The following is a 225,017-nucleotide window of genomic DNA, read 5'->3' on the forward strand; positions in this document are numbered from 1 at the left end:
TATGTACCCTGGTATAATCGGCTGCTGCTCTTAACTTGGCCTCCCAATCCCGGTAGCTCAGAAATTGTATCAGGACCGGTTGTGGTCTTTGATCAGCTGGCCTTCTAGAGCCGAGGGTCCGGTGGGCTCTCTCCATAACCAGTTGGGAATTGACGACCTCATTGGGTAATGGGCATGTCAAGCAAGTTGCCAAATGGGATGATTTGTTCATGTTGGAAGTGAGTGTCCTGGTTGTATTGGCATTTTAATTTAGGCCCTGAGCTCGCGCTGCCCAAATGCACCCATATGATCAATTCTTCTAACTCTTTTTCCCCTTTGGAGAAAACTGGAGCACCCGAAAGAAACCCTCGTGGACACGGGGCCAACGTACAAACTTTCACGGGCAGCAGCAGATTTTAACCCAGATCACTGGCGCAGTTGTGGTCACAAGGTGTTTGTGATGAAGGCAATGATATGGGAACTGGTTAGTCTCTGCCAGAAGGAGATCAATGAAAAAAAGCCCAGGGGAAGATTCAGAACCAGTCCTTGCAGGAGCAATGCTTATACAAGAGTTGACAGGGGTTGAGATCCCAGAGAGTTTGGTGGGGGGGGGGAGGGGGGCAAGCGGCTCAAATAAAAAATTTGAGACGGTCATTGGTCATTAGTACCCTTAGCTCTTGGGGGTGGGGGGGGTAGTGCACGATCAAACTTCCACGTCTGCCATGAGGGAGGGGCTCCTTTAGTTTCAAGGATCTGTTCCCTATTATTGACCAGTCTGATTCCTCTCTTTCAGGGCTGTGCATCCCCAGGTGTGCCTGTCAGCAAGTCGAAAGAGTTACTGAGGAAAGTCTCCCAAATCCGCATCCGGAAAACCATTCCCAAGCAGGATACCAACCTCACCCCAATGGGCTTGCCCAAGCCCAAACGGTCAGTGTTCTCTGCAGAACATTGAGCAGTTGTACCAGCTTAGCTGGCTGTATTCCTCTTCTCATTGCTGCCCTTTCTCCTTTGTAGATTGAAGAAGAAGGAATTTAGTCTGGAGGAGATTTACACGAACCAGAACTACAAATCGCCATCTGCACACAGGTATGTACATGGACAGCTTCATTCAGTGTCCACCCTGACGTGTTTACCATTGCCCACCCTGACGTGTTTTCTGTCTCCCACCCGACTTGTCTGAGACCAGGAACAAGCCCAGGCCCACCACCAGTACACTAATCCCATCTTTATTTTATTTTCCCTGCATTCCCATTAACACTGGGAGGACAGTTTATGATGTGGAAGGAAATGGGGGTTGGGGGGGGGAAACAGGGAGGGTGGAAAATGGTGGGGGTGGAAAATTTAGCAAGCACACACAAATTCTTCATTGCCAGCGCTGGGAGTGTGGGTGATGTCTGGGTCTCTGGCCCCGTGAATTAGCATGGAGGAGGAACTAGGTGCTGTTTCACTACCCCACCCAGAGAAGCCCCCGTGGGAATATTCTTTCAGAAATATTTTGGGTGTTGTCGTTAGCCCAATGCTATTATAGTGCCAGTGACTCGGCTTCAAATCCCCCTCCGTAGCATTTGTACGTTCTCCCTATGACTATGAGTTCTTCCGGATACTTCAGTTTCCTCCCATGTTCCAGAGATGTATGGGGTTAGTAGGGTGATTGGCCATGTGGACATAATTAGGTGGTGGGGGCTCGTGGGCCGGAAAGGTTTGTTACCATGCTGTATAGAACCATAGAGTACTACAGCATAGAAACAGGCTCCTTTGGCCCTTCTAATCTGTGCCAAACCATTTTGTTTGCCTATTCCCACTGACCTGCACCCAATCCATAGCCCTCCATACCTCTCCGATCCATGGACCTGTCTAAATTTTTAAATGTTAAAATTGAGCCCACATTCATCACCTCAGCTGGCAGCTCATTCCACACTCCCACCACTGTGTTTTAAAAAGTTCCCACTAAACTTTTTCCCTTTCATTCTTAACCCATGTCCTCTCATATTTATCTCTCCTCATCAACGTGGAAACAGCCTATTCACATTTACTCTGTCTATACCCTTCATAATTTTAAACACCTCTATTAAATCTCCCCTCTTTCTTCAACACTCGAGGGAATAAAGTCCTAACCCGTTTAACCTTTCCCTGTTACTCAGTTCCTGAAGTCTGGGCAACATCTTAGTAAATATTCTCTGCACTCTTTCTGTCTTACTGATATCTTATAGTTAACTATCTTATACTTAAGTGACCAAAACCACACACAATACTCCAAATTTGGCCTCACCAATGTCTTATGCAACTTTAACATAACATCCCAACTCCTATATTTATTTATTTGATTTATGAAGGCCAATATGTTAATCGATCTCTTTACAACCCTATCCATCTGTGATGCCACTTTCAGGGAATTGCATATCTGTATTCCCAGGTCCCTCTGTTCTACCGCGCTCCTCAGTGCCCTACCACTTACCTTCTTTGTTTGTCCTTCTAAAATGCAACACCTCACACTTGTCTGCATTAAATTCAAACTGCCATTTTGCAACCCATTTTTGCAACTGGTCCAGATCCCTCTGCAAGCTTTGTATACTTCTTCACTGTCCACAACACCTCCAGTCTTAGTGTCATCAGGAAACTTGCTGATCCAATTTACCACATTATCATCCAGATCATTGATATAGACAACAAACAACAATGGTCCCAGCACCGATCCCTGAGGCACATCACTAGTCACAGGCCTCCAGTTTGAGAAGAAATCATCCACCTCTACTCTTTGGCTTTTCCAAACCAGCCATTTTACTACTTCACCATGAATACCTAGTATTGAACCTTCCTGACCAACCTCCCTTGTGGGACCTTGTCAAAGATCTGACTAAAGTCCATGTAGACAACATCCACACCCTTTCCTTCATCAACTTTCCTGGTAACCTCCTTGAAAATCTTTCCAGGATTTGTTAAACACGACCTACCATGCATAAAACCATGTTGACTATCCCTAATCAGTTTCTGGCTATCCAAATAATTGTACATCCAATCTCTTAGAATACCTTCTAATAATTTACCTACTATTGATGTCAGACTCAATGGCCTATAATTTCCAGGGTTACTTTTGGAACCTTTTTTAAATGGAACCATGTGGGCCACACCTGTGGCTAAAGGCATTTTAAATATTTCTGCCAGAGCCCCTAAAATTTTGACACTTGACTCCCTCAAGTTCAGAGGGAATATATTGTCACGCCCTAGGGATTTATCCACCCTTATTTGCTTTAAGACAGCAACTGACCTCGCTGCTTGTTTTCCTTCCTTCCAACAACTCTATGTTTATTTCCTGAGTGAGTACCAATGAATTTTTTTTAAGATCTTCCCCATCTCTTTTGACCATTCTGATCTTCAAAGGGACCAATTTTGCTCAATATACATGTAAAAACCCTTAGGATTTTACTTCACATCATCTGCCAAAGCAAACACACATCTTTTTTTAGCCTCTTTAGTTTAGTTTTTTTAGTTTCTCTCTTTAGGTTTGCATTTTTTATACACCTCAAGTACCTTATTTGCTCCATGCTGCCTATACCTGTAATACACCTATCTCTTCTTCTGAACTAGATCCCCAATATCCCCCAAAAACCAAAGTTCCCCATGCCTGTGAATTCCTTTAATCCCGACAGGAACAAACTCTGTACTCTCAAAATGTCACCTTTGAAGGTCCTCTATTTACCTCACACATCCTTGCCTGAAAACAACTTATCTCAATCTATGCATTCGAGATAATTTCTCATTTCTTCAAAATTAGCCTTTCACCAATTTAGAATCTCAACCCTAGGCCCAGATTTTTCAATTAACTTGAAACTAATGGCATTATGATCACTGGACCCAAAATGTTCCTGAAAACATACTTCTGTCACCTGTCCTGTCTCGTTCCTAAAAGGAGATCCAGCATTGCATTCTCTCTAGTTATATATTGATTTAGAAAACTTTCTGAAACACATTTGACAAACTCCAACCCATCCTGCCCTTTCACAGTCTGAGAGTCCCAGTCAATATGTGGAAAATTAAAATCCCCTATTATCACAAACTGATGAAGTCTTCAGGGCTAGTGTTGGCTTCCCTGATGAGCAGCATTCTGCAAGAGAAGGATTCCCCTGCCTTGGCTGCCATTCCCACTGTTTATGTTGATTGGAACTAAATCTATGATATCTAAACGTTTTCATTTCCCTGCCTACCTGCTGAATGAATCCATTTTGTTCCTTTAATAGGGTGACCCTTTCTTACTCCAATCCTACTCTCCGTCACCTCTTACCTGTTCTTGCCAAAGCCTTACCGCTCCCTCGACGACTGTTCCTTCGATGACCGTTCCTTCGACGACCGTTCCTTCGACGACCGTTCCTTCGACGACCGTTCCTTCGATGACCGTTCCTTCGATGACCGTTCCTTCGATGACCGTTCCTTCGATGACCGTTCCCTCGATGACCGTTCCCTCGACGACCGTTCCCTCGACGACCGTTCCCTCGACGACCGTTCCCTCGACGACCGCTCCGCTACTGTCCTTCACTTTTATAGTGATGCTCAGCTTCTTTCTCCAATCATCTTCTAGCTGCTGCCTTGCCCCTTTTTAAATTCTAACTGCTGCTGCTCCTCAGGTCACCTGACCTCTTCCTCCAATCAGCTGCTTTCTCCAAATTGAAAAGAAGCCCTGTTTCTCGGCTGACATTTTCCCCTTTCTCCAGCACTGAGGACCCCCCATTGCGGTGGTCTTGCTGTTTTCCCGAACAGGCTGCAAAAGGCCCTCCTCAGAACAGGATCCTGCTTCCGATGCCCTTGCCTCAATTCTTGGTCCTTCCGTGGGGATTGTGGAGGCGCTTTAAAACACATGTTGTTTTCCACCCCCGTGACTGATTCTCCTGCCCCCCCAGCAAGTACCTGGAGACCATTTTCGAAGAGCCTGTGCTGAAGAAGGGCGCCTTCGTCTGCACCAGCATCCAGAAGCGCAAGCGGCTACTGGAGTTCCAGGACTACACGCTTCCCCGCAAGAGGCGAGCTCACTCTGGAGCCAAGTCCCAGAGCCGGACCCGGGCCAGGAAGGCCAGTGCACGGGAAGGGGAGATGGACTCTCTGCTGGCCCAGAAACTGACTGAGTTAGAAGCCTTCCTGGGTAGAGAGGATGAAGCTCACTGAGAGTTGTAACCGAAGGTGTGGAGGCAGGCAGAGGGGATCTGCGTTCCCCACAGAAGGAGGTTGCACAGTGGGTTTGCCTTGTTACCAAGGACTGTCTGAGCTTTGTGGAGTCTGTAGGCTGCTGCATGGTTGGTTTTTACAAAAGGGCAACACACAACAGAGGTGGCAAGTCTGAAACAGCCTCATGTGCAAACAAGACTGCACCTCTCATCTTCCTAGCAAGCAGTGAAAGAAAGAATATCTTCATTCAGAAGACGTTCATTTGTAGAGAGCTGTTCAGAGCTAAATGGAAGTGACTGACGAGATGAAATTCATCTTACTCATCAGTAAAATGAGGCTGCTGCATTTCTCCCTACCTGTGACTTGCCGCGATCCTATTCCTTGCCGCTTTTGAGAGAATGGCTGAAATGCAAGAAACGCAGAGAGCATCTTTTTAATGTTTACAGTTCAGGAGGTCCGAACTCCACATTGTGAGGCAGGATCAGTTGTGCTGGCTGGGGCGCTGCTTTCTCGGTGTTTCCCCGTTGAGTTCAGGTTGAAGAAGGGTGGATACCGGTTTTATTTTTTATTTGGTACTGTGAGCCTGAAATGCTGGAAGTAAATGTTCCAAAGTGTCCATGTCACCTCCATTAATGCCAAGTAGATGTGTGAGGATGAATGGCAGGAGGCACAGCTGATGTAACCTGCCAGGCTGCAAGAGGTCTTGGGGTCCTCTACAGGCCAGCTGCAGAAGGGGGTCCTCGGCAGAAGGGGGTCTTCAGCGGCCCAGCTGCGGAAGGGGGTCCTCGGCGGGCCAGCTGCAGAAGGGGTGCATCAGCCAAGAGTAGTGGCTAATATGCAGTGGTGGTTGTGTACTCATTTCCTCGGGTCTTGCACAGGTAGAATGCTCGTTTTACATCGGTTGTGAGAATCAAACTTGCTGCAGATTTAATAACCCGAGTGCTGTTTTGCCAGTATTTGTAATAACCATATAACCATTTACAGCACGGAAACAGGCCATGTCGGCCCTTCAAGTCCGTACTGGTTCACTTGAACAACTCCACCCATTGGAGATTAGTCGTTACTGAGCCCAGCCTAACCAAAGTAGAGCGTGTTCATTGGTGATGGATGTGCATTGTCGGTTTTGAACATAAATTAGGGTTTATGGTCAGGGGATGCTGAGGCAGCGCTGTATAAATCTCCTGTTCAAGGCTCGTTCTGATTTGTCGGCTGTGCCACCTTCAGTCAGTGTGCAGCATCTCTGGGCATGGGAGGGTTTGGCTCGTCCACCTCAGCCCAGGATTGCATCACAGCAGCTGTTAAACTGGCAAGATCAGCAGTGGGAGTGTTATGGTTTCATGGTGCCCCAACGAGCAGGTGGTCGAAGTGCTGTGGTGTCCTGAAGTTGTGTAAAGCACCAAGTTGCTTTCTTCTCCCACATCAAACGCAACTATTTAATGCAAGAGGGCTCTTAAATAGCTTGGCCTGGTTAACCCTGGAACTTTGGAAGTTTGTGCAGAAGTGGATGTGGTTTGATTGAATGGTCTTCCAGCTGAGGTGATCCTAGACTTATTTAAAGATTGCTGTGCTTTGGCTCCTAAATGAATCCATGGGAGTTTTGGGTGCACAAGCTACCGGTGTCTCCTTGGATACTGTCTTGTGGCAGTGAGGTAAGAGAGAAGCAGGCAGACAGCTGGAATGCAGTCCTCAACTCTAGAAATTGCTTCCAACTTAAAGGGCCTAAGTGACTACTTTTGTACCCTGTTGGAGTGTCCTGGGTCCTTGTGGCCAATTGCTATGTGCAGCAAGGTTTGACAGCCTGTAAGTGAGATGAAGGATCGCTGATCTAATGAAACAGAACTCCACGTCAGACACAATAGTTTCGCTGCAGGGAGAGCAACTTGTTGAAGTGATTAACGCTTGTCCAGAACATCATTAAGGGCGGCATGGTTAGTGTAGTCAGCACAACACTGTTACAGAAGTGATCGGAACCAGGGTTCGAGTCCTGTGCTGTCTGTAAGGAGAGTGTACGTTCTCCCCGTGTCTGCTTGGGTTTCTTCCCACCCTTCAAAACGTACAGGGTTGTAAGTCATTTGGGTGAAATTGGGTGGCATGGCTTCATGCGTTGAAAGGGCCCATTACTGTGCTGCATGTTTACATTTAAAAATCATGACTAATCCTAACCATATAACAGTTTAGTGCATGGAAACAGGCCATCTCGGCCCTTCAAGTCCACGCGGGATTTGTTAACTGTGATTTGGGATCTGTTTATTTCTTGAGCAGATGCTTCACAATATCGGACTCCAGTGCTGCTTCTAGCCCAGGTGTACTGACAGCTTTTGGCCTTGGTATCTGATGGGTTACAATCTCCTTAGTTTGAGCGACCGGCTGTGGAGCTAGACACTTGCTGATATCTACAACAGGCTCAGTTACAGTCCTGCCCACATAGCCACTTAGTGATGTTCTTTCAACCTTTGTAACAGCTCCTTTATTTCCTTAACTTGACTTGACATTGTAGCTACTTTTAAATCCAATTATTTAACAAGGCCTTCAAGTTCCTGAACAGAGGATTCAGTCTCTCCTTCAGAGGACTCTTCCCCCTTTTTGAGAGAGTATAGACTGCATATACCTTGGTGCTTTGACTTTGAAGAGTGCACTGATCTCATCCAGATCAAACTCTGTCTTCATCATCATGCCCTAGGCTGATATTTGTACTTGGTTCATCTGGCAGTTGGTCTTCTTTCTCCACTGAGCTGTGAGGCTTAGGTGTCCTAAGTACCTCAGCTGAAGTTTGTCGGTCATTGGATGGTTTCTGCCTTCTTTGTTTGAGCTGCTTGACGGATTTTCTCTTTGCACTAGGCTTCACTTTCTTGGAAGATGAGATCTCCAAGCTGAATGGATCTCTAGGCCGTTTATTCATAATACCTTTACTAATAATAATCTTAAGGATGCCTTTGCGCCTTTTCACCCCCGCCCGAGGATGCTGGCGATCTGAGTTTCGTTCAGTCGGAGGCAGCTCCTTGGATTGATTGTGTGTTCCACCCTTTGCACCCCAGTTCCAGCCAACAGTGTACTTTTAGTTGCGGGCTCTTGTTTGCTTTGGCAAGGAGATCACCCCTTCTCCCTCCACCCCAACCATCACTATTGCCCTTTCTGCTTTTAATAAATCAGAAAGTCCCTTTGCATCAGTTATAATTTCCATCTGGCTGAGTGTGGACGAAGGCATTTATTGATATGTGATCTCTTCAACATCACCTTCCTACGCTGAAATTGTATCCCTTGATATCTGAAAATCTTCCTGCTTTTCTGATCAGCCTCTGAATGCGGGGAGAGAATGCCCAAGATTCAATGCCCTTGGTATTGCGTGGCCAGCCCCCTTACTTTGGGAATGTGACCCTGGGTGGAACACCCCCTGCTGAAGGGAAGCTCCACATCCATCCCATCAATCCTCGTGATTGCCTCTTGCTGAGAGATGGTGGGATGAGAGGGATGGCTTTGACATGCTGATGTGATGCCTCAGAGAATTCCTGTCAGCAGACTCTGCTATGATTTTTAATTTAGCCTCTTGCTCTTCTCTCACTTTCTTTGCCCCTCGCCAGGCACTGGAGATGTCAGGCTTCCCCCTTTTCCCATTGGTTCTGAATTCATCAACCTGAAACGTTAATCCTTTCCCTCCACCGATGCTGCCTGCATATTCCCCATGTTCGCTTTTACTGTTTATTTTTCAAGCAGGTGTCTCAGCCCAAGCTGAGGATTGAGAAGACCTATTTATTGGTGGTTTGGTTTCAGGATGACGAGCACGTACTGCTGAAACTAACCTCAATATACATGCACACCATTCTTGTAAAGTGCTGGGCAACCTGCTTGGTGGTTCCAAATTATCGAATAATGAAATTGCAGCGCACTAACCTTTTAACTTTGTATGTAGTTTTTAAAAACTGTGAACCTGATTTTAACATTTCCTGTTCAATCTGGATGGAATGCAGGCAAGGTTAGCTGCCAAGTTAATCTTCTATAAAATGTTTCTGTTTGGCCCAGGTGGCCATGGAGAGAATCGGGTATGTTCAGGTTTTGGAATGACTGCCCTCCTCATTCCCCCTTCCAATCTGATAGCTCGGGGATTGGGTGCTGTTGGCGCGGAACAATCTGTCTGTGGGGTTCTGGGCTCCCACGGCAGCAGGGAGTGGGTGACGCATGATTTCCCAGCCCGGGGGGACTTAGGGGAAATGGGGCCTTTTCCAGTGGCACCTTGAAGGTTGGCTGGGACCAAGCCTTTGATGTTCTAGTAAATGAAGTCTTTGGGAAACCTTTTCCACTCGTACACATGTGCATCTCTGCTCAGAGGAGAGGATAGATAATGTACTCCACTCTTTGCTGCCACCTTAATGCTGTACTGGAGGTTCGGACCTTTGGTTTAATGCCAGGGATGTTATTGCCTCACAGGTGGTGCTGGTTACAGAGTTGCATTGGTCTTGTGGATCAGAATGTTGTGCATTTAACCAGCTCCTAACCTGTTGCACTGCTTTATTGTAAATGTAATTAACCGGTACCTTTTGAGTACCTGAGTGATTTGTGTGCACTCTGTGTCAATCTTCAATTAATTGTGTTCAAGAGTTGTCGTGTATATTTTCAATGACACTAATAAAAATGTGTTTTTTTTAATTGTCTTGTTGGGGACCATCCCCCTCATCCTGCAGGGTCTTGGCAGATGAACTTTGACCCATTGAACCCAATCCCGGTGTCCCTCCATCCTGACCATGGGGGTGCTGTCTCTTGGCACCATCCGCACAGGGAAGAGTGGACTGACTGGTCCTGATGTCCCCACTCTCGGCAATCCATTGGGAAGCAGAAGTAGCTAGAACCTGCAGTCGACATTCCAGGGCAGTGCTTTTTGCTGTCCCCACTTTTGGCCCTTCGTCTAAATCTGTGTCCTCTGGTTACCGATTTCCCCTACTCTGGGTTCACCTGATCTATGGTTAGCACAACGCTATAAGAGTGGCCAGTGATCCGGGTTCACATCTGCTGCTGTCTGAAAAGGGTTTGCTCATCTCTCTGGTTTAAAGCCTTTACATCGTCCACTGCTCTCACCTGCTCTTGGTATACTCCTGTAACAAACTCCCATTGCGAATTCCTTATGTGATGCAAGGTGCATTGGAAACCAATGACAACAACTCTGGCCATGATCCCCACAGTAAACTGTTTATGCAGAGGCAAGTTTGACTCACAAAGATAGTGGAACAGTTATCAATCCAGAGAGGCAAAGCCCTGTCTTAATTGGCAGTCACACACTGAGGAAACAGGCCCTTTGGCCATCTAATCCATGCCAACCAAAATGTCCCACTCGTCCCATCTCCCTGAGGTTGGTCCATATCCCTCTAAACTCATCCGATCCATGTATCCGTCCAAACATTTCTTAAACGCTGCAACAGAACCTCCCTCAACCTCCTCCGCAGCCCATTTCATACACCCAGCACCCTCTGCGTATAAAAAATTACCCCTCCAGTCTCTGTTAAATCTCTTCCCCTTCGTCTAAATCTGTGTCCTCTGGTTACCGATTTCCCCTACTCTGGGTTCACCTGATCTATGGTTAGCACAACGCTATAAGAGTGGCCAGCGATCCGGGTTCACATCTGCTGCTGTCTGAAATGGGTTTGCTCATCTCTCTGGTTTTCTCCCACCCTACAAAAATATGCGGGTTTGGAGGGTAATTGATGTTTTTGGGTGCCACCGGCTTGTGGGCCGGAAGGGCCTGTTACTATGTTGTACGCCTAACTTTAAAAGTTTTGCACGAGATTGTCGTCATTCCACCCTTCAAGGAATAAAACGCTTGCCTGCTCAACCTTTCCCTGCTCAAGGATGAATAAATTGGGCACCGATCTTCCAGCTGCAGATGTGAATCAATGGTAAGAGTATGTGTTGTGGAGGAGTTGCTGTGGTGCACTGGGGGCTGAGCACGTGGCTCATTGCAAGCAGTAATCTGAGGCAGCTTCCAGGAACTTGCTGCTCTTCGTGCTGTTACCCCACTTGAGCCAGTGCAGTGGGAATCCAGCTCTCTTAGGTGTGTAAAGATTTAATACCGGAATTATCTTGAGAGTCTCGATCTTTCAGTATCTGATTACTGATTGTGGGAACTTGCTGTGAACAAACATCTATTAAGCATGTCCTTAGTTGTGAACTGGGTCATTAGTTTCTTAAAAGGTGCAAGTCCCTGCTGTCTCCTCTCCCTTCATAGAACCACCCCCCCCCGCCCAAGTTTTCTTTTGTGCCCTGCCTCCCTGATCCACATGTTACCTCCTGTCTGTGTTTCTGCCCCTCCTCCACCATTTAGTTTGTGCGCCTGCCTAGCTTGATGAAGGTTTCAAGCCCAAAACGTTGGTTATGTATCTTTATCCTTCGCTATGTGAAGTACACTGTTTGGCCTGTTGAGTTTCTCCGGCATGGAGTTTTTGAATAGATACAAGGCTTTCTTTTGGTTCATCCTGTGAATTATGCAGATGCTTGGTCTGTGCACCTGCCTCTGACCTGTCAGTGGAAACTGATGTTTGCTTTACATCTGAAGGAGCAGTAGAACAAAAAGGTGTCTCTGCCTTTACCTTCACCATGCTTGTGTTTTGTATTCTAGCCACTGCCTGGAAAAAGCTGCTGGTCTGCAGAATTTGTAGAGACGGTCTTCAGAGCTCCCCTCACTGAGTGCATCTTGAAGTCCAGCATACTTAATGGAGGGCTTTTATTGTAGGTGTGTATTAAAATTGTTTAATTCAGAAAAAAGACACAAAACTGGCCTGCCAAAATATTGTGTCCACAAGATAAAATATTCATTTCAGTAAGATGCAAGTGCAAAGCTACTATTGAGTAATTATTTTCAGCAGTGTCATTTAAAGTTGTCTCCCACAACACACAACCAAGAATGATGAGGTTGTGAATGTGATTCTTTGATCTCGTCAGAGTAACACACCGTGGAAACAGGCCCTTCAACCCAACTTGCCCTCACTAAGTTACCTGTCAGGTTCCTATCAAATCTTCCCCCCCACCAACCCTTAAGCCTATGTCCTCTCTGGTTACCAATCTCCCCTATTCTGGGTAAAACACTGCGTTCGCCTGATCTATTCCTCTCATGATTTTATCCATCTCTGACATCACCCTTCATCCTCCAACCGGCTCAACCTCTCCCTGTAGCTCAGACCCCCGAATCCAGGCAACGTTCTTGTCAATGTTTCTCTTCATATTGTGGTAAGTGATGTACAGGAACAGTCCCCTTGCCTCTCGCGCTACGAGTTGGGGGAGTGAGTGGAAGGAGCCCATTCAGGAACCTCTCCTGCTCCCAATACGCTCCCACCCAAATGGCTGTCAATCCGTCCTGTGAACTCAGTCTCTCCGCCCCAGTGCATCCTGAACAACTCTCTATGACCTTCGGCAGCATCACCAGTCAATCCTTGGTGATTTCTATCTGTCAAGGAGAAATCTGCCTCCCTTTTAACTCTTAACCACTTCCATATATTCTGCTCTTCTTTCTCTGACGATTTAAGAAGGGATGTAGGCAGAAGACTGGAAATTATCAGCCAATTAGCTTGACGTCTGTAGTTGGAAAAATGCTTGAAGCCGTCATTAACGATGAACTAGTGAAACTTTTGGAACGTAAGGGTTCAATCAGGCAGACGCAGCATGGTTTTAGAAAGGGAAGATCTTGTTTGACAAACTTGTTAGGATTCTTTGAGGATATAATGGGTGCGGTGGATAGAAGGGAACAGGTTGATGTATATTTGGATTTCCAGAAAGCGTTTGATAAGGTACCGCACAAGAGACTTATCAATAAGTTACAAGAAAGTGGAGTCCGGGGAGACACGTGATGGAGTAGTGGCCGGACGGTGAACTCCAGCCCTCTCCAGAAAAGTCGGGAAAAACAAGAGAAAATACAAAGGCACAGAAATATAAGTTAAAGAAAAGTGAGTATAAAGGTGGAAAAAAGATGGAGACAAAAGGAGAAAAATCAAAATCAACGGAAAGAAGAGAGGAAGAGAAGACAACGGAGGAAAAAGGTGAAGGCCTTACCTGTCCGAAGAGGCCCGCTGTGGAGAGAAGACCCCACTACCTCAGGTCGGTAGAAAGAGAACTACAACAATGGCTCACAGAGCCGAGTAAAAGTGCGCAACCGCGCATGCGCGACTCCTCGCGCATGCGCGATGCGCATACAAAAAAACACACCGACGGGAGGGGGGACCAGCTGGGGAGTCGATCTCCACAGCCGGCAACGACAGCTGCAGAACACCTGCAGCAAGAAGAGACCACAGAAGACAATAGAAACAAGAAAGAAGAGGAGGAAAGGGCAGCAAAGAAACAACAGATGGTCAACCTAGAGGAAGAAGAAGAGGAAGAGTACAGGGAAATAGAAGAAGAAAAGATAGGCAAGGTAAAGGAGGTACTTGCTCTTGTTAGAGGATACATGGAGTCATTTAAAGAATGGCAAACACAGGAATTCAATGATTTAAGAAGAAGAATAAACAACACAGAAAAGAAAATAAATAAAATGGATATGACCTTAACAGAAATGGGGAAAAAAATGGACAAGATGGAAGAACGGGCAATAGCAGCAGAAATGGAGGTAGAAGACTTAAAAAAGAAATTGGAGGAATCTAATAAAAAAACTAAAGAGACACAAGAATTACTAGCCCAAAAAATAGATATAATGGAAAATTATAACAGAAGAAATAACATAAAGATAGTGGGCCTTAAGGAAGATGTAGAAGGCAAGAATATGAGGGAGTTTATAAAAGAATGGATCCCTAAGGCCCTAGGATGTCCAGAACTACAGCAAGAAATGGAAATAGAAAGGGCACATAGAGCATTGGCCCCTAAACCACAACCACAACAAAAACCAAGATCTATTGTAGTAAAATTCCTAAGATATACTACAAGAGAAAAGGTACTGGAGAAGACAATGGAAAAAGTAAGAGAGGGCAACAAACCACTGGAGTATAAAGGGCAAAAAATCTTCATTTATCCAGATATAAGCTTTGAACTCCTAAAGAAGAGAAAAGAGTTCAATGCAGCAAAAGCGATTTTATGGAAGAAAGGATATAAATTTACACTGAAGCATCCTGCGGTATTGAAAATATTTATTCCAGGACAACAAAACAGACTATTCTCGGATCCAGAAGAAGCACGAAAATTTGCAGAACAATTACAAAAATAGACTGAGGGATGAAGACGGGTAATGAGAGCAAAAATTATCACGATTGATATGTATGTGGGTAAAGACAAAAATAGACTGAGGGATGAAGACGGGTAAGGAGGGTAAAAATGACCACGATTGATATGTATGCGGGTAAAGAGGTATAAGAGTGAATAGAGACAATGGGCATATGTGAAAGTATCTGTAATTAGAGGAAAACATAGAAAGTATAGACAAGAATTAATAAGGGAAGGTAATGGAATAGAGAGAATAAGGAGGGAACTAAAAGAGTGACCTTTGTGACATATAAAAAACGAAATCTTTTCTGGGGGGGGCTGGGTGGGGGGAAAAGAGCGGTCACTGCAAAATCAGTTGACGCTTGCGAGTGGATTCGCAAATCCAAATGGAGAGGGGAGATGTGGTTGTCCGACAAGGGATAAAGGGCAACTCAGGAGGGGAAGGGGAGATTGGGGATAAAGAAGATAGAAATAGGAGAATAAGGAAAATGTTGGATGTTGTAGGAATGTTGTCTGGTAAAGAGTTGAAAATAAGAAAACAGAAATGGAAAAGGAGGAAAGGTAATGATGGAAAAACGGAAAGAGAAGATAAACAAAATATAAAATGGCTACGCTGAACTATATGACTCTAAATATTAATGGAATACATAACCAAATTAAAAGGAAGAAACTACTAAATTTACTGAAAAAGGAAAAAATAGATATAGCATTTGTCCAAGAAACACATTTAACTGAATTGGAGCACAAGAAATTAAAGAGAGATTGGGTAGGACATGTAACAGCAGCATCGTATAATTCAAAAGCAAGAGGAGTGGCTATATTAATTAGCAAAAATGTGCCATTTAAAATAGAAGAGGAAATAATAGATCCAGCAGGGAGATATGTTATGATAAAATGTCAGATATATTCAGAGCTTTGGAATCTACTTAATATATATTCACCTAACGAAGAAGATCAAAAGTTTATGCAAGATATCTTTTTGAAGGTAGCTAATACGCAAGGGAACATACTAATAGGAGGGGATTTCAATCTGAATTTGGATCCAAATATGGATAAAACGGGGAAAAAAATTAACAGGAAGAACAAAGTAACCAAATTTATAATTAAATCAATGCAAGAAATGAAACTTGTGGACATATGGAGGAAACAAAACCCAAAAGAAAAGGAATACTCATACTACTCGACTAGACATAAAACATACTCAAGGATAGACCTATTCCTGTTATCAGCCCACATACAAGGGAGAGTTAGGAAAACGGAATATAAAGCTAGACTATTATCGGACCACTCACCCCTGTTATTGGCAATAGAGCTAGAAGACATCCCTCCAAGAATGTATAGATGGAGATTAAACCCCATGCTACTTAAAAGACAGGATTTTAGAGAATTTATTGAAAAACAATTAAAAATGTACTTTGAAGTAAATACGGAATCAGTGGAAGATAAGTTTATACTATGGGACGCAATGAAAGCATTCATTAGAGGGCAAATAATAAGTTATGCAACCAAGATGAAGAAGGACTATAATCAGGAAACAGAGCAGTTGGAAAGGGAAATAATAAACATAGAAAAAAAATTAGCAATAAAGGAAGATACAACCAAAAGAAGAGAATTGGCGGATAAAAAAATAAAATATGAAACATTACAAACATATAAGGTGGAGAAGAATATAATGAAGACAAAACAGAAATATTATGAACTAGGGGAAAAAACACACAAAATCCTAGCATGGCAGCTTAAGACAGAGCAAACTAAGAAAATGGTATTGGCAACAAGGAAAAAAGACAAACAAATTACATATAATCCAAAAGAAATTAAGGAAAACTTCAGAGAATTCTATGAACAATTATACCGAACCGAAAACGAAGGGAAAGAAGGGAAAATAGATGAATTTTTGACTAAAATTGAACTACCAAAACTACAAATAGAGGAACAAAATAAATTAACAGAACCATTTGGAACAGTAGAAATACAAGAGATAATAAAAAATTTACCAAATAATAAGACACCAGGAGAGGATGGACTCCCAATAGAATTCTACAAAACATTTAAAGACCTAATAATACCGCCCCTCCTGGATGTAATCAACCAGATTGATGAGACACAAAACTTACCAGATTCATGTAAAACAGCAATAATTACAGTGATACTAAAACAAGGGAAAGATCCACTCTCACCAGCGTCATATAGACCAATATCTTTGTTAAACACAGATTATAAGATAATAGCTAAACTATTAGCGAACAGATTAGCAGAACAGGTACCGAAAATGGTAAATTTAGACCAAACTGGATTTATCAAAAAAAGACGCACAACAGACAATATTTGTAAATTTATTAACTTAATTCATGCAGTAGAAGGAAATAAAGCACCGGCAGTAGCAGTTGCTTTAGACGCAGAGAAGGCCTTCGACAGAGTAGAATGGAATTACTTGTTCAAAGTATTGCAAAAATTCAGTTTACCGGAGAAGTATATTAATTGGATTAAAGCATTATATAAGGGACCGTTAGCGAAAGTGACAGTAAATGGACATGTATCAAAGCAATTTAACTTAAGCAGGTCAACGCGGCAGGGATGCCCACTATCACCATTATTGTTTGCGCTAGCTATAGAACCACTAGCAGAATCGATAAGAAGAGATAATAATATAAAAGGAATAAAAATAAAAGACAGGGAATATAAAATCAGTCTGTTTGCGGATGATGTGATAGTGTACTTAACAGAACCAGAACTATCAATAAAAGAACTATATAAGAAATTGAAGGAATATGGAGAAGTGTCGGGATACAAGATAAACATAAATAAAAGTGAAGCAATGCCTATGAATAACGCGGATTTCTCAAAATTTAAGGAGGAATCCCCATTCAGATGGCAAACGCAGGCAATAAGATACCTAGGTGTGCAAATAAACAAAAATCTAGGCCAATTATATAAACTCAATTACAATCCACTAATGAAAAAATTACAGGACGATTTAGAGCATTGGAAAGAGCTACCACTAACACTGATAGGAAGGATAAACTGTATTAAAATGAACATTTTTCCAAGGATACTATACTTATTTCAGGCATTGCCAATACAACTGACAGAAAAATTCTTCAAAGAGTTAAAGAAAATAATAAGGAGATTTTTATGGAGAGGGGGGAAACCGAGGATAGCACTAGACAAATTAACAGAATGGTATAAACAAGGAGGCTTACAATTGCCAAACTTCAAAAATTATTATAGAGCCGCACAATTAAGGTACCTATCAGATTTTTATCAAACAAGGGAAAAACCAGACTGGACGAGACTAGAATTAGATAAAATAGGGGAAAAGATACCTGAACACATATTATATAAATGGGACGAAAAATTGGTACAACATAGAACTTCTCCAGTATTACACCATCTCCTCAATATATGGAAGAAGATTCATGTAGAAAGAAATAAAATAAATTACCAAATACCAAAACTAATATTGACGCAAAATAAGCTACTCCCTTTTACAATAGACAACCTTGCCTTTAGAAAATGGGAAAAAAAAGGGATTAAAAGAATAGAAAATTGTTTTTCAGGAAGTAGATTCTTATCCTTTGAACAAATGAGAGATAAGTACAATATAACGGGAGATACAGCGCTGGCATATTACCAACTGAGATCCTACTTGAAAGATAAATTAAGAAGCAACTTGAGTTTACCAGAGGGAAGTAACCTTGAATATGTGATTACAGATACAATGTTAATCAAAAGATTTATAAAAAATATGTATATTAAACTGCAAGAAAAGGAAAATGAGGAAACAAATGGTAAAACTAAACAAAAATGGGAACAAGATTTAAATATAAAGATAAAAAAGGAAACATGGGAGAAGTTATGCTCTGGAACGATGAGAAATACAATAAATACGAGGCTGCGTATGATACAATATAATTGGTTACACAGACTATACATTACACCGCAAAAGTTAAATAAATGGGACCCAACAGTATCTGATAGATGTTTTCGATGTAAAAAAGAAAGGGGAACAACAATTCATGCAATCTGGACATGTGAGAGAGTAGAAAAATTTTGGGATGATCTCAATCAGATATTAAATAAAATAACAGAAAACAATATACCAAAGAATCCAGAGATCTTTCTCCTAAGTAACATAAAAAATAAAGAATTTGGAATTGACTTGGAGGATGCACAAAAAAGATTTGTTAAGATAGCCCTAGCTGTAGCAAAAAAATGTATTATGTCAACCTGGAAATTGGAAGATAATTTGAAAATACAACAATGGTATATAGAAATGAATAAATGTATTCCATTAGAAAAAATAACATATAGTTTAAGAAATAATATTGAAATATTCGAACAAGTATGGGAGCCTTACATTAAATACAATAGCGAAAACCTACCGGGAACAAACATTACCTAAGTTGATGGAAGGAGAAGAGAAGAAAAGAATGGACTCAGTAGAATTTCTGGTGTATTTTTGTTGAATGACAACATTGTCTAACTGAATTAATGCAACCTAGATTGTATAACTAAAATGGATGAGAGGGGGGGGGGGATGGGGGGGTGGCTTGGGAGGAGGGAGGGGGGAGGGAGAAAAAGTCACTGTAAATGTGTGGAAAAGAAAAAGTGTATATCATGGCTATTGTGATTTATGGTGTGAAAAATAAAAAATTTAAAAAAAAAAAAAAAAAAAAAAAAAAGAAAGTGGAGTCCAGGGAAGTATATTGGCCTGGATTGAAAATTGGTTTTCTGACAGGAGGCAGAGAGTCGGGATAAATGGGAGTTTTTCAGGTTGGCAGAGAGTGGTAAGTGGGGTGCTGCAGGGGTCAGTGTTAGGCCCACAACTGTTCATCATTTACATTGATGACTTGGAGGAGGGGACAAAATGTGGTGTAGCCAAGTTTGCGGATGACACCAAATTGAGTGGAAGAGCAAATTGTAATGAGGGTGTGGAGAGTCTGCAGAGGGATATAGTTAAGCTGGATGAGTGGGCAAAGGTCTGGCAGATGGAGTACAATGTTAGTAAGTGTGAGGTTATCCACTTTGGCAAGAAAAATAAAAGAGCTGAATATTATTTAAAGGGTGAAAAACTACAGCATGCTGTTGTGCAGAGGGACTTGGGAGTGCTTGTGCATGAATCGCAAAAAGTTAGGTTGCAGGTGCAGCAGGTTATTAAGAAGGCAAATGGAATCTTGGCCTTCATCGCTAGAGGAATTGAATTCAGGAGTAGGGAGGTAATGTTGCAACTGTATAAGGTACTGGTGAGACCGCACCTGGAGTACTGTGTCCAGTTCTGGTCTCCATATTTGAGGAAGGATATACTGGCTTTGGAGATGGTCCAGAGGAGGCTTACTAGGTTGATCCCTGGGATGAAGGGGTTGACTTATGATGAAAGATTAAATCATCTAGAATTGTATTCGCTTGAGTTCAGAAGAATGAGAGGAGATCTTATAGAAACATATAGGATTATGAAGGGTATGGATAGGATAGATGTAGGAATGTTTTTTGAGCTGGCCGGGGAAACTAAAACGAGAGGACACAGTCTCAAGATTCGGGGTGAGTAGATTTAGGACAGAGATGAGGTAAAATAGTTTTTCCCAGAGAGTAGTGAATGTTTGGAATTCTCTAACCAGGGAAGTGGTTGAGGCTGCCTCATTAAACATATTTAAAATTCGGTTAGATAAATTTTTACTTGATAGAGGAATTAGGGGATATGGGGAGAAGGCAGGTAGGTGGAGTTAGGTCATAAATTAGATCAGCCATGATCGTATTGAATGGCGGAGCAGGCTCGATGGGCCATTTTTGGCCTACTCCTGTTCCTACTTCCTATGTTCCTATGATCACTCAGGCCACATTTAAGAACAGGAAAGTGCATTGTAAATGAGGCTGGAATTTGGAGAAACATCCCCTGCTCTCGCCATCTGTAGAGGAAGGAGACAGAAAAGTTTTTATCATTATATGAAGCGCAAAAGGGTGGCTGAAGTGAAGGTTGGACCCTTGGAAGATGAGAAGGGGGGATTGATATTGGGTAATGAGGATTTGAATAACTTTTGTGCTGGTAATTGAAGCTGCCAAAGGCAGATGTTATGGATGTGATGGGAGGTTGTAATAGCTATCAGTGGTACTCAAAAAAAACCTGAGGGTCTAAAGATAGACAAGTCCCATGGTCCGAGGGTATGGAAAACAAATAGCAGAAGTTGTACAGTACTTGTGGCTTTGGTGATTTACCAAAATTTTCAAGACTCTGGACAGGTCCCAGTGGATTGGAAGTTGGCAAATGTCACAATGCTATTCAAAAAAGAATGTAGGAGAAAGGCAGAGAAGTATAGGCTGGTTAGTTTAACATCTGTAGTTGGGAAAATGCTTGCGTCTACCATTAAAGAAGAAATAGTGAGGCATCTGGAGCGAAATGGATCCATCAGGCAGATGCAGCAAGGATTCAGCAAAGGCTGGGCCTGTTTGACAACTTACTGGAGTTCTTTGAAGATATAACGAGTGTAGTAGATAGAAGGGAGCAGGTGGATAATGATTACATGAATTTACAGAAGGCGTTCGATAAGGTGCCGCATAAAAGACATACAGAAGATAAGGATGCATGGAATTGGGCTGATATATTAGCATGGATAGAAGATTGGTAACCAATAGAAAGCAGAGAGTTGGGGTGCAGACGTGTTTTTCTGTTTGGTAATCGGTGAGTGGGGTGCTGCATGGGATGTGCTGGGTCCACAACTGTTCACGATATACATAAACGATCTGGAAGAGGGGACAGAGTGTAGTGTAACTAAGTTTGCTGATGACACTTGTACAGAGGATTCGGAGAGCCTGAAGAGAGATGTAACTGGATTAAGTGAGTGGGCAAGGGTCCGGCAGATGAAGTACAACATCGATAAATATGAGGTTTTCCACTTTGGAAGGAAAAATGGAAGATCAGAATTTTTAATTGGCCAGTTATTAGTGCTGCCAGGCAGAAGGAGATAGGAGTGCTTGTGCATGAATCACAAAAGCTTGGTTTGCAAGTTATCAAGAAGGCCAATGGAACGTTGGCCTTCATCGCTGGAGGGATTGAGTGTAGGAGCAGGAAGGTTATGCTGCAACTGTACAAGGTACTGATGAGGCCACATGGAGAATTGTGTGCAGTTCTGGTCTCCATACTTGAGGAAGAATACTGGATTTGGAGGTGGTGTAGAGGAGGTTCACCAGGTTGATTCCAGAGATGAAGGGATTAACCTATGAGGAAAGACTGAGTCGTCTTGGACTGTACTCACTGGAATTTAGAAGAATGAGAGGGGATCTTATAGAAACATAAAATTATGAAAAGATCGAGGAAGGTAAGTTGTTTCCATTGGTAGGGGAGATCAGAACTAGGGGACGTAGCCTCAAGATTCAGGGTAAATTTAGGTTGGAGATGAGGAAGAACTGCTATTGCCAGAGGGTGATGAATCTGGAATTTGTTGCCTATTAAAGCCTATTAAGGCGACCTCAGTAAATGTATTTAAGACAAGGTGGGATAGATTTTTACATAAGGGAATTAAGGGATCTGGGGAAAAGGCAGTAGGTGGAGATGAGCCAATCATCAGATCAGCCATGATCATATTGAATGCTGAAGCAGGCTCAACAGGGTGATTGGCTGACTCCTGCTCCTATTTCTTGTGTTCTTCAGCTTCCTGCCCCACTGAATTTATTGGAACCTTCTGGTGTCACTGAGTTTAAGAATGTACAACAAACCATCACTTTCTGAAGTATAGAGTTTTTTGCTAGTGTTCCCACTTGTTTCCCAATCAGCACATTGCCCAGGAAATCCCTGGTCTTCGGGTGTTCAGAGATTTCCGGTGATCACCCAAGGCGAGAAGTTGTTAGTCATTTGGTTCCATTCTAAGTGGGACTCTGGTCAGATCCTCAGAGGTTACCCCCACCCCCTCCCCCCGGGGTGTGTCCATGCTTTCCTGAATTTCTGTGTCCAGCACACAGATCAGGAGCCCTTTGGAGGGTGGATGCCACCTCCCATTCTGAGTGAAAGTCATAAAATCAGGCCCTTCAGCTCAACTGGCTCCATTGCTAGTCAAGTTACCCACCCATGCTTGACCCATTTTCTCTGCATTGGGCTTGTGACCCTTGGATCCTTTCCTGTCCATGCTTTAGGGTATATTACTACAGCCTTGTAGGCTGTTACTGGATCTGCCTCCACCACCATTTCTTCCTCTGGCAGCTTGTTCCACAAATCCACCGCATCTTGGTAAAGGAATCATAAAAATAAGTAGTCGTGGAGGTTGAAGTAAAAACACTAAATGCTGGAGAAACTCAGCTGGTTGAACTGTCCTTTATGTACCAAAGGTAAAAATGAATAACTGACATTTTGGGCTGATTACAAAGATTACTGTTGGCCTTCTGGGCTTCTCCAGCATTTTGTGTTTTTACTTCTATCGCTGTATCTGCAGATTTTCATGCTTAACTTCTTACAATCAACCTGCAACCTCAGCACATTTTGAAAGGTGGGAGGAAACCGGCGCAGATGCAGGGAGAACGTACAAACTCCTGACAGGCAGCGCCAGACTCAAACACTGGTTGCTTAGGCTGTAATAGCGTCAGGCTAATCACTACAGATTTTAGAGTTTCTCAACCTTTCTTTCCACTCACATCCCACTGTAAGTAACTGCTCTGCTATTGGTGCTCTGTGATGAGTAAGGGATTGCTTAAGGTGGATGTGAGTGGGAAGGGAAGGTTGAGAACCACTGCTCTAGACCCAATTGTTACTGAAATATTTTGCTTGAGGAAAAATTGTCATTGGCCCATTTTCTGTGGATTTGTGAAACTCTGAACATAACAAGTCAATGTTTTCAAATTTTTTCTTTCCACCCACCTTCAGCAACCCCTTAATCACAGAGCACCGAAGGCATAGGGATGACTTAAAAGGGGATGTGAGTGGAAAGAAAATGGTTGAGAAACCCTGAGCTACAATAAGTGTGTGGCCTTAAAGTCCCTTTAAAGTCTTTGTTGTCACCTTAAAACTATGCCTGTAGCTTTAGATCCTCATCCTTGTTGATTTTAGAAACCCTCATAAGGTCATGCCTCAGCCTCCCACAGTCCAGAGAGGAAAGTTCAAGTCCCTCGATAACTCACATCAGTAATACCCTCATCAATCTTCCAGTTTAATGATGTCCTAACTTAAGATTCAAGATTCCTTTTATTGTCGTATAATAATACAAAAATGTAATATTACATGAAATTTGCCTGCCATAAGGCAAATTGTTACCTTACAGTAAGAGAAGGAGGAGCAAGAGAGTTCCTTTATAGACACTGGGAGTCCATGGATTTGCTTTCAGCCGTCCTGCAGCCTCACAGACCCCCGTTTGATTCATTGGCAACCTGAGCTCCAAATCCAAACCAGGAAGCTTTCAGATGCCCAAAGCCTTTCAGCAGACCTTCGCTCTGTCCAACCATTTCGATTCTGCATCACACTCCCACGCTCACGTGTCTGTCCATTTCCTCATGTGCTATCCCACCAAGACCACCTGCAAATTGGAAGATCAACACCTGTCTGGATACTCTACAGCCGGATGGCATTAACGTCAACCTCCGGTTTCTGCTAACCTGCTCCTCTCCCCCTGTTCACTGCTGTGCCATCCCTCCCTTCTCCACCTATTACCTACCTCCTGCCTTTGCCACCACCCCTCCCCCCAACTCTTTTGATCGGATGCCTGCTGACATTTTTCCATCCCTTGATGAAGGGCTCAAGCCTGAAACGTCGGTTCTGTATCTTTACCTTTGCTACATAAAAGGGCACTGTTCGACCTGCTAAGTTTCTCCAGTGTTGTGTTTTAACTTCTAACCATGGTGTCTATGGATTTGCGTCACCAACAGCTCGCTGCCCATGTGGGTCCTCTGCTGGCCTGCTGCTGTTGTTACCGTCCAGTAGGGTAGTCTCCTCCTCAACAGGGTGGGGTGGTTGTTTTCCCTGTTTCTGGTCCGCTGCTCCAGCAGAGCCTGCAACCCCTCATGGTGCACTGCCGAGCACACGCTGCCATCTTCGTCACAGTTCTCCGCAGTTGCAGTATTTTTTAAAACAGGAAGTCAGGTTCTCGAACAGGCCGTTTGAAGCCTGTACAGAGCAGTCGGCATCATTTCTAGGCTGTAGGATCCTGCAGAACTGCACTGTGGCTCTGCTCTGCACCACCGGTAACCTACCATTTTTTAAGTGAGGCCACTTGCATTCCAAAGGTGGCTTTATCACTTTGAGGACAAATATGAGCAAATGGCAGGACCTTGGCAGCACTAATTTACGGAGGGATCTTGGGGTGCAACTCCCTAGAAATATGATACAAGAGGATTGGGTGAAGGAGGGGTGAGGCATGCTCACCTTCATAGGTTGGGTGTCATATTACAGCTTTATGTCACATCTAGGGATGGCATTCAGTGCCGGTGGCCACATTACAGGAACGGTGTGGAGGCTTTGGAGAAGGTGCCGAAGACGTTGGGCAGGATGTTGTCTGAGTTCCGAAGAGATGGTCGTGTGTGTTTGAGCTGTGGGCAGATCAGGGGATTGGCCCTCCCTCCCTCCTGTTTGCTCAAATCCACAAAGCTCTTTGGAGCCAGAGAGAGGGAGGCTCCCTTTCTGAAGGGGATCCCGGCACTTACTGCCTCTTTGCCTGGAGCAAGGTGCCTTAGCCTGGGGTAACATTCCTTCAGAGTCTACCCAGGCTGCGATATCCTGCCCTGGGTCAGGCAGACCACCTGCCTCGAATCATCACCTGGCAGCAAGTTCAGTCAAGTTTATTTACATATACCAAGAGGTGGTTTTGTGACCAGACCAGTAGACATCTCATACATAGTACAACAAGTAAGACAGAACAGAACTGTGGACACGTAGAGAAAATCAGTAGGCACCAAGCAATGAAATATGATGATATTTAAAGGGTTTATTCAGGAGACTGATAGCAGTGAGGAAGAAACTGTCCTTGAATCTAGTGATGCTTCCTGATTGGGAGGGGGGGAAGGAGGGGTGGTGATTAGAGGCGTGACCATGACGTCTTTAATCTGTCGGCTGCGATTTGTGTAGGTATCGGTCTAACACTTGATCAAGGGCCCAAATGTTGGTTACCCTTTACTTCCTGAGGATGTTCTGTGACCCGCTGACTTTCTCCGGCACATTTTTGTGTTGAACTCAATGCTGTTCAATGCCTGTAGCCAGTTAAACCAAGCCATTCTCTCATTCTGCACAGACTCCAACAGAAGAGGACCACCTCCCCTGCTGATGTGTTGCTGGATCCTAGCCCTGCTTAACCCCCTTCACTGGAGGCATGAGGTGTCTCCGAATCAAAGAGCAGGGGCGAGTGCACCAGTCAGCTGAGGCAAGGCAAGCTGAGAAGCGGGGACATCTCTCGCCCACTCACGCTCTCTCATTCACCCTCTCTGCTCCGCGCCCTCTCCCTTTCCATCTTGCTCCCTCTCCACCCCCTTGTAAAACCGCATAATCTCACCCCCCCACCCCCTTGCATCTGAAGACGTACCTGAATGCGGCAGAAGCACCTCAGGGGCGCCGACGCCAACTCTCCTCCGGGAGGGATAATCGGAGGAGTGCCGCACTCCACCGATGCATCTGAATGTGCAGCTGCCGGGGGGGTGGGGGGGCTAATAACTCCATCAGTCCATGACCCAGCTCCCCGCTGCCTGACAGCCACTCCCATGCCCCCCCCCCCGTCCCACTGCCTGACCACCCCACCACCGGGGATAGGAGGTCAGCAATGGCGGCCATCAGGGCAGGTTAGGGCAGGAGCAGCCAGTGCAGGCTGTCACAGCCCAGCTAGCCACTCCTGTAGTTCAAAATGCAGCATAGAGGTCTCCCCTACCCATAATCCCCCACACAGCTGGAACTTTTGTGGGAAACACAGAGTGGTTGCACCTGTATGGGGGATTATGGATAAGGAAGACGGCCATTGCTATGCTGCATATCCGGAGGCGCTTCTGGATGTGAATAGGCCCTTTCAGGTGGACCAGGTAATGCAGCAGCCTTTTGGGGCTGCCACCTGAAAGGTAGTCTGCAGGTTAGGATCTGCTCCTGCTGCCGTCCTCAAGGCGGAGGGTCCACCTAAAAGGGCTTTCCCTCTCAACCTCACCCCCACTTAACCTCTGGTACCCTTGCCCCACCGCCCTCCTCACTCGCTTTACCTCCCTCCCATCTCTCGCTCCCTCCCTCAATCTCGTGCTCGCTCTTGGTCTCCTTGCTCAGCGGCAAATGAAGCAGCTCCCAATGCTGGTGGGTTTACAAGGTACAAGACCAATAGCCACTCATGGCTGCCAGGCCTTTGCTCTGCCTTTCCATCCTGTGCGGGAGATTGGTCCCCTGCTAGCTGCAGTTTAGGGCACAGCTGGGAGGCTTTCCAAGGGAAGTCCGCTGACACTCAGACTTACAACAGGTTTCAAGGACAGCATGAGTGGAAAGGAAAGAAGATGAACCAACCATGTCACAGTGTCATCTGGCTGCCATCTCCCCCGAGTGGATGGGCATGTTTTCAAAGCAGCTCCAGCCATTGGGATGAGATGGCTCCTGCGCTGGTGGCTGACCGCCTCCACTTCACAATCGGCTGCAGACATCATGGTTGCAGAATCCCAAGGTGTCTGTGGACCACCAAGTCAGGGGTGGGGGGGAAGAAAACATGTTTGAGATTTTATCGAGGGAGGTGAGTTAATGATTTGAAAGTAACCAGAGGCGCTACCTGAATGCACGCAACTGAAAACAGATTGTGCCAGGTTGATGAATCTGTCCCCGAGGATGTCCTCGACGTTCGTCTGTGCTGCCGGCACCAGAAACTTCGTGGCGTCCTTGAAGAGCAGATCGCTTTCCCCGTGTTTCTGAGAGTGGAAAAGCTGAAATTCAGCCCTGGAGGTGGTGCCCAACTCGGCCTGTGGAACGAGAAGGAAATCAGTGGGGGGCAGACATTCAGAGGAGCAGCCAATGATCTGGGTTACCTGCGCTGGCTGCACCCCGTGGCTGGCTGGCTTCCTGGCCCAAGATTGCACCGGGGTGGGGGTGGCACTGGATTCCCTGGAGTTCAGGACAAGGTGCTGAGACACACCCTACCCTGTCTCCACCTTGCCGGCCCATCACCAGATATTGGAGCAGAGGAAGAACCATGGACTCTGCTCCACAGTTCTATCATGAGATGATGCACCCTCCCCTCCCCGGCCTTCTCCCCATAACCCCTGATTAATTGAAGACCTGTCAACCTGCCTTAAATACACCCATCAACCTTGTTTCCACAGCCACCAGTGGCACCCAGTTTCTCTGGCTAAATAAATGTTTCCACACTTCTGTTTTAAATCGATGACCTTTTATCCTGGTTATCGAACTTTACAGCACAGTACAGACCCTTCGGCCCTCTATGTTTTGCCGACCCATATAATTCCTACCAAAAAAGAACCTAAACCCTCCCTACCTCATAATTCTCTGTTTTTCCTTCGATCCGTGTGCATGTCTAAGAGTCTCTTAAGTGGCCCTGATGTTTCAACCTCCACCCCCATCCCTGGTGTGAGGAACAGAAGTACCTTCACAGAATTTGCTTGGGACAAAAATTGAGAACAAAGAACATTTATTATACAACAATGCAAAGTTGGGTGCTTCCCCTTACCCTGGGAATACACACATACACCCAACTTTTATACAGTTTATTTCAGTATAGAAGTACCCTCCCCCTTACATTCTTCTGCCTCCTGGATGAGTTTGGCATTAGGCAATCCTGCCTGCCTACGTGCTGTTTCTGTGAACTTGGAGGACCAGGGGGTATCCTGTCGGTGTCCCATTGTCCTTATTGTCCTTATTCACAAACCTGCCTTTGTTCTAATTCACACCTTCCCGACTCTCAGGGCTTAAACTTATATGCAGAACTTGCTAATTCTGTCTAGGCTAGAAGACCCTTATCTTATTCAGACTAACTTTACTTCCTACATTCTATTATCTATCTTTAACCTATTCATACTGGCTTTATTCATTACACATATATCCATACTAGTTTTCTTCATCTTTCATATTAGTTTTACTCATCTCTCACACTGGGAAGGCATTCTCGGCACCCACAACTTTTTTATAGGCATTGTATTAAAGAATTTTAAAACCACATCCATACATGCATATTGAATAAAAGTACACATAGAAAGAAGATCCCTCCCACCCACTAATCCTCTCACACTAATAAAAACAAGGAGAATGTTGTAAACAATTAGTAATTCAATACATATAATAATGGAGATGAGGGTTACCAGCAGAATGGGGGCCCAAGAGTCTCATACACCTTCAAAAAGCACCCACAACTCTGGGTAAAAATAAATGTATCCCTGATGTCTCCCCTACCTTCATTTTGTACACATGTCCTCTGGTGTTTCCTACTCCCGCCCTGTCCACCCTATCTATGCCTCTCAGAATCTGGTAGACGTCTAAATCACCTCATCATTCTTTGCTCCAAAGAGAAAAGTCCCAGCTCTGCTAACTTTGCTTCATAAGACTTATTTTCTATTCCAGGAAACATCCTGGTAAATCTCCTCTGCATCCTCTCCATGGATTCCACATCCTTTCAATAATGAAGTGACCAGAACTGAACACAAGACTCTAAGTGTGGGCTCACCAGAGATTTGTAGAGTTGCAACATGACCTCTCTACTCCTGAAATCAGTCCCCTTATTAATGAATCCCAGCATCCCAGAGGCCTTCCTAACCATCCTATCAGCCTGCACGGTGTCCTTGAGAGATGTCTGAATTTGGACCCCAATGTTCCTATACACTGTTAAGTAACCAACCATTAACCCTGTACTCAGCCTTCTGGTTTGTCCTTGCAAAATACATCATCTCACACTTATCCAGATTGAACTCCATCTGCCATTTTTCTGTCCAATTCTGCAGCATATCCTTTTGTAACCTATGACAACCCTCAGCTCCATCCACAACTCCTCCAACCTTCGTATCATCTGCAACTTACTGACCCATCCCTCCACCTCTTCATCTGGGTCATTTATAAAAATCACCAAGAGCAGGTGTCCCAGAACAGATCCCTGTGGAACTCCTCTGGTCACTGAACACCAGGCAGAATGCTGAATACGTCCACTATTACTGTTTTCTACATACAAGAGGTAGCTGGGCCAGTCGCAATGATCTTTGAATCCTCTTTGGCTGCAGGGATGATGCCAGAGGATTGGAGAAAGTCAAATGTAGTCCCTTTGTTTCTTTCTTTGGCGTGGCTTTGCGGACGAAGATTTATGGAGGGGGTAAAAGTCCACGTCAGCTGCAGGCTCGTTTGTGGCTGACAAGTCCAATGCGGGACAGGCAGACACGGTTGCAGCGGCTGCAGGGGAAAATTGGTTGGTTGGGGTTGGGTGTTGGGTTTTTCCTCCTTTGCCTTTTGTCAGTGAGGTGGGCTCTGCGGTCTTCTTCAAAGGAGGTTACTGCCCGCCAAACTGTGAGGCGCCAAGATGCACGGTTTGAGGCGATATCAGCCCACTGGCGGTGGTCAATGTGGCAGGCACCAAGAGATTTCTTTATGCAGTCCTTGTACCTCTTCTTTGGTGCACCTCTGTCACGGTGACCAGTGGAGAGCTCGCCATATAACATGATCTTGGGAAGGCGATGGTCCTCCATTCTGGAGACGTGACCCACCCAGCGCAGCTGGATCTTCAGCAGCGTGGACTCGATGCTGTCGACCTCTGCCATCTCGAGTACTTCGACGTTAGGGATGAAAGCGCTCCAATGGATGTTGAGGATGGAGCGGAGACAACGCTGGTGGAAGCGTTCTAGGAGCCGTAGGTGATGCCGGTAGAGGACCCATGATTCGGAGCCGAACAGGAGTGTGGGTATGACAACGGCTCTGTATACGCTTATCTTTGTGAGGTTTTTCAGTTGGTTGTTTTTCCAGACTCTTTTGTGTAGTCTTCCAAAGGCGCTATTTGCCTTGGCGAGTCTGTTGTCTATCTCATTGTCGATCCTTGCATCTGATGAAATGGTGCAGCCGAGATAGGTAAACTGGTTGACCGTTTTGAGTTTTGTGTGCCCGATGGAGATGTGGGGGGGCTGGTAGTCATGGTGGGGAGCTGGCTGATGGAGGACCTCAGTTTTCTTCAGGCTGACTTCCAGGCCAAACATTTTGGCAGTTTCCGCAAAGCAGGACGTCAAGCGCTGAAGAGCTGGCTCTGAATGGGCAACTAAAGCGGCATCGTCTGCAAAGAGTAGTTCATGGACAAGTTTCTCTTGTGTCTTGGTGTGAGCGTGCAGGCGCCTCAGATTGAAGAGACTACCATCCGTGCGGTACCAGATGTTTAAAAAACAAGTAATAGGGAGAATCCCAGGAATTATAAGCCTCTTTCAGGTAGCCAGAATACCCGACTATAAAGCTGCCTATTATTCCCAATGTGGCTGTTGGGTGGCCACCTGAAAGTGGAGAACCCAGCCAGGAGGAGCACTTATCTAACCCTCCTCCTGTAGGTATATTCTCCGGCTCGGAGAAACCCCCAATTCACCTGAAAGCAGCACAAGGCAAAGCGGAGCACAACTTTCAGGTGCCTAGCAGTCCCTGCTGCCTGACAGTCCCCTGGTGCGAGACGCTCCAGCCCTGTAGTCCCGCACCATGAGGCTGTTAGACAGCTGCCCCGTCCCGACTCAGGATTTAGTTTGCTCAATGACACCTCTCCCTGCTGCGGTCCTTTCAGGAAACAGAACACTGCCTTCAGCGCTGCCACCTGAATGTTCTTTTGCAGACACCCACAGCCACTCCAGAGACGCATTCTCCAGGTGATTCCACCTAAAAGCAGCTATAGACTGGTGAGTCTAACGTCTGTGGTGTGCAAACTATTGGAGAGGATTCTTAAGGATAAGATCTATGAGCATTTGGAGAAGTACAGTCTAGTCAAGGATAGTCAGCATGGGTTTGTGAAGGAAAGGTCATGCCTCATGAGTCTAATTGAGGTTTTACAAAAAAAATTGAAGCTAGAGCAGTAGGTGTGGTCAATATGGATTTTAGTACAGCATTTGACAAAGTCTCCCATGAGACACTCGTTCAGAAAATCAAGAGGGATGGGATCCACAGAACCTTGGCTGTGTGGATTAAAAATTGTCTTGCTACTAGTTACTGACCTCCAGATAAAAGATGTTCCATCTACTACTACCCTCTGCTTTCTGTGGACAAGCTGATTCTGAATCCACGCAGTCAAGTTCCAAGGATCTCAGGACTTTCTCTGCTGGATCCAGCCCCTAAGTCTCATGGTTGAATCATATGTCACTGGGCAAATACAAACCTGGGCTTTCATTAGGAAGTCTTTTATTTTGGTGGCAATGATAGACCTGGTCATGACAATATTTGGAGGGATGGGTCCCAGGTTGCACCTGTCCCACTCGGTGACTGGGGCTCGGCCACCATCCGGACAGAGCAGCTCAAAGTCACCAGCAGTCCAACCAGGGGCCCACCCACTCGTGGCCAGATCTGCAGAGAGAGAGAGAGAGAGAACTTTGTTAACAAATAGTCTCCTTCACAAGAGAACCTCTGGACAGAACCAATCTGAAACTTCCCCAGCACCTCCTGAAACATCACTTCCCTTGCGCTGACGGCAACTGTAAAGTTATTTATCTATCCTTTGATATTTATAATCTCTCTTGAAGGGTGGCATGGTTTGCTGTCACCTGGGTTTAAATCCCGTGCTATCTGTAAGGAAATTGTACCTTCTTCCTGGGTCCGCGTCGGTTTTCCCTGGGGACTCCAGTTTCCTCCCACCCTTCGAAACGTACTGGGATAGTGGGATAATTGGTCACATGCGCAAAGCAGACTCATGGGCCAGGAGGACCTGTAAATCTTGCTGTGTCTAATTACAGCCATACCTTGACCTGCAGCCAGGTTGCCTTCTGGAGGTGGGGACGCAAATCAGTTTGGGTGCAAGTCGATCATCATAGGTGAAATATGCTCATCCGAGCTCCTGACACCGGTCTTTAAATCCTCACCCCAGCTGCCCCCTTACCAGACAGCCCACCCCCCCCCCCACCTCGATATCCCAACATACTGGCCACAGACTCTCTCCTAGCTTCTTGCCGCCCTCCCAGCCAAGCTCCTGATGTCCTGACCTCAGATCTTTGCTCCGGCCGCTCAGCCACTGGAGGTCCTGAAGCCTCAACTGCGGGCGCTCTCTTCGGCCACCCAAATGCCAGAGCCCCCAACACTCCGGCCACAGACCTTCTCCTAGGCCCCTCAATGTACTGTACAACAGAAACTTATGCTGTAAATTTTATAATTTTTATTAAGCCCTCCGATTGGATGTTACTCGATCAAGTCAAGGTATGGCTGTATTTTTTTTTTAATTGTTTTTGCATTTTTAGGTAATTTAATGATTCCTATGGTAGTTGGTGTATCCTGTGTACCTCTATGGCTGCAGTAAGTTAGAATTTCTGAATGTTCCTTCCTCACCACTGGTTCTAAAGACTTTACCTCTCCACCCAATAATTCCTTCTAATCAGTACTGAAACTCTCGATCTTCCCATCAATTGTCACATTTGCAGCCTTGATTTAAGTCGCAATATAGGCTCTGACTTACACTCAATGTTTTCCATTAGACTGTGATGTTCCAGGAAAGCAACATCTCCAAAGTTTTTTCCATTGGAATTCCCAACTAAACACCTGGAGAAATATCAGCAATTATTCTCACTCGGCATTTGTTGTAACACAAATATATCATCGTTTTTTAAAATTCAACCCCACTTTCTGTCCAATGACTGAAGAGCTCAGCGCACCACTAACGCCAGGCCATCACCTCTAGCAATGTGGGGTTTATCACGTCGCACAGCTCCAGTGAGTACCCCTGGTTCTCTGGGGAATGGGTGGCATCCCAATGAGTCTCCACACATCTGCGATGGAGCATGTGAGGTTTACCCTTGGGATTGAATGGGCCCAGTAAAAATGGCCAGGCTCCCAGTACCTGCGACATCTCAGCAATGCATTTGAACACCTTGTATCCCAAAGGTGATCTTGAGACTTCTGCCCCATGGTCTTTCCCAACCGAATCTGCTTCCTCAACCAACTCTTAAATAAGCTTCTGGTTCTCATTATTATTGTGTTTGGATTGGGAATTGGATCCAATAGTCAGGAAATTATTTTTCATGTGTATAAAGCCTTGCTTTTCTCCCCTCTGGAGATCAGGACTGGTGGGGAGGATGTACTTGACACAGGAAATGTGCAGCACCAGACTGCTACCTGAGTTGAAAAGACATGAAGGGTTCTGGATGTGTCTACCCTTCCACTGAGGGCAGTGGCCGAGACCCTGGAAAAGAAATGGAATATCCCAGTGGGCACTAAAGCCAGGAGCATAATTGGAACAAAAGTTAAAAACACAGCAGGCCAAACAGTGTCCTTTATTTTTTCTTTGGCTTGGCTTCGCGGACGAAGATTTATGGAGGGGGTAAAAAGTCCACGTCAGCTGCAGGCTCGTTTGTGGCTGACAAGTCCGATGCAGGACAGGCAGACACGATTGCAGCGGTTGCAAGGGAAAATTGGTTGGTTGGGGTTGGGTGTTGGGTTTTTCCTCCTTTGCCTTTTGTCAGTGAGGTGGGCTCTGCGGTCTTCTTCAAAGGAGGTTGCTGCCCGCCAAACTGTGAGGCGCCAAGATGCACGGTTTGAGGCGTTATCAGCCCACTGGCGGTGGTCAATGTGGCAGGCACCAAGAGATTTCTTTAGGCAGTCCTTGTACCTTTTCTTTGGTGCACCTCTGTCACGGTGGCCAGTGGAGAGCTCGCCATATAACACGATCTTGGGAAGGCGATGGTCCTCCATTCTGGAGACGTGACCCATCCAGCTCAGCTGGATCTTCAGCAGCGTGGACTCGATGCTGTCGACCTCTGCCATCTCGAGTACTTCGACGTTAGGGGTGTAAGCGCTCCAATGGATGTTGAGGATGGAGCGGAGACAACGCTGGTGGAAGCGTTCTAGGAGCCGTAGGTGGTGCCGGTAGAGGACCCATGATTCGGAGCCGAACAGGAGTGTGGGTATGACAACGGCTCTGTATACGCTTATCTTTGTGAGGTTTTTCAGTTGGTTGTTTTTCCAGACTCTTTTGTGTAGTCTTCCAAAGGCGCTATTTGCCTTGGCGAGTCTGTTGTCTATCTCATTGTCGATCCTTGCATCTGATGAAATGGTGCAGCCGAGATAGGTAAACTGGTTGACCGTTTTGAGTTTTGTGTGCCCGATGGAGATGTGGGGGGGCTGGTAGTCATGGTGGGGAGCTGGCTGATGGAGGACCTCAGTTTTCTTCAGGCTGACTTCCAGGCCAAACATTTTGGCAGTTTCCGCAAAGCAGGACGTCAAGCGCTGAAGAGCTGGCTCTGAATGGGCAACTAAAGCGGCATCATCTGCAAAGAGTAGTTCACGGACAAGTTTCTCTTGTGTCTTGGTGTGAGCTTGCAGGCGCCTCAGATTGAAGAGACTGCCATCCGTGCGGTACCGGATGTAAACAGCGTCTTCATTGTTGGGGTCTTTCATGGCTTGGTTCAGCATCATGCTGAAGAAGATTGAAAAGAGGGTTGGTGCGAGAACACAGCCTTGCTTCACGCCATTGTTAATGGAGAAGGGTTCAGAGAGCTCATTGCTGTATCTGACCCGACCTTGTTGGTTTTCGTGCAGTTGGAGTGGGAGGCGGCGGCCCCAGTCCAGGCACAGGGAGAGCAGCAGCGGCCCCGGCCCCGGTCCGGGCGAAGGGTAGACGGCGGCGGCCCCGATACGGGCAGGAGCAAGGGGGAGACGGCGGCCCTGGCCTCGGTCGTGTGAGGCAGGCGGAGGCCCCGATACGGGCAGAGAGTTGGAGGCGGCGGCCCCAGTCCAGGCACAGGGTGAACTGCGGCGGCCTCGGCCCCGGTCCGGGCAGTATGGACCGACCTAGGAGGGGAGGCAGGCCCCTCCAGCCCGGGTAAGAAACCTGCATAGGAGAAGGCCACTCCGATATAAAACCTACGACCCAAGGACCTCGCTGCCACGTCCCAGCTTGCTTGGCCACGGCACACGAACCATGGGTGTAAAGGGTGGGGCCAGTACTGCGCGCACTGCACTCCACCTAAAAGCTCCTTTGCGCAGGCCCGACGACAGGTCCACGTCCTCCCCCTCCATGTCCTCCCCCTCCACGTCCTCCCCCTCCACGTCCTCCCCCTCAAAAGATGCTCACAAACTCAAGCTAGCATGCTGGAACATCAGAACCATGCTAGACAAGGCTGACAGCCACCGACCTGAACGTAGGTCTGCTCTCATTGCACATGAACTCCTCAGACTTGACATCGACATAGCCGCTCTCAGTGAAGTCCGCCTGGCAGATGTAGGCAGCCTCCAAGAACGCGGCGCGGGCTACACACTCTACTGGTCTGGCAAGCCTTCGGATGAACGACGCCTATCTGGTGTAGGCTTCATGGTCAAGAGCTTCATTGCCTCCAAACTCGAAAACCTTCCGACAGGCCTCTCAGACCGAATCATGTCCATGCGACTCCCACTTCAAAACAAGCGTCACATCACCCTCATCAGTGTCTATGCTCCAACCCTCCAGGCGGAACCAGCAGAAAAGAACAAGTTCTACACCGACCTGCGCAACCTCATCCAACGTACCCCTACAGCCGACAAGGTTGTCATCCTGGGCGACTTCAACGCTCGTGTCGGCAAAGACTCAGAAACCTGGCCAGGAATCCTGGGCAAGCATGGCGTTGGCAAGTGCAATGACAATGGGCGCCTCCTGTTGGAGCTCTGCGCAGAACAGCGACTTGTCATTACAAACACCCTTTTTCAGCAGAGGGACAGCTTTAAGACCACCTGGATGCATCCCCGATCCAAACACTGGCACCTCCTGGACTACATCCTGGTGCGAGAAAGTGACAAACAAGATGTGCTCCACACCAGGGTCATGCCTAGCGCGGAATGCCACACTGACCACCGGCTGGTTCGCTGCAAGCTCAACCTTCACTTCAAGCCAAAGCCCAGGAACAATAAAGCCCCCAGAAAGAGGTTCAATGTTGGAAACCTGCAGTCAGACGAAGCGAGAGGAAACTTCCAGGCAAACCTCAAAGCAAAGCTCGACGTTGCAACCCGCCTCACGGACCCGTCCCCTGAAACCCTCTGGGATCAGTTGAAGACTACCATACTGCAATCCACTGAAGAGGTACTGGGCTTCTCCTCCAGGAAAAACAAGGACTGGTTTGACGAAAACAGCCAGGAAATCCAGGAGCTGCTGGCAAAGAAGCGAGCTGCCCACCAGGCTCACCTTACAAAGCCGTCCTGTCCAGAGAAGAAACAAGCCTTCCGTCGCGCATGCAGCCATCTTCAGCGCAAACTCCGGGAGATCCAAAATGAGTGGTGGACTAGCCTCGCCAAACGAACCCAGCTCAGCGCGGACATTGGCGACTTCAGGGGTTTCTACGAGGCTCTAAAGGCTGTGTTCGGCCCCTCACCCCAAGTCCAAAGCCCGCTGCGCAGCTCAGACGGAAAAGTCCTCCTCAGCGACAAGATCTCCATCCTCAACCGATGGTCAGAACACTTCCAATCTCTTTTCAGTGCCAACCGCTCAGTCCAAGATTCCGCCCTGCTCCAGCTCCCTCAACAGCCCCTAAGGCTAGAGCTGGATGAGGTTCCCACCCTGGATGAGACATATAAGGCAATCGAACAACTGAAAAGTGGCAAAGCAGCAGGTATGGATGGAATCCCCCCAGAAGTCTGGAAGGCTGGCGGCAAAACTCTGCATGCCAAACTGCATGAGTTTTTCAAGCTTTGTTGGGACCAAGGTAAACTGCCTCAGGATCTTCGTGATGCCACCATCATCACCCTGTACAAAAACAAAGGCAAGAAATCAGACTGCTCAAACTACAGGGGAATCACGTTGCTCTCCATTGCAGGCAAAATCTTCGCTAGGATTCTACTAAATAGAATAATACCTAGTGTCACCGAGAATATTCTCCCAGAATCACAGTGCGGCTTTCGCGCAAACAGAGGAACCACTGACATGGTCTTTGCCCTCAGACAGCTCCAAGAAAAGTGCAGAGAACAAAACAAAGGACTCTACATCACCTTTGTTGACCTCACCAAAGCCTTCGACACCGTGAGCAGGAAAGGGCTTTGGCAAATACTAGAGCGCATCGGATGTCCCCCAAAGTTCCTCAACATGTCCTTTATGTAGCAATGATAAAAATGCATAACCGACGTTTCGGGCTTGAGCCCTTTATCAAGATATGGAAAATGTCGGCAGGTGTCCAAACGAAAAGGTAAGGGGAGGAAGGGTAAGGGGTGTCCCAAAGACAGGAGGTAATAGGTGGAGAAAGGAGGCAGGGGACAGCAGGAAACAGGGGGAGGATAGATGACTGTAAATAGAGAGGGAAGGGGGAGTGGAGGGCTGACGGGTGGGGGGTGTGGAGGGCTGACGGGTGGGGGGGGGGGGAAGAAAGGAGAGCAGGTTAACAGAATCCGGAAAAGTCGATGTTAATGCCATCTGGTTGGAGGGAGCCCAGACAATAAATTCAGGGGTTTTTCCTCCAATTTATAGGTGGTCTTGGTGGGATAGTACATGAGGCCATGGACAGACATGTGAGTGTGGGAGTGGGATGCAGAACTGAAATGGTTTGCCACTGGCAGGTCCCTTTGGCGAACAGAGCCAAGGTTCTCTGCGAAGCAATCTCCCAATCTTTATAATTGGAACATTTATTTCCATCTTTCCTTACAGTACAGAAAAAAGCTAGTTCGTCCCACCAGAGTGGATACTAGCTCACAAAGTGATCCCACTCCTCACTCATTTTCCCCACAGCCTATTCTCCCATTAACTCTTCACAATGCTCCCCACATAGTTATGGTGAGCAATGAATGGGCCGGCCCATAGGTCTTTAGAAGAAGGTGCCACTGGGAAGCAGGTTTCACACAGGAACTGTCTTCACACTCTTCCAAGGCCTTTCATTTAAAAAATAAACATTATGAAAAAAAATACATGCAAAAAAAAATTGGAAAAATGGTGAGGACACTTCTTTACATTCATTATCGTGTCTTGTCTGTGCATTTGTACATTTGTCTGCAGATTTACTAAAATGTTGCCTGGATTGCAGTATCTAGAATACGCAGAAAGATTGAGTAGACTGGGTCTTTATTCATTGAAGCGTAGAAGGTTGAGGGGGGATTTGATAGAGGTATTTAAAATTATGAGGGGGATAGATAGAGTAGATGTGAATAGGCTCTTCCCCTTGAGTGAAGATGAGATTGGAATGAGGGGTCATAAGTTGAGGGTTAGGGGGCAAAAGTTTAGAACTAACATGAGGGGAAGCTTCTTCACTCAGAGAGTGGTGGCTGAGTGCAATGACCTTCCGGAGGAGGTGGTTGCAGTAGGGTCATGTTTGTCATTTAAGAGAGGGTTGGATGAGTACATGGATGTGAGGGGACCAGTGGGTTATGGAGAGGGAGCAGGAGATAAGTTAAATTGATGTGGAGTAGAGGGGCCAAGATGGCCTATTTCTGTACTGTAATAGTTATATAGTTATTTATAGATCACAGAATATTCCAGCACAGGCCTTGCAATGTGCTGAACATAATCAAACTCAACCTCTGATGCTTGCTGCTGATACATACCCCTCCCCCCCACCCTCCTTCATATTCCTGTGTATCTGGAAGCCTCTTGAACACGACTAGTGTACCTGCTTCCACCACTATGCCTGGCAGCCCATTCCAGGCAGTCGCCACTCTCTGTGCAAAGTATTTGCCCCATACACATCTCCCTTAAACTTCATCCTCTAGTGTGGGACCCTGGGGAAATGGTCCACCTTGTCAATGCCTCTCCTGGGTTTATAGACGTCAGTCAGGATGTCCCCTACCATCCAGAAAAGACAGCAGAAAAGTTAGCGCAGCGCTGTTACAGCGCAAGCGACCCAGGTTTGAATGCCACGCTGTCCGTAAGGAGTTTGTACGTTCTCCCCATGTCTACATGGGTTTTCCCCAGAGTTTCCTCCCACCCTTCAAAAAAAAAACAGCAGGGGGTGTAGGTTTATTGGCGTGTTTGGGCAGCATGGGCCGAAAGGGCCTGTTTCCATGCTGTACATACAATTTAAAGAAACAATAAACCCAGTAACACAGCCACATTGTGTTAAACCTCTCTGTACACCTCCCATTCATGGTATTAACATGATGCATTAGCACAGTCCATGGAAAGGGACGATTGCACTGCTGTGTTTGAGGTTTGTGCATTGGACCCAGCCTCTCAGCGTGCAGATGCAGCTGGACCTTAGATGCTGGGCCTTCCGCAAAAAGCCTTTGCTTTGGCAAAGTGCTTCCTCCTGCAGCCTGGAACGGGCAGTGACACCATTCCCTAACTGAGCGTTTCATTGTGCTGGGAGACCAATGGGGTTTGGGCAGACCACAGTGTGCCTTTCACCGAGTTGATGACCTTCCAGCAGCACTGAAGGTCTGACTTGGCATGTGTCCCTGGGAACAGACCGTGGATCAGAGAGTCCTCGGTTACTCTACTACTGACATTGGGCCAACACAAGGACCCTTGTGTCCTGCTCTGGACTTTTTTTGCAAGCATAAGTCGGAGAGGTGGGCAATCATCTCACCCCCCCTCACTGCCCCCTGCCCTCGAATTGGCTGTGGCCAGGAGACCCTGAGTGCACAGGGCCCACTGACAACCATTCAGGTGGGAGCTTAACCCTGAGGGTCAGTATGACAGGGCTGGAAAGATACCTGAATGGGGTCAGTGAGCCACTTCCACTCCCCCAACTCAGAGTGCAAGAGGCAAAGGGGGCAGATCCAGTCCCTGAAACACGTCACTTATCATGAACGTGGAGAAAAGAAACCATTTGACGAGGAAGTTGCCAGAACTCGGGCCTGAGCTACAGGGAGAGGTTGAGCTGGCTGGGGTTTTATTCCTTGGAGTGCAGGAAGAGGAGGGGTACAAAATCATGAGAGGACTAGATCAGGTGAATGCGGAGAGCCTTTTACCCAGAGAATATAGGTTTAAGGTGAGGGGACAGCGACACCTGGACACCAAAGATGCATACATCAGGATGCTCTTCATTGACTACAGTCCAGCATTTAACCGATCAGCAAACTCCAAGACCTGGGAATTAACACCCCACTGTGAAATTGGATCCTGGATTTCCCCATCTCCAGACCACAATCAGTGAAGATGGGTAAGAACTTCTCCTCCATAATCTCCATCAGTACCGGAGCACCACAGGGCACGTTCTTATACCCTGCTCTACTCACTTTACAGACTGTGTGGCTCGGTACGACAATAACACCATCTACATATTTGCCGAAGATACCACAGAAGTGGGTTGTATAAAGGAAGGGGATGAGTCAGCAGGCAGGAGGGAGATTGAAAACTTGACTGAATTGTGCACCAACAACAACCTTGCACTCCGTATCACCAAAACTAAGGAACTGATTGTTTTTTTTTTGTTTTCTTTTTTTTAAATTTTTTATTTTTCACACCATAAATCACATTAACCATGATGCACACTTTTTCCTTTTCACACATATACAGTGCCATTTTCTCCCCACCCCCCTCCCTCCTCCCATCCCACCCTCCCTACCTCCCCCCTCCCGTCCATTTAAGTACAAAATCTAGGATACATCAAACCAGTCAGACAATGTTGTCATTCAATAAAAATACACCAGAAATTCCACTGAGTCCATTCTTTTCATTTCCTTTTCCTTCCGTTAACTTAGGTAGTGATTATCGCTGGTAGGTTTTTTCTATTGTGTTTAATGTAAGGCTCCCATATTTGTTCGAATATTTCAATATTATTTCTTAAACTATATGTTATTTTCTCTAATGGAATACATTTATTCATTTCTATATACCATTGTTGTACTTTCAAATTATCTTCCAATTTCCAGGTTGACATAATACATTTTTTTGCTACAGCTAGAGCTATCTTAACAAATCTTTTTTGTGCATCCTCCAAATTAATTCCAAATTCTTTGTTTTTTATGTTACTTAGGAGGAAGATCTCTGGATTCTTTGGTATATTGTTTTCTGTTATTTTATTTAATATCTGATTTAGATCTTCCCAAAATTTTTCTACTTTCTCACATGTCCAGATTGCATGAATTGTTGTTCCCATTTATTTTTTACATCGAAAACATCTATCAGATACTGTTGGGTCCCATTTATTTAACTTTTGAGGTGTAATGTATAGCCTGTGTATCCAGTTATATTGTATCATACGTAACCTCGTATTTATTGTATTTCTCATCGTTCCAGAGCATAACTTCTCCCATGTTTCCTTTTTTATCTTTATATTTAAATCTTGTTCCCATTTTTGTTTAGTTTTACCATTTGTTTCCTCATTCTCCTTTTCTTGCAGTTTAATATACATATTTGTTATAAATCTTTTGATTATCATTGTATCTGTAATCACATATTCAAAGTTACTTCCCTCTGGCAAACTCAAACTGCTTCCTAATTTATCCTTCAAGTAGGATCTCAATTGGTAATATGCCAGCGCTGTATCTCCAGTTATATTGTATTTATCTTTCATTTGTTCAAAGGATAAGAATCTATTTCCTGAAAAACAATTTTATATTCTTTTAATCCCTTTTTTCTCCCATTCTCTAAAGGAAAGGTTATCTATTGTAAAAGGGAGTAACTTGTTTTGCGTCAATATTAGTTTTGGTAATTGATAATTTGTTTTATTTCTTTCTACATGAATCTTCTTCCAAATATTAAGTAGATGATGTAATACTGGAGAACTTCTATGTTGTACCAATTTTTCATCCCATTTATATAATATGTGTTCAGGTATCTTTTCCCCTATTTTATCTAATTCTAATCTAGTCCAATCTGGCTTTTCCCTTGTTTGATAAAAATCTGATAGGTATCTTAATTGTGCGGCTCTATAATAATTTTTAAAGTTTGGCAGTTGTAAGCCTCCTTGTTTATACCATTCTGTTAATTTATCTAGTGCTATCCTCGGTTTCCCCCCTTTCCATAAAAATTTCCTTATTATTTTCTTTAACTCCTTGAAGAATTTCTCTGTCAGTTGTATTGGCAATGCCTGAAATAGGTATAATATCCTTGGAAAAATGTTCATTTTAATACAGTTTATCCTTCCTATTAGTGTTAGTGGTAAATCTTTCCAATGCTCTAAATCGTCCTGTAATTTTTTCATTAGTGTATAATAATTGAGTTTATATAGTTGGCCGAGATTTTTGTTTATTTGTACACCTAGGTATCTTATTGCTTGCATTTGCCATCTAAATGGTGATTCCTTCTTAAATTTTGAGAAATCCGCATTATTCATAGGCATTGCTTCACTTTTATTTACGTTGATCTTGTAACCCGACACTTCTCCATATTCCTTCAATTTCTTATATAATTCTTTTATTGATAGTTCTGGTTCTGTTAAGTATACTATAACATCATCCGCAAATAAACTGATTTTATATTCCTTGTCTTTTATTTTTATCCCTTTTATATTATTTACTGTTCTTATCAATTCTGCTAGTGGTTCTATAGCTAACGCAAACAATAAAGGTGACAGTGGGCATCCCTGCCGTGTTGACCTGCTTAAGTTAAATTGCTTTGATACATGTCCATTTACTGTCACTTTCGCTAATGGTCCCTTATATAATGCTTTAATCCAATTAATATACTTCTCCGGTAAACTGAATTTTTGCAATACTTTGAACAAATAATTCCATTCTACTCTGTCAAAGGCCTTCTCTGCGTCTAAAGCAACTGCTACTGTTGGTGCTTTATTCCCTTCTACTGCATGAATTAAGTTAATAAATTTACAAATATTGTCTGTTGTGCATCTTTTTTTGATAAATCCAGTTTGGTCTAGATTTACCATTTTCGGTACATACTCTGCTAATCTGTTTGCTAATAGTTTAGCTATTATCTTATAATCTGTGTTAAGTAAAGATATTGGTCTATATGACGCTGGTGTGAGTGGATCTTTCCCTTGCTTTAGTATTACTGTAATTATTGCTGTTTTACATGAATCTGGTAAGCTTTGTGTTTTATCAATCTGGTTGATTACTTCCAGGAGGGGCGGAATTAATAAGTCTTTAAATGTTTTATAGAATTCTATTGGGAATCCATCCTCTCCTGGTGTCTTATTATTTGGTAATTTTTTTATTATCTCTTGTATTTCTACTATTCCAAATGGCTCTGTTAATTTATTTTGTTCCTCTATTTGTAGTTTTGGTAGTTCAATTTTAGTTAGAAATTCAGCTATTTTCCCTTCTTTCCTTTCATTTTCAGTTCGGTATTTGTTCATAGAATTCTCTAAAGTTTTCCTTAATTTCTTTTGGATTATATGTAATTTGTTTGTCTTTTTTCCTTGATGCCAATACCATTTTCTTAGCTTGTTCTGTCTTAAGCTGCCATGCTAGGATTTTGTGCGTTTTTTCACCTAGTTCATAATATTTCTGTCTTGTCTTCATTATATTCTTCTCCACCTTATATGTTTGTAGTGTTTCATATTTTATTTTTTTCTCCGCCAATTCTCTTCTTTTAGTTGTATCTTCCTTCATTGCTAATTCTTTTTCTATATTTACTATTTCCCTTTCCAACTGCTCTGTTTCCTGATTATAGTCCTTCTTCATCTTGGTTACATAACTTATTATTTGCCCTCTAATGAATGCTTTCATTGCATCCCATAATATAAACTTATCTTTCACTGATTTCGTATTTATTTCAAAATACATTTTAATTTGTTTTTCAATAAATTCTCTAAAATCCTGCCTTTTAAGTAACATGGGGTTTAATCTCCATCTATACATTCTTGGAGGGATGTCCTCTAACTTTACTGTCAATATTAAGGGTGAATGGTCCGATAGTATTCTAGCTTTATATTCTGTTTTTCTTACTCTATCTTGCATACGAGCTGATAACAAAAATAGGTCTATTCTTGAGTATGTTTTATGTCTAGCCGAGTAATATGAATATTCCTTTTCATTTGGGTGTTGTTTCCTCCATATATCCAAAAGTTGCATTTCTTCCATCGATTTAATTATAAATTTGGTTACTTTGTTCTTTCTGTTAATTTTTTTCCAAGTTTTGTCCATATTTGAATCCAAATTCAGGTTGAAATTCCCTCCTATTAATATGTTTCCTTGCGTATCTGCTATCTTCAAAAATATATCTTGCATAAACTTTTGATCTTCTTCGTTAGGTGAATATACATTGAGTAGATTCCAAAACTCCGAATATATCTGACATTTTATCATTACATATCTCCCTGCTGGATCTATTATTTCCTCTTCTATTTTAAATGGCACATTTTTACTAATTAATATAGCTACTCCTCTTGCTTTTGAATTATACGATGCTGCTGTTACGTGTCCTACCCAATCTCTCTTTAATTTCTTGTGCTCCAATTCAGTTAAGTGTGTTTCTTGCACAAATTCTTTATCAATTTTTTCTTTTTTCAGTAAATTTAGCAGTTTCTTCCTTTTAATTTGGTTATGTATTCCATTAATATTTAAAGTCATATAGTTCAAAGTAGCCATTTTATACTTTGTTTATCTTCCCTTTCCGTTTCTCCATCATTACCTTTCCTTCTTATCCATTTCTGTTTTCTTGTTTTGAACCCTTTATAAGACAACATTCCTAAAACATCATACATTTTCCTTATTCTCCTATTTAAAACTTCTTTAGCCCCAATCTCCCCTTCCCCTCCTGAGTTGTCCTTTATCCCTTGTCGGACAACCACATCTCCCCTTTCCATTTGGATTTGCGAATTCACTCGCAAGCGTCAGCTGATTTTGCAGTGACCATAACTCCTCCCCACCCAGCCCCCCCAGAAAAGATTTCACTTTTCATATCTAACAAAGGTCACTCTTTTAATTCCCTCCTTATTCCCTCTATTCCATTTCCTTCCCTTATTAATTCTTGTCTATACTATCTATATTTTCCTCTAAATACGGATACATTCATGTATGCACATTATACATATACACACATATACCTCTTTACCCACATACATATAAATCGTGGTCATTTTTACTCTTATTACATGTCTTCATCTCTCTGTTTGTTTTGTAGTTGTTCTGCAAATTTCCTTGCTTCCTCTGGATCCGAGAATAGTTTTTTTCCATAAGATCGTTTTCGATGTATTGAACTCCTTCCTCTTCTTCAGGAGTTCAAAACTTATTTGTCTTTTTAGTTCGCAGTCTTTTGTACTCTCGTTACACGTCTTCATCTCTCAGTCTATTTTGTAATTGTTCTGCAAATTTTCGTGCTTCCTCTGGATCCGAGAATAGTCTGTTTTGCTGTCCTGGAATAAATATTTTCAATACCGCTGGATGCTTTAGTATAAATTTATACCCTTTCTTCCATAAAATCACCTTTGCTGTATTGAACTCCTTTCTCTTCTACAGGAGTTCAAAACTTATATCTGGATAAATGAAGATTTTTTGCCCTTTGTACTCCAGTGGCTTGTTGCCCTCTCTTTTTCCATTGTTTTCTCCAGTACCTTTTCTCTTGTAGTATATCTTAGGAATTTTACTAAAATAGATTTTGGCTTTTGTTGTGGTTGTGGTTTAAAGGCCACTGCTCTATGTGCCCTTTCTATTTCCATTTCTTGCTGTAGTTCTGGACATCCTAGGATCCTAGGGATCCAATCTTTTATAAACTCTCTCATGTTCTTGCCTTCTTCATCTTCCTTAAGGCCCACTATCTTTATGTTATTTCTTCTGTTATAATTTTCCATTATATCTATTTTCTGAGCTAACAGTTCTTGTGTCTCTTTAACTTTTTTATTAGATTCCTCTAATTTCTTTTTCAAGTCCTCTACCTCCATTTCTACTGCTGCTTCTCGTTCTTCCACCTTGTCCATTCTTTTTCCCATTTCTGATAAGGTCATATCTATTTTATTCATTTTCTCTTCTGTATTGTTTATTCTTCTTCTTAAATCATTAAATTCTTGCGCTTGCCCTTCTTTAAATGACTCCATGTATTCTTTAATAAGAGAAAGTATATCCTTTGTCTTGCCTTTCCCTTCTTCTTCTATTTCACTGTACTCTTCTTCTTCCATTTCTTCTTCATCTGGGTTGGCCATCTGTTGTTTCTTTGTTGTCTTTTTCTTCTCTTCTTTCTTGTTTTCGTTGTCTTCTATGTTCTCCTCTTGCTGCAGCTGTTCTGCAGCTGTCATTCCCGGCTGTGGAGATCGACTCCCCAGCTGGTCACCCCTCCCGTCGGTGTGTTTCGCGCATGCGCAGTTGCGCACTTTTACTCGGCTCAGCGAGCCATTTTTGTAGTCCACTTTCTACCGACCTGAGGGAGCGGGTTTCTCTCTCCACCGCGGGCCTCTTCGAACAGGTAAGGCCTTCTCCTCTTCTTCCGTTGTCTTCTCTTCCTCTCTTCTTACCGTTGGTTTCGATTTTTCTTTTTTCGTTGCCATCTTCTTTCCACCTTTATACTCACTTTAATTTTTATTTTTGTGCCTTTGTGTTTTCCTTTGTTTTTTCCGACTTTTCTGGAAAGGGCTGGAGTTCACCGTCCGGCCACGACTCCATCACGTGACTCCTCCTTTTTTTTCTTTTTAACGGATTTGTAATCGGGGTTTTAACAAAACCTGCGAATTAATAAATGACCGAGCGGATCCCTATTCGGTCCCGATGTGACCGTGGCTGGAGGAAGGAGGTTGGGGTGGGGGGATCCGGTCAGCAGGATCGTGCCCAGCCGCCAACTAAGGAACTGATTGTTGACCAGGAAAGGGATGCCAGAGGTATACAATCCAGATTCAGAGGTGGAGAGGGTGAGCACATTTAGGTTCTTGGGAGTCACAATCTCAGAGGATCTTTCCTGGACCCCACACACCAATGGCATCGTGAAGAAAGCACGTCATCGCTTCTCCTTCCTCAGGAGTTTGCGGAGGTGTGGTATGACACCAGAAACCCTGGCAAATTTCAACAGAGGAGTAGTGGAAAGTGCGCTGACCAGCTGCATCACAGTCTGGTATGGGGACACCAATACCTTTGAGCGTAAAGCCCTGCAAAAAGGTAGAGGAAACAGCCCAGGATATCATAGGGAAAACCCTTCCCACTGTCAAGAACATTTACAGGGAACACTGCCGTCAGAGAGCAGCAGGAATCATCAAAGACCCTCACCACCCAGCACACACTCTGTTCTCGCTGCTGCTGTGGTGTCAGTGCCACAAGACTCGCACCACCAGGTTCAGGAACAGCTGCTATCCCTCCACCATCAGACCCCTCAACAGCAAACTCAATCAGAGACTCATTTAAGGACTCCGACGTGCACTTTATTGAAGTTAGTTTGTTTACATTTGTTACCGGTTTACAGTTCTTTATTTGTTTACGATGTGTACAGTTTATTTGCACTACCAGTTAGTGATGATTCTGCTCCGCCCGCAGTGAAAAGGAATCTCAGGGCTGTATGTGATGTCGTGTACGTACTCCGACAATACATCTGAAACCTGACTTAACTATTTGCCTTTTCTCAGTTCCCTCGCGTATCTTCAGCACGAGGAGTGTTCCTCGGCAGATGAAGAAAAGGAAGCAAGGACCTTGTTACCTGGTGTGCTACTCACCTCAGGGCACCCAGATTCCCATAGTAGAGCTCATCATGGTTTGCAGCGCATCTCCCGCTGGGAGGCTTTGAATCAGCTTGCTGCCGTCCGATGCAGACCTTGCACAGTTTGCCCTTGCTACTGGATCCCGGCATGCATCCCTTGCGGAAGTAATCGGTGTAGGCTGGGGGGGGAGTGGGAAACAGGAACTGACCTAATGCGGCAGTTTTACCATTCAGTCAGAATGAGGCTACCTTGGTTTACGTCTGGTGCCTGTGACAGGCCTAAGGAGATTCATCATACGGAGTTGACACGCAAGCGAAAGGAGCAAAATGCATGCACGCGCACACAGATGGGCACGCAAACTAATGCACGTATGCACTCAAACAGCCAGAGACAGACACAATCAGATAACCTCAGTGAACAAAGAAATAGAATCAATGTTAATGATCAAGGAGCCTCATCAGAATTGGAATGGACTTCTACTGTCTGTTGGAATTGATGCATTCTTTCTCTCTCCCATGCACGCGCTCACGCACGCAAGCATACACATGCACACGTGCATACTCATGTACACGCACACACACACACCCCTCAGCCTTTCTATCCAGGACTCCAATTCCACTGCCTCTCTCTCTTGATGGGACACCTCTCCACATCTCACTGTATATGAAACCTCTCCCTGGCTCTGTGGGAGACCAGTTCCTCTACCTCCCTGGAACAGCACTACCTCTGACACAGCACTTGATCTAGAACCATAGAACATTACAGCACAGGCAAAGGTCCATCCCTTCTAGTCTGTGCAGAACCTTTTTGTTTGCTTAGGTCTAACTGACCTGCACCCAGTCCCTAGCCTCCAATACCTCTCCCATCCATGGACCTGTCCAAATTCTCCTTAAATATTAAAATTGAGTCCACATTCAGCTGGCAGCTCATTCCACATTCCCACCACTCTCTATGTGAAGACATTCCCCCTCATGTTCCCCCAAAACTTTTCCCCTTTCACTTTTAACTCATGTTCTCTGGTTTGTATCTCACCTACCCTCAGTGGAAAAAGCCTATCTACATTTAAACTGTCCATCCCCCCTCATAATGTTAAATACCTCCATCAAATCTCCCCTCATTCTTCTACACTCCAGGGAATAAAGTCTGAACCTGTTTAACCTTTCCATGTAACTCAGTTCCTGAAGTCCGGACGACATCCTAGTAAATCTCTGCACTCTTTCTGTCTTAGTAATATCTTTCCTGTACCACAACTGCACACAATACTCAAGTTTGGCCTCACCAATGTCTTATACAACTTTACCATAGCATCCCAGCTCCTGTACTTAATACTTTGATTTATGAAGACCAATATGCCAAAAGCTCTCTTAAAACCCTATCCACCTGTGACACCACTTTCAGGGAATTATGTATCTGTATTCCCAGGTCCCTCTGTTCTACTGCACTCCTCCGTGCCTGACCATTCATTGTGTATGTCCGTTCTTGGTTTGTCCTTCCAAAATGCAACACCTCACACTTGTCTGCATTAAATTCCATCTACCATTTTCAGCCCATTTTCCAGCTGGTCCAGATTCCTCTGCAATCTCTGAAAACCTTCTTCCCTGTCCACAACATCTCCAACCTTAGTGTCATCTGCAAACTTGCTGATCCAATTTACTACATTATCATTCACATCATTGATATAGATGACAAACAGCAATGGTCCCAGCACCAATCCCCAAGGCAAACCACTAATCACGGGCCTTCAGTCTGAGAAGCAATCATTCATCTTCACTCTCTGACTTCTCCTATCCAGTCATTATTGAATTCAGTTCACTACTTCATCACGAATACCTGAAGTCTGAACCCTCATGATTAACCTCCCATGTGGGACCTTGTCACGTAGAAAGCATCCACAGCCTTTACTCTGTCAACTTTTCTGGTAACCTCCTCAAAAAACTCTACAAGATTGGTTAACTATGACCTACCATGCACAAAGACATGTTGATTATCCCTAATCAGTCCCTGGCTATCCAAATAATTGTACATCTGATCTCATAGAACATCCAATAATTTACCTACTATTGACATCAGTCTCACTGGCCTATAATTTTCAGGGTTACTTTTGGAGACTTTAAACAATAGAACAACACGAGTTACCCTCCAATCCTTCTGCACCACATCTGTGGCTAAGGACATTTTAAATATTTCTGCCAGGGCCCCTGAAATTTCTACACTGGCCTCCCTCAAGACCCGAGGGAATATCTAGTCAAGGCCTGGGGATTTATCCACCCTTATTGCTTTAAGTCAGCAAGCACTTACTCCTCTTTAATCTGTTTTGGTTCCGTGACCTCACTTACTTTTCCCAACTCTGTGCCTGTTTCCTGCGTGAATACTTGGGGTAAATCTCTGTTATGCTATTGGCTGCTGCTGGCTGGACACGCCTTCCGAGGCTGATCCTACCCATAGGCCTTTGCATGCTCCTCATTTCACTCTGCCTTGATCAGTGAGTGAGGTTGACGGCTGTTTCAGTCTATAGTTAATAAAAGCCTGTCAGCTTCACAACTTCAGTCTTTTGTGATTGTTGATGGTACATCAATACTGATGAAAACAAATATTTAAGATCCCTCCCATCTCTTTTGGCCCCATACTAAGCTAACCACTCTGATCTTCAAGGGGACCAATTTTGTCCCTTACTATCCTTTTGCTCTTAATATACCTGTAGAAACCCTTAGGATTTTCCTTTACACTGTCTACAAAAGCAACCTCATGTCTTTTTAGCCTTCCTGATATCTTTTTTGAGATTTTTGTTCCATTTATTTTTGTACACCTCACATAAGAAGCCAAATAGACTGAATACACTTGATATTGTCCAATCTCAGAAGCTAATCCGGCCCAGGCCTGGTCAGTACTTGGAGGGGAGATGGCTGAGGAACATCAGGTGCTGTAGGTTTCTGTGAGGGGCACTGGGAAAGTGGCAATTTTCTGTCTGCCTTACGATAGACAAAAGTCAAAGAATTTTATGTATGGTCATACCTTCCCTGTTCCTCAACTCCACCCATATAGCCTCAGGAGACGAGCCCTCTTGTCTGCCTGTCTGAGCACATCTGTGATAGTTTCACTGACGAGTAATGCCACTCCTCCCCCTTTCTATCACCTCTAAACCAATGACTGACCAGAATATTCAGCTGTCAGTCCTGCCTCTCCTGCAGCCAAGTTTCACTAATGGCTGCAATGTCATAATTCCACGTGCTAATCCATGCTCTAAGCTCCTCTGCCTTTCTTACAATACTTCCTGCATTGAAATAGATGACCTGAGAAAATTTACACCATGTACAGCACTTTGACTTCTTACGTTACATGCAATTTTCGCATTATCCACTCCCACCTCCACTCCTTTTACTGTCTGGCACTCTGGGAGGGTTCCCACCGCACCCCCCCCCCCCACCCAGCAAATCTAGATTAAACCCACTGGAGCAGCACTCACAAACCTTCCTTTCCATCCTGTCAGAACAGGTCACACCTTCCCTAGAAAGAGAGCCCAATGATCCAGAAACCTGAAGCCCTCCCTCTTGCACTATGTTTTTCTTCTTCTTTGGCTTGGCTTCGCGGACGAAGATTTATGGAGGGGGTAAATGTCCACGTCAGCTGCAGGCTCGTTTGTGGCTGACAAGTCCGATGCGGGACAGGCAGACATGGTTGCAGTGGTTGCAGGGGAAAATTGGTTGGTTGGGGTTGGGTGTTGGGTTTTTCCTCCTTTGCCTTTTGTCAGTGAGGTGGGCTCTGCGGTCTTCTTCAAAGGAGGTTGCTGCCCGCCAAACTGTGAGGCGCCAAGATGCACGGTTTAAGGCGATATCAGCCCACTGGCAGTGGTCAATGTGGCAGGCACCAAGAGATTTCTTTAGGTAGTCCTTGTACCTTTTCTTTGGTGCACCTCTGTCACGGTGGCCAGTGGAGAGCTCGCCATATAACACGATCTTGGGAAGGCGATGGTCCTCCATTCTGGAGACGTGACCCACCCAGCGCAGCTGGATCTTCAGCAGCGTGGACTCGATGCTGTCGACCTCTGCCATCTCGAGTACTTCGACGTTAGGGATGAAAGCGCTCCAATGAATGTTGAGGATGGAGCGGAGACAACGCTGGTGGAAGCGTTCTAGGAGCCGTAGGTGATGCCGGTAGAGGACCCATGATTCGGAGCCGAACAGGAGTGTGGGTATGACAACGGCTCTGTATACGCTTATCTTTGTGAGGTTTTTCAGTTGGTTGTTTTTCCAGACTCTTTTGTGTAGTCTTCCAAAGGCGCTATTTGCCTTGGCGAGTCTGTTGTCTATCTCGTTGTCGATCCTTGCATCTGATGAAATGGTGCAGCCGAGATAGGTAAACTGGTTGACCGTTTTGAGTTTTGTGTGCCCGATGGAGATGTGGGGGGGCTAGTAGTCATGGTGGGGAGCTGGCTGATGGAGGACCTCAGTTTTCTTCAGGTTGACTTCCAGGCCAAACATTTTGGCAGTTTCCGCAAAACAGGACGTCAAGCGCTGAAGAGCTGGCTCTGAATGGGCAACTAAAGCGGCATCGTCTGTAAAGAGTAGTTCACGGACAAGTTTCTCTTGTGTCTTGGTGTGAGCTTGCAGGCGCCTCAGATTGAAGAGACTGCCATCCGTGCGGTACCGGATGTAAACAGCGTCTTCATTGTTGAGGTCTTTCATGGCTTGGTTCAGCATCATGCTGAAGAAGATTGAAAAGAGGGTTGGTGCGAGAACACAGCCTTGCTTCACGCCATTGTTAATGGAGAAGGGTTCAGAGAGCTCATTGCTGTATCTGACCCGACCTTGTTGGTTTTCGTGCAGTTGGATAATCATGTTGAGGAACTTTGGGGGACATCCGATGCGCTCTAGTATTTGCCAAAGCCCTTTCCTGCTCACGGTGTCGAAGGCTTTGGTGAGGTCAACAAAGGTGATGTAGAGTCCTTTGTTTTGTTCTCTGCACTTTTCTTGGAGCTGTCTGAGGGCAAAGACCATGTCAGTAGTTCCTCTGTTTGCGCGAAAGCCGCACTGTGATTCTGGGAGAATATTCTTGGCGACACTAGGTATTATTCTATTTAGGAGAATCCTAGCGAAGATTTTGCCTGCAATGGAGAGCAGCGTGATTCCCCTGTAGTTTGAGCAGTCTGATTTCTCGCCTTTGTTTTTGTACAGGGTGATGATGGTGGCATCACGAAGGTCCTGAGGCAGTTTTCCTTGGTCCCAACAAAGCTTGAAAAACTCATGCAGTTTGGCATGCAGAGTTTTGCCGCCAGCCTTCCAGACCTCTGGGGGGATTCCATCCATACCTGCTGCTTTGCCACTTTTCAGTTGTTCGATTGCCTTATATGTCTCATCCTGGGTGAGGACCTCATCCAGCTCTAGCCTTAGGGGCTGTTGAGGGAGCTGGAGCAGGGCGGAATCTTGGACTGAGCAGTTGGCACTGAAAAGAGATTAGAAGTGTTCTGACCATTGGTTGAGGATGGAGATCTTGTCGCTGAGGAGGACTTTGCCGTCTGAGCTGCGCAGCGGGCTTTGGACTTGGGGTGAGGGGCCGTACACAGCCTTTAAAGCCTCGTAGAAACCCCTGAAGTCGCCAATGTCCGTGCTGAGCTGGGTTCGTTTGGCGAGGCTAGTCCACCACTCATTTTGGATCTCCCGGAGTTTGCGCTGAAGATGGCTGCATGCGCGATGGAAGGCTTGTTTCTTCTCTGGCTTTGTAAGGTGAGCCTGGTGGGCAGCTCGCTTCTTTGCCAGCAGCTCCTGGATTTCCTGGCTGTTTTCGTCGAACCAGTCCTTGTTTTTCCTGGAGGAGACGCCCAGTACCTCTTCAGTGGATTGCAGTATGGTAGTCTTCAACTGATCCCAGAGGGTTTCAGGGGACGGGTCCGTGAGGCGGATTGCATCGTCGAGCTTTGCTTTGAGGTTTGCCTGGAAGTTTCCTCTCGCTTCGTCTGACTGCAAGTTTCCAACATTGAACCTCTTTCTGGGTGCTTTACTGTTCCTGGACTTTGGCTTGAAATGAAGTTTGAGCATGCAGCGAACCAGCCAGTGGTCAGTGTGGCATTCCACGCTGTGCATGACCCTGGTGTGGAGTACATCTCGTTTGTCTCTTTCTCGCACCAGGACGTAGTCCAGGAGGTGCCAGTGTTTGGATCGGGGATGCATCCAGGTAGTCTTAAGGCTGTCCCTCTGCTGAAAAAGGGTGTATGTAATGACAAGCCGCTGTTCTGCGCAGAGCTCCAACAGGAGGCGCCCATTGTCGTTGCACTTGCCGACGCCATGCTAGCTGCATTATCCTCCTTCATGGGTAGCAATCCTGGACGTCCTGTCCTTTAACTTAGCACTTAACTCCCTGAACTCTCCTTGAGCGACCTCCTCACCCTTCCTACCCACATCATTTGTCCCTAGATGGACATCTGGCTGCTCAACCTCCCTCCTGAGAATGCCATGAACTCAATCTGAGAGATCTCAAACCCTGGCACCAGAGAGGCAGCATACCATCCGTGATACTTGATCTGTTCTACTGAACCTCTTATCTGTCCCTCTAACTATGGAATCCCGTATCACTACAGCTCGCCTCCTCTCCTCCCTTCCCTTCTTAGCCACAAGACCAGACACCATGCTGGAGACCTGATTATTTTGTTTGTCCCTGGTAGGTTGTTACTCCCCACAACAGTATCCAAAGTGGTAATACATTATTGAGGGGACCAACCACAGGGCTGCCTTGTACTGCCTACCTGTTCCCTTTCCCTCTCCTAATTGTCATCCATCTACTCTCCTCGTGCCTCCTAGATGTGATAGTGTCTCTGTAACTCCTGTCTATCACCCTCTCAGCTTCCTGAATGATCTGGAGTTTATCCAACTCCAATTCCTTAACTCGATTTGTCAGGAGCTGCAGCTGGATGCACCTCACACAGATGAAGTCATTAGGGCTAGTGTTGGCTTCCCTGATGACTCGCATTCTGCAAGAGAAGGATTCCCCTGCCTTGGCTGCCATTCCCACTGTTTATGATTAGAGGAACTAAATCTATGATATCTAAAGGTTGCCCTTTCCGTGCCTACCTGCTGAATCTGTTTTGTTCCTTAAATAGGATACTCTTTCTTACTCCAATCCTACTATCCCTCATCTCTTTCCTGTTCTCACCAAAGCCTTACCACTCCCTTAATGACCGCTCCCTCAATGACCACTCTGCTACACAGTCCTTCACTTCTTCAGTGATACTCAGACTGTTGAGCTAAAGCCTTACCACTCTGACAGGCCACTCTGATGACCGCTCCCTCTGGGTCCTTCCTCACTCTCTCCCTTTTTAAAATTTTTTTTAAATTTTCACACTATGAATCATATTGACCAAAATACATATAAACATTTCCCTCTTGAATATACATAGTGTCATTTTCTCCCCTTTTCCCCCCCTCCCTCCTTCCTATCCCCCTCCCCACCCACTAAATGTTCAACAATACATTAAACCCATTAAACAATGTCATCACACAATGAAAATAAATAAGAAAATTGTGTCATCTACTTTTACACACTTTTCGTCTTCTTCTCATTCTGTCATTTTAGATGGTGGAGGTCCGCTGTAGGATCTCTCTGTTGTGTTCCATGTACAGTTCCCAAATTTTTTCGAATACTGTGATGTTATTTCTTAAATTATATGTTATTTTTTCCAATGGAATACATTTATTCATTTCTATGTACCATTGCTGTATTCTCAGGCTATCTTCTGATTTCCAGGTTGACATTATACATTTTTTTGCTACAGCTAAGGCTATCATAATAAATCTTTTTTTGTGCTTCATCCAAATCGAGGCCAAGTTCTTACTTAGAAGAAAGATCTCTGGATTTTTTGGTATGTTATTTTTTGTGATTTTATTTAATACCTGATTTAGATCTTCCCAAAACTTTTCCACTTTCTCACATGCCCAAATTGCATGTGCTGTTGTTCCCGTTTTATTCTTACAGCGAAAACATCTATCTGATACTGTTGGGTCCGATTTATTTAACTTTTGGGCTGTGGTGTATAGCCTGTGTAACCAATTATATTGTATCATGCGTAACCTCGTGTTTATTGTATTTCTCATAGTTCCGGAGCATAGCTTTTCCCATGTTTCATTCTTTATCATTATGTTTAGATCTTGTTCCCACTTTTGTTGAGGTTTACAGCTTAGTTCATCATTCTCTTTCTCTTGCAGTTTGATGTACATGTTTGTTATACATCTTTTAATTATCATTGTGTCTGTAATCACATATTCAAAATTGCTTCCTTCTGATAACCTCAGACTGCTTCTCAATTTGTCCTTCAAGTAGGTTTTCAGTTGGTGGTATGCAAACCTTGTATCATGAGTTATATTATATTTGTCCTTCATTTGTTCAAAAGATAATAATTTATTTCCCAAAATACAATTTTCTATTCTTTTGATCCCTTTTCACTCCCATTCTCTACAGGAAAGGTTATCTATTGTGAAAGGGATTAGTTGATTTTGCGTCAGTATTAATTTTGGTAGATGGTAATTTGTTTTTTTTCTTTCTACGTGAATCTTCTTCCAAATGTTGAGCAGATGGTGCAGTACTGGTGAATTCCTATGTTGCACCAGCTTTTCATCCCACTTATATAGTTTATGTTCAGGTACCTTCTCCCCTATTTTATCTATCTCTAACCTGTCCAATCTGGTTTTTCCCTTGTTTGATAAAAATCTGATAGGTATCTTAATTGTGCTGCTCTATAATAATTCTTAAAGTTTGGTAGCTGTAAGCCCCCTTGTTTGTACCATTCTGTTAATTTATCTAGCGCTATCCTTGGTTCCCCCCTTTCCATAAGAATTTCCTTATTATTTTCTTTAGCTCCTTGAAGAATTTCTCTGTTAGGTGAATTGGTAACGATTGAAATTTCTAGCTAAAATTGAACTACTGAAATTGCAAGAAGAGGAGCAAAACAAATTAATAAAATCATTTGAAATACAGAATATATTTATAAAAACTACCGAACAATTAAACGCCGGGAGAGGACGGACTCCCAATAGAATTCTATAAAACAATTAAAGACTTATTAATTCCTCCTCTCCTGGAAGTAATGAACCAGAATGAAGAAACACAAAACATGCCAGATTCATGCAAAACAGCAATAATTACAGTAATACCAAAGACGGGGAAAGATCCACTCACACCAGCATCGTATAGACCAATATCCCTACTCAACTCAGATTATAAGATATTAGCAAACAGATTGGCTGCTGTGTACCAAAAATAGTAAAACTAGATCAAACTGGATTTATTAAGAAAAGACAAACAACGGACAATATCTGTAAGTTCATTAACTTAATCCATGCAGTACAAGGAAACAAGACGCCAACAGTGGCGGTTGCCTTAGACGTAGAGAAAGCCTTTGACAGAGTAGAATGGAATTATTTATTTAAAGTACTACAGTGGTTCAACCTACCAGAGAAATATATTAATTGGATTAAAGCATTATATAAGGGACCATTGGTGAAGGTGACAGTAAATGGATATATATCAAACCAATTTAAATTAAGCAGGTCATCTAGGCAGGGATGTCCACTATTTCCCTCACAGTTCACATTAGCTATAGAACCCTTGGCAGAACTGATAAGAACAGAAAATAAAATAAGAGGGATAAAAATAAAAGAGAAGGAATATAAAATCAGTCTATTTGCAGATGACATCATAGTATACTTAACAGAACCAGAATTATCAATAAAAGAATTACATAAGAAATTGAAGGAATATGGAGAAGTATCGGGGTACAAGATCAACGCAAATAAAAGTGAAGTGATGCCAGTGAATAATGAGGATTTCACAAAGTTTAAAAATAATCACCATTTAAATGGCAAACACAAGCAATCCGATACCTAGGTATTAGACTAGATAATAATCTAGGCCATCTATACAAACTAAATGATCAGCCATTAATGAACAAATTACAAGATGACTTAGAATATTGGAAAGATTTACCACTAACACTGATAGGAAGGGTAAACTGTATTAAAATGAACATCTTCCCAAGGATACAATACCTCACTCTCTCCCTTTGCCTCTGTTACATCACTCACTACCTCAGAAAGAAACCTCTCCCTTTACCTCCCTGCGACACTTCCCTCTCTTTCCGGGACCCATTTTCACTCTCTCACACACATGTGCGCACTCAGATGCAAACAAGCATCTCATACACACAAATACACAGACCCACACACATATCACACATGCATATACCCACACGCACATGCACAAACATACACATATGTGCACACATACCTACAGATGCATGTGCACATGTATATACACACACATTTACACCCACATATACACATGCAAACAAAAATGCCCACTCAGAGGCATGCATTTGTGTATGGACACATCCAGCCACAGACACTTTCACTGAACAGTGAAACAGAATTGATGTCAATGATTAAGGAACTTCATTGGAATTGGCAAAGACTTCCACTGTCTGTTGGTACTGATGCACAGATATGCATTTTCTCTATCTCTCTCGTGTGCGGACACATGCGCGCAATCGTACACACATACACATTCACATGTAAATACTTGTACACACACACACTTACCCACATGCACATGTGCACATTCATACACATACTGTATATATATGCACACAGACACGTGTGCACACAAACACTCCTCAATCTTTCTCTCCAGGATTTCTGATTCCACTATTTTTCTCTCTTGATAGGACATCTCTCCAGAACTCATTGAAACCTCTTCCTGGCTCTGTGGGAGACTTGTTCTTCTTCCTCCCTGGAACACCTCTCCCTCTGACAACATTTGATCTCTGGGTTCTCTCCCACTACCACACCCTTTGCCTCTGTTACATCACTCATTACCACAGAGAGACACCTCCCCCCCCACCCCCCTCTCTCTGGGATGTATCTCTCTCTCTCTCACACACACACGTACACACAGAAGCACACATACACACACATAAACATGTACACACAAGTGCACATGTACAGACACTCAGACACACCCCCTACACACATGCACCCACACACACACAGGATTCAGGACATTTACCTGCATTGATATTGCAGCTGCCAATGCCACTGTTGTTGGAGTTGATGGTGTACTCAGTCAACAGGAGCCACCCAGCAGGACTGTAGAGGTTGCCGTGACAGCTTCGCCTCCCTGCCAGGTTAAACATGTTCTCACTTCGGGAAGCCGCCTTCACCACAGAGACTGCGAGGATGGTTGCCAGCCCTGGGATGGGGTGAAATCCAGAAAGCTCTTTACCACACAGGGGCAATTTAAATTGAGAGGCATCACAGCCTGATCAGGCACTGATACACATGACGGCCACAATGTTCAGTTGCTCATAGCTGGTGGCAAACAATGGCTCCAGTGGACTGAGTGGTCCTACAGACCTGTCCCATGAGCTGCAGGTGCTCTGACTGATGCAGAGGTCAGGGAAATCATTGGGGGTGAGGAGGATTACTTTGCAGCTGCTGGGCAGGGGTGTGGGGTGGGGGGGGGGTGGTTTTGGGGGGTGAGGAGGGCAATGTTTCTTCAGATAATCAACTGTCCAACCAGCCTTTCTCCCTCAGGCCAATATTTATATCAAACCACTCAAGACAAAACCAGAAAGGGCCAGCTTAGCAAAGTTAGCGCAACACTGTTACAGTACCAGCAACTGGGGTTCGAACCCCACACTGTCTGTAAAGAGTTTGTATGTTCTCCCTGTGTTTGTGTGGGTTTTCCCCAGGGGCTCTGTTAGGTCACACCGTTGTATATGTGTGGCACAGGCTTGTGGGGCAGAAGGGCCTGTTTTTGTGCTGTATTTCAAATTTTTTAATTTAGACAGTAACAGGCCATTTCAGCCCACGAGCCTTTGCTGTCCAATTTACACCCAATTACCTTACTCCCCTGGTAAATTTCAAATTGTGGGAGGAAACCGAAACCTCTGGAGGAAATCCTGCAGACATGGGGTGAGGGTACAAATTCCTTACAGACAGCGCGGGATTTGAACCCTGGTCACTGGCGCTGTAACAGCACTGTTCTAACCGTGTCGCCCATTCTCTAAATTAAAATATTGTCCCTGGGTCTCTGTCACCACTCTCCTGGAAGATGTGAAGAAAGATGCAATGACACAATGTTTGGTTCTGAACCAAACTGCCAATTAGAAGCGATTCTAGCATCCTTGGTTAAATGATTCTACGTCGCACAAGCGTTCCTCATCCGTGAATGGTTGGGTGACTCACCGTAGTGTTCTGCGGCCACGGGAACAAGGCCACACTTCCCAGCAATGTAGGCATGAGTGGCATCAAGGGAAGCAGCATCCACCTCTTCCCTCTGGCAAATAAAAAGGAACTATTACTATTCAAGATTCATTTATTGTCATGTCATAAAGCAGGGTCATATTGCTTTTGCCTGCTGTAAGGCAGACGGATTCACATCAGCAGAAATTGCCTGAAGCGCCACTTACAGTCAGAGAAAGAAGCAAAAGAGAGTTCCCCCATTGAGTGACACAGAGAGTCCAGTCCAAGGAACTGGCAACCCAAGCTGCACATCCAAACATCCATACAATTAGGAACCCTTCAGTGACTTTGGAACCCCCTCACATCCCGGTTCCGGCACCTGGTACCCCTTTCAGCTGGCTTTGAGTCAGTCTCCAGCAGTCCACAGGCCAGTGTGAATCCCTCGCCCACGGTCTCCAGCGACCAGCAGCCTGCGTGGGTTCCTCACCTTGAGTCACCAGTAGCTCATTGCCCTTCACTGGTCCACCGCCGTGGTCACCACCCTGTGCGTCTTTCCTCAAAAAGGGCTGGTTTCCCCATTCTATGGTGCCCTGTGCCAGTCCTCCACTTCCCTGGAGTCTGCCATCCCTCATGGCTACTGCCAACATAGTCTGTTCCATCTTGGGCTCAGACCCCGCAGTCACAGGACTTTAAATAGAGTCACTGTTGGCTTCTTTAACAGGCCAAAGAGGGTGGACTTGGGAGAGCCTGTGGATGTGGTGTATTTGGACTTCCAGAAGGCCTTTGATAAGGTACCGCACGGGAGACTAGTGGGCAAGATCAGGGAGCATGGTATTGGAGGTAAGGTGCTGACATGGATAGGAAATTGGTTAAGAAATAGGAAACAAAGGGTTGGGGTAAGCGGGTCTTTTTCAGGATGGCAGGATGTGACGAGTGGAGTGCCGCAGGGATCGGTATTGGGTCCTCAGTTGTTTGTAATTTATGTAAATGATTTGGATGAGGGGATTATTAATAACTTCAGCAAATTTGCAGATGACATGAAACTGGGTGGTGGTGTGGGGTGTGAGGAGGATGTCAGGAAAATGCAGAGGGACTTGGACAGGTTGGGGGAGTGGGCTGCTGAATGGAAGATGACCTTCAATGTAAGCAAATGTGAGGTTATCCATTTTGGGGGCAATAATAGGAAAGCTGAGTATTATTTAAATGGAGACAAGCTAGGGAGTGGGGAGGAGCAAATGGATCTGGGAGTACTTGTTCACCGGTCACTGAAGACTAGCATGCAGGTTCAGAAAGCTGTGAAGAAGGCTAATAGCATGTTGGCTTTCATAAAGAGGGGATTGGAGTATAGGAACAGAGACGCCCTTCTGCAGTTGTACAGGGCCCTGGTGAGACCCCACCTGGAGTGTTGCGTCCAGTTCTGGTCTCCAATTTTGAGGAAGGACATACTAGCTATAGAGGGTGTCCAGCGCAGATTTACAAGGTTAGTTCCAGGGATGGCGGGGTTGACATATGCTGAAAGGCTAGAAAAACTGGACGTATCCGATGGAGTTTAGAAGGATGAGGGAGGACGTGATTGAGGTATACAAAATTATCAGGGGGATAGACAGGGTGAAGTCGGATTACTTGTTCCCAATGATGGGGGAGACGAGGACTAGAGGGCATAGTTTAAGAATACAGGGTAGGCCCTTTAGGATGGAGATGAGAAAACATTTTTTTACCCAGAGAAGTGTGAATCTGTGGAATGCACTGCCACAGAGGGTGGTAGAGGCAGATTCGCTGATTATGTTCAAAAGAGAGTTAGATAATACTCTTGTGGGCAAAGGAGTTAGGGGTTATGGGGATAAGGCTGGAAAGGGGTACTGATGGTAGTGATCAGCCATGATCTGTAAAATGGCGATGCTGGCTCGACGGGCCAAAGGGCCTACTCCAGCTCCTATTGTCTATTGGGCCATTTAAAGCCTGTATGGAGCTGACGGCAGTCGGGCTGGGCAGTTGGACCCTGTGTGAGTACTGTGTTTCTGCTCCCTACTGGTCCACACCAGCAGCAGCTGCTGTTACAGCAGCGCCTCCATCGCCAGGATCAGGAGAGCCAGTCTCAAGAAAGGCCGTCGGAAGGAAAACTGAGAGAAAGCTGCAGATGCTGTAAACCTGAAATAAAATCAGGAACTGACAACCCAGTGTATTTGTAACAGTGACGTGCTGTGGAAGGTCTGGGAGAGCCAGTCATTCTCTCCCATGTGGGAGAAGAGCAGCAGGAGAAAACACATGCTGCTGGAAGATCATCGACATTCTTTGGCCTGCCTGAGACCAGCACATGGAGATGTTGGTGAGGGAGTGCTGCCAACTGGCACATTCCAGGCTGCAGGAGTAAGTTCTGAGGAATGCACTGAGGCTCAGTGCAGCCAGCGCAAGGGCACTGTAGGGATGGACCACAGCGACACAATTAGTGTAGCAGTTAGCACAACACTGTTACAGCACCAGCGATCAGGTCATGAGTTAGAATCCTGCTCTCTCTGTTAGGAGTTTGTATGTTCTCCCCGTGTCTGCGTGGGTTTTCCCCAGGGGCTCCGGTTTCCTCCCACAATTCAAAACATAACTGGGGGTTGTAGGTCAGTTGGGTGTGATTGGATGGCAGAGGCTTGTGGGCCAAAAGAGCCTGTTACCATGGTGTACGAGCCCTTCCATTACTGGGCATCGAGGAGCTGAGACTGAGGGGAAGCCCCTCATGCAACAGAGGGGGGAGTAATGACAAGGGGTCACGTGAGTGGCAACAGTGCCACACAGCAAATTGTAAAAGGTGAAAATCTGTAGACGCTGTGGTTGAAGTAAAAACACGATGCTGGAGAAACTCAGCAGGTCAGACAGTGTCTTTTATATAGCAAAGGTAAAAATACAGAACCGACGTTTCGGGCTGGAGCCAGAGAGACTGGGCGTAGACTGGGATATCACTTCACTCAGCACCTCTACTCTGTCCGCACCAGTGACAGGGACCTCCCAGTGGCCAACCATTTCAGTTCTGCATCATGTACTGTCCCACCAAGACAGGAACAATTGGAGGAACAATGCCTGATTTTCCATATGGGCTCTCTCCAGCCCGATGGCAGTAACATCAACTTTTTCGGTCTCTGCTCACCTGCTCTCCTCTTCCTTCTCCCTCCTCCCCTATCCCTTTCCAGATCTCCTCCTCCCCATGATTGCTGCTGTCTCCTCCCTCCCTTCTCCACCTATCACCTCCTGCCTTTGCGACCACCCCTCCCCCTACTCTTCGAACACCTGCCAACATTACCTTGATGAAGTGCTCCAGCCTGAAACGTTGGTGATGTATTTTCACCTTTGCTATATAACATGTTTCTCCAGCATTGTGTTTTACCTTGTAGAAGAGGGTTAATGTTACAATGTTCAGTAATGAGATGTATATACGAGAGGTGACCTCAGAGGGATGCAAGATTATGTGGGACTTAGATAGGGCAGACAATTACTAATTCCAGAGGACATCTATTTAACATGAGGGGAGGAAAGTTTAGGGGAGATGTCAGAGGTACGTTTTATACTCAGAGAGCGGTGGGTGTCTGGAATGCATTGCCGGGGGTGGTAGTGGAGGCTGGTATAATAGGAACATTCAAAAGACTTTTAGACAGGCACATGGATATATAAAAATAGGTACAAAAAGACTGCCGAGTTCATCTTTTTATGGTTTTATTGTGAATAAAGTTTAATTTTGGAAAAGAAGGATGGAGCAAAGCAATGCCCGAAGGCTTGAGTGGTGGGGTGTCATTAAGGTGGCATGGATTGCCCATCGGGATTTTCCCCGGGATGATTTGTTGGTTGGCCATTGTGGAATCTAATTCACAAGTAGGTCAGACCCAGCAAGGATGATGTGCCTGAAGGTTGTCCATCAACCAGATTTTTTGGCATCACCTTGAACTCCAATTCCACTAGTGGCAGTGTTGGGATATGAACTCAGGTCTCTGGATTTCCACTGGGCTGGTGACTTGCCCACTGCACCAGCGCTGTACTCCCCACCCCCCCAACGACATTGATTCCCCTCACAGGACCCCAGGAACCAGGCATCCCCTGAGGAGGAAGTCAGGATGAGTCCCCCCCCATAGATGGTCCCGCAGCCCCCGAATTATTTAGGGCCAAGATGCACGAAATAGTTCTCAGTCAAATGGCTGTGTGGGTTTGGGTTGTTCTGAACCAGCAGCGGATATTTAATGCAAAAATCAGTACCTTTATCATTTCCACGCAGTGACTTGCTGACGTGGCTCGGATGCAGACCAGCGGGGTGGACTTTATGTTCAACGCCCATTCGTCGCATTTGCTTTGCTCAGCTGCACTGATGCAGCACCAACGTATGATGCTGTTCTCCAAGGAGCTCCCTGGCGGGACAGCAGCACACAGGTACCCTCAGAACATGCTCCATTTACCAAGCCCCCTCATCTCAACCATCCCTCCCGAGCTCTCCGTCACCAGCACCCTGTCCTCCATCATTTCCCTTGCTAATGCCTCACCTTGATTGGGAAATGAATCTTATGAGGCGTTTAGCTTTTCTCTTTGGTGTGTAGAAGGATAGGACTTGAGGGAGGTTGACAAGATTCTGAACACCTGTTTCCCAGGGCAGGATCAGCAAACACCAGGGGACGTGTTTACAAAGTGAAGGGAGGAAAGTTGAGGGGAAACATCAGGGGTGCATTTTATATGCAGAGAGCAGTAGGTCCCTGGAGTGCTTTGCCAGGAATGGTGGTGGAGGCTGGAATATTATGGACATCTAAGAGACAGAGACATGGATGATAGAAGGTTTGTGGGACGAGATCAGGGATCCAGGTTGGTATGTTGCCTCCTGGTGCCAGTGTCAGGGATATCTCTGATCGAGTACATAGCATTCTGCAAGGGGAAAGAGAACAGCCAGAAGTCGTGATCCATGTGGGGACCAATGACTTAGTTAGTAGTGGGGATGAGGTCCTGAAACAGGATTATGTAGAATTAGGTAGGAAGTTAAAAAACAGGACCTCCAAGGTAGTAATATCTGGATTGCTGCCCGTGCCACGAGCTAGTGAGGGTAGAAATAGGAGGATGAATGCGTGGCTAAGGAGATGGTGCAGGGGGCAAGGGATAAGATTTCTGGATCATTGGGATCTCTTCTGGGGAAGGTCGGTCCTGTACAAGAGGGACGGACTCCACTTGAACTGGAGGGGGACCAATGTGCTGGCAAGCAGATTTGCTAGAGCTGTGGGGGAAGGTTTAAACTAGTTTGGCAGGGGGGTGGGGAACAGAGTGTGAGAGCAGTGTCCAGGGAGTATGGCCACCTAGATAGGAATAAAAAAGATAACAAAGGTAGGATGGAGATTAGGGTAGAAGGTAAAAAAGAGAATATATGTGAGGGTCATTCTCTGAGATGCATATATTTTAATGCAAGAAGCATAGTGAACAAGGTAGATGAGCTGAGAGCATGGATAGATACTTGGGGTCACGATATTGTGGCAATTAGTGAGACCTGGCTACAGGAGGGGCAGGACTGGCAACTTAATATTCCAGGATACATTTGTTTTAGATGTGATAGATCAGGGGGTAAAAAAGGAGGAGGAGTTGCTCTGCTTGTTAAGGAGGACATTACTGCCGTGAGGTGGCAGGATGGTATAGAGGGATTGACCAGTGAGGCTGTTTGGGTGGAATTGAGGGGTGGAGGAGGCAAGAGGGTGCTAATAGGGGTGTATTACAGACCACCAAATGGGCCAAGGGAATTAGAGGAACAAATTTGTAGGGAGATAACGTATATGTGTGAAAATCATAAGGTAGTGATCATGGGAGATTTTAACTTCCCACACATTGATTGGGATACCCATACGGTTAGAGGGCTGGATGGGCTGGAGTTTGTTAAATGTGCTCAGGATTGTTTCTAAATCAGTTAGTAGAAGAACCGACTCGGGACGGTGTAATACTGGATCTCCTGTCAGGGAACGAGCTAGGTCAGGTAGCAGACATTAATGTTGGAGAACCAATTGGGTCTAGTGATCATAATTCTGTTAGTTTAAGGGTAGTTTTAGGGAAGAGCAAGGAGAGGCCTAAAGTTGAGGTTCTGGATTGGAAAAGAGCAAATTTTGAAGGAATAAGAAGGGATTTGGGGAGTATTGAGTGGGACAGGATATTTTCAGGTAAGGACGTAAATGAAAAATGGAGGATATTAAAAAAAGAAATTTTGAGGGTACAGAGTAGTTATGTCCCAGTGTGGATCAAAGGAAAGGCTGGAAGTCATAGGGAGGCTTGGTTTTCGAGGAATATTGGAAATTTGGTTAGGAGAAAAAGGGAGGTGTACAAGAGGTATAAAGAGCAGGGAGCTGAGAAGTTGAAGGAGGACTACAAGGAGTATAGAAGGAATCTTAAGAAAGAAATTAGAAATGCCAATAAAAGGCATGAAGCGGCTTTGGCTGACAGAGTAAAAATAAATCCAAAGGGTTTCTACAAGTACATTAAAAGTAAAAGATTAGTGAGAGATAAAATTGGACCCCTTGTAGATAGCGAGGGTAGGCTGAGTGAGAAGTCTGAGGAAATGGGGAAAATTTTGAATGATTTCTTTGCCTCGGTATTCACTAGGGAAAAAAATGTTGAACCAGTTGAAGTAAAGAAAAATAGTGGGGAGGTCATGAAGCATATAAGGATAACCGAGGAGGTAGTGATGGCTGTGTTAAAAAAGATAAAGGTGGATAAATCTCCCGGACCGGACAAAATATTCCCTAGGACACTCAGGGAGGCTAGTGGACAGTTAGTGGGGCCATTAACAGAGATATTTAGGATGTCACTGGCCACGGGGGTGGTGCCAAAGGATTGGAGGGTGGCGCATGTGGTTCCTCTGTTTAAGAAAGGGTCCAAATGCAAACCTGGGAATTATAGGCCTGAAAGTCTGATGTCTGTGGTGGGCAAGTTGATGGAAAGTGTTCTGAGGGATGCTATTTACAAATTTTTTGGAGGTACAGGGATTGATAGGGAGTAATCAGCATGGTTTTGTCAGGGGTAGATCATGCTTGACAAACCTGACTGAGTTCTTCGAGGGGATTACAAAAAAGGTTGATGAAGGCAAAACTGTGGATGTTGTCTATTTGGACTTTAGTAAAGCTTTTGACAAAGTTCCCCACAGGAGGTTAGGAAAAAAGGTGGAGGCATTAGGTATAAATGAGGAGGTAGTGAAATGGATTCAGCAATGTTTGGATGGGAGGTGTCAGAGAGTACTGGTAGAAAATTGTTTGTCCAATTGGAGGCCGGTGACTAGTGGAGTTCCTCAGGGTTCGGTCCTGGGTCCACTATTATTTGTTATATATATTAACGATCTGGATGTAGGGGTGGAGAATTGGATAAGCAAGTTTGCAGATGACACAAAGATTGGTGGTGTTGTGGACAGTGAGGTAGATTACCGTAGATTAAAAGGTGATTTAGGAAGGCTGGAGGTGTGGTCTGAGAAATGGCTAATGGAATTTAATACAGATAAATGTGAGGTGCTACATTTTGGAAAGGCAAATTTAAATAGGTCATATACATTGAATGGTAGACAATTGAGGAGTGCAGAGCAACAAAGGGATTTAGGAGTTATGGTAAATAGTACCCTCAAGGCTGATACTCAGGTAGATGGTGTGGTGAAGAAGGCATTTGGAATGTTGGCCTTCATAAATCGGAGTATTGAATTCAAGAGTAGGGAGGTTATGATGAAATTGTACAAGGCATTGGTGAGGCCAAATTTGGAGTACTGTGTACAGTTTTGGTCACCAAATTATAGGAAAGATATAAACAAAATAGAGAGAGTGCAGAGAAGGTTCACGAGAATGTTGACAGGATTTCAGTGTCTGAGTTACAGGGAAAGGTTGTGCAGACTGGGACTTTTTTCTCTGGAGCGTAGAAGATTGAGAGGGGACTTGAAAGAGGTGTTTAAGATTTTAAAAGGGACAGACAGAGTAAATGTGGATAGGCTTTTTCAATTAAGAAAGGGGGAGATTCAAACTAGAGGACATGGTTTAAGATTGAAGGGAGAAAATTATAAGGGGAACATGAGGGGAAATTTCTTTACGCAGAGGGTGGTGGGGATGTGGAATGAGCTTCTGGCAGACGTGGTCGAGGCGGGATCATTGGTTACATTTAAGGAAAGACTGGATCGTTACATGGATAGGAGGGGACTAGAGGGGTATGGACAGTGGGACTAGGAGGGTGGGGATTTGCTACGGCATAGACTAGTAGGGCCAAACTGGCCTGTTCTGTGCTGTAAGTGGTTATATGGTTATATGGTTAAAAACAGGGGTTTACGGGGTGGGGAGGGTTTAGTATTTTTTGTTTTATGGGCTGGCACAACATTGAGGACTGAAGGGTCTGTACTGTGCTGTAGTGCTCTCTGTTTTATATGATCTGCCCCCTAAGTGCAGGGTTCACACAATGATGGGTAAGACCCCCAAGAAAGGACTGAGTTACATATCCCTGCAGATACCGTGGCTGCGTGCAATGCACAAAGGTGCTGGAGAAACTCTGCAGGTCATGTGACATCCTTAGGAATTAGGTGACCAACATTTCAGGCCTGAGCCCTTTGTCAGCTAAGTCTTTTCATCCCCTGGACCAAGCATGACCTGCGGAGTTTCTCCAGCACCTTTGTGCGTTGAACAGAGGGATTTCGTTTAGGGGAAGGGAGCAGAGGGGATCTGATGGGGACCTTCGTCACCAGGGGAAGGAAGATTTGAAGCTGGATCACTGACAAGGGTGTAGAGGGGCACTTGGGCAATGGGCCAAGTGGGAGGCAGTAGGGGTTAATGAAAGTGGGTGCCCACTGGTCAATTTGGATGTTGGGGTGGATGAACGGTCTTGTTCCATGTGTTAGGATTCTACAAAACATCCAAAAATCCCTGAAGGCAGCAGCACAGATAGAGCAAGGAACACTGGGCAATGAAGATTTTGCTCCTGAACATTTTTAGGTGCATTTTATGGATTTTGAGCTGCTGATCATGAAACTCACATAATGCTTTCCTATCATGTATTTTTATACCCCAAATTTAACCCATTTTTGTGATTTCCTGTCATGGTCGGCACAGTTGGCGTGCTGGTTAGCGCAACGCCTTTACAGCACCAGCGATCGGGACTGGGGTTCCAATCCCTTGCTGTCAGTAAAGAGTTTGTACGTTCTCCTCATGTCTGTGGGGGTTCTGGTTTCCTCCCACTGTTCAAAGATATACTGGGGGGGGCGGAGGTCATCAGTTAATTGGGTGTAAACTGGGCAGCATGGGCTTGTGGGCCAAAAGGGATTGTGACCGAGGTGTATGTCTAAATTAAAACAAAAAAAATTAACACTACAACACAAACAGTGGATGGAGAGCTGTAAAAAAAAAGAAAAAGAAAGAAAGGAGGTGGAGGTTAGGGGTTGTACTGGTCAGGGGGCCTGACCATCCGGCGTGACTGGGGTCAGGGATTGGGGTCGCTGGAGTTGTGTCGCCGGCAGGCCCGTCGGGTACGGCCACTGCTTCGCTCAGTTCCCTAACGGTGTTGTTGACAGTCTGGCCTGAGCTGGTGGGGTGGCGCTGGTCCCTTTGTTCGAGCACATGACCTGGGGGAGAAGGATTTGGGGGAGATTGGGTTGGAAGCACTGCTCCACCTGATCCGGCTTGGGCTAGGTCCCTTACCGAGACTGTGTCCTCCTGCCCGTCCGGGTACTCAATTTAGACATAATGTGGGTTCACATGGAGCAGAGTCACTCGGTCAACCAAGGGGTCATTCTTAGAGTACCGGACGTGGTGTCGTAGCCACCGGCCCAGGAAACGTGAGCCATGCCAGTATGGTTGTTCCCAATTCAGATTTCCTCAGGAAAGAGAACATCCTTTCATGGGGGTCGGCATTGGTCACGGTGCATAGGAGGGAGCGGATGGAGTGTAGGGCACTAGTGAGCATGCCCTGCCAGCGAGAGGTGAAGAGTCCTTTGGATCAGAGGGCAAGTGTAACCGATTTCCAAATGGTGGCATTCTCTCTTTCGACCTGCCCATTACCACGTGGGTTATAGCTGGTGGTCCTGCTTGAAACAATACCACACTCTAGAAGGTTCTGTCGCAGCTCCACGCTCATAAATGAGGACCCCCGTCATTCTGGATGTAACTGGGGTTGTAATGGAAGATTTAAACCGTGTTTTTTACTTTTACAGCCTTTGCTTCTGCAAGGCTGAGAACCTGCTTGTTTTTTAGAATCAGCAGACATAAGCTAAATTCCACCGAGGGGCCAGAGATGCAGTTATCTGACGAAAGGACATCTGTGTACCAAGAACATTTAATCTTCCTGCTTGTTTTGGTCACAGACTGTCAGAGGCCTAGCCTTGATGCAAAATAAACCATTGTATTCAAAGTGATAAGCTGAAAATTATGTTATTCGATAGAAGCCTAGCATGCTAGCTTGCTCGCTTATCTTTCTTACTGTGCTGGGAATAGGTGCTTGGGTAAGCAGTTTTTGGGTAATATAAGCCATGGTCCCGCTGCTGATGTTTGAGACTCTACGAGAGGTGGCAACATCTCTCAGCAAGAAGAAGAACTTCTAGAGTCCAGCCAACGTCCTGGTCGGGGGAGGTGGAGAAGCTCCTACCAGCGTCCTGACCACCTACTACAAGTGTGCAGTCGTTGCCTCGCTTCAGCAGTTCGGACCAGTCCAGGCGTTGATAAGTACAGTTGGGAAGGGCTTGCATATTGTAGTTTGAAATCAGCTTTTGAATTTGTAATAAACATTTGCATAAACTGAACTGCTCTCGTTGTGTGTGTCTATTTTCTTTTGGTAGCTCAAACACTGTGACCAGTCTAAAATGAACAAAATGAGAGGTACAAGTTTACTCAAGACAGGGTAACCGAAGATGGCGAAGATGCTGTGCAGGGCCTCTATGACTGAGGAGGCGGTCATGTCCGAGCAGGGCACAGCAAATGTGAAGTGGGAATACTCGTTGATGACCGTAAGGATGTAGGTATTACGGTTGGTCAACGGAAGGGGCCCCTTGAAGTCCATGCTGAGACACTCAAAGGGGCGGGTGGCTTTGATGACGTGGGTGTTCTCCGGATGGAAGAAGTAGGGCTTGCACTCAGCACACACCGAGCAGGCTCGGATCATGGAGTGAATCTCCTCGACAGTGTAGGACAGGTTGCGAACTTTGACAAAGCGTGCGAACCTAGTGACCCCTGGATGACAGAGCTCCTCGTGGAGTCTGCAGCCTGTCCAGTTGTATGTTGGTGCAAGTCCCCCTGGAGAGCGCATCTGGTGGGTCGTTGAGTTTACCTGGCCGATACAGTATGTCATAATTAAAGGTGGAGAGTTCGATTCTCCACCTGGCGATTTTGTCATTCTTGATCTTACCTTGCTATGTATTGGTAAACATGAAGGAGACCGCGCGTTGGTCGGTCAGCAGTGTAAACCACTTGCCAGTGAGGTAGTGTCTCCAATGATGTACTGCTTTGACTATGGCCTGGGCCTCCTTCTTGACAGAGGAGTGTCGGCTCTCAGGACCCTGGAGGGATCTGGAGAAGAAGGCTACCGGCCAGCCAGCTTGGTTCAAAGTGGCTGCCAGTGCAAAGTCCAACGCATCGCTCTCGACTTGGAATGGGATGGATTCAATGGCATGCAGCGTTGCAGCAGCGACGTCTGATTTGATGTGGTCGAAGGCCGTTCTGGCTTCGGTTGACAGTGGGAAGGAGGTGGTCTTGATGAGTGGCCATGCCTTGTCAGCATAGTGTGGAACCCATTGGGCATAGTAGGAGAAAAAACCCAGGCAGCGTTTGAGAGCCTTCTGGGTGTGGGGGGGTAAGTCCACGAAGGGATACATGCAATCAGGGTCTGGCATTACCACCCCGTTCTACACCACGCAACCTAGAATTGAGAGTCGAGTGGTCCGGAAGACACACTTGTCGAAATTGTAGGTCAAGTTCAGCCGAATTGTAGTCTGAAAAAAATTTCTCAAGGTTGGCATCATGATCCTCCGTGTCATGGCTGCAGGTGGTGACATTGTCCAGATACAGGAAAGTAGCAGTCGGACCATTCTGGTCCACCATCCAGTCCATTTCCCACTCAAAGACCGTGACACCATTTGTGACCCCAAAGGGTACCCTGAGAAATTGATACAGCCACCCATTCGCTTCGAAGGCCGTGAAAGGTCAGTCTTCTCGGCAGATTGGGAGCTGGTGATAGGCCGAACATAAGTCAATGGTGGAGAACATACAGTATTGGACGATCTGATTCACCGTGGGGGGTGGGGTGGGGGGGGTATGCATCCAGAAGCGTGAAGTGGTTGATTGTCTGGCTGTAGACAACCACCATCCATGGCTTCTCCCCGTTTTTAACCACCACCACCTCCAGGGACTCAAGCTAGGTTCGATAATGCCCTCATCCAGCAGTCTGGCACCTCGCTTGTGATGAATTTCCTGTCTTCATAATTACATTGCCAGCTTTTGGTGGCCACAGGCTTCCAGCCAGAGGTGAGGTTTGCGAAGAGCGCTGGCGGAGCAACCCAGAGGGTGGAGAGGCTACAGGTGAGGCCCTGGGGTGTGGGGGCGGGTGGGTCGGGCTGCTGCTGGCAGGAGGCTTCCGAGGTGGAGTTGTTACAGACAGAAAGTGGAGCGTGAGGCCCCCCCAAAGTGTAGGAAAATGGTTCGGAACTGGCACTGAAAATCCAGTCCCAGCAATAAAGGGGCGCACAGTTGGGGAAGAACTAATAGCTTGAAGTCTGTGAACGTGATGCCCAAGACTTTCAGGGTCACCACACAATACCCCTTTACCCCAGTCAAGTGCAATCTGGTCGCAAATGAAATCCTCTGGGCAGTGGGGAGAATAGCCAGTCCGCAACAGTGGGCCAGGTCTGGGCAGATAAAACTGTCAGTTGACACCGAGTCAAATAAGTCATTGATACGGTGTCCATGCACTTTAATCAGTTCCATTGCTTTTATGAGGGGATGGGGGCAGTCCTGGTCTAGGGTTACTGGTGCAGTGACTTGTAATGGGGACAGTGGAGTCTTACGTGGTGACGTTACAGAAATAATCGGGCCGGAGCAGTCAGTGTCGAGGAGTTGGTGCTGCTGCCTGCAGCCTGCTGGGGGCTGTTGGCCAGCCAACGGTAAGTGCTGGGGGTTGCTGCTTGCTGTCGGCGGTGGGGTGGTCAGTCGGGTGGTCGTGGCAGTGGGTACCGGGTCGGTAGCGTTGGTCGTGGCGACATGTCCTGGGTCGGCAGCGTCAGTCGCGGTGGTGGGTACTGGGTTGGCTGCCTCAGTGGTGGTGGGTCCCTGGTCAGCAGCGTCAGTGGGTGTGGTGTGTCCTTGGTTGGTAGTGGCGGCAGGTTCCTGGTTGGCAGCGTCGGTAGCGGCAGCGGCGGGCTCAGTGGTGATGGCAGCGGTGGGCTCAGTGGTGATGGTGGCGGTGGGCTCAGTGATGATGGCGGCGGTGGGTCCATGGTTGGCAGTGGCAGCAGCCGTTGAAGTCGGGGCTGGGGCCTGGTCGGATGTTGTTTCATGAGGGAGGGTGAAGCAGGCCAACATCATTGCGGTGAGGGTGGGTTGTACCTTCCGTGCTTTGCATCTGCCCTGTGATGTCAGGCCCTGCCACACGGTGGAGCCCTCGCTCTCATTGGACGAGAGCTCTGAGGAAGAAATGTTTGAATGGGAGGGTGGCAGTTGGGCTTCACACGAAGCACTGTTTTTGACGGTGGCCATTTTGAAGTGATAGACTACAGCAAAGTGGCCATTTTTAAAGGCACATCTGGCACCTGGCTTTTCTCGCCGGGCACTGGGACCTGCTGTGCTTGTCCCTCCCGCAGAAAATAACACTTCAGGGTCGCATCGGGCAGCATAGTGGCAGCTGACAGGCCGTTGGTGTGCCGGGGGGTAGTAGGGTTGAGGGAGGACATCCTACTCACATCAGAGCGTGGGGCCCAGCCCTGAGAGTATGTCCATACTTAAGACAGCATCCTCCATTGTCTCTGCGATCCGGATCACATCCTCTAGGTTTTCTCTCCCGTGCTCTAGCATTCGATCGGACCCCGGCCACGTAGGCATCCTGAATGAGATCGTCTGTGGTCTCCGCAGCAGTTATGTTTGTACAGGCACAGTCCCTGCCCAATGCCCTTAGTGCTTGAATATAAGCTCTACTGTTGCCTCCTTGTCGCTAGTTTGTACCGAGCGTAGACCCTGTTCACTGGTCGCTCAGAGCCCTTTCAGCACCTTCATGGCTGTGGCGTAAGTGGTTGCCTCCTGGATGCTCTGGTACACTCTCAGGGACACCATAGTCATCAATATTAGTAGTTGATAGCTGTCCTCTATCACGGCAGGGTTAGAGAGTTGTAAGTATGTTTCGAAGCACCTCACTCCGTGCTTCAAGGCTGTAGCCGACTGTGGGTTAATGTCGAAGCGTTCCAGCCGTACCATACGTTCCATCCGTTTAAAACTTTCTAATTTATAAAATTGTAGAGCACGTTGAAAGAATCAAAGGCTTGTTGCTTTAAACCAAGGTTTTTATTAACTAGAAGACTGGAGCGTATCACATGTAGGTTGACCAGTCCAGAATGATCTGGTCTGGCTAGGAGCAACCCTTTAAGACCTGCCAGTAGGCGTGGCTACGCTCTCAGCCAATCAATCATCCTACACTTCTTTGGCTTGGCTTCGCGGACGAAGATTAATGGAAGGGTAATGTCCACGTCAGCTGCAGGTTCGTTTGTGGCTGACAAGTCTGATACAGGACAGGCAGACACGGTTGCAGCGGTTGCAAGGGAAAATTGGTTGGTTGGGGTTGGGTGTTGGGTTTTTACTCTTTTGTTTTTTGTCAGTGAGGTGGGCTCTGCGGTCTTCTTCAAAGGAGGTTGCTGCCCGCCGAAAAGTGAGGCGCCAAGATGCACGGTTTGAGGCGATATCAGCCCACTGGCGGTGATCAATGTGGCAGGCACCAAGAGATTTCTTTAGGCAGTCCTTGTACCTCTTCTTTGGTGCACCTCTGTCTCGGTGGCCAGTGGAGAGCTCGCCATATAACATGATCTTGGGAAGGCGATGGTCCTCCATTCTGGAGACATGACCTACCCAGCACAGTTTGATCTTCAGCAGTGTGGATTCGATGCTGTCAGCCTCTGCCCTACACTATGATCTATGCATATACACATTGGTGTTAGAATCTGTACTATCACACACCGTGATCCAGAGAAACACTGTTTAGGCTGGTTGTATAATTGATAATAAAATTGAACTTGAACTAAAGGGTTGAACGCGGCAGGCTAAAATGCCTGTTTCCATAGGCCGCCAGCAGAGCAGTGAAACTGGCCATCACCGCTGGTGGATCGCAGGGGGCCCAATCGGGCATCCAAAGTAAACAGTCGGTATCCGGCCCGTTCAAGTGACACCCCGGTGGTGACAAGGCCAAGCTGACTATAAAAGGCAGAGCTGCCACTAAATAAACTCAGTGTCGAATACACTCTACTGGTGTCAAATACACTCTACCGGTGTCAAATACACACTACTGGTGTGTGTACCTTTCTTCTCTGCCGATTCAAACTACAGCCTTAGGGTTATAACCGAGAGCTATAACCTACTGTAGCTACAGTGGTGACCCCGATTGGTCCAAATTCCACTTTGAACCCGAAGATGGAATAGAAACCTGCGATCAATGCCATAGTGTTGAAGCTGCCCGGCTTCTGGACGTCACAACCATGGATGTGGTTCCACAAACAGAGGCGCAGTTTGCCATTCGATGGATCTCTGCCAATGACGTGCTACTACCACATGGTCAGTGCCCTCGATCAGGACACTGCAGCCAGCATCATCGACTTCCTCCAGCAGCCCCTGGAACAAGGAAGGCATGTGCCATCAAGAGCTGTTAACTCACACTTTCAGGCTCTCCAAGTGCGAGCACGCTGCCCAACTGTTGCATATTGACGTCCTCATGAGCCACATACTCACTCTCAATGATGGTCACACCTCCTGCAGATCTTCCTGGAGATGGTGCCTGAGGATATCCGGCTGCTCATCGCAGAGGAAGACTTCGATGACCCCAGGAAGGTGGCTACCTGAGCAGACCTGCTATAGGCGGTGAAGAGGAACACCTTCGCTTTGCTCAAGCAGGTGACTACCGATTGACCATCCTGTAGACGACACTTTCTAAGTTCTAGTAATTTTCAATTCCAAAATATGTAATCTTCTAAGAAACATAAGCTTCGATATTCCGAATTACAATCTCATCACTCCAATAAACCAAACTTCGTAGTTGCAGCTTTATGTAGCCTTTAATTAGTTGATATAACTATTTTGCATAACTTCGCATCAAAATTTCCATAACTTGAGTAAACAAAGGATTCGGCTATATTTAAAGACAACAATATAAGATTATAAGATGAATGAACCTGATAAGAAACGATTAAGATGAATTCAAAGTATTTCGACTTTACATATCCGTCATGATTCTTCGAGGAATGAAAAGCAAGCTCCCAGTCTGCATGGATATTATGATATCCATAACTGGTAACACTAAAAAAAACAATTTTCCTTAAAAAGATAGTCATAAAATCAACAAAAATAAAAACACTCAAACGCCATGTCCCACCGGTGAGCAGTACTGTTTCTATCACCGACGGTGGGGTTCCGAGGCCCGTCATTGCCATTCCCCCTGCATGTTCCAAGGAAAGGCCCAGGCCAGCCGTCATTAATAGTTGTGATGACTAGCTAAATGCATGGCCTGCTACACATTCAAGACTTCCTGGTGGGCTGATGTTTCTTAGTGGACACTGGGGCACAATATAACACCATTCCCCCAACCAGCCTGAAGGCCCACTGTGGCAAAGTGGGGCGGCAAACAGCTCCAACATTCGAACATTCAGCACCTGCACCATTCCCCTACACCGGGGACTTGGAAGTTTACAGAGGCAGTTGTGCAACAACCATTACTGGGTGCAGATTTCCTGTGGGCCAACTCACTCCTGGTGGATATCAAGGGGTGCCAGTTGGTGCACGCCCAGACATTTCAGTCATTCTCACTCAAGGGCACTGTACTCACCAGCCCCCACGTGCACTCAGTGAGTACTGCCAACAACGAATTCGCTCGGGTCCAAGCAGAATTCTCCTCCATCACCACGCCTACTTCCATTTGATAGAACCCAAACATGGGGTGGGGCACCAAATCCAGGGCATGGCATCTCCCTCCTGAGAAATTCAGTCTAGCCAGGGTTGAGTTCAAAAAGATGGAGGAACTCGGCATTGTGCAGTGCTCCAATAGTCCTTGGACACAGTCCCCAATGCAGCAGGGGGTTGGAGGCCATGCAGAGACTACCAACGCCTCAACAGGCCACCATACAGGACAGATATTGTGTGCCCCGTATCCAAGACTTCACTGCTAACCTGCAAGGGGTATGGATATTCTTAAAGGTGGACCTCATCCGGAGTTATCACCAGATCCTGGTTCACCCCGAAGACATCCCAAAAATCGCCATCATAACCTCCTTTGGATTGTTTGAATTTCTCCACTCCTTCGGGTTAAAAACATGACTCAGATTTTCCAGAAACTGACGGATGCAAAGGGTAGGAATCTGCATTTTGCCTTCATCTACCTCGATGACATTTTAATCGCCAGCCACACCCACCGAGCACACCGCCCACTTAAACTCCAGACTGAGTGATTTCAGCCTAACCATCAACCCGGCCAAGTGCCAGTTTGGCCGAGAGATTATTGACTTCCTGGGCCAACATGGAGCCAGACCGTTACCCACTAAGGTAAATGCTAGTCGCTCTTTCCCCAGGCCATTGATCGTGAAGGGTCTAGAAGAGTTTGCAGATAATGGTCAACTTTTATCACCACTTCATACCTGCAGTGGCCTGCATCGTGAGCCCACTCTTTCCCCTCATGGCAGGACCCAGTAAAAACATACAATGGAACCAGGAGGCAACTGAGGCCCAACAGGCACCAAAAACACCCTAGCCAATGCCATCCTCCTCGTGCACCCACAGACAGAGGCCCTGACCGTCCTCACGACAGACCCCTCCAGCACAGTGGTCAGGGGTGTACTTCTTTGGCTTGGCTTCGCGGACGAAGATTTATGGAGGGGGTAAAAAGTCCACGTCAGCTGCAGGCTCGTTTGTGGCTGACAAGTCCGATGCGGGACAGGCAGACACGATTGCAGCGGTTGCAGGGGAAAATTGGTTGGTTGGGGTTGGGTGTTGGGTTTTTCCTCCTTTGCCTTTTGTCAGTGAGGTGGGCTCTGCGGTCTTCTTCAAAGGAGGTTGCTGCCCGCCAAACTGTGAGGCGCCAAGATGCACGGTTTGAGGCGTTATCAGCCCACTGGCGGTGGTCAATGTGGCAGGCACCAAGAGATTTCTTTAGGCAGTCCTTGTACCTTTTCTTTGGTGCACCTCTGTCACGGTGGCCAGTGGAGAGCTCGCCATATAATACGATCTTGGGAAGGCGATGGTCCTCCATTCAAATAAATGTTTAATAATAGTTTTGGTTAAACTCTTTCTAGAAGAAGCATTAACAAATGAGAAATAAAATATTCAAGAAATAATATTTCTCTATAGCCTTTAAGCTCCTTTTAAATGTATTTTTTTTCACAAGCCAACAAGTCAAAAAATAACAACTTGCTTCAATGACAAAAGGGTTTGTCTTTTAAAATGATGAACATATAGTCTGTCTCCCACCTGTCTTGAAAGGTCCTGTTTTCTGTCTTTCGTTTGGCCATTTTTCGTAAGGGGTTTATTACACGTGAGTTGGGCGACAGGTCGCAGATGCTAATGAAAGTAGAGAGAGGAGGTGGGGGCGATTAGCGGGCTGACGGGCCGGCGCCAACGCATTTGCAAAGCATTCTGGGATTTGTAGCATTAGCTGTGCATGCGCTATACTGGCGTGGCGGCCAGCGGGCCAGCACTAATACATATTTGATATGATCTTGTGGGCCAAATATAATTATATCACGGGCCAAATTTGGCCTGCAGGCCTGAGTTTGACATGTGTGACTTAGGGGAACCCATGATGACTACATTATCCCGACTACGCAAGCGCCTAGGCATTGTGGCCCCAGCTAAACCTAGACCCTACAGCCAACCCTGCACTTATGTCCCAAAGAACTTTACAGATTGTAAATACGTGTTTGTTCAGCGCTGGGCTCACCAGCCACCTCTACAGCAGCCTTACAAGGGCCATACCGTGTCCTCAGACACAACTGCTCCACCTGTATTTTGGACATTGGCAGCAGGGAAGAGATTTTCACACTCGCCCAGTGGAAAATGGCCTACATGGACTTTGACCAGCCCACTGCGCAGGGGTCGGCCTCCTAAAAAGTTCCCCGATCTGGGGAGAGGTGACACAGGATATGACAGGCAAAACATGTGGGCTGAAACACCCATTTCTATAGGCTGAAACTGGCCAATCACTGCCAGTGGATTACAGGGGGCTCAATTGGGGCCCGAGCATTGGAGGTAACCAGTTGGCAGCCGGCCCCACTCAAGCCATGCCTTGGTGGTGACGTGGCCGAGCTGACTATAAAAGGCAAAGCTGCCACTGAATAAACTCAGTGTTGAATACACTCTACTAGCGTGTGTGTCTTTCTTCTCCTGTGGATTCGAGCTACAGCATTAGGCCTATAACGGAGAGCTATAACCAAGCTGTAGCCATAGCGACCTTGTTACAGGGTTTCCAAACTTATGACCCATGGGGCTGAGGTAGAAGGAAATATAATTTTAAGTTTTAGACATACAACACGGTAACAGGCCCTTTCGGCCCATGAGTCCGTGCCACCCAATTAACCTATAACCCCTGTACGTTTCAAACAGTGGAAGGAATCCGGATCCACCGGGAAAGACCCACACAGACAAGGGGAGAACGTACAAACTCCTTACAGACACCGCAGGATTCGAACCCTGGTCCCATTTGCTGGTGTTGTAACAGTGTTGCAGTGGGGGTGGAAGGGCCTCGTCTCTGCATTTGTATTGCTCTGTGTGGAATGATAGAGTTACCTTGATGACCCAATCCCTTCAGGAGGGCGACATAGTCTAAGCCCAGCACTTGGCTGACATCTGTGTTGTCTGGAAGAAGCAGCAGCTTCATAGTGGCGTCCCGAAACATTAGGTTCTTCCTCTTGAAAGCTGTGGAGTTGAACAACTGGAATCGCTGCCGATGCTTCCCGTTCCTTCCGAAGAGATGCTGCAGTGGATATTGAGATGTTAGCCAACACACCATTGTCCTGTGCTCCTGATATCAGCACTAGTATGCTCCCCTGACCCACGGGAGATTGGAGAAGATGAGGCTTCACAGCAGGAAAGGCTCAAGGTAAATTAGTAGAAGTGACAGGGAGGTAAGTGGAAGGAATTCTTTCCACAAAGCCAACGTTGTAAACAGGAAGTAATTGGAAAAGCAGCCGGGAAGATTTATTTCATGCAGAGAATGACTGTCTGCATGGACACCACAGATTTAGTGGTTGTTGCTGCTTCCTCACAGCTCCACCAATCAGAGTTTGATCCTGACCTCAGGAACTGAACGTGCGGAGTTTGCACATTCTCCCTGCAATTGCCCAGATGCTCCGGTTTCCTCCACATCCCACAGATGCCAGTTGAGAATCACTGCTCTCGACCCAATTGTTACTGAAATATTTTGCTTGAAAGAAATTCATTGGCCCATTTCCTTTGGAGATATGAAACGGTGAACATAACTAGTCAATTAGGGATGATTAAAATGGTGGTTTTCCAACTTTTTCTTTCCACTCACATACCACCTTAAGCAATCCCTTATAATCACAGAGCACTGATGGCACAGGGATTGCTTAAGGTGGTATGTGAGTGGGAATGAAAAGTTTTGAAAACCACTGATCTAAATCCTTCCCTACCTCTCATTCAGAGCCCTCAATTTTTCTTATATCCACATGCTCATCTCAGAGCCTTTTAAATGTCCCTATTGTTCCAGCCTCCACCACTCCCCACGCAATCCATTCCAGGCACCCACTGCTCTCTGTCTAAATAAACTTACCTCTGACATGTTCCCTAAACTATCCTCCTCTCACCTTAAACAGATATCCTCTAGTATTTGCTATTGTTATCCTGGGAAAAAAGGGGTTGCCTGTCCACCCTCAGCCCCTCATAATCCTATACATCTCTAAGTCATCGCTCATCCCTCATTGCTCTGGAGGAAAGCCCCAGCTCTGCAACACGACCACAACTCCCTCCCTCTCCAAGTTCCTCAGGAGCCCCGGGGAGTGCAACTTTACATCGGAATCAGGTGGACAGCGTACTGACAGCAGCAGAGAGCAGTAAGTGGTGGAGAAAATGTGGTTGAATGATATTTTGAGAATTAAGGGGAGGTGGGCCAGTGAAGTTTAGTGAGGGGACTCTCCTCCTCCCCCTCCCCCTCAGGCAGCTGAAGGAACAGGCAGAAATGCTGGAGCGATGGAAACCGGGAAACCAGGAATACCCAGGACAGGTGAGGCAGGTGAAGGACTGATAGTTGGAGGCAATCCACTGGCTTCACTAGGGAGGGTGCAGACGGCATTGGGTGACACCATCATAGGAGGTAACACCAAAATGACTGTCTGTAAAATTTTTGTGCAGTGTTTCAACAGAAATTGATTATTTTTTATAAAAATATCCCTGTAAGTTATAACAACAAAAACATTGTTTTGAAGCCCATCTTACATGTATCAATACACCTACAAGGCTAAAACTCAATGCTAATTTCCTTTTTGAACCTTCTAATGCACTCTGTCCGGGCAGAGCTGCCATTATTTCCCAATTCCAACGACGCTTCAAATCATGTGGTCTCATCTGCAGGCGCTACAACCACGCGCTGGGGTTTTCGATGCTGCTGGTGTTTTTATAGTCGCTGCTTCTATCAAATTTTCAGGTATTTCAGCTACAATATTGTGGTCATTAGAATTTGTGAAACTTGAGCAATAACTTCTTTGAGAATGAAGAGGTAATTAAAGGAAAAGAAGGAGAAAATCAAAAAAGGTTCCTAATGTAACTAATAATGTTGTAATTCGATGTAGAAGGACTTCACAAAAGAATTTTGTTGTTAGTATTCATATAATATTCATATGCTATTGTTATTTAAAGGTGTAATTTTAATTTTGCTAGTTGTTTATCTCACTACTATTGCCATTACCTTCAGTGATCTACGGGAATCACTATTGATGAGTAACATTTAGTACAAAAAACATTTAAGGATTCTGTATAGTCTAGTATGGGAGGGGGGAGTTGTGGGGAGGGTGGGGGTGGGTTACACCAGGAGTTACTGCACTGGGTGACACCAACCCTGGTGACACCACTAAGGCAATCACAGACATGGGGGTGGGTGCGGAGAGGGATGTATGAAAGGAACAGAATATTGAAGGTGGGTGGGAGCTGGTCACAGGAGAAAGGGTTCAATACAGGGATCTGGGGGCAATGCACTTCAGCAGGAGGTCAGTGGAACATGGATTGGAAGAGCAGTGAAGAAAGACCCATCACACCAAGGCCCACTCCCTCCTCCCATTGGGGAGAAAGCTTAAGTATGTAAAAGCACGCATCAGGAGGCTTCAAGCTTTCTTCTCTGCAGACATCAGGCTCCTGAATGAACCCTTGCTGCCCTTGCTTGATTTTCCTTTTCCTCCAGATTCCTGAACAATCCTGTGCCCTGCAATCTGAATGTTAGAGGCAACCTGTCAGCCTACTTGCAGAAGAATTCTCACTGTATTAGCTATTTTGTGACAAATTCACACCACTAGATTGTTGACCAAGAGAAGACAGATCAGTCACACAGGTTAGTAAACACCACATGTCCTGTTGCTTAGTAGTGGGTAGACAGCTGGGTCAAGCAATTCCTTACAGCAGATTACAGGTGCTCCCCCTACTCACGATGGTCCGACATGATTTTGCAAAGTTACTATGGTCTGAATCTGCAGTTTCAATTTTGAATTCCAATCTGTTCGCGAACTTGCGATATGCAGGATGCTACTCCCTCTCAATGCTGGGCAATGGCAGCATTGCGAGAGTTTCATACAGCATGCTCTCTCACAGTGCTGACTCAACCATGGTCGCAGTTCAATGCTTCTTCATGGCCAGTGTGCTTTTGGCTGTGTACATTAATGGGTTTTTCCCCCAGTATGGAACAAAAGTATTCAAAATTTAATTATAAAAAATGATAGATGGGGGCATGGCATGATGGTTTAGGAAGATGTGGCAAAATTAATTAATGCTGGACTTTTTAAAAACCTTTTAAAATGCTGAACAGTTCTAAAATTCTTCTAAAGGTCTGAAAAGATGGCTGCAAAAAAAATCTAAAACAGACTGCAAAAAAAATGGCTATAACTAAAGTTACAGTGATGGAAGAAACTGGGCCGACCTTGAAAGCTCAGCCTCCGATCCCAATTCCTCTCCAGCCACGATCTGCTAAGCCTTCTCAGGTAAGGATTCAGTCTCCAGTGGCACCTTCGTGGGGAGCTGGAGAAGATGGCACTGGAGCATGAAAAAAGACTACAGCAGTGACTGTTGAATCAACGCACATGCGTGGAGCATCGCGCATGGACACTGAGGAAGTGATCGATAATGGAGCCTGCGGGCCCGACCTCAACTATGGTAGCAGGTCAAACAAGGGCCAAGCAGTGAGCCTGCATACAATTTCAACCACTGGCTACATCTACAGAAGATGACTAAGAAGAGGTAGGAATGGAAGAGGAAAGTCTTGTGCCACAATCACAGGGAGAGGAATCAGAAGATGAAGGAGGAGCCTTCTTCTATGCAGATTTAAGTAATGGAATTGTTAAAAGAAGAAAAGAATTTAATCCAGCAAAGTCAGTTTTGTGGAAGAAGGGATATAGGTTTGCTTTCCGATACCCAGCAGTTTTTTTTTTAAAGTGTTTTATTGACAATATCAAGCACAATTCTTTGCAAATGAATCTGAAGCTTTGGAATTTGCTAATTCACTGGCTAATAATAAGCAGAAAGGAAGTCAACGTTATTCATCTCAACAAATGGAAGGTGATTGAGAAAAATTGAAGGGAGAGATTTTAACAGGAAGACTGAGGTTCAAGTCTAAATCAATGATGATCAATTTAATAGAGACCTTGAAGAAGCTTATCATACTTGATTGACTGATTGAAATTAAATTTTGACATTCTGTCTTGGAGAGGCAGTTTCTCTTTTTCTGTTTTCCTCTTCCAAGGCCTCATGTCACTTCTCTTAATTAAGGGAGTTAGTTCTGACCTAATCAGCACTTTGTTTTTTTTTCTTTTTTCCTTTTATTATTTTATTATTTGGGGTTTCTTACTTTCTATCTTTGGAGATGTTGTATGTTTTGAAGGTTGGGTGTGGAGACACGACGTGCCGGGGTGGAGAAGGAGTTGAGTATTTTTCAAATTATATTATGGCAGCACATGGTTTGAGTTTTGTAACGTTTAATGTGAATGGGTTTGATAACCTAATTAAAAGGAAGAGAGTTTTAGCTCATATTAAAAAGTTGAAAGTAGATATGGTTGTCCTGCAGGAAACTCATTTAACTAAGAACAAAGTTAAAAAAAAGAATGGGCTGGTCAAATTATAGCTTCGTCTTTCAACTCTAAAGCATGAAGAGTGGCTATTTTAATTATTAAAAATTGCCATTTAAATTACAATTAACAGTTATTGACCCTGTTGGTAGATTAGTTTTGGTAAATTGTCAAATTTATTCAGAATCCTGGATTTTTATGAATGTATATATGCCTAATACAGATGATGAAAAATTTATTCAAGATGTTTTCTTAATTTGGTAGAAGCAAATGGAAATATAATAATTGGTGGAGATATTAATTGTTGTTAAGATCCAATTTTAGATAAATCTACAAAGTCTTTAATGAAAATAAAAAATGCTAAAAGAATTTTGATGTTAATGAAAGATTTAAAATTGGTGGATATTTGGAGGTAATTGAATCCTAGAGAGAGATTATTCATTTTATTCTTATCAATTTGATTATTATTCTAGAATAGATTTCTTTTTTATTTTGATTCATTTACAAGGGAGAATTAAACATGTACAATATAAATATAACCTAGAATTGTATCAGATCACTCACCCTTATTGATGTCATGTTTTTCTGATAAAATTGATTTGATTTATAGATGGAGATTTAATTCTTCATTATTAAAAAATGTAGAATTTTGTGACTTCACGAGGAATCAAATACAGATATATTTAGATACAAATAACTCAATATAGACACATAGGACCAAGAAATTAATTGATAGAACTAAACAAAAAATATTATGTATTAGGAGAACAAGCACATAAGGTATTAGCTTGGAAATTGCAAATGGAGCAAGCATCAAGGACTATTAACGCTGTCAAAAATAATTAAAAAGTTACTTATAAACCACAGGGTATAAATTATTCTTTTAAAGAGTATTATACCAAGTTATATACATCTCAATCATTAAATAATGAAGGAGAAATTAATGATTTTTTAAAGAAGCTTCAACTTCCATCTTTGAATTACTAAGCTCTAAAGGATTTAAATTCTCAGTTTATGTTGAAAGAAGTTATCTATGCAAAATGGTAAATCTCCAGGTGAGGATGGTTTTACATCTGAATTTTATATAAAAACATAAGATTTATGAATGCCTTTATTAATGGAAGTATTAAGGCAAGTGACCGAAACTTGTTAATTACCAGAATCTTTTTCAAATGCTGTAATAATAGTAATACCTAAGAAAGATAAATATTTATTAAAAGTGGAGTCTTATAGACTTATATCATTATTAAATGTGGATTATAAGATTGTTGCCAAAGTTTTGGCTAATACATTGAATGAATATTTACCTGAGCTGGTTCATTGAGATCAATTGGGATTTGTTTAAAAAAAGATATTCTGCTGATAATATAGCTAAATTAATTATTTGTTTTAGCAATTGAATCATTAGCATAATCAATAAGGCAAGATTTTAGTATTAAAGGAATTAAAGTTAATAAAGAAGAATATAAGATTATATAAGAATATAATATAAGATGCAGATGATGTATTGATTTATATAACAGATCCTGAAAATTCTTTAATTTCTTTATATAAAAAGTTACAAGGCTATGAAGGAATATCTGGCTACAAAATTAATTGGGATAAAAGTGAAGTTATGCCATTAGTTGAAGGAGATTACGATCGATGTAAACAAATAGCTCAATTTAAGTGGACAGAAAATCCAATTAAATATTTAGGTATTAGAATTGATAGAAGTGTAGATAATTTGTATAAGTTAAAATAGACACTGTTATTTAATAAAATTAAAGATAATTAAAATAGATGGAATGACTTACCTATTACTTTAATAGGTATAATGAACTGTATTAAAATGAATATTTTTCAAAGGATTAAATTTTTTTCAATCTATTCCTTGTTCAATACCTCATTTTTTTAAAAAAAAGATCTTAATTCAATTGTAAGGAAATTTTTATGGAAAGAGAAAATGAATAGGGCATCTTTGGAGAAATTAACTTGGAAATTTACTTACAACTTCCACGTTATCAGAATTATTATAAAGCTGCACAACTGAAGTTTATTAATGGAATGTTTGATTTAAATAAACCTTCAATTTGGGCAAGTATAGATTTAGATGAAATTTATGTCAGAATTTATTTATAAATGAAATTCAAAATTGCTAATCAGTAGAGACCCACCAATATTGAAGCATTTAATTGAAATATGGAATAAAATTGATTATGAGATAGGTGGAAAAGGAAAGATTTCAGCGAAAATGCCTTTATATCAAAATATATTTTTTGCTTTCACTGTCAATAATCAGTTGTTGAAGACATGGAATCAATTGGGGGAATTTCAAAAGTTGAAGATAGTTTTGAAGAAGGGAAGGTTGTATATTTTAATCAGATGAAGGAAACTTTGCAAGTTCCTATCAGGTAAAAACCTTTTTATTGGAAAAATTAGGCCACAGTTTAAGATTACCTAGAGAATCTGCTTTGGAGTTATTACTAAAGAAGAAACAAATATGTTTATTACTGAAATGTTGAAGTTATTACAAAATAAAATGTCAGTCAAATGTTCATAAATAAAGATTAAAATGGGAATCTGACATAAACAGGAAGATAGATAAAAATGTTTGGAGAAATTTATGTAAAGATAGTATGACTAAGGTTATAAATGTAAGATATAGATTAGTACAATATAATTTTCTACATCAATTATATTTAACCCCTCAAAAATTCAAGAAATTTAATTTCCTCAAATCTGTAGTTTTAAATGTGGTGAAGAAATAGGCACTTTTTTTTACATTTGATTTGGACCTGTTCCAAAGTTAAGACATTTTGGATACAAGTTAAATTATTTTTGGAAAAATTATTAAAAGTGAGTCTTTTGTTTGATCCATTGTTGTTTTTATTCGGGGACATTAAGTCGATTGCCTTAGGATTAAGATTGACTATGTATCAAATTGAATTTCTACACTTAGCTTTGGCTGTTTCTAAAAAAAATGTATGGCCATTATTTGGAAATCTGATTTCATTTTAGGAATGCAAAGATGGCATATTGAAATAAAATCCTGTATTCCTCTTGAAAAGATAATGTATAATTTGAGGGATAAATACCATTTTTTTGTAAATGTATGGAGCCCAGACCTAAAAATCCTTGGTTTGAAGATTTAATCTGTCAATCCATTCCACTGGGTGTCTCATTTAACATAGCTAAATAGTTGAATGTTTTTTTAAGTAAATGTCTCCTTTCTTATTTCTTCGTAGGTAGAAGGGGGAGGAGGGTGGATGTTAGTGGAGAGGAAGAATGAGGGTTTATTTAATTATATTCTCTTTGTATGAATATATTATAATTGATGTTATCCAATTAAAAATTGTAAATAAAACATTAAAAAATTGCAGATGCGATATTCTTTCATGACATATGATTTTTTTGGACTTGCGATGGTTTACCAGAACGTAACCCTATCTTACATTGAGGAGCACCTGTAGTATGCCTTGCTCAAGGAGTCATAGATCAGAAAACCAAAGAACATTTTTTTTGAAAAGCTGCAGACGCTAGACATCTGCAATAAAACAGCAAGTGCCAGACTTCATTAGCAGGTCAGGTAGCCTATGTAGGGAGGGAAACAGAGTTAACATTTCAGATTGAAGGCTTAGGTTGGCTCTGTTTCTCTTCCTGTCTAGGAAGCCAGGCCCACTGAATGTTTCCAGCATTTTCCATCTTTATTCTAAGAAGTGCAAAGTCATGGCACCTGAGCCGCAGTGAGGAATTTCCGGGCAACCTTTCTGTAGTTGTGTCTGGTCACAACAGCGTTTCCAGGCCCGTAGCCAAGATGACATCTTCTGAAGTGCGCAAGGCTGGCCTGGGTTCCATCCGGGCACAGCAGTCTGTATCTGGCAGCTTCGGCTGCTGAGGGAAACAAGGAGGAAACTCCTGGTTAGGACTGGGAAGGCACGTACGAGATGTTAATGAGATAAGTGAGTACGGTGGGCAAAGGCATCTTTATGCTGGAAAAGGGTGTTACTGGGACCGGAGGGCTTGACTTGTAAGGAGAGGATGGGGATTCTCTCCCAAGAACAAAGGATGCAGAGGGGAGAATTAGTCAAGGGTTATTAAATCCATAAGGCATTGGAACAGAATGAGGCCAGTTGGCCCATCGAATCTGCCCACCATTCCATCATGGCTGATACAATCCTTTCTAATCCCATTGTCCTGTCTTCTTTTCCATAACACTTGACTCCATTCCTGATCAAGAACCCATTAACCTCAGTTAAAAATATACATGAGGACATGGCCTCCACAGTGACAATGAATTCCATTCACTAGGTAAAGATATTGCTCCTCACATCAGTTCTGAATAGACATTTTTGTACATTGAGGGTGCCTCCCACCGCAGTCCAAAGGCATCACTAGGGATGATGTCACCAAATGTGGTAACTCATGGTGTCAGCGCCAACCCTTCCCCCTACCCCCATGGACCTACTGCTGTACCAGACAGAACCCTCAGTAATGTTTTTTGTACTAAATGTTACTCGTAAATCGTAATTCTTGTTAATTAGAGTGTAACAGTAATTCTTTTCTCTTTGGCTTGGCTTCGCGGACGAAGATTTATGGAGGGGTAATGTCCATGTCAGCTGCAGGCTCGTTTGTGGCTGACAAGTCCGATGCAGGACAGGCCGACACGGTTGCAGCGGTTGCAGGGGAATATTGGTTGGTTGGGGTTGGGTGTTGGGTTTTTCCTCCTTTGTCTTTTGTCAGTGAGGTGGGCTCTGCGGTCTTCTTCTAAGGAGGTTGCTGCCCGCCAAACTGTGAGGCGCCAAGATGCACAGTTTGAGGCAATATCAGCCCACTGGCGGTGGTCAATGTGGCAGGCACCAAGAAATTTCTTTAGGCAGTCCTTGTACCTCTTCTTTGGTGCCCCTCTGTCACAGTGGCCAGTGGAGAGCTCGCCATATAACACGATCTTGGGAAGGTGATGGTCCTCCATTCTGGAGATGTGACCTACCCAGCGCAGTTGGATCTTCAGCAGCGTGGATTCGATGCTGTCGGCCTCTGCCATCTCGAGTACTTCAATGTTAGGGATGAAGTCGCTCCAATGAATGTTGAGGATGGAGCGGAGACAATGCTGGTGGAAGCGTTCTAGGAGCTGTAGGTGATGCCGGTAGAGGACCCATGATTCAGAGCCGAACAGGAGTGTGGGTATGACGCTAATCTTTGTGAGGTTTTTCAGTTGGTTGTTTTTCCAGACTCTTTTGTGTAGTCTTCCAAAGGCGCTATTTGCCTTGGCGAGTCTGTTGTCTATCTCGTTGTCGATCCTTGCATCCGATGAAATGGTGCAGCCGAGATAGGTAAACTGGTTGACCGTTTTGAGTGCCCGATGGAGATGTGGGGGAGCTGGTAGTCATGGTGGGGAGCTGGCTGATGGAGGACCTCAGTTTTCTTCAGGCTGACTTCCAGGCCAAACATTTTGGCAGTTTCCACAAAACAGGTCATCAAACGTTGAAGAGCAATGGGCAACTAAAGCGGCATTGTCTGCAAAGAGTAGTTCACGGATAAGTTGCTCTTGTGCCTTGGAGTGAGCTTGCAGGAGCCTCAGATTGAAGAGACTGCCATCCGTGCGGTACCGGATGTAAACAGCATCTTCATGAGATAAACAACGAGCAAAATTAAAATTACACCTTTAAATTACCACATCATACGCACAGCCTAAATGTATTTACATCGTTTCATGTTTTCAAAATGAAAATTCAATAAGAAAACAATAGAATTCAAAATAAAAACATTTAAGAACTAAATCCAAATTATGATTTTGATTATTTTCTCCTTATTTTACTTTAATTACCACTTCATTCTCAAAAAAAGTTATTGATATCAGTTTACAAATTCTAATGACCATAATATTGTAGTTAAAACAGTAGAACATTTGACAAAAGCAGCGACTATTAAAACACCAGCAGCAACGAAAACACCAGCGTGTGGTTGTAGCGCGTGCAGATGAGACCACATGATTTGAAGCATTGTAATTGGGGAATAATGACAGCTCTGTCCAGATGAAGTGCATTAGAAGGTTCAAAAAGGAAAGTAGCCTTGAGTTTTAGCCTTGTAGGGATATTGATACATGTAAACTGGGCTTCAAAATAATTTTATTATAAATTACAATAAAAATCTTTAAAAGAATTAGTTGTATCTTGAGGTTTAAGTAATTTTTAAATTTCTTTTAATAGTATTAATAGTCCTTTTTTAAAAAAAATATTTTTGCACTGTCTTAACAACATCCACAAATGATCATCAATACTTAGTGACATTTTTCTTTACCCCCACTTCATCACTCCACTTCCCCACCCTCATCAAAAAAAATCAATAAATGATAAAACACAAAACAAAGAAATAACCAAAAAAAGAAAAAAGTCATATCGTCCACTTTCACGTATTTAAATCTTATTGTGCTCATAATTATGATGTTTTACGAGATGGAGGTTTGTGGTCGGCATTGTCCGACATATTTTATGTATGGTTCCAAAATTTGTTCAAATAATGTACACTTGGTCTTTCAGATTGTATGTAATTTTTTTCTAATGGAGTACACTTGTTTATTTCTGTATACTACTGTTGTATTTTAGGTTTGTTTCCAATTTCCAGGTTGTCATAATACATTTTTTGGCTACTGCTACTGCTATCATAATAAATTTTATTTGGGCCTTGTCTAATTTTAGTCCTAATTTTTTGTCTTTTATATTATTTAACAGAAATTTTTTTGGATCTTTTCGTATATTATCTTTTGTGATTTTGTGATTTTCTTTAGATCTTCCCAGAATGGTTTTACTTTTGAGCATGTCCAAATTGCATGTAATGTTGATCCATTCTCTTGTTTGCAATAAAAACATCTATTTGATGCTGTTGGGTACCACTCTTTTAATTTCTGAGGGGTAAATATAGAATCTGTGTCGCCAGTTATATTGAATCATACATCATCTACTCTTTATCGGGTTCCTATACATAACTTCTCCCGTTTCATTCTTTATCTCTGTGTTTAAATCTTTTTTCCAACTTTGTTTCAGTTTATACTTTATTTAATCTTCTTTATATTTCAATTTGATGTACATGTTTGTAATAATTTTTTAAATTATCATTGTGTCTGTGATTAAATATTCATTGTTGCTACTTTCTGGTATCTCAAGCTATTTCCCAATATATCTTTTAGATAAGTTTTCAATTGGCAATATGTAAATATTGTACTTTGTGATATTCCATATTTATCTTTTAATTGCTCAAATGTTAATAAATTATTTCCCAAAGAGCAATCTTCTATTTTCTTGATTCCTTTTCTATCCCATCCCTTGAAAAATAAATTGTCTATTGTAAAGGGAATTAATGGGTTTTGTGTTAATATCATTTTTGGTATTTGATAATTTATCTTTTTTTCTTCCAGGTGTATTCTTTTCCATAATTTAAGTATGTTATTTAGTACTGGTGAATTGTTAAATTGCACCAATTTTTCATCCCATTTATAAAGTATGTGTTCTGGGATATTTTCTCCCAATTTGTCTAATTCTTTTTTAGTCCAGTCCGGTTTTTCTTCTCTCCGATAAAAATCTGATAAGGACCTTAATTGTGCTGCCCTGTAGTAATTTTTGAAGTTTGGTAGCTGTAACCCTCCTTGTTTGTAACTCCATTTTAATTTTATAGCACTATTCTTGATTTCTTACCTTTCCATAAAAATTTCCTTACTATTTTCTTCAGTTTTGCAAAAGATTTCTCTGTCGGGGAATTGGTAATGTTTGGAATAGATATTGTACTCATGGGAACACATTCATCTTAGTACAATTTACTCTTCCAATTAAAGTTAACGGGAGTTCTTTCCAATTCTCTAAATTTTCCTGTATTTTTTAAATTAATGGTTCATAATTTAATTCTTATAAATGTTTTAGGTTGTTATCTATTTTGATACCAAGGTAATGTATTACTTGTGATTGCCATTTGAAAAGGGCATCTTTTAAAATTCTGAATAATTAATTTTGTTTATTGGTATCACTTCACTTTTTTTGGTTTTAATCTTATACCCTGATATCTCTCCATATTCTTTCAGTTTTACGATGTAGTTTTTTTAATTGACTTATCTGGTTCTGTTAAATATACTATGATGTCATCTGCAAATAGGCTGATTTTATATTCTCTTTTATTTTTATTCCTTTTATCATAGTTTCCTTCCTTTCCAACTCCACTGGTGATTCAATAACCAAAGCAGTGAAGGGGATAATGGGCATCCCTGTCTTGTTGACCTGCTTAATTTAAAGTGATCTGATACCTATCCATTTATTACTACCTTTGCAAATGGTCCATTATATAATGGTCTAATGTAGTTAATAAATTTTTTCGGTAGTTTAAATTTTTGTAACACTTTAAACAAATAGTTCTACTCTACCCTATCAAAGGCTTTCTCTGGATCTAATGTAACAGCTACCACTGGAATTTTATTTATTTGTGCTGCATGTATTAAATTGATAAGTTTACAAACATTATCAGCTGCCTGTCTTTTTTTTTTAAAACAAATCCAGTTTGGTCCTGCCTTACTAGTTTCAGTACACAGTCATTCAGCCTGTTTGCTAATAATTTTGTTTTTAAGTTTATAATCTATATTCAATAATGCTATCAGTCTGTATGAAGATGGCAATAGCAGGTCTTTTCCCTCTTTTGGGATTACTGTAATTGTTGCTGTTTTGCATGATTCTGGAAAGTTTTGTGTCTCTTCTACTTGATTTATTACTTCTAGGAGGGGAGGGATTAATAGATCCTTAAAAACTTTATAAAACTCTATCAGAAATCCATCTTCACCAGGTGTTTTATTGGTTGGTAGTTTTATTAATATATCTCGTACTTCTTCAGTCTTAAAAAGTTCTGTCAATTTATTTTGTTCTTTTATTTGTAGATGTACTAGTTCAATGTTAGATAAAAATTCATCAATTTTGTCATTTTTTTCTTTATTTTCAGTTTGGTATAATTGTTTATAGAATCTTTTAAAATTTTCATTAATCTCCAAAGGATTATAAGTGATCTGGTTATCATCTTTTCTTGTTGCTGGAATGGTTCTTTTAGCTTGTTCGGTTTTAAATTACCAGGCCAATAATTAGCATGTTTTCTCTCCCAGTTCATAATATTTTTGATTTGTTTTTATTATATTTTTCTCTACTTTATATGATTATAATGCTTCATATTTTAATTTTTTTCTCTGTCAGTTCTCTCTTTTTCTCTGTATCTTCTCTTTCTGCTAATTCCTTTTTCCATGATTGTTATCTCCTTTTCCAACTGTTCTACTTCCCAATTATATTCCTTTTTAATTTTAGACATATAACTAATTATTTGTCCTCTAATAAAGGCCTTCATTGCATCCCATAAATTGAATTTATCTTTTACTGATTCCAGATTTATCTCGAAGTATATTTTAATTTGTTGTTCAATACATTCTTTGAAATCTTGTCTTTTTAAAAGTGTAGGATTTAGTCTCCATCTATAGGTCTTTGGTGGGGCATCCTCTAATTCAATTGTTAATAACAGGGGAAAGTGATCTGATAACCTTGGTTTATATTTGTTTTTTTTTTAAACTCTTCCTTGGTTCTGTGCTGATAACAAAAACATGTCAATTCTTGAATAGGTCTTATGTCTATTTGAGTAGTGTGCATATTCTCTCTCTTTTTGGAGTTGCTTCCTCCATCTATCGATTTTATCCTCCATTGCTTTTGGTGTAAATTTAATTACTTTATTTTTATTGTTAATTGTCTTCCCAGTTTTCTCCATCATTGGGTCCAAGTTGAAGTTGAAATCCCCTCCAAGAATGATATGTCCCTGTGTATCTGCTATCTTTAGGAAGATGCTTTGCATAAATTGTTGGTTTTCTTTGTTAGGTCCATAGATGTTTAGAAAATTCCAAAATTCAAAATAAATCTGGCACTTTTTCATTACATATGCTGGATCTGTTATTATTTCTGTTATGCTGATTGGTACATTTTTGTTGACTAATATAGCTACTCCCCTGGATTTGGAATTGTGTGATAATGCCACTACATGGCCTACCCAGTCTCTTTCCAATTTACTGTGTTCTAACTCGGTTAAGTGTGTTTCTTGCACAAAAGGAATGTCTATTTTTTTCTTTTTCTAAGTAATGCCAGTAACCTCTTCCTTTTAATTGGTTTGTGTATTCTATTAATATTTAGTTATGAAATTTAATGTACCCCTGTTATACTTCTTTTTTCAATTCTCTCTCATCTCAACTCTTCAATCTCTTTTTAAAAATTATTTTTGCATATTTCAATACACGATGACAGTCTGTTCTGTCTTCAATTGCCAAGCCAAAACCTTATGTGCCCTTTCCCCCAATTCATAATACTTCTGTCTAGTTTTCTCAATTTCTCTGTTCTATAAGTTTGTATCGAATTTCTTATTTACTAAACCTTTTTCCTTCAGATGTATTCTACTGCAAATTTTTTTCCAATTTATCTGCTTCTTTAAGATAATCCTTTTTAATTTTAGTTGAATAACATTTGACCTCTTAAATAAGCTTTTAAAGTGTCCCATAAAACAAATTTATTGTCGACCAAACCAGTATTAATGTCTAAGTATTCCTAAATTTGTTTTCTTATATAGCTTCATTTTCTTTAGGATTTAATTTTCTCCAAACATCAACTAAATTCAAAACCTTCAAAGTCAATTTTTTTTTGTAGTTTTTGTTCTAGTAACTGATTTTTGTGACTTATCAAGTAGTGGATCTAAACAATGATTAACGTCCCCAATTAACACATATTTATTTGCTTCAACAAGATGTAAAAAAATAATCCTGAATAAAATTTTCATCAACATTAGGTGTATTAATGTTCATAAGCATCCATATTTCAGAGGAAATTTGGCAATTTACTAAAATAAATCTCCCTGCAGAATCTGTAACAATAGATTGTAAAAGGTAATTTCTTATCAGAATAACAACTTCATTTGCCTTAGAATTAAAAGAAGTTACAACTTGACCTATCCATTTTCTTCTTAATTTTTGATATTCTTTTTCAGTTAAATGTGTCTCTTGCCAAAAAAAAAAAGCAATATCAACCCTCAATTTTTTAAATATAAATACAAGGTAAAAATCTTTTTTCTCTTAATTTGGTTAAGCCCATTCACATTAAAAGTTACAAAATTTAAATTATTGCCACCATATCTCAAATTTTTGAAAATACATAACTCTCACCACCCATCCCAGTAGATTTCAGCCCTACAGAAGTTTTCAAAAATAATTGATATCTCCAGAGAAAATAACCCTAAAAAATAAAAAAAAAAGTACTGATTAAAAACCCAATACTATTTCCCTCTATAGTTCGGGAAGTGGCTCACGCCACTAAGTGGTGCACAGCTGTGGAAGGAGAAGACAAAATGTCCACTTCCCCCAGACAGAATATACAAAAACACATTTATGTCATTCTATCAAGAATGAAAAGCTTCTGAGAGATCCTTGTTCATTTAATCATCATCAATTGATTCTTGATGTTCCAACACCTGACATCTACCTTGCAGATAATCTTGGCTCAATTTGACCTTCTAAACAAATTGGCTTTTAAGTTGAATCTTGTTTATTATTAGGCAATGAATTATCAAATTCCAAAGCTTCATCTTCATCAGTTTAAAAACAAAAATCACAATTGGTTTTCTCCAGACTAAGTATAGCTGGATATCGAAAAGAAAATTTATATCCCTTTTCCAAATAACAGATTTTGCAGGGTTTTGAATATCTTCTTCAATTTTCTGAACTTTAGCTTTAACCTGATCCACAGTTGTAGCATATTTTGCTTTTTCTACTTCAATAAAGTTCATTTAATCTTTAAGGTATTGATTCAGATCTTGCAGGTATAAAATGTACATTCATATGGTTAATCATTCTATTAATTTGTTCCATAAGTAAAGGAAATTGAGCTGAAGGATCTGCATTTTAAAGTTCAGCTTGAGAAAATTCAAACTTTACTCCCTCCATACTGGGGCTCTTCTCCATGATATAATGAATATCCCTCCAACTCTTCATACATTTCTTCCTCCTCTTCCCTTGAGGATGGAATTGGTCGTGGTTGCTGCTGAGCCATTTGCTTTGCCCTAATCTGACTAGCAACATGAGCAGATGCAAGCTTAGTTGCCTCAATCACTCTATGCAAAGACAACAATTCCATTGTGCACATGCACGAAACTTCACGCATGCGCATTTGTTCTTGTGACATTTGGAATTCAACAATCATCTTCGCCGGCTCCCCAGAGAAGCAGCATTGGACTCGCATTAATTTTGGCCGTTGCAGCTCGAGTTGATCTCAGAGGGAGAGGAGGCAATTCCGAAGACTCCATCGTTAAGGTAGGTGCCATTTCTTCAATCATACTAATCTCTTTAATAGTCATTTTCTTCACAGTTTGAGACTTTGATTTCTTTGTAGCCATTATAGTTAGGTTCAGAACAAGTCTCAATATCACAATTTTTTTTTAAAATTAAATCCGGATTTTAATTAATTCTGCCGGGAGAGACATTTCCATGTCTCCAACCTACACCATCACGCCACACACACCCCTGTCAGAGTACGTACAAGACATCACAGACAACCTTGAGATTTTTTTCTCCTGTGGGCGTGGCAGAATTTCCACTTATTGGTAGTGCAAAATAAACTGTACACAGCATAAAATGTAAACAAAGATCTGTCAACAAACTGACTGTGCAATACAGGGAGAACAAAGAAAATCAATCAAGTGCACAAGTCAGAGTCCTTAAACGAGTCCCTGATTGAGTTTGTCGGTGAGGAGTCTGATGGTGGAGGGGTAGCAGCTGTTCCTGAACATATTGGTGCGAGTCTCATGGCACCAATACGTCTTTCCTGATGGCAGCAGTGAGAAAAGAGCTGCAGAAGTCGATGTTAATGCCGCCTGGTTTGAGATTGCCAAGATGGAAGATAATGTGTCATTCCTCCAATTTGAGGGTAACCTCGGTTTGGCAGTGCCATGGACAGCGACAGGGAGCTGCCTTCTCATCTTTCTCTTCTACCCTCCCACCTGTATCCATGTACGGCTTCTTATCCGTTAGCCTTTCCCCCTCCCCCATCTTTTTATTCAGACATCTACCGGTTTTGTTTCTCTCATTCGTGACAAAGGGCCCAGGCCTGAAGCACTGGTTATCCTTTACTTCCTGTTGATGCTGCGTGACCTGCTGACTTTCTCCAGCACATTTGTGTGTTGCATGACAATCACGGCCTCTGCAGACTTCCTTGTTTAACTCCTCATGATAATACATCCAATGTACTTCCTGTAGATCCAATTAGAACTTTCCTATCACATACCATTTTTTAGATATAACCTATTTCTGTGATTTCCTATCATATTTTAAATCTGGTTCAAGCCGACAAATTCATGAAGTGCAATGTTATTGAAAATTAAATTTCAATGTACTCAATGAAGAAGGGGAAGTAAAGGACTATCTATAAATGGAGTGTCATATCACTAAAGAAAAAGACAGATCTCCCATTCCAATACATATGATTAGAACGTGGCAAGGAAAAAAGTAGGGATATCAATAAAATCATCACTGTGTAAAAATGTGTTTCTGCCTATGAACGTGGGCAATAGAATATTAAATTTGTGGACCTGTGATAGTACAGATTCTATTACTAATGTGTATATGTACAGATTGTAGTGTAGGATGACTGTGATTGGCTGAAGTGTAGCCACACCTACTGGCAGGTCTTAAAGGATTGCTCCTAGCCAGATCAGGTCATTCTGGACTGGTTGACCTACTTGTGATATGCTCCAGTCTTTTAGTTAATAAAAGCCTTGGTTTGGATCAACAAGTCTTTGGTTCTTTCGACGCGCACTACATGGTATGACAAAGGTATAAAATATATTAAGGAGTGTTACACAGAAGGAACTCGCCCTTTGAACAATTAAAGCACAAATGGGACCACCTTCTGTTTTCTTCAGCTTAGATTGTTCTTAAGAGAAAGATGGGGACCAACGTTGACATCCCCTGAAATTAGTGAAACTGAACAAAAGGTTTGGATGGGAATACACCCAAATTTATAACAAAAATGTACTCAGCTCTCCAGAGCAAAACCAGGGTTGCAGAGCTCAAGGAAAAGTTGGGAGTTGGAGTGGGCATGGTGATTCCAGAAAGAAGCTGGTCAGATTGGTGTAAGGACAGCACAACATCAATTATAAATGCAAGTTATGGACTGGTTCAGTATTTAAAAAAAAAAACGCCAATTGTAATCTTACCCCACAAAAGTTACACAGATCAAAAGCTGAAATTTCAGAGATGAGTTTCAGATGTGGGACTGAGACAAGAACTTTTCTACATGCCACGTGGTCGTGCATGAAAGTGAGGCCATGTCAGAATCAGAATTTATTGTCATGAACAAGTCATGGAATTCATTAGTCTTGTGGCAGCATCACAGTGGAAACATTCAGATTAACCACCTTACAATAAAAAATTTATTTTTAAGTGAGCAAAAAGCTAAAGTAAGGCAGTGTCTGTGGTTCACTGATCACACAAACCTGATGGCAGCGGGGAAGAAGGTGTCCTTGTGCTGCTGAGTGCTAGTCTTCAGGCTCCTGTACCTTTGAAATGTCCCTATTGTATCTGTAGATGTCTTCAGATGCCTGCTGAAGATGTCTATGCAAGGCCCTGCCGCAAGAAGGCAGCCAGCATCATGAAGGACCCCATTTCCCTGGCTACACCCACTTCTCACTACTGCTTTTCGGAAGAAGGGACAGATGCTTGAAGTTTGGCACTGCTAGGCTCAAGAACAGATGTTGTCCAACAAGGGTTGTCTGTCTCTTGAACTGTGCTGGACTATCCAACCACAAATCTAACCCTAATCTGAACCCTATCCCCCCCACCTCTCCAGCCTTAGCCCTAACCAGAAGATTACTCCAGGACCAAAGCTCTGTCTACATTATTGGAACATCCTATTTGCACTAACTGCCACTATGGATATACATCTACCCTTATCTCTCATGTGGTCATTTAATTTATATTTACTGTATTTATGTTCCCGTGTAGATGGACCAAGCATGCGTTTCAGTGCTCCCCAGCTTCTGCGGCCCTTCAGAAATGTTCTATCTTGGTCTTGATTAAGGGTTCACACCTGAATGATTGACTGACTGTATCTACCCATGGATGCTGCCCGACCCTGCCGAGTTCCTCCAGCAGCTCTTTGCTTGCTCAGATTCTCCATACATCTCATGTAGGACAGTTACCTCGCATCAGCATCACCAGCCTCGCATGCAAACGAAGGAGGACAATGGGAGGAACAAACTCACCGCTCACGTCAACAAGGGCTGCATCATCCAGAAAAGCAACGTCACCCACTCCTTGCTCCAAGCACCTGGAAGGAAACACGTTTTAGATCAAAGCCTTCTCCCAAGATTCCCCTTCTTTCTTCCACTGTTATACTTAGCTGAGAAGGAGTCTCCTTTAAGAATTAGGGTATGCAAAATTTTTGAGTGATGTAGACAACGCAAGCAGGCTTTTTCCACTGAGGTTGGGTGAGTCAAGAACTAGAAGTCATGGGCTAAGGGTGAAAGATGAGAAATTCAAGGGAAACTTCCTAGGGTTTATGGGTGGCAAAGTTAATATAGCTGCTACAGAGCCAGCAATCTTGACTGGAACAGGGTTCAAATCCCACACTCTCTGTAAGGAGTTTGTATGATCTCCCTGTGTTTGCATGGGTTTTCCCTGGGGGCTCTGGTTTCCACACACCATTCAAAATGTGACAGGGTTTAGGTTAATGGGGTATAACTTGGGTAGCACAGACTCGTGGCCAAAATGGCCTGTTACCGTGCTGCATGTCTAAATTTTTTTTTTTTTTTTTAATTATATTTTTAAAATTTACAGAGGAGCATGCTAGCTGAAATGGTGAATGCGGGCTAAATTTTAACATTTAACAAGAATTTGGACTGGTACATGGATGGTGGGGTTATGGGGCTATGGGACAGGTGCAAATCATTGGGACTAGGGAGAATAATAGTTTGGCACAGACTAGATTGGCTAAAGGGCCTATTTCTGTCTGTTGTGTTCTATAGATCATAGAACCATAGAATGCTACAGCAGAGAAAACAGGCCATTCAGCCCTTCTAGTCTGAGCCAACAATTAAGCTAATCCCAATAACCTGTTCCCATTCCATAACCATACAGCTGACTCCCATCTACACATCTTTCTAATTCATTCTTAAAACTCAAGATAGAGTCTGCACCCACCACATCAGATGGCAGCTCATTCCATACTCCCACCACTCTGAGTGAAGAGGTCCCCATCATGTTTCCCCCAAACATTTCCCCTTTCACCCTAAAGCCATGTCCTCTTATATTTCTCTCTCCTAATCTGGAAAGAGCCTACTCACATTTACTCTCCCTATACCCCTCATAATTTTGTAAACCTATCAAATCTCCCATCATTCTTCTATGCTCCAAGGAATGAAGTCCTGACCAGTTTAATCTTTCCCTGTAACTGAACTCCTGAAAATCCACCAACATCCTAGTAAATCTTCTCTGCACTCTTTCAATATTACTGATATCCTTCCTGTAGCCAGGAGACTAAAACTGCACACAATATTCCAAAGTTGACTTAAATAACTTCAACATAACACCCCAACTGTAATACTCAATACTCTGACCAAGATGCCAAAAGCTTTCTTTACAACCCTGCCCACCTGTGACACCACCTTCAGGGAAGAATGTGCCTGTATCCCCAGGTCTCTTTGCTCCTCCCCACTCCTCAGTGCCCTATCATTTACACTGTACATCCTTCCTTGGTTTGCTCTTCCAAAATGCAACATCTCACATTTGTCTGCATTAAACTGCATCTACCATTTACTGGCCCATTCTTCCATTTGGTCCAGTTCCCCCTGGAAGCTTTGAAAATCTTCCTCATTGTCCACTACGTCTCCTATCTTTGTGTCATCTGCAAACTTGCTGATCCAATTTACCACATCACTGATATAGACAACAAACAACAATGGTCCCAGCACTGATCCCTGAGGCACATCACTTGTCACAGGCCTCGAGTCTGGGAAGCAACCATCTACTACCACTCTCTCTCCCATTCAGCCAATTTCAAATCCAGTTTACAACTCCTTTATGTATTTCTAGTGTCTTAATTTTCTGAACTAACCTCCCATGTGGGACCTTGATGAAGGCCTTACTGAAGATCCATGTAGACAACATCCACAGCCTTTCCTTCATCCACCTTCTTGGTAACTTCCTCGAAAAACTCTACAAGATTTGTTAAACATGACCAACCATGCTCAAACCCATGCTGACTGTCAGTCAGTCCTTGGCTGTCCAATGCCTATATATCCTATCTCTCAGAACACTTTCCAATAATTTGCATACTACTGACATCAGGCTCACTGGCCGATAGTTACATGCTTTGCTTCTGAAGCCTTTCTTAAACAGTGGGACAACATGAGCTACTCTCCAATCCTCCAGCACCTCTCCTGTGGTGAAGGACATTTTGAATATATCTGTCAGGGCCCCTGCAATTTCAGCACTTGACTCCATCAAGGTCTGAGGGGTGGGGGAGTGGATTTCATAACCACTCCTTTATTGACCTCCTTTATTTGCTGTAAGGCAGCAATCACCTCCTCCACTTTAATCTCCATAGGTTTCTTGACACTCACCTTTCACCCTTATGACACTGATGTTCCACACATAGTTGACCACTCTGATCCTCTAAGGGACCAATTTTGTCCCTTATTAACCTTTCATTCTTAATATACTTGTAGAAACCCTCCGAATTTACCATCATATTATCTGCCAAAGGATCCTCTTGCCTTCTTTTTGCCTTCCTGATTTCCTTCTTTAGGATTTTCTTTCATTTTCCATACCCTGCAAGTGCCACAATTGCTCCTTGTTGCCTATACCGGTTATAAACCTCTCTTCTTCTTAATCATATCACCAATATCCCTTGAAAACCAAGGTTTCCTATGCCTATTAACTTTGCTTTTAATCCTGGCAGGAACATGCAAACTCTGCACCCTCAATATTTTGCCTTTGAAGGCCTTCCACTTCCTGACACTCCTTGCCAAAAAACAGATTATTCCAACAGAATCTTCCAAGATCCTTTCTCATTTCCACAAAACTGGCCTTTCTCCAATTTAGAAACTCAACTCGAGGACTAGGCTTATCCTTGTCCATAATTAACTTGAAACTAACGACATTATGGCCACTGGACACAAAGTGCTCAACTACAGACTTCTGCCAAGTTCCCCAACAGGGAATCAAGTATTGCATCCTCTCTCATTGATACTTCTATATATTGATCTAGAAAACTTTCCTGAACACATTAGACAAACTCCAAGCTCTCGAGCCCTTTTTACAGTATGGGAGTCCTATTCAATGGCAGAAAGTTAAAATCTCCAACTACCACAATTTTCTGTTCCTTACGATGGTCTGCTATCTCCCAACAGATTTGCCCCTCCAATTCTCTTGGACTATTGGGTGGTCTATAATACAAGCCTATCAGTGTGCTCGCACCTTTCCCATCTCCACCCATATGGCCTCTGTAAATGAGCCCTCTGGGCTGTCCTGTCTATGCACAGCTGTGATATTTTCCCTGACTAGCAACACCACACCTCCCCCTTTCATCTCTCCCCTTCTATCATATCTGAAACACCCTGGAATATTGAGCTGCCAGTCTTGCCCCTCCAGCAACCAAGTCTCTAATAGCAATAACATCATAATCCAACATGAAAATCCACACTCTAAGCTCATCTGCCTTACTGACAATACTCCTCGCATTGAAATAGATGCATCTGTACATTTCTATCATGTACAAACCTCTGTTTTGTCTTTACATGCAGTCCTCACATGATCCTTACCATCTTATACCTCACTGTCTGCTCTATCACTCTCATTCGTCTCCCCTGCAAATCTAGTTTAACCACCCCCCCCTACCGTCCGCCCCCGGAGCATTATGACCAAACCTGCCCACAAGGATACTAGGCCCCCTCCAGTTCAGGAGCAAACCATCCCACTGGAACAGGTCCTACCTTCCCTGGAACAGAGCCCAATGATCCAGAAACATGAAGCCCTCCCTCCTGCACCATTCCTGCACCATCCCTTTAGCCATGTGTTTAGCTGCATTATCTTCCCCTTTCTAGCCTCACTAGCACATGGCACAGGTAGTGATCCTGAGATCACCACCCTGACCTCTGTCCTTCAACTTTGCACCTAACTCCCTAAACTCTCCTACCCACATCATTGGTCCCTGCAAAGACCACAACATCTGACTGCTCACCCTCCCTCCTTAGGTTCTGGAGAACATGATCAGTGATATCTCAGACCCTGGCACAGGGAGGCAACAGACCATCCAAGATAATAGATCTCTCCCACAGAACTCCTATCTGTCCCTCTAACTATTAAATCACCTATCACCACTGCACTCTTCTCTTCCCTCCTTAGCTAAGGGCCCAGTCTCAGTACCAAAGACATGATCACTACAACTTGTCCCTGGTAGATTGTTCCACCAACAATACCCAAAACAGTGTACCTATTGTTGATGGGAACAGCCACAGGGTGCTCCACTCCTTCTGCCTCTTCCCCTTGCCTCCCCTGACAGTCACCCAGCTGCCTGCCTCCTGACTCTTAGGGGTGACAGCCTTCCTAAAATTCCTCTCAATCACTGCCTCCAAAGTTCACCCAGCTGCAGTACCAGTTCCCCAACTCAGTTTATCAGGAGCTGCAGCTGGGTGCTCCTCTTGCAGGGGTTGTCCCTGACTTTCCACATCCTGCAATTGGGACACTGGACTGCCCTATTCCTCAGTTAATTAGCCTAATTAAAGTAACTTGCCACTCTTACCTTACTGGGGCCCCACTGTGTCTCTGAGGCATTTTAACAGCTGTCCCTCTTCATGTATGTCCCCATCTATTATCTAAATTGCTCCCTAGCCCTAATCAATTAACTCAATTGCAGTCTCCTGACTCCAACACAAAAAAAGAACCAAGGTGAGAATTCCTTTCCTTTTCAAACTTCCCTCTCAGCTGTGCCGATGTCATGTGCCTGTGCAGTCTGCCCTCTTCCTTCCTGACTTTAAAATAAATATGGCTACTCACACTCAGACCCTCCTTGTAGCCTCCTGGTCTGTTCCATGGTATCAACCAGAGAATAGACTGTTCAGCCCATTTCCATGGTGCCAACTGGGTAACAGCCTTTTGGCCCATCTCCTCAGTGCCAATGAGGGAGCAGGCCCTTCGACCCAGCTTCTCAGTCCAGACCAGAGAACAAGCTCCCTGGTGCTGACAAAGCTGGCATCTGGGCTTGTCCCATTTGCCTGCATTTGGCCTGGATCCTTGCAACCCCTTCATAACTGCACATCTGTCCAATTGAGTCAAGATCACAAGGGTCAGCATGAAGGCACTGTGCATCAGCGAGTGCGTGACTCATCCCTCACCAAAAATAGGCCTAGAAACAAGGGGATGAAGACCTCTGACAGGATGAATGATGGTGGGGTTGCCCCTCAGTGTTTAACAGCTGAAACATCTTCAACGTGTGGTCAGGGTGGTCATGTGGGGATTACTTAAGCCATGTACAGTATGTTCACGCAAACATCCCTGAGATACGACCACATTTGGTTGTGGGATAAATATTGTCTTGATCACCGGGGACACGGGAAATATTGAAAGAAATACGAAAATCTGCAGATGCTGCGGTTGTAGGAAAAACAAGGATCTCAGCCAGTCTTGCACCATACAGAGGAGGTAAAGATATATAACTGACGTTTTGACCCTGAGTTCTTCAAGATACCTTCTTTCGTAACTTGAGGAAGGGCTCAGGTCCGAAATGTCAGCAATACAGTATAGGGATTGAATAGGTCATTGAGGACCCCTTCCACCCCGCATACAGCATCTTTCAACTGCTCTCATCAGGAAAGTGATACAGGAGTATCATAGCCAACACCACCAGGCTGAGGAATGGCTTCTTCCCATGGGCAGTGAGAACGGTGAATGAACAAAGGAACTGCTCACACTCACCCTCCGAGATTCCCATGTACAAAACTATTTATTTATTTATTTGTATATATGAATACTTGCCCTGCATGTGTATTGTTTGTATGTGTGTTGTGTCCAGCTCTGTGTGTTTTGCTCCGAGAACCGGAGAACATTGTTTTGTTGGGTTTGTACTTGTGCAATCGGATGCGTGATTGGCAAGACATGACAAATTTTAAACCCTTATTTTTCACTTATTTATTTTCTGTGGACCTTTTTTGCCGGTTGCTTGAAATTATCAGTTGCTTAAATTCTGGATAAGAGGGGTTTTACTCTATATATTTACCTCTAATAGACACTGTGAAGCATGCTGAGTTCATCCAGTATTTCTGTGTTTTTAACGTCGAACATAGAACAGTGCAGCACAGTACAGGCCCTTCAGCCCACAATGTTGTGCCGACCCTTAACCCTGCACTTTAAAATCCTCCGTATGCTTGCCTCGTCGTCTCTTGAAATTCACCAATCTCCCTACTTCCACCACTGACCCAGGTCCTTCATTCCACGCACCAACCATTTTCTGGGTAGAAAACCTTCCTCTAATATCTCCCTTGAACTTCCTACCATTTACCTTAAAGCCAGGCCCTCTTGTATTGAGCAGTGGTGCCCTGGGAAGGAGGCACTGGCTGTCCTCTCTGTCTATTCCTCTTAATATCTTGCACACCTCTATCATGTCTCCCCTCATCCTCCTTCTCTCAAAAGAGTAAAGCCCTGGCTTCTTTAATCTCTGCTCAGAATGCACACTCTCTAAACCAGGCATCACCCTTTGCACACTTTCCAACACATTCATGTCTTTCCTATAATGAGGCAACCAGAACGGGACACAGTTCTCCAAGTGTGGTCTAACCAGAGTTTTGTAGCTGCATCATTACCCCGCGCCTCTTAAACTCAATCCCTTGACTTATCCCGTAAGCTTTCTTAACTACCCTGTCTACCTGTGAGGCAACTGTCAGGGACCCCACCCCCAGATCCCTCTGCTCTTCCACACCACCGAGAATCCTGCCATTAACTTTGTACGCTGCCTTGGAGTTTGTCCTTCCAAAGTGTACAACCTCAGAGTCCTCTGGATTGAACTCCATCCACCTCTTCTCAGCCCAGCTCTGCATCCTATCAAATGTCCCTCTGCAATCTTCCACAATCCCCTACTATCCACGATATCACCAACTCTTGAGTTATCTGCAAACCTGCCAACCTACCCTTCCACCCCATCATCCAAGTCGTTACTAAAAATCACGAAAAGCAGAGATCCCAGAACCAATCATTGAGAGACTCAACGAGACACAACCCTCCCATCCAAATGTACTCAGGAAATAGGTCCCAGTGGTTCTTCAAAAGCTCTGAAGACCCAAGAGGGCAGATGGTGATGATAGTTTATTGTCTGATACAAAGGATCCCAGTGTAGCACTGGTACATATCCTCGGCTCAAACCCTGGGAGAAGGAACTGAATGGAGAACATAGGTCAAACATTAGGCTGGAGCTTGGCAAAGGAAACAGAAAAATCAGCAGGTCAGGCAGCATCGGTGGAGAGAGGGTCAGAGTTCGAGTTCAGGGTCAAGGAAATTCAGGTTGAACTGGGAGAGATAGATTGAGGTGGCAGTGGGGGCTGGAGGGTGAGAGGAAATATATAATGCATGAATAGGTTAATTTATAATTTAAAAAAAAAGTTAATTCAGAGATACAATACAGTTATGGGACCTTCCAGCCCGTGCCGCCCAATTACGCACATGTGACAAATTAACCTACAACCCCATATATTTTGGAATGTTGGAGGATGCCACAGCACCTGGAGAAAAGGCACATGGACATGAGGAAAACATACAAAAAGAAAATGGGAGATTCAAGCCCGGGTTTGCTGGCAATGCGCTAACCGTGGCATAGCCATGCCACACCTATGCTAATCGTTTCGTGGGTTAACAAGAGGGTGACACCACAGATAAAGATGTATATTCCTATTGGACAGATGTTGTGGATATTGTCTAACTCCTATCATTACACCTGACTCCTCTCTGGGACATGAATGGGCGCTTATTGATCCTCTTACCCATTCTGAAACGAGGGCCATTTCTCTCCAAGGACGCCAGCTGACCTGCTGCGTGCTTCAACAGTTTCTGATGTGAAGGCACAGAGAACAATCTGTGTCTCCAATATACAGCACGTTACGTGACAGTAACTGTTTAGAGCGACAGGGGCAGGAGGTGCGTCTCATGACTTTGAATCCATATAGAGTATGTCACCATGGAGCTGTGGAGGAAATTGGGAACGTACCTGAGGGCCCCTTCAGGGCCATACAATGGCTCGTTGTTGGTGGTTTCACAGAAGTAGTTTCTGCCTTTCTGATAGGATTTCTGGCCTTGGCAGAGTTCACAAAGGTTTGGCAACAAGGATCCGGCCCCAGGAGCGCAGGCTGCACCAAAGAACTCACTGGTGGCTGTGGGAGCAAAACCAATTGATAGATTCATAGAGTTAAGGGAAACACAACTCAGACTTACAGGGAAACACTGCTCAGAGTTACAGAGACACAGCACAGAGTTACAGTGAAAAACAGCTCAAAATTACAGAGACACAGAGCTCAGAGTTTCAGGGACATACAGGTCAGAGTTACAGGGAGACACAAAGCTCAGAGATACAGAGAGACGCAGCTCAGAGTTACAAGGAGACGCAGCTCAGAGTTACAAGGAGACGCAGCTCAGAGTTACAGGGAGACGCAGTTCAGAGTTACAGAGACATAGAGCTCAGAGTTACATTGAAACAGCTCAGAGTTACATGGAAACACAGCTCAGAGTTACAGGGACACACAGCTCAGAGTTACAGGGACACACAGTTCAGTTACAGAGACACAGAGACAAACAATTGATTCAGAATAGCAGAGTTTTTAAAAATCTTGATTTGAGTCAAGAGGTCATTCAACGTCGACATCGATTTAATCCAGTTTTAAAATGTTTTGTGGCGTAAAGGTTATAAGTCTACTTTTCGCTACCTGGTAAGTGTTGAAGGTGTTTTATGGAGACTATCAATTTCGGTTTTTTGAGAATGATCGTGAAGCAATGATTTTTGCTGATTCATTCCCAGATATAAGAGGACAAAGACGTAGTCCACCATTGCCTCAACAGAGAAAGATCTGTTTGTTCTGGAAATGGAAGAAATGGCAGAAATGGGAAAAACGGGAATGGAAAGAGTCCAATTTCTTCTGAAATGGGATCTTCAAGATTGGAATCTCTTGGATGAAAAGAAGAATTTTCTTTCTTTTACTCTATTTTTTTTGTTATTATGATATTTTGATGTTATTCATTGTTTGGCTAGGGAGGGAGAGATTTGCTCTAAGTTCTTTACTAGTCATTGGCCACTGGTAGGTGACCCACTCCCAATTTTTGTTTAGGGATTACTACTTTTTGGCAGTTTTTTTGGGGGGGGGGGATTTTTTTTTTCTTTATTTTTTTTATTTTCATTTTAGTTAGCTTTTAATTTGTGATTTTTTTTTCTATTGGAGGGCTAAAGGCATAGCAATTTTGATACATAAAAATTTATCTTTTGAATTACAATCAATGGAGGAAAAGGCAGGATGTATTCTTAAATTGAATTGTAAGATTTTTAGTGAATTTTGGACTTTACTTAATATTTATGCCCCAAATGCAGATGATGAAATATTTATTTCAGATGCATTTTTATGTTTGGGTCAGGCTAATGATAACATTTTAGTTGGTGGTGATTTTAATTGTGTTTTGGAACCTTAATTAGATAAATCTCCGAAGAAAGTTAAGAAATCTAAGATGGCAGTTCAGGTTCAAGCGTTGATGAAAGATCTTAATTTAGTAGATATTTAGAGATGTCTTAATCCAACAGAGAAAGATTTTTCCTTTTATTCATTTAGACATGAATCGTTTTCAAGGATTGACTTCTTTTTAGTATCGGCATATTTACAAGGGAAAATACAACAAGCGGAATATAAAAATAGGGTGATTTCAGATCATTCTTTGTTATATTTTACATATGCAACTTCTGAGCAAACTCAAGTGGCCTATCGTTGGAGGTTTAATACAATGTTGTTAAAAAATATGGAATTTATTGATTTTTTGAAAAAACAAATTAATTTTTTTGAAAGAAAATTCTAATTCTGTTCAAAGTAAGTTTGTATTATGGGATGCTATGAAAGCTTATTTGAGAGGACAAATAATTAGTTATACTTCTAAAATAAAAAAGAATTGATTAAATCAGATACTTGAATTAGAGAAACAGATTGATAAGTTAGAAAAGGAATTCCAGAAAGATGCTACAGAAGATCAGAAAATAGAATTACCGAGGTTGAAATTGGAATATAATACTTTGCAATCTTATCAATTTGAATGTGTGATTAATAGGACTAAACAACGGTATTATGAATGGGGAGAGAAGGCACATAAGGCATTGGCATGGCAATTAAAGAAAGAACAGATTTCGAGGACTATTAATGCTGTTAGACGGAATTCTCTTATTACTTATAAACCTCGTGAGATTAATGATGAATTTTGTTCATTTTATAAAAAGTTATATACATCTGAAGGAAAACAAGAAACTGGATCGATTGATCTTTTTTTGTCACAGTTGAATTTACCAATGTTAGAGGATGCAGATATACAGGAGTTAGAAGAACCATTTACTGATTCGGAAATTAAAATGGCTATGATGGAAATGCCGAATGGTAAATTGCCTGGTGATGATGGATTTTCGGTTAAATTTTATAAAATTTTTAATGATGATTTATCTACAGTGTTTGGGGATGTATTACATCAAGTTGGAGAACATTATGAATTAAGTAATTAAGTCTTGTTCTAGGGCTTTAATTACAGTAATTCCTAAAAAAGATAGAGATCCTTTGAAAGTATCTTAATATAGACCAATTTCATTGTTAAATGTAGATTATAAAATAATAGCTAGAATATTAGTGAATAGATTGGCTAAATTTTTACCTAAGTTGATTTATATGGATCAAACAGGTTTTATAAAGAATAGATATGCTTCAGATAATATTCTGCGCGTGATTAGTTTGATTAATAGATTTCGACAATCTTCAGATCACCCGATGGTAATATCTTTAGATGCAAAAAAAGCATTTGATAGAGTTGAATGGAATTTTTTGTTTAAAATTTTGGCGAAATTTAAGTTTGGTCTTTTCTTTATTGGTTGGATTAGGGCTCTATATAGTAAACCGGTAGCTAGAGTATTGACGAATGGTTTGATTTCGGAACCTTTTAAATTGACTCGATCAACTCGTCAAGGTTGTCCTTTATTACCAGCTTTGTTTGCGTTAGTGATTGAATCTTGAGCACAGCTGATAAGACAAAATACACAGATACAAGGTATGAAAGTTTTAGACGAGGAGTATAAAATTAATTTATTTGCTGATGATGTATTGGTGTATTTAACAAACCCAGCTCAGTTACTTTTGAACTTGAAGGAGTGTTTAATACAATATGGATGTCTTTCTGGATATAAAGTTAATTGGGAAAAAAGTAAAATATTTCTGGTAAGTGAAGGAGATTATTCAGTTTATAAGAATATTATTAATTTGAAATGGACTGATCGAATTAAATATTTGGGTATAATTTTGAATGTTAATGATCAATCTTTATATAAATTAAATTATGTTCCGTTAATAAAAAAAATTAAAACTGATTTGATTAAATGGAAAGATTTACCTATTAATTTATTGGGTAGGATAAATACAATTAAGATTAATATTTTTCCGCGTATCCAATATTTGTTTCAATCTATTCTGTATTTACATGATAATTTTTTTTTCGAGATTTGAATAAAATGGTTAGCGAGTTTTTATGGAGACGTAAATTTTCGAGAGTAGCTTTGAATAAATTAACTTGGAAATATGAGTTAGGGGGATTACGTTTACCACATTTTCAAAATTATTATGAAGCAGCCCAACTTAAATTTATTAGTTTATTGATGGATTTGGTATGGCCTCCTAGTTGGGCCAAAATTGAGATGGCAAGTATTTTTGAATTTGAAATACATCAATTTTTGTTTAGATGGAATATAAATTTGTTACAGCAGTATACTAAAACATCTATTGAAGTTATGGATAAAGAAAAATAAAATGATAGGCTCTAGGGGTGAATTATCAGCTTTGACTCTGTTGTATAATAATCAACTTATTTCTTTTTCAATACATAACCGAAGTTTATTGCATTGGAGATTTAAAGGTGTGAAAAATTTGGGAGATTGTTTTAAAGAGGGTAAATTTTTATCTTTTAATCAGATGAGGGACAGTTTTGGTATTGATAAGAACTCTTTGTTTCTCTATTATCAAATTCGATCTTTGGTAAAACGTATGTTTGGTAGAGATATGATTTTACCTGAAAAGACTAAATTTGAGACTTTTCTTATGAAGGTACCAGAGAAAGGTTACATTTCATTTATGTATCAAATATCACAGAATGGTATGGATAAAAAGGGTTGGGATAGATCTAAAAGTAAATGGGAAGCGGATATTGGTTTTATTTTTTCCAAGGATGATTGGTTAGATATCTGTTATGATAAACTAGATTGATAAATGCTCATTATGCAATGATTAACTATAATTTTTTACATCAATTATACTTAACACCTGAAAAATTAAAAAAGTATGGTTTTCATGAATCAGATTTGTGTTTTAGATGTGGTAATTCAGTTGGAACTTTTTTTCATGTTGTTTGGTTATGTATACATATACAATCTTTTTGGAAGAAAATTCAATCATTTTTAGAATACCTGTATAAGATTAAAATAGTTTTAGATCCAACAGTATTTTTATTGGGTACTTTTCAACCTCTGAAAGGCTTGGGATTAGATAGGTTTCAGCTTGCTTTTGTATATTTAGCTTTATCTGTAGTGAAAATATGTTTTGCTAGTATGTGGAAAGATATAAATATGATTGATATTAATAGATGGCATAATGAGATGAAATATTGTATAATAATGTAAAAAATTACGTATGTTTCGCAAGATAATTATATATTTTTTATTAATAAGTGGTTGTTATACTCAGAATATTTACATTTCAATTTACATTGATTAGATCTTAATATGTATATTTAATTTTTCTTTAATATTTTTTCATTTTTCTTTCTTTATGGCTCTCCTTAGGAGAGTTGGCTGAAGGGGGGGTGGTTTTCTTTTCTTTTTTTTTCCATATATAAGAAAATAACATTCATGTTTATGGTTAATTGTTGTATATGTTATGTACTATTTGTTTTTTGAATGAATAAATAAAGTTTAAAAATAAAGTTACAGGGACACAAAATCTCAGAGATAAATGTACCCACACCTCAGTGTTACAAGGACGCAAAGCTCACAGTTACAGAGACACACAACCAAGAGTTACAGAGACACGAAGCTCAGATTCCAGAGAAATAAAACTCAGTGTTTCAGAGACACACAGCTCAGAGCTACATACACAGTTCAGTTACAGAGACACACAGCTCAGAGAGAGAGACACACACCTCAGAGTTACAGGGACACACAGCTCAGGGTTATAGAGATACACAGCTCAGTTACAGAGACACACAGCTCAGAGACAGAGACACACAGCTCAGAGTTACAGGGAAACACACCTCAGCTATACAGGGACAAACATCTCAGAGTTACAGGGACACACAGCTCAGATTTACAGAGACACAGCTCAGTGACAGTTACACAAAGATCAGAGTTACAGAGTCACACCATTCAGTGTTACAGAGACATAAAGCTCAGAGTTACAGAGACACACAGCTCAGTGATACAGGGAAACACAACTCAGTGTTAGAGGGACACAAAGCTCAGAGTTACAGGGATACAAACCTCAGAGTTACATGGACACACAGCTACATGTTACAAGGACACAAAGCTCAGAGTTACTGGGACACACAGCTCAGAGTTACGGAGACATAACTCCGAGTTGACGGGAAACACAGCTAACAGTGACAGAGACACACAGCTCAGAGATGTAGAGAAACACAGCTCAGAGTCACAGTGACACAAAGTTCAGTTACACAGACACATAGCACAGAGTTACAAGGACACACAGCTCAGAGTTACAGGGACTCACCCCTCAGAGTTACAGGGAGATGTAGGGAAACACAGCTCAGAGTTACAGGGACTCACCCCTCAGAGTTACAGGGACACACAGCTCAGAGTTAAAGGGACACAGCTTATATTTACAGGGTCACGCAGCTCAGGCTTACAGGGACACAAAGCTCAGAGTTAAAGGGACACAGCTCATATTTACAGGGACACACAGCTCACAGTTACAGAGACACAAAGCACAGAGTTACAGAAACACGAAGCTCAAGGTTACAGGGAGACACAGCTCAGAGTTACAGGGGCACACATCTCAGAGTTAGAGAGAGAGACACAAGGCTCTGAGTTACATGGACAAACAGCACAGACTAGAGGACACAGCACAGAGTTACAGGAACACACACACCTCAGATTTACAGGGACACGCATCTCAGATTTTCAGGGTAACACAGTTCAGTGTTACAGAGACATAAAGCTCAGAGTTCCAGGGACACACAGCTCCATTACAGAGACACAGATGCAGAAACACACAATTCAGTGTTAATGAGACACAAAGCTCAAAGTTGCATGGACACATCTCAGAGTTACAGGTACACAAAGCTCTGAGTTACAGGGACATAGCTCAGAATAGAGAACACAGCTCAGAGTTACAGAGACTCACAGCACAGTGTTACAGGGACACACAGCTCAGGGTTACAGGGACACAAAGCTCAGAGATACAGGGAAACACAACTCAGTGTTAGAGGGACACAAAGCTCAGAGTTACATGGACACACAGCTCACAGTTACAGAGACACAAAACTCAGTTACACAGACATATAGCACAGAGTTAGAGGAACACACAGCTCAGAGTTACTGAGACACAGCTCAGAGTTTCAGAGACACACAGCTCAGAGTTTCAGGGTAACGCAGCTCAGAGTTACAGATACACAAACTGAGTTACAGAGACACACAGCTTAGAGATACAGACGCACAGATCCCAACATGTCTGTAAACGACTCTTGGCGAAGGTTAATCGGTCCATACAGGAAGTCGTGCAGATGGCCCGGGCCACCGAGATGGCCCAAAAGAATGTGGAGGCGCACACTGTGTGCTATGTGGCCTATAGTTACCCGGAACCGTTGGAGTCATCTTGGGATTCGGGGCTGCCACCGCATCTGCCAAGCACACGAATTGCAACTACTGTCAGCAGAGCAAACATTCCTGAAAGAACTGCCCTGCACGTAGTGCAACCTTCTCGAATTGCTGGTGGAAAGGGCATTACACAAGGGTACACAAGCCCCCTGCGAGCAGTGCCGCATGTGGACCATGTCCCACGTTCCCAATTTGTACTAAGCAGCTCCAGTCGTCACTTCTGGTTGTGGAGAACCAAACTTCCAGGCCCACGTCATGACAAGGAGGGCTGTCACTGTCAGCTTCATTTCTGGGCCACACTGTGGGTGGCCATTTTCCCGATCTCCTGGGCAGTCATCTCGGTGGCCATCGACTCAACAACTTGGCAGCAGCGGGTCAGACTGCGAACCGATGATTGCCTCAATCATCTTGGACCAGAGTCAAATACTCCAGCTGGAATGTTCCATAATGGTCATAGAGGTAAACGATCACACCACGGGTTGCCTGCTCAACATGGGGAGCACCAAGAATTTCATACACCCTGGGACTTCTGAACGGTTTTCCCTGACCGTGTCCCATGCAAAATGCCGGGTGACACTAGCCTCTGAGTCCCTCACGACAGAAATCTCTTGGAAATGCTCTGTGAACTTAATGATGGTGGCGGATGGGGGGAGGTTGTGGTTGGGGGGGGTGATGCCCCATCTCTGTGCCCCATCATTTTGCGATTGGATTTTCAGTGCCAGCTAAAAGGGGTTCTAATGCAGTTTGATGGCCCCCATCCCCCGTTCAGTCAGGAACAACCAGGGAAGTCCTGCCCTCCTTCCTGGAGAGGCCCAATCACACGCTACCAACCTGCAGCCTGGCTACCCTATGGGTTCCTGCTCCCCCACTGTTCCAAAACCTCACCCCAGGCTCTAGACCAGTGACCACTTAGAGTAGACAGTGCAGCCCGGAGGACAGGTGATTCATTAAGTCTGCAGTGGAACGGTTGCTGAGGGAGGGCATAATGGAGCCCATTAATAGTCCATGGAGGGTACAGATGCTGCTGATAAAGAGGCTACAGTAAAACCATCAGTCCATTCACCTTATTAGATGCCTACCCCCAGCCCCGAATTGGTGAATGATCACAAAATACAGGATCTTCTCGACCATAGATCTCAAGTCATCGTACTATCAAATCCCTATCCACCAAAAGGATCAGCCCTGCACGGCATTTGAGGCTAACAGTCAACTGTATCAATTTCTTCAGGTCCCTTTCAGCCTCAGTCTCACAAACAGGGTGTTGGTGTTCCAAAGGGAAATGGGTCGCATGGTGGATGACAATGGGTTAAAAGCCACATACCTATACTTGGAAAATGTCACCATATGCGGGCATGACCAGGAAGAACAAGACGACAACCTGTGGAGATTCCTGGCCACTGTGAAAGCCCTCAACCTAACATACAACCAGAAGGAGTGCGTGTTCAGCACAGAGCAGCTGGCGATCCTGGGGTACGTGGTGGATCGTGGCGTGATTGCCCCGACCCTGAGTGCATCCGCCCCCTCCTGGAATTATCTCTACCACAGAACCCCAAGGCTTTAAAAAGGTGCCTGGGACTCTTTTCATATCACGCACAATGGTCCCCAACTATGCAGACAAGGCCCAACCCCTGGTGAAAACCACAACCTTTCCCCATCTACAGAGGAGGGGAGGGGCCCCCTTTTTTTTTTAAATTTTTTATTTTTCACACCATAAATCACATTAGCCATGATACACACTTTTTCCTTTTCACACATATACAGTGACATTTTCTCCCCCCCCAGGAGGGGAGGGGCCCCTTGAAATCAATGCTCAAGGTGTTCAAAGGAGCAGGTAGTCTTTATCAGATGTTTCTGTCTGGTCAATAGAAGTACAGTTTGCACTCTGCACTGACATGACAATTTCTGGTCATGGTCCAGATCTCCTTGATGGAGTAAGGTATGTTGTGGGCTTTGATAAAGTGGAAGAATCTGGTGACCCTGGGGTGGCAGAGGTCGTTGTGGCGAGTTTGAAACCATTGTATTTGTACGCTGGCACGTTCCATGGGATAGGGGATCTGGAGGATCATTGAGTTTCCTGGGCAGGTACAAGATATTGTGACTGTAGTTGGAAAGTTCAATTCTCCACCTCAATATCTTGTCGTTTTTTATTTTACCTCGCTGCTGGTTGTTGAACATGAAAGCAACTTGTGGAATATGGTTGAAGATGATTAAACTCTCATCATTCTGTGAAAAGGGATGGAATGCAAAGAATGTTGATGAGAGCTTGAAAACAGACAATACTAGCTAGTAGGCCTCTTGTTATCAGGAGCCCCAAGGATGCAAGGATCTGGTTCAGGCTGGTGCAGTGACCTAAGGTAGTCTATAGCTAGTACTGCACTTGCTTAATAGAGATATGAATATTAACTTAGACGCCCCTAAGGAGGGAATGAACTAATTAACATAACTTGCGATGTATGAAGAGGGAGGAACTGAGTGATACCTGTATTGATGGAAGGGAGAAGCAGAATGTTGTAATGTATTGGGATTCTGATTGGAAGAAGATAAATGAAAGTGGGGTGATGTTAAGCGCAGGTCTGTACAAAAGAGTGATGATTCTGAACCTCCAGTGTGTCTCCAGACCAGGGACACCCGACTCTGCAGACTCGAAATAAACCTGAACCTGTTCTCCAAGACTTTGTCTCCAGAGTAGTGATTGTGAACACTTTATATTTCACAAGCTGCAGGTTGGTCGGTCAGCCAACGAGGTAGTGTCTCTAGTGCTGTACTGCCTTGACAATGGCCTGGGCCTCCTTCTTGACAGAGGGAGGTCACATTTTTGGGCCCTGGAGGGTGTGGGAGAAAAAGGCTCCCTGTTAAGGGTAGCATTCAGGGTGAAATCAGATGTATTGCAGCCTTGGCAGCATCCACCTTGATGCGGCTGAAGGGTGTACGGGCCTCTGATATCAGGGGAAAGGAGGTGGATTTGACAAGGGGGGTGGGCCTTGTCTGCATAATTGGGTACCCATTGGGCACAGTAGGAAAAGAAGCCCAGGCACCTTTTCTGAGCCTTGAAGCTGTGGGGAAAGGGGAGTTCCAGGAGTGGGTGCATTCGGTCATGGTTGGGGCCAATGACTCCATTCTCTATGACACAGCCAAGGATAGCAAGACAGGCTACGGGAAACACACACTGATCTTTACTATATGTAACATTAAAGAGTTTGGCAGTCTGGAGGAAATGTTTGGAGATTGGGATCACAATCCTTTTTGTCATGGCCGCAAATGGTGATGTTGTCCAGATATGGGAATGTGGCTTGCAGCTCGTACTGGTCTACCATTCGATCCATCTCCCACTGGAAGACCGAGACCCCATTGGTGAAGTTGAAGGGTACCCTCAGGAAATGGTAGAAGCGGTCATCTGTCTCAAAGGATGACAGTCCTCCAGGTGGATTGGGAGCTGATGGTATGCCGACTTTAAATCAATAGTGGAGAATACCCGATATTGAGCGATTTGATTGACCACATCGGATACATGGGTAAGAGGGTACATCTCCAACTACATGTATCTATAATGACCATTCTGTGTTTCTCTCTATTCTTTACATCCACCACTTGGGCTTTCCAGGGGCTGGTGATGGCCACAATGATCCCCACATTCAGTAGTCGCAATACCTCTGAACTAATAAAGGCCCTGTCCCTGGCACTGTATCACTTACTTTTGGTGGCAACAGGTTTACAGTTGGGGATGGGGTTAGCGAACAGCGATGGAGGGGTGATCTTGAGGGTTCAAAGCCCGCAGGTTGTGCATGGTGGGAAGTCTGTGGGTTGCTGGCTGGAAACGATGGGAGGAGAGGGTGGGGGGTGGGGTGGGTTCCGTGGGTCAATCAGTGGGTATTTTAAAAAATGTTGGTTACAGACAGTGGGGGTGGGGGGTGGGGGGGTGGTGGTTGAGATGCATTGTACTACATTGTGACACTTTTAAAGTGGTATTGAAAGTCCAGCCCCAGCAACATGGCAGTACAAAGCTGTGGCATCATGAAGAGTTTAAAGTCCTTGTAGTCTGTCCCCCACTCAGAGTCACTGTACAGTATCTGCAGACATCTGCCATTTGGGACTTCGAGGCCAAAGAGACTTTGTGGTTTACTGGGCTTACAGTGAGGGAGTAGCACTTCCCCGTGTCGGGGTGGATGAAGCACTCCGTGATCTCATAGTTGAACAGGCAACTCATCACGTGACCATTTACGCCAAGGTCCATCATCGATCTGGAGAGTTGGTGAGGGCTACCTTGATCTAGCGTGATGGAAGCCAGTGATCCAGAGTTACAGGTACACATGGCCCAGAGTTACAGGTATGTGTGACCCAGAGTTATAGGTACACGTAACCCAGAGTTACAGGTAAATGTGACCCAGAGTTACAGGTACACATGACCCAGAGTTACAGGTACGCGTGACCCAGAGTTACAGGTACACGTGACCCAGAGTTACAGGTGCACACAACTCAGTTATGCGCAACACCAAGCTACAGGTACTCACAACAGAGGTACATATACACACAGCACAGGTGCAAGTCCCCACAACACAAAACTACGGATACACAGAACACAGAGATACTGGTAGTTACAACACAAAGGTGCAAATATAAGGCACAAATTCCAGTGCAGCATTAATGAGACCGTCGAGTGCTTAGAGCAGATCTGTCTGATGTGGGCCTATGCAAGGCCTCACTCTGATGTTGACTATCAACCTCTCAGGAACCAATGGCACACATCACTCCTCCACCTGAGGAGTGATCTTGGGATCCAGAGACTGGACTAACTCTAATTCTCTGGCTTTGAGGACAAGACCATTCAATCAATTAAGTTTGTCTTATACTCTTGACCTTGATACTCTTGACAAGAAGGCATCGACTTTACCTTGAAGGGATTTATCGAGTTCATCACTACAATGGACTTTAGTTTTACAGGAAGGGAAAATAATTCGAGGAGAGCATTGTGTCTAACATTGAGAGACTATGATCTCCTGCAGCAGGGAAATGGAAGAGGGTGTTTAAGATTGCTGGGACTATTAACAAGCTGAACTACAAAAGACTATTTAAGACCATAAGACCTTGGAGCAGAAACGGGCTATTCAGCCCATTGAGTCTGCCCGCCATTCACTCATGAGCTGATCTATTTTCCCACTCAGCTCCACTGCCCGGCCTTCTCCCCATAACCTTGGATGCCCTGGCTAATAAGGAATCTATCAATTTCTTCCTTAAATACGCCCAATGGCCTGGCCTCAACAACCACCTGTGGCAAGAAATTCCACAGATTTACCACCCTCTGGCTGAAGAAATTCCTCTAGGGCGGCACAGTTAGCATAGGTGCCATGCTGTTACAGCACCAATGATCGGGACCAGGCCTGGGTTCGAATCCCACGCTGTCTGTAAGGAGTTTGTACGTTCTCCACATGTCTGCCTGGGTTTTCTCCGGTTCCCTCCCACCCTTTAAAAACGTACCAGGGTGTAGGTTAATGGGATGTAATTTGGGCGGCACGGACTTGTAGGGCTGAATTAAGTTTTGGCACAGTCCCTCCTCACTCTGCCTCTGCTTGCGTGTCCCGTGCTGTACCCTCTGTGCGCACAAACATATTTATCTGATTAACATGTGGAATATCCCAATTGTTGCTCAGTGACATCTGGGTACAGGGCTCTGAGAGGGATTGATTTCCTAATGCTGGCACTCCTTTCCAGTTCATTATTCAGGTGGCAAAATGTACTGAAGATGATGCTACACCTTGTGGAGAATTGAGAGATCGGGGCACAGGGTCAGGTCAGTTGACATCCATTTCAACCTCAATGGAGAGGAGGAGCATGTTCCCAAAGGGAGTTATACAAGAAGGTACTAGGGTCAAGTGCAATAAGCACACATGCTAAGGAACTCAACTTATCCATGATTTTCATTTTTTTAACCCGACAACATGGTGGAAGGCCTTTCTGGCCCTTGAAACCCGACAACATGGTGGAAGGCCTTTCTGGCCCTTGAGGTGCTCAACGAAATGATCTCCCAGTCTGCGTCCAGTCTCTCTGATGTAGCCTACTAACCACATAGGTTTTTGGTGTGTGATAGAGAACTGGATCTCGCTGACACTGGGATAACCTACAAACTCCTTACAATCAGCAGAGGAACTATCTTCCTATTGGCAGGTCCAGCCTTAAAGACCAAGTAATTGAAGGCATCTATGTGAGGGGCCACCAACATCACGAAGGATCTTCGTCTCCCCGATCACAACCTCTTCCTTTCTGACAGAAGGTAGAAGCCTGAAGATTAGAACCTCAAGGTTTAAGAACATCTTCCTCCAGCTATCAGGTTCTTGAACCTCCCCTTGTTATACTGATCCCTCCAACAGGACAAAAGGACTGCTTGCACTATTTGAAACACAATGGGCTGGGATTGTAGTAAACATACCAAAATGCTGGAGGGACTATGGTCTATTTAGTATCTATAGGAGACAGATATAAACATTTCGGGCCTGAGCCCTTCTTCAAGGAAAAATCAGAAAAGGCAGAAGCAAGAAATATCATAAAGTCTCGGAATTCAAACAATGAGTGAGGAATCCAGACCAACAACAGGTGTTAATTGACTATGACAAGGGACTATGTGAGAATTTATCATGTCTATGCAAAAGAAGACAGGAGAGATGACAGGTAAAGAAGGGTGATGGTGGTGGGGGGGTGGTGCGTTTTAAGGAAAGCCAAGGAAGTTGATATTAATGCCACCTGGTTGGACGACGGTGTCCAGTCAGAAGATGAGGTGTTGTTCCTCCAATATGCGGATGGTCTCAGTCTGGTAGTATTTGAGACCATGGACAGACTTGCCGGTAAGGGAATGGGACAAGGAATTGAAATGAATGGACATGGGGAAATCCACACTATTGCAGCGGACAGAGCTGAGGTGCTCAACGAAACGATCTCCCAGTCTGCGTCCAGTCTCTCTGATGTAGAGGAGACCACAGCGGGAGCAATGGATGCAGTAGATGACCTCTGTAGATTCACAAGTGCCTATTACTCAGTTACATATTTTGCCATTGGGTTCACAGTCAATATTTCTTATCTATCTACTTTTAGTATTTATTGTTTATTATACTATTGCAGTTTCTTTTACAAAGTATCTATCTGGCTTCAGCAACTACAACTTTCGGTGCACTTGTACATCATACAATGTGCATGACAATTTTCTCATGTCTACGTACTTCGGCCATTCACTCCTCCCAGCCCTGCTCAGATGCCACTAAATCTCCTGTAGATCTCAATCCTTAACATTGTGCCACTGGACCAGTTTGGCATTCTGATCTCCAGGATCCACTGGATCCTATGGGCAGGAATTCTTTCATAAAAGGGGAGTGATTACAGAGCTCAAGGATGCAAAAATGACCCAGGAATCATGTTGCTTGGTTTCAAGAGGTTTATATGCAGGCAGAGCAAATCCTTAGGACAGTGAACAGAATGTTCTTGTTTGATTGCAAAGTGAATTGAACATAACTGCAGGGAGATTACCTTTTCACACAGTGTGTGGAATGGGCTACCAGAGGAGGTGGTTGAGGCAGGTTCTATTGCAATGTTTAAGAAATATTTAGATGGATGCACGGACAGGATGAGTTTAGAGCAGTGGTTTTCAAACAGCCCCCCCAAACTCACAATCAACCTTAAATAATCCCTATGCCATCGGTGCTCTGTGATTAGAAGGGGATGGCTTAAGGTGGCATGTGGGTGGAAAGAAAAAGGTTGAAAACCACTGTTTTAATTGTACCTAATTGACTTGTTATGTTCACGATTTCATAACTCCAAAGGAAATGGGCCAATGACAACTTTTCTCAAGCAAAATATTTCAGTAACAATTGGGTTTAGAGCAGTGATTCTTAACCTTCCCTTCTCATTCACATATGTCTTCAAGAAACATTTTACAACAATTGAGGTGGTTTGAAAAGTCTCTGCAACAAAGCACTGGGGTGTTACCTAAGCTGGTCAACTCTGGAACCCTTCTGCATAACTCTGGGTGAAGATAGATTTCCTCATCTGTCCTGAATGGGCAACCCTCATTTTAATTCTTTCTACTGGGTTTTAAAATTAGAGCTTCGCCATAGTAACAGCCCTTCCAGTCCACGAGCCCACAACACTCAAATACACCCTCATGACCAATTAACCTACCAACCCCATACATCTTTGGAATGTGGGAGGAAGCCAGAGCACCTGATGAAAACCCACGGGGTGACGGGGAGAACGTACAAACACCTTATGAGCAATGCCAGATTCGAACCCGGATCGCTGGTGCTGTGATAACTTTAAGCTAACCTCCAGGCTAAATGACGAGTTTGAGCATATTGCCCGTGGCTTTGATCCCCCGACTGGTTCAGGGAGACATCACCCGTACATGTTCCCCACTGAGCCCCCACAAACACTGGCTCAGACTGGACACCAAGTTACCTTCAGCCACCGTCTGGTCATCTCGCCGCTGCAGGTAGCCGTGAGACAGTAGGAAACCAAGTGGGATATTCCAGCCGGCAGTCCGCCAGGCACCATCATGGCAGCTCCTCTTGCCCTTCAGCTGCCGAAGGTCAAGGCTTCCGTCTTGAACCACCGCAACGGAGTACAGACAGCCACCTGGCAGAGCAACACGAGGTCAAAGGTTTGAGGTCAATCCACACTGGGAGAAAATTAATGTCTTAAACTATAGAACACTGGACCACAGAAATAGGCCATTCGTCCCAACTAGTCAGTGCTGAATGATTATTCAAATTTATTGTCACTATACAAACATGCGAGACAGGCAGAATTTCTACTTAACAGTAACTGTAAACTGTACACAAGAAGAAAGATATGTATACAAAAAAGGGAAATGTCAACAAAGAAAGGGTTGTAAGCAAATTGATTGTGCAAATACAGAAGAACTAAATATTCAGTTAAAAAAAATAATGTGCAAAAAATCCATAAATGAGTCCCTGATTGAGTTTGTCATTGAGGAGTCTGAAGGTGGGGGGTAAACAGCTGTTCCAGAACCTGGTGGGGCGAGTCTTGTGGCACCAACACCTCTTTCCTGATGGTAGCAGTGAGAACAGATGATTGCTGCTGCTCTCTGACAGTAGCGTTCCTTGTGGTTTTCAAACTGCCACCCCAAACTCATATTCCAGCTTAAGTTATCCTTGTGCCATCAGTGCTCTGTGATTAGTAAGGGATTGCCTAAGATGGGATGTGAGTGGGAAAGGAAGGTTGAGAATCACTGCTCTAGACCCAATTGTCACTTAAATATTTTGCTTGAGAAAAATTGCCATTGGCCCATTTCCTTTGGAGTTCTGAAACCGTGCACATAACAAATCATTTAGGTATGATGAGAAAAGTGGGTAGAGCAGGGGGCTAAGAACACAGCACTGTAGTAGTCTGGTACTGATGGAGATTGTGGAGGAGAAGTTCTTACCAATCCTCACTGATTGTGGTCTGGAGGTGAGGAAATCCATGATCCAATTACACAGTGAGGTGTTAATTCCAAGATCTTGGAGTTTGCTGATCAGTTTTGAGGGGATGATGGTGTTAAATGCTGGACTGTAGTTGATAAAGAGCATCCTGATGTATGTATATTTGCTGTCCATATGTTCCAGGGCTTTGTGTAGGGCCAGTGAGATGGCATTTGCCGTAGACCTGTTGCTGCAGTAGGCAAATCAGAATGGATCCATGTCGCCACTCAGACAGGCAATAGACAGTAGGTGCAAGAGCAGGCCATTTGGCCCTTCGAGCCAGCACCGCCATTCACTGTGATCATGGCTGATCATCTACAATCAGTACCCCATTCCTGCCTTCTCCCCATATCCCCTGACTCCATTATCTTTAAGAGCTCTATCTAACTCTTTCTTGAAGGCACCCAGAGAATTATTGGCCTCCACTGCCTTCTGAGGCAGAGCATTCCACAAATCCACAGCTCTTGGGTGAAAAGGATTCTCCTCGACTCCATTTTAAATGGCTTACCCCTTATTCTAAAATTGTGGCCTCTGGTTCTGGACTCCCCCAACATCAGGAACATGTTTCCTGCCTCTAGTGTGTCCAATCCCTTATTATATGTTTCAATCAGGTTCTCTCTCATCCTTCCAAATTCCAGTGTATACAAGCCCAGTCACTCCAATCTTTCAACATATGACAGTCCCACCGTTCCGGGAGCTGATATGCTTCAACATCAGCCTCTCAAAACGCTTCATCACTATGGATGTGAGTGCCGCTGGTCGATAGTTATTTAGGCAGGTTACTGCACTCTACTTAGGCACTGGTACGATTGATGCCTGCTTGAAACAGGTCTACCTCTCGCTGCTGGAGTGAGATGTTGGAGATATCCGTGGACAGCACAGGTTTTCAGTACTCGGACAGGTACTCCATCCAGATCAGATGCTTTCCTCTCCTGAAGGCAACCCACACGTTGTCCTTGAAGGAAAGTCCCAAAAAGTCCCCCCCCCCCACCCAGATGCAACTTGACTTGCTGAGTTCCTCCATCTGCCCATCTCTGTCAACAAAATGCCGATGAAGGTTTCGGCCCAAAACGTCAACTATCTGTTGTCTTCCACGGATGCTCATCCAGCACTGAATAGATTTCTATGGTTGGTATGCACCAAAGTGCAGAAGGATAAACGGAGTTTTAAATTTTTTTAAATGTAGTCATACAGTACGGTAACAGGCCAATTCGGCCCTATGAGTCTGGGCTGCCCAATTACACCACACCTATGTTTTTGAAGGGTGGGAGGAAACCAGAGCCCTCAGAGGAAACCCACACAGACACGGGAAGTGCATACAAACTCCTTACAGACAACGTAGGTCAAGTCCCGATCATTGGCGCTGTAAAAGCATTGCGCTAACCACTATGCCAACAGATCTCAGTGAAAGTTGGCAAAGACTGAGTGGGTTGTAGAAGCTGGACATGGAGAAGGTTCTTTCCATCTGGGCATCTGGAACCAAGGGTGCAGGTAAAGGGATTTAGGAGTGGGATGGAGAGAAGCTTCTTCACTTCGAGGGAGGTGGCCTGTGGAATTCAATACTAGAAGAATGGTGAACGGTGAGTTGCTGAAATTGATTGAAGGCAGACTTAAATGTTGCCTGTGATCAAGTTTATTATCACCTAAATGCACATATACAACCAGTCAAAACAGCATTTCTCTGCACCATGGTCCGCACAGAAAATGCACAGGATATAATCCCACATGTATATAAAAATATAATGTAAAAGAAATATATATGAATATTTCAGAATAATTTACTCCATATTTATTTATAAGACCCAAGGAGCGTGTTCATCAATCTCACAGCCTGCGGGAAGAAGCTATTTCCCAGCCTGGCAATCCTGACTGTGATGCTGCTGTACCTCCTTCATGATGGCACTGGGTCAAAGATCCTGATGGTAGGGTTCCTTGATCATGCTTGATCCCTATTTAAGCAAAGGTCCCAGTGAATGGGAGCTTCTTTAATGATCTTTGTGTTGACTTCTGGCCAGATGCTTTGCTGCTACTGTTCCACACAATGCTCTGCTCTGTAACTCTGCACAAGTACAATATTTCAATGATGTACTATGTATGGGTTACCTCAGTGGGCTGCTTGCAAAATAAACGCACTTACTGTATCTCGGTACGTGACAATAAATTTGAACTTAAACTTCCAAATGGAAACCGCACCACTGGATAGAAGGAGGGGAAGGGAAGATGCCATTGAGATAGAAGATGAGCCATCAGCCATATGTTGAATGGGTGCATAGGGTAGAAAGTAAAGGTAAAGGTGTAGTATTATTGTCAATCTACATTTTAGGATATAATGTACATGAAATTCTTTGACTTTTGTCTACCCTAAAGCAGACAGAGAGTTGCAACTTTGTCCAGCACCCCTCACAGAAACCCACCTGGTGTTCCTAGGCTGTCTCCCCTCCAAGAACTGACCAGGCCTGAACCTGCTTCGCTTCCAAGATCAGACAATCTCAGGTGTATTCAGGCTATTAGGTGCTGAATTAGGGGCTCCTATTTACCATGTCTTTATGATCCCAGAGCTTCCATACTGTGGTTCTCCATGGTGCTGAAAGAGCCTTTGAGAGGATTTGCTTCCCACAGCCTGCTCGAGAAGCTCAGGTCCCTGGCTACGGAGCTTCTTTCAGGGAGAGAGGGCTTGCAGGAGTTTGGAGGAGATGTCCATGCACCATAGTTCCTAATGTCTACACTCAGCTGTGTGACTGCTATTGTCCTGGGTAATCTGGGCAGGAGTCCTGCCATTGATGAGATCCTGTCAGCAGCCAGGCAGGAATTGACATCAGGGTTCAATCCCAGTCAAACCCCATGCTGCGAGTCGTTGAGGTGGGTTCTGAATTGGCAACACATCCAGGTCATCATGCCCCCGACTTTGTGAGCTACATGCAGGGGTGCATTCTGACCATGTGGTGAGGTGTGTGTAAGGAACTGGGGTGGGGTGGGGGGGGGGAGATGGCTGAGTGGCCCCAGAACAGGGCAAATCCAGGCTGCAGGAAGGAGTGCTGAGGTACACACTGATGTTCGGTGCAGCCAACGCAAAAGCTGAGTGGGGAAGGAATGCCACTAGACACTAGACACTGAGTTGATGGGTCCTGGCCAACAGCCCCTCAAACACTAGAGAACATAGAAATCTACAGTATAGAACAGGCCCTTTGGCCCACAGTGTTGTGCCGACCTAATAATTTCAGATTTATTGTCAGAGTTCATATATGGCATCACGTACAACCCTGAGATTCCCTTTTTCTTGTGGGCGAGGCAGAATTACCAGGTAGAGCAAAAAATAAACTGTACATAGTGTAATCATGTAAACAAAGAATTGTAAACAGATAATGAATGTAAACAAACTGACTGTGTAATACATGAGAGAACAAAAGAAAATCAATAAAGTGCACGTCAGAGTCCTTAAATGAGTCCCTGATTGAGTTTGTTGTTGAAGAGTCTGATGGGGGAGGGGTAGCAGCTGTTCCTGAACCTGGTGGGGCGAGTCTTGTGGCACCGATACCTCTTTCCTGATGGCAGCAGTGAGGACAGACCATGTGCTGGGTGGTGAGGGTCTCTGATGATTGCTGCTGCTCTCTGACGGCAGCATTCGCTGTAGAGGTTTTGCCTGTGGTGTCCTGGGTTGTGGCCACTACCTTTTCCAGGGCTTTACACTCAAGAGTATTGGTGTCTCCATACCAGACCATGATGCAGCCGGTCAGCACACTGTCCACCACACCTCTGTAGAAATTTGCCAGGGTTTCTGGTGTCATACCAAACCTCCTGAGGAATAAGAGGCACTGACGTGCTTTCTTCATGATGCCATTGGTGTGTTGGGTCCAGGAAAGATCCCCCGAGATAGTGACTCCCAAGAACTTAAAATTTTAATTCTACTAAATTAAAATTCTAAGGCAGCTATTCTTAATCTGTGGCCCCATTAGGACCCTGCTAAAAGTTTATGGACCCCTACCCCTGTGAAGCAGTCAAATTTAGCTGATTTCTTCCATACTTCTTTTCTACCGACTACATAAAAAAACATAAAATATATTATGTTACACACATAGTCCTGGGCTGTCTCCACAACCTCTTTGAGGCTTTACGTTCAGGGGTTTTGGTGTCCCCTTTCTAGACCATGATGCAGCCAGTCAGCACACTTTCCACTACGCCAGGCTTTCTGCTCTAACAACTGCCTATATTTCCCTATTGCATAACCTTAATTTTTCTCTGTTCTATGGACCTATCTAATGGTCTCTTCAAAGATCCTATTGTACCTGCTTCCACCACCCTTGCCGACAGCACCTTCCATGCACCCACCCCTCTCTGTGTGAAAAACCTACCTCTTGCATCCCCCCTGTACATACTCCCAAGCACCTTAAAACTATGGCCCCTTGTGTTAGCTATTTCAGCCCTGGGAAAAAAGGCTTTGACCATCCACACGCCTCTCATCATCTTGTACACCTGTAACATGCCATCCCTCATCCTCTATCACTCAATGGAGAAAAGACAAAGTTCACTCAACCTATCCTCATGAGGCAGGAGTGGCCAAATCGCACCTCTTGATCTATGCAGCTCACAGAAATATGTTGGCTGAGACAGGAATCACATGAGGTGGTGCTCACAATGGTAGTTTGAGTGGCCGTGGCTTGTGATCATGGGATTGTGACCTGTCTGGCTCTGTTGCGGGCAGTGAAATTAGCAGAGTGTGATCCAGACTGTCCTCCCACGGATACTCTCCCAGGCCCTGGCTGTCCATCCAAGCTCCAAACACCCCAACCACAGACTCTCAGCTAGGCTAGGCTCCAGTTGCCTGCCCATCCAAGCTCCTGATCCCCATCTGCGGTCTCTCTCCTAGGCCATGGTTGCCTGCCAATCCAAGGTCCTGATGTCCCTACTACCATCTGTCGACCAGGCCCCAGCCGCCCATCCACCAGCGATCCTGACGTCCTGAATATAGACTCTTGCCTTGGCCCTGGATGTCCACCCTCTGGAGCTCCTGATGACCTAACTGGGGACTCTCCCCTAGGCCCCAGCCACCCTCCCGTCTGAGATCCTGACACGCTGACTGGGCACTCTCTCTCTCCTAGGCTCTGGCTGTCTGTGCCTGTCTGATCTCCAGACCACCCCCCCTACCCCACCGCAGTCTTACCACCCGTCCCGACCACCCACCCATTTCAGCTTCTGATGTCCCGACTGCAAACTCTCGACTAGGCCCAGGCCACCCACCCTCTGGAGCTCCCAATGCCTGACCGTGTATTTACCATGCAGCCCCGTCAACTCATCCAAGCTCCCAATGCCCAGATCATGGACTTACCACCTGGTCCCAACCACTCGCCCACCCATGGGCTGCCAACACCCAAACGATGCAGGTACTTACTGCAGTCAAAAGTAGTATGTGTGTAACAGTCAACGCCCTAAATTTTACCCTCAAAGTTGGTCCACAAAATTTGACTATTACACGAGTGTATACAATATGAGAACTTTTGATTATTGAAACTAATGCAAATGAGCAGTTTAAAAACTACATATATGAATAAATATTATTACATACATGTATTTCTTAATTTAAATTTTACATTTTTGTAACAAAATGTGCATGTAAGAGTAAAAACGCATGTGTAATATTTTGTCATGTCTTGCAGCTCTCAAACACCTGAAGTTTATTGTATGTGGCTCTTATGTAAAGCAAGTTTGGCCACCCCTGTCATGAGGTGTGCTCTCCAATCCAGGCAGCATCCTTGTAAATCTCCTCTCTATACTATTCACATCCTTCTGGCAGTGAGATGACCAGAACTGAACACAATTTTCCAAGTGGGCTCTAACCAAGGTCTTATATCGCTGTACGTTACCTCACAGTTCTTGAACTCAATCCCACGGTTAATGAAGGCCAACATACCATACACCTTCTTAACAACACTATCAGCCTGTGCCACAGCTCTGAGTTGATATGGCCCACAAGATCTCTCAGTTCGTCCACACTGTTCAGAGCCCTCCCATTAACATTGTGTTTTGCCGTCAAATTTAACCCACTGAAATGAACCACTGCACACTTTTCTGGGTTAAACTCCATCTACCGCTTCTCAGTCCAGCTCTGCATCCTTTCAATGCCCTACTGTAACCTCTGGCAACCCTCCAGTCTGTCCACAACACCACCAACCTTCGTGTCATCTACAAACTTGTAACCTTCCACTTCCTCAACCGGGTCATTTATAAAAATTACCATGAGGAGGGATCCCAGAACAGATCCTTGTGGAACACCACTGGTCACCGACCTCCAAGCAGAAAACAAACCATCTACAACCACCCTTCTGCCTTCTCTGGGCAAGCCAATTCTGCATCCACAAAGCAAGGCCTCCCTGGATTCCATACTTCCTTACTTTCTAAGTGAGCCTTGCATGGGAAACCTTATCAAATACCTCACTGAAATCCATATACACTACATCCATCACTCTACCTTCATCAATGTGCTTTGTTACATCCTCAAAGAATTAAATCAGGTTGGGCTGACACAACGTTCCTCTCAAGAGCATGTTGTCCAAAGAGGCCATAGGAGTATTGGGGCTTTGCACATGATAGAGGTGGACAGGTTCTATTTAAACTTGGGAATGTACGGTTACTGCTGGTCAATGCAAATGTGAAAGTGAGGTTACAGTTGGACTGGCCAAGATCTTATTAAGCAACAGAGCAGGGACTGCTCATTGTAAGGTTGTGTGTTTCTTCATGAAACAAATGTGGTACATTGCCAAAGGCAGAGGCCCAAAGTGAGCACTCCAGAAGGGGATTTGATTAAACTAGTGGTTTTTAAACTTTTTCTTTCCACTCACATATCACCTTAAGAAATCTCTATGCCATAGGTGCTCTGCGATTAGTAAGGGATTAATTAAGATGGCATGTGAGTGGAAAGAAAAAGTTTGAAATTCATTGGCTTAATTGTACCTTGTTGACTCGTTACATGCACAGTTTCATAACTCCAAAGGAGCAGTACGGTTGGCTTAGCAGTTAGCGCAATGCCTTTACAACACCAACGATCGGGACTGGGGTTCGAATCCTGCTCTGTTTGTAAGGAGTTTGTACGTTCTCTCCGGGTCTGCGTACATTTTCCCTGTGGGCTCCAGTTTTCTCCCACTGTTCAAAACGTACCAGGGCTGTAGGTTAATTGGGTGTAAATTGGGTGGCACGGATTCATGGGTCTTAATGGCCTGTTACCGTGCCGTTTGTCTAAATTTAATTTTTTTTAAATTAAGAAATGGGCTAATCACAATTTTTCTCAAGCAAAATATTTCAGTAACAATTGGGTCTTGAGCAGTGGTTCTCAAATTTCCCTTCCCACCCACATCCCACCTTAAGCAATCCCTTACTAATCACAGAGCACCATTGGCTTAAAGTGGTATGTGAGTGGAAAGAAGAACTTTGAAAACCACTGGATTAAACAAAGGAGACCTCAATGGGATGAGGGGGGAAATGGCCAGTGCAAGGTGGGGCAGCTGAGGAATGGTGGAGGACTTTCAAGCAGATCTCTTGCAGCGTTCAACAAGAGTACGTTCCAGTGTAAAGGAGGAGAGTGAGGGAAGGAGAGATAGCCACAGATTGCAGAGGAAGTGAAGGATGGTGTCAAATTAAAAGCTAAAGCATAGACAATCATTAATTGTTATTAAAGATTACTAATTAAGAGGAGTGGATAATATAGACGAGGTAGATGGAAAATTATCCATAAAATCCATATATGGTTTCCAAATACTATCAAAATTATCAGCTTGATTCCTTAAACTATCAGTAATTTTACAATTTTGCATCACATTACGCCATCTACTTAATAACACTTCTCTATCATCTTTCGGTGATATCGTGACACATTTTTTTGCAGTTACTTTTGCAATAATTTTCTTGGTATTTGTCCAATTTCAATTTTATATCGTTTTCATAAATATCTCCAAGTAAAAATATTCTTGGATCCTTTGGTATCTTTATCTTCATAACTTACCCTAATAATAAACTCAGTTCATTCTAAAACCTTTCCACTTTTTCACAAAACCACACTGAATGCAAAAAAGTCCCTATTTCTTTCGCACATCGAAAACACGCATTGGAATAATTAGGATTAAGTCCATTTAACTTATGTGGCGTATAATACGATTGATGAAGAAAGTTATATTGAACCATTTGATATCTAACATTTACTGTATTCATTACACTTTCATAACATAATTTTGACCAAATCAGGTCCTGAATTTGTATATTTAAATCTTTCTCCATCTGATTTTTGATTTATATAAATCTTACTTTCTTTACAGTCTCTTGTAATTTTATATACATATCAGTAATAAATTTCTTAACAACAATGATATCTGTTATTATATCTTCAAATTGACTTTGTTTAGAGAGTCTCAAATCTGCTCCCAGTCTCTTTTCCAAATACATTTCTAATTGATAATATGCAAAAATTGTATTATTATTGTTTATTAAATGGTAAGTGTTTTTTTCTTTTCTTTCCTTTTCTTTCTTTTGGGTGGGAGGGGGAAATAAGGAGAAAATATATAAAAGTACTTTTTTTGTCTCATTGGCTATGGATATTTGATTGATGTTTTATTCATTTTTTCCTTTAATAATGCAAACAATTAAATAATTTTTTTTTAAAGTTAGAGTTAAGTTTAGAGTTAAGTAAGAAGTTTTATGATATGAATAGTTATTAATAAAATTATTGTTGTGAAGATAAGAAAAAGAATGATGAAAGCACAATTTTCTCAAAAAAAAATTAAAAGCTAAAGCATTGAAAGTTGCCAAGAGTCGCGGGAAATTAGAAAAATATCTCGGAACATGTATTAAAGAAAGTAAAAATAGTGGAGAACAGGAGGATATAGGATTCTTGGATAAAATGCTGACAACACTGGACCAGCAAGATACAGGAAGTATCCTGAGGGTGGGGATGAATGGAATTGGGGTCACTGCAGCAGGATATGGGGTAGGTCACTAAGTTGAGGAAGAAATTCTTTCCGGAGTAAAACACGAACCTGTGAAAATGCCTGGTGTAGAACATGGTTCAGGCCAAATCTGCAGCCAAAGTTGGAAAAGGACCAAATGACATGACGCGGCACTGAATTCCGGCTGATCAGCCATGATTATGTTGAAGTCTGGAGCAGTCCTGATGCACTGAATGGCTCCCTCACAATCCAAGTTTCTATGTTTCGAGAAGATCATGGCTCATTGCCTTGGAAGTCAACACACGAGGATCATCAAAATGGACAAGTTGATCACTGGGGTCTCCCTTTCCTTTATTGATGACATTCAAACGAGTGAATCAGAATCAGAATTTATTGTCATGAACATATTGTTTTGTGGCAGCATCACAGGTGCAAATATTGCTCTAAATTATTTAGTACAAAAGAAGAGAAAGTGAGGCAGAGTCTGGGGTTCATTGGCCATTCAGAGGAGAAGAAACTGTTTTTGTACCATTGGGTGTTCAGGTTAATATACGTCCTTCCCGATGGTAACAGTGAAGAGGGTTTCAGCTGGGTGGTAGGTGTCTGTGAGGATAGAGTCTGCTTTCTTCAGACACTACCTCCTATGGATGGAGTGAAGACACATGATGGCACAGGCCGAGTTTATAACTCTCTGTAGTCTTTTCCTGTCCTGTACATTGGCACCTCCTTACTAGACAGGGATTTAACTGGACAGAGTGCTCTACTGTGGACACTTGCAAGAGCCTTTGATGACATCCCAAATCTCCTCAAACTCCTCACAAAGTCTAGCCGATGGCGAACATTCTTCATGATTGTATTGACATGGAAGCCCCAGGACAGATCTTTAGAGATGAGTGATGCTTAAATAAGGCTTAAAGAATTATTGAGGAGCCTTTCCATCCAGTGCACAGTATGACTAACCCAATACCATCAGGAAGGAGGTATAGGAGCATCAATCACAGGACTGCCGGGCTGGGAAATAGCTTCTTCCCGCTGAGATTGAGGAACAGCATACTTAACTTAGCAAATATTCCAAAATATTTATTTTTATTTCTATCTATCTATATGTGTGTGTGTGTGTGTGTGTGTGTGTGTGTGTGTGTGTGTGTGTGTGTGGTTATCATGCGCTTGTTTGTGTATGTGTATGAGCGCGTTCTTGTGCACATGTTCACCATGTCCGGAGAAACACTGTTTCATCTGGTTGTATATGTCAGACAATATGGATATGAACTTGAACTCAGTTCAATGCACTGCCTTGCACTAACCCCTTATTAGAAATTCTGGTCAATGTCATTTAATTGACCAGTTTCACAAAAAACACACCATATATTACACCCCATTATCCACGACTGTGCTTCTAGTCGCTACCAATTCAGACCAATTTTATGGGCAGCTCTAAATCCCATCCAACCTGTGCTGTGGCTGAATCCTGGTCATGTACGAACAAACTCCTTCAGCAAAAATAAGTTCCCAACATTTTCCAGAGAATGAGCTTCAAACCGAGGTCGCAGAGTGGGAGGTTCCCTGAAGCACTGACCATACACACAGTTCACACAGTTGGTGCGATATGAATCCGACAAGCAGCTCACCCTCCTGATACAGTTCTTTTGCCACAATGGTGAGGTCGTACAGGGTAGCAGCAGTATAAGTGTCAGCAGCATCCAAGGACATTGCATCTGCTGTATTTCCCTGTGGAAGGAACATTTTGTTTAGTCCCATTGCTCATAGAGTCACAGGGTCACACAGTGCAGAAACAAGCCTTCGCTGACCAAAATAACCCACTCACACTCATCCCACCAAGATCCCTCTAAAGAGGACAAGAAGATGAGAGTAAAGAAGGCTGCTCAGCCCTTCTAGCCTGCCCAGCCCACCATTCAACATGATCATGGCTGTTCAATGCTGGTCCCAACTCCTCCTGAATCTTCAATTCCCCAACCTTTCAAATATTTATCTATCTCTGCTTCAAATGCTTTAAATGCTCCAGTCTCCACAGCCCTTCAGGTCAACAATTCCACAGGATCACCATCCATCGAGAGAAGAAATTTCTCGGTTTTAGATGACTGTGGCCTCGTGCCTTCCTGGTTTGAGAATCTCCCAATATTAAGTTTATTTAATGTAAAATGCCTCATGCAGTACAAAGATTTCTTCTCTGAACAGACCAACAGGTATCTCTAACATTAATATAGCCATGTATAGAACAGATGGCAGAGCATATGATTCCAATGAAATGGAAGATCAATTAGCACCAAGCAAGAGTAGCATAAGAACACCACCATGGAGTTCATTTCATGTATTATTTATGAATGTTATCCTTTGTCTTGTGACCAGAGGTTGTGCGACCCAGGGCAAAGACCGATGTTATGGATGTGACGGGAGGTGAGGACCTAGAGGTAATAACTATCACTAAAGAGGATGTACTCAGAAAACCTGAGGGTCTGAAGATAGAATGCATGCCAGGGTATTGAAAGAAATGGCAGAAATTATAGTTGAAGCTTTGGTGATAATTTACCAAAATTCTCTGAACTCTGAGCAGGTCTGAGTGGATTTCTGCATTAGAAACTTATACAGAAGATAAGGATGCATGGAATTGGGGGTGATATATTAGCATGGATAGAGGATTGGTTCACGATATACATTAACAATCTGGAAGAGGGGACAGGGTATATCTAAGCTTGCCGATGACACTAAATTGAGTAGAAAAGCACATTGTGCAGAGGATACGAAGAGTCTGCAGAGAGATATAGATAGGTTAAGTGAGTGGACAAGGGTCTGGCAGATAGACTACAATGTTGGCGAATGTGAGGTTATCCACTTTGGAAAGAAAAATGGAAGATCAGAATATTATTTAAAAGACAGCATGCTGCCGTGCAGAAGGACATGGGAGTGCTTGTGCATGAATCGCAAAAGGTTGGTTTGCAGGTGCAGCAGGTTATCAAGAAGGCAAATGGAATGTTGGCCATCATTGCTGGAGGGATTGAATTTAGGAGCAGGGAGATTGTGCTGCAACTGTACAAAGCCACATGTGGAGTATTGTGTACAATTCTGGTCTCTTTACTTGAGGACAGATGTACTGGCTTTGGAGATGCTGCAGAGGAGGTTCACCTAGTTGATTCCAGACATGAAGGGGTTAACCTACGAGGAGAGATTGAGTCGTCTGGCACTGTACTCTCTGGAGTTTAGAAGAATGAGAGGGAATCTTATAGAAATGTATAAATTTATTACTGGAATAAATAAGATTGAAGTAAATTGTTTACATTGGTAGGGGAGAGCAGAACTAGGGGACATAATCTCTGATCCAGGGTAGTAGATTTAGGATGGAGATGAGGAAGAACTGCTTTTCCCATATTCTCAAACTATGTCTCATTATCAGATTATCAGTTAGTTTATATAAAGAAAAGGATAAAAAAAAGACCCAAGAAGTGACAACATAGAAAAATTTATAGTAAAATTCAGTTCCATTTCTACCCGTGGAAAGTGGTCAAGTAGATTATCAAAAGGTAACAAAAGAAGCAAATTACGTACATTGACCTCCCAATAATAAAATCTAAAATTAGGAAATGCCAATCCATCATTCCTTTTAGCTTTTTGAAGATGAGCTTTATTTAAATGGGGGTGTTTTCCTTGCCATATGTAGGAAGATATAATCGAATCGAGTGAGTCAAAAAAGGATTTGGGAATGAAAATTAGTATCCATGGAAATTATACAAAAATTTAGGTAAAATGTTCATTTTAATAGAATTGATGCAGCCAGTCGTGGAAATAGATAAAGGTAACCATCTTGATAATAGTAACTTGACCTGATTAAATAAAGTAGAAATTCTTTCTTTAAAAAGATATTTATAACTCCTAGTAATTGTAATATCGAGATAGGTAAATTGACCCTTCACAACCTTAAAAGGAAAATTAGAATATCTTGGTATAAAACCATTTAAAGGTAAAAGTTCACATTTATGCAGATTAAACTTGTACCTAGAAAACTGACTAATACAAGAAAATAAAGCCAAGATACTTGGTAAAGAAATATCTGGATTAGATTCAAAAAGCAAAAGATCATCTGCATACATGGAAACCTTTTGTCCGATGCCATTCCGATGGATCGCTAAAAAATCTCTAAAAGAGCTAACTGCAAGAGGTTCCAATACCAAGACAAAAACTAATGGACTTAAAGGACAACCTTGATGAGTACCCCATTGATAAGTACCCCACTGAAGTTTAAAATTCTTTTCCAAATTGCTTGTGCTCCAACTAAGTTCTGTGTTCAATGACTCATTTAAACAAGGGAACCTTCCATCACCCTTTAATGAAGCTTGTACTTCTCTTATTCTGAGAAAGAGGGATCCCCTTGAATGTGCTTCTTATAGGCCTATTCTTTAACTTAATCCTGATATAAAGATTTTGTCTAAAATATTGGCCCATAGATTGGAAAATATTTTACCATTAATCATTTCTGAAGATCAAACCAATTTTTTTGAAAACTGTTATTCTTATTTTAACATACACCATTTATTGGATGTTTTATATTTACTTCCACTCCTGCCCCTGAATGTGTTCTCTCTTTAGATGGAGAGAAGGCTTTTGATTGGGTGGAATGGCTTATCTATTTGCCACTTTCGAAAAATTTAATTTTGACCATGTTTTATTAAATGGATTAAATTACTATATTTATGTCCTACTGCTTCAGTTCTTAATAATCCATACCACACATGTCAAACTCTGGCCCCCCGCGATATAATTATATTTGGCCCGCAAGATCATTTCAAAAATATATTAGAGGTGGCCCGCCCTGCAGCGAGTAATGTCACCCCCACCATCCTCCCCGTTCATTGCACATCCTTCCCCATTGTAACACGAGAAATTGTAACACGAGAAGTCTGTCGATGTCATCAGCCGGCAAGCCAGTTGGAAGGCTCCCCGCACAACCAGTCACTTCTCCCACCTGTCGAGCGGTGCGGCGGATGGGCGAGCGCCTGTGATTTCCTGTCGGCGCGACAGGCATGGCAGGCTGCGCACGGCCCCCGGGCACCGTGAGCCCTGCGCGACTGGCACCGGATGGCCCTTCCACAGCACAAGCGCACTTCTCCCGGTTGCCACGGCCTTCAGCGCTTGCACCTGCGCGGACCCCAGGGACGGCTGGTTCGGCCCTGCACGTGAAGAGAGAGATGGTGGCTGTCCGCAAAGGCTGATCGGCAGCGCACTGGGCCTGAGTGGGTGGGTAAGCAGGGGTGGGCAGAGGGTGTAGGTGAGGAGTAATGGGTAGGGGAAGTTATGGTGGTGCGAGGGGCAGTTAGAGGGAGGGATGAGTAGAAGGAGGGGTGGATAGGGAAGAGGTAAAAGGGGAGGGGCAGGGCGAGTAGGGGAGGGGTGATTAGAGGGTGAGAGACGGGTAGAGGGAGGAACAGGTTGAGGGGAGAGGCAGTAGAGGGGCATGTATAGGATGGGGTGGGTAGAGGCAGAGCGAGTGGAGTGAGGGGTGAGTAGAGGTTGGGTAAAGGACTGGTCAGGTAGAGGGATGGTGGGTCGAGGGTGAATAGAGGCCTAGAGCCTGAGGAGTGAGCAGGAAATGCTGAGTCCTGATGCAGGCCAAAATGGACACAGCCTGTGAATGCTGACTACATCTCCACAGGGACCAAATATGTTTCCCTCAAGTCAAGCAAAGGGTGAACTTGAGCTACCTACTCCTGACCTGTAACATTATCCTCCTAAAGTTATATCCTAAAGTTTAACATTACATATGTTGAAAGAAGAGAAAACATGCAGATGTTGTTGAAAATTTTCAATAAATATTTAGTTCGGCCCTCGACTTAGTCCAAGTTTTTAATTTTGGCCCTCCGTGAATTTGAGTTTGACACCCTTGATCTATAGCAATCAAAACCTTTTAATCTTCAATGGGGAACTGCTGTTCCCAGAATTCGCTGCTAATTGAAGCAGTGGAGGTGACCTCAGTAAATATATTTAAGACAAGATTGGATAGATTTTTAAATAGTCAGGGAATTTAAAAAGGCAGGTCGGTGGAGATGAGCCTATCGTCAGATCAACCATGATCACTGTGAATGGCAGTGCAGGCTCGACAGCCCAGATAGCTTATTCCTGCTCCTTTATTCTTTATTCACTTAGAGATCATTTGGACTTAGAACCATAGAACATTACAACACAGAAACAGGCCCTTTCGGCCCTTCTAGTCTGTCCCAAACCATTTGTTTGCCTAGTCCCACTGACCTACACCCTGTCCATAGCCATCCATACCCCTCCTATCCATGTACCTGTCCAAATACTTCTAAAATGTTAAAATTGAGCCCACATTCACCACTTCAGCTGGCAAGTTGTTCCACACTCCCACTATTTCTTATATTCTTATGATCTTAAAGGAAGATTGTCTGACCCACCACTGCTCATCTTGCCTCACTTGTTACCCAGGAAATAATAGCCTGGCTTCCTGAGCTTGGTGGAACTATTTACACTCGAGTAATCTGGAACCAAGCCTGTAATGGTGACTGCCAAACTGGTCAGTGTTGCAAAGAGTACCCAGTTCACTGGAGACCTAGGACCAGTATAACTCCCATCCCACCAATGGGCCTGACCTGAATTACTTCTCAATGAACAATCAGGAAGTGAACAATAAATGCTGGCATTGCCAATGACATCAACATCAGGTGCAGGAACAAACAAATAAATAAAAAAACAGAATAACTGGAGAAACATAAAGATTGATGACGCTGCAATCCTGAGCAAACAAAGAATTGCAGGTCAGACGGCATCCGTGGGTATGAAATGGTCAGTCAATGTTTCAGGTGTAAACCCTTATTCAAGTCTAAGATAGAAGAGGAGAGATTACAGATATAGAGAGGGAAAGAAACTGGGGGAGGGGCCCAGTGGTAATAAAGGCATAGGACAACAGGTGTGAGAGGAGGAGAGACAAAGAGAGGGGGCGCTATTAGAAAGAATATTAGATAGAAAAATTAGAGAGAGAGCAAGAGAGAGAGAATGGGAGAGAAAGAAAGGGAATGTTAGAGAGAGAGAAAGGGAGAGAGGAGAAATAAGTTCAGGAGTAGGCAAAGAGATGGAATCAAATAGGAATCAGGGTTACCTAACATGTGGAAATTAATGTTCATGCCATCAGATTTAAGGCGGTCTAGGAGGAACATGATGTGCTGTTCCTCCAGTTAATGCCCAAGCAGGCTGTGACTTCATCAGTGACTGGTCCATTCACCCTGATAACCTTCCTACCTCAGTGACTGAGGAGGGTACATCCCTGTGAAGCACTTCAGTGTGGTATGACCGGGTGTCAGGTGCAAGCACATTCATTTCTTTGAGAGAACGTTCCTTACCCATATTTTCTTGATGCAGTCCTTAACATTGTGCACTTTAATGCAAGACAGCTTGACGAATGAGTTCCTTGCCCTGGGAGGTAAGACTGCCTGTAGAGCTTTGGCGAGCTCAGCGCATTTCCGCTGCTCTATGTCTGATACATTGCACCATCTGAACTTCTTTGCTGCAATTTCAGAAAGAGAGTCATAACTGGAGAAACAATACTCTGATTCCATTCAAAATGAACATTTTTAAAAATATTTCCTTGTGCCATAGCAGGCTACTCCACCCCTCAAGTCTTCCAATCCCATTCCCCCACTTCTTTCTCATCCATGGAAACACCTGCAATTCTTCTACCACCCAGCAACATGAAGGGGTAATCTACCTACTTGGCTTTGGGATGAGACCATAAGACATAGGAGCAGATATAGGCTATTCAGCTCATCAAGTCCCAAGTGTTGGAATCTCTGAGTCTCACTGTGTCATGTTGTGCCAGTGGCCCTAAGCTTCTTGCTGACTTGCCATTTATCATGAGCTGATCCATTTTCCCACTCAGCCCCACTGCCTGGCCTTCTTCCCATAACCTTCCATGCCCTGGCTAATCAAGAATCTATTGATCTCTACCTTAAATACACCCAATGACCTGGCCTCCACAACCTGTGGTAACAAATTCCACAGATTTACCACCCTCTTGATGAAGAAATTCCATCACATTTCTGTTCTAAGTGGGTGCCCTTCATGCTGAAGTTGTGCCCTCTTGCCCTGGTCTTCCCCACCATGGGAAACAACCTTTTTACATCTTGGGTTCTTTTTAAAACAACTAGATTTATTAACTAAACAAACAGCACTAAAGACAGAACATACACAGGCCAGATCTCATGTGAAGGCATCCATCTTGAATCTACCCAAGATGCAAAAGCATTCCCAAGATGCAACACACTCCATCCCTGACTCCTTATGGTGATAGCACTCTATCACTACATCCCCTTTCCTTGAGATGTTTAATCAAACATTACACATTAATACAGTATTCTTTCAATTTAAAGTTCAACACAAATGTAACATGAACATCAGCAGCACAGACATTTAAGTGTGCAGTTCTTTTTCTCTTATTCAGTCTATCAAGTGCTTCGACAACTCGTGTGGATCTTTTTAACACAAGTACCTGTGTTGGCTCTGCAGATCCACTACTGTCTAGCACGGGTAGTGTTTCCTGTTTCTGTGCAGGCAGAATCCTCTGCATTTGTCTGTTCCTGCAGAATTTCTGGCATTTTCAGCAGGCTCCTTCAATTCCTCCTCAGTATTTGACCCTCCTCTGTTCTGTCAGTGTAGGATCTTGGATTTACTTCCTCCAGATCAATAGCCTTTATGTCCCAAGTGTAGGAATCTTTGAGTCTCACTGTGTCATGTTGTGACAGTAGCCTTAAGCTTCTTGCTGACTTGTTATAGTTTGCCTTTTGATTCTCTTGCAGACACTTTTGTTTCTGTTCAACATCCCCGTTCTTGTTTGGGTCTGCACAGTAGGGAAATGTGGTGCATAGTCTACGTCCCATCAGAAGCTCAGCGGGTGACATGCCATGTTCAAGTGGCGAAGCTCTGTAACTCAACAGAGCTAGATACTGATCTGACCCACTGTCTAGTGCTTTCTTGAACAATTGTTTAATGATGTGAACTCTTTTCTCTGCTTTTCTGTTTGACTGTGGATGCAGAGGACTTAAAGTCACAGGTCGGAAAACACACTCTTCTGCAAAGTCCTGGAATTCTCTACAGCTGTAGCATGGTCCATTGATGTTGCAGACAATTTGAGGAATTTTGTGTCTTACAAAGATTGATTTCATAAATTTGATCACACAAGCATCAGATGTGCTAGGAAGCAGCACAATCTATGGATAGTTTGATAGATAGTCAATAACTAACAAGCAATTCTTTCCATCCACGTGGAACAGAGCAGTCCCAACTTTCTGCCATGGTTCTGCTGGTAAGTCGGATATTATCATGGATTCCTTTACCTGCTTTCGTAATGTTTCAAACAGGTCTCACAGCTGGAAACCATCCTGTCAATGTCATCATTTATCCCTGGCCAATAAACTGCAGTTCTGGCCCTCTTGCATTTTTCCATTCCAAGGTGCCCCTCTTGCACCCTTTTCGGCATCTCTTGTTGCAGTATTGAGGAATAAGAATTCTGACCTGTCTGAGTAGAAGCCCATTGACAACCCTTGGCTTAGCTTTGATGTTGAAATATAGATGACATTCACCTCTAGGCCATCCTTCATTCAGATTCTTGATGACCTTCTGTGGACCTTTTCTGTTTCAGCTGCTATCTGCTTGGATTTCATATCAGATATGGGAAGAGATTCAGTGATCAGATTCATGTGGAGATTCACATCTATCTCTGTGGAACTCTCATTGTGTGCTTCACTCTGCATCATTGCCCTGAATAACACCTCAGCTAATACAGTACGTTTTCCTGGTGTGAACACCAATTCAAAGTCATAACGTTGTAACTTCATCATCAGTCTTTAGATTTGCGGTGACATTTCACTGAGAATTTTCTTGATGATAACTATTAATGGCTTGTGGTCTGTCTCTGTCACAAATGTTGGTAGACCATACACATAACTGGAATTTCTCAGTCCAAGGACCAGGCCTAGACACTCTTTCTCAATCTGTGCAAATCGACATTCAGATGTTGTCATCATCCTTGATGCGTATGCTACTGCCCTCCAATCTTCTCCCACAGTTGAAGTAGTATGGCACCTATTCCATCTTTTGAAGTATCCGTGGATATTTTTGTCCTTCTAGATGTGTCAAAGATCATCAAAAGTACTGGCTCTGTAGTTAGAATGGTCTTCAGTCTTCCCCATTCTTCCTTGTGGTTGTCTGTCCACTTGAATTCACATTTGTCCTGTAACAACTTCCTTAGGTACATTGTTTTGGAAGACAGGTTTGGTATGAGTTTACCAATGAAATTTATCATTCCCAGCATTCTCAATATGCCTTTTATGTCTGTGGATCTGGGCATATTTAAAATTGCTTTCACCTTGCTCTTGTCTTGCTCCACACCTACCTCTGACAATTTATATCCCAGAAAGGGGATTTCCTTCACACCAAACTGACATTTTTCTCTGTTTAACTTTATTCCATACTTCTAGATGCGTAGTAGCATTTTGATGAGCCTCTCATTGTGTTGTTCTTGTGTAGATCCCCAAAGGATCATGTCATCCATGTACACACGTTGCCCATTTATGCCTTCTATGATGTGCTTCATTGTGCTGTGGAACACTTCCTGAGCTGAGGAAATTCCAAAAGGCATCCTCAGACCAGAGTATCAGTCAAACAGCATATTAAATGTACAGTATTCTGTGCTATCTTCGTGCAATTTTACTTGCCAGAGTTCCTGGGATGCATCCAATTTAGTGAAAAACTTTGCACTTGCCATCTCACTTGTAATTTCATTCCTGGTAGGAATCTGATAATGTTCCCTCTTTATATTGGCATTCAAGTCTTTTGGATCCATACACATGCGTAGGTCACTGTCCTTTTTAACACACATCATTGAATTCACTCATTCTGTGGAATCTTCCATTTTCTTTATGATCCCTTGTGATAGTACAGATTCTATCACCAATGTGTATATGTACAGATGGTAGTGTAGGATGACTGTGATTGGGTGAGAGTGTAGCCACACCTACTGGCAGGTCTTAAAGGATTGCTCCTAGCCAGACCAGGTCATTCTGGACTGGTTAACCTACTTGTGATATGCTCCAGTCTTTTAGTTAATAAAAGCCTTGGTTTGGATCAACAAGTCCTTGGTTCTTTCGACGCACTCTACACTCCTAATGCTGTCATTTGGTTGAGTTCCTGCTTGAGCTTTTCTTTTAATGATGTTGGAACCTGCCTCGGGGGATGCACTACTAGTTGTGCAAGCTCTTTTAACTGTATCTTATAGACGAATGGTGGAACTCCAAACCTCTTGGAGATGTCTGGAAAATGATCCACTATTTCCTTTATGCTGTTCTGTGCATGGTCACTGTTAATATGATACACTCTCTTGACTCAGCTTAAGTTTTCACCTGCTTTGTCACCAAGCAGTGATCATATTCATCTGAGACTACTGCAAAATGAGGTGGTGCTCTTTATCTTTAACTTTCACCTTGAGTTTGCGTGCACCTTTCATGTTGATGCTATGTCGATTGTAGGCTTTGCATGGATATATGGCTTTATCTTCATTGCCCTGATGTCGCAGTCACTGATCAAGTTGACCTTTGCCCCCGTGTCTAACTTGAAAGGAATATTTTTTCTATTTATATGCAATGACACAGTCCATTTATCCTGCTCGACTCTGTTTCCAGCATGCCTTGGAAACGTGTATCACTGAGAGCAGTTTCTTCTATAATGTGTACACTTTTAGTTCTGCTTTGTTTTCCTTTGGAAAAGCATTGCTTTGCATTGTGATTTTACCCTTTGTACTTCTTACAGACTTTCCCATAAGCTGGGCAAAATTGTCTTGGCGCATGTTTAGTGCCACATCATTTAAATTGTATGTCTCTCCATCTTTTTGTTGGCTCCTGTATCTCATTTTTTTGTTTGTGTGTGTGTCCAGACACTGTGGCTATGACTATGTCTTCATTTTCACTGGCTTTTACTTTATCACCAAACATTTTTTGCCTGTTGCAGAGCTAATTCACTAGTGTGGCATATCTTCACAGCTCCAGCTAAGGTAAGCTCTGTCTCTTGCAGTGACCTCCCTATCACTTTCTTATCATTAATTCCGAACACAATTTGATCATGGACATTTATATCTTGCAATGGTCCAAAGTTGCATGTTCTTGCTTTTAATTTTAAATCTGTTAAAAATGTATCAAAGCTCTCTCCCTGCATCTGTGTGCATGTGCAAAACATGTACCTCTCGAAGGTTTCATTTTTCTTTGGTGAACAGTGCCCATCAAATATCCCATTAATCTTGTTGAACTTCTGCTGGTCTTCTATCTTGGCAAAAACAATGTGTTGAAAACCTCTAGTGTCTGAGGTCCCACCATGTGCAATCTTCCTTTTATCTGGTTTACTATCAATTCCAATGACTTGTAGTTGCAGCATAAAAGTTTGTTTAAACAGCCTCCTCTCATGGTTAACATTTCCAGTCCATTTTACAGCTTTGCGATTTATTAAACTCTCCATATTTTCACTGCTGATATTGACTGTTACTCACTATGCACCATGTGTGTTAATTTTTTTTCTTTCACTCCTGTGCACAGCAGAACTTGGCTGTTTCTTCCACTCCTGGTACTTGGCATGTTTCTTTTATTACAATGAAGGAACTTGGGTTCTTTTTAAAACAACTAGATTTATTAAGTAAGTAAGCAGCACTAAGGACAGAACATACACAAACCAGACCTCATGTGGAGGCATTCATCTTGAAACTACCCAGGATGCAACAGTATTCCCCAGATGCTACACACTCCATCTCTTACTCCTCCTAATGGTAGCACTCTATCACTTCACATGCCTTTCATCATTCAAAAAGTTTCAATGAGAACCCTCTCATTCTCCTAAATTCCAACAAGTACAGGCCAAGAGCCATCAAACGTTCCTCGTAAGATAACCCTTTCATTTCCCGAATCATTCTTGTGAACTTCCTTTGAATCCTCTCCAATGTCAGCACATCCTTACTTAAATGAGGAGCTCAAAACTGCTCACAATACTGTCTCACCAGTGCCGTTTATAAAATTTCAACATCACATCCCTGCTCTGATATTCTATTCCTCTTGAAATGAATCCTAGCATTGCATTTGCCTTCTTCACCATTGACTCAACCTGCTTGTTTACCTTCAGGGTATCCTGCATGGGAACTCCCAGGACCTTTGTCATCTGGGTATTTTCAATTTTCTCCAATTTAGATTATAGTCTGCCTGTTTATTTCTTCACCGGTGCATGACCATACACTTTCTAACAGTGTATATCATTTGCCACTTCTCTGCCCATTCTCCTAATCTGTCTCAGTCCTTCTGCAGCCTCTGTGTTTCCTCAACACTACCTGCTCCTCTACCTACCTTCGAATCATCTGCAAACTTGGCCACAAAGTCATTCAATCCATAATCTAAATTATTAGTATACAACATAAAAATAAGTGGCCCGAACACCAACCCCAGTGAAACACCACTAGTGACTGGCAGCCAATCAGAATATGATCCTTGTATTCCAACGCTCTGCTTCCTGCCAATCAGCCAATGCTCTACCCATGTTGGTATGTTTCCTGTTACACCAAGGGCTCTTGTCTTAAGTAGCCACATGTGTGACACCTTGTCAAATGCCTTTTGAAAATCCAAATACACAACATCCACTGCATCTCTCTTATCCAGACTGCTTGTCATTTCCTCAAAGAATTCCAATCAGTTTGTCAGGCAAGATTTTCCCTGAAGGAAACCATTCTGGCTTTGACCTATTTTGTCATGTTCCTCCAAGTGCTCCTTACCCTCATCCTTTACAATCGACTCCAACGTCTTCCCAATCACTGATATCAGGCTAACCGGTCTATCATTTCCTTTCTGCTGCCTCCCTCCCTTCTTCACATTTGCAATGAGGGAGTGCACAGGACCACTCCAGGGGAAATCCATATGTTCACAGATAGAACTCCTCACAGACACCACCAACTGTCATGTTTATTGTGATCAAGTACAACCCAACGAGACAGCAGGCACTCAACCAGACATAACAAACAATACATATACAGGACAAGTAATAGATCTATATAAATAGATAGATAGACAGATAGATAGACAGATTGATAGACAGATTGATAGATAGATAGATAGATAGATAGATAGATAGATAGATAGATAGATAGATAGATAGATAGATACTGTTTATGTACAAATGAGAACCTCAGATGGTTAGTGCGAGCAGTTCCTTTTGTCATTCACCATTCTCACTGCCCATGGGAAGAAGCTGTTCCTCAACCTGATGGTACTGACTCTGATACTCCTGTATCTCTTCCCTGACAGGAGCAGCTGAAAGATGCTGTGTGCAGGATGGAAGGGTCCTCAATGATATTGCGCCCCCTCTACAGACAATGATCCTAGAAGATGGTGGAGGGGGAGAGACTCCATGGATCCTCTGCCATTCTTACGAACCTCTGATCCATTTCTCTGGAGCAACTGTACTACACTATGATGCAGCCATTTAATAGAGCTCCTATAAAAGGTTGACAAAATGGTGGCCAGTAGCCTTGCCCGGTTCAGTCTTCTCAGGAAGTTCAGTCACTGTTGTGCCTTCCTGACAAGTGAGGAGATGTTGAGTGTCCATGATAGGCCACTGGTTAAATGAACTCCAAGGGACTTGGTGCTCTCCACTCTCTCTACTACAGAGTTGTTGATGTTTAGTGGAGAGTGGTTGTTCTGGGTCCTCCTGGAGTCCACAATCATCTCCTTCATCTTATCCATGTTGACACTCAGGTTGTTACTCTCACACCAGATTCTCCACCTCTTCTCTGTAGTGCAACTCATTGTTGTTGGTGATGAGGCCAATGACTGTTGGGTCACCTGCAAACGTGATGATGGTGTTGGAGCTGGGTCTGGAGATGCAGTTGTGGGTCAGTAGCGTGAACAGGAGTGGGCTGAGCACACTGTCCTGAGGTGCACCGGTGCTCAGTGTGACAGTGCTCGATGTCCTGCTACCGACCTGGACAGACTGTGGACTTTCCATTAGGAAGTCCAGGATCCAGTTACAGAGCTGGGTGTTGAGTCCCAGTGAGGATGGCTTCTCCACCAGCCTCTGGGGAATGATCATAGTAAACTCAGAGCATCAGTGTTTTGCTTCCCCCCCCCCCCACCCACCCACCGATGGACGGACACCACTAGACCTATTCTAATATCCTTGTCCAAAGGAACCATTTGCTCTGCTGCCCACAGTCCTGTCTGCCATCTCCACTAGCCATTAACCGCAATAACAGAGAGCAGATAAGCCATTTGCAGCCTGTGTGATAGGTCACAGCAAGTTCAAGAGCTCATAACTCCTTTTCCACATTCTGATCATTCCAAACTCAGAGTTACATAATTTTTTAAAAAATAGAAAATGCTCAGCAGGTCAGACAGCATCTGTGGAGGGTGAAACAGCGGGAGTGTTGCAGGCTGATAGGCTTCTTTAGCCAGAGGGAGGTAAATCTGTGGAATTTGTTGCCACAGGTGGTTAAGAAAAGAGTGATAGGTTCTTGTTTAGCCCGGGCATCAAAGGTTAAGGGGAGATGGCTGGGCAGTGGGGCTGAGTGGGAAAATGGATCAGCTCATGGTGGGGCAGAAATGGCCTATTTCTACTCCGATGTCTCATCATCTTAAAACACAGAAAAGTTAGAAATTGTAGAAGTGTTAAGTTGCAGTGTGGAGAGAATTGATTTATAGAGTCACAGAGCAGTACAGCAAGGAAACAGGCTATTCAGCCCATCTTGTGCACATTGACCGAGTTGCGTCTCTGAGCCAGAGCCATTTTCCTGAGTTTTACTACTCCAACACTTTCCTATCCACATACCTAATTGTCCCCACCTCTGCCACTTCCTCGGGCAGCTCGCTTCCTGTCCCACCACCCCCTGTGTGAGGAAGATGCCTCTCAGATCCCTTTTAAATCTTTCCTTCCTTAACTTAAATCTATGGCCTTTAGTTTTAGATTCCCCTGCCTTGGAGAAAACAAAATCAACAGCAACTTACCCTTGTCTGTATGGCTCAGGATTTTATAGACCTCAATCTCTTTTTAATTTAACTTAATGCATCACTCTTGGGTCTGTGAAATGAGCCACCAGGTGGGGGAACATAGAGGGAAGGACAATTATAATACTTAACAGATTTGGACAGGTACGAGGATAGAAAGGATATGGGGCTGATGCATGCAAGCGGGATGAGCATGGATAAGGCGTCACGTACGGCATGGATGTAATGGGCTGAAGGACTCTTTCTATGCTGTATAACTCAACAGGTACAACAGGGTGAGCATTGCAGTTTACTTTTGTAATTATTGTTCCTCATCAAAGCCCACTCCACATTAAAACAAACTGACTTTGATATTAAACACTACAGCAACACCAATAAAATGTTGGCCATCTTCTTTTACTTTGACCCGGACTGTTTCTTCATCAGCACTGACTGAGATGACCCTCCACAACTGCACTATAAACAAACACACTTCCACCTGAGGGGCAGCAGCAGCTCTTGCCCTTGGTGTACTGCGTTGTGGAGCTGCTGCAGTCTTGAGGGAGGTGTTTCTGCAGTGGGTTTGAGGAGGGATGTCTCGACCCAGTAGCTGATGAAAGGAGAGGTGGCGTGTTCCCAAGTCAGGGTGTAACCTGGGTGGGAATCTGTGGTCCCCAGTTCCTGATTCCCTTGTCCTGCCTGGTGGTGGCGGGGGTTTGGGACGTATTGCCCCAGGTAACAAAGACCCACCTAACTCTTTGTGAAAATAGTTAAAAATAAACAAGCCAACTCAGACGCAAAGTCCACAGCTGCTGGAATCATGAGCCAGCAATGAATTGCGAGAGGAACTCAGAGGGTCGAAATGGTCAATCAACATTTTTGGTCTTTATTGAGACTATCTGGATGCTGTCAGTGTTTATTTATATTTGGGAAAATAGAAAGTTAACCAGGAGGTGGGGGAGAGGATGAGAATAGGTTGGGGGGGGGGGTAATCTCCCATTGCGTTGGCACAATGGACAAAACGGTTCAACTCCTGTCAAGTTGTACAGCACTGAGAGAAAGGCCATGGTTCTAATTCATGAGCCATTGTGCAGTGAAATATTTAGATTGTTCTGTGGAAATTATTACGTTAACCCCCATCTCCACTAAACTATCTGATCAGAAACCTCTTTTGGTCAATGAGAGAAAGAATTTAATTTATACAGTGCATAACACATTTTTTTCCAAGATCTTTTCAGCTTGTTAGTATTTTGGAACATAGTCATTGTTATAATTATAAATGTAAATGAGCAGTACACTCTCACAATTGGCTGGAGTATTGCAGGTTGTAACTTACCCAAAGCCACTGCAATGAAATAGATGAAAATAACCCCTCTCATGGTGGATTCATCGACACCTCTGTACCTCCGCAACAGACTCCGACAGACTCGCAGTGCGGGAGAGAGCTGTGCACATTCCCACCAGCACACAGACTGCCTTTCAGTGAGCTCCTGGCAATGCCTGGGTCCAAGTGTGGAAAGCAAGGCCAGTGGAAAAATGACACTCATGACAGGATTTGAAATTAACAGTCTTCACATGGAAATAATTATCTATCTTCTTTTACTGCAACCAGACGCTGGTCAGAGGTTAAACAGGATGGAATCTGACAATCTTGGGTTCACTTGTCAAAACTTCACAAGAGTTCTGGTTTCCAGCCTCTCATTCTCTCAAGCCCATGGAGCCAATTACAGAAACCAAGCTGGATGGAAGACAAGGAACCTGAACTAAACTGTGGATTGTGTCCAAGAGCTTTTCGATATGAGTGTTGCAAACCATAGACGCTGTTATAAATTTCATCATAAGTGCAAATTATGAACTATCCAGTGAAGCACAGGCAATCAATCTGATGTTAATTCTGTTTTTCTCTCTCCATGAATCCAGCCCTGCCTTGATGAGCATTTCTGATATTGCTGTATTTGATTTCAGATTTTCGGCATCTGCATGTTGTTTTTTGCTTTTTCGAAAACCCAGCCAGACTTATAATGGAGAAAAGTTCCCCAATTGTGATATGTCATTTTAGGCTCCTCCAATGAGGAATGGTATTCCCAGGAATCATGCAGGTGTGAGGTTCCACCATAGTCCTCCATTTTCAGTGATTCCCATCTCATACATTCCCCCCCCCCCACCCCATCCACACCTCCTTCTTTCTTGGATAAGTAGTTGACATGTTAAAAGACTCATCGGCCACACTCTCTTCCTTCATCCCTCTCCCACCCGGAAGGAGATTCACCAAATTCATAGAACATAGAATGGTACAGCACAGTACAGGGCATTCAGACCACAATGTTGTGCCGACCTTTAGACCCTGCCTCCCACATAACCCTGCACTTTAAAACCCTCCATATCTTGTAGTCTCCTAAAATTCACCTGCTTCCACCACTGACCCAGGTCGTGCATTCCTCGCACCATTGATGGTGCACCATCAATCACTCAGGAGACTATGTGGAGAAACCAATAGGCTTTAATTCACTTGAGAACATGGCATATCCTTACTGTTTGGTCATTCCACACTGAGTTGCAGGAAGCTGTGGAACAGCCACCTTAACACAGGAGCCTGTGGTGAGGGGCCACCAGTACAACTGGCCAATCGGAATGCTTGACCAGATAATTATACATTACAGTGGTTTACCACGTTCACCCCTTGTTTTTAAAAAAAAGGTCCTGTGGGGCAAAATGGAACTTACAAAGTTACATGCTTACAATTTAAAAGCCGTAAGTTCAGCCTATCAGGATGTCTGGTCCAACCGGGCAATAGGCATGCTTGACCAGATAATTATACACTACAGTAGTTTACCACACACTCTTTGAGTTAAAAAAAACCTTCCTCTAATATCTCCCTTGAATTTCCCACCCATTACCTTAAAGCCACGCCCTCTTGTATTGACCAGTGGTGCCCTTGAAAGGAGGAACTGGCCGTCCATTTTATCTATTTCTCTTAATATCTAGTATGCCTCTATCATGTCTCCTCTCATCCTCCTTCTCTCCAAAGAGTAAAGTGCATGCTCCCTTAATCTCTGCTCAGAATGCACCCTCTCTAAACCAGGTAGCATCCTGGCAAATCTCCTCTGCACCCTTTCCAACCCTTCCACATCTTACCTATAATGAGGCGAAATTTGAGGAGACTTTATTTCCCGCCATTGTCAGCTCTTGAATGAACCTGAGAATTGCAAAGTTATGTAGCCTTTGCTCCACACCAACTGCTCTCTCTCTGTAACTCTGTATTTTTGGGCTGCATCTTACTTGTACTGTGTATGAGATGTCTACTAGACTGCTCACAGAACAACCATTATCATTGGATTTTCAATATACCTTATATACTCATGTAAAAGCTAATCTCCTGTAAAAGTCAACCCCCTATTTTTGGCCAAAAAATCTCAAAGTTTCCATATATCTTGCGTGAAAGTTGATCCTCGTCTCTCACCTCGGCCCCCACATGCCCAGAGCCTCCTGATGCCTGTCGCAAATTCCCATCTCGGTCCCGGCCGCCCGCTCGTTGGAGCTCCCGACACCTTCGAAGCGTATTCAGGCCTCGGCCACGGCGGCCCGCAGGCCAGAGCTCCTGACACCTCCTTCGACCACTGCTGTACCAGCATCCTCGCTGATTCCCTCACCAGTTCCCACACCAACCTCACCCTTCGCAAGGCTGATACCTTGGATACATTCTCCTGGATCCTACAACCTTATTACACCCCCCTCTAAACTCCACCACCACTACTTACCCCTCCCTATCTCCTCACTCCTCTCCCTACTCAACCCCCTCTTCCTTTAATCTCCTCACCTCCCCACCTCCACTAACCCTTTGTCTTTGTACTTCAATCACAGTGTCTGCAGACTTCCGTGTTTTACTCCTGTGTTTTCCACAGACTCAATATTATTACTATAAACCATTGTGAATTTGTTCTTTATTCACTTAGAGATCATTTGGACTTAGAACCATAGAACATTACAACACAGAAACAGGCCCTTTTGGCCCTTCTAGTCTGTGCCAAACCATTTATTTGCCTAGTCCCACTGACCTGCACCCTGTCCATAGCCCTCCATACCCCTCCTATCCATGTACCTGTCCAAATACTTCTAAAATTTTAAAATTGAGCCCGCATTCACCACTTCAGCTGGCAAGTTGTTCCACTCTCCCAGAAGAAGTTTCCCTAAACTTTTCCCATTTCACCCTTAACCCATGTCCCCTGGTTTCTATTTCACCTACCCTGGTAACGTGCTGGTAAATCTCTGCACTCTTTCTATCTTATTGATATCTTTCCTGTAGTTAGGTGACCAAACCTGCACACAATACTCAAAAATTGGCCTCACCAATGTCTTATACAACTTTACCATAACATCCCAGCTCCTATACTCAGTACTTTGATTTATGAAGGTCTAATATGCCGAAAGCTCTTTTTACAACCCTATCTACCTGTGACACCACTTTCAGGGAGTAATGTATCTATATTCTCAGGTCCCTCTGTTTAACCGCACTCTTCAGTGCCCTACCATTTACTGTGTATGTCCTTTCTTGGTTTGTCCTTCCAAAATGCAACACCTCACACTTGTCTGCATTAAATTCCATCTGCCATTTTCAGCCCATTTTTCCAACTGGTCCAGATCCCTCTGCAAGCTTTGACTTCTGCTACTTATAGGGTATTGATACACCATCAGTAACTTCAAAAGAGTGGAAGCTACCTTTTTTTTTTTTTTTTTTAATTTTTTATTTTTCACACCATAAATCACAATAGCCATGATATACACTTTTTATTTTCCACACATTTACAGTGACTTTTTCTCCCTCCCCCCTCCCTCCTCCCAAGCCACCCCCCCCTCTCATCCATTTTAGGTATACAATCTAGGTTGCATTAATTCAGTTAGACAATGTTGTCATTCAACAAAAATACACCAGAAATTCTACTGAGTCCATTCTTTTCTTTTCTTCTCCTTCCATCAACTTAGGTAATGTTTGTTCCCGGTAGGTTTTCGCTATTGTATTTAATGTAAGGCTCCCATACTTGTTCGAATATTTCAATATTATTTCTTAAACTATATGTTATTTTTTCTAATGGAATACATTTATTCATTTCTATATACCATTGTTGTATTTTCAAATTATCTTCCAATTTCCAGGTTGACATAATACATTTTTTTGCTACGGCTAGGGCTATCTTGACAAATCTTTTTTGTGCATCTTCCAAGTCAATTCCAAATTCTTTATTTTTTATGTTACTTAGGAGAAAGATCTCTGGATTCTTTGGTATATTGTTTTCTGTTATTTTATTTAATATCTGATTGAGATCATCCCAAAATTTTTCTACTCTCTCACATGTCCAGATTGCATGAATTGTTGTTCCCCTTTCTTTTTTACATCGAGAACATCTATCAGATACTGTTGGGTCCCATTTATTTAACTTTTGAGGTGTAATGTATAGTCTGTGTAACCAATTATATTGTATCATACGTAGCCTCGTATTTATTGTATTTCTCATCGTTCCAGAGCATAACTTCTCCCATGTTTCCTTTTTTATCTTTATATTTAAATCTTGTTCCCATTTTTGTTTAGTTTTACCATTTGTTTCCTCATTTTCCTTTTCTTGCAGTTTAATATACATATTTTTTATAAATCTTTTGATTAACATTGTATCTGTAATCACATATTCAAGGTTACTTCCCTCTGGTAAACTCAAGTTGCTTCCTAATTTATCTTTCAAGTAGGATCTCAGTTGGTAATATGCCAGCGCTGTATCTCCAGTTATATTGTACTTATCTCTCATTTGTTCAAAGGATAAGAATCTACTTCCTGAAAAACAATTTTCTATTCTTTTAATCCCTTTTTTTCCCCATTTTCTAAAGGCAAGGTTGTCTATTGTAAAAGGGAGTAGCTTATTTTGCGTCAATATTAGTTTTGGTATTTGGTAATTTATTTTATTTCTTTCTACATGAATCTTCTTCCATATATTGAGGAGATGGTGTAATACTGGAGAAGTTCTATGTTGTACCAATTTTTCGTCCCATTTATATAATATGTGTTCAGGTATCTTTTCCCCTATTTTATCTAATTCTAGTCTCGTCCAGTCTGGTTTTTCCCTTGTTTGGTAAAAATCTGATAGGTACCTTAATTGTGCGGCTCTATAATAATTTTTGAAGTTTGGCAATTGTAAGCCTCCTTGTTTATACCATTCTGTTAATTTATCTAGTGCTATCCTCGGTTTCCCCCCTCTCCATAAAAATCTCCTTATTATTTTCTTTAACTCTTTGAAGAATTTTTCTGTCAGTTGTATTGGCAATGCCTGAAATAAGTATAGTATCCTTGGAAAAATGTTCATTTTAATACAGTTTATCCTTCCTATCAGTGTTAGTGGTAGCTCTTTCCAATGCTCTAAATCGTCCTGTAATTTTTTCATTAGTGGATTGTAATTGAGTTTATATAATTGGCCTAGATTTTTGTTTATTTGCACACCTAGGTATCTTATTGCCTGCGTTTGCCATCTGAATGGGGATTCCTCCTTAAATTTTGAGAAATCCGCGTTATTCATAGGCATTGCTTCACTTTTATTTACGTTTATCTTGTATCCCGACACTTCTCCATATTCCTTCAATTTCTTATATAGTTCTTTTATTGATAGTTCTGGTTCTGTTAAGTACACTATCACATCATCCGCAAACAGACTGATTTTATATTCCCTGTCTTTTATTTTTATTCCTTTTATATTATTATCTCTTCTTATCGATTCTGCTAGTGGTTCTATAGCTAGCGCAAACAATAATGGTGATAGTGGGCATCCCTGCCGCGTTGACCTGCTTAAGTTAAATTGCTTTGATACATGTCCATTTACTGTCACTTTCGCTAACGGTCCCTTATATAATGCTTTAATCCAATTAATATACTTCTCCGGTAAACTGAATTTTTGCAATACTTTGAACAAGTAATTCCATTCTACTCTGTCGAAGGCCTTCTCTGCGTCTAAAGCAACTGCTACTGCCGGTGCTTTATTTCCTTCTACTGCATGAATTAAGTTAATAAATTTACAAATATTGTCTGTTGTGCGTCTTTTTTTGATAAATCCAGTTTGGTCTAAATTTACCATTTTCGGTACCTGTTCTGCTAATCTGTTCGCTAATAGTTTAGCTATTATCTTATAATCTGTGTTTAGCAGAGATATTGGTCTATATGACGCTGGTGAGAGTGGATCTTTCCCTTGTTTTAGTATCACTGTAATTATTGCTGTTTTACATGAATCTGGTAAGTTTTGTGTCTCATCAATCTGGTTGATTACATCCAGGAGGGGCGGTATTATTAGGTCTTTAAATGTTTTGTAGAATTCTATTGGGAGTCCATCCTCTCCTGGTGTCTTATTATTTGGTAAATTTTTTATTATCTCTTGTATTTCTACTGTTCCAAATGGTTCTGTTAATTTATTTTGTTCCTCTATTTGTAGTTTTGGTAGTTCAATTTTAGTCAAAAATTCATCTATTTTCCCTTCTTTCCCTTCGTTTTCGGTTCGGTATAATTGTTCATAGAATTCTCTGAAGTTTTCCTTAATTTCTTTTGGATTATATGTAATTTGTTTGTCTTTTTTCCTTGTTGCCAATACCATTTTCTTAGTTTGCTCTGTCTTAAGCTGCCATGCTAGGATTTTGTGTGTTTTTTCCCCTAGTTCATAATATTTCTGTTTTGTCTTCATTATATTCTTCTCCACCTTATATGTTTGTAATGTTTCATATTTTATTTTTTTATCCGCCAATTCTCTTCTTTTGGTTGTATCTTCCTTTATTGCTAATTTTTTTTCTATGTTTATTATTTCCCTTTCCAACTGCTCTGTTTCCTGATTATAGTCCTTCTTCATCTTGGTTGCATAACTTATTATTTGCCCTCTAATGAATGCTTTCATTGCGTCCCATAGTATAAACTTATCTTCCACTGATTCCGTATTTACTTCAAAGTACATTTTTAATTGTTTTTCAATAAATTCTCTAAAATCCTGTCTTTTAAGTAGCATGGGGTTTAATCTCCATCTATACATTCTTGGAGGGATGTCCTCTAGCTCTATTGCCAATAACAGGGGTGAGTGGTCCGATAATAGTCTAGCTTTATATTCCGTTTTCCTAACTCTCCCTTGAACGTGGGCTGATAACAGGAATAGGTCTATCCTTGAGTATGTTTTATGGCTAGTCGAGTAGTATGAGTATTCCTTTTCTTTTGGGTTTTGTTTCCTCCATATGTCCACAAGTTTCATTTCTTGCATTGATTTAATTATAAATTTGGTTACTTTGTTCTTCCTGTTAATTTTTTTCCCCGTTTTATCCATATTTGGATCCAAATTCAGATTGAAATCCCCTCCTATTAGTATGTTCCCTTGCGTATTAGCTACCTTCAAAAAGATATCTTGCATAAACTTTTGATCTTCTTCGTTAGGTGAATATATATTAAGTAGATTCCAAAGCTCTGAATATATCTGACATTTTATCATAACATATCTCCCTGCTGGATCTATTATTTCCTCTTCTATTTTAAATGGCACATTTTTGCTAATTAATATAGCCACTCCTCTTGCTTTTGAATTATACGATGCTGCTGTTACATGTCCTACCCAATCTCTCTTTAATTTCTTGTGCTCCAATTCAGTTAAGTGTGTTTCTTGGACAAATGCTATATCTATTTTTTCCTTTTTCAGTAAATTTAGTAGTTTCTTCCTTTTAATTTGGTTATGTATTCCATTAATATTTAGAGTCATATAGTTCAGCGTAGCCATTTTATATTTTGTTTATCTTCTCTTTCCGTTTTTCCATCATTACCTTTCCTCCTTTTCCATTTCTGTTTTCTTATTTTCAACTCTTTACCAGACAACATTCCTACAACATCCAACATTTTCCTTATTCTCCTATTTCTATCTTCTTTATCCCCAATCTCCCCTTCCCCTCCTGAGTTGCCCTTTATCCCTTGTCGGACAACCACATCTCCCCTCTCCATTTGGATTTGCGAATCCACTCGCAAGCGTCAACTGATTTTGCAGTGACCGCTCTTTTCCCCCACCCAGCCCCCCCCCAGAAAAGATTTCGCTTTTTATATGTCACAAAGGTCACTCTTTTAATTCCCTCCTTATTCTCTCTATTCCATTACCTTCCCTTATTAATTCTTGTCTATACTCTCTATGTTTTCCTCTAATTACAGATACTTTCACATATGCCCATTGTCTCTATTCACTCTTATACCTCTTTACCCGCATACATATCAATCGTGGTCATTTTTACCCTCCTTACCCGTCTTCATCCCTCAGTCTATTTTTGTCTTTACCCACATACATATCAATCGTGATAATTTTTGCTCTCATTACCCGTCTTCATCCCTCAGTCTATTTTTGTAATTGTTCTGCAAATTTTCGTGCTTCTTCTGGATCCGAGAATAGTCTGTTTTGTTGTCCTGGAATAAATATTTTCAATACCGCAGGATGCTTCAGTGTAAATTTATATCCTTTCTTCCATAAAATCGCTTTTGCTGCATTGAACTCTTTTCTCTTCTTTAGGAGTTCAAAGCTTATATCTGGATAAATGAAGATTTTTTGCCCTTTATACTCCAGTGGTTTGTTGCCCTCTCTTACTTTTTCCATTGTCTTCTCCAGTACCTTTTCTCTTGTAGTATATCTTAGGAATTTTACTACAATAGATCTTGGTTTTTGTTGTGGTTGTGGTTTAGGGGCCAATGCTCTATGTGCCCTTTCTATTTCCATTTCTTGCTGTAGTTCTGGACATCCTAGGGCCTTAGGGATCCATTCTTTTATAAACTCCCTCATATTCTTGCCTTCTACATCTTCCTTAAGGCCCACTATCTTTATGTTATTTCTTCTGTTATAATTTTCCATTATATCTATTTTTTGGGCTAGTAATTCTTGTGTCTCTTTAGTTTTTTTATTAGATTCCTCCAATTTCTTTTTTAAGTCTTCTACCTCCATTTCTGCTGCTATTGCCCGTTCTTCCATCTTGTCCATTTTTTTCCCCATTTCTGTTAAGGTCATATCCATTTTATTTATTTTCTTTTCTGTGTTGTTTATTCTTCTTCTTAAATCATTGAATTCCTGTGTTTGCCATTCTTTAAATGACTCCATGTATCCTCTAACAAGAGCAAGTATATCCTTTACCTTGCCTTTCCCTTTATCTATTTGACTGTATTCTTCCTCTTCTTCTTCCTCTAGGTTGACCATCTGTTGTTTCTTTGCTGCCCTTTCCTCCTCTTCTTTCTTGTTTCCATTGTCTTCTGTGGTCTCTTCTTGCTGCAGGTGTTCTGCAGCTGTCGTTGCCGGCTGTGGAGATCGACTCCCCAGCTGGTCCCCCCTCCCGTCGGTGTGTTTTTTTTCATGCGCATCGCGCATGCGCGAGGAGTCGCGCATGCGCGGTTGCGCACTTTTACTCGGCTCTGTGAGCCATTGTTGTAGTTCTCTTTCTACCGACCTGAGGTAGTGGGGTCTTCTCTCCACAGCGGGCCTCTTCGGACAGGTAAGGCCTTCACCTTTTTCCTCCGTTGTCTTCTCTTCCTCTCTTCTTTCCGTTGATTTTGATTTTTCTCCTTTTGTCTCCATCTTCTTTCCACCTTTATACTCACTTTTCTTTAACTTGTATTTCTGTGCCTTTGTATTTTCTCTTGTTTTTCTCGACTTTTCTGGAGAGGGCTGGAGTTCACCGTCCGGCCACTACTCCATCACGTGACTCCTCCAGAGTGGAAGCTACCTGACGACAGGCTTTTATTCCTATGAGACCGATCGTGCACTCGTGTTGATGCCCTGATTCCAGGGTTCGTACTGAAGGAGGGACTTGGGGGTATCTGCCTTTATTAGGGAATTCCAAGGGGAAGAGTCAGCAGGGAGGCGGGACAGCCATGCACACAGAGATGTTATAAATGGAACAAATAGCATTACTGTGGTATCTCCACAGGTATTTTGGAATCCAGTGTGAATATTATCCATGCAACAGTCCGCCCCATAAATTTAACATTAAAAATGGATAACAAAATTTGACTTTTACACAAGTATATACAGTATATTGCAATGGACGGTGGAAAATCACTTCCTCTTTTGCTTGTATTGAAGGTGGGGTGAGGTTTTTTTCAGCGAGTATTCCTTACACTTCATTCTCTGACATGTTTTAGTGACTGAAGCTGAAGGCCATAACTGAATATGATTAAGAGGTAAAAACACGATACTGAAGAAACTCAGCAGGTCAAACAGTACACTTTATATGGCAAAGATGAAGATACATAACCGACGTTTTGGGCTTGAGCCCTTCATCAAGGTATGAGCAAAATGTAGGCAGCGCTGACTGTAAGGAGTTTGTACGTTCTCCCCATGTCTGTGTTGGTTTTCCCCGGGGGCTCTGGTTTCCTCCCACCCTTCAAAATGTATTGGGGGTTATAGGTCAATTGGGTGTAAATGGGCAGCATGGGCTCGTGGGCTGAAATGGCCTGTTACCCTGCTGAATGTTTAAATTTTAAAAATGTATTTTTAATATAGGGCTTTTCAGAAACACAGCATATCCTAAAGTTATTTGTAGCTAATGCAAATATTTTTACTGTGCAATCACCTGGAAGCTCAACAAACAAGGTGTTGGATTCACCAGATTTCCAGGGAGGAACGTCTCAAAGGAGGACACGACCTCCTCAAGAGGGAATACTGACTCTTTTTGTTCGGACATTGAGAAGAGTATCATCAGTGAGTGCAATGACATCGGACTGGGCCACATACACACAAGCCTCTCATAGGACTCATAATGTTCTGATTTGGAAATGATCAGCAGTGTTCCTGTGAGGAAGAGAGAGGGAGAAAGGGATAAAGAAAGAGAGAGAGGGAGGGAGAAAGAGAAAAAGAGAGGGTGTAGAGCTCGTCGAAAGAATCAAAGACTTGTTGATCCAAACCAAGGCTTTTATTAGCAAAAGACAGGAGCTCTTCACATGTGGCCGACCAGTCTGGAATGATCCGACCTGGCTAGGGACACAACCCTTTAAGGCCCAGACAGTAGACGCGGCTAAGCTCTCAGCCAATCGCTGTAAGTACAGTCTAGATACTGTAACTATATACACTATATACATTGGTGATAGATCTGTACTATCACAGAGGGTGAAAGAGAAAAAGAGAGGGAGAAAGGGAAAAGAAAGAGAGAGGGAGAAAGGGAAAAAGAGAGGGAGAGGAGGAAAGGGAAAAAGAATGAGAGAGACAGAAAGGGAAAAAGAAAGAGAGAAGGTGAGAGAGAAGATAGAGTGAGCCCAAGACAAAATGTGAAAAATTAATCACTTACACTGTTTTGACTGTGTCCTGATTGGAACACACAAGAATTTAAGAACATGAGAAGGTAACATCCTTAAAACTGCCCCACCAAAAAAATGATAATTTCTGCTTTGTCCCAGGTCTCAAGTTCTCAGCTCTCCCTCTGATCCAATTCCCTGGAACCCTCAGTCCCCAGATCTTTCTAAAATGTATCCCTCCTCAACAGCATTGATGAGATGGTCAGATTGCAGATGAGAAGATGGACTGTCCATGGAAATCTTCCCTTCTTTGCTCTATTCATCAACCCCCCCACCCCCCAACAATGTAATTTTAAAATTATCGGTGGTGCTGCCGGAGCTGCACCAACATCAGCGCTGCCGCTGGTGCAGACCCACAGAGACTGGTGAGCACTCCCACGGCTCCAACCACCTAGTCTAACTGCCGTCTACTCCACAGGCTTTAAGCGGCCCATTAAAGGAGCCGACGGTGGTTTCATTTATAAATTCCGTGACCGCAGGGTCTTGGCTCAAGATGGCGGCGCCTATGATCAGCAATAGGTATGAGGGGCTACAGGGACCAGTGGACTGGCTCAGGGCACCAGTAAAAAGGGAGACTATCCCCCGCGTGAGGAGAAGCAGAGGGGACGACCCACAGGATGATGGCCATGGCAGCAGACCAGAATTCAGATTTATTGTCAGAGACATGATGTCACATACAACCCTGAGATTCCTTTTCCCTGGGGGCTGTGGGCTGTTGGCAACTCAAGGCAAGGTACCCAAAGAGACTGCAGGCTGATGGCGACTAAGGTCCAGGGACTCGCACCGGCCTGTGGACTGCTGGAGACTGGCTCAAAACTGGCTGAAGCGGTACCAGGTATTGGAACCGAGATGCAAGAGGGTGCAGGTTTCTTAATTGTGTTAGAGGTGTGCATCTGGAGCTCGGGTTGCCGATGGTTTGGACTGAAGGCTGTGCATCTGCAGAGGCTCCGGGAGCGCTGGAGGTGAAGCCATGGACTCTCAGGGACTCCGAAGGGACTCTCATTTGCTTCTCTTTCTCTAAGGTACACCGGGCAAATCTTTGTCCGCCTTATGGTAGACTAAAGAAAATTGTGTGCCATATCACATTTCCTGTTTTATAATAAAATAATCTTGAATCTTGAAACCATTCACAAATCCTCTCATCCTTCATTAGGTAGAGAGAGAGTTCACTGGGCACACGGGATAGTTCAATCCAGCAGCTATAAATACAAACTCCAATAAGGAATTCAGGAATCTGAGTAGAAGGTCATTCTGGTTAGTCAGTAGATCCATCTTGGCACCTCACAGTTCGGCGGGCAGCACCCTCCTTTGAAGAAGACCGCAGACCCCCACCTCACTGACAAAAGATAAAGGAGGAAAAACCCAACACCCAACCCCAACCAACCAATTTTCTCTTGCAACTGCTGCAACCGTGCCTGCCTGTCCCGCATTGGACTTGTCAGTCACCAACGAGCCTGCAGCAGACGTGGACATACCCCTCCATAAATCTTCGTCCGCGAAGCCAAGCCAAAGAAAGAGATGTATAATACCAAAAGCAGAGCTGTCATTCAGCAGAGGCTAGACCAGGCAAGCAACAGAAATGGTAGTGGGAGTACATAGAAATGTTTTTGGGAGATAAATTGGGAAATATTTGTTAGAGTAGGTTACATGCAAATACTTTAAAACAGATCTTATTTAAAATACTGGGGCTCTGCCCCATGCTAGACATATAGGCTCCAGAGCTTTTGCAAAAGCTTTGAAGAGTTCTCAAGTGACTTTACTAATGGATTGTTGTTTACAAAAGGCAACAGATGAAAGATCTTAATGGAGCCGCAGATTGTCTGGAAGAGAACTTGTTCAAACAGGATGCGATTTTGCAAGCAGAGAGAGTCAAACAGGCTTTTCTCTCAGAGAGAGAGACATACACAGAGATCACTCCCACAGTATTACAACCAGTAGAAGCAGCTGGGACTGAAACAGGACAAGCTGGCAAGCTTGTGGAAAGCCATTTGGAAGATGGCCTGGTCAAAGCCCTTGTGGTTCATGCAAGAGAAGAGGACTGGCTGTCTAATGTTTCACTTGGAATAAGAGAAACAAGAAGGAAATCTGTGATGACCTGAAAAAAAGAGGTCATCATCTGGAGAACCCTGGAGAAAGGCCTCAGCTGAAATATTCCGATGGTTGAGAAGATTGAGAGGTTTAGTTAACAGAGACGGACAATCTGTATGCAGTTTGCAGGACAGGAATGAAGGTTTGGGCATGGCTTATGAAGTGATAGATGCCTCCATTTCCTCAGAAACCTGAGGAAATTCAACCTGTCATCAGCACCCCATAATAACTTCTACGGGTGCACCATTGGAAGCATCCTGACAGGGCACGTCACTGAGTGGAATGGGAACTACTCCACCCAATACCGTGCGGAATTCCAGAGGGTTGTGACGGGGAAAGTTTCTTCAGCAAGACACTGAAGTGGCTGATGGAAGTAAATGTACAACAAATTTCTCTCTGAAATCTGACAAGAACCTTCCTGAGCAGTAACCATTTATCTTTCAAGCACTAAAGCCTGGTGAACTTTATAAACGTTAAATTCTATGCACAGTTTAAGAATTGCCTGCAACCAGTGAACTTGGAGGAGTGAGAAGTGAGATTGGACTGTGAATCAAAGAACATGTGCTTAGAATTAGAAGGGGGTTAAGTTAGGTTAGTTAAGTTAAAGTGTGATTCTGTTTTCATGTTTAAAGATAATTAAAAGCAACTTTTGTTTAAGTAACCATTTGTCTTGGTGAATATCTAATGCTGCTGGGTTTATGGATCCCCTGGGCTTGTAACAGAGGAGGAACAAACTTCTACGCAGATCAGCCCCACATGACCAGGTTCTGTTCCAGTCCTTGTGTGTTGCAAGAAAACCATTTGGACTTTAGTCCATGTTATCAGATAAGTGCTGAAAATTTGCTCGACCTCTACAAGGCTTCCCTGCTGCTCCTCCCTGGACATTGCTTCGGGTGCAACCAAAATGAAATCAGAGAGTTGGGTGATGTGTCGAATATCTCCCAGAAGGAGTGTTGCCAGTGGAGACTGAGCAAACACGCAGTGGAGCTGCTGCATCATTGGCCACGCCTCACACACAATCTCTCATAGAGGACACAGCCCTCAATCCCATTCCAGCACCCAGGACTACAGTAGTGGGGAAGGCCAAGTCAGACCACCCCACCTCACTAATCCTCCTTACAACTTCATTGGCCATCTCAGGCATGTAATTTTTCTTTAACAGCTGGGTTTTAGGAGACAGTGAGATCATTGCAATGTTAACTTTTAAAATCTTAAATTAAATTTAAACATAGAGCACAGTAACAGGCCCTTTCAGTCCATGAGCCCATGCCGCCCATTTACAGCGGGAGAAAGCTGGAACACCCCCCCCCCCCAGGGAAAACCCATGTAGACATGGGGAGAACATACAAACTCCTTACAGACACCAGGGGATGCAAACCCAGGTCATTGGTGCTGTAGCAGCGTTGCACTAACCGCTACACCAACCATGCTACCCCTACGAGTTCCAACTGTAGCCTTCAAAACTGTCTTCAGAAAACCATCTGAAATCAGATACTATCTCTCCTTCCACCTCCTTTGAGTTCCTAGTCATTACCACTTGCTGTCCAAAGGTTATTCCTCAAAGCAAGTTCAAGTTTATTGTCACAGGTTCTAATGTGCAGTGATAAGCTTTGTGTTGCAAGTGAATCATCTCATAAATGGTACAAAAAGTAAATCACTGTACAGAAGTGTAGAGTTTCACAGAGAGAGATCAGCTGGTATAGAGCTAAGGCATCATCATTTTACTATGCAAGGGTTCATTTAGGAATCTGATAACAGCAGGAAAGGAACTATCCTTGATTCTGGTGGTGCATGATCTCAATAGGAGATGGTGGAGAGAGTGTGGCTGGGTTTGGGGTGTCTATTAACATGTTGGGCTACAAAATTAGTCAATACGCAGGGTATAAAATGGGACTGTCCCTGAAAACACCCCTGACTCTGGATAAATTAGTCACATTGACGGTGGACAAGAATATCCTGGATACCTGTAGCCAAAAAGGCTGGGGTTAGGTGTATCAATGACTATTATGAGCAGGAACAAGTAATGTCATTTGAGCAACTCAAAAATAAACATGACTTGTCCAATAAGATGTTTCTCTCCAACCTTCAGATAAGATCTTTCTTGCGGGACAAACTCAGTCCATCCATGACCTTACCGATGTGCAGTGACATAGAGACCCTGATTCGAAAGGGGAAGACAAGTAAGTTCATCTCAGCAATGTATTTCTTACTCCAAGCAGAAGGCCCTCAGGTGGGAGTCAGGCTTAGGAACAACGATTGATGAGCAGTGCTGGTCAGCCGTGTCAGAACAGCATGATGGCAATTATTAATGCATGGTATAAGCTGGTGCAGTATAAATTTTGCCACCAGCTATATTTGACACCACAAAAATTGAGTAAGATTAAACCAGAAATTTCAGACCAGCGCTTTAGATGTGGCATTGTGACAGGAACCTTTGTGCACGCAACCTGGACATGTACAAGTTGAGACCTTTCTGGGTGGAACTAGGCCAAGTCCTAGATAAAAATCATAGGTAAAGAATTCCCACAGGACCCAGAGCTGTTCCTATTGGGAAATATGATGGACATAAAGCTAAAGATGAAGCTGTCCAAATTCCAAATCCCAAATCCAATTTGTAATGATCGCATTGGTAGTGGCTGGAAGTGCATAGCGGTTACCTGGAATCTGACTCTCACTTGGGCATTGCAGCTGGAATGTGGAAGTGCAAAGCTGTGTTCCCCTGGAGAAAGTTACCTACAACTTAAGGGAAAAAAATAAAACATTTTCCAAAAAATTTGGTAACTACCTTTATTTTATGGAAGCACAGGTAAAGTGTAGATCTGTATATCTCACCACCTTGCCTCCCCGTCCCTCCTTCTACTGAGGGAAGGGTGGAGGGACAGGTTGTGGTGTCCATTCCAGCCCAATCAAGTAAAGTCAAGAAAAATGTAACAGCCTGGGTGCCAGCTGTCAGGCCGTTACAAATCCCAGATTACTTGTTGTAGGTGTCTTGAATGCTGTACATAATTGTGGTCTGTTGAGTGTGGCGGGGGGGGGGGGGGGGGGGGAATAATAAATGGCTCAGACTTAATGGCGAATCTTGTATATAGTTGATAATAGTAATTTGTGACTGATTCATGAAAATTGCTTGAGTTTGAAAATTTATAAATGAAATTTTAAAAAAAACATGTTGGCTGCTTTTCCAAGACAACAGGAGTTACAGATGGAGAGGAGGTCTGCATACGTGCGATGGTCTGAGCCACGTTCACAACCCTCTGGAATTCCACATGGTCTTGTGTGGAGTAGTTCCCATTCCACTCAGTGACATGCCGTCAGGATGCTTCCAATGGTGCACCTGTAGAAGTTATTATGGGGTGCTGGTGACAGGATGAATTTCCTCAGGTTTCTGAGGAAATGGAGGCATCTATCACTTCATAAGCCATGCCCAAACCCTCATTCCTGTCCTGCAAACTGCAGACAAGATTGTCCGTCTCTGTTAACCAAACCTCTCAATCTTCTCAACCATCAGAATATTTCAGCTGAGGCCCTCAACCCTGGCACCAGTCAAGTGGTCCTCCTCTGGTCTCTCTTTAAAACTTTCACCTCCATCTTGTTGTGAAATATAAAGTGAACAATAATGCAGTTTAATCAGAAATACATGGTAAAGAGAAAAAAGGAGTAATTGTGAAAAATGGTTGAAAGTGATTAAACTCGCACTATTCTGTGAAAAGTGATGGAATGCAAAGTATGTAGATTAGAGCTTGAGAGTAGACAGTACTAGCTAGTGGGCCCCTTCTTATCTCGAGCCCCATGTTGGGCATCAGCAACCTTAAACAATTCAGTCACTTGGATCCAACACGCTGCATAATCTGACTCCTCCGGGTCTGGAGGGCTTCTCTCATTTACAAATAAATTTAATTTCTGACATATCCAAACTTCATCTGATCCCAGTTGGGGCCACCAAACCGAAGACCCCAGAATTGGAGTCTGAGGTCATTTGTAATAACAAAACTTTATCTCAATTTCATTAGTCTTTCCCTGGGTCCTTCCCCGACCTCAGTTTCCTAACATCTGCCCCAACGGACTATCAGGCAGAATGTCAATCCCGGGACCCCCCACTCTGGAGTCCCTTCTTCTCTCGGGTACTCTAATTACCTATATCCCTGTCAGATCACTCACTCCTGACAGAATCCCGGTCGCCAGAGTAGTACTGAAAAGTCAATTTTTCTTGCCCGGGTCTCATGCACGAGAGTTCCCCCAACCAAATCACTCCTCCTACCAGAGTCCCTTCGTTCTGTTCCACTCCCTTTACCGGAGATTTCCTAGGTCCTGTTCTCCAGAGTTCCTGTCCGGATATCACTCGCTCAAACCGCTGACAGCAAGCAAGGAAATCGGAGACCACTGAAATCAGTGGGGTGCACCTTCTCGTTCTTTGATAGCCCAGTTGCCAAGCGGTGGGAGTTGAGGATCCTGGATGAGTCCCCAAGCTTGTGAAATATAAAGTGTTCACAATCACTACTCTGGAGACAAAGTCTTGGAGAACAGGTTCAGCTTTATTTCGAGTCTGCAGAGTCGGGTGTCCCTGGTCTGGAGATGGAGGTTCAGAATCATCACTCTTTTGTACAGTCCCACGCTCAACATCACCCCACCTTCATTTACCTTCTTCCAATCAGAATCCCAAAACATTACAACATTCTCCTTCTCCCTTCCATCAATCCAGGTATCCCTCTTCATACATCGCATGTTATGTTAATTAGTTAATTCCCTCCTTAGGGGTGTCTAAGTTAATATTCATGTCTCTATTAAGCAAGTGCATACTATCTAAGGACTACCTTAGGTCACTGTACTAGCCTGAACCAGATCTTTGCATCCTTGGGGCTCGAGATAAGAAGGCTAGTACTGTCTCTACTCTCAAGCTCTAATCTACATACTTTACATTCCATCACTTTTCACAGAATGGTGCGAGTTTAATCACTTTCAACCATTTTTCAGACTATAGTGTGTGAGCAGATCTGCATTCAGCTCTGGCCTAACCAGACTTTATACAGATTAAGTACAACTCTCTGCCTTTGTGGCACTACAATCCCACTTTCAAAAACACTGGTGCATCTGGAGTCACAGACTGACTGGGCAGATTTCTTTCCCTCAAGAACATCTGTGAACCATCTGGCATTTTATGACCACCCTGTTGTTTTGTGGTTACCATTACTCACTCTCCAAAATGCCAGAATATTAACTTGAATTTATATTCCACAAGTGCTACTGCTGGACTTGAACTCAGACCCTCGGAAATCTAATATGGTAATTTAACCTCTGCATCTTCACTGGAAGGTGTTCTGTCGGTGGTTCATCTTGTCAACTAAGGCAGCTGTGGCTCAATGTTAAGCCTGTTGGCACTGAGGGACAAAACTGAGGGACCTGACCTGCTGCAGAGCCCGAACCGTGATCGGCATGTAACATGAAACAAGGCCATATGGTTGGCAGGGATAAATATTAAAGTGGAGACTGTCACCCACCTATTTGAAGAATGCAGATTCACTAAGAGTGCGTGAAGAATGCAAGGGTCCTTGTCACGGTTCATCAGCAGCGTGACTGAGGAATCTCTGATTTATGGGCTGTTCCCGGGGACACAATCAGAGTCCAGCATCCAGAACTGCCGGAAGACCGTCACCTCAGTGAAAGATGCACTTTGGTCTGCCCGAAACCTGTCAGTCTTTCAGCACATGGAGATATCGGTCGAGCTCGGGAATGCTGCCAACTGCAGGAGTGCGTCTGAGGGATGCGCTGAGGCTTGGTACAGCCCATGCAAGGGCGCTGTGGGGAAGGCTTTGAGGGGCTGAGACAGAGGGGAAGTCCCTCAAACAAGTGAGGGAGAAATGACAAGACATCACAGTAGTGGTAATGGTGTAAATGGAAATTAATGTAACAATGTAACAATCTAAGAGAGGGGAGAGACTTTGAATGGTTTTCCTTTTATAAATAATTTATTACAAATAAAGTCTATTTTTGGTTAAAACATTAAACCAATCAGCAAACAAAGGCATAGAACATGTAACATCATTTGAAGAATGGAAATCATCCAACTACCGACAGGGCCCTCCATAATGTTTGGGTCAAAGACACTTTTTTTTTCTTTATTTTCCCCTGTGCTCCACAGTTTTAAATTTGTCATCAAACAATTCATATGCAACTAAAGTGCACATTCCAGATTTTATTCAAGGTTATTTGTAAACATTTTGGTTTGACCATGTAGAAATGACAGCACTTTATATACATAGTCCTCTCAATTCAGGGCACCATAATGTTTGGGACATTTGGCTTCACAGGTGTTTGTGAGAATTCGGGTATGTTTAATTGCTTCATTGGTGCAAGTATAAGAGAACTAGGCTTGCTTCTAAGTTTTTGATCACCTTTGGAGCCTGAAGTTGCCATTTTTCAACACGAGGACCAGAGTTGTGTCAATGAAAGTCAAAGAAGCCATTATGAGGCTGAAAAGCAAGAATAAAACAGTAAGAGACATCGTCCAACCAAAATCAACAGTTTGGATCATCATTAAGAAGAAAGAGTGTAGTGCTGATCTCAGTAATCGCAAAGGGACTGGAAGGCCAAGAAAGACCTCCACTGCTGCTGACAGAAGAATTCTCATCAACATGAAGAAAAATCCCCAAACATTTGTCCGACAGATCAGAAACACTCTTTAAGAGGCAGGTGTGGATGTGTCAATTACTACTGTCTGCAGATGACTTCATGAACAGAAATATAGACTGGAGGCCTGTGACTAGTGATCTTCCTCAGGGATCGGTGCTGGGACCATTGTTGCTTGTTGTCCATATCAATGATCTGGATGATATGGATCAGCAGGTTTGCAGATGACACTAAGATTGGAGGAGTTGTGGACAGTGAAGACGGTTTTTAAAGCTTGCAGAGGGATCTGGATCAGTTGGAAAAATGGGCTGAAAATGGCAACTGGAATTTAATGCAGACAAGTGTGAGGTGTTGCATTTTGAAAGGACAAATGAAGGAAGGAGATCCATGATAAACAGTCAGGCACTGAGGAGTGTGGTAGAACAGAGGGATCTGGGAATACAGATATGTAAGCCCTGAAAGTGTGTCACAGGTGGAAAGATTGTAAAGAGAGCTTTTGGCATATTGGCCTTCATAAATTAAAATATTGAGTATAGGAGCTGGGATGTTATAGTAAAGTTGTATATGACTTTGGTAAGGTCAAATTTGGAGTATTATGTGCCATTTTGGTCACCTAACTAAAGGAAAGATATCAATAACATAGAAAGCGTGCAGAGAATATTTACTAGGATGTTGCTCAGACTTCAGGAACTGAATTACAGGAAAAGGTTAAACAGGTTAGGACTTCATTCCCTGGAGGTTATAAGAATGAGGGGAGATTTGGTAGAGGTATTTAAAATTATGTGGGGGATAGACAGAGTAAATGTAGATAGGCTTTTTCCACTGAGGGTAGGTGAGATACAAACCAGAGGACATGGGTTAAGAGAGAAAGGGGAAATGTTTAGAGGTAACTTCTTCACACAGAGTGTGGAACAAACTGCCAAGTGAAGTGGTGAATGCAGGCTCAATTTTAACATATAAGAAGAATTTGGACAGGTACATGGATGGATGAGGTATGAAGAGCTATGGACAAGGTGCAGATCAGTGGGACTAGGCAAAAAAAGGTCTGCACAGACTAGAAGGGCCGAAGGGCCCTATATCTGTGCTGCAGTGTACTATGGTTCGACAGAGGCTACGCTGTATTGATGATTACAATTTTTTCACTGTGTCTCTGCACACATTACAATAAATAATTTGTCAGTTTTCCAACATAAAATATAAATTATAAGTGACATGCTTTAAATGGGATTTTTTTGCTTTCATGGATGTTTTTGTGTGATTCAAATCTTTTTCCCCTCCCCCATGTTCTGCCTGGCTATCTCACCCTCCAACAAACAAACTGGAAATCATGGAGGTGACCTCTCATGTACAAACTGCTCGCATCAGCAGCAACAAACAGGATGTGACCAAAATAGATTCAATGGATTGACAGGGGTCCGTGCAGGAGCGCTGGAGGCGAATCCATGGACTCTCTTTTGCTTCCCTTTCTCTCATACTGTAAGGGGCTCCGGGCAATACTAATGCTGAGTCTTTGTCCGCCTTGTGGCAGGCAGAAGGAAATTTTTGTGTAATATTACATTTTCTGTATTATAACAACAATCAAAGGAATCTTGAATTGGCTGGGGGAATGAGATGATGAGGTGTATTATACACACATGTACAATGTACAAATGGACCAAAATTCTGACTTGCCACAGCCAAACAATTACATACATGTCAATATCGTTCATGACAAAGCCTTCCAGACATGTCTGAATAGACTTTCCATCTTTAAAGGGTTGAATTTTATTTTGTTAAGATCCAAAACAATGAGGTTAGAAAAGCTGATGTCATCACTCAGACCACATCCCGTTGCCATAATTTACTGTGTTCAAAGCTGTTTAAGAATTCCTCCAAAAAAAACTATGTTTTATTGCGTGTGTGTGTGTATGTTTGTACATATATATTTGTGTGCATGCACACCAGATCACCCCCCCCCCCCCACCCCACAGATGGTGAATTTGAGGGTCACCAGAGTGGAGAACGAAGCAAAGTTGTGGCTCAGTCAGTTGGCAACCGAGGAACCCTTTTGGTTGTTCAGTGGGGAAATGTGCTCCACTGGTGTAGAACACAGTCAAACACAGCAGAAAGCTTTACAATGACTTCATCTCAGTCAGTGTGCAACTACCAGCCAAAGAGACATGGATCAGGAAGGGGGAAATTAACTCTTCCCATACCTTGCTGCGCTGCAGAGATATTACATTAGATGTACAGCAGAGAAGCACGGGCCTCAGGTGTTCTTTACTGGCTTTAACATTAAGCTTTCCCCTCCCCCTTCGAATTGAGGCATTTTCACATTTATTGTGCCGACGTGCCATTCCCCCCTGGTTAGTATCTCCATCATTTTTCAGCTGTAATACCCTCAGCAGGTCAGGCAGTATCTATGGGGGGAAATGAACAGTTGACATTTCAAGTCGAGGCCCTTCATCTGAACTGAACAAGTAGAGGGGAGATGGCCAGGGAGAAGTAATGAAGAGTTGACAGGTCAATAGGTGGATTCAAGTGAGTGGAGATTTATTGACAAATAAAATCAGGTGGAGGAGGGAAGGGTGGAGATGGGCTGGAGGGAGGCACAGATATCATAGTGGTTACCACAATGCTATTACAGCACCAATAACCAGGGTTCGAATCCGGCGTTGTCTAGAAGGAGATTTTATGTTCTCCCCATGAATGACCTGTATAGGTTTCCTCCAGGTGCTCTGGTTTCTTTCCACATTTCAAAGATGCACAGGGTTGATGGATTAATTGGCTACATGGGTGTACCTGGGCAAAATGGGTTCATGGGCCAGAAAGAATTGTTAATGTGTTGTATATCTTTAATGGAATATCAATTTTTTTTCTAAACTTAATCAAGACATTATATAATTTAACCACGGTGTGTGTGAAGGTGGAGAATTGTCTTCCCATTTAATCAAAATTGAATGTCTGGCTCTCAATGAAGTAAAAGATAAAATTTGGTTTTGAGTTGGAGTCATCATCTTGAAATGATCCCAACGGAGTAATTAAAAGGCAAAGTTCCAATTTGAACTTGAGAATTACCGATAACATTTGAAAGATATCCTTCCAAAATTTTTCTAAATTAGGGTGTGACAGAGTATTTAGAGGTGGTTTGGGAGGAATTTTTAGAGCAGCTTGCACACACACATTTTAAAACACAGTGTAGCGGTGGCTACACTGCTAACTGAAGGATCGCACAACCAGACGGGTTGAGTTCAGTGAGCAAAAACTGATTTATTGCAGGCTGCCTGGCTGGTCTTATACTCCCAGCCCGGACCTGGCTGAGAACCGCAATGGGGGGCCCTGACGTCACCGGGGTGTCACGTGGGTCCCCCAAGCGCGGCTTCTGACTCTGGTGCCGAGATCAGGAGGAAACCCCCAACGCCGTCATTTTGGCTGGCTGCCCCACCGCATGTGTGACAAGCGGGGCCAGTTTGCCTGCCTAATGATGTACCGCCACACAGACCCCCCCCAGAACCACCACCAATGTCCTTTTTTGCCGGGCACCCTCGCTTCTTTGGTGGGCCACAACTACTGGTTCGGTGGGGTCGAGGTGGGCTGGCTTTAACCTGTCCACCGTAAACAGTTCCCTCTTACCACCAATGTCCAGTGTGAAAGTAGATCCTGAATGCTGGATGACTTTGTATGGTCTTTGTAGAGGTGTTGTGGATGGGCCCCACCTGACAAAAATGTACTCTGCGGAATACAGCTTGCTGGGGACATAAGAGGCCCATGTGCCGTGTCTGGGCGGTGGTGGGGATGTGAAGGAGTCCAACTGGGCCTGGAGGCAGGGAAGTAGACTGTGCGGTGACTGCTGGGGGTTGTGAGGTGCGTTGATGAACTCATTGGGTAGGGCTAGCAGTGCACTGTAGACCAGCTCGGCTGATGACGCCTGTAGGTCTTCTTTGGGTGTCAAGGGGATGCCCAGGAGCACTCAAGGCAGCTCGTACACTCAGTTGGGGCTGGTGAGATGGGCCATAAGTGCCGACTTAAGGTGGCGGTGCAATCGCTCGACTAGCCCATTGGCCTGTGCATGATAGGCCATGGTGTGATGTAGCTCAATCCCCAGTCTGTTGGCGAGCTGTGCCCAGAGCACAGAGGTGAACTGGGTGCCCCGATCACTGGTGAGGTGGTTCGGGATGCCGAACCAGGCAACCCAAACGTTCAAAAGCTCTCGGGAGCAGGAGTCCGTGGAGGCATCTGGCATCATGATCGCCTCGGGCCAACGAGTGGTGCGGTCTACCACTGTGAAAAGGTAATGGTTACCTCAGGAAACAAGCAAGGGTCCAATGATGTCCACATGTATGTGGCTGAACCGTTCCCGGGGGTGTTCACGGGCATTCTGGTGTGCCTGTGTACCTTTGAAAGCTGGCAATGTGTGCAGGTTCTGACCCAGTCTGCAATCTGCTTCCAAAGCCTGTAAACGTTCTGCCACCATACGGACCATGGACCTGATGGAAGGATGGGAAAGGTTATGGATATGGTGGAAGATTTGCCTGCGCCACTGCTGGGGAACCACTGGTCGCAGGGTGCCCATGGAGACATCGCACAGTTGGTGCCCTCACCATGAGGAGTCAGGAGGTCTTGGAACCGCAGGCCCATGATGGCAGTCCTGAAGGTCCACATCTCCTCATCCAACTTCTGGTTCCAGGCAACCTGGTTGAAGTAGAGGCCGGGTATCAGCGTGCAAATGGCTGGTCGTGAGAGTGCATCGGCGACCACATTGTCTTTCTCCACCTTGTGCTGAAGGTTGGTGGTGAACTCCAACACAAAGGAGAGGTGACACTGTTGGCGGGCCGACCAGAGATCTCTTGCCATAGTGAACGCCTGAGTGAGGGGTTTGTGGTCTGTAAAAATGGTGAAAGGCCTCCCCTCCAAGAAATAGCAAAAATGACGCACCGCCAGGTATATGCCCAGCAACTCACAATCAAAAGCGGTATACTTGCACTCTGGCGGGCGAAGAAGTCGGCTAAAGAATGCAAGTGGTTTCCACTGTCCATTCACCTGCTGCTCCAGGATGGGGCCAATGGCTATGGCAGAGGCATCGACGGAGAGTGCCATATGCAGGTCAGTGCATGGGTGGAAGAGGGTAGTCTTCATGAGGGCATCTTTCATGGCTTTGCATGCACTGCTGGTCTTTGGAGTCCAGGTGAGTGTCTTGTCTTTGGCCACGATGCGCACAGCACCTGGAATTAAACGGTTATAGAAAATTACCATACCTGCGAACTCCTGTAGCCCTTTGAGGTTGTCTGGGTGTGGGAACTCCCTGATTGCAGCGACCTTTGTCGCGGCAGGTGTGGCTCCTTCGGCCGTGATGGTATGGCCCAGGAACTGCATGGACTCTTTCCCGAAAAGGCACTTGGCCAGATTGATCATTAGGCCGAAGTCAGCCAGTCGGGAGAAGAGGGTGCGCAGGTGAGATTTGTGTTGTGCCCAGTCTCTGCTGGTGACAAGGATGTCGTCCAGGTAAATGAATATGAAATTCAAATCCCTGTCCACTGTGTCCATAAGGCACTGGAAGGTCTGGGTGGCGTTCTTGAGCCCGAACGGCATGCGTAGGAGTTCGAACAAGCCGAAGGCTTGATGGCCATTTTGGGTATGTGTAGAGCTCGTCGAAAGAACCAAAGACTTGTTGATCCAAACCAAGGCTTTTATTAGCAAAAGACCGGAGCTCTTCACAGGTGGCCGACCAGTCCGGAATGATCCGACCTGGCTAGGGACACAACCCTTTAAGGCCCAGACAATAGGAGTGGCTTAGCTCTCAGCCAATCGCTGTAAGCACAGTCTAGGTACAGAAACTATATACACTATGTACATTGGTGATAGACCTGTACTATCACATTCACCCCTTCTTGGAGAATTGACCCTGGAAAAAAAAACAAAAACGAGGGAGAGAATGAAAGGAAGGGGTAGGTCAAGGACTGTAGCGGTCAGGGGGTCTGACCATCCGGCGTGACCGCCGTGGTGCCGGGATTGGGGTCACTGGAGTGGTGTTGCCAGCGGGCTCGTCGGGAGCGACTGCTCCGTCGCTCAATTCCCCAGTCGTTTTGTCGGCAGGGTGGCCCGGGTCATTGGGATGCTGTTGGTCCTTCTGTTGCGGCACGGGGCCTGGAGAAGGAGTTGGGGGGTTTGCTGGGTCTACCGCGTCCTGAGCTAGGTCCCGCACCGAAACAGTGTCCTCCCGCCCGTCTGGGAACTCCACGTATGCGTAATGTGGGTTCGCGTGGAGTAGAGTCACTCGGTCGACCAAGGGGTCGTTCTTTGAGTGCCGGACGTGGCGTCGCAAAAGGACGGGGCCAGGGACGGTGAGCCATGCCGGTACAGTGGTTCCCGATTCGGATTTCCTCGGGAAAAGGAACATCCTTTCGTGGGGGGTGGCATTTGTTGCAGTACATAGGAGGGAGCGGATGGAGTGTAAAGCACTAGTGAGAACCTCCTGCCAGTGAGAGGTGGGGAGACCTTTAGACCGGAGAGCCAGTGTAACCGCTCTCCATATGGTGGCATTCTCCCTCTCGACCTGGCCATTACCGCGTGGGTTATAGCTCGTGGTCCTGCTTGAAGCAATACCACACTCCAGAAGGTACTGTTGCAGCTCTGCACTCATGAATGAGGACCCCCTATCACTGTGGATGGAATTGGGGTACCCGAAGATGGTGAAAATACTGTGAAGGGCCTGTATCACTGAGGTGGCAGTGGTGTCTGGGCAGGCTACAGCGAATGGGAAGCGGGAGTACTCGTCGATGGCCGTAAGGATGTAGGTATTACGGTTGGTCGACGGTAGGGGCCCCTTAAAGTCTACACTAAGACGCTCGAAGGGGCGGGTGGCTTTGATAACGTGGGAGTTATCTGGACGAAAGAAGTGGGGCTTGCATTCAGCGCACACTGAACAGGCTCGGGTCATGGAGCGGATCTCCTCGACTGTGTAGGGTAAGTTGCGCGCCTTGACAAAGTGAGCAAACCTAGTGACCCCTGGATGACAGAGCGCCTCATGGAGTTTCCGTAGTCTGTCCATCTGTATGCTGGCGCACGTCCCCCTGGAGAGCGCGTCAGGCGGGTCGTTGAGCTTACCAGGCCGGTACAGGATGTCATAGTTAAAGGTGGAGAGTTCGATTCTCCATCTGGCGATTTTGTCGTTTTTTATCTTACCACGCTGGGTGTTGCTGAACATGAAGGAGACCGCGCGTTGATCAGTCAACAGTGTAAAGCGCCTCCCAGCGAGGTAATGTCTCCAACGACGCACCGCTTCAACTATGGCCTGGGCCTCCTTCTCGATCGAGGAGTGTCTACTCTCCGGACCCTGGAGGGTTCTGGAGAAGAAGGCTACAGGCCGACCGGCCTGGTTCAAGGTGGCTGCCAGGGCGAAGTCGGATGCATCGCTCTCGACTTGAAACGGGACAGACTCATCGATCGCGTGCAGCGTCGCAGCAGCGATGTCAGATTTGATTCGATCGAAAGCCGCTGTGGCTTCGGTCGAGAGGGGAAAAGAGGTGGTCTTGATAAGAGGACGCGCCTTGTCGGCGTAGTTTGGAACCCATTGGGTGTAATACGAGAAAAGGCCCAGGCAACGTTTGAGAGCTTTCTGGGTATGTGGGGGGGGGGGGTAAGTCCATTAGGGGACGCATGCGGTCAGGATCTGGCATGACTATCCCGTTCTCCACCACACAACCTAGAATAGCGAGTCGTGTGGTCCGGAAGACACACTTGTCCAAGTTGTAAGTCAGGTTTAGCTGACAGGCAGTTTGAAGAAATTTGTCTAGGTTGGCGTCGTGGTCCTGCACGTCGTGGCCGCAGATGGTGATATTGTCCAGATACGGGAAGGTCACGGTTAGCCCGTTCTGGTCCACCATCCTGTCCATTTCCCGCTGGAAGACCGCGACACCATTCGTGACCCCGAATGGTACCCTGAGAAATTGGTATAGCCGCCCATTCGCTTCAAAGGCCGTGAATGGTCGGTCCTCGCAGCGGATCGGGAGCTGGTGGTAGGCCGAACGTAGGTCAATAGTGGAGAAAATGCGGTACTGGGCGATCTGGTTCACCACATCCGTGATGCGTGGCAGGGGGTACGCATCCAGGAGCGTGAAGCGGTTAATGGTCTGGCTATAGTCGACCACCATCCGTAGTTTTTTTTCATTCTTGACAACCACCACCTGGGCTCTCCAGGGGCTTGAACTGGGTTCGATGATGCCCTCATCCAGCAATCTACGCACCTCACTCCTAATGAATTGCCTGTTTTCGTAACTATATTGCCGACTTTTGGTGGCCACAGGCTTCCAGCCAGGGGTGAGGTTTGCGAAGAGTGCTGGCGGGGCAATCCGGAGTGTGGAAAGGCCGCAGGATTGGCCCCGGGGCATGGGGGCGGGTTGCTCGGGTGCTTCGGGAGTGGGGCGATGGCAGACCGAGAGGGGGGCGTGGGGTCCCCCAAAGTGTAGGGACACCGTTTGGAACTGACACTGGAAGTCTAATCCCAGCAACACTGGGGCGCACAATTGGGGAAGGACGAATAATTTGAAGTGGGTGACCGTCACACCCTGTACTTCCAGCGTGGCAATGCAATACCCCTTTATCCCAGTCGAGTGCGACCTCGTCGCTAATGAAATCCTCTGGGTAGTGGGAATAATGTCAAGTCCCCAACGGAGGGCCAGATCTGGCTGGATAAAACTGTCAGTTGACCCAGAGTCAAATAAGCAATTGGTGTAGTGTCCATGCACTTTAATCAGTTCCATTGCTTTAGTGAGGGGATGAGAGCATTGCTGGTTCAGTGTGATTGAAGCAATTGACAGGGGAGTTTTGCGCGATGACGTCACGCAACGGGATGACGTCACGCAACGGGATGACGTAGTCAACGCTCGAGGAGCAGGTTGGAGGACCTCCCGGAAGTGCTGTTGTGGCGGCGTTGGCAGGCGAATAGTAAGTATTGGGGTTTGTAGTTGCTCGCGATTGCCGGTGGGTAGGTCGTTGGTCGCGGCGGTCGGGCCCTGGCGGTCGTCAGCGATGGACGCTAGGGTGAGCACCTGGTTGGCCGCGGGGGTAGCTGTGGCGGCGGCAGCAGCGGCGGTAGCGTCGGCCCCGGGGGTGGCTGTGGCGGCGGCAGCAGCGGCGGTAGCGTCGGCCCCGGGGGTGGCTGTGGCGGCGGCAGCAGCGGCGGTAGCGTCGGCCCCGGGGGTGGCTGTGGCGGCGGCAGTGTCAAATGTTCCGCACGGGGGCGAGAGGCGGGCCATCACCATGGTTACGACGGTGGGTTGCCCCTTCCGGGTTCGGCGTCTCCGTGACGTCAGGCGTTGCCGTGCCGGGGAGCCCTCGCTCTCATTGGACGAGAGCTCTGTGGAAGAAGAGTTTGAATGGGATAGTGGCGGTTGGGCTTCACACGAGGCACTGTGTTTGCCGGCGGCCATTTTAGACCTACAGACTGCAGCAAAGTGGCCCTTTTTAAGGCACTTCTGGCACCTGGCTTTTCTTGCTGGGCACTGGGATCTGCTGTGCTTGTCCCTCCCGCAGAAATAACATTTCGGGTTCGCACGGGGCAGGGTAGCAGCAGCCGACAGGCCGTCAGGGGTAGGGTAGAAGGGCACTCTACTCACATCAGAACGAGGGGTCCAGTCCCTAGAGAGCTCGGTGGACTTTAAGGCTGCATCCTCCATTGTGATTGCAATCCGGGCCACGTCCTCTAGTTTTTCTACCCCTTGTTCGAGCAAGCGCAGCCTCACTTCATTCGATCGGAGCCCGGCCACATAGGCATCCCGGACGAGATCGCTAGTGATCTCGGCAGCAGTTTTGTCCACACAGTTACAGTCCTTGCCCAATGCCTTTAATACTTGTAAATATGCCCTGCTGTACTCGCCGGGCTGTTGCTTCCTCGACGCAAGCACGAGCCGGGCATGAACTCTGTTCACCGGTTGATCATACAGTCCTTTCAGTACCTTTATGGCTGCGGTGTAAGTGGTCTCATCCTGGATGTTCTCGTAGACTCTCAAGGACACCATAGACAGCAATGCTGTTAGACGCTGGTTATCCTCCTCCACCTCAATGAGTCTCAGGAAGTTTTCAAAGTTCAGCAGCCAGAACTTAAAGGCTTTGAAGGCTGTAGCTGACTGTGGGTCGATATCAAGTTTTTCTGGCCGAGTTAAACGCTCCATCCCTTTCAAAAAAAAATTCTTTTGCTAATAAAATTGTAGAGCTCGTCGAAAGAACCAAAGACTTGTTGATCCAAACCAAGGCTTTTATTAGCAAAAGACCGGAGCTCTTCACAGGTGGCCGACCAGTCCGGAATGATCCGACCTGGCTAGGGACACAACCCTTTAAGGCCCAGACAATAGGAGTGGCTTAGCTCTCAGCCAATCGCTGTAAGCACAGTCTAGGTACAGAAACTATATACACTATGTACATTGGTGATAGACCTGTACTATCACAGTATGTCCTCGGGGTGCACCAGGATTTGGTGAAACCTGCGCGCCATGCAGGTTGGCCGTAAAGTCCTGGATGTGAGGGATCGGGTAACAGTCAGGTACCGTTGCGTTGTTAAGCCACCGATAAACTCCGCAGGGGTGGCGCCACTGGAGGCTTTCGGGACCAAGTGGAGTGGTGAGGCCCAAGGACTGTTGGAGCGTTAAATGATCCTGCAGATGTGAGAACTCTTCCTTCTCTATCTGGAGCTTGTTCGGCAGGAGCCAGCGTGCCTTGGTGTGGACTGGTGGGTCTTGGGTGGGTATGTAATGAAACACACCATGGTGTGGTGAGGCAGCGGAAAACTGCGGCTTGAAGAGGGATGAGAACTCATCCAAGATATGCTGGAACTCATCTTTGGACGTGCTGAACATGGTCATCTGCGGCTGCTCTGTGCTGGAGGCGTTGAAGCGAACAGATTGGAAGTTATGGCCATCTACCAGTCACCTACCTCAAATGTCGACCAGGAGTCCATGGGTGAGGAGGAAATTGACACCCAGGATGGAGGTTGGAAGGGACGAAATGGTGAACCTCCACGAGAACGTCCACTGGTCGATCCATACGTCCGGATCTCCGTTAAATTGGCTGCACGGAGGGGAGGTCCTTGAGGCCAGTTCCGGGACTCAATGCCTGTGGCCGGGACGACACTGATCTGGGCCACAGTATCAATGAGGAAGCATCAGCCGCTGACTGAATCCCACAGGTAGAGGAGGCTGTGTTGTTGGCCAGCCACCACAGCCATTAACAGTGGCTGGCCTGCTCGTTTCCCTGGAACAAGCAGGGCTGATGACACTTCCGAGCCTTAGCTCACCAGCGCTGGTGGAAGAACCAGAGGCCTGAAATGGATGACTTGCTTCTAGCTATGCTCTGAGTCCCCTGTAGGGGCCGGGTGTTCCACCGCAGTGCTAGAGGAAGGCTTGGCGTGGTCATGCCCGTGACTCGTAACCTGCTGGACTGCTGAGCCCTCCGGGAATTGTTCAAGTCATAGCTCCTGAGGCTTTTGAGCATCCTTCCTAGGGTCAACAAAGTTCTCCTGGGACAGTAACGGCCAGATGTCTTCAGGCAGATGGTCGAGGAAGATGTGCTCGAAGAGTGGGCAGTTGGTGTGATCAACCATGAGTGCGAGAATCTCGTCCATCAACTTGATTGGAGTTCTGTCCCCTAAGGTGTTGAGGCACAATATCCGAATGGCACACTGGCACCTGGAGAGGCCGAGGGAGCCGGTGAGCACCCACTTGATTGTCCTGTTATCTCCCACGGCTGGGTGCTGAATGAGGTGCAGCACTCGTTTGGCGGTGGCCTGGTCCAGGGCGGCAACCACATGGTAAAACTTGGTTGAATCCAGTGAAATCTGGCAGAGGTGAAACTGAGCCTCTGCGTGGTTGAACCAGGTCTCTGGCTCCTGAACCCAGAACTCAGGAAGCTTGATAGCTATAGCGTTTATCGAAGGGTTATTCATGTTGGGTTCAAAGATGTTTGAACCTGTCAGAGTCACCAATTGTAGCGGCGGCTACAATGCTAACTGAAGGATCGTACAACCAGACGGGTTGAGTTCAGTTAGCAAAAACTGATTTATTGCAGGGTGCCTGGCTGGTCTTATGCTCCCAACCTGGACCTGGCTGAGACCGTGCTGGGCGGCCCTATGTCACTGGGATGTCACATGGGTCCCCAAGCACGGGCTTCTGACCCCAGTGCTGAGGTCGGGAGGAAACCCCCGATGGCGCCATTTTGGCTGGCTACCCCACCGTGTGTGACAAGCATGGCCAGTTCACCTGCCTAATGGCGTACCGCCACAACAGAATATTTGCAGGACTTTTGCAGAATGCTTTTTGCAAAAGGCAACAAAGTATCAACAGCAGCTTGCCTGGGAGAGCATGAGATCTTTGCAGGCAGAGAACTGTTTTGCTCTCAGAGAGGGAGGGTGTGAAATGGAGAGAGGAGTGACCAAAATTATTTCCAGAAGGACAAAGCTGGCAAACTTTGGAAGGCTGTCTGGTCAATGGAGAAGACTGGCGATCTGAAAGGTGACCTGAAAGAAAGAGGATCATCTGGAGAACCCTGAAGGGGGCAAGTTTCGTCAGCAAGACTGATTGAGAAGGAATCAGTTGCTGATGTCCTGGAAAAGGAATCTCTCTCTGAAAACCAGCAAGAACCCTCCTGAGTGGTAACCATTTGCCTGTTAAGCATCAAAGACTGGTGAACTTTGTTAATGCTAACTTCTGTGCACAGTACAAAAATTGTCTGCAATCAGTGAGATTGGATTGTGATCCAAAGAACTTTTCTCATCTTAAATATATATTACACACACCTGCGCTTAGTATTAGAGGGGGGATTAAGTAATTAGGTTAAGTAATAAGTTAAAGTTTAATTCTCTTTTCTTGTTCAAATATACTTAAAAACTACTTTTGTTTAAGTGACCCTGTGTTGTGGTGCATATCTTTTGCTGCTGGTTTTTGGGGTCCTCTGGACTCCGTAACAAGGGCAAGCCTGGAACATGTGAACCAAAGAGGCATCACCAATTTTACATTTGTCACATAGAGGATTTATATCGGAATTCAACCTTTATCTTTAGACGTGTGAACTCTATGGACCACTTTAAATTGCCACAAATAGTGCTGTGCAGAAAAGGAAGTTGTATTAATCAGATTACAAATAGAGTTCTGAACCTCATCTGAGAATGAAAGATTCATATCCTGATCCCAGTCATTCTTGGTTTTAACTAATGAGGCTATTCGTAAATCAAACAAATTATTATAAAGCAGAAATATTAAGCCTTTATGAGAAAGTTGTAAATCAAAAAGTGTATCAAGGGTGTTCGCCTCAGAGATTTGCGGAAAGTCAGGGATCTGAGATTAAACAAAGTGTCTAACTTGTAAATATCTAAAAAAGGAAACAAAATTGTTTTGAATAAAAAGGGCTTTAAAACATTTAATAACTAATCTGTACCAGTCATTAAAAACAGTACTTTGCAAAGAAGGTTGGAAAAGATGATTAGATATAATGGGGCTGTGAAGAGAAAAACTGAAATCCAAAATTTCTTCTGAATTATGCCCATATTCTCAAACTATGTCTGATTATAAGAGCAAAAGAAATAGGAGCAGGAGTAGGCCATCTGTGACAGATTATATCATATTTTATATTGTATATAGGATGTTTCTGAAGGAGATAGATTGTGGGGGTAGTGTAGGTCACAAACACTTCACAAAACAGACCTCATTTAAAATGCCAGAGCTCTGCTCAAGCCAGACAGTTCAGGCTGAGTGCCTTTGCAAAAACTTTGAAGAATGCCTACAGAGACTTCACAAGTAGGTGTTAATTGGACATGCTGTGGAGTAATGGATTATGTTTTGAAAGCAATGATGAACGGGCCGAGAAGATTGGGTATGGTTCCGCAATCTGTCTGGTTGCATTTTGCTGTTCTAGGAAGATCAAGTGGTTTTGCAAGCAGAGAGAGAAGAGACAAAACAGGCTTTCTCTGAGAGAGAACTCATTTCTGCAGTCATGGCAAGCTGGCAGTTTGTTCAAACCCCATTTTGAAGAGGGGTTGTGAGTTCTGAGTTCAGCCTGTTGAAAACCCTTGTGGTCCATACAAGAAGAGGTGGCTGACTAGAGTGTTTCACTTGAAATAAGGGAAACAAAAGGAACTCTGTGTGGACCTGCAGAAAAAGAGGTTATCATTTGGGAAACCCTGAAGGGACAAGTTTATTCGGCAAGACACTGAAGTGGCTGATCGGAGGGAATCAGTTTGTGTGTGTCCAATGAGCAACAAATATCCCTCTCTGAAACCAACAAGAACCTTCTTGAGTGGTAACCATTTAAGCACCAGAGCTTGGTGAAAATTCATAAATGTTAAATTCTGTGCACAGTATAAGAATTGTCTGATACTTGTGAACTTGGAGGAGTGAGGTGAGATTTGACTGTGAATCAAATGTAATGTACACATTACATACACATGAACTTAGAATTAGAAGGGGGTTAAGTTTCGTTAAGTTAATAATAATAAATTAAAGTCTGATCCTGTTTTTATGTTTAAAGAAAATTAAAATAACTTTTGTTTAAGTAACCATTATTGCTGCTGGGTTTAGGGGTGCACTGAGCCCATAACACATCTGGCCCATCGAACCTGCTCATCCATTCAATAAGATCATGGCTGATCTGATCATCAACTCACCTCCACCTAACTGTCTTTTCCCTATATCCCTTAATTTTCCTGTTTTATGTAAAAATCTAACTGAACCTTAAGTTTAATGAAGTGTAGGATTATCAGTTAATTTATATAAAGAAGAGGATATAAAGGATCCTAAAATTGCCAACATAGAAGAACTTTATAGTAAAATTCAGTTCCATTTCTACCCATGGAAGGTGGTCAAGTAGATTATCGAAGTATAACAAAAGAAGCAAATTATAGTCATTGACCTCCCGTGCTGTATCTCTAAATTAATTAAAAATAGCAGACGGCTGCTCTCTCCTATCCCTCTAAACCTTTCCAATCCAAATAACTTTTGAACATCACAATTGTTGCCGCTTCTACATTTCCTCTGGCACCTCATTCTGTCTACCTACCACCCTCTGCGAGAAGATGGGGTCCCTTTGAAATCTTTTCCCTGTCACCATAAACCTATTCCATCTCCTTCTAGATTCCCCAAACCTGGAAAAACAGCTGCGACTATTTACCTTATCATTTCTCCACATGATTTTATGTCTCTATAAGCTCATTCTTCAACCTCAAACTCTTGGTACACAAAGATGGTGATCTACAGTTAATACTAAACAAATTCTCAGATGCTGCTAAGCTCTTTGGCCTGACCATCAATCTGAACAAGACTGAAATACTCCATCAATCCATGCCAAACACCAACATCATAGAACCAAGAATCACTGTTGACGACACCCAGCTGACAAATGTAAACAGCTTCAATACTTGGGGAACATCATCTTGAGTGATGTGTCTTTGTACAAAGAAATTGACTCCAGGATCAGCAAGGCCAGCCAAGATTTGGGGAGGCTACCAACCAGAGTGCTCGATATCTGCATCTCCGCAAAGCTGAAAGTCCACAGAACTGTGGTCATCCCTTCTCTCCTATATGGATGTGAGACCTGGACTCTGTACAAATGGATAAATTTCACATGTGGGCCCTCCACTCCATCCTTGGCATCCATTGGCAAGACCGTGTCTCCAACCTGGAGGTCTTGTGTCCACCAGGATCGAGTCCCTGATCATCAGAGCCCAGATGCGGTGCATGGGACTCGTCATCAGAATGGACGACCACCGTATACCTCGCCAGCTGCTCTAGAAGGAGACCTCAAGGTTGTCCATACAAGTGCTATAAAGTTGCTGTGCTACTGTGACATTCAGCCAAGAGAACTAGAAGCTGCGGCTGCTGACAGAACCCATTGGAGAGCCCTGTGCTCTGAAGCCTACACCAATTTCAAAGATAGCCACTGCCAAAAACTGATGGAAAACCATGAACAGCATCACAAAGCAGCAGCAATAGTTATTACAACAACGGACTTCCAGTGCCCCAATTGTGCTGGACTTTGTGCTTCCAGACTGGGACTACAGTCACCTTTTTATGCACAAGTGAACTGGACAACAACGTAACGTCTTTGAACTGAAGGACTACCAATATAAGCTCATCCCTCAACCTCAAACTCCAGGCATAGAAGTCCCAGTGTATCCAGCCTTTCCTTATAATTCAAGTACTTCCAAGTCTTAGTCACATTCTCATGAATCCCAAAGAATCACCATTATCTGAGGAAGAAGAATTGCTTCCTCATCGTGGGTCTCCAACTGTGACTCCTGGATCTAGATTTCACCCTCCACAGGAAACATCCTCTCCATATCCGGGTGGCGTGGTTGGCATAGATTAGACAGCAGATGTGGAGAGAATACTGCCTCTCACCACTCCAAAACTGGAGCTGGGAGTCGACAGGAGTCCAGAGGATAAGACAAGAGAGAAATTAGGACAAATGTTGTTACCGGCAGAACTGTGGATCACACTGCTACTGAGAATGATCGAGGCAAATAAGACAATCAAGAGTTTTGAAGGGTGTGTGGAAGAGAGAAAAAGGAACAGAAATAAAGGTAAACAGGAACATCTGCAGGTGCTGGGGTCAAGGGCAACACACATAGGTGCTGTAGAAATTCAGCAGGTCACTCAATGCCCATAGGAAGTAAAGGGCAACGAAAGTTTGTGGCCTGAGCCCTTCATCAAGTTTAAGAAAAACCAGCTGGATAAAAAGACAGGGGGAGGGGAATGGAAGAGAGGAGAAGTGGGAGGAAGGAGCACAAGCTAACAGGTAAGAGGTCATAGGTGGAAACAGACGGGAGGGTAAAAGAGAATGAAACCTGATGGGGGACAGGGTAACTCCCTGATAGAAGGGAAGGGGTGGGGAGCTGGAGGAAAGGAGACAGAGGGATTGGAAGAGAGAGAGAGAGAGATATGGGGGGGAGGGGGTGTTGGAGAGTGCCCATTGTGAATATAAAGTGTTCCTCCAATTTGCGGGTAGCCTCAGTTTGGCAATGCATGTGGCCATGGACAGACATATCAGTGTGGGAATGGTGCATGGAACTGAAATGGCAGGCTACTGGGAGGTTCTTGCCCTTGCAGCGGATGAACGAAGGTGCTCAACAAGATGACCTCCCTGTCTGCATCTAGTCTCCCCGATGTAGAGGAAGCCACATCGGGTGCATTGGATGCAGTAGATGACCCCTGCAGATTCACAAGTGAAGACATAAATGAAACACAAAAGTGCAGAGGCTGGGGGATTAAAGGTAAGAACCAATGTTACTCTGTTTGACCTTCCCTTTTTTAAAATATTTTTTTTAAAGATATTCCTCTCAAACATTTCACCTTACAGCCTAAACTCATATCTTCTAGTTCGTGTCTCACCTAATCACAGAAGAAAACCCTTACTTGCAATTATTCTATCCATACACCTCATAATTTTGTACTTTCTATCAAATCTCCCCTCATTCTTCTACACTTCAGAGAATAAAGTCCTAATCTATTTAACCTTTCCCTGTAACTCAATTCCTGAAGTCCAGGCAACATCCTAGTAAATCTTCTCTGCCTTCTTTCAATCTTATTGTCATCTTTCCAGTACTTAGGTGACCAGAACTGCACACAATATTTCAAATTTAGCCTTACCAATGTCTTAATACAACTTTACCATAACATCTCAGCTTCAATACTCAGTACAGTACTCAGTCCAATTATCTGAAATGGTTGGGACCAGGCCTATTTCAGATAAATGTTTTTTTTTGGAGAACTGGTCATTTTTAAAAACTGCCCAGTAGCAACAGCAAATCATTTGTTATAGTGTTTAAACAACAACAAACAAGGGAAGGTTTTTTAAGCATTAAAATAATGTTTAATTCTCAGCAAAAAAATGCTGACTGCCGCCGATTACCGACATCTCCCTACCAAGACCCCACTCGTGCCCAGGAGCCCAACAACCTTGCTCCTGCCAGGAGCCTGACATTTTCTCATTCCTCCCCAGGACCCTGAGGTCCCCACTCTTCCTTGGGAGGCCGACGTTCCCTGCTCCTGCCCGGCAGCCCGACATCACCCACTCCTGCTGGGGGCCCGAGGTCCCTGCTCCTGCCTGGGAGGCCGCGCTCCTTGATTTTTCTGACCACTTGTGGCTGGGAGACAGTGGCACGCAGTTTGAGAGGGTGAGTTAGAGAGAAAAGTCAATAGCAGAAGGTAAAGTTGAAATGGAAAGAGAGAGGGGAAGGAGTTACCTGAAACAAGGATAATTGTCATTTTAATTTCACGTCGGGTGAATATTTTTTCCAACCTGTGAGGTCAGTTTGGCTCCGAAAATATTTCAGATAAATGAGGATTTCTGATTCATTTCGGATATCCTCTTTTAGCTGAATTTTTTTAAACTTTCAGATAAATGAGGATTTCAGAGAATCTGATTTCAGATACTTTGATTTATGAAGGCCAATATACCAAAAGCTCTTTTTACATCCCTATACATCAGTGATGCCACTTTCAGGAAATTATGCATCTGTATTCCCAGGTCCCTCTGTTCTACTGCACTCCTCAGTGCCTCTGCATTCCACCTCATCATTGCTGTGTCCAGCCAACACCAGCAGTGTTATCTACAAACCTCCAGATGGACTGAGAGTATTTCAGATTTATTGTTAGAGTATATACATAACAATCCTGAGATTCCCTTTTTCCTGTGGGCACAGCAGAATTACCACTTATTGGTAATGCAAAAAATAAACTGTACAGTGTAATCATGTAAACAAAAACTGTAAACAGATAGCGAATGTAAACAAACTGACTGTGTAATGCATGAGAGAACAAAAGAAAATCAATAAAGTGCACAAGTCAGAGTCCTTTAATGAGTCTCTGATTAAGTTTGTAGTTGAGGAGTCTGATGGTGGAGGGGTAGCAGCTGTTCCTGAACCTGGTGGTGTGAGTCTCGTGGCACCTGTACCTCTTTCCTGATGGCAGCAGCGAGAACAGAGCGTGTGGATCTTTGATGATTGCTGCTGCTCTCGAACGGCAGTGTTCCCTGTAGATGTTCTCGATTGTGGGGAAGGTTTTGCATGTGATGTCCTGGGCTGTGTCCACAACCTATTGGAGGACTTTATGCTCAGGGGTATAGTTGTCCCCATTCCCGACCTTGATGCAGCCAGTCATCACACTTTCCACCAAACATCTGCAGAAATTTACCAGATTTTTTGGTGTCATACCAAACCTCTGCAAACTCCTCAGGAAGTAGAGGTGCTAATGTACTTTCTTTGCGATGCCATTGATGTGTTGGGTCCAGGAAAGATCCTCCCAGATAGTGACTCCCAGGAACTTAAATGTGTTCACCCTCTTCACCTCCGATACCCAATGATCACTGGATTGTATACCTCTGGCTTTCCCTTCTTGAAGTCAACAATCAGCTCCTTGGTTTTGGTGACATTAAGTGCGACGTTATTGCTGGTGCACCACTGAGCCACGTTTTCAATCTCCCTCTGTATGGTGATTCATCCCCTCCTTTATACAACCCAGTACCATGATATTTCCACCGTGATAAATGTATCAGGAGTATGGTGTGTATAGGAAATAATCAGCCTTGCAGGGATCCCCTGTCACACCTTGAAGAACAGCTTAGACCGGAAACATCAGTAATATATCTTTACTTCCTTTGGATGCTCCAAGACTGGCTGAGTTCCTCCAGCATTTCTGTGTTTTTACTGTCCCCAAATCCCGACACATTTATTTCACCAGAATGGCGATTCCAAAGGCTCACCTCCTTCTGAGTGATGAAATGTCTTGATTATCTTAATAGCACAGAGGTAAATACAATATAATCCCCATTATTCAGAATTCAAGCAATCAGCAAAAAAAATTGCAGAAAATAATAGGTAAAAATATGAAAGTTTATAATTGGCACCCCCTTGCAGATAATTCACCAATTACTCAACAGGCAATCTCAAGCAATCAGAAAATTCACTTATCCAACATCTACCAATCGCCACCATCGGATACTGGGGGTTTTATTGTATATACTATCGATGTTTGGGGCCTGAGCTCTAAAGCAAGACATCTCCGCTCTTGTACTCACAGCCGCTCTCAACAAAATGGCATAGCTGTTGGGAGTTGCTGCCTCACCATTACAGTGACTCCGATTCATTCCTGACACCTTTTACTGTCTGTACGGAGTTTTCACATTGTGTCCATGACCACGAGTGTTTCCTCCAAGTGCTCCGGTTTCCTGAAACCAATCCCACAAAATAACCTTACTAAGACATACAAATATGAAATACAGTTTAATATTAGACTAAAGATTAATCATAGCACATTCATCACACCTCCTTCCACAGAGGAAAATTTTGATCTTCTACAAGACTAAAATTTAAAAAGCTTCAATCTACAATTTTTCTTGTAAATATTACACCCAAAAATGATACAATTTAGGCAAATATAACACTTATCTTTTCAAAATCAGGTGAAATACAGGCTTTTGACATGTCTTTCAGTTTGTCAAATGCTTCCTGACATGGCTGTCCAAATACACTTTTCACTCTTCTTGAAAAGATTAGTCAGGGGAAAAGCAATGTCAGCAAAGTTTTTTTTTAAAAACAGGACTTCCTATAATACCCTACCATTCCTAAAAAAATCTCTTCAGATTTCTTACCCATGGGTATAAGAAATTCAGAAATTATCTGAACTTTAACCTGAATAGGCTCCAGTTTTCCTTGGACAACAACATAACCAAGGTATATCACCTGAGCATGACAAAATTCACTCTTAGCTAACTTCACAGTAAGACTGGCTTTCAAAAGTTTATCAAACAATTTCTCTTTAAAATGACATGAGTCATCTTGTATTGTTCCATTGATCCTCAACCCTTTCAATTTTATTCACAAACAATACCTCTGGTGAATGCTGTTTCCGACTAGCATCCAAATCTCAAAATAAGGTTTAAACATGTTAACATGGCTTCTCTGTGTTTTTTGTAGTTAACTTCATTTACCTTGGATTCTATCTCATACAGTCCTGAAAATTTTGCTCTAAGAGGATTAGCCATTATTGGGAACAAAATTCACACTTTAGCCCCTGGTTTTAACATTTTCTGCCTTGCTTTTCTGTCAACCCAGGCTTTCATTTTATCTTGAGCCACTTTTAAATTTTCCTCAGCTAACTTGCACACTTTTTCCCAACGATCTTTAAACTTTGAAACATAATGCAACAAATTCAACTGCACATCCTCATCAACCCACTGTCCTTTCAACAACATTGAAGGTCCTCTAACTTCATATCCAAACACCAGCTCAAAAGGACCAAAACCTAACGATTCTTGTACAGATTCCTTTACTGCAAAAAGTAAATGAATACCTTCATCACCGTCCTTCTCAGTCTCCAGACAATAAGTCCACATCATAGTTTTTAAAGTTGAATGGAACCTCCCCAAAGCTCCCTGAGATTCTGGATGATGTGCAGATGATGTAATTTGTTTAGCTCCGAATTTATAAACTAACTGTTGAAACACATCTGACATAAAATTTCTTCCCTGATCTGACTGTATTTCTTTAGGTGTTACAGGTTATATTATATGTAAATAAGTTTTTAAAAGAGATAGATTGTTGGGGGGAGGGTGTTAGTGTAGGTGACTTCACAAACAGATATTTACACTTCACATCTCATTTAAAATGCAAAAGTTTTGGCTGAAGCCAGACATTGGGGCATCAGTGATTTTGCAAAGATAAACTGCTTTGGAAAGATTTTCCAAAGCAGGTGCAAATGAAACAGTCCAGACTTAAAATGCTGATAAGATCTTTCAAGGATTGGGTTTGGAGCTTTGCGGAGGTGTTCTGGTTTTAATAAGCAGAGAGAGAGAGAAAAAAACAGGATTCTTCTCTTTTTAAATTTTTTTAATTTTTCACACTGTGAACCATATCAACCAAAATATGTACAAACATATTCATTAAATTTACACAGTGGTCTTTTCTCCCCTTTTTTCCCCACCCTTCCCTTGCTCCTATCTTCTCACCCCCCTCCAATACCTATAAATATTCAACATATATTAAAAAAATCTTCACACAAAGGAAAATAAACAAGAAAAATGCGTCATCTATTTATTACACACTGAATCTAGTCGTTTTGTCTTCTTATCATTTTCATTCTCATTTTAGGGGATGGAGATCGTAGGCAAGCTCTCTCTGATATGTTCCATGTATGGTTCCCAAATTTGTTTAAACATTGTGATTTTATTTTTGAAATTATATGTTATATTTTCCAATGGAATACATTTATTCATTTCCATGTACCATTGCCGTATACTCATGCTCTCTTCCATTTTCCAAGTTGACATTATACATTTTTTTGCTATCGCTAAGGCTATCATTTTTTTTTAAACTTTATTTATCTGTTCAAGAAACAAATAATATATGGCATATGCAGCAATTAAACATGAACATGAACATTTTTTAAATATATATAGAAATAAAAAGAAAAGAACCCCCTCCCTTCAGCCAACTCACCTAAGGAGAGTCATAAAAAAAGAAAAAAGAAAGAATATTAAAGAAAAAGTTAAATATACATATTAAAATCTAATCAGTATAAATTTAAATCTAAATATTCTGAGTATAACAGCCACTTATTAATAAAAAAATTGTAATTATCATGAGAAACATATGTAATTTTTTCCATTATTAAACAATATTTCATCTCATTATGCCATCTATTAATATCAATCATATTTGTATCTTTCCATGTACTACCAATACATTTTTTCGCTACAGAAAAGATAAACATACAAAAGCAAGCTGGAATTTATCTAATACCAAACCTTTCAGAGGTTGCAAACTACCCAATAAAAATACTGTTGGATCTAAAATTATTTTAATCATATACTGGTATTCTAAAAACGATTGAATTTTCTTCTAAAAAGATTGTATATGTATACATAACCAAACAGCATGAAAAAAATTCCAGCAGTATCACCACATCTAAAACACAAATCTGATTCATTAAAACCATATTTTTTTTAAATTTTTCAGGTGTCAAATATAATTGATGTAAAAAATTGTAATTAATCATTGCATAATATGCATTTATCAATCTAGTTACACTATCATAACAGATATCTAACCAATCATCTTCAGAAAAAATAAAACCAATATCCGCTTCCCATTTAATTGTAGATCTATCCCAACCCTTTTTATCCATACCATTCTGTAATATTTGATACATAGATGAAATATAACCCTTCTCTGGTACCTTCATAAGAAAAGTCTCAAATTTAGTCATTTTTGGTAAAATCATATCTCTACCAAACATACATTTTACCAAAGATCAAATTTGATAATAGGAGAAATAAAGAGTTCTTATCAATACCAAAATCTTCCCTCATCTGATTAAAAGATAAAAACTTACCCACTTTAAAACAATCTCCCAAATTTTTCACACCTTTAAATCTCCAATGCAATAAACTTTGATTATGTATTGAAAAAGAAATAAATTGATTATTATACAATGGAGTCAAAGCCAATAATTTGCCCCTAGAGCCCATCACTTTATTTTTTTTTATCCATAACTTCATTAAATGTTTTAGTATAGGCACATTATATTGTTGTAACAAATTTATATTCCACCTAAACAAAAATTGATACATTTCAAATTCAAAAAAACTTGCCATCTCAATTTTAGCCCAACTAGGAGGCCGTACCAAATCCATCAATAAACTAATAAATTTAAGTTGGCCTGCTTCATAATAATTCTGAAAATGTAGTAAACGTAGACCCCCTAACTCATATTTCCAGGTTAATTTATTTAAAGCTACTCTCGAAAATTTACCCAAACATAAACTCCCTAACCATTTTATTCAAATCTCGAAAAAAAATTTATCAAGTAAATACGGAATAGATTTAAACAAATATTGTATACACGGAAAGATATTCATCTGAATTGTATTTATCCTTCCCATTAAATTAATAGGTAAATCTTTCCATTTAATCAAATCAGTTTTAATTTTTTTCATTAACAGAGCATAATTTAATTTATATAAAGATTGATAATTAACATTCAAAATTATACCCAGATATTTAATTCGATCAGTCCACTTCAAATTAATAATATTCTTATAAATTGAATAATCTCCTTCACTTACCAGTAATATTTTACTTTTTTCTCCAATTAACTTTATATCCAGAAAGACATCCATATTGTATTAAACATGCCTTCAAATGCAAAAGTGACTGAGCTGGGTTTATTAAAAACACCAATACATCATCTGCAAATAAATTAATTTTGTACTCCTCATCTAAAACTTTCATACCTTGTATCTGTGTATTTTGTCTTATCAACTGTGCTAAAGGTTTAATCACTAACGCAAACAAAGCTGGTGATAAAAGACAACCTTGACGAGCTGATCGAGTTAACTTAAAAGATTCTGAAATCAAACCATTCGTCAATACTCTAGCTACCGGTTTACTATATAGAGCCCTAATCCAACCAATAAAAGAAGGACCAAACTTAAATTTCTCCAAAACTTTAAACAAAAAATTCCATTCAACTCTATCAAATGCTTTTTCTGCATCTAAGGATATCACCATCGGGTGATCTAAAGATTGTCGAAATCTATTAACCAAACTAATCACGCACAAAATGTTATCTGAAGCATATCTATTCTTTATAAAACCTGTTTGATCAATATGAATCAACTTGGGTAAAAATTTAGCCAATCTATTCGCTAATATTTTAGCTATTATTTTATAATCTACATTTAACAATGAAATTGGTCTATATGAAGATACTTTCAAAGAATCTCTGTCTTTTTTAGGAATTACTGTAATTAAAGCACTAGAACAAGACTCAGGTAATTCATAATGTTCTCCAATGACATCATACATCCCCAAACACTCTAGATAAATCATAATTAAAAATTTTATAAAATTCAACCGAAAATCCATCATCACCAGGTGATTTACCCTTCGGCACTTCCAGCATAGCCATTTTAATTTCCAAATCAGTAAATGGTTCTTTTAACTCCTGTATATTTCCATCCTCTAATATCGGTAAATTCAACTGTGATAAAAAAAAGATCAATTGATCCAGTTTCCTGTTTTCCTTCAGATGTATATAACTTTTTATAAAATGAATAAAATTCATCATTAATCTCACGAGGTTTATAAGTAATAAGAGAATTCCATCTAACAGCATTAATAATCCTCGATATCTGTTCTTTCTTTAATTGCCATGCCAATACCTTGTGTGCTTTCTCACCCCATTCGTAATACCATTGTTTAGTCCTATTAATCACATTCAAATTGATAAGATTGCAAAGTATTATATTTCAATTTCAGCCTAGATAATTCTATTTTCTGATCTTCTGTAGCAGCTTTCTGAAATTTCTTTTCTAACACATCGATCTGTTTCTCTAATTTAAGACTCTGATTTAAACGATTCTTTTTTAATTTAGAAGTATAACTAATTATTTGTCCTCTCAAATAGGCTTTCATAGCATCCCATAATACAAACTTACTTTGAACAGAATTAGAATTTTCTTTAAAAAAATTAATTTGTTTTTTCAAAAAATCAATAAATTCCATATTTTTTAACAACATTGCATTAAATCTCCAACGATAAGCTATTTGAATTTTCTCAGAAGTTTCATATGTAAAATATAACAGAGAATGATATGAAATCACCCTACTTTTATATTCCGCTTGTTGTATTTTCCCTTGTAAATGTGCCGATACTAAAAAGAAGTCAATCCTTGAAAATTATTCATGTCTAGATGAATAAAAGGAAAAAATATTTCTCTGTCAGATTAAGACTTCTTCAAATATCTACTAAATTAAGATCTTTCTTGGACCTTTTCAGCTTGGACCTGAATTGCCATCTTGGATTTTTGAACTTTCTTCGGAGATTTATCTAATAAAGGTTCCAAAACACAATTAAAATCACCACCAACTAAAATATTATCATTTGCCTGACCCAAACATAAAAATGCATCTGAAATAAATATTTCATCATCTGCATTTGGGGCATAAATATTAAGTAAAGTCCAAAATTCACTAAAAATCTTACAATTCAATTTGAGAATACATCCTGCCTTTTCCTCCATTGACTGTAATTCAAAAGATAAATTTTTATGTATCAAAATTGCTACACCTTTAGCTCTAGAATTAAATGAAGAAGAATATACATGCCCAACCCAGTCCATTTTTAATTTCATGCTTTCCTTCACATTCAAATGTGTTTCTTGTAAAAAGGCAATATCAATTTTCATTTTCTTAATATATGCCAAGACTCGCTTTCGCTTAATCGTACTATTTAGTCCTTGAACATTAAAAGTAGCAAACCTCAACTTTGACATATCTACTATTATTACTACATACCAATAATATCTTTATATAAAAACTCAAAACAATGTATATAGGCCCTCCAATAGAAAAAAAATCACATTAAAAACTAAATAAAATGAAAATAAAAAATAATAAAATAAAAGAAAATCCCCCCCCCCCCAAAAAAAATACCAAAAGGTAGTAATCCCCTAAACAAAAATTGGGTGTGGGTCACCCACCAGTGGCTGATGACTAGTAAAGAACCTAGTGTAAATCTCTCCCTCCCCAGCCAAACAATCAATAACATCAAAATATCATAATAACAAAATAAAAAAAATAGAATAAGAAAATTCTTCTTTTCATCCAGAAGATTTCAATCTCGAAGATCCCATTTCAGAAGGAGGTAGACTCTTTCCATTCCCGTTTTTCCCATTTCTTCCATTTCCAGAGCAACCAGGTTTTTCTTTAGGAGATAATGGTGGACTACATCTTTGTCCTCTTATATCTGGCAGTGAATCAGCAAAAATCATTGCTTCATGATCAGTTTCAAAAAACCGAAATTGATAGTCTCCGTAAAACACTTCAACACTGCAGGGTAATGAAAAGTAGATTTATAACCTTTACGCCACAAAACTTCTTTAACTGGATTGAATCGACATCGACGTTGAATGACCTCTTGACTCAAATCAGGATTTTAAAAAAAGATTCTGCTATTCTGAATCAATAATGGGGCTTGTCTTGTCTCGCATTTTGTACTGCAAATCGAAGTATTGCTTCTCTGTCCAAATATCTCAAACATCGAATTATTACCGATCTCGGTGGTTGACCAGCTGAGGGTGTTCTTCTTAAAGCTCTATGGGCTCTTTCCAGTACCAATCCCCCAGAGAAATCCCCTAATATTTGCGGAATCCAGTCTTTAAAGAATTGAAGAGGATCTTGTCCTTCTATACCTTCTGGCAAACCAACAATTTTCACATTATTCCTTTTGCTTTGATTCTCCAAGTAATCTATTTTTCTTTCTAGCTCCTTCTCACGTTCTTCTAGTTCTATGATTGATTTTTCCACCTTCAACACTTTTTGTGTTAGAAGTCACTTGTTGTTTACAGTCCAAAAAAGCAGTCTGAAATTTTTTAAATTCTTCATAAGATGCATCCACACGTGTCTTAACCATATTTAATTCTGAACTTATACCAACATTCATTTGAACCATTTCATTCATTTGAGATGTCAACAAAGGTTTTATAACAGCTTGAACAATAGCATTTAATTGCATACACTGTGAGTCAGTAAAGCTCAGCTCTGCTCTCTCTGACATAGTGGCAGAACAAGGTAACTGCAGCTCCTGCTGCAACTCAACAGAAGGCATTTAAAAAGTTTTACTGCGGGTCCAGCGACGGCACCCCGACTTCCTCAGGGGGTCTCCACTGGTCTCCCCCAGCATCTCATTGTTTTTTCATCAATTCATGAAGAAAAACGATTTCTTCAGATTGAAATGCTACCTGATGCATTTTCAACAATGGAGTCGTCTTCCTGCATGTTCCCTCCGTTGAAATCGAAAGGCTTTCCAAATCGGGGTCCACTTCTTGGGAACACGCACCTTCTTCCAGAGAATGGATAATTCCAGCGCCATCCTTAATTTGGTGAGCAATAGATTTTTTTTCAGCTCCCACAGGCAATCTTTGAGGTTTAGACAATGAAGAGATTGAGCCTGGGGCTGTATCAACTCGTCTAGGCCCCAAATCTTCAACACTTCAAAAATGTAACTTCTTATGAACTTGAGGTTTAGTCTTTTTACCATTAGTGGCCATAATAATTCCTTAATACTTTAAACTAAAATTTAAAAAGTTTAAACTTGAAAACAAAGGATTAAAAAATGGGTATTTAAAAGTCTGGCCAGAGAGGTCGAGATTGCATGTCTAGACTCTACGCCATCTTGCCACACCCCCGCAAAGGCTCTATAATAATTCTAAAATTTGGTAACTGCAAATCACCTTGATTATACCTCTCTGCCAATTTATCTAACGCTACCCTTGGTTTCCTCCCTTTCCACAAGAATTTCCTTATTATTCTCTTTAGTTCATTAAAGAATTTTTCTGTTAAAGGAATTGGTAATGTTTGAAATAAGTATTGTATCCTTGGGATCACATTCATTTTAATGCAGTTTACCCTCCCCATCAACGTTAGCAGTAATTCTTTCCAATGTTCTAAGTCTTCCTGCAATTTCTTTATTAGTGGCTGATAATTTAGTTTGTACAAGTGGCTTAAGTTATTATCTAACCTGATCCCTAGTTATCAGATTGCTTGTGCTTGCCATTTAAATGGTGATCTCTTTTTAAAATTCTGTATAGTCTGCGTTACTCTTTGGCATCACTTCACTTTTATTTGCGTTGATCTTGTACCACAATATTTCTCCATATTCCTTTAATTTCTTATGTAATTCTTTTACTGATACCTCTGCTTCTGTTAGGTATACTATGATGACATCTGCAAATAAGCTGATTTTATACTCCTTTATATTTATCCCTTTCATTTTATTTTCTATTCTTATCAGTTCTGCCAAAGATTTTATTGCTAAGGTGAACAATGAGGGGGATAGTGGACATCCCTGTCTAGTTGACCTACTTTATTTAAAGTGACTCGATACATATTCATTTACTGTTACCTTCGCCAACAGTCCATCATACAATGCTTTAATCCAATTTATATATTTTTCTGGTAGATTGAACTTCTGTAATACTTTAAATAAGTAGTTTCACTCTACTCTGTCAAAGGCTTTTTCTGCGTTTAGACCAACAGCCACTGTTGGTTTCTTATTTCCTTGAACTGCATGGATTAGATTAATAAGTTTACAGACATTGTCCGCTGTTTGTCTTTTCTTAATAAATCCAATTTGATCTTATTTTACTATTTTAGGTACGCAATCAGCCAATCTGTTTGCTAATAATTTTGCTATGATCTTATAGTCTGAGTTAAGTAGAGATATTGATCTATATGATGCTGGTGTTAATGAATCCTTCCCCATCTTTGGTATTACTGTAATTATTGCTGTCTTACATGAATCTGGCAAGTTTTGTGTTTCTTCTATCTGGTTCATTACTTCCAGGAGAGGAGGAATTAATAATTCTTTAAATGTTTTATAAAATTCTATTGGAAATCCATCCTCTCCTGGTGTTTTATTGTTTGGTAGCTTTTTTAATATATACTGTACTTCCTCCATTTCAAATGGCTTTATTCGTTTGTTTTGTTCCTCTTCTTGCAATTTCAGCAGTTCAATTTTAGCTAAAAATTCCTCTATTTTATCATCCTTCCCCTCGTTCTCAGTTTGATACAATAGTTCATAAAATTCCTTACAATTTTCATTAATCTCTGTTTGATTATATGTAATTTGTTTGTCCGTTTTCCTTGATGCCAGTATCGTTCTTTTAGCTTGTTCTGTTTTAAGTTGCCAGGTTAATATTTTATGTGTTTTATCTCACAGTTCGTAATACTTTTGCTTTGTTTTCATTATGTTCTTCTCCACCTTGTACGTTTGTAATGTTTCGTATTTACTTTTTTTGTCTGCCAGTTCTCTCCTTTTCATATCATCCCTTTTTATGAATTCCTTTTCTGTACCTACTATCTCCCTTTCCAACTGCTCTATTTCCTGATTGTAATCTTTTTTCATCTTAGTTATATAACTTATTATCTGCCCTCTAATAAAGGCTTTCATTGCATCCCATCATATAAATTTGTCTTTCACTGATCCTGTGTTTATTTCAAAATATATTTTAATTTGGCATTCAATAAACTCCCTAAATTCCTGTCTTTTAAGTAGCATGGAGATTAACCTCCATCTATATGCTCTTGATGGGATGTCCTCCAGTTCTATTCCTAATAATTGGGGTGAATGATCTGATAATAGTCTAGCTTTATATTCAGTTTTCCTAACTCTCCCTTGAATATGGGCTGACAACAAAAACCTATCAATCCTTGAGTAAGTTTTGTGCCTCCTCGAATAATACAAAAATTCCTTCTCTCTTGGGTGTTGCGTCCTCTATTAAGTTTCATTTCCTACATTGATTTGACCATAAATTTGGCTACTTTATTCTTTTTACTTGTCTTTTGTCCAGTTTTATCTAACATTGGGTCTAAATTAAGGTTAAAATCCCCTCCTATCAATATATTTCCTTGTGAGTCTGCATTCTTCAAAAACATATCCTGCATAAACTTTTGATCCTCCTCGTAAGGTGCATATATATTGAGCAAATTCCAAAATCCTGAGTATATCTGACACTTTATCATTGCATACCTCCCTGCCGGATCTATTATTTCCTTCTCTATTTTGATTGGTACATTTTTGTTAACTAGTATGGCTACATCTGTAGCTTTTGAATTACAGGATGCTGCTGTTACATGCCCTACCCAGTCTCTCTTTAGTTTGTTATGTTCCGTTTCAGTTAGATGTATTTCCTGCACAAATGCTATATCTATTTTTTCCTTCTTCAATAAATTTAATAGCCTCTTCCTTTTAATTTGATTATGTATTCCATTAATGTTTAGTCACATAGTTCAACATGGCCATCTTATATCTTGCATACATCTCTTTTCCACTTCTTTGCCACCTCCAACCCCCTTTTCCCTATTTTCATCTCTTCACTTAATATATGACAACACATTTAAGACATAAAGTACCCCCGCAGTTCTCACATCCACTAATACCTTAACCCCAGAGTTGCCTCATACCCCTTGTCGGGCAACCTCAACTCCCCTTTTCATTTGGGTTGCAATCTTGTTTGCAGCGTCAACTGATTTAGCAGTGACGGTTATTCCCCCTCCACCCAGCCCACTCCAAAAAAACCTTTTTTAAAAACACATATAACAAAGCTCTCTCTTTCCCCCCCCCTTACTTTCCTTCCCTTCTCTTTTCCCTCTTTAGTTCTTTACATAAACATTGTTTTTTTCATCTTTATATATACTTTAATGCCGTTCTCCATTCTTGTTACATCTCTTCTCCTTTCCTTCAAACATTCTGCGAATTCTTGCACTTTCACTGGATCTGAGAACAGTCTGTTTTGCTCCCCGGGTATAAATATTTTAAGCACAGCTGGATGTCGCCTGCTGTATTTTTCCAACATATCAATTTTCTGAGATAAGAACTCTTGTGTCTCTTTACTTTTTTTGTCACTTGATTCCAATTTTTCTCTTAAGTCATTTACTTCCATTTCTACAGCCATTTCCCGCTCTTCCACATTCTCTACTCTTTTCCCTATTTCAGTCATTACCAGTTCTAACCTTTGCATTTTATCTTCTGTTCTTTTCATTTTTCTTTTAATTGCATTAAATTCTAATGATAACCATTCTTTTAGTGATCTCACTTGTTCTTCTAAAAAGTCTAATATTTTTAGATGAAATATTCTGTTCATCAGTTTTTCCTTTTACTTCTTTGTCCATTAGTTTTACCTTCTATTTCTCTGTGAAGATCTTGGTCGACTTCTTCCTCTTGTTCTATGTCTGTATCTGTGTTTTTGTCTTTTTTTTTGTCTTTGTCTCTTCTGTTTTTCCTGATGAGCTGCTTGTATCTTTTTGTCGGGCCTCTTCTTGCTAGGCCTCTTGTTGCTGTTCCTCCCCTATTGGGCTGCTCTTCTGTTGTGCTTCTTGTCGTTGGTCTTCTTGTCGATCTTCCCTCCGTCTGTCTTCCAGATCTGTTTCGTCGCACCCTCTTTTGCTGTCTTCCTTATCCTCCAGCTGAGAGACCTGATGTCAGGCGTCTCTCAGCTGCTTGGTCTGTGACAGTCTGCTCCTCTGATGAGCCCTCCTCCCGCCAATGTCCTCTTTCTCCTCTGATTACGCATGCGCCATTGCGCACTTTTGTTTGGCTCTGAGAGCCATTTTTGTAGTGTACCGGCTGGTGGGTTGTGACTCTGTAGGGCAGGTACTGACCTCGAGGGTCGGAGCTCCTCGTCACCACAACATCCTGTTCCTTCCTGTAGGTAAGGCCTTCTTTCTTCTACTCTGGTGACTTTTTTTACTTCTTTTTTACCAGCTGTTCTTATTTTCTCCTTCTTGGAAGCCATCTTCTTTCTCTTCTCTGTATCTTTATCTTCTATTTCTTGTACTCTATTTCTGTTATGCTTTGCTTTTTCCTAACTTTTTTTTCCTATTCTCCTGGAGAGAGCTGGTTTTCCTGACCGGCCACTACTCCATCACGTGACTCCTCTGTGACGCCACTTTCAAGGAATTATGTATCTGTATTCCCAGATCCCTTTGCTCCTCCACACTCCTCAGTGCCCTACCATTCACTATGTATGTCCTACCTTGGTTTGTTTTTCCAAAATTTTTCCAGTTGTTCCAGATCCCTCTGCAAGCTTTGAAAATCTTCCTCACTGTCCACAACGCCTCCAAGCTTAGTGTCATCGGCAAACGTTCAACCTTGAGATTTCCTTTTCCTGCTAGCATGGCAGAATTACCATTAATTGGTAGTGAAAAAAAATAAACAGTACACAGCCTGAACTGTAAACAGATAATGAATGTAAACAAACTGACTGTGCAATACAGAGAGAACAAAAGAAAATCAATAATGTGCACAAGTCAGAGTCCTTAAATGAGTCCCTGATTGAGTTTGTCATTGAGGAGTCTGATGGGGAAGGGGGTAGCAGTGTTCCTGAACCTGGTGGTGCGAGTCTTGTAGCACAGATACCTCTTTCCTGAAGGCAGCAGCAAGAACAGAGCGTGTGCTGGGTGGTGTGGGTCTTTGATGGTTGGTGCTGCCCTCCAAAGGCAGCGTTCCCTGTAGATGTACTCAATAGTGGGGAGGTTTTGTTTGTGATGTCCTGGGCTGTGTCCACTGTCTTTTGAAATGCTTTATGCTCAGGGGTATTGGTGTTCCCATACCAGACTGTGATGCAGCCCACTTTCCACCACACCACTAGAAATTTAGTAAAAATGCTGATCCAATTTCCAACATTATATTCCAGATCATTGATATAGACAACAAACAACAATGACCCCAGCACCAATCCCTGAGGTACACCACTAATCACAAGCCTCCAGTCTGAGAAGCAATCATCCACTACCATTCTCTGTCTTCTCCCATTCAGCCAATTTTGAATCCAGTTCACAACCTCTCCATGGATACCCAATGTCTGAACTAACCTCCCATGTGAGGCCTTGTCAAAGCCCTTACTAAAGCCCATGCAGACAACATCCACAGGATTTCCTTCATTTACTTTCTTGGTAACCTCCTCAGAAAACTGTATAAGGTCGTTAAACATGGCCTACAACCATGCTGACTATCCTTTTTTTTTTAAACTTTATTTAAAATTTTATAACATGAATAACATATAGGATTACATTAAAAAAAATTAAGAATAAAATAATAAAAATTACAATACAGTATCCGTAATCTAAATAAACTATACCCTCCCCAATAATTATTACACATTAATCTTCTTCTTTGGCTTGGCTTCGCGGACGAAGATTTATGGAGGGGGTAAAAAGTCCACGTCAGCTGCAGGCTCGTTTGTGGCTGACAAGTCCGATGCGGGACAGGCAGACACGATTGCAGCGGTTGCAAGGGAAAATTGGTTGGTTGGGGTTGGGTGTTGGGTTTTTCCTCCTTTGCCTTTTGTCAGTGAGGTGGGCTCTGCGGTCTTCTTCAAAGGAGGTTGCTGCCCGCCAAACTGTGAGGTGCTAAGATGCATGGTTTGAGGCGTTATCAGCCCACTGGCGGTGGTCAATGTGGCAGGCACCAAGAGATTTCTTTAGGCAGTCCTTGTACCTTTTCTTTGGTGCACCTCTGTCACGGTGGCCAGTGGAGAGCTCGCCATATAACACGATCTTGGGAAGGCGATGGTCCTCCATTCTGGAGACGTGACCCATCCAGCGCAGCTGGATCTTCAGCAGCGTGGACTCGATGCTGTCGACCTCTGCCATCTCGAGTACTTCAACGTTAGGGGTGTAAGCGCTCCAATGGATGTTGAGGATGGAGCGGAGACAACGCTGGTGGGAGCGTTCTAGGAGCCGTAGGTGGTGCCGGTAGATGACCCATGATTCGGAGCCGAACAGGAGTGTGGGTATGACAACGGCTCTGTATACGCTTATCTTTGTGAGGTTTTTCAGTTGGTTGTTTTTCCAGACTCTTTTGTGTAGTCTTCCAAAGGCGCTATTTGCCTTGGCGAGTTTGTTGTCTATCTCATTGTCGATCCTTGCATCTGATGAAATGGTGCAGCCGAGATAATAACCCAAATCAAATTAGTCCAACACCCCTTTCCCCCCCAAAATAAAGAGTGAAAAATTAATAAAGTTAATAATATATGTGAGAAAAAAAACCCACTTACAAAAAAAACAACAAAAACATAACCGATTAAAATACTAACAAAAAGAAAAGTAATTAATACTAAAATATCAGACTTAAAAAACATATTTAAATCAAACTTAAATGCATATATTTCACAAACGGGGTTAATTAATATAAAAAATTAATAAAGTTAGTAACATTATCTATCAAAAATTCTTAAATAATAATCAATTCTTAAAAAAAATTGTAGCATGAAAAAAAAAGAAAAAACTTTCTCTATAGAGATAAACATTCACCAAATATCAACTAACTTCACATCTATCATCATATTAGTCACATAAACCACCATCTTAAAACAAAATTCAAACCTCATTAAGCATTATACAATTCAATTTTAGTACTCTTCCACCATTTTTCCCTTTTACTCTTAAATAGTTATCCAATAAAAGCTCCAATACCACATTTAAATATCCCCAATCATTACGTTAAAATTCAGATATCCAAATAATAAAAACACATCTACAACAAAATCTATATCTTCAACAAATGGAGCATAAACCACAAACAAAATTCAAGCCTCATCAAGAATTGTACAATTCAATTTATAACTTTCACCATTATTCCCTTCGTTTTATAACTAAAATAGAAAAATAATATACACCAGAATTACCACTCCTTTCACCTTAAAGTTAAAGAAAAAATATTAAAAAAAACTTATCCATCCCATTCACATTTAAATTTCAAATATTCCTTATCTACTGAATAAACTTTACAAAAAAAAACCACATCAATTTTTAGTTTTTTAAACAATCAAACACTTTCTTGTGCTTTTTTTTAAAAATAAAAACCCCTTCACTCTTTAATCTAATAATACAAAAAAAAGAAAAAAAGAAAACGGGTAGGAGGTTAAAAATACCCCCTCCCGTCTAAACCGCGCAGTGCAGTAACTCCCAAAAAAAAATGGGTGTGAGATAACTCACACGTAGCAGATGACTTTCAGGAAATAGTGCCTATCCAGTTCTCTCCCCCAACTCTCACTTCATCTTAAACTAACATCATCATTATTTAATATTCCTTTTTTTTAAAAAAAAACATTAGAAAAAAGAAAGGACAACTCTTTTTTTTAATCAACTCCAACTACCAAGTCACCATTACAACCATTCCTTCTTGGAGCACGGCGCTTTTCTTCCATCTCTTGTCTCCTTAGAGATCGCGGCGGACTATGTCTCTGTTGAAACTGAGTAATTGGCAGCTCTTGAGCAAATGCTATAGCTTCCTTTGAAGAATTAAAGAACTTTGGTTGGCAACCATCTTGGAAAACCTTCAAAACAGCTGGATATCTAAAGGTTGCCTTGTAACCTTTCTTCCACAACAACTCTTTAGCAGGATTGAATTCCCGTCGTTGGAACATAACTTCTTGACTCAAATCCGCATAGAAGAAAACTCGATTATTTTGAATCATCAAGGGTGATTTTCTCTGTTGTGCATTTCTAATAGCCACTCGTAAAATTATTTCTCTGTCGTAATAATTCAAGCAACGAACCAAAACAGGTCTTGGACTTTGACCTGAAATAGGTCTTCTACGCAAGGCTCTATGAGCACGTTCCAGTATTATACCTTCCGGGAAATGTTCTTGACCCAGCACCTGTGGAATCCATTCAGTAAAAAATTTTCTTGGGTCTGATCCCTCCATACCTTCCGGCAAACCAATAATCTTTATATTGTTCCGTCTGGATTGGTTTTCCAAATAATCAATCTTTTTCACCAAATTTTTATTTTGAGTTTGTAAGTCTTCGACCCTTTTGGTCACATCAAAACTTGATCCCGTATTTTGTCTATATCTTCTTCACACAAATTAAATTTATCTTTCTCTTCAAGCTTAAAAGCTTCAAACTCAGCCATCTGTTGAGAATGTATTTTTACCAGAGTATTAAACCTAGTACCAAGTTCAGTCATAATCTTGGATAATCCCTGCATTGTATAAGATAATTTAGCTGACTATCCTTAATCAGCCCTTGGCAAACCAACTAGTACATCTGATCTCTCAGAACACCCTCCAATAATTTACCTACTACTAACGTCAAGCTCACCAGCCTGTAATTTCCTGGTTTACTTTTGGTGCCTTTTTTAAACGACGGAAACAAATAAGCTACCCTCAAATCCTCTGACTGCTCACCTGTGGCTAAGGACATTTTAAATTTTTCTGCCAGGGCTCCTACAATTTCTACTTTGGTCTTCCTCAAGGTCCAAGGAAATATCATGTCAGGGCTGGGGGAATGTATCTACCTTTATTTGCTGTAAGGCAGCGATCACCTCCTCCTCTTTAATCTCTATAATTGCCATGACATTACTGCTCATCTCCCTTCCTTCCATGGTAATGATCGGCCATGATCTAAAATGGCGGTGCTGACCCGACGGGCCAAATGGCCTACTCCAGCTCCTATTGTCTATTATTGTCTATTATGCACACCAGTTTCCTGAGTAAATATTGATGCAAAAAAAACTGGTTAAGATCTCCCCCATCTCGTGAGGCTCCACACATAGACGACCACTCTGATCTTCTAGACCAATTTTGTCCCTTATTATACTTCTACTCTTAATATTGTTATAGAGAGCCTTTGGGTTTAGCTTCATATTATCTGCCAAACACACTGGTTCCCTGCAAATCTAGTTTAAACCCCCCAGAGCAGCACTAGCAAACCTACCCACAAGGATGTTAGTCCCCATCCAGCTCAGGAGCAAACCGACTAGTCAGAACAGGTCCCACCTTCCCTGGAACAGAGCCCAATTGTCCAGAAACATGAAGTCCTCCCTCCTGCACCATCCCTTTAGGCATGCATTTAGCTGCATTACCTTTCCGTTTCTAGCCTCACTAGCAGTGGCACAGGTAGATCATCCACCTTGTTTCTAATCCAGTGTGCAATTATGTCAAGTTTATTATCATCTGATTGTACAAGGACAACAGCGTTCTCCAGTACTTGGTGCAAAAACACGTATTATACAAAAAAATACATATGAAGGACAAGTATTATATCTTATGAAATAAAGAGTTTTGTGCAAATTAGTGTCTCAAGATGTTTAACATGAGCAGTTCCTTTGGTCACTGAGCATTCTCACTGCCCGTGGGAAGTATACCTTGAGACCAGTTTTTGAACATACTGTGTCTCTGTCATCCCTCCGGCTACTATTTTGTCTTGTCGCATGTCTGACATCTTCACTTTAATGCTGTTTCCCCCTTCTTCAGCCCTAGCACTCTGGTTCTCATTCCCCCTGCCTGCTGGGATCTTGGCCTCCTTTGGGTTCACGTCAGATTTCACATTTGTGACACCTATATCTCTTTCCTGATAGCAGCAGCAAGAACAGAGCGTGTGCTGGGAGACATGGAGCCTTGAGGATTGCCGCTGCTCTCCGACACCAGCGTACCCTATAGATATACTCAGTACCAGGGATTTTGACTGTGATGTCCTGGGCTGTGTCCACTACCTTTTGGAGGGCTTTATGCTCAGGGGCATTGGTGTTCCCATACAAGAGCGTGATGCAGCCGGGCAGCACACTTTCCACCTCAGCTCTGTGGAAATTAGCCAGGGTTTCTAGTGCAATACCTAGAGGAATACTCCATCTTTCTTCCTGTTGTTTGGAGGAAGAAGGGGTAGGTGAGAGCAGGCACGTGAAAAATTGAGAAAATATTGTGGGTCCATCAACTACAGCAGAGAGGAAGCCACAAATGCGCCCTTACAGCCAGATTGGGCGTTTTTTCCCCCCAAGCCATCAGACTCCTGAATACCCGGAACATATATGGATAGTGTACCATGGACTTTTACAGTATGTCTTAACATTTTAATATATTTAACTTCTATTGTAACTTATATTTATAAGCTCTGTGGTCCTGGAGAAATGCTCTCATCTTTACTGTGCAAGCATGGTTTGAACAGTAAGGTGACCTGACCCTTCCTGCAGGAGCACATTTCAGACATTTTAAAGTGGAAAGCCAGACCGAGAGCCTCAATGGAGCTGGAGAAACTGATGGTATTGTTACGGGTTATATTATATTTTATATTATACATAAATATGTCTTTAAAAGGATTGTGGGGGTTTTGTGTAGGTCACCACAGATACTTACACTTCACATCTTATTTGAAATGCAAGAGCTTTGCTGATGCAGGGACATTCAGGTGCCAGTGGCTTTGCAAAAGACAATGGAACTGGTTTTGAAGAAACTTCAGAAGTAGGTGCAAATGGAGCAAAGTCAGGGGCTCAAGTGTGGATAAAGATCCTTCAAGGATTGGATTTGTAGCCTTGGGAGGGGTTCTGGTTTTTATAAGCAGAGAAAGAGAGGAACAAACAGGATTTCTCTAAGAGAGAAAAAAAGTCAGTTCGACAGAAGCTTTTAGAGGCTGCAACATGGCAAGCCGGCAGGCTTGTTGAAAACCCCATTTTGAGGACAGGTTGTGAGCTCTGAGTTCAGCCTGTTGAAAACCCTGAGAGTCCTTACAAGAGGAAATGGCTGGCTAGAGTGTTTCTCCTGAAATAAGGGAAACGAGACCTGGAAGAAGTTATCATTTGGAAAACTCATGATGGGGCAAGTTTCTTTGGCAAGACACTGAAGTGGCTGATTAGAGGAAATCAGTTTGTGTGTGTCCAATGAGCAATAAATATCTTTCTCTGAAACCAACAAGAACCTTCCTGAGTGGTAACCATTTACCTATAAGCACCAGAGCCTGGTGAAAATTCATAAATGTTAAATTCTGTGCACAGTATAACAATTGCCTGATACCGGTGAACTTGGAGAAGTGAAGTGAATTATTGGACTATTAAAGCAAAGAACTTTCCTGAACATATACACAATACATACACGTATGCTCAGTAAAGATGAGAGCATTTCTCCAGGACCACAGAGCTTATAAAAATAATTATGTACATCACTATTTTCACTAGATATATATTTAAATCTATGTCTGTTTCATCAAGGACTGGCTTATGTTAATTTCACTGCAGGAACATCATTTGCCAAATCATTTCCTAACAACAATGAAATACATCCTTGTTTTAAAGTAATTGGTGGCTGCTTTTTCAATCCTGTCAATAAAAGATGGCCTCTCTCAACTGACCCAAAAAATGTCTGATTTCAATAATCGTGCTCCCACCCCTTTTCTCTCTCTCTCCCGCCCCTTCTTCCCTTCTCTCACTCTCCCGCCCCCTTCTCCCCCTCTCTCTCTCCCGCCCCCTTCTCCCCCTCTCTCTCTCCCGCCCTCTTCTCCCTCTCTCTCCCGCCCCCTTCTCTCCCTCTCTCTCCCGCCCCCTTCTCCCCCTCTCGCTCTCCCGCCCCCTTCTCCCTCTCCCGCCCCTTTCTCCCTCTCCCGCCCCTTTCTCCCTCTCCCGCCCCCTTCTCCCCCTCTCTCTCCCGCCCCCTTCTCCCCCTCTCTCTCCCGCCCCCTTCTCCCTCGCTCTCCCGCCCCCTTCTCCCTCTCCCGCCCCTTTCTCCCTCTCCCGCCCCTTTCTCCCTCTCCCGCCCCTTTCTCCCTCTCCCGCCCCTTTCTCCCTCTCACTCCCTCGCCGGGCGGTCCGGTACCTACGGTTGCACCATCCCGCTCCGCGGGTCGACGCCAGCCGCGGTGCTGGCAATCGCCACGGCTCTGTCCGTCGTTGGGAAGCCTCGGCCATTGCGCCTGCGCAGCCGCTGGATCCCGCACCAACAGACGGTCAGGTTCCGTTGCGGAGGGCACGGTTGGTTGTCATGGCTGAGTGAGTACTCCGGCTGTGTTCAGGGCGGAAACATCACCGCGGCGTCACTCCGCGTGTAAACTAGTTCCTAGTGCTCCTCCCCGTGGCGGCGGACGGGTCCGCCAGGATTCCCACCAGCAAACGCCCGCAGCCTGCCATCTGCACCTTTCCTCTCCAATTCGGGCATGGCGGGCTCGTCGAAGAGCTTCAGATCTTGCGTCCGCCTGTTCGATCCCCGCCACTTCTGTTTCATGCCGGCGCCACCTCGAAAGGCCCAGGCCGGAAGCGCGGCAGGAGGGCCGACATTCAAGCCCGACTGAAGGCCTGGGGACCGAGGCCTCCTCTGCCCACCCTGTTGCTGGCCAATGTCCAGTCACTGGAAAGTAAATTCGATGAATTCAAGGCACAGCTGCTGAGGCAGATCTCGGTGTTTGTTGCACCGAAACCTGGTTAGTACCTAACACACCGGACCCAGCAGTCTGTCCAGAAGGGTTCACCATTCACAGGCTTGACCACTTCTGGTCAGGAAAGAGGTGGCGGTCTTAACTCCGGTTGGTGCACGGACGTACGGGTCATGTCGACTTCTTCCTCCCCTGATTTGGAACAGCTATCAATTAAATGTAGACTTTCTACTTGCCTCGGGAGTTCTCATTACTAATTCTCACCGGAGTTTATATCCCTCCTGATGCTGATCACAAGCAGGCATTCGCGAGACTCCGTGATGTTGTGGGCGAACAAGAAACGGCCCGTCCCAACGCTTTACAAATTCTGGTCGGCAATTTTAATCAGGCTAGTCTGAAGAATACCCTGCCCAATGATCACCTGCTGCACAGGAGGTTAGAATGTCTTTCGTTCCTTCCCAAGATCACATCATTTGACTCTGCTCTTGCTACCTGCATATAGACACAGTAAAAAGTGAGCCTGCAGAGATCAGGACAACCAAGTGAGGCCAAGGAACGGTTACAGGATTGCCCTGAGACAGTGGATTGGGGTGTGTTCAAGGACTCCGTTGAGGACCTGAATGATTGCACCAGTGTTGTTACAGACTTAAATAAAACAGCTGTGGATAAGCTTGTCCCCACAAAATCGTTCAGGGTTTTCTCTAATCAGAAACCCTGGATGAACAGTGAAATCTGGAACCTGCTGAGAGCCAAATCACGGGCATTTAAGTCAGGAGATAAAGAATACTACGAGAGATGTAGGTCTGAGCTCCGGAAAGTCATCTCCAAGACGAAGTGGTTTCAATTGTACTGGTTCCAAGAAGAGCGCGGTAACCTGTCTAAACGACTATCACCCAGTGACACTCACATCCATAGTGGTGAAGTGTTTTGAGAGGCTGGTGCTGAAGCATATCAGCTCCTGTCTGAACAGTGACCTGGATCCACTCCAATTTGCCTACTGCAGCAACAAGTCCATGGCAGATGCCACCTCATTGGCTCTTTATAAAATTTGGAATATCCGGACATCAGGATGATCTTACAGGAGGGAGATTGAAAAGGTGGCTGAATGTGGTGGATTGTCAACAACCTCTCTGTCAATGCCAACAAGATAACTCTCCCAACCATTGAGCATATCTATATGAAACGTTGTCAGAGAGCAGCATTAATTATCAAGGATCCACACCATCCAGCACATGCTCTGTTCTCACTGCTCCCATGAGAAAAGAGGTCTAGGTGCTTTAGGACTCCTACCACCAAGTTCTAGAATAGTTACTGCCACTCAACTATCAGACCCTTGAAGAATAGGGGATAACCATTTTCATTTAAGGACATAACATATCGCTGTTTATTTGTATCTGCATTTGTTTACAGTTCCTAATGTTTACATGCACTAGTGTATAGATTTATTAAGACCACCCTATAGAAAATTAACCTCAGGATTGTATGTCATGTTTGTACTCTGATAATAAATTAAACTTGGAACTTTAACCTTCACATCTGAACTTCGCAAGGAATTGGAAAAAGTCACTGAGCTCTTCGAGTTGTTCCACCATAGAATTTATTGCCTCGGGTCTATTTTTGTGCACTATTCCCATTTTTCTTGATTCATTTACTAACCAGAAATGTATCTTAATATGCAAATTTCAACACAAAATGAGGTGATTTAATCCATTATCTCCATATCAGTTCCCAAGATAGTAACATATTTCTATTGCAATACACATGAGTAACTTTTGATGAAGGGCTCAAACCCAAAATGCTGGTCGTATCACTTTGCTTCCTATAGACACTGCGTGACCTGCTGAGTTTCTCCAGCATTTTGCTGTATTGTTCTACAATCGCAGCACGGCTTTTGCAGACTTTGTTGATTAACTAAGATCAGTTTTCCCTGTAAATTTCTCTCCCGTGTCCAATACCATTTTTATTATTTTTATTACTTTGTAACATGAAGGGGTAGTTTTATATTACAAATTAACTTCCAAGTTTGTCCTTGGGATGCGTGGTCGCAGGAAGGACACGCAAATTCTGCATGGACAGCATTTGAGGTAGAATCAATCTGCCATCACTGGAGTTAAGAAGCTACATTTTGAAAGCAATCAATGAATGAGCCTTCAACATCACTTGGGTAAACAATTCCAAAAATTCATGTAAAGGTACTTATTCCTAAATGGCTTACTCCTTATTCTGCGATGCTACCAAGTTGTAACCTTCACCCTGTCAAACCTCTAAATATGTGTGAAACAAAAAGTCTGCAATTGTAGTAAAAACATCAAATGCTGGAGGAACATGGCCAGTTTTTTTCAGTGTCCACAGTAGACAAAGATGTATTGCTGATGTTTCGGGCTTGAGCCCTTCTTCCTCTAATCCTCTAAATATGTTGTATTGCCTCAGGTAAAGTCTCCTCTAATTCTTCTAAACGTTTAAGAATAGAGCCTTGGGTGAATTTATCTCGTGAAAAATGTCTGGTCAATAGACTATACAAAGGAAACCCTTATATCTGGCACATGCGGTGATTGTTAGGTGCTGGATAAGTGAGTTTTCCAGTTGCTTGAGACTCTTACAATGTCCAACTAATACACCTGCATAAAGTATAAATGGTTTAAAAGACTAAATACTTTACTGTACTTGCACTGAACAAACTTAACTTACATGAATATATAAATCTTAAAACAATTTATTTTATTTTCAGTCACTTTCTGAAAACATTTAACCGTCACTGCATCTGCAGGTTCCTCCCCATTCACAGAGCCACTCGAAAGACAAATAATAATATAGATAATTAAATCTCCCCTCCCCAAGTTTACAGATAAAGCCTTACTAATAGACTTAATAATATACAGTATTAATAAAGATAAAGACTCTTACTAAGCAGGGATAAGGAGACACTTTAAGAGAGTCACTCCAACAGCGAGCAAAATCAACCAACTCTTCATCCTGGGCGACACCATTGCTGTTTCACACAACTTCATTCAAAACAGCTGCTACGAGCAAAGCACAACCAAGGCACACAGCTGGCTGAACATTTGCTCCCATCTTCACCAAAGGTTGATGTGTTACTTCAGAAAACGTTTACTTTTACACTTTTATTTAAATTTTTATTTATTCTAATTTATTTCAGAATTTATGCCCCTCAGATTTTTTTGCCGGCTGATTGAATTCCAGATAACAGGTTTTACTGTCATTATTCTGGCAACTGAAAGACATTTGTTTTCCACAGTTTAGTTCAAAAATCCTGAAGTAATTATCAACAATTCAATGTAACTGAACAACTTAGGCAAATGGCATTTTAGTGGCTTACATTTATGACAGAGGAGTACTTTGGGTGATTTAAAATAAATGCTGTGCAGCCTTATTCCAGCACTCAGTCCAGGCCATTGGAGGTTATGGCTCCTTAGCAACTTTTAAATGCTACCCTTTCAGGAAGTGCATTCCTACCAGTAAAACTCGACCAGTTATTTGACTGCATTTCCTCACACCCTGTTTCCTAGGAGAATACTGCTACGAGCCCAGAAGACCACAAAACCCAACAGGAATAGAAATTCACCAAGACAAATGGTTACTTAAACAAAAGTTGCTTTTAATTTCTTTAAACATAAAAACAGGATCAAACTTTAACTTATTACCATTAACTTAACCCCTTTCTAATACTGAACGTACGTGTATGTATTGTGTATATGTTCAGGAAAATTCTTTGCTTTAATAGTCCAATCATTCAATTCTCCAAGTTCACCGGTATCAGGCAATTCTTATACTGTGCACAGAATTTAACATTTATGAATTTTCACCAGGCTTTGGTGCTTAAAGGTAAATGGTTACCACTCAGGAAATTTCTTGTTGGTTTCAGACACTCGTTGGACACACACAAATTATTTCCTCCAATTAACCACTTCAGTGTCTTGCCGAAGAAACTTGCCCCATCATGAGTTTTCCAAATGATAACTTCTTCCAGGTCTTGTTTCCCTTATTTCAGGAGAAACACTCTAGCCAGCCATTTCCTCTTTTAAGGACTATAAGGGTTTTCAACAGGCTGAACTCACAACCTGTCCTCAAAATGGAGTTTTCAACAAGCCTGCCGGCTTGCCATGTTGCAGCCTCTAAAAGCTTCTGTCGAACTGACTTTTTTTTCTCTCTTAGAGAAATCCTGTTTGTTCCTTTCTTTCTCTGCTTATAAAAACCAGAACCTCTCCCAAGGCTCCAAATCCAATCCTTGAAGGATCTTTATCCACACTTGAGCCCCTGTCTTTGTTCCATTTGCACCTACTTCTGAAGTTCCTTCAAAACCAGTTCCATTGCCTTTTGCAAAGCCACTGACGCCTGAATATCCCTGCATCAGCAAAGCTCTTACATTTCAAATAAGATGTGAAGTGTAAGTATCTGTGGTGACCTACACAAAACCCCCACAATCCTTTTAAAGACATATTTATGTATAATATAAAATATAATATTACCCGTAACAATACCATCAGTTTCTCCAGCTCCATTGAGGCTCTCGGTCTGGCTTTCCACTTTAAAATGTCTGAAATGTGCTCCTGCAGGAAAGGTCAAGTCACCTTATTGTTCATACCATGCTTGCACAGTAAAGATGAAAGCATGGTACACTATCCATATATGTTCCGGGTATTCAGGAGTCTGATGGCTTGGGGGGAAAAAACGCCGAATCTGGCTGTAAGGGCCTAATTGTTGCTTCCTCTCTGCTGCAGTTGATGGACCCACGATATTTTCTCAATTTTTCATGTGCCTGCTCTCACCTACCCCTTCTTCCTCCGAACAACAGGAAGAAAGGTGGAGTATGCCTCTAGGTATGGCACTAGAAACCCTGGCTAATTTCCACAGAGCTGTGGTGGAAAGTGGTACTGAGTACATCTATAGGGTACGCTGGTGTCGGAGAGCAGCGGCAGTCCTCAAGGCTCCATGTCTTTACAGCAAACTTTATATTTTATTTCTCATTTGTTAATGCTTCTTCTGGAAAGAGTTTAACCAAAACTATTATTAAACATTTATTTTAATAAGAAAAAGTTTAACATTACGTATGTTGAAAGAAGAGAAAACATGCAGATGTTGTTGAAAATTTTCAATAAATATTTAGTTTGGCCCACGACTTAGTCCAAGTTTTTAATTTTGGCCCTCCGTGAATTTGAGTTTGACACCCCTGCTTTAGAGAATGGGAGAAAAAAAGGATCAAAAGAATAGAAAATTGCTTTTCTGGAAATAAATTATTATCCTTTGAACAAATGAAGGATAAATATAATATAACTCACGATACAGTGTTGGCATAGTACCAACTGAAATCCTACTTGAAGGACAAATTGGGAAGCAGTCTGAGGTTACTACAGGGAAGTAATTTTGAATATGTAATTACAGACACAATGATAATCAAAAAATTTATAACAAATATGTACATTAAACTGCAAGAAAAGGAGAATGAGGAAACAAATGATAAAACTAAACAAAAATGGGAACAAGATTTAAACATAAAGATAAAGAAGGAAACATGGGAGAAGTTATGCTCTGGAACTATGAGAAATACAATAAACACGAGGTTATGTATGATACAATATAAGTGGATACACAGTCTATACATTACATCTCAAAAGTTAAATAAATGGGACCCAACAGTATCTGACAGATGTTTTCGCTGGAAAAAGGAAATGGGAACAACAATTCATGCAATTTGGACATGTGAGAAAGTGAAAACATTTTGGGAAGATGTAAACCAGATATTAAATAAAATCACAAAAAGCAATATACCAAAAAATCCAGAGATCTTCCTCCTAAGTAACATAAAAAACAAAGAATTTGGACTTGATTTGGATGGTGCACAAAAAAGATTTGTTAGGATAGCCCTAGCTGTAGCAAAAAAATGTATTATGTCAGCCTGGAAATTAGAAGATAACTTGAGAATACAACAATGGTATATAGAAATGAATAAATGTATTCCATTAGAAAAAATAACATATAATTTAAGAAATAATATTACAATATTTGAACAAATATGGGAGCCATACATGAAACACAATAGAGAAAACCTACCGGGGACATCTACCACCTAAAATGACAGAAGGAGAAGGAAATGAAAAGAATTGACTCAGTGGAATTTCTTGTTTATTTTTATTGAGTGACAACATTGTTTGACGGGTTTAATGTATCTTAGATTCTGAACTTTAAATAAATGAGAGGGGAGGTAGGGAGGGTGGGATGGGAAGAGGGGGGGGAGAAAACGACACTATATTTGAAAGAAAAATATGTATCTTGATCAATGTGGTTTATAGTGTGAAAAATAAAAAATTTTTAAAAAAAAAAAGATCCATCTTAGTAAAATTTTTGAGATACAAGAGAAAATATACTGGAGCAGGCAAGGAATAAAATTAGAGAAGATAATAAACCATTGGAATACAAGGGTCAAAAAATATTTTTTTACCCAGACATAAGTTTTGCACTCTTAAAGAGGAGGAAGGAATTTAATACAGCGAAATCAACTTTATGGAAGAAAGGTTACAAATTCATATTAAGACATCCAGCCATGCTTAAAATATTTATACCCGGGGAGCAAAACAGACTGTTCTCGGATCCAGAGAAAGTGTAAGATTTCGCAGGATGTTTGCAGGAAAGGAGAAGAGATGTAACAAGATGAAGAATGGTGCTAAAGTATATATAAAGATGAAAAAACAATGTATATGTAAAGAACTAAAGAGGGAAAAGAGAAAGGAAGGAAGGGAGTAAGGGGGAAAAAAGAGAGAGCTTTGTTATATGTGTTTAAAAAAAAAGTTTTCTGGAGAGGGCTGGGTGGAGGGGGAATAACCGTCACTGCTAAATCAGTTGACGCTGCAAACAAGATTGCAACCCAAATGAAAAGGGGAGTTGAGGTTGCCCAACAAGGGGTATGGGGCAACTCAGAGAGGGGGGGGTAACTTTTGGGGTTAAGATATTAGTGGATGTGGGAACTGCGGGGGTACTTTATGTCTTAAATGTGTTGTCATTTATTAAGTGAAGAGATGAAAATGGGGAAAAGGGGGATGGAGGTGGCAAAGAAGTGGAAAAGAGATGTATGCAAGTTATAAGATGGCCATGTTGAACTATATGACTAAACATTAATGGAATACATAACCAAATTAAAAGGAAGAGGCTATTAAATTTATTGAAGAAGGAAAAAAATAGATATAGCATTTGTGCAGGAAACACATCTAACTGAAGCGGAACATAACAAACTAAAGAGAAACTGGGTAGGGCACGTAATGGCAGCATCCTGTAATTCAAAAGCTACAGCTGTAGCCATACTAGTTAACAAAAATGTACCTATCAAAATAGAGGAGGAAATAATAGATCCGGCAGGGAGGTATGCAATGATAAAGTGTCAGATATATTCAGAATTTTGGAATTTGCTCAATATATACACACCTAATGAGGAGGATCAAAAGTTTATGCAGGATATTTTTTTGAAGATTGCAGACTCACAAGGAAATATATTGATAGGAGGGGATATAAAGATTTAGGCCTCAAATTGGATAAAATGCAAAAAATATTCATTATGATAGCCTTAGCGATAGCAAAAAAATGTACAATGTCAACTTGGAAAATAGAAGAGAGCATGAGTATACGGCAATGGTACATGGAAATTAATAAATGTATTCCATTGGAAAAAATAACATATAAATTAAAAATTAAAGTCACAATGTTTGAACAAATTTGGGAACCATACATGGAACATATCAGAGAGTGCTTGCCTACGATATCCATCCCCTAAAATGAGAAAGAAAATGATAAGAAGACAAAATGACTAGATTCACTGTGTAATAAATAGACGATGCATTTTTCTTGTTTATTTTCCTTTGTGTGAAGATTTTTTTATGGTTTTATTGTATATGTTGAATATTTATGGGTATTGGAGAGGGGTGAGAAGATGGGAGGAAGGGAAGGGTGGGGAAAAAAAGGGGTGAAAAGACCACTGTGTAAATTTAATGAGATACGTTTGTACATATTTTGGTTGATATGGTTCACAGTGTGAAAAATTTAAAAATTATATTAAAAAAAAGAAAGTGTCGTCACAGATAGACTGGATAGTAAAGAGAGCTTTTGGCATCTTGGCCTTCATAAATCAAAGTATTGACTATAGGAGTTGGAATGTAATAGTGAGGTTGTTTAAGATAGTGGTGAGGCAAAATTTGAAGTATTGTGTGCAGTTCTGGTTACCAACCTACAGGAAGGATATCAGTAAGAATGAAAGAGTGCAGGGAAGATTAACTTGGATGTTACCAAGTCTTCAGTAATTAAGTTACAGTTAAAGATTAAACAGGTTAGGACTTTATTCCTTGGAGCATAGAAGAATGAGGGGAGATTTGATAGAGGTTCACAAAATTATGAGGGGTATAGACAGAGTAAATGCAAGTAGGCTCTTTCCACGGATAAGGAGAGAGAAATATGAGAGGACATGGCTTTAGGGTAAAAGGGGAAAGGTTTGGGGGAACTTTTTCACTCAGAGAGTGGTAGGAGTGTAGAATGAACATTTATCTGACATGGCAAATGAGGGCTCACTCAAGTTTTAAGAATAGTTTGGATAGATATATGGATGGTAAAGGTCTGGAGGGTTATGGACTGGGTGCAGTTCAGTGAGATTAGCGGAATGATATTTCAGCACAGACTAGAAGAGCCAAATGGCCTGTTTTCTGTGCTGTAGTGTTCTATGGTTCTATCTTGCTGTACAGCTACAGATTAGAGGATACGATGCTGGGGCCATTACTGAAACGTGGCTAAAGAATGGATGTTATTAGGAGCTGAACGTCTAATGATTCACAGTGTATTGGAAGGCAGAAGGGAGCAGCGTGGCTCTACTGATAAGCAGCAATATAAAATCATTGGAAGGAAGGGACATAGGAGCAGAAGAGATAGAGTCCTTATGGTTTGAGTAACGGTAAAAGGATACTAATGGCAGTTATCTACAGGCCCCAAACAGCAGCCAGGATGTGGATTACAAAATACAACTGGAAATAAGTACGACACAACAGAAGGACAGTTTTACGATAATTATCAAGGATTTTAACATAAAAGTAGATTGAGGAAAGTCAGGTTAGTTTGGGATCTCAGGAGAGAGAGAAAGTTTGTGGAATGTCTATGGGATGGCTTTTTGGTGCAGCTTGTTGATGAGCCCACCAGGAGATTGGGTCCTGTGTAGGTGATTAAAGAGCTTAAGGTAAAGGAGCCCTGAAGAGGCAGCGATCACAATATGATTGAGTTCACTTTGAAATGTGAAAAGGAAAGGCTAGAGTCCAATGTGTCAGTATTTCAGAGGAATAAAGGACATAACAGTCGCACGAGAGTGGAACTGGTTAAAGTAGATTGAAAAAGCATACTATAATGGGGAGGACGGCAGATCAGCAACGGCCGGAGTTTATGCACGAAACGAGGAGAGTGCAGGACAGGCACTCCAAAAAAAATTGTGAATGGATAAATGAGATGGTTGTGGCTGACGAGGGAAGATAAAGCAAAGAGAGGGCAGACAAGGAAGGAAAAATTAGTGGGAAGGTAGAGGAGTTGGAAAATTTTTAAAACATGGTGTGGTGTGCTGTTAGACAGAACCAGACACACACAAGGTAAAGACTGTACAACAGGCTTTAATCATCAAACACTTCCACAGAGCCAGGCTGGCTGTTGCTGCAGTAACTCTGAGTGAGACTTCGGAGGCCGGTGCAGGCTTATATCCTGGAGGGTGATTGACACCCGTCCAAGTGGGGCTTGGTCCATTCAGGTTGACTGATTGACTGCCGGCCAGGTGTTGTCCTGTCTCCCTTACATTCCTGCAGGTACAGAGGTTGCCCCCTGTAGCAGGTCGGTCAGTGGTGTACCACCACATTTGAAGAAGACAAATAAGAGAATTAGGAAGAAAAGATGAATTATGAAAGGAGGTTAGCAGGTGATATCAAAAAGGATACTAAACATTTTTTTGAACTATATAAAGCAGGGGTGGCCAATCTTTTAATTTAGACGTACAGCACAGTAACAGTCCATTTTGGCCCATAAGCCCGTGCTGCCCAATTAACCGACACCTCAGTACGTTCTCATGGGCCGAAATGGCCTGCTGCCATGCTGTATGACTAAATTAAAAATTAAAAAGTTGGCCACCCCTGATATAAAGAGTGACCAAAGAAGACATAGGACTGAGAGAAAATGACATTGGAGAAGTTGTAAAGAGATGACAGGGGAACTGAATTAATATTTTGGATTGATTTTCACTATGGACGACATTAATAGCATGGCTCTCTGGAATGAGAAGTGAGTGCAGTCAAAGTAAAATGGTTTAAGGGTAGATAGGTCTCCAGCTCTGGATGGAATACACCCTCAGATTCTGAAGGAGGTAGTTGTAGAGATTGTGGAGGCATTGGTAGGAATCAATGGAGTCTGGCATGGAGGATGGTAAATGTCACTCCAATGTTTAAAAAGGGAGCGAGGCAGCAGAAAGGAAATTATAGACCTCTTAGCCTGACACTGGTGTTGGAAAGCTGTTGGAGTTGATTTGTCAAGGATCAGTTTATGGAATACCTGGAGGTGCATAAAATGATGGTCCCAAATTAGCATGGTTTCCTTCAAGGAATATCATCCCTGACAAACCTATTCCAATTTTTTGAAGAGATCATGTGGGATAGATAGGGGAGATGCAGTGGATGTTGTGTATTTAGACTTTCCAAAGGCTGTCGACCAGATGCCACACACAAGGCTGCTAAACAAGATGAGAGCCCATGAAATTACAGGAAGGATCCTAACATGGGTAGAGGACTGGCAGGTTGGCAGGAAACAGTACCAATTACCTGCAGTGTTCCGCAGGGGTCGGTGTTGGGGCCTCTTCTTTTTAAGTGGCATATCAATGATTTGTATTATGGAATAGATGGCTTTGTGGCTAAATTTGCAGATGATACTGTTACGAGCCCAGAGGACCCCAAAACTCGGCAGCAATAGATATTCACCAAGACAAATGGATACTTAAACAAAAGTTGCTTTTAATTCTTTAAACATGAAAACAGGATCAAACTTTAACTTATTACTATTAACTTAACTAACCTAACTTAACCCCCTTCTAATTCTAAGCATATGTATATGTAATGAGTGTGTAAGTTTAGAAAAGTTATTTGATCCACTTCTCACTCCTCCAATTTACTGGTTGCAATCAATTCTTATACTGTGCACAGAATTTAACATTTATGAAGCTCACCAGGTTTTGGTGCTTGAAAAGGTAAATGGTTACCACTCAGGAAGGTTTTTTTTTAAATTTTTTATTTTTCACACTATAAACCATTCTTCTTCTTCTTCTTTGGCTTGGCTTCGCGGACGAAGATTTATGGAGGGGGTAAAAGTCCACGTCAGCTGCAGGCTCGTTTGTGGCTGACAAGTCCGATGCGGGACAGGCAGACACGGTTGCAGCGGTTGCAGGGGAAAATTGGTTGGTTGGGGTTGGGTGTTGGGTTTTTCCTCCTTTGCTTTTTGTCAGTGAGGTGGGCTCTGCGGTCTTCTTCAAAGGAGGTTGCTGCCCGCCAAACTGTGAGGCACCAAGATGCACGGTTTGAGGCGATATCAGCCCACTGGCGGTGGTCAATGTGGCAGAACGCTTCCACCAGCGTTGTCTCCGCTCCATCCTCAACATCCATTGGAGCGCTTTCATCCTTAACGTCGAAGTACTCGAGATGGCAGAGGTCGACAGCATCGAGTCCACGCTGCTGAAGATCCAGCTGCGCTGGGTGGGTCACGTCTCCAGAATGGAGGACCATCGCCTTCCCAAGATCGTGTTATATGGCGAGCTCTCCACTGGCCACCGTGACAGAGGTGCACCAAAGAAAAGGTACAAGGACTGCCTAAAGAAATCTCTTGGTGCCTGCCACATTGACTATAAACCATATTGACCAAGATACATACAGACATTTTTCTTCTTAAATATATACAGTGTCGTTTTCTCCCCCTTTTTTCCCCCTCCCTTCCCTCCCTCCCTCACTCCCTTTCCCATTTAGTTAAAGTTCAATCTATAAGATACATTAAACCCATTAAACAATGTTGTCACTTAATAAAAATAAACAAGAAATTTTACTGAGTCAGTTCTTTTCATTATCTTCTCCTTCTGTCATTTTAGGTGGTGGAAGTCCACGGTAGGATTTCTCTGTTGTGTTTCATGTATGGCTCCCATATTTGTTTGAATATTGTAATATTATTTCTTAAATGATATGTTATTTTTTCTAATGGAATACATTTATTCATTTATATATACCATTGTTGTATTCTCAAGTTATCTTCTAATTTCCAGGTTGACATAATACATTTTTTTGCTACAGCTAGGGCTATCCTAACAAATCTTTTTTGTGCTCCATCCAAATCGAGTCCATATTCTTTGTTTCTTATATTACTTAGGAGGAAGATCTCTTGGTTTTTTGGTATATTGCTTTTTGTAATTTTATTTAATATCTGGTTTAGATCTTCGAAAATTTTTTTCACTTTCTCACATGTCCAAATTGCATGAATTGTTGTTCCCGTTTCCTTTTTCCAGCGAAAACATTTGTCTGATACTGTTGGGTCCCATTTATTTAACTTTTGAGGTGTGACATATAGCCTGTGTATCCAGTTATATTGTATCATACGTAACCTTGTGTTTATTGTATTTCTCATAGTTCCGGAGCATAGCTTCTCCCATGTTTCATTATGTTCATTATGTTTAGATCTTGTTCCCATTTTTGTTTAGTTTTACCATTTGTTTCCTCGTCCTCCTTTTCTTGCAGTTTAATATACATATTTGTTATAAATTTGCAGTTTGATGTACATGTTTGTTACAAATTTTTTGATTATCATTGTGTCTGTAATCACATATTCAAAATTGCTTCCCTCTGGTAACCTCAGACTGTTTCCCAATTTGTCCTTCAAGTAGGTTTTCAGTCAGTAGTATGCAAACATTGTATTGTGAGTTATATTATATTTATCCTTCATTTGTTCAAAGGATAATAATTTATTTCCCGAAAAACAATTTTCTATTCTTTTGATTCCTTTTCTCTCCCATTTTCTAAAGGAAAGGTTATCTATTGTAAAAGGGATTATCTGATTTTGCGTCAATATTAGTTTTGGTAGTTGGTCATTTGTTTTATTCCTTTCTACATGAATCTTCTTCCAAATGTTGAGCAGATGATGCAATACCGGTGAATTCCTACGGTGTACCAATTTTTCATCCCATTTATATAGTATATGTTCAGGTATCTTCTCCCCTATTTTATCTAGTTGTAATCTGGTCCAATCTGGTTTTTCCCTTGTTTGATAAAAATCTGATAGGTATCTTAATTGTGCGGCCTTTTAATAATTTTTAAAGTTTGGTAGTTGTAAGCCTCCTTGTTTGTACCATTCTGTTAATTTATCTAGTGCTATCCTCGGTTTCCCCCTTTCCATAAAAATTTCCTTATTATTTTCTTTAACTCCTTGAAGAATTTCTCTGTTAGGCGTATTGGTAATGACTGAAATAGGTATTGTATCCTTGGGAAAATGTTCATTTTAATACAGTTTATCCTTCCTATCAGTGTTAGTGGTAAGTCTTTCCAATGCTCTAAGTCGTCTTGTAATTTTTTCATTAATGGATGGTAATTGAGTTTATATAGATGGCCGAGGTTTTTATTTATTTGTATACCTAGGTATCGCATTGCTTGTGTTTGCCATCTAAATGGTGATTCTTTCTTAAACTTTGAGAAATCCGCATTATTCATTGGCATTGCTTCACTTTCATTTGCATTGATCTTGTACCCCGACACTTCTCCATATTCCTTCAATTTCCTATATAATTCTTTTATTGATATTTCTGGTTCTGTTAAGTATACTATAACGTCATCTGCAAATAAACTAATTTTATATTCCTTGTCTTTTATTTTTATCTCTTTTATTTTATTTTCTGTTCTTATCAGTTCTGCTAGTGGTTCTATAGCTAACGCGAACAGTGAGGGAGATAGTGGACATCCCTGCCTTGTTGATCTGCTTAAGTTAAATTGCTTTGATATATATCAATTTACTGTCACTTTCGCCAATGGCCCCTTATATAATGCTTTAATCCAATTAATATATTTCTCTGGTAAGCTGAATTTTTGTAGTACTTTGAATAAATAATTCCATTCTACTCTGTCAAAGGCCTACTCTGCGTCTAAAGCAACCGCTACTGTTGGAGTTTTACTCCTTCTACTGCATGAATTAAGTTAATAAATTTACAGATATTGTCTGTTGTTCGTCTTTTTTTAATAAATCCAGTTTGGTCTAGATTTACTATTTTTGGTACATAGTC

The 225,017-nt window shown here is 42.9% G+C and overlaps 2 protein-coding genes across 7 annotated transcripts in view; one reads left to right on the forward strand and one right to left on the reverse strand.

Moving 5' to 3' along the window:
• Positions 1-11,866, forward strand: part of LOC138761450 (uncharacterized) — a 108,902-nt gene extending 97,036 nt beyond the window's left edge. For 4 of the 6 annotated variants that reach the window (XM_069933629.1, XM_069933622.1, XM_069933623.1 and 1 more), the window contains 3 exons: positions 773-906; positions 994-1,065; positions 4,872-9,774. In XM_069933629.1, the coding sequence (XP_069789730.1) occupies positions 773-906; positions 994-1,065; positions 4,872-5,133 (468 nt within the window). In that variant the 3' untranslated portion in view covers positions 5,134-9,774. The other 2 variants (XM_069933625.1, XM_069933624.1) reach the window with 2 other exon arrangements.
• A 13,857-nt stretch (positions 11,867-25,723) lies between these two features.
• Positions 25,724-210,656, reverse strand: sxph (saxiphilin). The gene is made up of 17 exons (XM_069933630.1): positions 210,152-210,656; positions 190,125-190,227; positions 140,367-140,530; positions 134,631-134,730; positions 123,051-123,227; positions 107,721-107,883; positions 99,733-99,797; positions 88,166-88,323; positions 79,955-80,141; positions 64,233-64,381; positions 60,006-60,096; positions 58,825-59,007; positions 47,794-47,956; positions 32,832-32,914; positions 31,548-31,732; positions 26,991-27,177; positions 25,724-26,892 (listed from the first exon to the last, which is right to left on the reverse strand). Exons 2-17 carry the CDS (start codon positions 190,144-190,146, stop codon positions 26,849-26,851), a joined length of 2,121 nt encoding a protein of 706 aa, XP_069789731.1. The 5' UTR covers positions 190,147-190,227; positions 210,152-210,656; the 3' UTR covers positions 25,724-26,848.
• Positions 210,657-225,017: the final 14,361 nt, after the last annotated feature.

The sequence above is a fragment of the Narcine bancroftii genome, chromosome 4 (assembly GCF_036971445.1).
Source record: "Narcine bancroftii isolate sNarBan1 chromosome 4, sNarBan1.hap1, whole genome shotgun sequence".
In the NCBI taxonomy this organism is placed as follows: Eukaryota; Metazoa; Chordata; class Chondrichthyes; order Torpediniformes; family Narcinidae; genus Narcine; species Narcine bancroftii.

Excerpts from the sequence above, each read along its gene's own strand:
- sxph (XM_069933630.1), bottom strand. The coding sequence starts at position 190,146 with ATGAATCGGAGTCACTGTAATG. Across the intron at positions 134,731-140,366 it reads ACTGCATCAAGAAAATATGG|GGAAATACAGCAGATGCAAT; the intron begins GTAAGGAACGTT and ends TTCCTTCCACAG. Across the intron at positions 31,733-32,831 it reads TCTAATGGAAAACATTGAGT|ATCTGGCCACGAGTGGGTGG; the intron begins GTAAGTCAGAGC and ends CTCTCTCTGCAG.